Source organism: Orcinus orca, chromosome 13, assembly GCF_937001465.1.
Source record: "Orcinus orca chromosome 13, mOrcOrc1.1, whole genome shotgun sequence".
Taxonomy (NCBI): Eukaryota; Metazoa; Chordata; class Mammalia; order Artiodactyla; family Delphinidae; genus Orcinus; species Orcinus orca.
Window position 1 is genome coordinate 85,398,291 of NC_064571.1, and position 288,358 is coordinate 85,686,648.

General features: G+C 42.0%; 3 protein-coding genes and 2 long non-coding RNA genes across 21 annotated transcripts; 4 read left to right on the plus strand and 1 right to left on the minus strand.

The window, feature by feature from the left end:
• Positions 1–3,817: 3,817 nt before the first annotated feature.
• Positions 3,818–121,766, plus strand: MBOAT2 (membrane bound O-acyltransferase domain containing 2). The gene is made up of 13 exons (XM_004274904.4): positions 3,818–4,031; positions 44,588–44,733; positions 49,821–49,898; positions 85,077–85,172; positions 94,576–94,631; positions 96,079–96,133; positions 101,270–101,453; positions 105,480–105,672; positions 106,045–106,148; positions 108,775–108,839; positions 110,139–110,271; positions 112,905–113,056; positions 115,669–121,766. Exons 1-13 carry the CDS (start codon positions 3,957–3,959, stop codon positions 115,892–115,894), a joined length of 1,563 nt encoding a protein of 520 aa, XP_004274952.1. The 5' UTR covers positions 3,818–3,956; the 3' UTR covers positions 115,895–121,766.
• On the plus strand, positions 4,048–15,999 carry LOC117203274 (uncharacterized). The gene is made up of 3 exons (XR_004485968.2): positions 4,048–5,559; positions 7,946–8,040; positions 8,130–15,999. It is a non-coding gene; the product is annotated as an uncharacterized LOC117203274 (long non-coding RNA).
• A 14,929-nt stretch (positions 121,767–136,695) lies between the features above and the next one.
• KIDINS220 (kinase D interacting substrate 220) lies at positions 136,696–239,639 on the plus strand. 17 transcript variants are annotated; one of them, XM_049695904.1, is made up of 34 exons: positions 137,394–137,557; positions 143,864–143,992; positions 150,014–150,112; positions 151,147–151,245; positions 155,647–155,745; positions 156,789–156,890; positions 159,370–159,468; positions 161,184–161,381; positions 163,081–163,179; positions 165,103–165,201; positions 166,491–166,589; positions 169,280–169,457; positions 172,166–172,330; positions 174,036–174,215; positions 175,003–175,168; positions 177,029–177,180; positions 177,343–177,632; positions 178,444–178,584; positions 179,306–179,549; positions 179,715–179,803; positions 181,283–181,427; positions 185,579–185,741; positions 207,703–207,881; positions 208,969–209,195; positions 211,289–211,402; positions 212,155–212,211; positions 216,700–216,735; positions 218,179–218,211; positions 222,379–222,507; positions 224,452–224,550; positions 226,102–226,332; positions 228,810–228,890; positions 233,579–233,636; positions 234,545–239,639. In XM_049695904.1, the coding sequence occupies exons 2-33, from the start codon at positions 143,885–143,887 to the stop codon at positions 233,633–233,635; spliced, it is 4,257 nt and encodes a 1,418-aa protein (XP_049551861.1). In that variant the 5' UTR covers positions 137,394–137,557; positions 143,864–143,884; the 3' UTR covers position 233,636; positions 234,545–239,639. The 17 variants fall into 17 exon arrangements, with proteins under 17 accessions (XP_033293376.1, XP_049551861.1, XP_049551862.1 ...); XM_049695905.1 differs by having other exon boundaries at positions 234,618–239,639; XM_033437493.2 differs by lacking the exon at positions 228,810–228,890.
• Positions 239,640–255,902: 16,263 nt separating this feature from the next.
• Positions 255,903–258,318, minus strand: ID2 (inhibitor of DNA binding 2). Its single transcript, XM_004274906.4, has 3 exons — positions 257,820–258,318; positions 257,440–257,503; positions 255,903–256,668 (listed from the first exon to the last, which is right to left on the minus strand). Exons 1-2 carry the CDS (start codon positions 258,165–258,167, stop codon positions 257,447–257,449), a joined length of 405 nt encoding a protein of 134 aa, XP_004274954.2. The 5' UTR covers positions 258,168–258,318; the 3' UTR covers positions 255,903–256,668; positions 257,440–257,446.
• A 13,393-nt stretch (positions 258,319–271,711) lies between these two features.
• LOC117203275 (uncharacterized) lies at positions 271,712–280,230 on the plus strand. Its single transcript, XR_004485969.2, has 3 exons — positions 271,712–272,147; positions 277,471–277,758; positions 278,369–280,230. It is a non-coding gene; the product is annotated as an uncharacterized LOC117203275 (long non-coding RNA).
• Positions 280,231–288,358: the final 8,128 nt, after the last annotated feature.

Here is a 288,358-nt window from a genome sequence, read left to right on the forward strand (position 1 = left end):
CCACATGCCGCAGAGCAGTTGAGCCCGTGAGACACAGCTGCTGAGCCTGCGCTCTAGAGCCTGCGAACCACAAGTAGAGAAAGCCCGCACACAGCAACGAAGACCCAACACAGCCAAAAATAAATAAAATAAATTAAAAAAAAAATGTGGTTGTGATTTTGGAAGCTTTTTCTTGCTCATTATTATTTCTAATACTAATATTTCTAATATCTTTAAAAATAATTTACCCTACTATTAATTTCATGGTCATAGTCATGATACTTCTGTGAGGCAGAGTAAAAAGCTATCATTATCCATATTTACCAGTGCGGGGACTTCCCTGGTGGTCCAGTGGTTAAGACTCCATACTCCCAATGCAGGGGGCCCGGGTTCGATCCCTGGTCAGGAAACTAGATCCCTCATGCCACAACTAAGACCCCACATGCTGCAACTAAACATCCTGCATGCCACAACTAAGACCCAGCACAGCCAAAATAATAACAATGAGAAATTTAAGGCACAGAAAAGTTAAGCAGATTTCTCAAGTTCACAGCTATTTGGTGGAAAAGTCAGGATTAAAAGTTTGGGATTAAAATATACACACTAATATATATATACAGTAGATAACCAGCAAGGACCTACTATATAGCACAGGGAACTATACCCAGTATCTTGTAATAACCTATAATGGAAAAGAATGTAAAAAAAAAGAGTATATATATTCATATATATATATGTGTAACTGAGTCATTTTGCTGTACACCTGAAATGAACACAACATTGTAAATCAACTATATTTCAATTAAAAAAAAAAAGTCAGGACTAAAGTTCAGGTCTTTTGACTTCCAGCCAAGTTTTTTCTTCTGGATGCTTTCTTTTGATTTTAACATTAAGAAAAGGATCTTACTTGGTACTTGTAACACCTCACTCTCTGTTTTGTGTATACATATGACTGTTTCTGTTTTTGATTATAAGCATCATTTACTCGTTACAGCATGCCCTGCCCCACAGTTCTTGAATATAGCAAGCACTCAGTAAATGTTTGTTTTTAAGAATCAAGTACGTGAAAATCATTTTTATAGGATGAATGTTATCTGTGGTAGGACAGTGAGGCATCGTATATAATTAATTCAATTCTTTTCCCCTTCATCACAGTTTAAGAGCTTCAGGTCTAATTAGCAGATACCGGTCAGAAGGCCTGCATCAAATTTATGCTATCATCACTGAGCTATTAGCTTAAAACATGGGCCTCATTTTCTTCATTAAAAACATGAAGATGTAGTACTTTCAATATGAGAAAAATAGTTTCCATTTTCAGAATCACATTACATTTCTTGGATGGTAATTAATATTTCTTCAGTCTTACCATATGCAAAGCACAGTTCTGAGTTCTTCATTTAGGTAAGCTTTTATAACCTCCTAACTCAGAGTTGGTGCTATTATTATGCTGTTTACCCATGAGGAAACTGAGGCTTAGCAAGGTTAGGTAACTTGCCCAAGATCTGGTAGCGAATAAACGGCAGAGACAGCCGAAAATCTAGGTCTGTGTGACTCCAAAATCGAAGTTATTAATACTACACTATATTTCACCTATACCTTTACAACGCTGACACAGCTAAATTTTCCAGATGGCTAATATCCTCCCCATGGTAGACATTAAATTTCATGTAGTTACCCCAAATAGAGAACTGTGTTCTGTCAAGTCCTACTAAAATAAAAGTTCAGTCTAAGGAAACTCCTTTTCATAGACATTCCTTGTTCTAGACCTGAGATTGTATCTTTATGCTACTTTAGGTTGCAGTATGTTCCCAACACCCACTTTTTAAGTTTTTTGCTCAGCCACCTGTATGCTTTCTCTACACTTCTCCAAAGTGGAGGAAAGGAAAGAAAAATTTTTCTGAGATTAATAGAGGACTCCAGATTTGGGGGATAATATGTTTGAATCAGCAGCCCATTGAGCAGGTTTGGCCTCTAATTGATTACAACTCCCTCTGAATCACTACTCCAATGAGAATGAAGGTGCTTTTTTTTTTTTTTTTTTTTTTTTGGGCGGTACGCGGGCTTCTCACTATTGTGGCCTCTCCCGTTGCGGGGCACAGGCTCCGGACGCACAGGCTCAGCGGCCATGGCTCACGGGCCCAGCTGCTCCGCGGCATGTGGGATCTTCCCGGACCGGGGCACGAACCCGCGTTCCCTGTATTGGCAGGCGGACTCTCAACCACTGCGCCAGCAGGGAAGCCCCAGGTTCTGGCTTTTTGATTCTTCCTTCTATCCCTCATTCAGTTTGGTTGTTAGGATTAAGTTAACCAAGCAAAGAAAGTTGGGCAGGAAGGAATTGAACCAATTAGTTCAACCACCTCCTTTTCAGAGAGATAACTAAGTTCCAGGAGAGTGATTTACTGAAGCTCATGTATATAAATCTGTGCTGTCTCATCATCCAAGACTCTACAGTAGTTATCAAGTAAATGGCACACCTGACAGCTGATGAAAATTTCTGGACTGGGTTTAAGTGTGAGGAAGAAGAGGGCCTAGCAATTAAGAAAAACTCTGAAGGCACATATCTTGGATCCCAGTCCTGTCTCTATTTATTAGCTGTGCTCTCTTGGGCAAGTTACTTCTCTGTGACTCAGTTTCTTTGGTTGAGGGTGGTAACAGTACCACCCTCATGTGGTTGGTGTGGGGATTAAATGATTTATTACACTTCTAACGCAGCAATTAAAGCATGCGGCTGAACTCTCATTAACCATTAGTTATTTCTACCAAAAATTTCACACGCTTAACTCCTTGGATTTTGAGCTCTCCTGATGCTCTCCTCCAGCGTTCCTCCTCGTCTGAAATCTTCTCCACAAAGTCGACGCTTGCATTTTCAAGGAACTCAAATGGTTTATTTTCACGGAGTTTCGACAAATAGATGTGACATACACATAACACACACACCACCTCACACCGAAGGTACGTGGAAACAGCACAATGGAAGAGTCTGGGGGAGCTGGCGACTCAGGGGTGACGAGTTGCTGAGAAAGAGCCTTCGTTCTGAGGACGACGGCAGAGGCCGGGCAGTTAAGGACACGGACACACACACACACACACACACACACACGCCGCAGGCACAGGTGAGAACTGCCTCCCTCCCTGGGGCGGGCGCCATCGCCGCGTCGAACTGGACCGGTCGCAGCCCGCCAGGCCCAGGTGGGCTTGAGGGTGACCGAAAGGCACACACAGCCGGAACTGAACTCAAGTTTGCGCTTTTCCACAGCAATCCTTTAGACAAAGGGACTTCTTATCTAGGTCACTTTTTTGGTTTGTTGCCCTCCTCCTCCCGGCCCCCAGCTTTGTTCCCAATTTCCCCCAGCGTTGGCTCGACGGCGCCCCGCACGTCGCCCGTTCGTCTGGCAGCCAACCCGTTCCCCTTTGTCGTCCACCGCTCCTCCTAGAGAGGGGTGGGCTGGCCGCCGACCTCGGGCAGGGAGGAGGAATAAGGGGATGAGGAGGCGGAGATCCCCCGCGCTGGCACCGAAGAGCGATCCCCGCGAGCCGCCCGCCCACTGTGGCCAGACAGCCCCTAGTCCCCCGGGCCGGGGCCTGGGATGGAGGCGGGGCGCTGCCTGCGCCTTCTGATTGGCTGCGGGCGTCGGGGCGCCGCTCCGCGATTGGGCCGCGGGGCTGTCTGGCGCGAGGGCGCGCGAGGTGGGGAGGGGGCGGTTGGAAGCTGCTGGAAGTCAGGGGGCGGGGCGGGCGCGGGCGGTCGGGGGCGCGGGCGGGGACGCGGGACGCGGGGACGCGGGGGCGCGGTGGGGGCGTGGGGGCGCGGAAGGAGGGCCGAGCGGGTCACCGCCCCCGGCCCCTCCCCGGCCCCGCCCCGCGCGCTCCGACCGCGGGCGGCCAGGGGGCAGGCGCGCCGGTCGCTTCCCCGTCCTCGGCGTCGCCCGGCTCAGTCGCGGGCGAGCGGCGCGGGCGGCCGGAGCGCCAGGCAGGCCATGGCCACCACCAGCACCACGGGTTCCACCCTGCTGCAGCCCCTCAGCAACGCCGTGCAGCTGCCCATCGACCAGGTACCCGAGGCGGCCCCGCTGGCACCGCGCCCTCGCCGCCCCCTCCGCGGCCGTGTGCCATCCGCGCGGAAGCCGGGACCCGGGACCCGGGGCGCGGGCTGGGGCGGGGGCGAAGGGAGGAGGCGACCCGCTTGTTATTGTCCGCTCGCTGCCTGGCGCCCGCTGTCCCCCCGCCCCCAGCTGCCCACCCAGCCCCCACCCCGCCCGGGCAGCCCGCGGGGGCTCCGGGCACCGACGTGCGCGCGTGCATGCTTGGCCCTGCTCCCTGCCACAGCAGCGCCCGACCCGGGGCGTGCGTGCACCGCGTAGTCGGCGATCGGAGTCCCGAAGCCGCTTCCAGTGCGTGTGGGCACGGGTGTAGACAGTGCGTGGAAAGGCTGTGCTTTGGGGGAGCCGGGGTGTCTGTGCTCTGCGCGCGTGGCACCCGATACTCCACGGGGAAAGGATGGACGTGCCTAGGTGGACGGTGCGCTGGACACGACGTGTGTGGCGTGGAGGAGGCCAGCTCCGGGGTCGGCGACCGGCTCTTTGGGACAGTTTGCGTGGAAGTGCGGCGTATTCAAGAGAGAGAGGCAACAGTTTGGGGCAAGGCAGGCAGGGGTTAGGAAGAAAAGGCAAACTGAGTTAATGATCCCAGGGTGTCTAGCGGAGAAAGTGGCAACCTTGTAGATGGAAACACCTCTTCCCCCGCCCCCCCCCCCAAAAAAAAGCATTTGACACAGTGTAGGGAAGAGTGACATCTAATTCCTCGCTTTGAGTTTGCATGAAGGGCCTAAGGGTTACTGAGATATAAACAGGATTGTGTGGGAAAAGCAGCGCCATTTTTATTCAGAAAAGAAAGTTTGGGAGTGTTTGTCAGAGTGACATTTAGGGTAGTTGGTGGGGCAGAGATAATTGCTTTAGCCCCAGGCTAGAGGTAGTTCACTGAAAATTTTGCTTAAAATTATTTCAAGTGGACTTGATCTAGAAGTGTTTGCACTTTCCAAGGGATCCAGGTTCACTGTCCGCCCGAATGTGTTGCTGTCATTGATGTCATCAGGGATTTCATTTATAATACTGGATTCCTCTGTGTCCAGACTCCGTTTCATAGCAGCAAGACGGGAAACGACCCCTGTGTCTAACGTTATGACACTAAGTGCTTTGTGCTTCAGTGTTTTAAAAAGTTAAATAGAAGTATGTTCAATGAGTATAAAAAAATTCTACCTCTGTTCAGATCTGAATTCCTTACTTATAGTTCAGTAATAGCTGTTGGTTCTTAGTAAATACCTATCCCCCATACATCTTGAACTACAGTTATAATGTGAATCTTGCTAATAGATTCAAGTGCCACTAGTGAAATTAATCGCATACTATAAGAAAGTAGTCTTCTCTGTTTATTAGTAAACTGATCAGAACTTACGGTTTTTCGTCTTCTCAGCCCTGTGGAGAATTCTCACTTTTCTGAAGTGAAGCACAGTGTATGGCCTTTTAGTGTATTAGTACCTCCTTGACTTAAGTAGGTTGCTGCCAAGGTATCAGCAAATGCAGGGTAGGTATCTGTTTAAAAATTGTTTTGCCAATGAGAGCAAGAGAGATAGGCCTATAGCTTTTCACTTATCTTGGGGAACAGGATTATGCTCTCTTTCTCCCTCTTCCTCTCTGTTTCATTTTCTCTCTCCCTATCACGATGAAATATTTTCTCTACTGCACTCATGGCTTCTAATTTATATAATGCCTGTGACTTTAAAAGTGATTTAATATAATAAACTCATTTAAAAATCTCAGCAATCCGGAGCAGGTTCTTTTTAGTGCTGACATAAGCAGGAGAATCAAGGGAAGGGGACAGGACTTAAAATTTTGACTTTCCTCCTTTATTATCTACAGGTTTTGATTTGGTACCTTGGACACCTTTGTTCTCTTGAGACCATTCTGAATTTGCATAGCCACTTGTATTTTGGGTTGTTTTCTCTTAGCAAGTCTTAAGAATATTGGATTAATACCACACAAGCCTTAACTTTTTATGGTAATAATAAACTGTTTCTCTGAAGCACCGAAGAATTGACTTTTTTGCTGATAAAGCACTTGGAATAACTGAAAAATCATTTAGTAAAATTGGATGAAAAAGTAGTCACTGAGCCAGTATTTTGAAGTTGAGCAAAATAGAAATTAACTTTGGTTACATGTAAATAACTGGGTCCCAGTTGAGAGAAAGCCTAAGAACTAGTTGTAATCAAATAGAGTGATTCAACAGGAAAAAGACAAATCAGGAGATGAAAAGTGTGAAAATATAACTTTTTAGTGTGTTAATTTGGTATACACTAATTAACAGTGTTTTGAAAATTTAGGAAATTATAAAAGCAGTTATTTGATGTCAGAGGAAGAAAAGGACCTTAGAGCCAGAAAATAGTTAAACTTTTTTACTAGAGTGAGTGTGGAATTTACAAAATGATAGAAAGTACTGGTATGTATGGATAGAAGAATGCAGGTTGCAGGGTCAGGTAGGAGAGAAAGGAGGAAATATGTTGCAGTAAAGACCAGGCAAGGAACAGGGACAAAAGATCTTGCCTGCCTTAGGCTCCTGGATTCTTTCATCTTTTCTGAGAATTCCAGAGTGACCTTGAGGTAACCATAGTATTTGTTCAGTAGGTCTTATATTTAACTAAAAATATAAAATCTGGTATTGAGTGAGGTTCGATGATGCCTTAAGATGGGAAATATTTAGCATCTGATGTTTCCCCTTTCTAGGCCTTGCATTCCAGGCGACTTTATTTCTAGGGTGGTTAGTTATCATTAAAGGAATATCTGTGGGGATTTGGACTGAGGGAGAGACAAGGGCCAAACGTGCTATCGAGAAGACATCAGATGTCATTGAACAGAACCGTATTCTTTATTAGTTGGCTATGTGGTGAATTTTTTAAAAACCCCAACATGAATACCAAACAAGGGAGAATAATTGTGTCCAGATCAACCTATTTTTTTAAGAGGTTTTTTGTTTTTGTTTTTTAACCTGAACATATATGTTCTATTGCATTTGACTTACCTCACTTCTGAGTTATCAGACTGAGGGGCTCTCTAGCCCTCTCCTTCCTCCCTCTCTTTACCCTTCCTTTCCTTTCCTGTCAAACCATTTTTCTTTCCTTATTTCCCTTGACGCTGTAATTACTATGAAATTGGAGTAAGATTCCCTGGTGACATGATGTCCAGGATGGCATACTTGGCCGACAGCCAGTGAGGGATGAGACTGACCTCATCGAACAGTCCTGTTTGGGGACAGGGTCCTTGTTTTAGAGATGACGTGCTGAACTTTTTGGGGTGGGGAGAGGGGGCAAGAGGGAGACTTGAGATACTCGGAAAGGTTTGGAGGAGGGAGGAAGAAGGACCAGCCTTTGTAACCAATCCTGCCAAGTCAGGTAATAATTATCACGGGTCACATCTTACAGTTTTTAAATCTTTTTCACATGCGTTATATTATTTTCCTGCGTCCTCACAACACCTTATGAAGTCAGATAAAATTCAAGTCCTGAAGTGTTTTAGCTTCAGGTACGTATGTACATATGGTATTAAGCATTTGAGTAAAAGGTCCATTTTAATTTCTATTCTGAACACGTGGCAAATCATTTTGACAGATCCGTGTTTTAGATGCAGGTTGCCAGTGTATTTTTGGAGGACAGGGTGGAGAGGAAGAGCTTTCCCAACACTGGAGTGCTGGTGGTGATGGCTGGAGTGGGGAAAGCCATGTGTGTACAGAGGAAGAATCCTCGTTTCCTGCTTTTTGGCCATTTCGTTGATTGGCGGATTGCTGTATATTCTCCCCCGCCCCATGCCATGTAGACAACCAATGAAGTGAAATAATATATTAGGGAAAAGAATAGTTTAGAACATTAACTGCTTTAATCCTCTTACAATTCTGTGTTGTGATGAACCCTGTTGTATAGATGAAGAAATAAATGACGTTCTCAGTTTTGAGCCTTTTGAAGATAATGACTTTTAGGAGCAGAAGGTGAATGGCAACCAAACAAGAAAATCAAAGGTGTGTTTTATTTTAAAGTGGCCATTTGAATGCTTTAGGTTTTGGACACAAGTATCTAACTCACTTGTCGCACCTGTCTACTTTTACAGCCGTAGTGAGCCTCGGCCTTCATACTGAGAGCCCTGCCATACTGAGGCAATCTGCTGTGGAAGATTCCTTTTCATCAGGAAGGCATATGGGCCTGAGAATCTTGAATCTGTATTTTGGGCCCTGTCAGTTAACTAATTTTAGAAATGTCACTTTACATAAATGAGTTTCCCCCTGTGTAAAATGTGTGTTGCACTTAGTTTTAAAATTCCATGATTCTGTGTTTGTTTCATCAAGCTGCCTCAAATTCTTTTTGGACCGAGTTGGAGGGAATATAAATATGAACTCAGGGGAGGAAAAGGGGCTAATAAATTTCGAAGTTGAAACTGCCTCTGTGGTTAATCTGAGGCAGTGAGGCCAAGGACCGCGTGGCCTAAACTGTAGTCCATGTCGGTTTCCCTGTGTCTGTTTCCCTTCATCGGTAGGAAGTAGTCATGCTGTGGTGATGACTGGCTTGGAACCAGATTCTGCCAGCCTTGTGCTCGTTGGTAAATTACTGTATATTTCTTTAAGGCCCAGTTTCCTCACCTATAAAATAAAGATAATAAATAGTAGCTATTTGTAGATTATTGTGGAGATTAAAATACATAATCTATGTAAAGTACCTGGCCCCTAGTATACATCTGCTGCACGTTCCTTTCTTCTTTACAAATTATGAAATATTTGGAACTTGTCTTCTGTTTTTCTTTTGGGAAGTTAACATCTGTTCACATATATTCCATTTTAAATCTCTAGGACTTCCTTTTTAGGAAGGGAGATATCAGGCTCAGGTTCAGTCCTATTCCCCACACAGTGATTAAAGTAGGATTAAAATCTCATTTTGAATTTGGAGTCAAAAGTGGTTTTTCTGCTTCCTCACTGTTCAAGAGTTCTTTGTCCCCTGCTTTAAAAGTGCTTCCTGTGTTATTACTGCCTCGATAGGTACAAATAACCCTAGTCTCTGTTTACTGTGGCACATCAGGGCTGACTTTCCAGGGAAATAATCAAAACAGCTCACACACAGCTTTTGCCTGCAGTTGATTTAACAGGTGGGAGTCTACGATGATAGAACTTGGCAAGACTTCTTTAAAATAAAACAACCTGTAAACAGGGCCCCCAGCAGAGCGATCATTTAATGATTTTACAAATGACGTGGGTCCTGCTTTGGTAAACGTGTAGGATTTGGAAAAGGGGAGGGATAGCTGATGTGTGGAAAGATAGAATTCGGATTCAGGAGATCCGAATAGGCAGCAATGATGTGCCCCCCTCCTTTGCTTATCAGAAGCCTCACTGTTCTTCCAAGCCCGCATCCAGTGCACCTTGCAGATGAATCTTTTCCTGAATCCCATCCGATGTGACTGCTGTTGTATTTGAACCACAGTAGCATTTTGGATTTGGCACTGTGCTGGCATTTACACTCTGCTTAATGTTGTATGTATCTGGCAGGGTTCTGGTAGGAGACAGATTGAACTAGGTAACCAAGGAGACTTTAAGAACCATTTACTAAGATATGGGCAGGTTTAGGGAAATCGGCAAGGAATAGGGTGGTCTCCCAGGACCAGCTCCTCTAGGCCTGGAGGGGCCAGAGGAAGGAAGGGCAGAGCCCTAAGGGGGTCAGAACCCCACGAGGGGAGCTGTAGGGGCTTCTGTCAGGAGCAGCTGTGGCCCCCAACGAGGGACCCATCCAGCCTGCGGTAGCCTTGAGGGAGGGGGTGAGGGGAGATGAATACCCCACTCCCTCCCATCCTCTCTTTCCTGCTGGTGCCTCCTTCAGAGGGCAAGTTGATACTTTGGGGGCGCAGAGGACAGTGGAGAGTGGGTCTGGAGGCCGTGGAAATCCTGTGCAGGACGTTGTGATTACTGACATGTCCTTTACAGTGTTACTCATCTCTCTACGTGATGAACACAAATAAAACACCTTTTGTCAGGCCCTTAAGGCACATCCTTATTCTGTCTCTTTCTTCTCAGTCACACGTTTTGAAAGAACAGTTGCATCTTGCTAATCTCTGCTCACTCTTACACCATCATAACCAGGCTTCTGCCTGCAACACTGGTAGCCACATCTAGCGCAAACTGCGTAATACTGATTAGTTACTTCTTGCTTAAACCTCTTCCCAGCTTCCCTGCTGCCCTTTGCAGTGCTTTTTCAAGTGTGGCTGTGAGACCACTTGTATCAAAAATCATGTGGGATTGTTGTTATATATTCCCAGGCTCTACCCAGAGCTACCCAGCGAGGGCCAGGGAACCTGCATTTTTAAGCAGGCTCATTCTTACCCACCTTCTCCTACCATCAGAGGTAGAGAGCTACCTGGCCACATTTTTTTTAAGTTTCTCCATATTACTAAAAGGTTATCAAAGTGTGATGCATTTTTTAAATGTTTGCGTTTAACCGATTAACTTCTAATCTCCAAAAGGTCATGCAGTGTCATTGTGCTGTTGACAATATAGTCACAATATACGGGAAGAATAAAATTCGTAAGTGCACACTAGGCGGTGTGGCCCCCAGTTTTCAGCTGAATCATGTCTATGTCCCTTTCCAGTCCTGTCACTGGATCTCTGGTGACTGCCTGTGTAACCTCACGTGTAGAAAATGTCAGAAGTCTAACTTTGGGGTCCTTGTGGGCTGAGAGGCCTGCCCCGTGAGAGGCCCTGCCCCACGCATTCTCAGGCCTGCTTTATCTCTGGGAACCCTTGGCCCACAGGAGAGGCCTAGAACCTCCCGAATATGGCTGCCAGCTCCTTTTCTGTTATTTGGGCCCTGCCCCTACTTTGGCCACCCCTCACACACCCACACTCTCTCCCCAGAGGAGCAGGAAATTGCCAGAAGCCCCCATGCATGTGGCAGTGGCTGGGCTGGAAGTGCAGTCCTGTTCTGCTGCCCGAAGGACCTGCAGAACCAGTTAAGTTCCCCCAATACGTTTCCTTATCTTTTAACTCCATGCCTTTGATCAAACTATTTCCTCTGCCTGGAACCCCCTCCACACTCCTTTGGGTCGGCAAACCCATCTTTTGCAGTACTCTGCTAAAGCTTATGCCTCCCGGATGAAGCTTTTAAAGATCTGGCCCGTCCTTTCCAGTGGCGCGTCACTCCCCATGGGGCCACTTGTGCGCGTCTAATGCAGGTACAAGCGGTAGGTAAGTACATGCTGCTGCCTGAGGCTGTGGGCATCCCCGGCGGAGCCCCTTCGAGGAGCTGTTCCTCGAACCTCTGCCGCGGTTCTGCAGTGAGGCTGGCGCTGCAGAAGCAGCTCGAAGAGAAGATAGACAGGTAGCCGTCCTGCTCAACCTCTGTCCTTCGCTCTGGGCTCCCCCAGCCTCTCCTGTGTCTTCCAAGCAAAAGTCCAGCATCGCCTCGGTCTGGCTTTTTCAGGAGGGGGGTAAGGGGCACACGTTGGGGGTCTTTGCCCCTTTCCACAGCTGCCTGTCAAGGGTGTGTATCGTCCTCGCTCTCGGAAGTGGTGGTCCGAGAGCCCCCGCTGATTGGCGGTGATTTGGCCGCCCTTGCCCTTGTCAGTCGGGGCCTCGGGGGAGCTGCCTCGGCTTTCCCTGCTCTGATGGCACCTGCAGCACTTCATTTCTGTTGCTTACTTCGCGCGCCTCCCTGCCAGGGTGTAGACTCCTCAGGCACAGAGCCTCTTACCAGGTTTGCCTCTCTCGCGCTCAGCACCGCCGGGCACGGAGGGCGTCCGGAGTGAGCGGCTCGCGTGGCGGGAGCACAGACCAGCTAAAGTTCCGCTCATCACTGATTAGCGGGGCGGTCCAGGCACTGACTGCGCTTTCCTAAGCGGCAGGTTGCTGGTGTGTATCCCGGGGCGGGTGAGGGCCTCTCCCGCAGGGCTGAGGTTGGCATCAGGGGTCCTGCCGGCAGAGGGCCGAGCACGCAGAGCTCAGTCTGTGCTGGGTGTCGCAGCTGCCGAGCTGCTTTTCCAGGGCTTGTGGAGGACACGGTGTGTACATCCCTCGGGTGCATCAGGGTGTGCAGTGCCCGTTTGCCGTGATGCATTTTGCAGGCATTGGAGGGTCCGGCGTGTGGGGACAGTGTGCTGGCCGTGCGGGATACAGAGGAGAAGGAGGCTGCAGCTTAATGCAGTGGTTCTCACACTTTTCAAGGCAGCAGCTACCAGAGGAGTTGGCCGGGCGGCCAGGCGGAGGCTCCCGGCTGGGGTGGTACCCGTGCCCAGCTTCTGAGCAGCCCTGCGCCAGGGGCTCTCAGGGATCCTTTTCCCGGGGACACTTCACTTTTCCAGCGTCTTTCGTTGACACCCACACCCTCCCTGGCTGGAAGGCTAGTCGTGGGGTCAGGACAGCAGTGGCGTCCCCTCCCTGGATGGGGTGCTGCCTTGTCTCTGCAGCTCCTTCGGCTCCCCAGCTGGCCGAGCTCCGCAGATCAGGGTCAGGTCACTGTGACTCGGTCCCTCCGTGTGGGCACTGCTGTGTTTCCTCCTAGCTGCACAGCCGCGGGAGTTACGGGGTGCCTCTGATGTGAGTGTTTACGTAAAGGGCTACACAGTACATCTCTGTGGGTTAGAAGGAAGCTGTGTAAACCTTTCTGGCTGACTTTTATTTTCCTCAGGAGGGTTACTTAAAAGGAGATGTGCAAAGCATTGAAGAATTTTGGAGGAATGTGACTGAGGATTCAAAGGAAAATGAAGATAACTGTGGGAGGTACCAGTTATCCCCAGCTAGACGATTACACTGTCATTACACTGTTGGGTGATAAGAGGTGACTGGAAAGAGAAGCTCTATCAGCATTGTTATCAAGCTATTCAGAAAAAAGGCCTTCAGAGTGCAGAACTGTCTTTCTCCAGAAAGAACAAAGGGCTGTCCTTACAGCGCTGTGGGCGGGGCCCTGCAAGAGGGCTCCTTGCTGATCCACCCCCTTGTCCCCCAGCCGGCCATTCCGGGGAAGCCTGGCTTTTGGCCGGCAGCAGGTGTCATCAGGGGATCCTCCCCGGGCGGCCTGTGTCCTTGTGGAGTGAGGAAGCCAGGGGCAGCCCAGTTGCCAACTAGAGGGACCTCCCTCTTCCGTGAACGTCTGGGCCTCTGACCAGCTCGCCTTGCTCCTGTCTTGGCATCGGACGGAGATGCCACATACTTTCTGTCTTAAGCCATAATCCCATAGAAACTTTTTTAGTTTTTAGAGGTTTTCTGTGCCAAACTAGATATCTGTGGAAGGTCAGAGTTGTAGACAATATATACTTTTAGACATATTTAAGTTACTCAGTTACATGTTATTTTAAAATAAATAGCTCCCAGCTTATACAGACAAAAAATTCTGAATCCTTTCAGTTTCTTTTTTAAGGTAGATTATAGGTAAAACTAAGCATATGAAAGACATTCAGGTGATACTTACCTTGTTAAAACTGGAGAGAGAGGCTCTGCCTTTTGCAAAACCACTAGTTTCAAAACCGCTCGTCCTTTGGGTGCACAATGAATAGTGATTGAGTTGAATGTATCTAATTTAACAACATCAAATTTCAAAGATAAATGTAAAGACTTGCGGTGAAGTTCTCGAAGTTAACTGTATAGAAGGAGACTTGCCTGAGACCAGGATTAAATTTTATGAATAAATCATGGGAGTTTCTGTTTACTGTAAGATGTTGTTACCTGATGAGGTCATGGGTTAGGTGAAGTAGTTAATGCCAACATAAATTCCAAATTCACATGGCTAGAGGTTGCCGGGCAGGGAACATGAATGGATATGAATGTAGATGTGGCCATTTTCTGAGATATGGACAGCATGACCACGTGAAAATCCCATGCCCAGGCTAAAAGCAAAGCCCCCCTCACATTTGCTGGTGGTTACCAAAGCTGATTTTTCAAGGGAAGCTGGAATTCTGGAGTTTTTGGTGAAAATTTGTGATTTTTAAAATTTTGGCTGAAGTTTTCTTAAGTCTTCTGTTTTTTGAGCCCAAAAAACATAGCTAGGCCAGATTTAGCTTATTGGCCATCAGGAAGTAGGTAGCAGTTTCTATTATAGTTGGTGGTGGTCATTCCAATCTGAAGAACACTGTGCTCTTCTGAGATGTCGGAGGACCCGATTATAACCATAGCAGGACAGTCAGGGCTGCAGAAGGCTTGGGAGCCATGTCATGGGATTGTTGAAGATGTAATTCTTGTATTTCATCACTTAGTAATTTCGTCCTTAAACTGGCCAGCAGGATTTCAGGTTAAATTTTGTCTGACTAGTTCTAGTCGTTTGGAGAGGGTCACACCTTAGAAATAATCTTGAAAGTTAATATCCCATTAAAGTGGGAAGGTTGGACTTTCACACCGCTATCATTTTGTTCTTTTTGCAGATCCAGTATTTCAGTTATTAACTGGCCTAAGTGGTCAAGGCTATCTTATGGTGTGATGTTAAAAAAAAAATGTCTAGCTAATAGAGAATGAAGTCTCTTGGAAAGGTCTTGATTGCCCAATAAGCCCCTACCAATGTTTCAGGTTTTTAACGTGTACATTGAGTTCTGGACAGCATATTTTACCTTGTGATAACTATTCAGGTTTTGGAGTTTAACTTTAATCTACAGTGCGTTTCACTGCAGGTGTTAGGGTGCCTTTTCTAATACTGGGACTGGCACAGCTGTTCATGTGAGCTGCTTACCAAGGATAGAAGTGATGAAGATTTTTGGTGTCTGCGTAGAGCCGAGGGGACAAGGTAGAAGTACCCTTTGGCTGGCATTTAGTATCTCTGGGGATGGCTAAGTGTCCTCAGTCTAAGATTGTCATCCTTCTATGCGGTCCCTGTAGCTTTCCTGTAGTATGAGACTAGTTATGTCTTCTCCTTTTGTTCTTGGAAAATATTTTAAAAGCCACATAGTAAAGGAAAATCTTGGTATATTCGGCATCACAGCATTGAGCTTCAGCCTTCCGTTAGATTTGAATGGAAATTCTGATCAACTAGTCAAAATCAAAGAACAGAATTTTGGGGTATTGTCGGTATCGTTGGGTATTTGCTACACTTTTCCATATGGATTGGAAGGATTCGTTTCTAAAGAGTTAGAGTTCTCTTTTAAAGTATAGGGAATATAAATTAACGGGGAACTAAGTATGCTGTTCCAAGTAGGCTTTTGGCACAGGCTCAGTTTCAGCACATAGGACTATGAAATGATTGATGCAATAGCTTTGCTAGGAACGTGGCATTTGGTAGGAAACGTGTGAGTCGATTTAGAAAAAAATCCTGCTCGGAATATTAAAGACAAAAGGATGTTGGGACCATTTCAGCAAAGACAAAATAGATTAGAATCGTGCCAGAGGGCTGGTCGTGGATCGTTTTCCTTCTTATATTGATTTTATTGAAAGCAGGAACCTCTGGAAAATAATGGAAATATTAAATTGCTTTTGCCCATTTTGTCCCTAACTCCAGATTTGGTAAACGCACCTTTCAGCTGTTGTAAAATGAAGGTGAATGTCAGTACAGACCAGCTCCCTGGCTGGGCTAGTACTGTGGGTAGCAAGGAGATTAGCTATCTTTATGTTGGACAGTAAACAGTGAGCAGCAGGGCAAGGTTCAGCCAGGGAAAAGCAAGTGTGTATTAGTATAAGTTATATATCCGGGAAGATGGACTGGATCAAAATTAAGAGCCTTCTCTCGTGCTGGGACCCAAGGAAACGAGGTAGTAGCAGTGCCGAAGACAGACCTTTGACAAATGGACATCATTCTGAGAATCGTAGAGTAGGAAAGTTTTAGTCTATAGTGAGTGTTGTTACTTTTATAACATTTTTATAAAAGGAAGTTGCTGGCTTATTGGTATAATTTTAGAGGTTACGAATTACCATTTTGGCAGTAAAGATGGAAAAGGGTAAGTAGGTATTGTTGTTCATCGAGCACCTGGTATAGGCCAGGGGTTTTCTAGGCCCTGGAGGGATGCAAAGATGAGTGAGAGCTGGTCTGGCTCCTGAGCTTCTAGTCTAGAGGGAAGAGAAAGACTGATACATCTGCACAGCATGTAAAGGTGTGTCAGGTGGACTTAGCTTGGATAAAGCTGCTGCAGGGAGTCCCAACAATAAGTCAGGGCCTTTTTTGTTTTTTGTGGTACGCGGGCCTCTCACTGTTGTGGCCTCTCCTGTTGCGGAGCACAGGCTCCGGACGCGCAGGCTCAGCGGCCATGGCTCATGGGCCCAGCCGCTCCACGGCATGTGGGATCTTCCCGGACCGGGGCACGAACCCGTGTTCCCTGCATCGGCAGGCGGACTCTCAACCACTGCGCCACCAGGGAAGCCCAGTCAGGGCCTTTAAAGGTAATAGACTACTTGTTTTCTCACATAAGTTTTGATGTAAATGGTCCAGATTGGTGGATAGTTCCACTTCACTTGGTCCTACAGAGACCAGTGTTCCTTCCAACACATCGTTCTACTGCCTGGGGCCTTATCGCCTGATTGCAGGTGAGGCTGGTTTGTTGAGGGCAGTGGTCCTTAAACGTGAGTTTGCATGAGAATCCCCTGTAACACTGGTTAAAACACAGGTTGCTGGGCCCTATGACCAGAGTTTCTGATTCAGTTAAGTCCGAGTTTGCAAGTGTGACAGGTTCCCAGGTGATGTTACTGCTGCTGGTCTGGCAGCCAGACCTTGAGAACTTAGAAGGTTCCAGTCCTCCAGCAGACAAGGGGGGAAAGAACCCTTGTGGCTGCAGGTGTGGGCCAGAAGTGGCACATACGCGTTACTTTGACCGTGCTTCCTTTTGCCAGAGCTCTGTCACGTGGCCACAGGTCACAGCAAGGTTACGGGTGGGGTGAGGGCTAGTAAATGTAGCTCGTCTGTGGGAGGGCAGGGCAGGCTCCACCATGCCGGCATCATCTAGGGAGAAACAGCCGTAACTCGGGCTTGGATTGGTCAGGGCAAGGTAACGTCTGAGCCAGAATCTGGAAGGATAAATTTTCCTGGCATCCCAGAGCAGAAGTGCGACTTGTAGTTAAGGAAGCAGGGAAAGCGGGAAGCAGGGCAGGCTCGCCCTTTGAATAAGTATTGATTGATGGCCAGGCTTTTTGTGAGTCCTTGAGCTGCAGAGACTAGAGGGGAAATGGGCAGGGTCTGATGCAGCTGATTAGAAAGCACACGGGTTTCGTGTGTTAAGAGCCTAGCAGTGAAGACCATGGGTTCAGGAATCAGCTTAGGTTTGAGCTGTGCTTCTGTGTGAGCGGCCTGGACCTTGCTTCATCTGCACTGCTGAGCCTCGTGGGTAGGAAGCACTCTGTAAATGTCAGCGATCATGGTCATCGCACCTTTGGTGTGAACTGCTTGTGTGAAACGAAACCCTCACGGGAGTCTCTGGTGAATGGCCTTCTGGCTTCTGCGTGAACACATCTGTGCTGGAGAGCTTGCTCCCTTCGCTGGGGCAGCCAAGGCCATTTCTGGGTAGCTGTCATGGTTAGAAGGTTTGTCATCTTGGTGCTTACGGACTTTCTGGAACAATCCGGAAGTGGTCTGAGTAAGCCCACTTCTTCATGGTCACCTTTTGGATTGTTGGAGACATTCCGTCTGTCTTCACATGGTTGGCTTATGAACAAGCGCACTTTAGCAAATCAGGTATCGCTACCCCTAAATCTTCTGCTTTGGAATGCAGAGGCTCGTGAGTGAACGTTTCTAGCTGTCCAGGGATGGGTAGCCCTGCACCTGAAAGTCTGGTTTCCAAGGGTTGCCCTCTTTAGAGCATTGCATACTTGTTTGAAGATTTATTGCTTTTTGCCTCTATTATTTGCTAGTATGTACTAAAAATAAAAATAAAATTGCTGATTTGGTAATAGGCATGTTCTTTGAGACAAAGATATTTGAGACACTGATAGAAATCACTAGGCATACCCCGAATACCACTTCTTTAGGCTCAGTGGACTCCTGGTACTCATGGTTTATTGTGTTCAGGCATGAGAAAAAGAGCATCACTGAAGAACGTGGATGAAATGCTGGAAATGTGTTATCTAAGGTTGCCTTTAAATAGGGGCCCATCGAATCACAATTTTGGTCAAATGTCTGATGGCTGAGTGTTAAAATCAATAGTGAGTTAAAGCTGAATATTATCCAGACAAATCTCAAAACTTTCTTTGTCTTCGACTCCTGAAAATGGTTGATGGTGTCCTGTAATCATTTCTGCAAACAGTTGTTTCTTTGTAGATTCAAAATAATAGGAATTCTCTTCTTAAAACATTCTTTTTTTTTCTTAACGTCTTTATTGGAGTATAATTGCTTTACAATGGTGTGTTTACAATGGTGTTTGCTTTATAACAAAGTGAATCAGCTATACATATACATATATCCCCATATCTCCTCCCTCTTGCGTCTCCCTCCCACCCTCCCTATCCCACCCCTCTAGGTGGTCACAAAGGACCCAGCTGATCTCCCTGTGCTGCGCAGCTGCTTCCCACTAGCTATCTGTTTTACATTTGGTAGTGTATATATAAGTCCATGCCACTCTCTCACTTCGTCGCAGCTTACCCTGCCCCCTCCCCGTGTCCTCAAGTCCATTCTCTACGTCTGCGTCTTTATTCCTGTCCTGCCCCTAGGTTCTTCATGACCATTTTTTTTCCTTAGATTCCATATATATGTGTTAGCATACAGTATTTGTTTTTCTCTTTAAAACATTCTTATGAAGACTATTGATCTCAGGTTTAATTAGTGAGAATAAAACATGTTTTGGGAACCCCAATTCTCTTTAACACTTTCCTTTTTTTCCATACTCCTTATATATTTTTATTACATATGTATGATTCATTATGGATATTATTGTTTGTGAGTTTAGCATTCTTTCTCCTTGTGAAATTGAGATGGCAGAGCTAATTATTCTGCTCTTAATTCATTTGCATAAGATGTATAGAATTCCCAAATAGAGCTTTTTCATTAAAAAAGGTCATTTTTTTCATGATTTAAAACTAAATAACTAAAAATCGAATATGGTTCTTAAAGGTTACTTTGTTTTATGTTAGTACACTAAACAATTTTATAAGTATAATAGAATTATAAAATAATATAATCTCTTATTGACTTCTAAAAACATTATAAAAATTTTCCTCAGTGAATATAATGTTCTTCCTAAAGCTGTCGTATAAATGAACCCTTTCTCAACTCTCACACTAACTCATTTGCTTTCCTGTTAATAGTTTCATACTCATCAGTTATAACAGCATTTTACTCTCATGATAACAAGCACATATTCATATTTTAACTGATAGAATATTAATATATAGGCACACAAGGTGATTTCACACCAATTTAAATGTAGAATTCTTATCTATATATTTGAAAGTTAATATTCATTTATGAACAATAGATATGAATGACATGCACTGTTTATATTACTGGTGTTATTTTGCTGATCAGAAATGACAGTAGGATTAAAGACCTAAATGTAAGACAGGAAACCATTAAAATCCTAGATGAAAACATAAGCAGAGCACTCTTTGACATAAATCGTCATAATCTTTTTTTGGATCTGTCTCTGAAGGCAAAGTAAACAAACGCAAAAATAAACAAATGGGACCTAATTAAACTTAAAAGCTTTTGCACAGCAAAGGAAACTATTGACAAAACAAAAAGGTAACCTACTGAATGGGAGAAAATATTTGCAAGTCATATGACAAATAAGGGATTAGTATCCAAAATATATAAACAGCTCATATAGCTCAATATTAAAAAACCAAACAACCCAATTAAAAAATGAGCAGAAGACCTGAATAGACATTTTTCTGAAGACAACATACAGATGGCCAACAGGCACATGAAAAGATGCTCAAGATTGCTAATCACCAGAGAAATGCAAGTCAAAACCACAGTGTTATCACCTCACACCTGTCAGAATGACCATCATCAAAAAGACCACAAATAACAGATGTTAGTGAGGATGTGGAGAAAGGGGAATCCTCCTGCGCTGTTGGTGGGAATGTAAATTGGTGCAGCCACTATGGAAAACAGTATGGAGGTTCCTTAAAAAGCTAAAAATAGAACTACCATATGACTCAGCACTTGCACTCCTGGGTATATATCTGAAGAAAACAGAAGCACTAATTCGAAAAGATATGTGCACCCCAACGTTCATAGCAGCACTTTTACAGCAATGACGATATGGAAGCAACCTAAGTGTCCATCAACAGATGAATGAATAAAGAAGAGGATATATGTGTGTGTGTGTGTGTGTGTGTGTGTGTGTGTGTGTGTGTGTGTGTGTGTGTGTGTGTATATACAGGAATGAAAATTTGCCATTTGCAACAATATGGATAGACCTGGAGGGCATTATGCTTGGTGGAATAAGTCTAACAGAGAAAGACAAATGCTGTATGTTATCACCTATATGTGGAATCTGAAAAATGAAAGGAATGAATATAAAGAAATTTACAGATCTAGGGAACAGACTAGTGGTTACCAGTCTGGAGAGGGAAGCGGGGGAGGGGCAAGATAGGGATAGGGGATTAAGAGGTACAAACTACTATGTATAAAATGAATAATCTACAAGGATATATTGTACGGCATAGGGAATATAGCCCATATTTTATAATAACTTTAAATGGGGTATAATCTATAAAAATATTGAATCACTATGTTGTATACCTGAAAGTAATGTAATATTGTAAGTCAACTGTACTTCAATTGAAAAAAAAAAAAGAAATGATAGATTAGTCTATCTCAAGTGATAAAATTGAGATAAGTGTGAAATTCAAGGACGCTAGAAATGACCAGGAAAACGGCATTAGGCCTTTTTGTCCTTTTACAGGCCAAGATCCAGAGCAAAGCAAAATCGTGGATTTGGGCTGAATAACAGGATGAAACCAAACTTTAGTTCATCTATAACTTGAAAAGTTGGCGAAATTAGGGTTTTTGTTTTGTTTTGTTCTTTGCTCATTAGGAGCTGATTCTTCTCTTATAACATGTAGATGTGTTTGACATTTGTGCATTTCCAATTTCGTGTGTTTTCACTAATGTATTTTATATCCTAATAGGGAACTGAATATAGTTTGTGTGTTTTCTATCTGATTTTAAAAGTAATATATACTCATTGTATAAAATTTATAAAACACAGAAAGGTATAAGATGAAAATTTAAAAATCACTCATTGTTCTTCAACTTTTGCTAACTTTCTTTTTAGTGTGTGTATATTTAAACAAAATTACCTGCATACTGAATGTAAGATTTTTGTAACCTTTTGTTTTTACGTAACACTTTGAGAGTCACTTCCAATTTTATTAAATTGATTTTCAAAACCAATATAGTGTTCCATCATTTGGATATATCATAGTTAATTATTCCTCTGTTGTGTACAATTTTTTGCTATCATGATATTGCAGTAAATTTCTTTATATATTTGTTTGGTGCATATAGCTGTTTATTTCCTTAGGAAAAGAAGTTTCCCGAGTCTGAAACAATATGCAGAATCACTGGTTTTGAAACAATTATTAGAACTTTTGCTTTTGCTTTTAATTTATTACAGTTTGTTTTCTCCTTTAATATTTTAAGTTGTTTTCACTTTTTATTTCTTCATACTTGCACCCTTTAGAAGTTACATTGCCTTGTCCTTCAGTACTTGAATGTTTTGTGAGTCAGAAAGTTACCGGAACTCCCCAGCTTGGGTGGTGCCAGCTCTGGTCCAGTGGCTGTGCTTTCCCCACTGCCTTTACCAAGTGTTAAAAGGATGGAGATTATGCCTTAGAGGCGTGGCCTCCTTTCACCCCTTGCCTCCGGTGTCTTCTGCTCTGTTTCTGTGTCTGTTTACTAGGTTATTTCCCCCACTAGATGGATCTTCCTTCTCTCCATTGCTGGTGCCCTCCCTCTGCAGGCATTTGTCAGATGTTTGCATTGCATACAAGTTTGTGATGATTATATTTCTAATTTTTAGAAAAGTGACATTACATTCATTTTAAGACTCCCAACCACCTGGAAGTCTACCAGCAGGATTTATGCCCAACCTGTTCAGAGCATTTGCTCACCAGTTCTCCTTGCAGGCTTGGTTCCCTTTCCAATTGGTTTAGTGTTGAGAGAGTTAGACTCACCGTGAAGAGGAACCACACCACTGGCGGGTCCGCTGGTACGTAGGGATGCTGGAGACTGGTGTCTGCTGCCGGCACACCTTGCTGGTGCCATCTGCCTGCCTTGTGCTCAGAGGTCCGGAGCCCCTGCCAGCGAGGGTCATGGTTAATAGAGCAGACACTCGCATTTTTCCTTCCTCCTTTTAGAAGCCCTACTTCATGTTCCTGAGAATAACAGAGAAAACTCCACTCTTTCTTGATTTCTCTACTTGTAGGTGAAGAAGAAACAAAAAATTATCACATAGCTTTAATCTTGTAAAGGAAGTGATGGTAGGCATTTAGTGCAAATCATATGTCTTAGCCCTGCTCAGACCGCTGTGGGGAATCGTCTTCCCACTTGGAATGGACCCCCAGGTCCCGCCATGATTCGGCCCTGCCGACCTCTCTAACCTCACGTCCTACCATGTTTTCCTCCTCTACTTTGTCTCCACTGGCCTTCTCACAATTGCTTGAATACTGTGAGCACGTTCCCACCCGGGGCCTTTGCCCTGGTGTCCCTGCTGCCCAGATGTCTGTCCAGCTCAGTCCCTCACTTGCGGTAGCTCACTGCTCAAGGCCTTCTAAAGGAGGCCTTCTCTGATCTCCCCATCCCCAAAATAGAACCTCCTATCATTTTGCTCTTCGTCAGTCTTTTTTAAAATATCGACCTTACATTCTTTGTACCTTTTGACATTATCCATTTATTTGTTTATTGTCTGTTTCTCTCACACTAAAGTGTAATCTCCATGAGAGCAGGGACTTTGTTTTTTTTTTTCTTTTTTCCACTGTCTAGTCCCTGGAGCAGTGCCTGGCGCATGGCAGGTGCTCAATACGGTTGTGTCTATTATATTAGAGAACTATCAATCTGACGATTATATGTGCTTTTGCGATTTTAATTTCTTAATGCTAACTGAATACAATTTACAGCAGCAAATGATAGAACAAATGACCTGTTTTAGCATGAACTGCTCTTTCCTTTTTGGAATTTCAGCTTAAGCTTAATGCAATACCAGTCTGGGAACTTATTTTTCTCTTGCTGCGAGGCAGCGGTTTCAAATGGCGGTATTGCCGCTTTTTAGGAAGGAAGCTTAACCTTTCTAGGCTGTAGAAACCTCCATTCCCTCATATATAACATAGAGTTAATGATCATGGTGACGTTTTCAGGTTCTAGTAATTAATAAGCCTTTCTTGCCAAATCTAGCCCTGGCTGAGAGGGAGATAGATACAAGAGTCAGACGTGGATCAAATTGTCAGCCTTACTGATGAAAGCTGAATTGGAGGGTGTGACTTAGGGGTCCCGCCACGTGGAGTTCCCAGTACTTTACTCCTGAGTTACTTGAACTCCTCCGACACAGGCAGAGCTGGGCGCCTGCAGGTTCCCCCGAAGGAGCAACTTCCCCAATTAACTTCCCACAGAGTGAAGCAGGCTGAGGCTGGCAGGTGTAAAGGAAGCCCCAAAGGTTTAGTGAAGTCTTTCCTCCTCTGACGGGGAGGCGGGAGCATTGCACCAGAAGAAACAGGAGGCCCAGGGAGTGGAGGGTGCCCCAGTCAGGTAGTACCTATTGTGGGGAGGACTTCTGTCAGATATTTTCTCTGTAAGGAGTTTGGAACATAGCGGATGCTGAATACCTATTAGCCATTACTATTATAACACCTTTGCATGTCATTACTTATAGCAGTTATAAGTAATGGACTATATATATATATATATGGACTATAATATAAGTAATATAAGTATAAGTAATATAAGTATAATATAATATATATAAATATAAAATATTTTATATTTTATATATAAAATAAATAAAATAAAATATAAAAAATAATATAAAATATAAAAAATAAAAATAATATAAAAATATAAAATATAAAAAAATAAAATATATAAAATAAATATAAAATATAAAATATAAAATATAAGTATAAGTAATATAAGTAATGGACTATATATATATATATATATGGACTATAATAGGTGTTTGGTTTTTTAAAAAATATTTATTCACTAGGGTAGACTGGAAGCTCTTGGGGGAAGGAGCTCTTCATTATCTCTTGAATCTCCAGTGCTAGACTAGCTAGTGTTGGCTTGTAGCAGTCAGTGAATGGATATTTGTTTGAGAAGAAGAATGGCTTACTGGAAGGAACGTGGGGTTTGGGGTCAGAAAAAGGGAATCTGCTTTAAATTCTTTTTAGACCAAGGAGGAGATAAGAAAGAGTGAATACCAAGAAAGGAAAGTGGACTAATATATATATATTTAAGATTTTTAACAATAGTAGTTGAAACAATTTCTGCTTCATCAAAGAAAGTAGCTAAACAAAAGAGCACACACCCAAAATGTTTCAGTTTATCTGGGTTTCACTAGGTTTCTTTTCTTCACATTCATAGGTGGTGGTAAAGAAGTTAGGCTCCTGCAGAGTGACGGATAGTTTACACATGTTAGGATGTGTTTCTAGTTAACAAGTAAGGACAGGGGCTTCCCTGGTGGCGCAGTGGTTAAGAATCCTCCTGCCAATGCAGGGGACACGGGTGTGAGCCCTGGTCTGGGAGGATCCCACATGCCGCAGAGCAACTAAGCCCGTCAGCCGCAACTACTGAGCCCGTGAGCCACAACTACTGAGCCCGTGAGCCACAACTACTGAGCCCGTGCCCTAGAGCCCGTGCTCCGCAACAAGAGAATCCACTGCAATGAGAAGCCCACGCACCACAACGAAGAGTAGCCCCCGCTCACCGCAACTAGAAAAAGCCCGCGCAGCAACGAAGACCCAACGCAGCCAAAAATAAATTAATAAATAAATTTATTTTTAAAAAAAGTAAGGACAAAGTAGGAGAAATTATTATTGAAATACACAGTGAGGTCTTTTTTGATATATCCCAATATGAACAGTAAGTGAATGTTTTATGGGAAGGTGTGCATATGTTCACAGAGTTTAAGAAGAGGGCAGATGTCACTAGTAGACAGTCGTTAGCCCTTTCCTGTCTGCCTCCCCCCTCAGGTGTCCTTGAATCCAAGCTCCTTGTCGTCCTTAGCGATGCTTTAGCTTTAGCCGTTTCTGTGCCCTGACAGCGTTGTCACATACTCTTCCGACAGCGCGTGGTGATACGGTGAAGTCTGTAATGATGTTGGTGCTCCTTTTTCACTGTGGCGAATATTACCTGCATTAGCTCTGACAGAGACAGCCTTTCTCTTTCTTTACCCTGGGGCTTCCCTGGGCTTCTGCAGTCATGATTTCACTTGCAGATTAAAATGTCAAATGCCACATTCTCAAGATTAGGTTTGGTCTTCAACATCCGGGCAAGCGCGCCTCCCCATGGCTGCAGGGGGAATGGGTGCCACCCCTGCCTCCTCGGGAGGGGTGTCCCTGGAGCACACCACCTGCGAGGGTCCTGGACACGCCAGGCGCTTTCAGCCCCGTAGTCAGAATTAGCGCTTGTGTATTGGAAAATAGTAATTTTCGGAGCTCCTGTTTTTAAAATGGGGAGGAGAGCGACTATTTTCCAGGTCATTGGGAGTGTTATTTAGTTAATGGAGGATGTAAGATGCCTCGCACGTTCTAACTGCTCAACGAACGACATTTCGGAATACGGGCAGATGGTGTGACATCACCTGCATGTGGTGAGCGCCCGCCTGTGCTGGCACGCGCTGTTCATTCTCATCGCCCCATCCACCCCACTGCTCCTCATGACCGCACCCCGATGCTCTGGCTGCAGACAGACAGACGGCAGGGGCACAGCTGCCTGGTGCCTCCCCGGCCTCCTGGCTGGTGAGTTGGCAGGACTTGGAGTAGAACCCAGAGCTGGTGACACTTGTGCAGTGTGGCTTCCACTGCTATGTGCACACGTGCCAGTAAGTGCTTTTGATAGTCAGTTACTTCCGAAATGGGGGAGGGGGGATAAATTAGGAGGTTGGGATTAACACATACACACTCCTATATAAAACAGATAACCAGCAAGGACCTAATGTGTAACACAGGGACTCAACATTCTGTAATAACCTATGAGGGAAAAGAGTCTGACAAAGGATATCTAGCTATATATCTATATAAAACTGAATCACTGTGCTGTACACCTGAAACTAACGTGACATTGTAAATCAACTATACTTCAATAAAGTAAAAAAAAAGTATATCATGGAAAGGTTTTTTTTTTGTGTGTGTGGATTTACTATTGAGTGGATAACTTTTTTAGAATTATGGGTTTGTTTGGTAAATCACTTCTAGTAGGACACAGAATGGGACCCTTAAAAACTGATCATTTTTGTTGGCAGTTAAATGGGAAAGAAAACTATTTTCTTTGTTTTGTGGGCTGGGGAGCGTAAGATTTTAATGGTCATTGTTTCTCCTTTGGGAGGAAAAAAGCTTCCAAAGACTTAGTTTTAGGCAGAGAAGCAGGCAAAGTTTAAAACTCTTTAAAGATAGTTTTCTGTCATTTAAATTTGCTATTTAAAATTTTTCTTTATATAAAAATTTTTTGTTATTAAAATTAACAATACTTGCCCGTTGTAGAAATTTGGAAAGTATATTATTAACATAAAATTTGGGGCTTCCCTGGTGGCGCAGTGGTTGAGAGTCCACCTGCTGATGCAGGGGACACGGGTTCACGCCCCGGTCCGGGAAGGTCCCACATGCCGCGGAGCGGCTGGGCCCGTGAGCCATGGCCACTGAGCCTGCGCGTCCGGAGCCTGTGCTCCGCGACGGGAGAGGCCACAACAGTGAGAGGCCCGCGTACCGCAAAAAAAAAAAAAGAAAAAAAAATTTGAATTCCACACCCTTAGGGATAACATCTGCACTTCGAGAATTTATCTTTCTCTCCTTGAATAATGGTCTTCTGGAGCCTTTCACTTTCCATCTCAAATGTGGGATGACTGCTCCCCTGGCCTACTGCACAGTTTGCATTCTTCAGCTTCCTTTTACTGTACCTATGAGCCAAACTCATTATTTCTGAATCCTTGCCTTCTTTCTTGGTTTAGACTTTTATTTTTGCTGAAGGGCATCTCCAAATAACTTCCCAAGAAAGACTACATGGAAAGTAAGTTTTCTGCCTCTTTATATATTTGAAATTATCTTCATGCAACTTTAGGTTGAAAATATCTTTCCCTTATAACTTTCAAGATATCATGCCATTATCTTTCAGCATGTAGTATTGTTGATGAGAAGTCTGATGCTAGTCTAATTCTCTTAACGAGTAGTTGACCTGATTTTCTTTCTTGAAGAGTAGTAGTAGGATCTTCCATTTTCCTTGATGTTCTTGAATTTCACATTGTGTCTGTGTGGATACTTGGTAAGTTTGTTCAAATCGAAGACTCATGTTCTTTATCTCTGGGAAATCCTCTGGAATTACTTCTTAGATAACTTCTTCCTTGTGTTTTCTTTGTTGTTGTCATGGTTTTCTTTCTGGAACTTTTATCTATTAGATATTGATTTCTTGGATGAATTCTGTCTCTCTTGCTACCTGTGTCTTTTGGAGACTTCCCGCAACTTTATATTTCAACCTGTGATAGATTTTATTTTCCAAAAGAGGTCACAGCAGTATTTCTGGTACTTTTCACTCCCTATCAAGAGATGAGATTTATTTCCTTTCCCCTTGAACCTGGTGAGGTTTGTGACTGTTTCAGCTGAGAGAGTACAGTGGATGCTGTGTGACATTGGGGGTTAGGTCACTAAAAGGCTACAGCTTCCGTTGCTGTGGGTGTGTGTGGCTCTCTTTCTGTCTGTCTCTCTCTCTCAGAATGCTGGTCCTTGAACCCACCTGCCGTATTGTGAGGAAGCCCAGGGCACACAGGCCGTGTGAAGCTGACTTGAGAGTGAATGAGCCTTTAGATAGTTACAGTCCCTGGCTGATGCCAAGGAGAGCAGAGATGAGTTCTCCCTCCCTAGTCTTGCTAAAATTGCAGATTCAAGAGCAAAAGGTATATTATTGTTTTAAGCTCCAAGTTCAAGGGTAATTTTCATGTCATCAAACTTCTCATTTTGGCAATCCTGTTTTTTTAAAGCGTTTATTTGAAGTATAACATATATACCCAGATCTGAAGTGTACAGTTCGGTCAGTTTTGACAAATGCATATGTATTTTCTTGTGTGACTAACCCTTGTGAAGGTGATCTTGGTAGACCAGACTATTAGGTATGGAGTTGAAAGAGATCAGCAGGAATTTGGTTAGAATATAAATAGGATAGGAAGCCATTGGCTTCTTTTTAATGAACTTTTTAAAAATAATTAAAAAAATTTTTAAATTTATTTTTGGCTGCATTGGGTCATCGCTGCTGCACGTGGGCTCTCTCTAGTTGCGGCGAGCAGGGGCTACTCCTTGCTGCGGTGTGCGGGCCTCTCACTGCGGTGACCTCTCCCGTTGCGGAGCACGGGCTCTAGGTGTGCGGGCCCCAGTCATTGCGGTGCGTGGGCTCAGTAGTTGTGGTGCACAGGCCTAGTTGCTCTGCGGCACGTGGGATCTTCCTGGACCAGGGATTGGTCCCGTGTCCCCTGCATTGGCAGGTGGACTCTCAACCACTGCACCGCCAGGGAAGCCCCTTTTAATTAACTTTTACTTTTAGAACTCTTTTAATTTACAGAGAGTTGTGAGGATAGACCGAAAGTTCCCATATAACCCACATTCACTTTTTCCTGTTGTTAATGTGTTACATTAGAATGGTCTTTTATCACAATTGTCCTTATCAGGGTGCCAGTGTGGTCAGCTTCTGGTGAGGCCTCTCTCCCTGGCTTGCAGATGGCTGCCTTTTTGCTGTGTGTTCATGTGGACTTTTTTTGGTGTGTGTGTGTGTGTCTGGGGAGGGAGAAGGGCAGGAGCTCCCTCTCTGGTGTCTGTTCTTATAAGGGCACTAATCCCATCCTGAGGGCCCTGCCCTTATGACCTGATTACATCTCAAAGGTTCCATCTCCAAATTCCATCACATTGGGGGTTAGGGCTTCAGTGTATGGATTGGGGGGATACAAATATTCAGTCCATAGCAAGGTCCTTCCTGTGACCCAGGACCCTGTGCAGGATATTCCCATTTACATTTAGTTGTCAATGTTTCTTGGGTTCTTCTGGACTGACAGTTTCTTAGACTTCCCTTGTTTTAGGTGACATGATGGCTTTGAGAGTCATCAGGGATTTTGTAGAAAGCTCCTCAGGTGGGGTTTGTCCAAAGTTTTCCTCACGACTAGTCTGGCTGGTGGATGTCTGGGAAGCAGAGCACAGAGGTGCAGTGTCACTTCCGTCACGTCATAACCAGGGCACGTCTTTCAACCTGACCTAGTGCTGTTGACGTCAGCCTTGTCACCTGGCTGAGATGACGCTCGTCGGGGCTCTCCACGGATGCTTCTCTTTTCTACGCTGACTCTCCACATTGTCCTCCAGAAGAGGGCATCTGGGCAGCCCGCACGTGGGGGCAGGCCATCTGCCGAGCTGAACAGAGGAACGGGCTCATCTGGTTTCCTTTCGGCTTGTTAGTGCGTGGAGCGCTAGAGGAGAGCCAGGCGGAGCAGAATGTGGCGTGCGAGCAGCGGCTTTGCTCGGGGGCTCCTGGGGGAAGGGGCTGCCGTGACTTACTGGTGAGGGATGTATGTGAGGGAGAGGAGTCTGGGGCGACGCCTGTCCTGCGTGGTTGGCCTAAGCAGCGGGTCAACGATGGGGGCTCCGGGGGCGATGTGGCTTTTGGAGCGTGGGAAGGGAACGATAGAGAGTCTCCTTTGGCCGTGTTAAGCTTAGGGAGCCTGTTGGACTTGAAGAAGGAATGCTGAGTCGACCATTGACTATGAGTCTGGAGTTCAGGATGGAGGGCAGGGCTCAGGACGCAATTCAATAATTCTGTTGTGCTTTCAGACTAAGACTTTGGTTTGGTAGAATAAAGAGCCTGTGGTAGTTTGATCAGAATGATGAGAAAAATTAAAATCAAACAAATGTCCTTTCTGAGAGCGTCATGAACAAAAAGAAGGAATGATGATTTGGGTCAGCATCAGTAGCCCTGGGTCCCAGCTTTTATGGCCAGCTGAGTAGTGGGAAATTCAGAATTTGATTCGGATGTCTTAGTTTTTTCCCCGAGGAACTGTGTGCATATATTTTGGGGGTCTCGGAGACAGCCAGTGTGCAGTGCATTACATCTCCTCCTCCTTAGAGGGAAGCCAGGCAGGAGTGGGAGGCCTCCCGCAAGCTGGATTTTGACGCGGCCACGGCTGTGTCTTTTGTCTTCTCTCAGGCAGAACGCCGGCCCTGTGGCCCCTTCTGGATCCCTCCTGCTTGCGTTCCCTCTCCTGTGACCAGTGCGGGCGACCGGCTTTCCTGTCTTGGTTCCTCTCCTGGTGATGATGAAGAGAGGAGACTGAGGGATTTATATTATTTGGTGCCATAATAGGACTTTCTAAAGGTCTTTGACAGTTACACATCAAATTACGTAACATTTGACCAGCGGTACTGATGGCTTAAGTGTTAAGTTGCTATATACATAGAAGGTGGTCCATTATCACTTAGAAAATGGAGTAAGTGAAGAATTTGGGGGAATTTATAGTGCTTTCCTTTTTCCTTTTCTCCCCCAAAGCTCTTTACTTGTTTTTAGATCCTTTTTGTACCAGTACGTCTTCCCTTTTCTGGGGAGTATTTATAAAAATCAGATTTGCAGGAGATTGTGTACCAGTACCACGTGCTCTCAGAGGATGGTGAAACCCTCCCTCATGCTTCCAGCTTCAGGAGAACCTTTCCAACCTCCCTGGGTGCCCCTCTTAGGGTTCATCCAGGAGAGGAGTGATTTCCAGAGTTTGGGGTTTATCATTTCCTTGCTGTTCTTCATAGTGTTCACCACAAACGTGTGTATCTGTAACAGCATCCCGTTTAGTTTTGCTCAGTTTTGATTTTGACCTTTATGTAAATGATTCATACTGTGTGTTTTCTTCTGAGTCTTGCTTTTTCCATCAGGTTATGTTTATTTACATTGGTGGCTGTAGCTGTGCTTCGTACATTTTCACTCTGGACTAGTGTGAATATACTCTCACTTGTTTGTGTTCTCCTGTCCAAGGACGTTTGCATGGTTTCCGGTGTCTTACCGTATAAACAATGCTGCACTGAACGTTCTTGTTCATGTGTCCTTGTCACATGTGCAAGAGTTTCTCTAAGTTTTGTCTCCCTACTGGTGGCCTTATGGTCATGGAGATTGTATCTTTAACTTTACTAAACAATGGCAAAATGTTTTCCAGAGTGGTTATATCAGAATACAGTCCCACCGACCGTGTATTAAAAGTTCTTTGCTTCCTCATCCACACCAGCACCTGGCTCCTATTGTTACCAGGTTAAGAAATTTTGGCCAGTCTTGTGGGTATGAAAAGATCTTTTGTGATTTCCATTTTCATTTTTCCTGAACGAGTGAGGTTAGTGTGTTTTCATATAGCTCCTGGCCATTTGTATTTCCTCTTCTGTGAAATGCTTAGTCCTGTCTTTTGCCTGTTTTTAAATTGGGTAGTTTGTCTTTCTCATCTTGATTTTTACAGGTTCTCTCTGTTTTGGATTTGAATTATTTCTCCATTATATGTGTTGTAAAATATCTTTTCCCAGTTTGTAGCTTGATTTTCCATTTTCCTTACGGTGTCTTTCAATGAAGACATTCTCGATTATTTATTTATTTTAAAAAGTAATTTTAAAAATTAAAACATTGTGATAACATATATAAATATATAGAAGTTACCATCTTAACCACTTTTAACTGTATGATTCGGTAGCGTTAAGTATATTCACCTCATTGTGTGACAGATCTCCAGAACTTTTTCATCTCGTGGAATGGGAACTGTATACCCATTAAACAACTCTCTGTTTCCCCTCTCCTCCAGCCCCTGGTAACCACTATTTTACTCTCTGTTTCTACGAGTGTGACTATTCTAGATACTTCCTGTAAGTGGAGCTCCCCTCATGGGGTCTGAACCAGCTGACCAGCTAGGCAGACCACGTCAGGTCAAGGATCAGAAGTATGTCTCATGTTTGTTTGGGGGTTTTTGGTATATTTCATAATCTAGAAGTGTAGATAGAGGGTATTCTTATTTTCATATTAAGAAGCTATTGCATAAAGAGGTAATGAATGCCAGAGACTACCTGGTCAGGGCCAGAGCAGGGATTTGTGTCTATGGTTTATTAGGTAGTTATGAGCCGCTTACTTTAGACCTGCAGCCATCGGCCTGCTGTGATGCGCTTGGTGCCGTTCACCGTGGTCCCGTTTCTGTGCTCTTTGATACATGTAGCTCCCAGCAAACTAGTTGCATCTCGATTGCCTTTTCCTTTGAGGGGAAACTTTATTAAAGTCAGTCGTTCACAAACTTGACTACTTTAACTTTCATTAGTAATACGTACTTGTGACACATCTCAAGAGACTCCCCTCCTATCAGTCGAAATCGCTGCCTTTGATGAATTAATTATGTGACTTTATCAGCTCTGTGGTGCTGCTTAATATTCACCTTGGAGTTGGTGTAAATATTTGATAATCTGTGTTGTACAGATGGTCTGCCAGCTGTGGCTTCCCTCCTAGCCCGAGAGCAGAAACTTGTTAGCAGTTTGCTGGGGCAGTCAGTGTATCAGACTGGTGGAGTCTGGCCTTCCAGGACAGCCTATGTGGCAGGACCCAGGTGGATCTCTTGTGATTGACTTACCACATGACACTGCAGAGTTTGGAGGTCAAATTCTTACTGTGATTTAGATCCAAGAATTACTTTTTAGCTCCTGCTTAGTGTTCAAATAACATCAAGCAATAGGAAGAAGAGATGACACATAAATTTGGAATAATATGGAGATCAGAATAAGGTAAAACAAAATATGAGTTTGCAAGTGTTTAACACACATGTGTCACGTGCTGGTCATATGTCAGAAACAGATGCTGAGGAATACAGTAAACGAAATAGACAAAAATCCCTGTTCTCATGAAATGTACATTCTAGTGATTATCTTAATGATTTACTATAGGATAATTCAAGCTACATGACATTAACAGGCATAATGATCAATTGTGATTTTCTGGGTAGCAGTGTCTGAAACCTTTAAAAGTTCTAAAAAAAAAAAAAGGAATTAAACATGCTTACATTGGCTCATTCAGATAATGTGTTGTTTAAATGCTTAATGGCTAAATATTCCAATGGCAAGGTGTTCAGACCCCAAGGTAATCATTAAAAGTTAATACTTTTTATGTTGACATGATTGTTATTGAAAGTGTACTATTTTTGATGGGAGGCAATGTAATTTCAAAATCAAGTCAACATATTTGTAAGTTGATATTGTATTGAACTGAAATCTGATGATAATGAGGTAGCCCAGGAGAAAAGTGAGTCTTTTGCATCATTTGAAGCCTGTGTAATTAATAGGATAGCTAAAATTGACTTTTTTTTTTTTTTTTTTTTAATAGGGTGGGTGCTTTTTACCCAGTAGCACCTAGGCCCCTGGATATGAATGCTTTCAAGTTAAGTCACTATTCTTATTTGGACTAAAGCTTCTAATAGTCATAGCAGAAAGGAATGAACGAATGGGTATTAGAAATATAATAAATAAGTAAACAGATTTACAAGATACTTTGAGATAGTGATGAGTACTGTAAAGTCAGTAAAATGAGATATAGTAGATGTTAAAAAATGATTGGGATGCTGCTTTAGCTTGCAAGATACATGGACCTTTTGAAGACATGATGTTTGAGTTCTGATGTGAAGGGTGAAGTGTCTGCATTTTGTGCATTCCAGGTATGGGGGCCTGGGGAGGCTTGGGTCTTGAGGCGGAGGTGCGTGTGGTGTGTTAGGGAAGATCCTGCGTTGAAAGGTAGCCAGTGAGAGAAATAGTGGTAGATGAGGCTAGAAAGGGGGCCTGGCTCTTTGAGGGCAGAGTAAGGAGTTAAGATGTTATGTTGACCATGATGGGCAGTCTGCTGGATGGAGTGTTTTTTTAAAGAGGAGGACTGACATGGTCACATGACTGTAGTGTGGTGCCCAACTTGGAGAGGCAAGAGGGGACATAGGGAGCCCCTGTGGGCTTGGGCGTCCAGGCAAGAAGAGATGGCAGCAGTGGAGATGGAGACAGGGCATGCATGGCACATGCAATATGGAGACAGAGCTAAAAGGACTTAGGGACGGATTTGACGTGGAAGGTGTTAAGAGTGTGTGCTTGCTGGGTGTTCGGTTGAGCCACTGAATTTGTGCTGGTGCACTGGCTGAGATAGGTAGATTTGGGGGAGAAGTTGCCTGGATGACTAAGTACCCTTTTGACTGCAGCGAGTTTAGGATACTTATCATTGTTCAAGGAGGTGGCGAGTCTGAAGCTCCGTGGAGAGATCAAGATTAAAATTACAAAGTTAGGTGTCAGCAGTGGAGACATGAATTCCTGGGAGAGGATGGAATCTTCAGTTTCCTCCTTTAAGTTGAGGAAGTCGGACCGCATGGTCTTTCCTTCTTTCTGAAAATCAGACATTTATTGAGTCACAGAAGCTGTCTGTGAGAAACTTGAAGTGATGGGAATTTTCACTAAAATTCTTTTAGCTTTTTAAACCGTGAAAGTGACGAATGGGAAGGAAATACAGGCGTTTAAGTATTCCACATCTGTATTCCTTCCAAAATTGCTTGTCAATTACTTGTCCACAAAGCAGGATATATAACTGAAATGAAATATCTTTCCAAAAGCAAAGGTAATCTCAATCACATTGTTAAGGTTTGCAGTTAAACCCAAATGATGGTCAATGTGGATTTATTTTTATTAAAAAATTTAAACAGCTTTATTGAGGTATAATTGACGTACAATAAAATGTGCCTTTTTAGAGTGTACAATTGTATGTTTTGACAAATGCATCCATCCGTAAAGCCACCACTGCAATAAAGATAATGCACGTCTCCATCACCCCAGAGTCTCCCTGTGTCCCCTAGTAATACCTGTCTCTTGCTTCTCCCTGCCCTGCATCCCCAGGCAACCGCGGATCTGCTTTTTGTCATTATGGATTAGTTTGCATTTTCTAGAAATTTGTACAAATAGAATTGCACTCTTCATTTTTCTGAATTCTTTTACTCAGTTTAATTATTTTGAGATTCATCTATGTTGTGAGTGTCACAAAAGTTCATTCCTTTTTCTTGCTAAGTAATATCCTCTCTGTGGATGTACTAGCATTTGTTTATTGCATCATTGTGAATTTAGACTCCTTTTCCTTTTTCCCTTTAGTAAGTCTTCTGATTTGCTAATATTATTTGTAACCACCTAAGAGATAAATATTGAGTCTCTCTCTTTCACCACAAATGCTCCTAATAAAAGGGGAGATGGTTCCTTGTTCTTATATTTATTTCCCCTTTATCCTTTTTAGGAATGAGCTCCTCAGTCATTTGTCGGAGTACGTTTGACAAGTGGTGTTGATGCGAAGCAGATCAGCCCTTGTTTTGTGTCTGTGTGATATTTTGGGATGTGTGTATGGTGAGTTTATTTTATCTGGGTTCAGCTTATTTCCGTAGATTGCCTTTACTTGAGTTTCATAATTTAGCAGTTGTGGATGCAATTAATCTAGCACCTTTTAATTTTCCAAGCAGTTAGAAATAAATTCCTTCTTAGTTCATAGGAATCTTGTATAGATGGCAAGACTGAAATTAAATAAACTCTCATTAACCTCGTAGGTAAGAGGTGTGTCCTTTTAATCTCTGGTGTCTTGATTGAATCACTTGCTTTCTGCTTCTGTTTCGGTGCCTTTGAGAAAGCTTACTACTTTTTGGTTTCTGTGGATGATCTGAGAATACACTTCAGGATCTGTCAGAGCCGGGAGTCTGGCTCTTTTTAACGTCGTCAAATTTAGCACAGAGTAGGAGGATAGGGGATGTCTGGGCTCTCACTTTGCAGCTCTCTGTGCTGTTGTCTGGGAAGGAAGAGGAGGGAAAGTTGTATCTAAGGGCCAGCCCTGTCCTGGTGGACACGGGGCTTTGCGGGCTAAACCCAGTGTGCTTTGTTTATGTGGGATTCGGGTAGGCAGTTGCCATGTAATTCAGGAGGCAGGATGGAGCCCCAAGAGGCGTGCCCTCTGCCTCCCAACCTGCCTGGCAGCCACCGTTGTTATAGCTCATTTGTGTGTCTTCTTGCCCACCTCTGAGTTTTATGAGTGCAGAATCTGCCATGTCTGTGCTTTCTTCTACCTAAATAGCGTTTACAGAATGTTGAGTAGAATGCATACTTATGCTTACATATTTCTTTTTTATTTCTTGTTACGGAGTTTCTAATTGGAGCAATTATTATTAAGGCCTTAAGTCTCTAAGGAAGAAGATAAGGTATGAGCTGGTATATTCATAATACTCTATACTATTTAGGCAAACTCTTGAAGCATATTTTTTTCCTCCACTCTTTCAGTAAATTAAAAGCACAGATGGAGCCAGGCATTGCAGTCTGGGATGGGTAGGGATTCATAGATGAATAAAATTTGTTCCCAAGCCCTGAGAAGTTCACAGCCTAGAGGGAAAGTCAGACTAATAGTCCAGTAAGTGACAAGTGCTGTATAGAACTGATTTAAAAAGTGTTCTGGAAGCCCCAATGTATGAGTACAGGTTCCATAGTTTCTATTCGAGGAGCGGGGTGATCCCGTTAACTAAGATACGGGTCCTTGGAGGAAACAAGCCAATTGGGTAGAATGGTAAGATAGACGAGGATGCAGTGAAGAATTCTATTCATGTGTCCAATTTGAGTTTTGTGCAGAATGTTATTCTTCTGGCGAATCTGTAGATTTCCATGGCAGTTTATAAAGACTTGTTTCCCAAAGTTTTGGTTGGGATTCACTTTTACTATTTATGGGGAGGTTGTGGTTGTTGAATTAAATGAGTTTAATTTACCAATGTTGCTTCTAGTAGGAGTGGAGTTTAATTTACCCTATGCTTGAAAGAGTTGTTTTTCTGTGGCAGTGGCCTAATCGTGTTTGAAAATGCTTATATGCTGTAGGACCTGGCTGCCGTTGTGTTAAATTTAGGAGGATGAAGCTAGCAATGCAGACTCAGTGTAGGGAGATGAGATAATTACAATCTTAAATCCTGGTGCTCAATTTTTGGTTTGGAAATTTGAAAAGAAGCATGAATTACTTTATTTATTTAAAGAATCAATTTTATTTATTTATTTTTGGCTGCATTGGGTCTTCGTTGCTGCGCGCGGGCTTTCTCTAGCTGCGGCGAGCGGGGGCTACTTTTCATTGCAGTGCGTGGGCTTCTCATTGCGGTGGCTTCTCTTGTTGCGGAGCACGGGCTCTAAGCGTGCGGGCTTCAGTAGCTGTGGCACGTGGGCTCAGTAGTTGGGGCCCGCGGGCTCTAGAGCGCAGGCTCAGTAGTTGTGGCTCACGGGCTTAGTTGCTCTGCGGCATGTGGGATCTTTCCAGAGCAGGGATCGAACCCGTGTCCTCTGCTTTGGCAGATGGATTCCCAACCACTGCACCACCAGGGAAGTCCCAGCATGAATTACTTTTAAAACATTTATTTGGGGGTAGATAATACATGTCCATGGTGCAAAATAAAAAGCTGGACAGGGCTGTACGATGACAAATAAGTCTCCCTTTACCTCTGTCCTGTACCCTGAAGGGCAGCCACTGTTACCAGTTACTGGGGTTTCCTTCCAGAGAATGGTGTGGTAGAGACTGCTAGCTCTTCCCCAGAAGTCAGTTTTTTCCCTGTCCTGGCACGTTTCCTGGTCAGCCTTGTAGGGGGGCGGGCTCTGTGACTAGCTCTGTGTGTGAGTATGAGAGACAATGATCCGCGTCCCATTTTCAGGCGAGGGCTCTTCAGAAACAAGTGTGCCTTTTCCATCCTCTCACGTTTCCCTTCCGAAGGCCGGATGCAGCCATGATGAGGTTCTGGGTGATGGCATCACAAAACGGAGCCAGGACCCCGAAATCATCTGCGCAGGACGGCTGCCCACTGCCCAGGCATATCTGCTCTAGACTGTTACCTGAACCTCAGTTTTGTTGGAGCCATTGCGTACTTTTTTGTGTGTCTGTTTATTACAGACACCTAATGTTACCACAGCTATTACATAAAGTTTAACAAAAAATTAAAAAGCCAATATCTCTGTAACCACCCTGGGCAAGAAACAGATGATCGCCTGCACACAAAAGCCCACTGTATGCCTCTCACTGTGACCTCTTCCCTTCCTCCATAGATTATCACTTTGCTGACTTCAGCGATATTCATTTCATGCTCTTTATAGTTTTACCACTCACGTGGGCATCCCCAAACAGTATGGTTTATTGCTTGTTTGGGGGAACTTTTTATAAACATATGTTTTTATGTTGTATGTGTTCCTCTGAGTTAAATTCAAGAGACGTATGGCTTCTTTCATACAGCGTTGTGTGTTGAGTTTAGTCCATATGCTGTAAGAAGCTGTAATTTTTCATTTTCATTGTTCTGTGTGTTGCCTGTTGTATGAATACACCACCATATATTTAGCCGTTTTACTGTTAATGGGCACTGGGTGTTTTCTAGCATATGGCTATTATGAACAGCACAGTTTTGAACATTCTTGAACATGTCTCCTGATCCCCATGTTATACCTCTAAGTAGTGGAGTGGCTGAGTCCCAGGGTGTAAATATCTTTAGTCCTGTAAGAAGGTGCTGAGCTATTTCCCCAGGTGGTTGTGTTAGCGTGTGTGAGATCCCATTGCTCCACACCATGGTCTACTTGGTATTGTCAGACTTAAAAAGTTTGTCAGTCTGGTCGATACATAATGGTATCTTATATGGATTTAATTTATATTATTTCCTGAAGATACGAGTGGTTCTTTGCCTTGCCTTTGGGCCCCCTTGTATCTACTTGACTTTGAGGTTGGTTGATGAGGACACATTTCTCAAACATAAAGCACACGAGTTTTGCCTGCGGAATTAAAAAAAAGAATTCAAGGTTCTGTTTCAGACCAGGGGAATAAGAATTCTGGGGCTAGTATTCAAAACTCTATTTCTAATCAGCTATGCAGGTGGTTATTACACAGCTGGACTTACACTGGTGGATGCAAGCACAGTGCTGATGATGCTAAAGGTTGTATCTGTGGGGCCTTGAGAACCCCTAGGATCCTTGGCCACGGGCTGTGTGCCTCATTCCCCCAGCTCCGCCCATGCAGGGTCTCCCAGAGACTGCCTGTTTACCTTAGCAGCCACTGGCTAAGAATGTAAGTGTGCTACCCAAAAGCCATTTATACTGATAGAAAAGTAACATTAGATGTAATCTATGTTCCATTGATAGAGATATGGAGGCAGCAGCTGATTTGGGGGTACTTCTGTTAATTTGTTGAGTATTGCACTTCATCTTTTTAAAATTTTATTGAAGTATAGTTGATTTACAATGTTGTGTTAATTTCTGCTGTACAGCAAAGTGATTCAGTTATACATATATATATATACACACATTCTTTTTCATATTCTTTTCCATTGTGGTTTAACACGAGGTATTGAATATAGTTCCTGTGCTGTACAGTAGGACATTGTTGTTTATCGATCCTATATATAACAGTTTGCATCTGCTAATCCCAAACTCCCCTCGCCCCCTTGGCAACCACACGTCTGTTTCGTAGATAAGTTCACTTGTCATATTTTAGATTCCACATATAAGTGATATCATATGGTATTTGTTCGTCTTGAGCTGCCTTGAAATTTAAGTTTTTTCACTCTCAACTTATTATAAGCCAGTTGTTGGCTTATTATAGAATGCTTGGCTCTGATGTGGCGGTAATGAACTGTCACATGGCATGTGTGGCAGTTTATACAGTTTTCCATAAGAGGTGTAGCTGTTGGTTTGGTATGTCCGTGGAAGGAGGTGAGCTGACAAGCCTCCGATGTCACTGTCGTGGATGCTTCCCTCCCTAAATGCTTTTGCAAATTTGTTTGGGGGTATTATTAATAATTTCTTTGAATATCCTTAAAAATAAGTGAATCTCGTTGCTGTTTCTTTGGAGTGGCATAAATTCCTGAGCAGCAGGCTTTCACCCTGCACGCCTGGACGCTGACTTAATTGTGAGGTTGAACCACGTCATTTGGTGTCGAAGAAAACTCTTCTCTCACCACCTCCTGTGGAACGTGCTCCTCAGAGGGCATCCTCTGGTTTGTCTACAACAGGTGCTTTCATAGGTACTTCTCTGTGCAACTTTTCACAAAAGTTAAATTTTTAATTAAAAAAATCTTAAATTAGCTAGATTTTATACCCTTGTTTCTTTCCGCTTCCTGCGCCCTGCCTCCCCTCCCACCCCCGCTCCCACATTTCTGGGGGCAGTTCTCTGAGGGTACATCAGGTCACTTGTATAGGTGTATTTTCAACAAAATGGTGTTGAAGAAAAGAACATAAAGCCTTTTGGGTCTGTATTTCTTTCCATTTGGAAGAAAGCTTGTACGAAGGGTTGACCTGTAACAAACCAAAACAAATGTACGCAAGCTCAACGCGGCTTCCCTTTTATTGTGCGTATTAGGTGTGGGAAGTAGCCGTTAGGCGGCCTTTTGTTAGCTAGGAGGGACACACTTTGCGGATCGCGAATTCTCTGTATGGTCTTGTCTGTAGCAATCAGGTTGGACCTTCAGACCTTCTCTAGAAGTAGAGAGGCAGCCGTTGAACAGCCTAGACTCAGATCTGGGTTAGAGCCTGGGGTACTCACTTGTGTTGTAAGTGACCTTGAGCTGGCCGCGTAAACCCCGGGAAGTAGCACCTTGCTTCAAGGATTAAAGGTGGGAAGTCGTGGAAAGGGCCAGCCCGTGATGTGATGGATGTCCACGCCTCGTAGGTCTGTTAGTTCTCTCTTGCTCTATTTCCATCTGCAGTATGCATTTGCCTCCCCAGCCCTACCCCGCCCATGAAAGAATGACTAAGATATGGGAACGTTTTACCTTTAAGACCTTTCACAACAGCTATTTGTACATCTGGGTGTGTGCCCATTCTGGTGTTTCCTATGTAAAGTAACAGTCTGCATTTCCCCACCTGCATATCCTACGGGGTTTTTTTTCTTGATATGAATTGCTGCCCCCTCCTCCTCGAGTTGCCACCTTTGTCTGACTGGCCGAACCCTTCTTCTCCTTTGCAGCCCAGTCACAAGGCCCGGATTCCCGCTGTGCCTCTGGGTGCTCCCCCAGGCCAGGGTCTAAACTGCACCTGCTCCCGGGGCTCTCCCCCTGGCACTTCAGTTGTGCCCTAGCTCTGCGTGCTTTCAGGGCAGGGTCCCGCGTCATGCATCTTGCGTCTCCTGCGCAGCTGTCCTGGCCGCTAGTGGGTAACGTGTGAATTATTCGTAGGCAGTATTAATTTGGACGGGTTACCTAAACACTGGGACTCGGCTTCCTCATCTGTGAAATGTGGCTTTCTGCTCTGGACAGGCTCTCGCCAAGCTCGCTGATAAAGGTGCAGTTGCCAAGGTAGGTGGCTTGTCTTGGATCTTGTGCCCTGTGACCTGACCGTGACCGTGGCCTCTTGAGCCTCCTCTGGCCCCGCCCACACACAGTGTGCCCGTTCTTGCTGCTGTGACTTGGCCCGGCTGTGACTTGCCTGCTGTGGGGTTCTGCCCTGGGCCCCCTTGTCTGTCCACAGCTCTCCTTCCGCCGTGTCCATCACTCCCAGACTCGCATCTGCTCTGCTGGCTCCAGACCCGCCTCGCAAATGTCGTCTGAGCGAGCATGCTTGCCCCCTGCACACTCTCAAACTGAGCGTGCTCGAGGTGGGGGGGAGTCTTTCTCGCCTAGGACCCACGCCTCCCCGCATTGGTTCATGTCATCATCCACTGATGACTCACGGCCTTTCCTCTTCCTTCAGGCCCTGGTCCAGTGGCCAGTCCCAATGGCTCTGTGGCCTGAGTGTCCTTCGAGCTGGCTCCTTCCTCTCTGTCTCCTTGCCACTTGAGGCCCTCCTTTCTCAAGGAGGCTGGGACAGCAGCGGCCCGCACCCTGTTGCTACACACTCCTTATTCTCGTCCTTCTTTTGCGAAAGCAGAGCTTGGGTCACGTGTTGTCGGTGTTTTTTGTTTTTTAAATTAATTAATTAATTAATTTTATTTTTGGCTGCATTGGGTCTTATTTGCTGGACGTGGGCTTTCTCTAGTTGCAGCGAGCTGGGGCTACTCTTGTTGCGGTGCTCGGGCTTCTCACTGTGGTGGCTTCTCTTGTTGCGGAGCACGGGCTCTAGGCGCACGGGCTTCAGTAGTTGTGGCACATGGGCTCAGTAGTTGTGGCTCGCGGGCTCTAGAGCGCAGGCTCAGTAGTTGCGGCGCACGGGCTTAGCTGCTCTGCGGCATGTAGGATCTTCCTGGACCAGGGCTGGAACCCATGTCCCCTGAATTTGGCAGGCGGATTCTTAACCACTGCACTACCAGGGAAGTCCTTGTCGGTGTTTTTTCATCACTTATGGGCTCCGCAGGACATGCAGAGCCCCCCTCTCTCTGAACCCACCCCCATCCTGACGTCATCTCCCGCTGTCCCCACTACACCCTGCTGCCTTGCATTTTCAAACCGCAGTGCTTCCTTCACATTGGGGTTTTTTGTTTTTGTTTTGTTTTTGCTGAAAATGCCCTTTCTCTAATTTTGCGACACCGTGGTTCTCATACCTGGAGGATTATTGGGACCTGTGTTGTTCTTTTTGAATTATCGACTTCTGCGCCTGCCCCCAAAGATTTGGATTCAGTGTCTGGAGTGAGATCTGGTCTCACTTTCTGTAAGACGACAACGTTGAAATGGATGTTTACAAAGATACAAAATTCTGTATGTCAGTGGTTCTAGAATGCTTCTGTATTAGTTCACACTTTGTTTTATGTTAGACAAATAGGAAAAGAGAGAGAGAGGAGGAGGGAGAGGGAGGGAGCGACTCCTTGGATGTTAGTGGAGATCAGCTGTCATTAGGTCTTATGTCCCCAACTTTGTGACAGTCAGCCCTTCATGCTGTTTCCTTTGGGGTGTCCTCAAAGCACTTTCTGTATAGTCTTTAATAACTGAGTTGAAGTTCCTGGTGCGTGTGTTTGCTTTTATTTTTATTTATTTATTTATTTTAACATCTTTATTGGAGTATAATTGCTTTACAGTGGTGTGTTAGTTTCTGCTTTATAACAAAGTGAATCAGTTATACATATACATATGCTCCCATATCTCTTCCCTCTTGCGTCTCCCTGCTTTTTTCATTAGATTCTAAAGCCATCCAGGGCTAGCGCAGGGCTTATGCGTCTTTTGATTTCCCATGCTTTGCCCAGAGTAGATGCTCCGTACCTTTTTGTTTAGTTATGAGATATTTGAAAGTTTTTAAACTGTAAGAAGTTTTGTAGATGTGAGTAGTTATTAATGTCAATATTCATTTTTCTGGTATATCTACTTTTTGCTTAATTAAAAAAATATTGTTGGAACCCTTTAGGAGAGAAAAAGTGCTTAGAACCTGTTGGAATGACACTTTGCTTGTATTAAGTCTAGCTGTTTCGAAGAACAATGGTCTCTCAGACAATGTACAACAATGTTCAACTGTTCTTCTCCTTGTAATGCAAGAAAAAGCACATAGTTGTCTGTGTCTTTAGGCAGAGATATCTCTGTGGATCTGTGGCAGCATCGACATGTAGATGGTGTGATTTGTTCCTAATTTAGGTCCCTGCAACAGTGATTTTGTTGTTGTTAAATGTGTTTCTTACAAGTTCCGAATGTCAAACGTATTTTTCTTGTATTTGTAGATTCTAAGGCATGTGTACCTTAACGTTCTGTGAGAATCTACTTCATAAGAGATAGAAATGCAGGTTTTTCTTGAGTCTTTAAATACCACAGGAGAGTCTTATTTGTAGTTTTTTATTTTATCATTTTGCAAAGGCAAAAGTAATGTTAAGGGAGAGAAAAGAGCGGCTGCACTATTACCAGCTTGTATGCATTCCTGAAAATTGAGAACGATGTCGTTCCTGGTGAGTTATGAGGACATTTAAGAACTTGCCTTGGCGGGCTTGGGGGTGAACGCTATCCCTCATGGCTTTCTCTTATTCACGTACTTGCCTCCTGGACCAATGCTTGAGGCCCCCAGAGCTGAGACGTTTGGTTCCTTTCAGTGGTGGTTTCAGACCAGCAGCGTCCCCTTGACTCCCTCGCCAGGGATGGTACGGAGCTCCAAATGGAGGAGGGTGCATTCTACAGACTCTCGGGGACCTTCACCAGATCCCGACCCAGAGGAGTTTTGGAGAGACTCAGAGCTCTTCTTTTCCACCAGTTACAGGGTCGCCAAGTCATTAAAATAAGTTTCTCTTTCTCTCAGACCACAGGGTACCCCGTGCTTTCCATTTCTGTGTCTGCATCCCTGTGTCTTCCAGGGCCCCCCCACCCCCCAGGCCTCTCCCCACGCTGGGTGCCAGCGTCCCTGCCAAGTGTAGCACCCAGGTGTGCGTCAGCCCTTCACTTTGAACTTGAGGCTGTCATCTCTGGGAAGACGCCCCGATTTTTTGTTTTGTTTCTTTAGTAAACTGGGAGATCTTAATTTTCTGTAACCTTGGTGTTTTTGTCCTGAGACTTTAAATGTAACATCAAGTGAAAAATTCAAGTCTGTGTTGCTAATATGAAATTTTAATTTTTCTTTACAGGTCAACTTTGTAGTGTGCCAAGTCTTTGCCTTGCTAGCCGCCATTTGGTTTCGAACTTACCTACATTCAAGCAAAACTAGCTCTTTTATAAGACATGTCGTTGCTACCCTTTTGGGCCTTTATCTTGCACTTTTTTGCTTTGGATGGTAAGTAATTAGTTTGATCATATTTAATGAAGACTTTGGACGTCTTTGTGAATTGAGTGTGTAGAAGGATACATTATGTAGAGTTTTGTTCTTATAGTTACTAAAAAGTTTTTTATTTTTAATACAAAAAAAAGAGTGGAGAGTGGGCTCTGTCTCTTCAGTTGGGGTTCAGAGGGCAATTTATTATTATTTATAACTTATGAAAAAGGACAGATGAAGAAAAAGGATATAAAGACATTTTATTCTGCCATGAGTAGCTCTTTCACCTGTTTTGCAGGTCTTTTATGCCAAGACAAATGAACCATTTAAAATAGCTTTTTTCTTTCTGTGCAAGTGGCTTTTAAGAGTCTGGTAAAGCCCATTGATAGAACTCTATTACCATTTTTTAGATTCTGCCATTAGCCAAAAGAGGTTTCTTGTTTGGTTGGTTTTGGCGGGGAAGAATTATTTAGCATGGAAAGCTGTTATTTATGGCCCTTCAGATGCTGTGTGTATGTGTGTTTCCTTCACTTAGCTCCCTTCTTAATCGTCAGGGCTGTGAAGCAGTACAGAAACACTGTCACTTCCTGTTCGTCCCAGGTGACGGTGGTTGTATGTGACAGAGGGAATCAGGAGAAGCGCACAGTGTCTCCAGAAACAGCAGAGACGCTCAGTGGGAGGACCCTCTGCTCTATGATTTCTCCCGAATTTTCCCTCTTAAGTGAGAGCTTATGCCGCTTGCTCATTTGCTATGTTTACACAGTCCCAGAGAAGGCTTTCTAGGTCTGCTGTTGAGCAGACCGTTGCTGGACCTGGAAATTCCCTGAGAGGATGGAAATGCGGTCACTTGATCCGTGGTTCAGTAGCTTCTGTCGTGGGGTGCAGACTGTTGGACTTTGACAGTGCCTCTGCATTTGTCCTAGGAGGTTTCTTTTGATTCTTGGGAGGGTTGAAATGTACTGGTATTTCTGAATCTAGTTTTTGCCTCTGGCAATTGCACATGTGTCCTAGAAACTCACGAAAAATCCGAGATAATTTATTCAGTCTCTGCCATGTTGCCCTCTGACAGGCCCTGCCAGTGGTGGGTGTGTGCGGAGTCCTTGGGGTCTCAGTGGGATCTCTTACATCAGATCTAGGCATGGTTTCTCCACTTCCTTCATAACATCAAATTTATGTCATCAAAGTTTTCTTAGGTTTCTCAGGTGATTCTATTTAAACTTCTTGTGAATCCTGTCATGGGGGTAGTGTGTGTGTGTGTGTGTGTGTGTGTGTGTGTGTGTGTGTGTGTGTGTGTGTGTGTATTTAGCTTTGTGTTATGGAGCTTTCGAATACAAAAGTACAGAAAATAATATAATGAGCCCTCCTATATCCATTGTCCAGCTTCAACGATTATTAAAATTCTACCGTTCTTCTTTTATTCTTTCCCCAACTTATTTTTCTGGAGTATTTTCAAGCAGATCCCAGTCTACACATTTCACCCGTACATACTTGGTGTTCAGTGTGTATTTCGGCAGCATATTTTGAGGAGGGGTCAGGGAAGGCTTGCCGTCCAGAGTGGCCAACTCCGGGACACCCTTCACGTTGCAGTCTGTGGACACAGAGTAGAAGACTGAGATGTGAGCTGTGTTTCCTGGGGCCGTGTGACTCGGAGCGCTGCCAGAGGGGAGGTCTTTACCGACGGGGTGCTTTCTTGCTGTGAAGGCTTCTCACATGCTTTACCACAGTGTCCCGAGGAACCCACCTTAATGTCAGGTGGTCCTAAGTATTTCAAATTATATGTGATAGCCAGGATTTTTTTTTTTTTTTTTTTTTTTTGTGGTACACGGGCCTGTCACTGCTGTGGCCTCTCCCGTCGCAGAGCACAGGCTCCGGACACGCAGGCTCAGCAGCCATGGCCCACGGGCCCAGCCGCTCCGCGGCATGTGGGATCCTCCCGGACCGGGACACGAACCCGTGTCCCCTGCATCGGCAGGCGGACTCTCAACCACTGCGCTACCAGGGAAGCCCCGGACTTATTTTTTTTTTTTTAATAGAGTTCTCTATTCTTTTCTTGGAGGAGAAAATTTTTATATTCCTTTCGTTTGGAAGAGAGTTTGTTTGTGCCTCTGTGCCGGGTGAAAGGTAACTCTGCTAATGGGAATGAGTAGGGAAGTAGCGTATCCTTCTGATTTGCATTTTAGCGCTTTGTTTTTTAGGCTCAAAGGTAGTCCTGTTTCCTGTTGATTGTGACTTCTCTTTTGGAAGACATGCTAGTGAGTTGTCTAGATATAATTGGCTATTTTACCTACTTGTATTTGGCCTCAGCTTTTTTTTTTTTTAACCATCATTTATAAGTTTCTGTTAACTGAGAATTACTTTATACTTTTATTTTCTTATTTAGCTATATGACAGCAGTGTAGAGTAACAGACTGGAGCTTAGACTCTGAATCCAGGCAGACCTGGGTTCCACTCTGGGTGCCTCGGCGGCAGCCGTGTGACTAAACATGTTATTCAGCCTCTTTAGCATCACTTTTCTCACCTGTAAAATGGAACCAGTGATGGTTGTGATGACTAAAAGATGTAATACTTCAGAAAGGGGCTCAGCACAGTAGCCAGCTCCTCGTGAGCAGGGAGGGTTACTCAGGGTCAAGACCGTTATTGTGACTGTGGTCTGTTGGTACCATTGTCCAGTCGGTGGTCCAGATTAGAAATGTTTATGTTTATCCAATCTCTTCCTCAGTTTATCATACAGTATTAAAGTATGTCTTTCTCTCTAGACTGGAAGGTCTCTGAAGACAGAGACTGTATCCCCTGACTCTTTATTCCCAGTGGCCAGCACTGTGCCTTTCAGAAAATGGACATTCGTAAAGATCAGTGGAACAATCGAAGAGGTGTTTCTCAACCTTTTTAAAACTCTTTTTTTGCTAAAAATAAATTTTTTACCTGCCTTTTGTGTGATTTGAAATTCAACATATGTAAAATGTGATATCTAAAAACAAACTGAAGTTTGGGGATAAAGGATTGTTTTGTTTGAAAGATTGTGATACACAGTCCATGGGTTTCCACTCCAGCTCACCCTGTGAAGAGTCAGCCAGTGGATCAGTTGCCCAGGAGGAAACAACTTGAGTCTCAATGTCACTTAGGGTACTAACTGGGTATATGCTAGGACTTTGTTTCCTCAACTCTAAAATGATGAGGGCTGGATTATAATAAACTTCTAAGATACCGTCTTGCTTGCATTTTTACCTCCCTAATAATATTTGAAAACGTACTGTGTGCCACATAACCCAGCCAACACTTTTCATGTGTTATCTTTTAATCCTGAAAAGTGCTAGGTAGCTACTGTGCACTTATTATGCTCATTTTTCTAATAAGGGCAAGTAGAGTAGCTGTGGATGGGAAATTACGAGGAAGTCACCAGTGCTATGGTTGAGTGTACAGGCAACCTGATGCTCGTTGTGGAGGCCAGTGAAATAGAGGGCAATGCAGGTCCACTCTGTACAGATAGACTTATATTATCCCAGGAACAAAGGCTTGTACAACTGGCAGAGTGTCACATTGCACTCCAGAAGATCGCCAAGCTTGTCATCTGAATGGCGATGCCCGGGGAGTGGGCGTCTCAAAGTGATAGAGGGAACCACTTTGCTATTTGAAACGTAGAACTTTTAGCTTCTAAGTTGTCATATATCCCTCATGTTCCAAGGAAATTTATTCAGTAGGAAAGGAAAGATACTTCCCCAAGAGTCTTCAGAATCTTTTTTCATTTGAGACATTTATCGTTAATGAGTTCTATTCTAATTAATAAAGCCCTTGCAGGTGTCCAGCAGGCCACTTCAGCATTTTCACGTGAACTCCGTTAGTGCTGGCAATAAATAGGAGCCGGTAATTAATTTGAAAAGTGTGCGTTTTAATCATGTTTTCTTAGCTTCTTTCTGTTTCAGTTTATACACAAATATGTTTTTCTGCTGCCTCCTGGTCCTTTGGTTACATAGTAGCATTCCAGGCCAACATTGTTTCCGTGTGTGTGTGTGTGTGTGTGTGTGTGTGTGTGTGTGTGTTAGGCAGAGGAAGAGACAAGTAGACAGACTGACAGACATTCTTTGTACAATGAGTAAAATAAGTTTTTTCTATGGGCCTGCCTTGGAGCCTACTTCTTATTTGTAATATTTCTATGGAAAATGAAAAAAAATTAAGTAGCTTTTCCACATTGGAGGCGCCTGTTATTCTATGATGATTAGGTTAGAAAGTAATTTTAATCATAGCTTAAGATACTTATTGATACTTTTAATTGTATACAATGATTTGAAAAATTTTTCATACATTATTCATGCCATCAAAGGGGAAAGAAAATGGAAATTCTGTGTTTGTGTGTGTGTGCGCACATGTATGCATAATCTTAGGGATAATTTGGGTGGATTTTAAAACCAGAGAACTGAGTCATGTTTTGCCTGAATTTTGTGACATGAATGGATAAGTTAGTTCTCTCATTTAATGGTAGATTTCTACGTTAGAAGAAACTGGGTCATCTCAGTGAGAACGTTTTGTAGATAGATTACTGCACATTAAGGACTGACTGCATTTGTGTAAGGAAGCTTATTTGACTTGAACCATCATGTTTTCAGAATAAATAAATTAGGGTGTACCTGCTTTTAAGTGAATTCTAATATTTAGTATTTTTTGCTATTTTGTAAGTTATACTTGAAAAGATAACTGCAGATACAGAGCTGTATTGGCGGAGTTAGTTTGGGTAAGCCAAAAGCTGATGTTCTGTCGGGACTATTCTGAAATCCAGGTTTCTTACTCCTTTTCCTCCCTGTTCCTGAGTTACAGAAAAAGCTGTAAACCTTGAGCCTCAGGACCCCATAGAGCTTTCAGGTAGCTGGTAAACATGGAACGCTAGGACCCCAAGTGTGGCTTTATGGGGTTTTGTCTTATTTTTCCAGCTCTTGTGGGGCTTGTGGGATGGGACTCCCTCTCTGGGGTATCCACAGAATTTTAGGCTTTGGAGGTTTGCTCCCTCTTTTTTATCTGGCAGTGTCGTGTGTTATATATAAGCACTTTTTAGCCTGAATTATTTCAGTTTGATGTTTGTGCGTGGGCTCTTCTAACAGTGTTCTTACTTTTCACAGGTATGCCTTACATTTTCTTGTACAAAGTGGAATTTCCTACTGCATCATGATCATAATAGGAGTGGAGAACATGCACAAGTAAGTGTTCACTTTATTCACATATAATACGTATTCCAACATAATAGAATTGGGTCAAGTAGAATTTTATTACATTAAAATTATTATTTTTAATAATAATTGTTAAAAATTATTGTAACTTGTGATCACTTTTTCAAGAACTGTCATAAATACAAAAATAAAACCCTTGGTGTGCAGCACTCTTCTGCTTACTTAGAGCAGGGTTTCTCAGTCTCAGCGCTGTTGACAGTTTAGGCTGGACCATTCTTGGATGCGTGGGACTGATCTGTGCACTGTAGGATGTTGAGCGGCTTCCCTGGCCCCCGACCACTAGATGCCAGTAGTACCTCCTCCCCAAGTTGTGACAACCATGGATGTTTCTAGATATTTTCACAGGTCCCTCGGGGGCATAGCCACCTCCAGGTAAGGACTACTGGCTTAGTCTAGGAGTGGCAGCAGTGGAGCGTTGGAGTGAGTCTGACACATTGGAGGGAGATTTAGAAGGTACATTTGGAAGGATTTAGTGATTGATGGGAAAAAGGATATCAGGAGGACTCCAGGTTCCTGGTGTGAACAGTCAGGTAGATGGAAGCACTGTTTTCTGAGTGTAGAGAACCCTGGAGGTGGGGAGCATGTCTAGGGGATAAGCGTTTCAAACAGGTATATAGTCACCTAAAACAGTGCTTCATATGTAGTAAACACTCTGGGTATTTGCTGAATAAGTGCCTGTTGACTTTAGGGTGTCCGTGAGGCAGTTCATCGATGCTGGGGAGCTGGTGTGGAGGTCTGGGCCAGAGATGTTCACTGGAAAGTAGACGTGTGCAGCGCTTACTTGGTTGAACACCAGGGGCCGGGTCCCCGCAGATCTTGCAGGCCAATCCCGCTGGGGGTGTTCCGTGATATCGGTGGTGCACTATGTCTCTGAATTCTGACGTACATGTGGCTCCAAGAGTTCTGTACAAGGAATGATGGACTTGTAACTAATCGATTAGCTTTTTTCCAAATCTCATGCTATTTTGCATCTTCCGTGTTTGACTCATGGGTCACCCACTCTGTTTTGACCCAGTGTCTTCCCTCAATTTCCACTGGTGCCACCTGTGTTGATTTCCCCCTCCCTTCTGTACTGCAGTACTCCAGGTTCCTGGTGTTTTGATTTTAATTTTTATAAGAGGAGTAAAATATTTTGATGGTGTATCAAAAAAATATTTTGATGGTATATCAAAAAAAAGCAATTTTTATACCCTCATGACCCTATTTATAAAATCTCATACAGATGACAGGTTCAAAGCGATACTGTCTTTAATATCTGAACAAAGGAGCTGTATGTTTTGAATCTGGAAAAAGAAGGAAAATCTGGTTAGATTACTGAAAACAGGTAACTTGTGTATCGCTGCGTAAACAAAGGTCTTTTAAATCGAAAGGCTAGTAGATTCATATTTGGTCAAAGGAAATTGTTTCTTTTTCTGAAAGGCAATGGCAGTCCGTGAAGTTAACTTTTAAGGCTTCAGACCCTGTCCAGTATGGCGCCCTTAGCCACATGTGGCCTGTAGATTGAAATTAATTGACATCTAAAGCTCAGTTGTCCAGCCACACTGGCCACATGGCACGTGCTCGATAGCCACAGGTGGCTGGTGGCTACTGTACTGGGCAGTGCAGACAGAGAAGATTTCTGTGGTCATAGAAAATTCTGTTGGAAGGTGCAGCCTTAGAGACACATAGTTGGATACAGTTGATTTTGTTGCTCTTTTACAGTAAGTGATCAGGAGGAAAGTGCTACTTGCATGTATGTTGCCCGTGTTTAGAATTTGACACCATCCACGGAGCAGGCTATTATAAATGGGTTTGCCATGTTAGTTGCTAGTGTTGGCAATAAGGAGTAGGTGAGTAATTAAGTTAGAAAGTGTGTATTTTAATCTCTTTTAGCTCCCTTCAATTTCAGTTTATACCTATGTGCTTTTCTGTTTGACTTTACTTTTTGTTTTTTTTCTTGTTATCCGTACATGCTTTTTCCCCCCTTTTCACTTAGGCCTTTACATTAATTTAAAATGTTTAATGAGTCCAGACTTCAGAATTTCATTCAAATATACTGGATGGGGCTTGTAGCATTACTCTGTTGTCTAAAGTTATTGTTTATGTATAATACAGTTCTGTTTATTTCTTTCAGTCTAGTTTTACATGGTATGTGTAATATGTTTCTTTGAACAACAAGGGTTTAAATCTTTTTAAGTGAAGGATTTGGACTCCCTGAGTATTTAACAGTTTAAAAATTCTTGGATCTCTTTGTTTTATATACTTTGTAAGCTGTTCATAGTGTAGTTTTTGCACTCTCTGTAACAAATCCATTTGTAAATTAAAATATTTTAATATAAACTGTATTTTTGTAGCTCCCTTTATTTCACACTTATATGTATGCTGTTTTATTCTGATCCATAATTAGATAACTTACCATTAAAATTTAATTTATTCTAGAATTCAGTGCTTTTTAATTTACCAGTAAAATTTAATTTATTCTAGAATTCAAAGCTTATTTTCATATAAGCTTTGAAGTTTTTGAGGAAAAAAAATTGAAAACCTTAAGTGTTAGAGGCAAGAAGAAAAAGAGTATTTAGGGATAGAAGGTCCTATATCTTAGGATATTGATTCTCCTTAATTAGTCCGGGGAGGATTTAACTTTCACAGATTTGACCAGCGTTTCTGAGAGCAAGGGTTGGCAAACTGTCTGTAAAGGACCAGATAGCAAGTATTTTAGACTCTGCAGGACACACAGCCTCTGTCACGGCTCTTCTCAGTTCTGTCGTTGTGCACAAAGCCAGTATGTGAACAACGAACTTGACCTGTGCTTCCATCAGACTTCCTTCACCAAAAAAGTGGGTGGACCATATCCTAAGCACACTCCTGCCACAGGGATTTGAAAGAAGAGAGGCAGGCGGACACACACTCTTCTGCTAGTTTCAAAACTATGAAATAAGGTTTGCCAAGTGGTAATTTTAAACTTGCTATAGCACAAAAAATGGAATAATGGACTTTATTAATGATTCACTTTGGATTATTGTTCTGAAGCAGATGGTTTCTAAAAAGCTGGTTGAAATGTTCGCCTTCTTGGCATAGCTCTTGCTTGAAAGGGAAGTGAAATAATGCAGGACTCAGGACTTGATGTTTAACACTTAGCACGATAATGAAAAATATCTTATTCAAAAAATTATAAAGGGAATAGTAATATCACAGTATATAAGAGCGATACACAAACATTCTTTTTATTTCTACGTATTGAAATAGTCCAAAAGTGAAATTTGTTAAAAGTTCATTCACAGGAGCATCGAAAAGGATAATATGCTTAGGAATAAATTTATTGAAAGAAATGCAAGACCACTAAACTGAAAATAAAAATCTTTGCTGACAGAAATGAAAGAAGACCTAAAGCATGGAGAGAGACACCACATTCATGGATGGGCAGACTCAGTATTGTTAAGACGGCAGTTCTCTCACAGTTGATCCATAGAGTCAATGCAGTGCCTGTCAAAATTCCAGCAGGCTTTTGGTTGCAAAACTGCCTGTATAAATTCACTAAAATTCATTGAATTGTACACTTAAATTAGGTGAGTTGATGGCACATAAATTTTACTTCAATAAAGCTATTAAAAAGATTAAAAAAATTGTAAAGGGAGGTGCAAGAAGGCGGATCAGTCTTAAAGTAGCGTGCTTTCTGAGAGTTGGTTCAAGAGTTTTGTATATTTTCTCACTTAGGCAAATTTATAGATGTTCAGATGCATCCACGTTTTCTTGAGTTTAGTTATAAGAATGAAGGGTTAAAAGGAACATTGAAAACCTGCAGTGCCCTCGAAGGAAGGAAATCTAGGTGTTGAAGGGGGACGTGAAGCTGTCTTCAGATGCTTAAAGGGAGTATATGTGCTGTTCGTAGGAATTCTGAGATGGAATTGGTACCGCTAGGTGAAGTATGAAGATGCACATTTTTGACCCAAGGAAGGATGGCCTCAGTTACAGTGAGATGCTTAGGGGAGTAATAATGTCTTTTGCCTTCATATGCCACAAATTCAGTGACGGCAGTCATGTCTTACCGGTTTGGTTTTCTGAATGTAGTACACCACCTTGGAGGTTGTATGCTCCCACTAGGTGTCTGCTGAATGAATGAGTGAATGATAACCTGACTTCTGCATGACAGCAAGCCCTTCCAAGTAGCCTCCTAGAGCTCTTGCTTCTGGGTCACGGTCTCTGCCTCCTTCAAAATCCCTGTGCACCATCTCAGGGCTGCCCCGTGAGAATTTTGTGAACAAGCATTGTAGCAGCCCTGATTCTCAGAACTGAGCATCTCCTGGGCTTTGCTTGTATCTCTGTTCCCAGGGAGAGTGGAGTGTAGGGGAGAGACAGAAGGGATGGGAATGGGGGAATGGGTGGAGGGAGAGCCTTTCTCACTTGGTTAGAAGAGGAAGGAGGATAGCGATGTGTTTCAGGTGCTCCCAGCTGGGGCTGGGAGGCATTTTCCCTGGAGAAGGTAGCGCAGCGTGGCTGCGTCCCGTGGTGTTCTGATGGGCTCAATAGGCTTCTGTGGATGGGCGTGAGAACCTAAGTGCCCTTCATGTTAGTTTTGCGTTTTTGCGTTTTTTGTTTTTTAACTTTTCTATGGGGAAGCTTGTTTCGAGTTCCAAAAAACAGTCCCAGATTTTGGAACACGGCACAAGGCAACTGCCCTTGTTTAAATATAAACAGCAGAAATGTGGGATAGTTATTAACATGGGAAGCATGTTAACCTTGAGCCTGATAACCTTGAGAAGTTAAGCAGAAGTATTTTCTTTATAACCTGGCAAGTAATTTTCACCAAAACAAATGACCTAAAGAAAACATGAAAAAGAGGTAGATACATAGAGGAAAACTGCATCTGTGAACGGGTTGCCAAGCTTTGTATGGGATGATATTATAAAAGCTGTAAGAAGGTGATTTTAACCCCACCGTCCCATGGCTCAGCTACCCACCAGTTTGAACAAACACCTTGTGTGCCACAGTGTTTCCAGAAACTCGGAGACAGTGGAGATGTGGTCCTTACCCTCTGATAGGCACCGCTGAGTTAGAGATGTTAAGACAGTCAGTCATGCAACAAGTATTTGTTACGTGATGCTGGGACCCAGTGATGGATAAAAAGACACGCTCCGTCTCTGCAAGACACTTGCTGTCAAACTACCGATCACACTGTGATTACTGTTATAAAAGATGATGCCCTCAGGGCTGAGGAAGCATAAAGGAGTGACCAGCTTGGAAGGTAGTAAAAAGAAGAAAGTGTTTCTACACCAGCCATTTACTATGTGCTCAGCAGAATGAAACAGTTGGAAACAGAATACAGACGTTTGGTGTTAAATAGACTTATGCTAAAATATATTTTTAAATATTGGGAAATATTAAAAACCATGTTCCTCAGAATCCTCTTGTATTGGTATCAAATTGAACAGCAGGCCTAGGGCATGAGAGAAGATCAGCTTCCAACTCTGACTTCCCCCCAGGTGGCCTTAGTGGTTCACTGGATGAGTAATAGGGGCAGATATGTATGGGTTTGAATTTAGGTTCTGCTACATTTCATTAGCTCTGGGACCTTAGCCAAGTCACCTTACCTTTCTGAGTCTAAATTGCATTAAACCGGTGACTCAGCTGAGGAGCATGTGGGTGCCCAGGTGAGCCCAGGTAAGCTTTTGTCTGCATACAGGGTTCGGTTGCCAAGAAGAGGGTTCACATTCTGGGGGAAATGCTTTCAGAGGCCATTCCTGGTCACCGAGTGTTTCGCTGGGTTTTGCTGCCTCTGGCGATGTCACGTCAGAGGTTGCTGTCAGGATTCACGCAGTCGCTGTAATTCATTTTTTCTCCTCCCAGACTATGAACTCCTCGGCAGGGATGCTTTCCTCACTTTATGCTACCATTGTTGAGCGTGTGGATGACAGAAGCTCAGGAAGAAAGGTTCTCTGTTCTGTTCTGTTCCGTTGAATGAACGTTTGTAGGCTTTTTTTGCACCTCCTTTTGGTTGGGTGTTTCCGAGCAGATTATATTCATCCGTGCGGCAGGCCTCGAATGGCAAGCTTGATGGGTTGAGTGGCAGTCGGTGGTGTTTCCTGCTCCCTACCTGATTTTCTGCCCCTGACGCTGGCTGTAGAGCAGCGGCCCTGGGCATGGGGGTGAAGTTAGGGAAGGACCAGGCAGTTTTAGCTGCTGTGCTTTTGTCTCAGTCGTCCGTGACCCTGAAGAGCAGGTAGGCCAGGGATCCATTTTCACCTGTCATCTGCCAGTACCACCGAGACTCCTGCAATATGGATATCTGGAAAGAAATAGCGTGAAGAGCTGCTTGAAGTCTACTAGGAAGGAATGAAGATCTCGGAAATGCCGTCTGGCGGGCAGAAGCCTCAAGTCACTTGAAGATTTGTCCTCATGAAGTTAATGAGCAGTAGTTAGTGGCACGGCAGGAACTCTGTGGGGAGAATATTAACTTCACCAAGGACAACCCCATAATCCCATGAGAGGGAATAAAATGTGGCAGGAAGGAAACTGGACTCTTAGACTTTTTCTTTTCCACTCTCGGTGGACCATACTCAAAAGCCTTTCGGGCTTCCCTGGTGGCGCAGTGGTTGAGAGTCCGCCTGCCGATGCAGGGGCCACGGGTTCGTGCCCCGGTCCGGGAAGATCCCACATGCCGCGGAGCGGCTGGGCCTGTGAGCCATGGCCGCTGAGCCTGTGCGTCCGGAGCCTGTGCTCCGCAACGGGAGAGGCCGCAGCAGGGAGAGGCCCGCGTACCGCAAAAAAAAAAAAAAAAAAAAACAGCCTTTCAGTGGCTTGGAATGAAGGTACAGGCCCTTTGGGTATTGCTGTGCTATCCTGAGCTAACAGCTGGATTTCAACTGGAAAACCGTAAGTAATTCTAAAATTGATTTTTTACATTATCTTATCCTTACAACAGTTGCTGTTTCAGTAATTATTCGTATCCATCACTGTGCAGAGCACATGGATTGACACCTAATCCTAGCAGCAGCCCTGGAGGTGGGTGCAGTAGATCTGTTTCCCCAGAAGCAGGTTAGTAGGAGGTAAATCTGGGATTAGAGCTGGGTGTGTCTGATTGTACCCAGTACCCAAGCTTTTTGCTTCTGCACTTTATTACTTCTAAGCATTAAGCTTTTTTTTTTTTAAGCCTTATGATTAGGAGAATGCATCATTAAATAGAAATACCCTGAATTGATTGAGGAGAGGTAATGGGAGCCAACAGGGTCCTGAACAAAGGCAGGGATTTGTATGTGTTGGTTACGCTTCCTTAGAGCAAAGATGCAGATACTTTTATCCAAAAGGATGCAGTGGCCTTTTGGCATATTGTGCTCGGGATCTGAGGTTTTTCAATATTCTCAATTCCCACGGGAAGGAAAACCCATTACTTGGTGAGAGGTAGTAGGATGTCCAGACCGTGCTGGATCCTGAAGAATCTTTAGGACATACCATCATACCATCAAATCCTGCACTCGGGACAGGGTCTGATTCAGATTCCTTTACACCATTAAGGCACTATAGTATCTCTTTGGGAGGTATTTGAATTCTAAGTTGTGTTTCCAGTTGTAAACTGGATCTCTGTTAAGGATCCAGTCATTCTTGAGCCAGGAAGGGAAGCTTTTTTTCTCCTTGGATTAAGGGTTTCTATATGAAGTAGGAGGATTACGGTAATGTGGGGTTGCTGACAACACGAGCACCCGTCCCTTGGTAAATAACGCTGTTACTTTGGGTGTTGCTGTTATATCTGAATATGTTAGCGTAGGAAGAGGTTTGCACAGGTGGGTCATGTAATGGGGCCCTGCCAGGTCAGGTTTGTCTAAAATGCCAGTTTGATAGCTCATTCTCCAAATTAATCAATTAAAAAACAAAAGGGAGTTTTGAAGATATTATCCAATTAGATGACATATCTTTCTTGTTTTGAAAATAACAATTCATATATTAATAAACATAACCAGATAGTTGTAATAATTAAAAATAAGAATATGGGGCGAGAGAGAGTCATGGACATATATATACTAACAAACGTAAGGTAGATAGCTAGTGGGAAGCAGCTGCATGGCACAGGGATATCGGCTCGGTGCTTTGTGACCGCCTGGAGGGGTGGGATAGGGAGGGTGGGAGGGAGGGAGACGCAAGAGGGAAGAGATATGGGAACATATATATATGTATAACTGATTCACTTTGTTATAAAGCAGAAACTAACACACCATTGTAAAGCAATTATACCCCAATAAAGATGTTAAAAAAAAAAAAGAATATGTACTTCTCATTGGCAAAGTACAAGGACTCACCTTTTCATCTTGGGTACCTCTGGAAACTAATCTTTTACAACAAGATCCTAATCCTTGGGCTTCCCTGGTGGCGCAGTGGTTGGGAGTCCGCCTGCTGATGCAGGGGACACGGGTTCGTGCCCCGGTCCGGGAGGATCCCACATGCCGCGGAGCGGCTGGGCCCGTGAGCCATGGCCGCTGAGCCTGCGCTTCCGGAGCCTGTGCTCCGCAACGGGAGCGGCCACAGCAGTGAGAGGCCCGCGTACCGCAAAAAAAAAAAAAATGAAAAGATCCTAATCCTTGATAGGATGTTGAAGGAAAAATTAAAACCCATGTAACCGTCTGTTAAAATGATGAACAGAATCATTCATCTATGTGTCATAACACCATGCTATTTACCTAAAATATGTGGTCCGTGTTGAAGTTTTGTGAGAAAAAGCTTGCATGAATGGTCTCTCTTTTTTTTTTTTTTTTTACTTTTAGGTAAGAAATGAGGAAATTGTTTTGGAAAATTCGGGCTTGCTGAATGCTGAGTCTGCTTGTGGTGTATTGTTATGGTACATTTATAGACTTGACATGGGCAGGTTTTGTCTTCACTGTGTTAGAAACAGTGTGATTTAATAGGGTGCTTGGACTTGGACTTTGGAGCTTGAATGGTGGAGTGACTTCCATGTTCAGTCACTTTGTTGAGTGCTCTGTATAAATATTCCATTTAACTGTGCCTACAGTCCCGCGTAGGGGTGTCATTATCCACTGTACAGAGAAGGAAACTGTAGTTCCAATATGTGAGGTCACTAGAACCAGTAACAAAACCGGTAACGGTCAGCCCTGGAAGTCTGTGAAGTTAATTTCTGTTGTTAGATTATTGATTTACTGAGATTCTTTTAAAGTTTTTTTGTTTCTTTGTTTTTTTTTTTTAAGTTGGAGAAACAAAAAGAGATTCTCGCCTGCTTACCAGATAGCATAAACAGCCTGGTTTATTTTCTGAAAAATAGCAAGAATGGAGACATTGTATTGGGACTGGCTTTTCCTTGGTCTTCACTAGAATGTGGTGTTGGGATCTTTTTAAAAGGCTTTACCCTTTAGAGAAATATTTGGATACTAGTGATTTTATTCTCTAAATAATCTTCCTCTGTTTAAAATTGTTCAGATTTTTACAAGCTCCATGCTTGAGGTTGATATTATTTCAAATACGTAATAAATACAGACTTTTAAAAAATTTTTAGGAGAGTTGATTTATGATGTTGTAAATACTACTATAAAATAGTGCTTTAGTGACTTCCCTGGTGGCTCAGTGGTTAAGACTTTGTGCTCCCAGTGTAGGGGGCCTGGGTTCAATTCCTGGTCAGGGAACTAGATCCCACATGCATGCTGCAACTAAGAGTTCACCTGCCACAACTAAGGAGCTGGCGAGCCACACGTAAGGAGCCCACGTGTTGCAACTGAGGAGCACGCCTGCCTCAACTAAGACCCAAGAGCAACAAATAAATAAATAAATATTTTTTAAAAATAGTACTTTAAAATACTATTTTAATGTCAGTTGACTAAAAAGAGAATTTTAAAATTCTTTCTGATAAATTAATTTGTGTAGGGGAAAGATAACTGACCTTGTCCCACCTGCTGCCGCTGGCTTATTAAACAGAGTCCTTATTTAGAGTAGTTATGGAGAGAGAGACAAAGAGTAACAGGGGAAATATCTGATGACCTGAAAAATGGCCGGGCATTTTGGTGAAAGGATGTTACAGCAAGTGAGCCTGGGCATCTGTTTCTCACAGTGAAAACTGAGCTGTGGCTTAAACTTAGCGAGGCCCAGAAAAGAGATGGGATTGCTCATCTTTTCCTGGCCTGGAAATTAACCTTGGGGTAGTACAGAGTATGTGCCTTACCAAGACTTGCCTTGGGAAGAAGATAACATTTCAGGAAGGGCTTGGCACTATTTGCCTTTCAAAGTTTTAAAAAATCTTGTCTAGAACTCATTTTGTTGGAGCATAGTTTCATTTCAAAACATGAGTGAATTTAGAGCTATTATTTAGAATAGTATGCAAAGCATTTTTCCTTAGACACGACAGCTTTAAAATGTATAGAGAGTGGACTTAAAGACTTGAAAGTAAAATCCAACGAAGAAAATGATAAAAGTTAAGAAATGAATAAGATGAAACCCCTAAAGGACAATGGACAACTTTAATTGCAAATAAGTTACTCTTATTTTTTTATTTTTTGCGATACGTGGGCCTCTCACTGTTGTGGCCTCTCCCATTGTGGAGCACAGGCTCCGGACGCGCAGGCTCAGCGGCCATGGCTCATGGGCCCAGCCGCTCTGCGGCATGTGGGATCTTCCCGGACCGGGGCACGAACCTGTGTCCTCTGCATCGGCAGACGGACTCTCAACCACTGCGCCACCAGGGAAGCCCGCAGATAAGTTACTCTTAATAGCTAAACTGCCAGTAATAGCTGACGTTTATTAAACACAAATCCTATGCCAGATACATGTAAAATGCTGAGGTGCATTCCCATGCAATCCTTACAGCTGCCTGTACTGTAATAATTGTATCTCAGCTTTATAGTCGGTCATACAGAGTGAAGTAAGTGAGAAAGACAAAAACAAATACCGTATGCTAACACATATATATGGACTCTAAAAAAAAAAAAAAAAAAAAGTGGTTCTGAAGAACCTAGGGGCAGGACAGGAATAAAGGCGCAGACATAGAGAATGGACTTGAGGACACGGGGAGGGGGAAGGGTAAGCTGGGACGAAGTGAGAGAGTGACATGGACATATATACACTACCAAATGTAAAATAGATAGCTAGTGGGATGCAGCTGCATAGCACAGGGAGATCAGCTCGGTGCTCTGTGACCACCTAGAGGGGTGAGATAGGGAGGCTGGGAGGGAGGTGCAAGAGGGAGGGGATATGGGAACATATGTATATGTATAGCTGATTCACTTTTTTGTAAAGCAGAAACTAACACACCATTGTAAAGCAATAATACTCCAATAAAGATGTTAAAAAAAAAAAAAGCCCCATGCAGCCACTAAAATTGGCTCTTCCCCAACATTATCAACGTGTGCATTTTCCGTGGGAAATATTCAGTGTCCCATCCATTTTATTTTGGGGGTGTTTTCCCTCACTGCTAATTGGTGTGTATGCAAGTGGTATAAATTATTCTTAGTGTGAATGCTGAATTGGGAAGCTAAAGTTCTTAATTCTAATTCTTGTGTTAGTTTCTTAATTTATCTAGGCTTCATTTGACGACTCCTGTTAAATCTAAGAGCCATAAGTTAATCAGTGATTCTTAACCATTTTTCTCGCCCCCGGTACACCCAACAGAGCATACTTTTATCAGGAATAGTATTTTCTATAGCAGTAATTCTCACCTCTTTGGGATAAAGAATGGGATAGTGATTCTGATTTATGACCCACTCCATCCATCCCTCCCCCAGACAAACAGAAACAAAAGGTGCTAGCCAAATTTGGTATCTGATTTAAGGTTTGTGCCTGCTAACATGTCAGATGGAAGTTCTCTTGCCTCCCCACGACTTCTTTCCCAACCTTGGGGCTTATCTGGCCGCTCTGGTGTTTGTTCCTCCAAAGGGCTGTCATCTACCCTTCTCTAGGTTAGCAGTTTGCAAAGTATGGTCCAGAGACCCCAGGAGTCCATGCAATCCTTTTAGGAGGCTGTCAAGTCAAACCTGTTTTCATAATAATATTTAGACATGATTTGCTCTTTTCACTTTCTCTCCCCCCTGCATGTACAGTGGGGCTTTCCCGAGGCTACATGATGTGTGATACTGCAGCGGAAACATTTGCGAATTCACCTGTCTTCTTATTAAGTCAGATGTTAAAAAGATTTGCAAAAGCATAAATATAGTGCTGCCCTTCTCAGTAATTTCTTTCTTTTTTGGTTTTGGGAAACATACTTATTTCTCCTAAAAACATTGTTTCATGAAAAGCTAGCATCGTCGGTTTATTGTCGTTATTCTTGAATTAACAAATATTTTTAAAATTCTCAGTTTTGTTCTCATATGGTGAATATCAGTGGCCGTTATTTCAGTGGGTTATGCTTCTTTGGTTTTGTCAGTAATTTTGAAGAGTGTAGAGGACCCTGGGGCCAAAAAGCTTGAGGACAGCTGGTCTAGAATTCTCTCATGCCTCTTGTAACCTGGCCCTGTCATCGGAACCATCTGGGCTCTTACAGTTCCTTGTGTTCGTGCCCTTGCCGTCTACTTCTTTGCCTGCTGCCGCTCTGCCTCTGAAATCTGCCAGCTGAGACCACAGATTCTGTACCCAAGCTTCCTCACTCCCTTCCTCCACGATTGGACGAGCTCCTGGAGGTGCAGTGAAACGACAGAGACGGGTTGAGAGCGTACACACCGTGCTAGAGGGGATGCTGGTTCCAGGTGTTCTCCTGACCTCACCTTCCTGCTGTACGTCGTCTCTGCCACCCTTGCTCCCGTGTCACTCTGTACACCAGGCAGATGTCCAGTCTGGGGTGGACACAGATCCCTATCGTATTTGGGCAGCAGAGAGTTGGAGAGAGACCCATGTGATGGTTCTGGGCTGCTACAGATTCATGATTTATTCCTTCACTTAAGCCTTCAGTTCTCTTGAAAATTACTTGAATTGACACTTTTCAGTTCCCCTTCCCATTCTTTTCAAAGGTTAGTGTAAATCTTAGCCACCTTTATATCTACTCACCTTATCCACTCACGCTTAGCAGATAACATAAATTTATAAGTAAAAGTTGAAGATAAAGATACTTCTTGGGAGATAGTCCTTAAAGATGCAAGGTAAGGCGTTTAGAAGTAACAGAAACGGAGACAAAGGAGGAGGGGAAATGTCCCTGGCAGGAGACGGGAGTCAGTGGCCTGCAGGCGTTCCTCCCTGCAGGATGGTGCTGCCGGCTCTCTGGTCCTGCCCGTCTCCACTGCGGCCCGAGTGATGAACACCCAGAGAGCATCTTGAGCCCCAGCTCTCTCCTGCCTTGCTTGCACCCTCTTCGGGCAGCTGAGCAGCGAAGCCAGGCCATTGGGATAAATCCTTACTTCTCCTGCACGTTAGCCATCACTGAGAACAACCTTGCTTCAGTTTCCTCTTGGGTTGTTTTGAGGCTTAGACATCTGAAAACCACGCCTGGCGTGGTCAGCCTGCAGTCGGTGGTGGTGCCCGTCAGCTGTAATTATTTCCCTCCTGACCCCTCCAGTCCGCTGTTGCTCTGCAGCTCCAGCCGCTTCATTAGATCACATCACACAGCTGGACTTTCATCGTCTTCCTTGCTGCCCTTGCTTTGAAGATCTTCACAGAATTAATTGAATCACCTCTTTCCTTTTCTCCTTTTCCACCTAAGTATTTTTCACCCCGAAGTATAAGAGAAGAAAGATGAGTGACCTTTCATGCAAGTGGGGAGGGAGCTCAGGACCCTTTCTTTGTTACAGTGCAGCCCTGAAGAACAGAGAGTGACAGGTTCCTGGCCTTCCAGTTGGGAGGGGCCCAGGATCTCTGACTTGGGGTGGTAGGGGTGACATGAAGCCTTTTCCAAACTTTTTTTTCACGGTCCTGGTTTTAGTAGCAACTAGAATAGGCTGAAATCTGGATGCATTTTTGTGGGTAATTATCTTTCTCAGTTCAAGATTCTGTCATTACATTGTCTGCCAGACATCGTTTTCGATGTTTTTAAAAACTTTAAATTTTCATTTCTGTGTATTTATTGACTTAAGGACTATTTAATCAGATGATATTTTGAGCTACAATTCAGAGATCTTAAATCTTGATGTAAACTATAGAAGTCTTTGCTTTTTTTTTTTTTTTTTTTTTTTCCGGCCATGCCGCGCTGCCTGTGGAATCTTAGTTCCCCAGCCAGGGATTGGACCCGAGCCACGGCAGTGGAAGCGCTGAGTACTAACCACTGGACCGCAGGGAAGTCCCATAGAAGTCTTTGCATTTTGAACGATAAAATAATCTTGCTTAATACCAACAGCCAATACCCAATTTTATTTGTGTATCTGAATCAACTTTGGAAATTTTCTTTATAAAACACAATTAAGTGACTTCATTATGTTATAGAGCCAGGTGTGGGAACAGAGTTAGATTTCTTAAAAGAGCTGAACAGGAGCCAGGCGGTTCGGGTCATTTCTGTCATCCATAAACAAAGTGAGGACAGGAAAGAATAGAGTGGCTTCATGTATCCATGTCACTGTGTGTGTCTGGTGTAGTGAATACAGCTAAGCTCCTTTCCTTTTTTTCATGAATAAGGCTTTGTAAAAGAACAAACACAGTGCCTCACGACTTCTATTTGTATTTGTAACCTGTGGAGACCTCCTGGTTCCAGGTGAGAGGGCACCTGGGCAGAGCGCCAGGGCAGGGAACCCAGCAGGCCCTGCCTTCCGAGCCACAGAAGTTTTACTGTGGAACAGAGATTACCTGCAGGTCTCTAGGAAGAAATCAAGAGTGTGTGCTGGTCCCTGGACTCCAGAACCTGGTGTCTCTATATCCAGGGAAAAGCCTAAAATGGGGATCCTGGGGAGGTGGTTACTGACCCCACAGAGGACAGTGGCACATTAGTGACTGGGAACAAAAGGGGGGCTTCTGAATCTTTATGAAGACGGCATGGCTGGCTTTTGCTGGTAGAGCAGCTGGTTCTTTAAAGTGTTTTAAAATTCCTCTGTTAGAGTCACAAATACAGAGCCGATTTCCTAGTAACAGAGCTCAGCTGACTCTCCCATTGAGGGCTGGCAAGCTCTTCTTGCCACCAGGACTTTTCTAGGTGTGGATATGTTTCTGATTTTCTGGATCTATTTTAGAACTTGAATTTACCCCCCACAGAAATAATATTTCCATGCTAGCCTACCAAATCCTATTTTAATTGACAGAAGTTCCAGCTATTGAGGAATGAGAAGGTCCGCAAATTTTCTCCCTCCAAAACAGCGATAAAACTGGATCAACTGGTCAAAACCATTTTAAGACTCTGGAAATTGACCAAAAGTAAACAACAATTTGAGATGCATTTATTTAAAAGAAAATAGGTGACCTTTGAGTGAGAACAGTGGGAATTGTGGTGTTCTTGCCTGGGCTTACCTCCATTCTTCATTCCCTGGCAGAGTAGTTCGCCTGGGGCAGGGATGGCCACAAAAACAGCAGCTTTGATTGACTTGATTTAGAGTGGAAGGCGGAAAACCCATGCAATGGTTCACAGAGAATGCCTTCAGCTCTCCTGTCCTGAGGATGTGGTCCATACGTTCAGCAGAGAGATCCTGGCAGCGAGAGAGCTATAAAGGGACTAGAGAAAATCTCAGCACAACCCTGGCTGACTGGAGACTGCATCCACGCCAGGGGACGTCTGGGAAGGCCTGAGGGACAGGGAAAGCTGGGGCGGACTTGAGAACTGCTGGACCATAGAATGAGCTCTCAAACCCACACGTAGATCCCTCGGCGGAGGGCAGAAGCCTTACTGGCTGCAGGTGTTTGAACACAAGCCCTGACCAACCCTTGGCTGACCACTGAGATTACAGACAGGGGTGACTCCTCGAGTGAGGCTGAAAAATAAAACCAAGAATTTAAAAAACTGAGTGGAGATGTCAGCTGCTGTGTGCCACGGGTGAGAGAGAGTCAACACAGAATAGCACAACAATGCTCAAGAAGAAAGACAAAGTTCAGTTACTATATTATTTTAACGTGTCCCTTTTTTTTTTTTTTTTGCGGTACGTGGGCCTCTCACTGTTGTGGCCTCTCCCGTTGCAGAGCACAGGCTCTGGACGCGCAGCCTCATCGGCCATGGCTCACAGGCCCAGCCGCTCCACGGCATGTGGGATTTTCCCGGACCGGGGCACGAACCCGTGTCCCCTGCATCGGCAGGCGGACTCTCAACCACTGCACCACCAGGGAAGCCCAACATGTCCCTTTTTAAACAAAAAGTTATGAGAAACAGGGGAAAAAAGCAGTCAATTGAAAACTGTCTCTAAATGGACCCTGATGTTGAATTTACCAAAGACTTCAAAGCAGCTATTAGTAATATGCTCAGAGAATTAAAGGAAGATATGATCACCATGACTCAACAAATAGGGAATATCAATGAAGAAATAGAAACTATTAAAAAGAACCAATGAAACTCCTAAAGTTGAAAAGGAAATAACTAGAATGAAAATTCATTAGATGTGCTACACAGTTATTTGTGATGGCCAAAGAAAGAATCACTGAACTTAAAGATGGATCAGTAGCTGTTAGCCCATCTATAGAACAAATGTAAGAAACACTGAAGAAAAACAAACCTCAGAGACCTGTGGGATGCCATCAAGTATGCTGACGTAATGGGTAATGAGAGTTCCAAAAGGTGAGTCAAAGGAGAAAAGGACAGAAAATGTATTTGAAAAAATGGTGGCCAACTGTATCACACATTTGATGAAAAACGTTAATTTCCAGGTCCAAGAAGCTCAACAACCCCAAGAAGGATAAACAAACAGCTGGTTACTAAGATACATTGTAGTCACACTGTTGAAAGAAAGGACAATGAGAGCATCTTGAAGGCAGAAAGGGAAAAATAGCTCATCGCAGACGGAGGACAATGCAGTTCTTATCAGAAACAGTGGAGGCCAGAAGAGAGTAGAATGGCTTATCCAAAATGCTGAAGGAAAAAATTTTCAACCACAAGTTCTATATCTAGCAAAACTATCCTTCAGAAATGAAGGTGAAGTAAAGACATTCCCAGGTAAACAAAGACCAGCTTTACAAGAAATTCTAAAGGAAGTTCTTCAGGTTGCAAGTGGTATACCAGATGGTAACTTGAATCCACAGGAAGCAATGAAGAGCTCTAAAAATGGTAAATATGGGGATAAATATAAAAAATGCTATACATATTCTCTTTTTTTATTTAAAGGACATACGGCTGTATAAAGTAGTAATTATAACACTGTATTGTTAGGATTATAACAATACATAGATGCCATACATATAATGATAATAGCACAAAGGACAAGGGAGAAAATGGAGGTGTATTGGAGCAAACTTGCTATATTTTATCAGAATTAAGTCAGCATCAATCTGAAATATGCATGCTGTAATCCCTAGAGCAATCACTAAGAAAATAACTAAAAAAATATATAGTGAAGAAAATCAACAGTGGAATTAAAATAGCATACTACCAAATTTTTTTTAATACAAAAGTAGGCAGTAAAAAAGGACCCAAGACATACCTAAGACAAATAGCAAAATGGCAGGTGTACACCTGACCGTATCAATAATTACATTAAATGTGAATCAAAAGGCAGACTGGATAATAAAAGATCTAACCATATGCTTTCTATAAGAGGCACTCTTTAGATGAAAAGACACAGCTTGAAAGTAAAAGAGTGGGAAAGATATATCTCACAAACAGTCGTCAAGGGAGTGCTGGAGCAGCTACAGAAGAGACCACCAGATCTAATAAACGAGTTTGGCAAAGTTGTAGGATGCAAGATGGGTATACAAAATCAACTTTATTTCTATATATTACAAATATTCCAGAAGTGAAGGTGCAAAAACAGTTCCACTCACAGGGGCGTCAAAAGGAATAAAATACTTAGGAATAAGTTTAATAAATGCAAGTGCACTTGAACACTGTAAACCATCCCTGAGAGAAATTAAAGAAGAGTAAATGGAGAGGTACTTCATATTCGTGGATTGATAAGATGGCAGTTCTCCCGAAACTGATCTACAGATTCACTGTAATCCCTAACAGAAATTCCAGAAGGCTTTTATGGTAGAAATTGACAAGCCAGTCATAAAATTTATATGGAAATACAAAGAAACTTGAATAACCAAAACAGTTTTGAAAAAGAACAACAGAGTTGGATTTACACTCTCCGGTTTCAAAACTTACTGTAATGCTACAGTAATAAAGATGCTGTGATAGTGATATAAGGATGGATATGTAAATGGTTTAAGCAAAATTGAGAGTCTAGAAATAAGCCCTTAGACTTGTGGTCACTTGATTTTTGACAAAAGCTCCAAAGCCATTCATTTGGAAGGATGGTCTTGTCAACATGTGGTGCTGGGACAGTTGGATATGTGAAGAAATGAGCCTGGGCCTTACCTCACACAACTAACTGAAAATGTATCGTAGCCCCACTCAATATAACAGCTAAAACTATAAAACTTTAGAAGAAAATATAGAAGGAACTCTTTATGTCTTTGGATTAGGCAAAGACTTCTTAGATATGACACCCGAAGGATGGTCCATAAAGAAAAAACTGATTAGTTGTACTTCATCAGAATTTAAAACTTTTGTTCTTCAAAAGACACCATTAAAGGAAATTCCCTGGTGGTCCAGAGGTTAGGATTCCGCACTGTGCTCTCACTGCTGAGGGCCTGGGTTTGATCCCTGGTCAGGGAACTAAAATCCCACAAGCTGCGTGGCCAAAAAAAAAAAAAAGAAAACAAAAAGGCAAGCCTCTGGGGGAAAATATTTGCAAAACATATATTTGATACAGGACTTATGTCCAGAATATATAAAGAACGTTTACAACTTAATAATAAGAAGCCAGACAACCCAGTTTAAAAATGGGGAACTTGGGGCTATCGTCAGCAAGTCCGCGTTAGGTACCCAAGTACCTTCTGTGTGCCGTGGTCGGTTCTAGGTGTGGGAGGAGTGGCCGCGAGCAGGACTGCCTTGCTGGAGTTATTGTTCACGTGGGACCAGACAGACAATAAACAGGTAAACACAACATTCAATCAATGTTATTTCCAAGACTGAGGTGAATGAAAGAACATGGCTGCTACTTTAGATGAGTTGAGAATTAAATGATGCAAACGAGCCAGTTATTCATGGAACCAGAGGGAGAGCCCTTGAGGCAGGTGGAGGAGCCTGGGCCAGGCTCTCAGGAGTCCGGTGTTGGGTGTATTCAGAGCCCAGCAAGAGCTCCAGCCTTGCTGGTCCCTGGTGGGCCAAGGTCTCCAGTGGTGTAAAATGAGGTCAGAGAGGTGGGCCGAGGCGGATTGCAGTTAGTTAGCTTGTTTTTTTTTTTTTTGTGGTACACGGGCCTCTCACTGCTGTGGCCTCTCCTGTTGCGGAGCACAGGCTCCGGACGCGCAGGCTCAGCGGTCATGGCTCACGGGCCAAGCCGCTCCGCGGCACGTGGGATCTTCCCGGACCGGGGCACGAACCCGTGCCCCCTGCATCGGCAGGTGAACTCTCAACCACTGCGCCACCAGGGAAGCCCAACTTGTTTTTTTTAAATCAATTTTTATTGGCGTATAGTTGATTTACGATGTTGCATTAGTTTCTGCTGTACAGCAAAGCAAATCAGTTATACATATACATATATCCAGTCTCTTTTAGATTCTTTTCCCATATAGGTCATTACAGAGTACTGAGTAGAGTTCCCTGTGCTATACAGTAGGTCCTTACTAGTTATCTAAGTAGCGTGTATATGTCAATCCCGATCTCCCAATTTGTTCCTCCCCCCACTTTCCCCCTTGGTAACCATAAATTTGTTTTCTACATCTGTAACTCTGTTTCTGTTTTGTAACAGATTGTAGTTTTAAGTGCAGTGGGAGCCCACCAGGGAATTCTAAGTAGTGTCACAACATTGTTCCCACTGCTCTGTGTGGATAGGATTGTTAGAGGGTGGGCGTGGTGAAAGGACCACCAGTCAGAGACAGCGGGCAAGTCAGATGGGAGACAGGAGGGTAGCAGTGGACATGGGGAGGGGTGGGTAGATACGGGCTCGGTTTCAGAGGTAGAACTAGTGGGATTGGATTGCAGATTGGTTGTGGGGTGTGACGACAAGGGAGGAATCGACTTTTCCTGGCCTCAGCGGCCGGGTGGACTGTGTTAGGTGGGAATGGGGGGGATGGAGGGAGAAGCCGCTTACTGGGCAGGAGGGCTTTCTCTGCCAGGTTAAGTCTGAGAGGCCTCATTAGATATTCGTGTCGGGACAGCAGGCAGACAAGCCTGGTGTTAGGCTTTCAAGGCTTAGAATTCAATGAAATCATCTAAGAAAAAATGTACATGGAAAAGAGGAGAGGACTGAGGCTTCATTGAACAGCTTGGCTGGAGTCACCAGCTGGGAAGAGATCAAGCCAGCTTTCCAGCCGGGCCAGTCTTCACTCCAGAATCGACTTCTGTGTTCTCCTGATACACCCTAATTTACAAACCTGACTTTTTCTTCTTAGTTTCTATAGCCAGTATGTTACGAGATATTTTTTAGTTCCTCCTAGGAAATCCTTAGCATTTGCTGTCCCATCCCCTGTCTTAGCTCGGAACTTATTTCCTCCTGCTGTGTAAGTGCTCTTCTGACTCCCAGCCTTCTGTCTTACCATCCATCATATATATGGGTTAGTCTTTATTATTTGCCTAAAAACTATTTCATCGTATTGCTCTTTGTTCAAAAATCTTTGGACGCCTGTGGGAGAATAGCCTCAATACTCAGTCGAGAAACTCACGGCCCTTCAGAAACCTCTGAATCCGTTTTACCCACTAAGCTCATTTCCTGTTGTTTCTCCCAGTTTTCACTAGGTAGGCGTCAGGCTGACCAGTCTTGGCCCTGGGCACTCAGCCTGACTGGGCGGTGTCATCTTTTCTGTGCCTGTCCTGCTCCGTGTTTGCAGCTACGTCGATGTTGTTGCTGTCCTCCCGAGGGGAGCCTTCACTTGCTTCCCTGGCCTGCGATGATCTTTTCACGCTGCTTCTGTTCTGCCTCTTCACAGAACGCCTTCTCTTTGTCAGGCACCACGCCAGGCTCAGACACGCAGATGTCTGAAGTCTTCAAGGAGTGCGGTCTAGTGAAGGATACGGACATCTAAGAGAGCAGTTTTCACAAAATGCGATTAAGACGCTCTAAATAGACATAGTGAGACGGGTGACTGGCATTTTGATGGCTGATCCTGGGAAACCCAGCACTGCAGTCACGATCGGCTGCCAGACATTGTGACCGTTGTTCCTGGCTCGATGTCAGGTTCTTGAGATGGAGAAGCCATATCTTATTGTTCCTTCTATAAAAGGCAAGTGTGTGGAGTCAAAGTGACATCTTTAACAAACCAACTCTGGGAAGAGATGAGACACGTGATCTAAAAATGTGAAGAATGGCTACTGTGTATCTTTAAGAGGGTGTGTTTATAAATGTGGTGATAGTGGAAGGAGGCTTTCAACTTGGTTCTTAAAGACATCATGTGGTTAGATAGTTGATAGTCACCTATTGGTTACCTGAGGATAAACTTAACCTTTGGTTCTAATACTTTAGCAGAAATAATGTATTTTTAAAAAAAATATTTATTTATTTGGTTGCACCAGGTCTTAGTTGTGGCAGGCGGGCTCCTTAGTTGCAGCTCACTGGCTCCTTAGTTGTGGCATGCAAGCTCTTAGTTGCAGCATGCACGTGGGATCTAGTTCCCTGACCAGGGATCGAACCCAGGCCCCCTGCATTGGGAGCATGGAGTCTTATCCACTGCGCCACCAGGAAGTCCCAGAAATAATATATCTTAGAATGTGTTACTGTACACAAAGTAAAAAGAACAAGAAACGTTAAGGATCACATTTATTAACATTCCATTAAATTTATGACTGGCCTATTAGAATAAAATGCAGATACTATCAAAAAGATTTTAGAAAACTGATGTTTTGATGATGGTTATAAAACTAAGTTTTGAGACTTCCAGTTAATTGTAGCAGATTAAACACACACATTTATCTGAAACTCCAGTTAAATGGTAGTGAACCATCAAAGAGGTGCAAACTATAAGACGGGGGCTGGAGATGGCATAAGAAGCCGAAACCAAAGCGCCTGCGAGGATGGTGCTGTTGAGGACCAGCTAGTCTGTCCTGCCAAGTCCAGGGCTGGATCCGGGAACTGGCCTGGCAGCCTCTGGAGAGCAGAGCCTGCATGTGGGGTGTAGGGCTGTGGAAGGCTCTGTCTTGGTGACCGGTGTCAGACCCTTTGACTTTGAAATGGTGCATGTGTTACTTTCATAAAAGTAGAGGTGAAGGAAAAGCCGAGCTCACTCCGGGATGCTGGTTTTAGAATAACATTTAGAATAATATTTAGGCCACTTCCGAATGCCACCCCATAGAAAAATAACTCTTCAGGTTGCCTTGCACATAATAGCCACTAAATGAAAACGAACAGACTTGATTAATCATAAATTTTTACAGAGGAAACTTGAACAGTTTTTAAGCAGTCATCTTTCCAGGTCTCTGCTGACTTTATCAGGCTTAAGATCCTGTTTTGAAATATACCCAGAAATAGAACACTCACCTTTGCTTTACGTCATTCGCCCGTAGGTCAGCAAACTCTCATTATGTCTAATAATTGTGTTTGTATTCACATGACTGTTGTATCTTTAGTGCAAAAATTTTTACCTGTGTACATATTTAGCATTTTAGCCAGTTGTCTCTCTGGTTAGTTAATGTGAGTATTGTACAGTTTTCTGGTTACTTGTTACCAAAGCCTATTTTTAAGATCCTGTAAATCATTTATTAAGTACTTTGCAAACTCTGTTTCTCACTAGTGCCATCTTTGGAGTTAAATCTAGTGTCCACCCCCTGCCAATATTTACTGCCTTTTTGTATCAACAGTTCTTGGCTTACATTTATTGCTATTTAAATAGATTAAAATGTAGAAATAACTAGATTAAGTGAATTATAGTTTTGATTATTTAATGGTGTATTCTAGAAATGGAAATATGTAATTGTGGATAGTAATTTTGGAATAGATTTTGAAACGAACGGAGTGTAGGTTTGGAGAAGTATTTACTTAGAGGTGTTTGCTTTTTAAACTGAATGGAGTCTCTCTTCAAAATTACATAATAACCTATGATATGCAGGGTTATATGCCAGGAAGTAGAGGTAAGGTTTGGAGATACCAACTGGAAGAAAACTTGACCCCTGACTTAAAGGCTGTTGTGACCCCCTAGCAGTTTTAACCTGAGTTTACCTTCTGTCAGCTTTACAGTTTTCACTTAGCAGGGCCATCGAGACAGAGGGAGGGGAATCAAATAAGACTCGGGACAGTTTAGCAAGAAACGATGATAAAAGAACACAGTTAACTTTAAAGTGAAATGGAGCCCTGTTTCAGCAAATCGTGACCAACCTGAGACAACACTGATGGTGACTAACTTATCCTCCCTCAAATTGCTGGAATTCCAGTGATCACCTGTGTGCATGTGTGATGGGTGATCTCAGTGTTGCCAGGCTTCTCTAAGCTTCAGTAATATTCTAGTTTCATCTATCTTAAATAATTCTTTATTTCTTAAGTTATCAAAATAGAAGCCTCTGTAAATGTGTTTCATTCATCCAGTAGAACCGAAGGAAGAACTCTTTTTTTTTTAAGTTAGATTCTGGGGCAACAAAAGTTCGTGAAGAAATTTGGATTTTGTTCTAAGTGTGGTGGGTGGCTGCTGGCAAGTCCTGAACATTCTGGATGCTGTGTGTATAACAGACTTGGGAGGGAGTGGGAGCAGGGGGCTAGTCAGGATGCTCTTACAGTGGTCCAGGCCTGGACCTGCTTCCAGTGGGACTTACTCAGTCCAGGATAGATTTTGATGATAGATTTGAAAATGGATGTGGGTCATACATGATGTGAACTATGAAGATGGATATGAAGATTCGGATATGGGATGTGAGTATAGAGATACATCAAAAATGACTTTAGTTTTTTGGGCAAAGCAACTGGGTGAAAGATGATGCCATTCATCAAGACAGAGAAGACTAGGGAGAGGAATTGTTTTGGTGAGGGCAGAATTTCTATTTTGAACATGATAAATTTGAGATGCTTATTAGGCAACCAAATAGAGATGTTAAGTAGCTTGTTGATTGTTTGAGTTTGGAGGTTAGGAGACACGTCTAATCTAGAGATATAAAATCTGGGTGCTGTTGGTATACAGCAGTAGGTAAACACCTACACAGCTTAAAATCATGGAACTGGAAATCCTTTTGGAAATAGGTGCAAATGGAGAAGAGGACTGAACCCTGAAGCCCCAGGTTGAGAAGGAATCTGCAATGGAGATTGTAAAATTTGTTTCCAAATAATTTTTTTTTTTTTTTTTTTTTTTTTTTGCGGTACGCGGGCCTCTCACTGTTGTGGCCTCTCCCATTGCGGAGCACAGGCTCCAGACGTGCAGGCTCAGTGGCCATGGCTTCACGGGCCCAGCTGCTCCACGGCACGTGGGATCTTCCCGGACCGGGGCACAAACCCATGTCCCCTGCATTGGCAGGCGGACTCCCAACCACTGCGCCACCAGGGAAGCCCTCAAATAATTTTTAAATCAACTTTATTTAGATAAAATTTACCTAAAACAAAATAGAACCACCAGTTCCGTGAGTTTGGACAAATGTATAGACCTGTGTAACTACCACCCAAATCCAGATACAGGACACCTCACTCATCCCCCAAAGTTCCTTCATTCCCCTTGTAATCATTCTAGCCCAGTCCCCTGCAACCAGCTATCTGCTTTCTATCACCATAGATTAGTTTGCCTGTTTTAGAAGTTCATATAAGTTGAAGTATATAGTAAGTAATCTTCTGTGTCTGGCTTTTTAAACTCAGCTTAATGTTTTAAAATTTATTCATGTCACTGTGTTGATCAACAGTATGTTCCTTTTATTACTGAGTACCCTTCCAGTGTGTGAATATACCACCATTTACATATCCTTTCACCTGTCTATTAATGGTCATTTGGATTATTTCAAAATTTGGGGGACTTCCCTGGCGCTCCAGCGGTTAGGACTTTGCCTTCCAAAGCAGGGGGTGCGGGTTCAACCCCTGGTCAGGTAGCTAAGATCCCACATGCCTTGCAGCCAAAAAACCAAAACATAAAAACCAGAAGCAATATTGTAACAAATTCAATAAAAACTTAAAAAAAAAAACTGTCCACATCAAAAAAAATCTTAAAAAAAAAATTGTATGTATTTAAAAAAAACCCCAAATTTGGGTTATTAGGAATAAAAGTTCTAAAACATTCTTGTACAAGTCTTTGTATGGATATATGTCTTCATTTCTCTTACGTAAATACCTAGGGAGGATTTGCTGGGACATAGGGTAAGAGTATGTTTAATCATATAAGAAACTGCCAGACTTCCCCAAAGTGGTTTTACCATTTCACACTCCTACAGGCAATGTGTGAGAGCACCAGTCGTTTACCTTCTCATCAACACTTGGTTTTATCTGTCTTTTCAATGTTAGTCATTCTAATATGTATACAGTGGAATTTCACTATGATTTTAATTTAGATTTCTCCTGACTGATGATGTCAAGCATCTTTTCTTGCCTTTTTGACCAATTATACATCTTCTTTTGGGACACGTTTATTCGAACCTTCTGACTTGAATTTTATTACTATCTTATAATTCATTCTTTCTGTTTTCTGGTTGTAAGTCTTTTGCAGGTATGTGGATATATTCTCCCAACCTGGGACCTGCCTTTTCGTCTTCTTGGTGGTGACTTTCGACAAATAGAACTTTTAAGTTTTGATGAAGTCAATTTAACAATTTTTTATTTGATACTTTAGAGCTTTCTGTGCCTTTTCTAAGATGTCTTTGCCTGCCTAAGGTTATAAATATTTTCTTCTAGATTTATGGTTTTAGTTTTTATGCTTATGTCAGTGATCCAGTCTGAGTTAATTTTTTTGTGTGTGCTATGAGGCAAGGGTTGAAATTAGTTTTCTTCCATGTGTGTATCCATTTGTCCCAGCACTATTTGTCCACATACCGTCTTTTCTGTTTTGAATTGCAGTTCACCATATATGTGTGACTTTATCTCTAGACTGTTTGTTCTGTTCATTGATCCGCGTGTCTAACGTGCACAGCACTTGTAACATCTGAATACTAACTTTACTTTCTCCTTAATTATTTTTTAAAGTTCCATTGTATAATTTTTTTTAATGTACTTAATTTATTTATTTATTTTTGGCTGCGTTGGGTCTTTGTTGCTGTGCGCGGGCCCCCTCCATTTGCAGCGAGCGGGGGCCACTCCTCGCTGCGGTGTGAGGGCCTCTCATTGCGGTGGCGTCTCTTGTTGCAGAGCACGGGCTCTAGGCGCGAGGGCTCAGAGCACCGTAGTTGTGGCTCGCGGGCTCTAGAGCGCAGGCTCAGCAACTGTGGCACACGGGCTTAATTGCTCCGCGGCATGTGGGATCTTCCCGGACCAGGGCTCGACCCAGGTCCGCTGAACTGGCAGGCAGATTCTCAACCGCTGCGCCACCAGGGAGGCCCGTCTCCTTAATTGTTTTTCTCTGTTTGCTTACATACTTTTTGTTTTACAGTGTTCCTTGTATTTTTAAAGTGGCTTCAAAAATTACTTAGAAATGCAAAGACTGCAGAATGTTTTGAAAGAGAAGAGTAAAGTTTGAGGACTTAGGCTACCTGATTTCAAGATTTCAAAGAGAGCCTTGGAGAGTATAGACAGTGGGGAAGGCAAAATAAGGAGAAAATGCAGTTAGTACTCAGCTGTGCAGGCCTTTCCTGAATCTGGGCAGCACCCAAAGCCATCTGAGCTCAGGCACCTTGGAAAGTGAACAGTTTAATTTGATTTCAGCACATTAAAACAGCTACTCATTTATTCGTTTTTGTCTTTATTCCCATCAAGATTTTGAACCTTTTGTTGATGTTGCCTGTTTTCCTCATTTGGGGAGAAATTCTTTCTCAGTTCACAGCATTGCTAGCCCATTAGTTTCCATAGTCCCTGAGCACTTTGTTTTTCCCTGAACAATTTCCAATTTGTATCTAATATCTAGAGAATGGGTATTTTAGATGTGGTTTCTCTTTTTAAAATGGGGCAGTCATTCAACATTCATATTTTAATGAATAATAAAAGGTTCTTTCTGGAACTCTTCAAATCTTGTTGATTTAATTTTGTTATGAGTGATGATAATATCAGGGTGCTTTGAAAAACTGCAGAGAGCAGAAATCCCAGCTCATAGTGGTATAATGGTGTAACAGTACAGGAAGATTTACCTCCTGAAGCAAGAAGTCCTGAGGCAAGGCAGTTCTTGTTGGTTAACTCAGCAACTCAGTTTTAATGAGGGCATCAAAAAGTTCTATTTTTTGTTCTATATAGCTTTTCTGCTTCGCCATGTCAGCATATTGTCTGTAGGCTCACTCCTTTTATAAGCTGGGCTTATCAACATGACAGTAGCAAGTGTCCTACTTCAAGGAGAAAGCCTTTCCAAAAGCTCTGTGTCATGTTTCATTGACCGTACTTAAGTTTTATGCCCACATGTAAACTGGTCCGTTGCAAGGAGGGCGAGACCACAGTGATTCAGTTAGCATAGTCAGGCTCCCTCCCTGTGTGCCTGCCTTTTATAAGGGAGAGAACTACGGTTCAGAAGTAAAGAAACTTTTTTAAGATCACACAGATAGGAAGAGTAAAAAGTGATGGGGCCATTATTTAAATCTAGATCATGTCTGTCTGGATTTTATTTGCATGCATATTTTTCTGTTTGAAGACATTCAGTGAAACCCATGCAGTGACCATAGCACTTATAAGAATATCCTGCCCGTATGTATTGGCTTATATGTCTGCTTTCCTCTGCTGTTGTGTGCACTTGAAAAATCAGGGGCTTTCCCCATCACCCTTTCCTGCAGCCTACCTCGGAAGAAAAGATAACAACAAAAGTTTGGTGTGCTTTGGTATCAGTTAGGAATACATTTCAGTTGCAGGAAAAAACCACCACCTGAGATTTTTTTCTGGACTTAGGTTATTCAGAGCCAGTGTAGCTGCTCAGCAGTGTTTTTTAAAGGAGCAGGTTTCCTGTTCTGCGGTGCTGTCCTTCGCCTGTTAGATCGCTGCTTCATGGATGCAAGATGCTTGCTGCAGCAGCAGTCGGATCCGTATTCTGGGCAGAAGGAATTCACACCACACCAGCTGCGTGTATCCCCTCTTGTTCTTTGATTCTCACAGAATGCTCTCATTGACTTTTGACAAACTCATAACTAATCTATGGTTGCAATTCAACCATGATTTGACAGAATTAGACTACAGATTTTTCTCCAGTTCAGTAAAGAAGTTCCTCACATCACGGGCAAACAAGTGTTGTTCCGTTATGAATGTTGGTTGATATTTTTGTTTACATTAATGAGTAAATTGAAAGTGAAGCAATAAAGATATATGTGAGCACTTCACTCTCCTTGTCCATCATGTGAGTAAGAGCAACTTCTTTGCTGAATTGAATAACAGTTTTTAAATACTGGAAGAATAAGATTTCCTCTTTTTTTTTGGCTATTCACAATGTAGTGGCTACAGGTCATGACATACTTTTACAAGTTTAACGTGCATTATTGGCATTCTCTTCATTACTTCTAATTCGGCTCAGCCAGCTTCTTCCATAAAGGGCCAGATAGTAAATATTTTAGGCTTTGAGGGCCTTGCAGTTGCTGGTGCAACTATTCAGCTTAGCTCTTCTAAGGCAAAAGCAGGCATAGACAATATGTATGTAAACGGGCATAGGTGTGGTCAGATAAATTTCATTTATGTAACAGCAAGGAGGGGGCGAGATTTGCCCTACAGGCTTCAGTTGGATGATCCCGGCTTTAAACATTCTATAGTGTTTGCCAGTTTTCAAGGTGTAAATACTTCCACCACGGTGGATTTAAAGCTACTCACTTGATGCCCCTGAATGTGGAATTGGGAAGAAATGCTCAGTAGCTCACAATTACATACTATTTCTACCGCACAGATACAGGAGATGGAAGTCACCTCAAGAGCAGAGAAAATAACAAAAGTCAAGAAGTGATGGAGAAGTGATGAGTTTGAACATTTAATACCTTTGAAAGATAATTTCTTTCATCTTATGTTTATATCATTTAGTTTTTAGTAATGGCTGAGTTTAACAACCACTTTACAAAAACTCTTGAAAAATTAACAGCTTTCATAAGCTGGTATGAGCCGGATCTGGAACACTCCTGCAGGCGGCCACCACCATGGGCCACACAGATGCGTACCTTCCCAGGAGCCTCAGCAGACGCCTGCGTACACCTCGCAGGCAGAGCTGTGTCTCTTGCCACCTCTAATGGCAAGAGAGGCTGGGAAATGGAATATTTAGCCTTTGGCCTCTATAGGCAAGGGAAGCAACGGTGAACAGAGATGGAAATGCACATGGAGTGAGTCAGCCTAGAGTGTCTGCTACAGTTCTGTTCTAGAACTTTTTCCATGATATATCCGTATATGTTTATATATATACATACATATGTGTACATATATAGAGAATCTAAAATGGGATTGCATTTTAAGCACACTGTTCTTTAGCTTACTTTTTCCACTTGACTCTGCCTTCCATTGTGTGTACATATAGATATCTCTTTATTCACTGTTACTGAATGCTATAGTGTGGCTTTCTATTTTATTATTTACATTTATTATAGCTAATATCATTGGAGACATTTAGCTGGTTTCCCATTTTTATCATTAAATACAGTGCTTTAGTGAATATCTTTGTATGTATCCTTGTGCATATATATAAGTATTTTTATTTTTTAGGATAGACTTCTTGCAGTGAAATTGGCGGTTCAAAGAGTATGTACAAATTCTGAGGTATGCTGCAAAATCACCTACCGAAAAAAGATGTTTAAAATTTCATCCCTACCAGCTATGTTTGCGAACGCCTGTTTTTCCCTCCCAAACTGGATATTATCTACTTTTAAACTTTTGCCAGTCTTACTAGTCTTTTTTTTTTGGCTGCTCTGTGCATGGCATGTGGGATCTTAGTTCCCCAGCCAGGGATCAAACCCGTGCTCCCTGCAGTGGAAGCATGGAGGCTTAACCACTGGACTGCCAGGGAAGTCCCTACTTTTAAACTTTTGCCAGTCTTAAAGTATTATCTACTTTTAAACTTTTTATATTGGATAAGTATTATAATTCTAATATGCATTTCTGGATTATTATTATTATTTTCTGGTCATTCTTTATCATGAATCTGATTTATTTTTCTAAATGGACTGGCCGTTATAATTTTTTTATTCTATAATTTGATCATTCACATTCTCATCCATTTTTTCACTTGAATTCTTAATTTCTTTCTTTGTTGACTTGTAGAATTTCATCATTAGGGATATTAACCTACATGTAGTAGATAATTTCTGTTACTTATTTAATTTTCTGTCATCTCTCATACAGAAATTTCCAATAATCTCTATATAATAAATATTGTCACATTTTGTCTTTGTGGCATTTATGATTTTTGTCATGCTTATGAAGGTTTCCCCAGTTCCAGAAATTTGAGGATATTCTTTTGTGTTTTATTCTAGACTTTTTACTGTCTTATTTTTTTTCACAGTCTGACTGGATTTTTGTATGTGTGTGTAGTGTGAACTCGAAAACTATTTTTATTTCTGAAAGGAGAGCTAACATTTTACACTTCATTTGCCTCATTCATCTTTTTCCCACTAATTTCGTATGCCAGCTTTATAATTACCAAAACTTTCAGTTGTACGGTGAGTCTTTTTTTTTGAACCTTCTTCTCTGTAAGGTTAATCTTTTGGCCTGTTTCTGCATCAATACTGCATTATGAATCACCGTGATGTATTCTTTTATCTGGTAGGAGAGGGCAAGTCCTCCTCGTCATATGTTTGTTTAGTTTTCCAGAAGACCTAGCAAGTCAACTAATCAGGTTCCACTGAAAGTATTGTTGGGGACTTCCCTGGTGGCGCAGCGGTTGAGAGTCCACCTGCCGATGCAGGGGACACGGGTTCGTGCCCCAGTCTGGGAAGATCCCACATGCCGCGGAGCGGCTGGGCCCGTGAGCCATGGCCGCTTAGCCTGCGCGTCCGGAGCCTGTGCTCTGCAACGGGAGAGGCCACAACAGTGAGAGGCCCACGTACCGCCAAAAAAAAAAAAAAAAGTATTGTTGGGATTTTGCTTGGGATTATGATGCTAAATTTAGAGATTTGAGGGGAGTGGACTCTAATGTTATTTGAATTTTCAAAATAAGTCTAAAAGTAAGTTATTTTACACTAACACATATACCTCTTCTTTCCCACTTCACAAACTTTCATGTGCTTTCCCCCATGAATTACTAGTGTTTCAGGGCCAACGAAGTACTGAATATTTTGAGAGATCTTTTTAATGTTAAGAAAACATCCTCTTCCCTTAGTTTACTGAGTTCTATTTGTTTTGTGGAAACATAATAGAATTTTATTAAATGCCTTTTTATGTATCTGTTATAACTATTTTTCCCCTTTGACTCACCACTATGATGATACATATTACTAGTCTTCCTTTACTGAATCATTCTTGCATTTATCCAATAAGCCCTGCCTGGTTGAGGTATCTTATTTTAAATTACAATTAGTTTTAGTGTGCTAAACTCTTTTTTTTTTTTGGTGGTACGCAGGCCTCTCACTGTTGTGGCCTCTCCCGTTGCGGAGCACAGGCTCCGGACGTGCAGGCTCAGCGGCCATGGCTCACGGGCCCAGCCGCTCCACGGCATGTGGGATCTTCCCGGACCGGGGCACGAACCCGCGTCCCCTGCATCGGCAGGCGGACTCTCAACCGCTGCGCCACCAGGGAAGCCTGAGCTAAACTCTTTTTAAGGAATTATTTCAGTTATCTAGTGCAGCAGGACAAATCACCCCAAGTTTAGTGTCTTAGCAGTGATCTATCATTATTTTTCATGGTTTTCTGTTTTGAGTAGACCCAGCTGAACAATTTTTGCCTAGGGTCCCATGTGGTTGTTATTAAATACTGGCTGGAACTGCAGTTATTTGAAAGCATGACTGCTTGACATCAAGAAGGTTTCCTGCTAAGGCTGGCAGTTGATGTTGGCTGCTGGCTGGGAGATCAGCTGGGATGATTGACTGGAGCACCTGCATGTTACCTCTCCATGTGGGCTTGAGCTGCTCACAGGTGATGGCTGGGCTCAGAGACAGTGTGCCAAGGACAAGCATTCCAAGAAACCTAGGAGGAAGCAACAAGACTTCCTATGACCTAGCCTTGACGTTGCAGGAAGTCATTTCCATTGTATTCTGTTGGTAAACCAAGTTATTTCGACCAGATTCGAGGTGAGGAGAATTATATTCCAGCTCTTGAGGTGCAGAGCTACATGTGCAACAGGGAGGGTTGTTACTGGGGGCAGCAACCTTAGGAGCCCTTCTGTCCTCTGGCTCCCAAAGTTCACAGTCATCCCACATGAAAAATGCTCTTACTTGGCTCCCAGGATCCCCCAGAGTCTCCTCTCATTATGGCATCAAGCTCGAGATCTCTGTCTCGTCATCTCAGTCAGGTCTAGTGTGGATGAGGCTTCTTGGCTGTGGTTCTTCTCCATGTGAGGACCAGTAAACTAAAGGGGCCCCTGGGGGACCCAGTATACGGTGGTGAGCAGTGATAGGATAGCTGTAGTAGACCTTTTTGTTCAAATAGGAGGGGAAGGCAGGTCACCTAGCAATCCCCGGTCCGTAACAATTGTGAACTCCAGACAGACACCTGTTATCACTTCCTTGATTAGGGCCCAGACCTAGTCCCTGCAAGTGGTTCTCTGTGGCTCTTGGATTCACCCTCTAGACTCTCGACTCCACACCCTGAGCTCTCCTTCCTTTTTCATAAGAAATAGCCAGATTTTGCAGTTGAATAGTTTTCTTAGCCTACTACCCAGCAGTAGATAGTTGGGCACCCAAAGATCTGTCTTCATTTTGAGCTGTCTCTCCCTTTCAGTCCAATCTCATGTAACTCCCTTAAAAATGATGTGGGCTTCCTGTGTATCTAATTATAACCCCCTGCATTAGACAAAAGCTGCACCCACAGATCTCTTTTTGATAGTCTCCTTTTTAATTTGGTCTGAAAGTGCTGTGGGACAACATCCTTAAGGTTCCTAAAAATGCTCTTGCCTCGTAGAGAGTCTAAGAGGTATATACCCTTAAGATTCTTAGAAACTCTTTTTTTAAATCTAAGAGGTTCTATAAAGTTGTCCTTAAATCTTTCTGAGGTGTCATCAAGAGACCTTTGACTTCATCTTTACTCTGATTACTTTAAGAATATTTTGCTGACAAGAAAGACTATCCTGAGCCCTTTCTATTTTTCCTAAATTCTGCTCAAACCCTGCACATTTTCTTTTTTAGTTCATCTCTCTCTACCCTTACCTGTTGTATGCATCTAAGAGAAACCTTTCAGCACTTTTATTGGGTATTTTTCTTATCTTCCACGTTACAGCAGGCAGCAGTGTTCCCCAGTCACTGTATAACCTGGGGTGCCTGGGGTGCCTTTTCTCTGCTTCCAGTTAGAATTTCCCTCCTGCTCTTTAGGTCTTCGGTAGCAATCTCCTCGAGACCTTTCCTGCTGCCACCTGCTCCCTGTCCTAGAGCCAGTGTGTGTTAGGTTTTTCCTATGGTAGCACCCTGTTTTCACTTACCAATTTCTGTTCTGATTACGTCACTACATCAAAATACAGTGGCTTAAAATAAAGTGCTTACTGTTCTGTGGGTCAGGAATTCGGGAAAGGTTCGGCCGAATTGAGCCCTCTTTTTCACCTGACGTCAGCTTCTTCATGTAACATGTCTAAAGACTTAGTGCTCTCTGGCACCTCACTCTCTGACTCTCCCTCCTCCAGAGCCCGTACATGTGTTGGTCTTGGGACAGTCATGCTTTTCTCCTGACGAACAGCTTCCAAAAGGCAGGAAGGAGAAACTGCCAGGCTAGTTATGGGGCTACGCCTGAGCTAGCAAAGTGTTCCTTCTACCATAGTCTACTGGTCAGTGCAGTTAGAGGGCCAATGGAGATTCAAAGCGGGTAGAGAAAGAGACTCCGCCTCCTGATGAGGGGACAGAGGGGCAGGTTGTAGAAGAGCATGTGAAATGGGGCCCTCTTTGGAAAATGCAATCTGCCACATGATATTCAGAAGTTATGTTAGGTTTGATTTCTCAGCGTTTTGTGTGTGGGTACGCACATGTGCCATTTTATCAGATATAGCTATCAGGAATATAGTAACTCTGTAAATCATTTGAATTAGGAAGCTTTCCCCCCTTTTTCTTTGCTCAGGAATAATCCAAGTAGATCGGAATTACCTCCTGGTATAAAGTTTGAAAGGACCTTTTCATAAAAGCTCCTGAATTGCCAACCTGAGAAGTTTAAGGTTTCAACTTAGCCAAATACGTTGGTCTTTTTCCATTGATTTCTTCATTATATATGTTTAGAAAGTCCTTCGCCAATTTGAGAATGTTTGAATATTTATTCACAGCCCCTTTGTGATTTGGTTTTATGTTGTATTCATAATTCTTTAATCCATCTAGAATTGTTTAGATGAAGATACAACTCCCTTCCCCCAGCCACATGGTTAACTAATTAGGTGATAATCAATCCATTCCTGCTAATTTGCATTGCAGCCTTCATTTTATGCAATGTTATGTATCCTAGAGCCTGTGGATTTCTGTTCTATTGATATGTAAATTCTTTTTCCCATACTGTGTGTTTAATTATTGTAACTCTCTCCCATACATCTTAAGATTGAAAATTACTAAACGTTCATGTTTTAAAATGTGAGTAAATACCACCTGACCCACACTGTTTATGATTTTAGACACTTGAGGACAAGTTTTAAAAATCCTATTAAGAATTTGTTTAATGTATATTTCAGCCAAATATTTTCATACTAGATTTTGTTTTCTAGAAGAAGGAGGAATAAATAGAACAGATATCAATACTCAACATATTCAGTTTCATGCTGTGAGCATGACTTTCAGATACATAATTTGGTGTACAGAGTTTTTTCAGAAGGAAAAAATGTATAAAGGTAGGAACTAAATGCACTTACCATTGAAGATGGTACAAAGTTCAAGTAAACTGAAGCAGACACTAGTAAAGATTTTTAAAACTTGTTGAAGAAAGCTATTTGTGGAGTAGATCTAGTAATGTTTAATTTTTTGAACTGTATCATATAGTTAATAAATTAGTTAAAAATGTATTCTTTAACAAAATGAATCTTTTTATTTCACTAATCTAGCTTATTTTTGTTTTCCAGATATTGTTTTGTGTTTGCTTTGGGTTACCTCACAGTATGCCAAATTACTAGAGTCTATATCTTTGATTATGGACAATATTCTGCGGATTTTTCAGGGTAAGCCTGTTTATCTATTCTAACATGTTGGTTAAAGGACAAAATATAGTTGCATTTAGTAGTTCAAATGAAAAACTCTTGTTAGTTGAAAATTCTTTTATGAATTTAGCATTTTTCTTCTTGTAAAGTGGTCTTTTATAATGCTACATAAGTCACAAAAATAACCTGGTTTTTAAAATTGACTTATACAAAATTGCTAAATATACGGCAATTAAATTTGTTGTACAGCATTCTGATATTGAAAGCATTTTCTAATTCTGTTAGAAATTTCTGCAATCACTTATAACTAATGAAAATCAGCCCCTTTGAGTCTGCATCCTTGCTACCTTCCCTCCTTCACGCCCCCCCTTCCCTCCGTCCTTTCCTTCCTTCTTCCTTTCTCTGGAGTCCCTTTTATACAGTCGTTTCACATCTGATTGCTTGTTCTTGCTTCTTAGCACACTGTGGGACTTTCTTTGGACCAGAGGTCCTCGGACTAGCTTTGTCATTCTGAATTTCCAAGAGAGGGCACTTGAGCATGTATTTTACATCTATGCATTTCACTCCTATGGAATGTTTTACATTCTTATATTCAGTATTCTACTGAATGGTAGAAATAACTTCTGGCTTTTATTCCTTCAAAGGAGATTGAGTCCCTCCTTGGTACTGGAGAGGTCTTTTCCCTGTAACAAAACTGATGGAGTGTCTATTATGAGATAAATGCAGTCCAAGTCCTTACGAATGAACTTGCTTACCATCTTTATAAAGGGACACCTGCTAACACCTAGGTACCAGGTGGGGAAGTTGAAGATAAAACTCTATAGTCTTTATGCCAAACCTGACAGATTTCTCTGTTGAACAAGATACAGAAGACCTGCTTTTAAGTCAGTCTTGAGTCATCTGGACAGGATAAAAAATGACCAGTAGGGCTTCCCTGGTGGCGAAGTGGTTGGGAGTCCGCCTGCCGATGCACGGGACACAGGTTCGTGCCCTGGTCCGGGAAGATCCCACATGCCACGGAGCGGTTGGGCCCGTGAGCCATGGCCGCTGAGCCTGCGCGTCCGGAGCCTGTGCTCCACAATGGGAGAGGCCACAACAGTGAGAGGCCCATGTACCGCAAAAAAAAAAAAAAAAAAAAAATGACCAGTAAATCCAACTTAAGGATAAGTAAGTGGAAAAAATAAAACAAATCATGACATCTATGAAAAAAACTGTTCAACAGTAGAAAAGGCCCGAAGTTGTATGAGCTTAGAGAAAAATCACTGTTATAAAACAAGAGAATTTCAGAAGATGAAATATCTTTTTCTCCTTAATGAGATCAAAGTGGATTTTACTTTTATTAAACAGATTTTTAAAACAGGCTTGGGTGAAAGGAGACCGCATCCAAAAGAACAAACACAACCAAGACAAAACAAAATTGATTAAATACACTGAAACACTAGTTAGTCAAATTAGCAACATATTGCATAGAATTGAGAAATACACCTGGCATTCAGAAGAAGTGAATAGGTGCTGGCCATCTAGCTTATAAACAATAGGAATTCTTGAAGAAAAGAGCTACTGAGCAGAGTCAATAAATGTATTGGGCCACCATGAAAATCTTGGTGAACCTGAAGAGGTAACCCAGGTCACGTGTTGTCATCCTAGTATAACGGAAGTAGGAACTAGCTGCTTATATTTTTAAACCGCCAGATTTAATAAGTAGTTTAACGTAGCTGACTTGAGTTTATTAGTATGGATTGGTACAAGTACAAATTCGTGAGGCCCAGTATTTGCTGGATCCTTGTAACCCCTCCTTCGTTTCAATCTTAGTTATTACCTTTTTTATTTACTTTATCTGCTGTTCTAAACTCATGTCACTCTCTAGCTAGGGGTAGGCTGTCAGAACAGCAACATCATTTCGGTGGCTTTACATAATGAAGGTTTATTTCCCATTCACAGTCCAGTCCAGTGAGGAGGGGGCCTCTGCTCTGCACAGTCATTCAGGGAACCAGGCTCCTGCTTTCTTGTGGCCCTGCCTCCTTCAGGGTCTCTGGAATCCTCTTGATTACGTAGATGGAGGGGGCGTGTCCAGCAGTGAGTCAAGCAAAGAGAGAACATGCCATGCTTTCTCCCATTCTGTTGGAAAAGGCTAGTTCCATGACCCCACAATTTAGAGGATAGTTTACGTTAAGAACAAAATGCGCGTGACATGGCTTTAAGTATTTTAATGAAATTAAAATGTTCATTTAAATGTTTAAGTATAATTTAAAATATTGAAGTATGTCAAAGAGAAATAACATAGCATTTTAAAGGTGGACAACCTGATATAAAACTCCCAGTTTAATGTGTGATTTTTATCCATTAGGAGAAAATATCTGACCATTATCAGTGAACTGATAAAGATTAGACAGAGACACATCAGCTCAAGGAGAGCATCGAGGCTGAACTAAGTTAAAGGACTCTCTCTTATTTTAATGGGCACAGAAGAGAAAAGCAGCATTTAGAAGCCTTGAGTGTGTTACAACACATGAGCAGAAAAGATCCTGACTTGACCCTAATTAGGATAGATATGGTAGCCATCCAAAATGCTGGCTGTCTGAAGAAGGTAGAACTGAATAAAGGGAACCATTCTTTGTGCTAAGCTGTCCCGTTGCCCTGAAGTTGGAAAAGGGAAGCCAAGCTCTTGCTGAGGACTAGCAGGGGAACTGTTTTGTACAGGGCAGTGTTACTTGCAGAGGTGTGGAGCACTGATTTTGTGTGTGTGTGTGCGCACGTGTGTATGTGTGTGCAATGAGAGAGAGAGAAATAGGTTGAATATACATTTAAAATGTTGATTAGATAAAAGGGACTCACCTCTTAATAGAAGCTTCTTTTTGCAGAAAGGTTGAGAAGCTAGGTTGTTAGCTTTCACGTTGGCCTCAGAAAATAGGTACAAGAGAAGTATAAAACTGAAATAGCTTTTCTTTATATCAGCAATAACCGGTTAGAAAAAATAATGGAAAAAGGATCCTAGTTTCAAAAGCAGTAAAAACTATGAAATATTTAAGAATACATGTAAAAAGAAATGCCGGGACCTCTGTATAGAAAACTATGAAACTTTACTATAGGATATAAAAGAAGACTGACTGGAGAAACATCTTGTTTATTCAGAGTAACAGTCAGTATTGTAAAGACGGTCCTTTTCCTCTAGTTAATCTGTAAATGTTATGCAATTTAAGTTGAGGTTTTGAGGGAAATTAGACACATTGAAAAGTTTCTCTAGAAGTGTTTGAGAGTAGCAAATTCAATATAAAAACATACTCTGCTTGTAAAGCAGCTTTCATTTCAATATTGTAGGACTGACATAGGAGTAGCCAAATCCAAGAAGCCAGCATAGAGAAACAGACCCGTGGATCTGGGAAATAAGTGTACAGAATGAAAATGCTGGGATTATAGGTCAGTGAGGAAAGCCCCTCTCGATATTCAGTAAATGGTATTGAGACAGAAAAGGAAATGTAAATACTTGCATCCTTGTAGATGGAAGCAGAAAAGGAGATTTTGGGGGCAGGAAGAGAATGAGTTCTGATTGGAATATGTAGATTTTGTGGAGCTGAAGGGCTGGTTAAGCATCCACCAAAAAAAAGATATGCGTGACATATTTTCCATTGAAGTCAAGAATATATTTTAGAGCTAACCGGATAGTATCAGATGCTCAGGAAGTGTCTTATTACCGGCTGCCCACGTGTGTTCATTCAGCTAAGATTTATTGAGCATGCTCTATACGTTTCGCTGGGTGCTAAGTACTTTTCCAGGTGACAGTCGTGTCAAGCAGAAGAAGGGAGAGACCACTTGGTCTAAAAGCTCCATTCCGTCCCTCTGTACTCACTGAGCTGAGTCCTGGAAGATTCCTGCTGCTCTTCACCATCCTCCGCTCTGCTGTGCCCCGTACCTGTGTTGTAAATAGGGTTGATGTAAATTATTCAGCCCATAAACCGCAGTGTTCCATTTATCCTGTTTCATCCTGTGGGAGCGTCTCCCGACGCCTTGACCTACATTTGGTTAGGGGAAGCATTCCGCCCAGCTGCCACTGATGTAGTTCAAGGTACCAGGAGTAAACAGGCACGGGTCTGTTATATAGTTTCGTATGTCTGTTCCCCGCCCTACCTGAGCCTTTCCCCCGATTTTATGTTTGTTCACAAAGCAGTGTGGTATCACGGTATTTATCAGAAATCTGCAGTGTTCTCTTAAGACTCTGAAGAGTGGATCACTGGCCTTCAAAGCCCCCACTGTGTGTGCCCAGCCTCACCTCTCAGCCTGTCTCGTCTGATGCTGCAGTCACTTTCATGTCCTCACACTTTACTGCCCATCAGATTCTTTCTGCCAGGAGCACCCTTCCCAACCCTACCTGCATATCCAGACCTCCCTGCTCTTAAAGGCCCGGATGAAGTGACTCCTGTTCGAGGTGTTTCCCCCTCAGTTTGCTTAGTTTGAAGTTATCTCTCATTTCTCTGCACATTTCTTCAAATATCTCATTTAGCACTTAACACTTTTTTATGCAGCTCTTCATGTACCGGTTTAGCTCCTAATTTAGTGAGAAAGCTCCTTCGGGGACAGCACTTTACAGTTAAGTATTGCAGCCCTCCAATGCCCTCTGCTGAGTAGCAGTTCCGATATTTATTGAACGAAGGTTTTATCAAACATCTGCTGTGCCTCAGATACTGTTCATGGTATTTGTCCTATTGCCGTTTAATCTAATCCACACAGTGGCTTTATTATCCCCATTTTATGAATAATAATTTTGAGGGTGGGGCAGTTAAATAGCTCCCCCGTCTCCACAATTGATAAGTACTGGAGTCGGGACGTGAGCTGTTTTCTGACTCATGGGTCCACCTGTCTGTTCCCCACGTCTCCGCCCGGTTGTCCAACGAGCATCTCACACTGAACTTGCCTAAAACAGAATTCCCAATTTCCCTTCCCTGTTCCTCCTGCACTCCTTCTCAGCCAGCCCTATCCTTCTGTTTCTTGCTGTGGTCAAAAACCTTGGTGGCTTCAGGTCTCAAACCCTGTATCTGATCCGTCGTCAAATCTTCATCAAATCTCACCGTCTTTACCGTCAGAAGGTGGCTGGAATCCATTTCACAAGGCCTGTGCCGTCACCCTGGTCTGGGGTGCCGTTCTCGCCTGTCTCTTAGCCCCATCCCAGCACCCCAAAGTCCTTTCCACCCAGAGCTGGAATATACCCATTTAGAACCAAGTTAGTTCTCTCCTGTCACCCTCCACAGTTCCCAGTGTGTCTTGGGTCACAGCCTGTGTCCTCACAGCGCCCTGCAGAAGCCTCCTAGATCTGATCCCTGCCCCCTGTCTGTCTTCACCATCTGTTCCTGTCCTTACTTGCCTCCTCCAGTCACATCAGTGTCCTTACCAGCCTTCCAGCAGGCCAGTCACACCCACCTGGGGACTGGTGAACTTGCCTCACCAGGGCTTGCTCCCTGACTCAAGTTCTCTGTGAAACATCACCCCCGGGTGAGGCCAGTCCTCACCTGCATCCTGGCACTCCCTCTCCCCCACCCCGATGAGCAGAACAACAGCTGGCATATGATATATTGACCTGTAAGTTCATCTGTTATCCATCCCTCCCCAGTACAAGAACGAGAACCCTGTCTCATTCACGGCTGTGTCTCCAGCACCTGGTGCCTTGTAGGTGCTCATTAGATACTTGTTTTCAGAATGACGGAGTAAAGGGGATGGATGGATGGCTCAGAAGCCTTTTCCTTCCTCTCTCACTGCACATTCCTTTGGTGTTAGGTCCGTGGGGTTTGTCGGTTTCAGTGGGTTTTGCTGTTTTGGAGGAGAGAACACCTGTGTATCAGACATGCCTGAGAGTGGAGAAGTAAGTTTGGTTCTGTTGTTAGGTCCCTTGTACCCTGGTGACAAACTGACCTTTACCTAGCAGGTGCTCGTAGTTGCTTTGTGGCAGCATTGTTAGAGTTCAGCAGTCTCCTAGAGATGATGGAACAATCCAGAAAGTGATTGTTCTTTTTTCGTATTCATTCTCTGATAATGTTTAACTACAGTTTGAGTTTCACTGTGTGATAGAAGTAAATCCCATTACTCTCCTTCTTTGTAGAGGAAAAAAAAAAAAGCATGTCAATGTTTTAGTTAAAAAGCAAAGTTAATTTGTACCCTTTTAAAAAAATTATAAGAAGTCTAGAGTTGTTAGTTCTTGACGTCTTATTTTATGTTACCCGAAGCTCTTTCATCGGTTGAGGTATTTGTTTTGAATAGCTAGGTGGCACATTTTTCCATGTTCCTGGCAGAGTGCCGGGGAGAAAGTGTGTGTAGTTCCACCTGAATCTAGCGATGTCGTGGTGCAGAACGTGCAGGCGGCTCCATCCAGGCCCGGACCTCACTCCATGGAGGCCCGGCAGCCGACTGCCTGCCCTCCCCACTCCACCTCGCAGCCTCCGCCCCAGGGAAGCAGGAGCGTCTGATTCACGTCGCGTTATCTCAGACGTCCAAGGACCTGGGAAGCGATTAGATATTGGAGGCAAACAGGTAGTTAAAATGTCAATAAAGGTGTAAGTGAAAATTGCCTGAGTCACTCTAACTGTCGCCATTCAGGTATTTGTGAACAAAGTGCATGGCTCGGAAAACCACTGCAGCTCATCTCTTTGTCAACCCTGGGAGCGTTTCCACTTAGAAGCGTCCTCTGTGCACGCACGCCACCCCTGCCTCCGTCACTCTGCTCTGTCTCCCAGCCAGGCTCCTGCCTGTGTGGGACTCATCGGTCTGCCTTCCCCTCTGGTTTACTCTTCTGAGCTCTCGTTAGTCTATTCCTCCCATGCTGAGCTTCCCCCTAGTCCTTTTTTGCTTTCATTCATAAAGTGCTCCTTCATAGTCACTCTGTAATGATTTTGTCTTCTGTCATGTTCCTGTCACATTAGCCACCCCCTGACCCCTGCCTGGGGCAGGTTGGACCAGAGGCTGTGGAATGGCCACCCCTTTAAAACCAAAGGAAATGTTCAGGGGTAACAATCGTCGGTTAAGGAAACAGAGAAGCGATGAGAGACATTTTTACAAGCCGGTCAGAACTTTGAGCCCGAGTATATAGCAGGTGCCGAGGGTACAGAGGTGAACAGGGCAGGGTTCCTGCTGCTAAGTAGTCCATGGGTTTTGTGGTGACAGGAAAATAACCCAATAATTACAGAACAGTCTGGTGCCTGTTTTCAAGCACAGAGGAGAGCGGACAGGAGGGAAGGAATATAATCAACCTCCGGAAGGAGTGATGGGTCTTGACACTCAGAAGATTCAGTTGATGTGGTATTTTAGAAATATTTATTCAGCACACATCCTGTGCCAGGCACTGTGCTCGGCACTGGAGGGTCCGTGGTGAGAAAGACTGTTAGCTCCATATAGCAGGGACCTTCTAAAGAGGGAAGAGAGATTTTAAAACACAGCCATCACTGGATAAATGAAACACTCATGAATGTGAAGAATTCTTTGAAGGAAATAAACAGGACGCTGAGATGAAGTGAAGGGCGTGTGTTGCATTTGGGCAGAGGTGGCTGCTGGGGAGGAGCTGCGCACGGGCCTCTTGTACGAAGGGACTGTTAGCCTGAGACCTGAAGCAGGGGACGGGGATCTCCTTGCAAAGCAGCTCCAGGAGGAAGCAGCATCTGGGGAGAGTCTGGAGCACGTGGGTCTGCCCCCCGCCTTCTTCCCACCTCTGTTAGGGAGCGTGCTCCTTGGAACCACTCTGTCCCCCGACGCAGCTCACTTGCATGAGAGCCTGCGTCCCGCACACCTGATAGAGTAGAAGTTGCTTGGGGCTGCCAGTAGGCACAGTAAGGGCACGCACTCAAGAAGCATGTATTTGCCTTTGGGGAACATCTGATGTATATGGACCTAACAATTTAGTACGTCACTGAGCTGATAGTATAAATTTAATAATTATTTTTTCAGGTGTTTTTATGATGTTTTAAGGTGATGCGAGAATTAAAATTTAGAACCGAAGAGTATTTTCTCATCCATTTTTTAACTAAACTATGAAGAGAATTAGGCAGGTGAGAAAAATGATTCTTTTCCCCCAGGGAAATGGGAGTTACAAGGTATTTTTATAATCCTCAAAGGCATGTAAAATATCTTGCAAAGTTAAAAAATAAATGGCAACTGGGTGTTGAAAGCAAGCAGCCTGGGGGATAGGTTAGCCGAGGAATAATTTCCTGAGAGTGAGTGATGTATGTGTAGGAACTGACCTTTAAGGGAACTCAAGAGGAATCCTCTCTGTTAGTACTTTGAGTTTAAGAGCAATCGTCATCTGACAGGTTTTTCGTGAGATCTTGCCTGTTAGGTGAGGACAGTGGGCTGTAAGTTCTCGGGGGGCCCAGGTCTGTGCATCTCATGCCAGCGGTCGGACCATTTACAACAAACCCTTGATGACGTTGCTGACACGGTGAGAAATCACCTCCTTTCTTTACATGTTTGAAGATGCTGGTTGTTTTGGTGAAGGTGGCAGTCTGTGCTCTGAGCAGTGGGCACGGGGAGGGGTGGGGGTGGGAGGGTAGGGGGGAAGCTCAGGGTCTTCGTGGTGCCGCTCCCCGGCTGCGATGGGCCTTCCATGATTTCCTCCTGGTTTTATTGAGATTCCAAAACTATAAACAGGTAACTTAGGGTTAATTGTTCTTTAATACTCATGTCTGTAAGCTAACATAAAGGATGAAAATGTAGCCTGGTGGGTTTTCTTATGTGGATTTTGGTTTTCTTCTCAAGTTATCCATTCAATTAGAGATTAGGAAATACGGGAAAACGGTTGCCATTTTCTCACTTGTGACGCACATTTAAAGTCCTCTTTCTGTGGAGTGTAACCTGGTTTGTGTGCGTTCAGTACTGCTCCAGGGCATTTTAACAGCTGCTCCCCCGCCTTGCCTGGCTCCTGGAATAGCGACATAGATGTCGTCCTTTCTCTTTTAGCCCATTTCCCTCTTTCTGCTTTGCTCCACATTTCTTACCCAAACTCCTTTAATTTTCTACCTATTCGCCTTTTCCCAGGCGACTTACTTTCCATCTTTAAATTCAGCCCTGAGGCAAAAGGCAGCACAGAGTATTGAAAAGTACTGAGTGAGAGTGGGGTGATGGGGTCCCCTCTGGTGGCTGTGTGGTCCTCAGCTCTGGCCTCAGGTTACAGGCAGGAAGTGAGGAGGTGGGGCTGCATCTCTGCTCACACGGGTTTCCTTTAGAGGATGAGCCTTTTCTTAGAGCAAGGGAGAGAACCCAGATCCCCTGTCTTCTGTCGCTTCCCCAAACATAACAGCCCTGGAGTTCTCTTTGAAATTCCTTGGGGTCTTGTTTTTATTTAAAAATTTCAGGGTTTTGTAGTCATAAGCAGAATAAAAACTCTTTCATATATCATAAGTATTATTTTAAATTTCTTCTTGTAAAATATTTATTTTCTGTTTTGTCATAGCCCAATGATGATAATTACCCAGAAGATCACTAGTTTGGCTTGCGAAATTCATGATGGTAAGAATTTGGAAATTAATTTTTCATCACCGAAAAGGTTATATTCCAACCATCCTTTGTTTGAGAGATTATGATAACTTTCTGTTAGAGGAAATAAAGGGATGGCGGTAAGATAGGGAAAATATTGAACTCTGCTTAAGGCTACTAACGTGTGTTTGTTTTCTTTCACTGTTTATTCTTAATTTTGCATTCAGTTCAGTGACAGAAACAAAGTAAAATAGTGTGAGTCAGGCCCGTGACCCACATCAGTGGCACTTTAAAATACGAAGGAAATAGACATTTGGTCTAAATCAAGTTTTATTAATCCCTGCTTCATCTCTGTGTTACATTTGTATTAAAATCTGCATGTTTTCCCCCTGCCCCACTCCCTTATACACATGAACACACGCACACTTACGTATCCTTTTAGTACAAATACGTACATATTCATATTCTGTATCCTCAGTGAATGGACACCTTGCCGTGGCAAATGCTGGCAGTCAGGACTCTGAGTCCTAAGAGTTAGACTCTGGTTTCTTCAGAGATTGAAGGAGGATTCTCTATAGGACAATCATTTATATGTAGCCTGGATGGATTTGCAGCCTCCTAGTATCCATCACCCATCCTGTGCCACCTGCTCGGGAAGACCCACAAGAATTTTCGAAGTGTGTTGTTGCTTCTTAGACCTCCTCTGGCCTTTAAACTGGGTTTAAGATTTAGCAATTTGAGGACTTCCCTGGTGGCACAGTGGTTGAGAGTCCACCTGCCGATGCAGGGGACACGGGTTCGTGCCCCGGTCCGGGAAGATCCCACATGCTGCGGAGTGGCTGGGCCCGTGAGCCATGGCCGCTGAGCCTGTGCGTCCGGAGCCTGTGCTCCGCAACGGGAGAGGCCACAACAGTGAGAGGCCCGCGTACCGCAAAAAAAAAAAAAGATTTAGTAAGTTGATGTGTAATCATAGGTAACATTCTCCTGTTTGGAGGAAAGGTAAAGAAGTGGTTGAAGATGGTATACTGAGTTCAGTTTCATTCACTAGAGTCACGTAGGAGTGAGGAAATCCTTCCTTGCTTTATACTGTCCATACCATTGAGGTTAGTCATTGGAATCGTCCAATAATAGAAACATTTTCATGCCTCCTTTTGAAAAGTACTATTAAATATGCTAGCATTGGGGAACTTTTAAATGTAATAATACTTTCCTTTAGAAAAGAGTCAAATTAGTTCCCTGACATGTGTTATTTATTTTGCCCAGAGCTGGACGTGTTTGGTTATATGATGGTCCTTTCACATGATTGAGCCTGTGTTGTAATGAGAAAGAAAGGGACTAGTTATACCAAATAGTTAGGCCAAAATTGGGATTATAACCTGAATTTCGAAGGAGGAAAGTAATGCAAGTGTGAATGGGAAGAAATACCATTCTTTTCTTGGGAGAAATCATAATTGATAAATTGCCTATTTTTATTTCTCAGGGATGTTTCGAAAGGATGAAGAACTGACTCCATCACAGAGAGGCTTAGCGGTAAGGTATGTGCCTTTAAATCGTCTCCTGCCGAGGTTCACGCTGTCCCTGCTGGGGACACACACTTACTCATGGCCAAGGCTAACTTGTCCTCCTAGAAGCTCTTAGTTCATGAAAACCAAACGATCCTCCGTCTGCACGCCTCCCGCCCCAAAATCCGGCTGGGCTGGGCCTCCCTCTAAGACTCCCACAGCACCTTGAGTATTTCATCATACAGCAGCACCTCCTGTGCACCACGAGGCAGCTACAAAGTCTTCTGTCCCTTCTGCGAGGCTCTGAGTTCCCTGAAGACAGGAAGGTTGTTTGGTCTTCATGTAGTAATTATGAGTCATAATCACAGCTACCATTTATAGACCAATGACCTGATGGCAGGTGCTGGGCTTAGATGTGTTAATATAGCACAGAGATGCCATGTTTGGAAATAATGAAGAACCAGCGAGATACTCTCATTGGTACTTGAGGAATTCACTGTGGGAGAGCCTGCTCCTTGTTTACTGTGCGTCCTCTGTGGACTCCTCTGAGGAATAGCTTAATAGCTTGACAGGGCCTATCTTAATCTAATATAATTAGACGTCAGATACTCAATTTACCTAAAGAAGAACTTCCCACAAGCACCTCGTTTCCTGTAAATCTGGAACTAATAATATATTCTTGGCTGTCAGAAGAATGAAATGGTTTGTGTAGTAGGAAGGCCCTACCCTCAGTGCTCACCTTTGATCCCAGGTAGTACGTCTTGAGGATCTTCTTATATTTTCCCCATCTTTAAAATGATTCTATTTTGATATTCACTCTAGCCAGTCTTTATATATCAGCGAATATGCACTTGAATTTATTTAGCTGCTAAGAGGTTAGTTTGACCTTGGCTCTGTGATCTGTAGGAGTCCTGGGTCCATCCCAGGAACCGCTTGTCAGGAACCACTCAGCCCTGGTCCCCCCTTTCCCTCCCACACGGCCACCTGGCAAGACCCCAGACCCGGTTACATTCAACTCTCCGCCTGCCCGAACAGCAGAAGAAGGCAGAGTGGAAAAACGTTGTCTTGCTGATTGGAGTGTTTCGGATTTGTTACCCCAGGTTTAAAGCTACGGAGCTCAGTATTAACCACAGTTCCCCTGCCTCCTCCCCGCCGGCCACTCACTTTCCACCTGCTGCAGCATTGGGAACAGCGTCCTCCTTTCTCCCCCACTCCCAGCACCCCGTCCCCGACATGCACGTGGGATGGTGTTTGCTTTTTGGAGAAAATAAGGCAACTCTGCTTCATTCTGCGACCGCCAAACCTACCAGCCTGCCTGTGTCTGTAACAGAATACTCTCCTTTCCTTCCCAGTGCCACGTATACACCGTCCGCAGTCCAGCCCAAGGCCAACTTTTCACGTCAGCGCTGAGTCCAGTTGCTTCTTGAGTACAAAACTCAAGGATTTTGCTTCTTCGGTTATCCCATCTTGTGCATTGTCGCTCATCCGTTTTTCCCCCCTGTGGGCTCATTCCCACCAACTTAAAGGGAAAAGACTCCTTGACCTCACAGCCCCTTCCAGCTTCCACCCATGACTCTCCACTCCTTTAGAGCAAGACTCCTTGAAGGATTTCTCTATTCTTACTTCCTCATCTCCTTTTCTCTCCCCAACCCACTGCAGTCAGGTTTCTGTCCTCGATGCTTGTCTGCCACCATTCTTTCAAGGTTGCTCTTCACCTTGGCAGATTTAATGGTCCGCCTCGGTCTGTAGGCCGCTCGACCTCTCAGCACCGCGTGACCCGTTGGCTCGCTCAGTCCGTGAAACACCTTCGCCGCTTACCATCCGGGCCACCACGTGCATCTCACCGTCCTCGTGCCTCACCGGCTGCTTCTCTTGGTCTCCTCTGCTGAATCCCTCTGCCTCACTGCGAAGTGTTCCTGTGCTGCTGGGCACATCCTTGGACTTTTCCATCTTCTCCGGGCGATTGCTTGCCTTCCATTGGCTTTAATACCGTCCACGCATTTGAAGTCTCCTATGTTTATATCCCTATCCAGCCTCTCTCCTGGGCCCCAGCCTCGTATGTCCACCTGCCATTGCAGCATCCAGGTGTGGAGGGTAAACAGTGTCTCAGATGGAACCTGTTTGGAACAGGACTTCTGATTTCTGTGTCCCTTGTCCCGCACCCCAACCCCATCTGTTCTTCCACCGTTACTTCCCTCCCAGCTGCCTCGCTTTCTACCTGGTCCACTGACATCACCGCGGCCTAACCTCGCTCTCCACCTGGTCCACTGTCCGAGCTTTTCTGGCTGCTCTCCAGCCCACCCGGCAGCCAGAGATTCTTTTACTACGTATTGGATTATATTATCACCCTCTCCTGATGAAAACCCTCCCGTGGCTCCTCATGCCATCGAGAATAAACTAACAAAGGTCTGACGGCCACCTGGCAGGTCCCACAGGAGCCGTAGCCTCCTTTCCTCCCTACTCAGCCCGCCCGTCACTGCACAGCCCTCCCCTCCAGCACCCTGTAGCCCTTGGCCCTGCTTTACTTTCCTTCATCATGTGTATCACTGTCTGATGTTTTATAATATATTTATGGAGATTGTCCCTCTCCCTGGCCCCCACTTGTCAGCTCCAGGAGGACAGACCTTCGTCTTCCTTATCATTACATTCCCATCTCCTCAACGGCAGTTTGCCCTGGGGTGCTTGTGGGCCCCAGGAGATATTTGCCAATGCCAGGGACATTTTTGGTTGTCACTGAAGGAGAGGGGCGGTGCTACTGACTTCTGCCAGGTCAAGGCCAGGGATGTGGCTAACGTCCTACAGTGCACAGGACGGTCCCCTTCAACAAAGAAATATTGTCCCTAAATGTCAGTAACGCTGAGCCTGAGCAGCCCTAACCTGGGATGACGCACAGTTAATATCAAATAAGTATTTATGGAATGAAGAACGAATCTCCCACTTGATGTCATAAATAGAGTATTACAGTTATACTTAGTTCTCGTTTCATAGCACGTAGTATAGTTATCTGCCTCTTTCCTAACATGACTTGTCATTTGTACGTCAGCAAGTTTCATGGTTCAGAATCATCTGTCCTTGAAAATTGTGATACATATTTGGACACGGTAAGATTGAGATGCGCCTTGACAACCTGGCGTTGTTTTGGTCTTGAAATAAGTGGTGTTGAAAATGGGGCTCTGTTGCCTGAGCACAGGGGCTCTTCGGCAGCTTTGTGACGACGGGGCACTCGTCCAGGTGTGCGAGGTGGTGAGAAGGCCCTCTGTTACGTGGAAAGAACTACAAGAGAAAATCTGCCGAAACATTTTGCTCCCAATCACTCGTGAGCCCTCAAGAAAAATGACTTAACGTTCCAAAAACTTTTAAATGTAGAAAAGTAATTCAGGAAGAAATTTTTAAGGAGTTTTGGCTAAGGGGTGACCTAGCTGAGTGTCAGTTGGGCCAGAAGCACTGTTTTCTCTTTGTTTTATTTAATAAAAATATACGTGAGGGGGTTCCGTCGACTCCTCTTGGCCATAGAGACTGTGCTTTTTTAGGAGATCGCCTGTCATATTAGAGAGGAAGACAGGGCTGTAACACGTTCAAGAGCCTACTTACTCTCCCCAGGTGTAGTTGTGCTTTTATTTGTGGTAGTTTATAGCTGTCAGTGGATGGCAGACTTCACAGATGGAGCTGGTTTTAAAAAATAAAAAAAATACACTTCTGATGCATTTACATGATAATATACATGGTCTGCATAATCTCCTACGTTATTAACTGGTTTTCTCCCGGTTACCTGCATTGAGAACTGGAATGCTTCGTACACTTTAGATACTGTGTGCCATTTGGACTGACCTGAGAGCAGTTGAATTAAAAATGTTGCAGTAGGGCTTCCCTGGTGGTGCAGTGGTTGGGAGTCTGCCTGCCAATGCAGGGGACGTGGGTTCGAGCCCTGGTCCGGGAAGATCCCACATGCTGCGGAGCAACTAAGCCCGTGTGCCGCAACTACTGAGCCCACGTGCCACAACTACTGAAGCCTGCACACCTAGAGCCCATGCTCCACAACAAGAGAAGCCACCGAAATGAGAAGCCCGCGCACTGCAACGAAGAGCAGCCCCCGCTCACCGCAACTAGAGAAAGCCCGTGCGCAGCAACGAAGACCCGACGCAGCCAAAAATTAATTAAAAAAAAAATGTTGCACAACATCCTTGATTCCTTTCTCCCTTACGCCGCACATCCGGTCCATCCGCAGACCCCAGGGCTGTCCTGCCAGAATGCAGGCAGACGCTGCTGCTCCGCGGCCCCAGCCCCGTCACCTCCCCCTGGAGGTCAGCGGCCTCCTGACTGGTCTTCCCCGTCCACCCTTCTCTGTCCACACCCAGGGGCTAGAGGGGTTCTTTCAAAACGTAGGTATTTTAAAAGCCGACCGTAGTTTTTCAGCACATTCAGAATAAAATCCAAGGTTCCCTCCGCGCCTTGCAAGGCGGGCCCCTCACCTCGGCTCGCTGACTCCCTTCCTGCCTCTCTGCCTGGCTCAGCCTGCCCAGCCACACCGGGCTCCCTGCTGCTGGCCCTGCCCCCGGCTCAGGGCTTTTGCCCTCATCGTTCCCTCTGCCTGGAGCCCTTGTCCGGGACATTCACACGACTCGCACGTCTCCTGATCAGAGAGGCCTCCTCTGACTTATTAATATAACAAAATGCCCCCTTCTCCTTGCACGTAGCATCTCTGAAGTTACGTTATGTAGTTTTTTATTGTTTATTTTCTGCAGCTGTTCCGTAAGCTCTATGAATGCAGCGTTCCTCTGTTTGGTTTACTGCGGTATCTCTAGACCCTGGAGCGTGTGTGTAGTAGTCGGTGCACACGTAGATTTGTTAAATGAGTGAACGATTGAATAGTAAGAGATGATTCTTCCTGCCGTATCTTGTCCTCCTCGGGTTTGTTTCATCATGAGGAGTTAGGTGGAGACCCTTCGTAGTTGCTCATAAAGACCTGTATGGAAGCTCTTTTATCCAGAAATATTGTTGCGCATTCCTTCATCCTGAACCTTTAAATTCTCATTGTTTGGATGCAAATGAAAATCAGAGCTAGTTTTATTTTGGAAATGCTAAGAGAAGTGAGGATGGAGAAGATCATTCCTGTCACATTTTCTGGAAGCGAATGTTCCCTCTCACATGTTGCGTGTCTTTTCGTTGCAGACGCATGCCGAGCCTTCTGGAGTATTTAAGTTACAACTGTAACTTCATGGGAATCCTGGCAGGCCCACTCTGCTCTTACAAAGACTACATCACTTTCATCGAAGGCAGATCGTACCATGTGACACAATCAGGTGAACACGGAAAAGAAGAGATACAGTATGAAAAGACAGAGCCATCTCCAAATGTAAGGTCATGAGGTTCACCTGCAGCCTCTCTAACATGTATTGATTAGCCTTGTTTATTTCAAGATACTAATGTTTTCAAGTTTTGAGTTTACCCATCTTTTTCTTTAAAAACATTTTTCGAGGTAAATGACACTTCACACAGTACCTAGTGGTGATGCCTGGTAGAAGTACAATCATGACTGAAGAACAAAAATAAGGTTACTTTAAAAGCTGTGCTGCGTTCCTTAGTGAGGATAATGCTTTGTAGTCATGGAGTATTTTACAGAAAAGCCCATCTCGTGGCTCTGGCCGAGCCTCATTTTCCAGGCTTTTTCCTTAGCTGTACCTTACGTCTCTCCTCATGCTGACCATTGCCAGTTGAAATCTTACGCCTCTTTAAAGGCCTACTTCAGATATCACCTTTTCCATAAAACCTTGTCCAGTTTTCACAATACAGAAGATAATAATAGTGAACACTTTCCCAGCACTTTCAGCCCCTAGGACAGTCTTGCGGGGCAGACGCTTTATTCTCACGACTCCGCGTATGAGGAGGCTGAGACTCAGAGGCTAAGTAATTTGACCAGGGTTTCCAGGGTGGCAGTGGGAGAACCGGAATCCAAGGCCAGGCGGTCTGAGCCTCACACCCGAATGTCATCTTTATTCCTTGGAACAACTGATACTTCTTGTCCGGGGAGCCCGTGCGGCTCTGTGCAGGCCAAGTTCTGCTGGATTTGATCTGGTAGAATCTAAAGGTCCATGAGAAATAGGCCAGTCAACAAGTCTGTGAGACAAGAAGGTGGGGCTGGGGCTTCCCTGGTGGCGCAGTGGTTGAGAGTCCGCCTGCCGATGCAGGGGACACGGGTTCGTGCCCCGGTCCGGGAAGATCCCACATGCCGTGGAGCGGCTGGGCCCGTGAGTCATGGCCACTGAGCCTGCGCGTCTGGAGCCTGTGCTCCGCAACAAGAGAGGCTGCGATAGTGAGAGGCCCGCGCACCGCAATGAAGAGTGGCCCCCGCTCGCCGCAACTAGAAAAAGCCCTCGCACAGAAACGAAGACCCAACACAACCATAAATAAATAAATTAATTAATTTAAAAAAAAAAAAAGGTGGGGCTAGTATGCTTTCTCTGAATGTGGGGTTTGGAGCAGAGGACCAGCTCCTTGCTAAGTTATTATGAAACAAAGAGTGAATGAAGACGTGCACTCATTTGCAAAATCTCTCGTATTTTCTCTTTCGTGCCATGCAACTCATTGTGTTTTACACCAAAAAGATGCTCTCGTCTTCACAGTTTCCGTTAACTGGCCAAGTGTTAATTGATGAATGCCAGCTCAAACTGGGACGAGAAACTGGGTATATTCAGATCTCTTCGCTGACTGTTTTGTGTCAGGCTGACCACTTAACCCTTCAGAGGCCTCACTGCCGTAGGAGGAGCTCAAGGTACTTATAGACAGCTTCTATATCCCAGAGGTTTATTCTAGAATACTGAGAAGGGAATGAAATTAGGAATTTAGGAAATTCCTAGTAAGGAATTTAGGAATTTAGGAATTCCTAACTAGGAAATTAGGAATTAAAATGCTAGACTTAATTTTGTAAAATGCTGGAAAAATATCAAGTGCAACAAACATATAAGTAGTGGTAAATCAAACCCAACAAAAAACAGTGCAAAGTTGTGTATTACTTCTGTCATCTCACTCTGAATTTTTATGGGATTTGCTCTTAGAAAACATCACTTTCCTCCTTCAGGTCATGGACATCATAAATAAGAGATTGTTGACAATAGCAAATACTCTTCATATATTATCTCACTGTTTTAGTATATTTTAAATTTAAATTCCATATGTACATAGTTCACACAAACAGTGGTAGTTATTTACAGATCACTTAAAGGCACTTAGAAACTCTTTGTGTTGTGAGTGGGGTGTGTAGACTCTTTGAATCCAAAGTGGGTCAGTCAGGTACCCAGAGGCCCCTTTGTTGGGGGCCTCCCAGTTGTCTTTATCTGCGTTAGTTAAGATACAGGTTTGGCTGCTGAACCAAGGACCAAAATAACAGGAGGTTAAACAAGGTGGAAGTTTATTCTTCTCTTACAGGACAGCTCAAGTGTCAGCGGTCCATGGGTAATATGGCAGCTCCACGGGCGGGGGATCCAAGCTCCCGTTTTGGCCATCCTTAGGGCGTTTCCCTCATCCTCATGGTCTGAGGATGGTTCGCCACAGAAGTTGTCCATGTTACTTGTGACCACATAGCTACACTCAACTGCAAAGGAGGCTGTGACGTGTGGTCTTTAGCTAGACTTCACCGTGCGCAAATAGAAAATCCATTGCTATGTAAGAAGGGGGGCACGTCTCCTGGGGAACACCTGTCAGTCTCTGCTGTGATGCCGGTAGGTCTTTTCTCTGAGGCTGTTTGGTTTCTTGAGTGCGGGCTTCTCCCGTCTTCTGCCCCGGGTGTTCAGACTTGACTGCTGGTCTCTGGAGCTGGGAGGGAGGGGCTGCGGACATCGCCTCTCGGGATGCATCCACCACAGGCTCGATTCATTCCAGCCCCACTCTGGACCCGTGTCCTGAAGCCTGGCTCTTTTCTGGTTAGGCTTACCTGAGAGTTAACTTCTGGCTTCTTGCCAGTATGGGGGAGAGGAGGCTGAGGGAACTGGGGTTACACCTGGCTTCCCAGCTTCAGGCCCCCTCACCCCTGCCTTTCAGAGTTCCTGATCCCGCATTGACTTAGCTTTTTTGGGGACTCTCGTTGGTGTGTGTGCCAGCTGGTAGTTGAGATCAGGTATATGTTACTTTAACTTGTTTTAAACTGAGACCTGGAAACTAGTGTGTACAGTCTAATGGCCACAGTACTTCTCATTATGTTACTCAAGTGATGTATCCGATTTTTAGGTTCACATATGAGGTCATTCGGTTCATCTCACTTCATTTACAATTATAATTTTTCCCTAATTACCTGTTGCAAATTCAGATGTGTAGGTTAGATATTTTGGAGGTAGGAGTGAAGAAAAGGTAGCCTTACTTTACTGGAGGAAGCTTTGAAAGACGACCAGGAAAATGAGAATAAGAACAGTTGCAGCGAAGAGCCCTTGACCTTCCAGCGCCTCCTGACAATACGTAAAGACTTCGAAAGTGCAGGAATCAGGCATGTGCTCTGACTCTCGCCTTTGAGCCTTTCTTTTTGGCCCCATTACAGAAAGTGTTAAATACGGGTGTTCATCTGCAAATAACTGTAGTTAATTGGAATATTATTTGATTACTGTGCAGGACACTAAATCCAAGTATTTTGTTACATTCTTTCTTCTGGATCCAGCCTTTTCTTTCCTGTTTCTTTACCTCTGTGGCCTGTATAATCTCCTTTATATTGAATCAGATTGAAATAGTCTAGCCTACTGAAAACATAAAAACACCATGAGTTGGTGTTTTTCAAGGTAATTGAACCTTACCAGAATAAAGCTTATCCCTTTCTTTCCATCAGAATCTTTATGCAGATCTTTTTGTTTTCTTGGGTGTGGCTCTTTTGGTTTTATCATTTGAACAAAATTGCTTTAAAGAACTTTCAGGTTTAAAGAAACGTGAAAGTTGTTTATTGTAAAAATAGTTTTCCATGAAATACCTAGAATTTGGAAAGTAGGGAAAAAGCACAATGGAAAAAATAAGCCGTGTGTGTGTGTGTGTGTGTGTGTGTGTGTGTGTGTGTGTGTGTGTGTAGTCACGTAAAATCCACTACCAAAACTTACTAATGTTAACATTTTTACGTAGTCACCCTATACACCTGTGTTTGCTTTTAGTTTTTCTAAGTTTACTGAAAGTCCTGAAAATACACATTGGGGTTTCTAGTGTGATTTGAGCCATAACCCAGAGGCAGTCATTAGACATAAGGCTTCATGTGTTCATACTGAGACGGTGGCGGCTTTAAATGCTGAGCACGCCTGAGTTCAGGGTTTTGGATGGAGTTACAGGGTTAATACTGCCTTCAGGAGGAGTTATGTGGCAATAATACGTAAATACGTATCGATTAAGTTTATGAAGAGTCTCGTCTTGCTTTCAGGTGGCAGTTATTCGGAAGCTCTTAGTCTGTGGACTTTCCTTGTTTTTTCACTTGACCGTCTCTAAGACATTACCTGTGGAGTATAACATTGATGAGCATTTTCAAGCTACAGCTTCATGGCCGACCAAGGTTATCTATCTATACGTCTCTCTTTTGGCTGCCAGACCGAAATACTATTTTGCATGGACGTTAGGTAAGTGACACGTGAATAAACCTTTGTGTCAATGTGTGGAAGTATAAATCTTACCCTGGTGATAGCCGGGAGAGTACCCTGTTGAGAATATATAGTTCAAGACCAATGAGAAAAACTAGGGTCATCTATTCAGGAGAAGCAAACCTTATAGTTCATGTCCTACATATAAGGATAGAGCCTAAAAACTGTTAGGAGAGCCTAAAAACTGGATCAAGGCCCATTTTATTATAATATCATATAAAAATGAGAATGAATCTACTTTGACTGTTTAAGAATTAAAGATGATAGTATATGATAACGTACATCTTCTGGGAGAACACAGTAGTTTGTTACATAGGTTTGTAATAGTTTCTTTTCCTTTGTGTATTACAGCTGACGCTATCAATAATGCGGCAGGCTTTGGATTCAGAGGATATGACAAAAATGGAGCAGCTCGTTGGGACTTAATTTCCAATCTGAGAATTCAGCAAATAGAGGTTAGTAAATCATTAAGAAATTGGTTACCATATGACACTTTAAGTAGCATAATTTGCCTTCATAGGTTATGATGTGATGTCCCAACAGTGGTACTGAAAGATTTGTAATAATAATACTCATTCTTTCAATCAGCCAATATTTATTGGTCATCAACCATGTGCCCCAGGCCCTGGGGAACCGGTGAATAAGATCAGTACAATCTGGGCCCTCCTGGAGCTTTAATCTAGTGGGGGTTCCAGGGATACAGAAAGATTGGCTGTGATCAGAGAGGTATAGGGCGTTTCTAAGATAGGAGGCCAGCTTAGACTAGTGTGGTGATTGAGTGTGTGTGTGTGTGTGTGTGTGTGTGTGTGTGTGTGTTAGGAGGATGGGGCTATGTCAGGCAGAAGGCGTCGCCCTCCTGAGACAGTGACCTATTAGGAGGGTGCTGTGTAGGCCCAGCATGATGGTGGCCTCAACCAGGGTAGTGGCAGTGGGGCTGGAAAGACGTAAACACACTGGACACTGTTTAAGAGACTCAGCAGAACTTGGTGATACACTGGAATCAGCAAGAGAGAACGAGTTATGAATCATGCCCAGAGGTCTGGTTTAGACCGTTGTGTTCACCGTGGTACCTTTCACTGGGGTAAGGAGCAAGGAGAAGGCTCAGGTATGAAGGGAAAGGTGGTGTGTTCAAATGTCAGACTTACCCGAGTGGTCCAGCAGGCCAGTGAATGCTGAGGCATGGGCTGAGATTGTAATTTGGGAACTATCGCACTTCAGGTTTTGGGAGGAACCACGAGAGTAGCCATGAGGGACACTGAGGGGGTGGGGCGAGACGAGAGCCCCCAAAGGAGCCCCCATCTTACAGGCCAGGCAAAGGAAGGCATGCGGGAGGGGGTAGCTGGAGAGAAGAGAGGAAAACCAAAAGCATGTATTGCTCTGCAAGCCTGTGTAAGGGGCTGCTCCCGATGGGAGAAGTTACCAGAACTTCGGGTGAGAGGCTGACCGGGAACAAATAGTGAGTGGAGCAGCTGGACCCACTGCTGGACCTTGGCACCTGCAGTTGTGGGACCACAGGAAATACAGGCCTGATCAGGTCTCTAGATCCTTCTGCTGTTAGAAGGGACCCAGAAGATAGAGAAGTAAGTTAGACACCAGGGCCAGAAGCAGGGAGTGCCATAGGACCAGTGACCCGATTTCCTGCACAAATGCATGGCATGGGAGAAGTGGGGGGCAGAGAGGGGCTGTTACACATTAAAAGAGACATCAGCCAGACGTGCCATATGTTTGGATCCTGACTGACCCCACCAACTGGAAAACCATGTTTTTAAACCGTCAGGGGTATTTGAATACAAAATGGATATTGGATGATATTAAGGAATTATTGTTAATTTGGTTAGACCTGGTCATAGTTTTTTTTCTTTTTTTCTTTTGGTCATAGTTTTTTAAATTTATTTATTTATTTTTTGTAACATTATTTTTTAAAATTATTCTTTTTAAAAAAATATTTATTTATTTGGCTGGGCCGGTGTTAGTCGCGGCCTGTGGGCTCCTTAGTTGCGGCATGCAAACTCTTAGTTGTGGCACATGGGATCCAGTTCCCTGACCAGGGATTGAACCTAAGCCCCCTGTGGTGGGAGCGCGGAGTCTCAACCACTGGACCACCAAGGAAGTCCCTGATCATAGTTTTTTTTTGAAGGTCCCTATTTATTGGACATAAATTCTGAGCTATTTACAGGTGAAATAAGATGTCTGGTATTTGCTTTGAAATGCTCTTAACAGTGTCAGTAATAAAATGGGGAAGGATAGGCGAAAATGGATAATTGTGGAAATTGGGTGATGAATATATGGCCGTGTTTTAATGTTTTGTTCATTATTGCCAACTAAGGAGCTTTTAAGACTTTTTTTTTTTCCTAATCAGGCCCCATGAAATTTTAATAGCACAGATATATTGTATATCTCTTTATATCCTATATGTATATATGTGCCTTATTCATAAAAGAGTAAGATTTTTTGCCTCTTAAGAAGTTTTCATCCTCAGAGTTTGATGAGAGCAGTAAATAACGGACCAGAGAATCTAAAGTGGTGAGAAGTGCAGAGCCAAGGAGGGATGGTTACACAGGGAAGGAGTAGCGGCCAGGAGACCAGAGCTTCCCTCTGAGATCGGAGGGTGGCATTAGTGGGGGAAGCTTGAGTGAGGCACTGGAAAGGTAGGAAGATGTGCAGACCACTCCTCCAGGGTAAGCAGGTCCTGGGAGGCCAAGACTCCCAGCAGCTGGGGAGGGGGGCACTGAAGGAAGTGAGGCTGCACCTGATGGGGCGTCCAGTCTGGCCCCCAGTGAACGGCCGCTGAAAGGTCATTCACCTGCTCCATCAGGAGTGTCTTTGGGATAATTCCATGGCAACCCCTGTAAGTGTTAACACACAGGAGAAAATGGTGAGAATCCATTTACCTCACAGATGTTCCCTCCAGTAACTCCTTTTATAGAATGATGTTACTCTATTAGAAAAAACGGCGTTAAGGAAAGAGATCGTACACTACCATCATTGTCAAGTAATGTACTCTTAGCACAGTAAGATGTTACTTACCTTTAAAGCTTCATTATTTTGTTGGCCAAAGAAGAAAGTTCCTTTGTTTTTCAGATGTCAACAAGTTTCAAGATGTTTCTTGATAATTGGAATATTCAGACAGCTCTTTGGCTCAAAAGGTAAGCTCCCTCCAGAACCACCATCAGCTGAGCGTTGGCCTCTAGTTCCTTTTTTTTTTTTTTTGACCTCTAGTTCTTGAGGCTGAGCTTCACTGGCTTCACATTCTTAACTAAATTAAATTAACGCTGTGACCTTGTGTTAACCGGGAAACAGAGTTAAGCAGGGTGCTACCAAGTCAGAGAACCATTTAGGCGTGAGTCATGAATGTAGCCACCACTGACCTCGTAGCCTGCCTTGAAAGGTGCCCACCAAGGTTTGAGATCACCAGTATGTCCCTCATTCATGGGAGATTTGGCCAAACAAAAATGCCTACACAGCCACCGTACGTATGCCCTAGATTTTGCACAACGCTTCCAGTTTTAAAATATTTCAGGACAACAGACCTTTATATGTTGGGCACAGGATGCAGAGACCCAGCCTCTGCAGTGGGAGGTCACCATCTTGGTACAAACTCGGCAGTCATCTCTATGCAATGCCCCCTGTCGTGAGGATGGTGAGGGAGTGAGTGGGAAGCATGCGAGAATGAGGGGCAAAGAGGCGCCTGTGCTGAGAATTATGAGGGCTTGTCACGTGCACACGGGGAAGGCAGAGGGCCGATTACGAAAGACGGAGTTAGGACACCGCGCAGAAGCTCCCAGTCGTCCTTTCTCCTTGTTCTTGATGGGACACACTGCCCGATCTTGAGTTTATTTCATAAAAGACTGCTCCTGTGATGGGAGGGCTCTAAGCACCGTTCTGTGTAAAGAAGCCTTCTTTTGTCATGTCCTTTACTCATGACAAGTTCAATCCCTTTACCTCTTGAAATATCCAAAGCACATTATCATTGCTTCCTGGTGCCTTGCAGTCTCCCCAATGGGTGCAGATTTGCCGAACTAACCTGTTGTGTTATTTTTTGTTGTTATATTTTAAATTTGATACCTTACGAAAATCTTATTTTCATCTGAGTTCTCTACCTGTGACAGGAAAACTTTACACTGAGCACAGCCTACTTCCCAGAAGACTATCGTTAGATCAGTTGAAAGTTCTAAATGTTACTAAAGAAAATAATAAAATAATGTAAAATAAAAATAACTTTTATATTTGTTAAAGTTCTTCTGTACATAGCATGGACTCCCAAACACTAGAAATGATCATTTTGGCCATTACGTGTACCAGTGAAAAGATGGAAATGAAATTTCTTTTCATACATCTGATCCCTAATAGCTATAACCTCCATTTTCCTAGCTCCTGACCAGGAATAAGAGTGATCGTTGTGGACTTGATAAGCTCTAATCACTCATGTTTTCCATGGTTTCCAGGGTGTGTTACGAGCGCGCCTCCTCGAGTCCAACCATCCAGACGTTCATCCTCTCTGCCATTTGGCACGGGGTGTACCCGGGCTACTACCTGACTTTTCTCACGGGAGTGGTGATGACGCTGGCAGCGCGAGCTGTGAGTATGAGTTCCTTCTCATCCTGCAGTGCTGGTCACGTGACCTGGTGTCAAAGGCCCAGTGAGCCTCTTACCTACCGGGCAGCCTTGCTCCTTTGGCCAGGTCAGTGCTGCAGGCTGGCTGGGAGGTGCGCCTGGCAGGTGTGTTGAGTGTGCCTCGCGGGCTGCGTGCTCGGCTCATCTGAGAGGAAGGCCCGGCCCACAGAGGCCTCCACACCGTGTTCCTCGTTGTCACAGAATCTTCGGAAGGATTGCTGAAAACTGGGTGAAATAGAGATGACCAGACGCGTAGGTTTATTTTAGAGATGTGTCCTGAAAACTACAGCCTTTGAGTCCTCTTTTAGATGAAGAGGGGACCGTGGCCAGGCCTAGATAACGTGGACGGGCCATTCCCCATGGCGGACACCAGTGCGAAGCAGGCCGCAGGTCTGTAGGGTATTTGAGACCTAGTGTATTATCTGGGAAACAGTTGAGGAATTAGGTTGGTGACATGGGAAAGAAGGGGGGCAGTTTAGTGTAAGTCCTTGGAAGTCAATCGGAGGCAAGTGACGTGACAAAAACAGTGTTTGAACAAGCTTCTTATGTCACTTACAGGTGAGGTGGCTTCACTTAACAAACTAGCAGATGTTTATTGTATTCAGTTTTAAGGTACCTTGGAGATATATGAGGTAAATGTCAAGAAGTATTAACTAAAGGCTATTCTTCTGTGGTTTGTAGTCTAGGGGCGTAAGGTGTATGTATGTATGTGTGTAGGTATCTGTCTGTATGTGGGGGGGGTGTGGGTACCTATACCACAAGGCATATATGATAGATTCCATCGCTTTTATGGATGGTAAGTACCATAGGTGTCTAGAGGGAAGGAAATCCTTTTTGGTTGGGTTGACTAGAGGTGGCCCCAGTAGGAAAGTGTGCTTGGATTTGGGCTTTGAATGATGAGTTATTTCAGTAGTGACTGAAGCGTAATGGGGGAAGAAAATGCCTTTCTAGGTGTAGAAATGACATTGGCAAAACCAAGTTAGGAAGTGTGTGGTGTATTTGGGAATGACGAGCAAATCTGGTTGAAGCAGAGCCTTCATGTATGTCTAAAGGGTGGATGATTCTGGAAAGGAAGAGGGCAGGGGTGGGGTGGGGCTGGAGAGAGAGGAAGAGGCCAATAATAGAAGAACTTGAACAGCAAACTGGGGAAGAGCCTAATCCTCATTCTGTCCCGCATCAGGGAGTCAGGGAAGGTGGGTGAGGGTGGAGATGGGATGCTGAGAGCCATGCCTTGGGAAATGGATTTGCCCCGGTGGACAGAAGGGGAGAGAGTGCAGGTAGCTTTTGCCGCCTTCAGCAAGGCAGAAAACCTGGGTAGCATCCTGCCACTACGAGTGCTGGTCTGTGTGTGGAAGAGCCACTAACCTCAGACTGCATGCCCTCTGAAGAACTCGCGTGGCATCTCAGAGCAGGGCCACGCTTCACCTATAACCATATTAGGCGAAAAAAGCGGGGACACAAGAGAAAAAAATAGTGTTCGGTTAAGTTTGCACATTTCAAAATTGAAATGTTTTGACTGTTTTAGAAGCTAAAAAGTATTAAAATAGTGGTTATTAGAAAGCACTTTTTTCCTGAGAAGCCCTTCCCAATTTCCCCTAATGAATGATGTGTGTAATTGCCATTCATTTTAATAAGCGCTCTTTGACCTAAGCTCAGTGTATAATAGCTGTCTTTCACAAATGCAGAGGTTAAAGAATAGGAAGGATGTCTCCTTTCATTGTAGTAGAAAAACTGATCACGGAGTGAACCTTATTTACGTATAGGCAGACATTGCAGATTCGGTTCCAGACCACGGCAATAAAGTGAATATTGCAGTAAAGGGAGTCACACGAATTTTTCTGGTTTCCCAGTTCACATAAAAGTTATGTTTACACTATTGTGTAGTCTAAGGGTGCAATAACATTATGTCTAAGTATACGTACCTTAATTAAAAAATACGTTATTGCTAAAAAATGCTAACCATCACCTAAGCCTTCAGCAAGTCATAGTAATAACATCAGAGGTCGTTGATCACACAACACCATTACAAATATAATAATAATGAAAATGTTTGAAGTATTACAAGAACTACCAAAATGTGACACAGAGTCAAGAAGTGAGCAAATGCTGTTGGAAGAATGGCTCCAGTAGACTCGCTCGACACAGGGCTGCCACACACCTTCAGTTTGTAAAAACCGCAGTCTCTGCGAAGCATGATAAAGTGAAGCACGATAAAATGAGGTGTGCCTGTGCTATAGTTTACAAAATATGATTTAAGGAGCTCTAGGAAGTGTAATTTTTAACTTCGGGGGGGAACTTTTAATTTTAATACCACTTCAAATCTACAGAAAAATTGCCAAGAACTCCTATACGCACGCCCTTTACCCAGATTCACACATTTTGCTCACGTGCTTCCCCATGCACTCTCCATATTTTTTATACATACGTGTATTAGTTTTTTCTGAACCAGATCCAGCTTTTCCCATAGTAACAGTATCATTTTAGATGCCCACCAGCAACGTATGGGAGTTTCGCTTATTCCACATCCTTGAAACAGTTGATATAGTCAGTGTAATTTTATAAGCAATGTTAAAGGTAAATATTTTTGTTTATTTCAGGTGAGAAATAACTTTAGGCATCATTTCATCGAACCTCCCCAACTTAAATTATTGTATGATGTCATAACATGGATAGCAACTCAGATAGCAATAAGTTACACAGTTGTGCCATTCGTTCTTCTTTCTATAAAACCATCATTTATGTTTTACAGGTAAGTGTTACTCTTAAAAATATGCCATCGGAAATTTTTTAAAAATTTTTAATTGAAATATAGTTGATTTACAATGTTGTGTTAGTTTCAGGTGTGTAGCAAAGTGATTCAGTTATTTACATATGTATGTATGTGTGTGTGTGTGTGTGTGTATATATTCTTTTTTAGATTCTTTTCCATTGTAGGTTATTACAAGATACTGAGTACAGTTCCCTGTGCTATACAGTAGGTCTTTGTTTACCTATTTTATACATAGTAGTGTATATATTTTAATCCCAAACTCCTAATTTATCCCTCTCCCACCCTTTCTCCTTAGGTTACCATAGGTTTGTTTTCTGTGTATGTGAGTCTATTTCTGTTTTGTGAATAAGTTCCTGTGTATCATTTTATTTTATTTTATTTATTTTTCATTTTAATTTATTTTTAAAAGAAAGCTTCTTGCTCTTGGGTAGAATAGAAAAATAGTACCCTAGCTTGCTTTCTGCAGTTAAATGCATTGTCAGTTACTTTAAAATCTTAAACCAAGCAGTCACAAGTTTATTTATGGAATGATTAACACCACTCAGACCTCAGATGAGAGTGTGATTTACAGCGAGGAATATCAGTTGGGTAACCCTTGCTTCAGATCTCAAAGGTTACACTGGGCAGTAGAGCTCTTCTTCCTACACTTGGATGTGAACTAGATGATTGTGGTGGTCATTTCACGATATATACATATACCGAATCATTATGTTGTACATCTGAAACTAATAATGTTATATGTCAGTTATAGCTCAATTAAAAAAAGAGAGAGACTTCAGACTAACTTTGGCCCACAAGCCGTAGTTTGCTCACCCCTGCTCGAGAGCCAAGGTTTAAGAGTTTATTTGTTAAAGCGGAGGCTTAAGAGTCACTGGGGATATTTTAGGGACGGAAGTAAAATATATCCTCTGATAGTCACCAGTAACGGTTGGTAAAGTCCGTGGAACATGAGTTCAGCGATAAGACTGCTAACTCCCAAAGGAAAGGAAAACTTAAAAAAGATGAACAATAATGAATATGATGAAGCAGTTAAAAAACAGCACAGCTTGTTCTTTATAACGAATTATTAATTCTCTTCATTTCTTCAGTCAAAAGATAATAAATTACTTGCATTTCATTTATTGGTTCCCTTTTCACTCTTTTATATTTCATTGGTACTTTTTCATCTCTACATAATAGAAATTATTGTTTTTGTTTTTGTTTTTTTTGGCGGTACGCGGGCCTCTCACTGTTGTGGCCTCTCCCGTTGCGGAGCACAGGCTCCGGACGCGCAGGCTCAGCGGCCATGGCTCACGGATGCAGCCGCTCCGCGGCATGTGGGATCCTCCCGGACCGGGGCACGAACCCGTGTCCCCTGCATCGGCAGGCGGACTCCCAACGACTGCGCCACCAGGGAAGCCCCAGAAATTATTGTTTTGAATTCCATATTTTGTTTATCTGTTTATCTTCTCTCCCTCTCCCACCAAATTCCATTCCCCCCATAGTAGATAGTGGTATCTTTGAGATCAAAAACTATTTTCCATTACCCTAGCATTTAGAATGACAGCACAGAGTCATAATAATCATACAGGAAGACATAAGTAACTCCTACTAAAGTGTCCTTTTGAACAGAATTATTACATATGTCTAAATGTGACTGAGCTATTGGTTGGATTTTCTGTCTCAGGATTTTCTGTCTCACGTACTTTGTTCACAGGCACTGGCACTTACAGCTATAGAACCAGGAGGTCACGTTTGGTTTATATTTAATTTGAGGCATGATACTTCTAATAATATCTTTAATAATGTGACCTTTATTTTGTGACCTTTATTTTGTAACCATCAAGAAGCAATATTGCTTATCTATTACTCACATCACTGGAATATTTGTAACTTAATTAGGGACAGTAAATAGCAGGCAAGGCTATTACTGTCCCTTTACTACCTCCATACTTTGCTCAATATTTGGTTCTATGGATTTGAGAGGTTTTTTTTCAGATCTCTGCAGCTATTAATAAGTACATTTTGGTTTTTGTTCTACTTTGTCCTGGCCTTATGACCTTTACAAAGGAATGCAATATGATATCTAGTATGAGTGCTTTATAAATACCCGCTGGCATACATGGTTAGAGTTTCATCTAAGGGGGATGGGTAAAAGACTAGTGTAGGGCTTCCCTGGTGGCGCAGTGGTTGGGAATCCACCTGCCAATGCAGGGTACACGGGTTCGAGCCCTGGTCCGGGTAGATCTCACATGCCACGGAGCACCTAAGCCCGTGCACCACAACTACTGAGCCTGCTCTCTAGAGCCCGCGAGCCACAACTACTGAGCCCACACGCCACAGCTGCTGAAGCCCGCACGCCTAGAGCCCGTGCTCCACAACAAGAGAAGCCCCCGCAACGAGAAGCCCGTCGATACAACTGGAGAAAGCCCGCGCGCAGCAACGAAGACCCAGTGCAGCCAAAACTAAATAAATTAAAAAAAAAAAAAAAAAGAATAGTGTAGTAAATATAGACATCCTAGGTGGGGCTTGTGACATTTTGACAAATGTCAAATTAAGTCTTGTTAATTATCAGAATATAGTAAAGTAAAGTTTTCCCTTTTTTTTTTTAGCTCCTGGTATTACAGCCTTCACTCTGCTGGTATCTTAGTATTATTGTTGTTACCGGTGAAAAAAACTCAAAGAGGAAAGAATACACATGAAAACGTTCAGCTGTCACGATCCAAAAAGTTTGATGAAAGAGGAAATTCTTTGGGACAGAATAGTTTTTCCACAACAAACAATGTTTGCAATCAGAATCAAGAAAGAGCCTCTAGACATCCATCATTAAAGCAATGATGGGGAAAGCACTCTGATGGCTAAGAGTGCTTTGTCTGTTAACAGAAACCAATCTTAGCACCTTTCAAGGGGTTTGTGTCTGTTGGGAAAGAGATCACATGGGGGGAAATCGGACAGTTTTAGGTAGGGAATGCCCTGTATACCAGCTTGAAAATGGAGTGAAAGACCCCTCCCATGCCATGTCCCTGTGGGCCATGCCTTATCAAAAATGTTTCCATTATTTCAATGGGCACTCAGGACCTCAGCATATGTCCGTAGGGTCATAAGTGTGCCCTGCTGCTGAATGTATGTTGTGTATCCCAAGGCACTGAAGAGATGGAAAAATAATTGTGTCAATCTAGATGATTGAGAAAAATTAACTTTTCCAAATGAATGTCTTGCCTTAAACTGTCTATTTCCTAAAATATTGTTTCCTAAATGGTATTTTCAAGTGTAGTATTGTGAGAACACTATTTCAATATTAGATGTTGTATGCTGCACAGGAATTCCGGAGGAATTTGAACAGGATATTTAAGACTGTGGATACTTTAAAATGCAATAAACATCTCAGTATTTGAAGGGTTTTCTTAAAGTATCTCAAATGACTACAGTATGTTGTGAAACTGTAAAGTGATGGATGCCAATTTCCTGGAGAGTTTAATTACCCTGTGTCAGGCAGAGAGCCCTTCAAGGAGGGATTTCTTAAACATAATTAAAGGTTGGTAATGTGATATTTTAAGCTATTTTTCTTAAAAAACAACAAAAAAAAACCCAAAAAAAAACAAGGGAGAGAGAGAGAAGATGACAAAGGAAAGAAGGAAGACGTGAATGAAGAAAGCACTGCGGGGGCCGGAGCCTGAGCCAGTGGCAGCTGGGACCAGCGCACACAGGTGTGCAGGGCAGGTGACCGATGCTCTGCAGACGTGTGCTCTTCATCCCTATTTATCTGAGTTCTTTGTGATTCTGTAAGGCATAAAAGTTTAATAACTTTTTATTACGTTGACTTTTAAAAGAAATGTATCAAGCATAAATTATATAGAATGATAAAAGGATTGTGAAAATAATAGTGGGAGATTGCTTGAAGGTTTTGAAAGAGAAAAATCACTGAGTGAAATTACTCTCTAGCTAATCACTTTTTATCCTTGACAGTTTAATTCGTATTTGGGAAAGTTTTAGGAAAATGAAAACTTAAAGTCATTGGGTCTGAACCACCTCTGTAGAGAATAATAATAAATTAGTTTCCAAACTCTTAACTTCTCACATAAAAGTTTTGCCACTAACTCTTGTTAATGAGTTTCAGATTATTTAAGTAGAAAAATGTGCTTTTATCTTATGGGCTGGTTTTACCATAATTAATTTCACCTGAATTGCTGGGTGTCTCCTTTAACCCCACAGTCTTGTGATGCTGCAGTAGCTGAAAGCAGAGGAGTGGGGTGTGATGCCAGTCTGGCATCAGGGCCACGGCCGGAGATGATGAATCACGGGCGGAAAGGGAGAAGGATGGGCAGGGCCTTCTGAGTTCACTTTTCTGTGACCCATCTTTTGTGGAATTTATTTTCTTTTTTGCCTTAAATTTTTAAATGAAATGCAAATTGTCTATCTATGATGAGTCTCTCTTTTTTTTGTCATTAATAAATTTGCAAATGAAGTTAAGGACAGAACAACTCTCTGGCTTAAGCTGTGTAGTATTTCAATTAAAGATGAAAGGAAAAGCAAATGTACTTGGAACTTTTGAGGTCTAATCAGCAAAAATATCAGTGTACCTTCCCAGAACTTTAGAAATAGCTTCCTCTTTGTTTATATGAAATGTTTTTATTTTTTTAAAGGTAATTTTTTTTTTTTTCTCCACCTGATGATGTTAGCCATGCCCTGTTACCTCCTGGGAAAAGATGGTTTGCTAAATAAATTTTCTGTTTTCCCATGCATTGAATTTAAGCAAACTGTGGAATGTGAGAGACTAGAAAAGATTAATCATGGAAAGTATCTGCCCCCCACAATGTCTCCTCCATTTAATTAATGCTGCAGAGAATCTGATCACTATTAAGAAAAAGTAAACAAATGTAGAGGTTAAAAGACAAGTCTAGGCATGTCATAAGTGAAAATAAGAAAGTGCGTTAAAAACTTTCTTTTTGTTCAGCCTACCTAGCCATTAACAAATAATCATGATTTAGTTCTATTACCTGACTATTTTTTATTCCTCAGCCTATAAACCTAATATCACTGTTATCTGTTTTTTGCTCAATGAAGGTAATCATAGCACTGCCATCTAGAAAGCAAGATGATTGATGAATTTTCCAATTACTTTGAAGATAATACCTTATATATACAATTTGACTGATTTCCATCCCCCTGGATTATCCAGGTTTTTTGTTTTTTGTATGAAATGGGTTTTGAATAGCTTTTATTTAATTTTGGAGAAATTATAATCACAGGTATACAATCTAGGAGAAAAACTAAAGAAAGAATTCTCATTCTCAGCTTGACCTTCCTCCTCAAGAAGAGACTTTTTGTGCTCTATAAACTGAATATATCTACTTGGAGTGTTGTAAGGATTAATACTTTACTTCTAATTATAATAGAAGAATTGAAGACTGGTATATCTCTACTATGTTAAACTTAAAGGGATTCGTTGTAACATGTGCTTCTTTTTAAATCAACAGAATAGGATTCAGGGCATATTTATATTATTTCTCCACTCTTCAGTTGCCATGAAACCACTCCAGAGATGATCAATCAGCATCATATTTATATCAATATTTTTGGTTATTATTATACTACTCAGGGAAAAAAATGGACAAAATACTTATTTTTCCCACAATTTTATTTTTTTGAAACAATAGCAGTTAATTTATTTTGATGTATCTCAGCTGTCACCATTTTACAACCCGCTTATTCTTGGTTTTTAAAATAAGCATTTATAATTGGAACTCAGGGTAATTGAAGAAATTTACTTAGCTTCTAAAATACCCAGCATAATAGAGAAGGTTTATTTGGCTTCCAAAATGTCCAGCCACCACTTATGCCTCCACCATACTTTTGCTTAAAAAGTATTTTTGTTACTGATTCCCACCATGTGTGATGTTCACATACAGGATTTCCACAGATACCAGTTTGGAGAAAAATTTTCCAGTAAAAAGAATGGTTTTAAAAAGTAGAGGTAACCCACATTGAAGCACTAATTGTCCTGGGAGGAGACCTGGGTATTCATCTGGCTCAGACATTAGTGAGCCTTGGGACTTGGACGAGTGACCTGTCCTCCAGCCGAAAGTTCCTTAATGAGCCCAAAGGGTTAGTTCCAAGAGTTTGTGACCAGTTGTGTTTGTAATGAATGGAAACCATTAGCAAGATCTGTAAGAGTCACGAACCGGGGCAGATTCACCATCAAGATTATCTTCATGGTCCCTTATTTTTACTACTTGAGCTCAAAGCCCTGACTTTTCAAGTTTTTTGAGGCAATCAGAAGGCGTGCAGCATACCATTTCTACTGAATACAGCCCTTGAAATGAATCTTTCATAACGAAATAGTCTCCACTGAAGGAAAATATTTTCTTTTTGATTTCTCTGCTTTCTGTTTGTGCTGTGTACAACTGAGGAATATATATGCTAAAAACTATGTTATATGAATTATCAATTTTACTGGACAGGGTTTACCACCATATAACTTCTCAAATATTATTTCATTCAAAGATATTTAAAGAATATTTAATTTAGTTATACCTTATTTTAAACTACAGAAAAAATTACTTTAAAATGTTGACATTAAAATAATTATAAAATTTGTACTTTTATTCGAGGACTAGATTACACTTGGGACAAAAATCTTTCCTATTTAAAATGTATACCTTGTAAATTTTCATTTGTAAGTTCATGAACAACTCTGGACATTTGTGCTTTTTTTGTTTCCTTATTTTAAATTGTCCAAAATTATCAGTTTATTGATTTGAAGAGTTCTGCATTTTAGTCGAAAGAAAAAATTACTTGAGAGAATAATTGTTTAAGAATGGTGCCTATTATTGCTGTGTCAGCGAAGCATTTGTCCAGAGGTTTAGATATGAACCAGTATTTCGTAGAGTTTTATTCAGCCACTAATAGTCCATCCTGGCTGACACTGAATACATCATATTTACCAGAGGTGCAGTATTCTAAGTAACACTGTGAAATGTAATCTTAACTGCCCTCCAGGACTTTATAAAAACTACAGGTAACCCAGGGTACATTTAATGAGTAGCTGATCGTTTAGACGCTTAAATTAGATGCTGAAAGTTCTGCTTTCTACAGCCCTTCCTTGTAAAAGTGTGTTTGTATCAGTGCACACTCCTTATGCTGAAGAAAAAGATTTGCTTTAAAAAAAGAAATTTCACTCTGAAATGTGGATTTGAAAGACTAGGATGCAGAGCGTCTGTTAGGATGCAGAGGGTCTCTACCGTGTTTTCCTGCAGCACCACTTAGTCAGATCTATTTATAGTAACTCATTACAGAAGACAATTTTAAATGAAATTTTCCATGTTGGCATTTTGTAGGACTGCTCTTAGAATCAACAACTAAGCTGCTTTCTGAGCTCTTGTACAGAGGATGCAGCCAATTACATTTTACTTGGTGGGCTGCTTAATAAAGTTTTATATATGTTTTCAAATAATATTTATTTTAATAGGTTTTTAAACGCTATGCAAACCCCAGTAAAGAACTGACAAGCTTCTAGAGGTCATTGATTGGGAAGACTTTCTGAAATAGAGCCTAAAGACACATTTTTATGCCAACTAATTTGTCTTGCCTTTAAAGCTGATTATAACTGTCTTCTTTCAGTACACCTTTTATAAAGCAACAAAACAAAACAAAAGAAACCCCAGGACTGTATGATCTATAGATAAGAGTATAAGGATCCATGCAAAACCCCTGTCTAACTTCCTCAGTGATGACAGCCATCTCTCCAGTCACATTTTATCAAGTTTTGCTACTATAAAAAGAAATGGAAATGTAATGAAAAACCAGAAGTTACAGGGCAACATCAGTAGAAGGACTAACCATTTTCTTAATACCATGTTTGAAATGGAAAAAGTGACTGGCTGCCTTTTACTGGAGTCGTAAGTGACTGTATCCTGCCCAGTCTCTATTTTGGGTTAACTTTGAGAAGTTGATTTGTCAATATTCCTCTTTGTTTTTCCTATTAAAGGGCAAACACGTGTAAAGGGTTGGACAGAACTTTCAAATATGCTTCTTTTCCGATGTTAAGTATTTTTGGTTCTGTATCTACGGATTCGTCAACAAAGTACGTTTGCTCCTGACTTTTTAATCGCAGGAGAGAGGAATCAAACCAGCACACATGCTCCGTCTTCTGTCACTCGTCCGCACCTGCCTCCCCGAGCCCCAAGGGGCACGATGGAAAGCAGTAGGAATGAGAGTGAAAATAATTCCGGCGGAACAAGAGAAACCCTCCTCCATGCAGAGTGACAACGTGGGATTTCCTTCCTGCCTTCCTTTAAAGCTTGCATCTTGATCTCTGCGTAGGAGTAGTTGGACACTGTTACCCCAACACGAGGGGGGGCCCGAGCTCCAGCAGCCAGTATTCACAGCCCTTCATTTGCCTTCGCTGGGGGAGAATAGAACGTGGTGTCTGTGCTTTTTGTTTTTATGATTCCAAAATATTTTTTTAAAGATGTGTTATTTTTCGACAGATCCATAAAGTAGTTCCTGTTGTATGGTAAATTAAAATTACCACTGTGTCAGTTACACTGTGATGTGATAATTTCATAACCACTTGTTTCTAGTCTGTGTGTCCTCAGAGCTGCACTGGTGGCTTATTGCTGGGTTTTAAAGATGTTTTTAACTGAACACATAAATGTTTTTTTTCTAATTTGTGTGTCTTTAAAACTGATTAAACAGTAGTTTAAAAATATATGTGTGTGTTTGCTGATTTCAGAGGCTTTAAATTCCATCTCTAGAACTGAATATCAGGCCTGTCTTGAGAAGCAATGGTCTTTTTGCATTGAAGGATTCTTTAGTTCAATAGTAATACTCTCAGGAGTCATTGACTTTTTAACTGGTTAAAAATTATTTAAAAGAAACTATTGTCATGTTATAAACATTTTGGGAGGCAATTAAAAGAACCTTAGGTTAGTATATAGTATCTTGTATTCTCTCTTAAAACAGACTTATAGGGCTTCCCAGGTGGTGCAGTGGTTGAGAGTCCGCCTGCCGATGCAGGGGACGCGGGTTCGTGCCCCGGTCCGGGAGGATCCCACCTGCCGCGGAGCGGCTGGGCCCGTGAGCCGTGGCCGCTGAGCCTGCGCGTCCGGAGCCTGCGCTCCGCAACGGGAGCGGCCGCAACAGTGAGAGGCCCGCGTACCGCACAAAAAACAAACCAAAAAAACAGACTTATAAAGTGAAGAGGATGCTGACTATCCTCAGTTACGAAGAAAAAGAGGTGGCTTTCCCAGTTCTGCTGTTGGCACTCTCACTGGCCTTGTATATGGATCTGGTCTTTGCTTTTGAGAAGCAGAGCCCTGGGACGACCGCTCGGTTTCTGTACCACGATTACAGGCTTAAGGGAACTTTGGGGTGCACTTCCAGGCTCTTCTAGATGCTGTCGTGAACAGCCATGGGGAAAACGTCTTCTATTAACTTGTACTGTTGTACAAAGATGCTGGATGAACACGTATGAGTAAGTGCAGTTGTGGTGCTTTCTCACTGGAAGGCCTTAGACTTTATGGCAGATTGAAATGACCCCGTTTTGAGATTCATGATAGCCACGACCGGGAGAAGCACGGACCCAGGAGCCGCCTGCCAGCACAGCACTTCCATGTGCTGGTCCCGACAGGCGTGACGGCGGAGGGAACGTGATTAGCTCCACGGTAAGGAAGGCCAGGAGGCCAGGAGATAACAGGACTCCTGTTGTACATAGATGAACATTTGTAAGGTGTTTCGTATTTTACGAAAGTCATTAAATGACTTCCAACCGGACGTGCTGGGTAACTAAACAAATCACGGCTCTTGCCTTTGAGGAGCTAATAGTCACCATATAATATGGTAAGTGCTTTATTAGAGGCAAGTACAAGGGTCTTGGGGCAATTAGAGGGGTGGGGAGCTCAGGAAGAGGCTCGGGTAGCTGCACAGAGGAGTTGGCACTTGGGTTTGTGGGAAAGCGTTTTGCTGCGCCGACAAAGAGGTGGGAGGTGAGTTAATTAGAGGAAGAAAGAAAAGCATATGTCAACGATTTTATAGCGTTTACACAAGTAGAGTAAAAGCAACAGGAGTTATGCAAGTTTTGATCTACTGTGTGCCAACTATCTGTTTAACAATAACTTATCTTCCCCCAAATAGAAAAAGGAATAATAGGAAAACATTGAGTTTAGCCAATGTTTAAAAAATGAGACTTTACAAACTCTTTCAAGCGTATGGTTCAGTACAGAGCAATAAAACAGACTCTAGTGCCCACCGCTCAGATCGAACAGCTCTTTCTGCTTTGCCACGTTAGGTTTAAAGTTTGTCTTTTTTTCATAGAAAGAACGTTGCACATGAGGCCATATACCTGCCCCAAGCTTTGCCTTCCCCCTCCCTCCTTAGAAGTCACAACTGCATCAATGTGAGCCTTTTTTGGTAAGCTTTTCATTTGGTCGCCTTTCTTATAAGCTTAGCTATGTGATTTAAAAAATAATTTTGTGCTCTGTTTACTATAGTTTTCTAGGTGTTTATAGCAAGATGGCTCAGTCTGCTGGTTGCTGGAATCAGATGTCAGCTCACGTTCTTAATGTCATTAAAAGATGGCATTTCCCTTTACTGGTAAAACCCTTTCTATTACGATGGATTTTTATTTTTCAGGTACGCTTTGTTTTGTGCTTGTGTCTTCTTTTTTTGTCACATCATCCCAAGTGATACCCATGGTGTCCGTTAGCACAGCCTGAGACTCCCGCCAGCGGAAGGGCAGGTCCGGATCCGCCAGCCAGGGCAGAGCTGGACGCACTGTGCCCAGGAGACGGATGCCGCTCACCGGTTGCCGTCCGTTTTTGCAGGGTGAGCGTGAGCACAGGCTTATAAAAACAGGCCTAGGATCTGAGCTTAGCCGCCAGCTGCTTACAGCCGTCAGTGGGGAAGTTGGCTGCCCGGCACCCGGAGACCCAGGGCCCCGTGAGAAGAGGAGGCCCTGCAGGGGGGCCGCCAGTCCCACGGAAAGCTGACTTCCTGTTTCCCTCTCCACGCTTTTTTAATGCACGAATCATCAGCCTCAAGAAGAGGCTAAAGAAGAAATTCGCAAGTACTGAAGTCCATCCTACAGTCCTGAACCTTTACTATAAATCTGCAAAGAGCAGTCAGCGCAGCAGCCCGCTTCCTTAATTGTCTCCTACATTCTGCAAGGGTCATTTTTTGCCCGTTGCTGAATGTGATACTTAGTTTTCCATCTTTGCGTCACTCAATCTCTGCAGCATGTGGCTATGTTGACCACTCTCTTCTTGAGATGCTTTTCTCAGTGTCTGTGAAACTGTCCTTCCTCGCTTCTCCTCCTTCCTGCCTCTGGATGATCTAAGTCAGCCGAGACCCCTCGTCCTGGCCCCAGTTCACACACTTGTCTGTTCTCATAGGTCCTCTGTGCTGGCCCTACCTTCAATACTGACCTCTGTCTCCTAACTTCCCCCCCACCAGCTCCAGCTAAATATCTGCAGCCGGAAATCACAAGCAAACTCAGAACGTCCCAAACTGTGCAAAATGTGAGATTCCTCTCGTAGTGCTCATGCCATGAAATGTCCGGAGTGTTTCCCTCGTTACCCAAGTCAGGAGCCTGTGCATCACCCACTCTCTTCTCACTCTTTCTTCCTTACCCACCAGCATATGTTGCCAGCCGCCGTGTGTCCCGTCTCCCAGACAACTGACTCCATCTCACCGGCCTTCCCTCCCCATGCCTCACCTAGTTCATGGCAGGGACCTCCCAACGGGTCCTGCATCCTCCAGGCATGTCATTCTGTGACCTGCAGCCTCGAGTCATCTCTCTAAAGTCAACAAATTGGGTTTTTATTTCCCTGCTTCAAAAATGAAACTGTTAACCAAAGCCTTTGTGATAAATTCAAACTCTTAAGTATGGTGGAAAAAAACTTTCCGTGATCTAAGCCCTGCTTACCCTTCCTCCTGCTTCTCTCTCCTGATTTACACCCCTCCCAGTACACATATGCTGCCGTAGATTGAATCTGTCCCCCTAAAATTCATGTTGAAATCCTAACTCCGAGGTGATGGTATTTGGAGATGGGGTTTTGTGGGTGTGATAGGTCATGAGGGGAGGCCCTCATGAACGGGATTTAGTGCCCTTATAAAAGACAGATCGTTTCAAAACGATCTGAAAAAGAAGATATAGAGATATATATCTATATATCACTTTGCTGTATACCTGAAACTAACACAACATTGTAAATCAACTCTACTTCAATCAAAAATAAAATTCAATTTAAAAAAGACCCCTGAGGGCTTCCCTGCTGGCACAGTGGTTAAGAATCAGCTTGCCAATGCAGGGGACATGGACGGGTTCGAGCCCTGGTCCGGGAAGATCCCACATGATGCAGAGCAACTAAGCCCATGCACCACAACTACTGAGCCTGCACTCTAGAGCCCGTGAGCCACAACTACTGAGCCCACGAGCCACAACTACTGAAGCCCGCGTGCCTAGAGCCTGTGCTCCGCAATAAGAGAAGCCACCGCAATGAGAAGCCTGCGCACCACAACGAAGACCCAACACAGCCAAAAATAAATAAATAAAATAAAGTTATTTTAAAAAAAATGAAAAAGACCCCTGAGAGCTCCCTTGTCCCTTCTACCATGTGAAGATACAGCAAAACGTTTGCAGTCTGCACCCTGGAAGAGGTCTCTCACCAGAATTTGACCATGCTGTCACCTTGGTCTCCAACTCCAAGCCTCCAGAACTGTGAGGGATAAGTTTCTGCTGCTCAGAAGCTGCGCGGTCTCTCGTACTTTGTTACAGCGTCTGAACAGACTAAGGCAGCTTATGCTTAAGCCACGCTGGGTAATCATACTTCCTCCCGTCCCTCTCCCTTGACTCCTACCTGCTGCTCCTTTTACCCAGAATTACCATCTACACCACATCCCCCCCACCTCTCTCCTCCAGCTAACGCCTGCTTCATCACTGGGATGCAGCCTGATCGTCACAGCCAGAAATGTTCAGTGAGCTTGTGCTATATGCCAGGTACTAAGATGAATGCTAAGCGTCAAACAGATGCTTTTCTCTAGGCAGCTCTTCCTGAGCCTTCCAGTCGCAGGTTCTCTATTCTCATATGTACCTTACACTCACCACACAGTGCTGTAGTTGTTAATATATATTTGTTCAGAGTTGCACAACCAAAGAAGGAAGTAGAGTGATGAATGTAGAACAATATGTAAATTCATAATTATCTGATATTTACCCCAGACTCATAAACTAATTCCTTTAGCTGCAGGACCTCCATTTCCAAGGACCCTCATTACCATCAACTTGTGGTTGATGTAGGAATAGATTCCCAAAGTCTCCACATTGTGTGGTAGAGACACAAACTAAGATGCTTAAGTCCTTGAGGCCACATTTAAGGCACGAGGACCACGTACGTCTCAGGTATGGGTATAAACAGAATCATTTAGAAAATCAGTCATCGTTATGCATTTGCTAAACTGAAGCAACCTATACTACTTGATACTAATAAATTGCCTTTCACCCAAAGCAACAAGATTTTGTGGAATTTGATTAATTTTAGGAAATCTTCAGTATGGCCAAAAATAAAAACCTTAACATTAAGACCGAAGGTGTTTTGTAGGCAAGATTAAATATTTTCTATCCAGACCTTCAGATTAGGAATTATTTCATCGGTTCCTCCACACCCATACTAACTGATTATCCCCCCCCCCCCCTTTATATTAGGCACATCGTAGCTCGTAAATGTATTCAAATAAGTCAGACAAACACCCATCATTCTGTCACTGATAACCGATTTTAATATTCTGGGGTTATTTCTAGTCTTTTTCCTGTTGCTAGATAAACGTGTGTGTTTGCAAAATAATTTTGTAACCTTCATTTTTCACTTATATTTTGTACCTCTCTTTCCTTATTTCACCTATTAAGTTTACTTAGAGGGGCAATAGCAAGAAGAAAAGAGAGAAATGAAGGATGTAGTTAATATGCAGGTTAAATAAACCACATGTTCATTGAACCCTACTCCAACCCATAAAAACAGAAAATCAGGGCTTCCCTGGTGGTGCAGTGGTTGAGAGTCCGCCTGCCGATGCAGGGGACGCGGGTTCGTGCCCCGATCCGGGAGAATCCCACATGCCGCGGAGCGGCTGGGCCCGTAAGCCATGGCCACTGGGCCTGCGTGTCCGGAGCCTGTGCTCCGCGGCGGGAGAGGCCACAGCAGTGAGAGGCCCGCGTATCGCAAAAAAAAAAAAACAAAAAAAACAAAAACAAAAAACAGAAAATCAGTTGTCTGGTTCATTTATAAATGAATTTGAAGCAGGAAGAGAATAAGTCACATCTGCTTCTCCCCCTTTATACTGGTGCATAGTATTTTCCTGGAAGTACTTTTCTTTCAGGGACACATTAGGCCATATACAGATAAAATCATTTAAAACTCTTATAAACTTTCATCAAGAACAGAAAAGTGGATAATGGAATGATTCAAGATAGATCCAATATAAGGAAACAGCCCAGATGACTGTCACCTGACTTTCTGAATCAGTTTGCTCGGGGAGAGACTGACAAATAATGAAGAACTAAGGAATTTTATGCCAATAATCATGTGCTCCTGACGTTTTATTCCATTAGAAATACGGACCCATAAACCACAATGTGAGTAGCTATTTTTAGTATATGATGGTGCAACTTCCTGTGTGAATGGCTAAACAATTTGAACTTCATGCTGCCACAGTGAGTACATCGAAGTGTCGTTTATGTCTGGAGTCACAGCATTTCAACATGTTTATGTTTGCCAAGTCATCTCCATTTTCATCACTATTGAAAATAGAAAGCTTGCTATCCCCCTGCAGTTCTGTACACCCATCTCGCACTCCCCTCCCCAACTCCCCCAAACCTGCCACTCTCCTGGGACACATGGCACGTTGTTAGTAAAATCTCTCCTATTTCCTCTGGCTCTTTCCTCCACCTTTTGCTCTAATGAAAACCCACGTCTCTCCCAGGACGTGACATCCCTTGCTGACCTCACAAGTAGTAACTGGTTTCCCTCGCTCATCACTGGGCCTGGAGGTGGGGCAGGTGCCCTCCCTCCTACTCACTGTCACACGCAGACAGCGGTCCCTGCTCACCTCCTAAAATACTGGAGTTTAGAAGCGCGTATCATCCCTCTTTCCCGCCTCCATCTCCAGACTTCCCTGGGTAACTCCCCACTAGAAAAGATTAGAGCCTGATTGCTGTCAGTCTCCAACACAAGGCCCTTGATGATGTCAATATCCTTAGAGAAGAGCCTGCCAACACTGGCCTCCCAGCTCCCTGACCTGCCCCCCGACCTTGTTATCACCAATGGTCTCCATTTCCAGCACTCCACTCCCAACCCCCTCCAACTTGCCATCTCACTTCCTCTAGTAGACAGACTCCATCAACTCTTTGACGCCACCATGTGTGCTTACATTCCAGTGATTTTAGCCCGTGTCCTTACTCCTCCCTGCCCTGCTTAAGCTCTCTGCTCTGTAGTCAGTTTGTAGTAATGCTACTGCTACAGCCCTGTAGACTGCTACAGCCTTCAGTCCTAAAAGCACGGGGATTCTGATGAATTCTATATTGTGTGATTCAGCAAAAAAGAAGAATGAAGTAAGTGCCGAATCATTGTAAAAAAAATACTTATATTCTGAAATAAAAAGTTTATTTTAGGGCTTCCCTGGTGGCGCAGTGATTGAGAGTCCGCCTGCCAATGCAGGGGACGCGGGTTCGTGCCCTGGTCTGGGAAGATCCCACACGCTGCGGAGCAGCTAGGCCCGTGAGCCATGGCCTCTGAGCCTGCGCGTCCGGAGCCTGTGCTCCGCAACAGGAGAGGCCACAACAGTGAGAGGCCCGCGTACCGCAAAAAAAAAAAAAAGTTTATTTTATATATGTATATAAAATAGTTTAGACACATAATAAACTTTTAATTTTAGGATAGTCTTAGATTTACAGAAAATGTGGTGAAGATAGTACAGAGTTTCCACATATCCCCACACAGTGTTTCCCAATCGTTAGCATCTTACGTTAGTGTGTACGTTCGCCACAGCTAATAAACCAATTCTGAACAAGGGCCACACTTTATTCAGATTTCCTTAGCCTTAGTTTTTTCCTAACGCCCTTTTCTGTCCCCAGATGCCTTGCAGGACACATTAGTGGTCATGTCCCCTTAGGCTCCTCTTGACTGTGACAATTTCTCAGACTGTTCTTGTTTTTGATGACTTTGACAGCTCTGAGGACTGCTGGTCAGGTATTTTGCAGAATGTCTCTCCATTGGGAATTTGCCTGAATTTTTTCCTGAAACATATTCTGACAGGAGAGAACATCCTTTTTGAGAAGGTGTAGATCTTCTGCTTACAATTGTACCTGCCTAGTGTTAGAAGTAACGTTTATAGACTAGCTTCTGGCTCCGTCTGTTACAGACCTTGTCTTCCATCTTCCAGATGCTTCAGTGCTGGGTATCCCAGGACATCTTGTTCCAAATACACCTAGAACCTGACTTTCTTTCCTTCCACTACTAGGTGCCCCTGTTCAAGCTGTCACTCTTCACTTGTGTTACTACAAATGCCTCCTAAATGGTCTCCTATGTCCCTCCCTTGTTACTCCTGAAGGTCCATTTTTCACACAGTAGGTAGAATGAGTTTTCTGAAACAGCTTAGTTGTGTTCCTTCTCTGTCAAAACCCTATTTTCACCTGCAGTAAAATTCACCTTTGTTGTCGCAGAAGAGGCCCTGCCCACCCTGGCCTCTGGGGCCTCACCTCCTCCTTTCCCGTCTCTCTCATGCTGCTCCAGCCACCCTGCCCTTGCTGTACTTTGAACACGCCAAGCACATCGCCACCTCTGCGACTGTGTACCTACTGTCCCTTTTGCTTGCACGGTTCTTCCTCCAGGTGGTGCACTTGCACTGTTCTTCCTCCAGGTGGTGCACTTGAACTGCTGCTCCTCCAGACAGTGCCTGGCTTCTGCGCCTGCGCACCTTAACCATCTTCTGCATGTTCCCTTTCTCCATGGCACCTACTTCTGTCTGCTGACTAGAGCTGACTTGTTGTCTGTCTTCCTCATTGGAATATAAGGTCCATGAGGGGTGATGGTAGGGATTGTATCCTCACTGCTGCATCCCTGGCATCTAGAAGGGTGCTGAGTGAAGCTTATAGTGGCCCGTTCACTTATTCAAGACGCATCTGGCACATAACAGGGGTTCATGAATTTGGGTGAGTAAAATGAATGAGTGGGTGAATGGAGCCTGATCGTACAATTGAAAGCCTCTACTGATATTCCTGGTTTATCCCTAAGTAGACATCCTGTAGCTTTTTCATTATTTTCTTGTGAGTAATCTCCTAGTAGGTCTCCAGGGGGTTCTGTTAGCTGGGGTTACCCAAGTTTTATACTGACTGCACATTGCTTCAGGCTTAGTTTTCAGATATCTTGATACACTGCTATTTGGCTGGTATTATCTACTTTTCTTTACACCCCGCCCATACTCTGGTTATATAACTGTATTCGTCATTATTTGACTATACCTCACTCACATTCCTGCTTAAAATGCTTCTACCTGCTGGAAGAACCAGCTCAAATCTTATCTTGACTGAGAAGTCTTCCTAGCTTCCTCCAAACTGTAGTTACTCTCTTCCCTTTCACAGCATACATCAAAATATCCAGAGAGAAGCATGAAGAGAAAACAAAGTTAGAAAACACAGAGAAGAGAGTCGGAGCTGTAGAAGATATGGTGAAAAGGTCTAGCCTGTGAGTGACTGGAGTCCCAGAAGGGGAGAAGAGAGAATGTTAGAGAAATGTCTGATGTTGATGAAAAGTGTCAGTTACTGTGAACTTTACGGATAAATAGTGGAACCTCAAAGGGCCAGGAAGGGTAATCCCGGAAAATACTACAATTTATTATAAAGTGATAGTAATTCAGACAGTGTTGTATTGGCTCAAGGATACCCAAATGCATCAATCAACCAAGCTGAGGTCAATTTAACTTAATAAAGAACCACTTGGTAGGCAATTTGGAAGTAGAGGAGAAAAGATTTAATACTTCATAAGAAACACATGGAAAAGCAGCTATCTTTAGGATAAATATTTTAATTGAAGTACAGTTAATTTACAATGTTGTATTAGTTTCAGGTATACAGCAAAGTGTTTCAGTTATACATATATACATGTGTGTGTATATATATAAATATATATATATAAATATGTATTTATTATTTTTCAGATTCTTTTCCCTTATAGGTTATTACAAGGTACTGAGTATAGCCCTGTGCTATACAGTAGGTCTTTGTTGGTTATCTATTTTATATATAGTAGTGTGTATATGTTAATCCCAAACTCCTAATTTACCCCTCCCCCCAAATGTTGGTTTTAAAGAAAGCTGTAGGTTATATGATTAGAATCATTAGTAACAGAGGAGTTGAATTTAATGCTATGTTAAGTGATGTGCTGTCCTAAATTTCTAATGTATCTTTAGCAAGCGAAAACTGCTTGATAATTTAAAATATGAAAAAATAACACTAAATTTCATGATTAAGGTAAGAGACAGGTGTAATTTCAAAACATATACCAACTAGCAGATCCGAATTACATAATTTTTATGGCACAATAAAATTAAACATTAATTCATAGTCTCATCCAACTGAAGGGGTGTAAAAACTCAACCAGTGGACCGAATGCAATGTTAACTATCCCTTTCTGTTCCAGCTCTTGTTCGCTTTTATGGGAGTCCGTGCTGATAAGTGAACTTTGGCTTCAGAGGCTAGGAGGGATTCAAGGTTCCAACTTAGCTAGAACGAGATGCTGACATCCTGGAAATGGAAAGAGTTCCACATTTTCAAGAAGGGAACAAAGCACTAGACCTCTTACTAACTTAAGGTTGCCCTAAAAATGCTTTTGATATAAAACTCAAAACGAGTACGGTTGGGTGTCAACCTTGAGTAGGATTTCCTGACCATGTAACGCCCATTCCCACCTCCTGGTCGATATAGTTCCCCTGACCCCTACTTAGTCTCCTCGTTGCTTAGAGGGCTTTGCTCTCCTCCCACCAATCCCCAGACACCGCTCGCTCTTCTGAGCTACCATGTCCTTGGGGCTTAGCCTATGCCATCCAGAGCTGATAATACTTTCTGTTAGCATATTACCCATCTCCCTAATTGGATTGAACTCTCATAGTGGGGCCCCAAATCTTCAATCTCTGTTAGTGAGTAAGAATTTGGCAGTTTTTTTAAATTAGTATTTTACTTTTATTTATTTGTTTATTGGTTTATTTATTTATTTACTGGCCATGCCACGCGGCTTGCGGGATCTTAGTTCCCCCACCAGGGACTGAATGTGGGCCCACGGCAGTGAAAGAGCCGACTCCTAACCACTGGACCGCCAGGGAATTCCCAAGAATTTGATGATCGAAAAGAGCTTTTAGAGAGACTAAAACAGCCATGGCAAGGCGATGGGTTGGCAACACCAATGTGTGTCTGCCCTGCTGGTAGTTTCGTTTGACTTACGTTGAGCTTGCCAACCTCTAAAACCCAAAGTCGTTTTTATACTGATTCAGTTATAACTCTCTCTTTCCTCCAACTCTTTGTCTGACTCTTTTTCCACCACTCCCTGCCCGCCCCCCACTTGAAGGCAGGGTTATATATTTGCCCCTCTTCTGTTGCCTCTCAAATCTGTTCTTAACTCTGTCCGGGAGTGTGTTCCTTTTTTTTCTGACACCATCCCAGAGTTGAGGAAATGTCCTTCCACCTGTTTTTTATGTAGCAGGAACACGCTGATTAAATGAGTCAGGGAGGAGATTGGCAAAGCTATCAAGAGAAACGATAGCAGCAACCATCACTCTTCAAGGCAAAAAATGACATCTTAGGAACCTCCCTGTTACCCCTCCCCTTCTCACTAAGAAATGTTTAAAGTAATGACTTTCGTCCATAAAGTTTTTGTTTCAAATCTCTGTTTAAGATGTCAGGGAACTCTGAGTGGTAAATTAGGGGAGATCTCTCTTCTTCAAATATTTCTGTGTTTTCCAAATACTTTATAATGAACACATATTCCTTTTAGAGTCAGAGAAAAACATTTTTTTAAAGCAAGATGGTATGTGAAACATCTTAAGATTTCCGTGGAAAATCTGATGTATAATGAAACTGAAACCATGTAAAAAGATTGGACTGCTGAAATCATCATCCCAATATGCTGATCTGTTGAAAAAGATGAAAGCGTGATTAAAATTACAGTTTTGGTGGGGAGAGTGGTGAGGAATGGAAAGATAACTCACATTTTTCCTCCTCCATATACATGACAAGTAAAAAAGACAGGCTCTCGAAGTGATCTGAGGGATTCTGCTGAAGCAAGAAACCCTTAGGATGCCTCTGCCAGAAAGATTTAGGCGAGCTGCATAAACCATAAAAAGACCAATGAAAGTGGAGAGAGTGATTCATTTGAAACAAACCTGAGGAGAAAGCATTTCAGTTCGATTTTACAGCAGTCGTATCATCACAAGATGAGAGTCTGAGTCCATAACTATGAAAGGAGTCAACAGCATTTGGCAGAAGTTGGAAAATATTTAATTTATTAAATGTAACCATAATGTAGATAAAGAAGAATGGGCTACAGTGGGATCAAAAAGCTACTTAAACAAGGTCCTACTGTATAGCACAGAGAATTATATTGAGTATCCTATGATAAACCATAATGGAAAACAATACAGAAAGGAATGTATATGTATGTATAACTGAATCACTTTGCTGTACAACAGAAATTAACACAACATTGTAAATCAACGATACTTAAAAAAGAAGCAACTTCCTTTTTCCTCAGGGCAGCTCCTGTACGTGCTCCGTCTCTTTCTTGTTTCCCAGACAAAATTTCTAATAGGTCTCATAATTTTTGTAATTTTTCTCATTACTCTTGGATCATTGAATATCACCTAGTCATGTTTGGTCATTAAACATTCTCATTTTAGTAATGAAATGCCTGGCCTGGACTATTAATAAAACCCCAAACGTAAAATTTCTCCCGTCCCCAGTTCAGACCTGCAATGGAGGGGGGACCCTAGTTGATAACCCTATTCCCTGCTCCAAGGCTTCTCCCCTTTCCTGCCATCCTTGAACCTGACCCTTCTCTCATCTTCCATTCAAACGTTTGCCAAAGGAAAGCCTGTTTCTAGTAGCTTCTTTCCAGGCTGTCATCTGGACTGCTTTTAAAATGTGCCTGAAAGGACAACTTGTACACCGAGTATCTTCAGGATTTTTATCCGGGGAGAAGAAGTGGGGAGGGGATTCAGGTAGTGTGGGTGATGGTCTTAGTGTCTGGGACTCAATGTCCCACTTCTAGACGGGGATTTGCAAAGTCCTTGACTGAGAAGCTGCCAGCTGCGGTGCAGCGGTGCTTGGGGCCACCTAAGCTGGAGGACCACTGCTTCCTGTCCCCCCCGCCCCCCCTGCTTTCTGTTATATTCCAGTTGTCCCCAGGAGAGGCGTTCTGGCCGTGCTGGTTCACTGCTGCTCAGTGTGGCTCACACCTGGTGGGCATAAGCCGACCTAAAGCCTCCTGGACTTGCTGTGGAGAGGCTAGCTCACCGACCAGGCGTTGCTTCCTGGAGTTACAGAATTTACGGGGTGAAGCGGCTGGGGGTGGTCATGGTGAGGCGGGCTGGAACGGTGAGGACTGTCATGGGGGCAGCTCTCTTCTCAAAATGGTGTTCCGTAGGGGAAGCACTTAGGGACTCAAGACCCCTTCTCCCTGAGCCACCATTTCATAGCCGACACACCTCAGTGAGATCTTGCAGGGCCCAATCTCTGATATGTAATCCACATTTCCCCTTGTGTCCCCAAGCTCATCCAGAAAGCCCGTCAACATCCCAGGGGAAGAGCAAATCTCTCGGAGAGTAGCTCAGAAGGTCAAGAAACTCAGAGACAAGGTTTAACGTACAGACAACTTTCTTGGAAGAAGAGTAATCCAGATTTTCCCCAGTACTAGGAATCCTGGGAACAAATTTAAACCATTGTGGGATGAGAGTGCAGCTTTTTCACACATGGTAACCCAGAGGTGTCAGGAAGTGGAGGAAGTCTCATCTCATTTTTAATATTTTTGCCCAGGGATTCTTAACCACTTTTGTGTTCTAGTCCTTTTTGGCAGACAGGTAAGACCTACAACTGCCTTCTCAGAATGTGTTTAAATAGATAAAAATAAAATCAATATGATTACAAAAGACACCAATAATATTGAAATGCACTCATTAAAATATTTTAAAAACACCCCCCACCCCCAAAATAACAAGAACAAAAAAGAAAGCCTTTCAGATGCCTTGCTGATGATTCAGATGGTTCCTTATGACGACAGCACTGGCTCCCACGCTGGGGCCATAGATCCCTGTGAAACCACAGATTCCAATTCCCATGTTGCTTTCACAACCAGTGGCTACTAAAAGGCCACCTGCTATACTGTGTAGGTCCTCAAAAACCTGCTTGACACTGAAAAGGGATACTCATATCTGCTATCACCGATTTGGACACAGTGGGACAAGAACCACGTCTGAGAATGATGTTTCGTTGGAATCAGCTGGGAAGATATTTTAAAAATCCCCAACAAGAGTCGAGTTTTGATTTTTAAAAAGATCTACAGATGATTTTGATGTGCCAACTTTGGGCACCATTGAAAAGCATCTGAAATGGATCACTCCGGCAACTCATGGAAAAAGCCAACAAGGGGCCAGCGTGCGGCTCCATCAGATGTTGGTGTGGCATGCGTGCACAACGAGAGGACACCCCAAAGCGTGTGACGAAGACGTAAACGGTGCTCTTTCTTCCTTAAAGGCTTTCCAAGGCCACACACTGCTCTAAACAGGGCGAGGGAAGCTGGTGTGGAGTAAGAATGGAGTGAACCTTATAGTTGGGGAAAGACATGGAAACCGGTTAAATATGCTTTAACACATACTTTTGGAATACCTACTGTGCCCCAGGACTGTGGAGTAAGAAGGTGAATACAGACGATGAACCCTGGTTGAGGTCATGCAGAAAGCTACACAAGAGGGGACTGCTTAGGCTGCCTCTTAAAAGACAAATAGAATTCATCTTTTGGACTCATCTGGACAAGAGGCAGGACAGAATATCCAGGGGAGAGGGAACAACACTTTGGAAACAAAATGGAGATGACAAAGAGCATATGGCCCAATGTTCCGGGAACTGAACTTGCCAGCCTAGGGTGGGGGCAGGATGGGAGGAGAGCGGTGGACAGTACAATGGCAAGAAGTCTGGCAGGGGCCAGCTCCAGAGGAGACTTGCCTGTTAAGTACTATTGGGGAATCTGTTCTATGGAAATGAAAGGCTGCTGAGGAGTTTAATCAAAGAAGTGACATGATCCCCAGTCTCCTGGGGAGACGGTTAGTGGGGCACCAGCAGAGGCAGGGAGGGTAGTTGGGGGCTTTTGATATGTAGTCCTGGTGGGGAGCTTCTGAAGCCTTTAAGCAGCTCAGGGGTGATGAAAGCGGCTGCAATCAGGCGGTGTGGGCTGATTGGATGACATTAGGCAGGGGCGGAGGAGGAGGTGCATGACTTCCCAATTCCTGCCTCGGTGGATGGGGGCAGGAGTCAGGTCCCCCGACAGTGTCAGAACAGGAGGATCACACCAGGTCGGGGGTGGGGTGGAGTGACGAGTCCAGCTTTGAGCTGAATTCTGGAAACATTAACCAATTTGAAGGGAGGTGAAATCTGAGAGGAGCAGCTAGAGAAATGGGAGGAAAACGAGGAGAATCAGGGTCACAGAAGCCGAGGGAGGGGAACATTTCCAGGAGGGAGTCGCGAGGGAAACTGTGAGTGGAAAAGTGGTCAATCACATTTGGCCGCCAGCAGGTCAGAGGTTCCTTCTGCAGAGATCCGGGTAAGGACGGTCTGCCGGGCTGCAGAGGGGGGAATGAGGAAGCGGGGGAGGCGGTGGGCTCTCTGGGCCGGGAGATTAGATCCCACAGGTGTTCTGGGTTCAGGAGGACGGGATTTCAGCTAGCCTCCCTTCGCAATATGTTTGCAGCGTCGTTTGAAGTTATAATTGCGGTTTATTTCTCTGCATAAGCTTTGATGATAATGGTGAACTGGGATAAGAAACTCGCCATAATATGAAGAGTGACACTGAAGATGAAGAAAATATTGCCTGGGGCGCTTGCCAAAATACGCCAAAATTTGGAGGCCAGAGAGAATGTGCCGAGGGAGGCAGGGCTGGGTGACTCGCTTCCCTCGCCCCAGCCCGCCTACCCCGCTTCGCTCCAGCCGGCGCCGGCAGCCCCACCCAGCCCCGCCTCCTTCGGGCTCCGCAGACAGACACGGGGCGTGGCCACCCTCAGCCCCGCCCCTCAGCCAGGGTCACGTAATCTGTCAGTTTGCGGAGACTGGGGGGAAAAAATGGCTGCCGGCTACGGTGAGGGCGACGCGCTGAAAGCCGCGGTCCCTCCCTTTCTAGTCTTCTGACAGCGCCAGCGGCAAAGCGGGCCCTTTCCGCCGGAGCTGTGGAAGCCATCCTGGGGCCAGGTTCTGAGACGGTCAGTGTGGTGGTCGGCAGGGAGGGGCAGTGGTGGGGTGTGTAGGGGGCCGAGGCAGAGCGAGGAGGGAGCGGAGGAAGGGTGAGGCCGGGTGTGGGGAAGGGGCCGTGGCCGGGTGAGGGGGCCGCGAGGCCGAGTGCGTGTGCGGGGTCGAGGGAGGGGAGGGAGGGGGCGGTGCGGGGCCGCGGTGCGGGGGGGCCGGTGTCCGGCTTTCGGGGCGGGTCCGCGCTTGCTGGGGCGCCGGGAAGGTCTTGGACTTGCTGTCGCAGGTGGTCAGCCTTTTGGGGGGGGGGTGAGATGGGGGATGCTAGTGAAACAAGTGTCTTTTGGTTATTTTTTCGGAGCAGCCGCAGGCACACCCACCACCTCGAGAACCCCCTTAGCTGGTACCGCTAGGGCAGGCGTTCGAGGTTTCTTTCCTTGGGCTTACACGGAGGAGGTGGTTGGTTTTTCTCCCTTTGCTTTCATATTGGGCTCCATTACTCCATTGTCCTGTGCAGGCCGTTATATCAGCAAAATGTCAGCAAGCCATCGATTACGACGCTTCCTTGATTTATTTATAGGGAAGCGATTTGTCAGCCAGTAACGTTGGATTATTTTTCTTTAAAATTGTTTTGACACATAGTAAGGTTTAAACCAATGAAGAATATTTTATTAATAACTATTTATGGAGCTATCTTTGCTAGCCGCTAGGGGGCAGTGGTTAAAAATGTAGCTTTCTTAGCCTTACCCTCAGAATTCCCATTCAGCCGGCCTGGGGTGTGGCTCAGGAATCACCCCTTCAGATAGGTGACTGTGATACGTTCTGTCACTGTCTCCACTTTGACAGCACTGAAGATCAGCCATCTAAAGTTTTTTAAAGCACCCTAGGAGACCTGATGCAGAGCCGAGGGTGAGAAATGCAGCGGCAAGGTTGTGTTCTTTGTTCTCTAGCTTTGCTAGCGTGGAAACTTTCATCAGAATCATTTCGGGGTGCTTGTTAAAATGTCAGTTTCTGCGCCCCAGGTCTACTGAATAGGATTCTCTGGGGGAGAAGCCCAAGGAATTTGTGTATTGACAAGCTTCCTGAGTAACTTTGATGCACACAAGTATGAGGGTCTTTGTTTTACACTCTGTGTGAGTGATTTGCAGATCTGTTCTTCCCCAAACTGGGTGGATTCTCCAACCCAGGTTTTTTCGAGTACCTCACATTCAGCATGCAGGAGTGGTGGGGAAGGAGGGGATACTAACCAAACAGAGGAAAGTCCTGACCTTCTCCAGACTCCACTTTTTTTTTGTTAGTGGCACCATCATCCTCTCATCACCTATGCTTGGTATCTAGTCATCTTTGCCAGTTCTTTCATGTCTGGTCACATATTTTTTAAAATTTCTACATTCAGAATCTCTCTTCTGGATATTTTGGTAGGTCAAAGGGTCCAATATGGGGGATTTTATACTGTTCAAGTTCATCTCTCTCATTTCTTCTGCATCCCTACCGCCTGTCCCCTCTCCTGTGGGTTGTCTGACTGGTATCCAGGGGTCCGATTCTGGGCCGCATTCACTGCTGGGGGAAGTTTTCCTAGGATCATGTGAGTGTGCCATCCCCCTCTTCCTGCTTTTGCTCAGTTTCTCTGCCACTGTGTTAGTCAGGGCTGTTTAGAAGGCGAGGGACAGATTTACTCTTTTACCTCAGGGAAAAGGAGATTTGCAGGACTGACTGAGAATCGGAAAGAAATCGGGATCTAAGGCAGCTCCACCTTCTGTAGATCTCTCAGGGGCCACATTTGTTTTCTCAGTTATGAGGAGTGTTCTCTGTTCACATCGTTGGATCCTCTCTCTGCTGACTGGCTGCCTCAAAACTGTATCATTTTGTTCATGGTCTGCAATGACTGGGTCTCTGGTTTCTAATTTCCAGTTCTAGAGAGAGGAATCTGACTGGCCCAGCTTATCTTTTTGAGCAGTCACGTGTCCTCATGTGCTCATCACTGGTTGTGCCTGATGGTAGAGAACATGGCTGTTGAGGGTAGTGGGAGCTATGGGCAGGCCTACAGAAGAGGCATGTTTAGTGTACCTATACAGTTACTCAGTTTGGCAGTTATCTTTGATGTTTCTACTTGCTCTGGACCTGTAATAGGTTCTGGGGACATAAGAACAAAAGAGAGACGGCCCTTATCTCGCAGAGATTACAGATCTAACCACCCTCACTTTCCAGTCGTAGCTCTAACTTTTTACTTACGTTCCCTATCCACGCTGTTCATTGTTTCCTGGACATACACTGCATAGTCACTCAGCACTCTCTGTGTTCATTCTGTCCCTTCTGCCTGGTATGCCCTTCTTTCATTTCCTACCAGTGGACCCATTCTTCAGGGATCAACACAAAGTGATACTTCCATGATATTCCAGTAAGAGTAGGAACCTCTCTTGGGAGCTCTCGTAGGACCTTGGGTTTCTGCAGCACTGTTCTACCTTAAATCATGACTTGGATTTATCTGGATAGTACACATTTGCTTTTTGAATTATGTTGGGCAAATTACTTGTGTATGAAACCTGTTTTCTCATCTGTAAAATGAGAGATGATACTTAAGATTATTGGAAAATCAAATAGATCATAGATATAAAAGCATCTCATAAACTGTAAGGTGACGTGTAAATGCTCTTTTCGTGATGAAGTTCTTTTATGTCTCCTAGTGAACGGTAAGCTTGTTGAAGGCTTGATAGGAATCCACTAAAGGCTGTCATGGGCCTTGCACATGATGGTGCCCCGGAAATATTTGCAGAACAGATGAGGCCTTGCCCCCTGGGCTGCCTTCGTTCACCTGATGCCTGTTGAGCCTGTCCTTTGTTCCTGGAAACGTGTCAGGCATGGGGGAAACAGTGGTGACCAAACCAGGCATGCTTCCTGCCTGGGAGCACAGTCACTGCAACGAAGTGCAGTGTATCTTTAAGGAAGACTGAGAAAGAAGGAGAGAGAGAGGAGGCCCTAAGCTGGTCTGGGAGGGGAGTGGGCGGTCAGGGAAACCTCACTGGGGGAAGTGACTTTTAAATTGAGACCTCTAGGCTGTCTGTTGGTGGGTTGGGCACACGTGTCTGTCGGGATGTCGGGATGATGGAGAGGAGAGCCTGGTCCTGGGAGGGGGAGGGGGAGGGGAGGATGGCTTGAAGCTGACAGGGAATTTCTGAGAATGACGAGAGCCGAGGATGGGTTGTGGGGGGTGAGGGTATTTGTTTTTAGGTGAGAATGGAACCTGTTGAAAGGATTTATTTAAGAGGGGAAGCACGGCTAATCAAAAGTGAAGCCTCTGAGGGAGAGATTGGGAGACCTGGCCATCGAAGAACATAATCTGATTTACTGGGCACACTTGAGATCAACTTCTTGATTTGTTAGAAGCCTGGCTCATGGGAATCATTTTATAACTGTCAGTGTGGTAGACTGTTTTCTCCTGTTAAATTAATAAATGTGATGTGACGATCAAATTCAATTCAGGAAACATTTAACAATTCTTTAATATGCACAAGAAACTGTTTTAGGCGCTTCTGAATTTGTGAAGGTAAGACTTGTGAAGTTCCTCCCATTAAGAAAGCAGCCGTGTAGCACAGGGAGATCTGCTAGGTGGTTTGTGACCACCTAGAGGGGTGGGATAGGGAGGGTGGGAGGGAGGGAGATGGAAGAGGGAAGAGATATGGGAACATATGTATATGTATAACTGATTCACTTTGTTATGAAGCAGAAACTAACACACCACTGTAAAGCAATTATACTCCAATAAAGATGTTAAAAAAAAAAAAAAAGAAACTTAACAGTAAAGAAGGGATGGGTGGATGAATGCAGAGATTACCAGAATTCCAGGCGTGTAATGCTGAACGATCAGCAAAGCCTGCTGTAATATTTCCCCCTAAGTACACAAAGTAGAGGATCATGATGAACCCTCATGTGCCCATCGCCCAGCTTCAGCCAACCAATTTTATTTCAGCCATTTCTCTCTTCCCCCAGTCACCTCTTTTATCCTCCAGTACTTTAAAGAGCCCTAAGTCTCCATAGGGCAGAAACAGTGTATTATTCAACTTGTCAGTGGTAACCTGAAGCATTGTAAATTACAGACTTCCAACAGACTACTGTTAGATCGAACTGTTATTCAGTTATGGCTGTGTAGAATTGCATTTTCTCAAAACTCTATGACAAAGGTAGATCACCTTTCCTTAATAGATTCGTTTAAAGAATATCTTTCAGGTGGCTTAAGGCAAGGCAGCTTCAATTTTTTTTTTTTTTACTATTACCATTTTCTGCTTAATCTTAGTCTGAAAGGATCTAAGTCTGAAGTCTTTTAATATTAGTCACAATCTATGAGTGATAACTTTTAAAGTTTTATGTATCTCAAGGTGATACACATACCATCCACATAACAGATTGGGGGAGAGAGGTAACAAGATTTGAAGATCTTAAGATTTTCAATTTTTTTTTTCTTTTTAACAACTGAGGTCAATGTCTATAACTACTTTTCTTTACTGTGCTCATTCCAGTCTTGTGTGATATTATAGTGAGGAAAAATATTTGATCTAAATAAGGGCTTTGTCAGACATTTGCATGTGTGTTTAAAATTTTTAAAGTAATTGCAAACTTACAGAAGACTTGTAAGAGTAGTACAAAGAACTCTGTTTTACACCTTAACCAGATTCACCAGGTGTAACATTAAAATTTAGGGTGCACATAGCCTCTGTAATTATAAAATATTCCTGTTAATTCCATAATCATTTAATGGCGATGTACCAAGCCTTTCCTTAGTTGCTGAGGATGAAAAGGTAAGACATGATCTTGTTTTCAAGGATTTCAAAGTAAATTAATAATTGTGATATGTTGTTATAAGTGTAATACTGCAGATATGCATGACATATAGGTGTACAGGGTGAAACTGACCAGGGCGGGGAAGGACAGAGTGAGGGGAAGGAAGGGGGAGGAGGTCCCAGAGGAGGATCCCCCTGAGGTGGAATTTGAAGGAATGTTTCCATTTGTTAGAAAGTTAAAGATGGGTGAAGAATTCCAGGTGGGTGCATCGGTGTAGGCATGCTCATTCATTCTTAGATATTGGTGTCTGCTGTGTGCCAGGCACTGTTCTACATGCTGGGGATTCAGCATCAAACAAAACAGGAATAGTCTCTACTCCCGTTGGGCTGCATTTTGGAGGTGGGGTGGACGATGAGGAGGCAGACGAAAAACCCAGAAAGCAAAACACAAAGGTTTCTTGAGTGATGCTAAGTGCTGCATGGAAAAGCAAGGCGGGGCGATGTAATGAGGAACGATAGTGGGGGTGATGGCTGTCTCGTACACAGTGGTCAGGGATGCTCTGATCAGGTGACTTTGGAACAGAAACCCTGGGTAGCCTGAGCAAAATGAAGGCGAAAGAGAGTGGTAGATAAGCTCAGGGACATGGAGAGGGGCTGGAATAGGTCAGGCAGGGCCTTTTGGGCTATGATAAGGAATTAGGGTTTTTATTTCGAGTGAGGGAACAACTGTTGGGGGGTTTTGAGCACAGGATGGCCAAGATGCAGCTCAGTGATTTAGGAGTGATGTTCCAAATGCAGGGAGCAAATTGAGCAAAGGCAGGTGTGTGGAGCGTGTTAAAGATACAGATACAGGGGCTGCACCAGGACCTACTTGTCAGAATCTCTGAGGGAAGGGCCCAGGCATCTGTGTTTTACAAGCTCTAGGTGGTTCTGATGTATATTATGATTTAAGAAGCTCTGGTCCAACTTACATTTTCAAAAGATCACCTGGTTGCCTTGTGGAGGATAGACGGTGGGAAAGGCAACATGGAGGAGGGGAGAGCAGTTGGGATCTAGGTGAGAGGTCACGGTGGCTGGACCAGGGTGGTTGTGATGGAGGTGGTGAGTAGTGACCAGATGTGAAATACATTTTATAGGTAGAACCAAAGGATTTGCTAATAGATTGAATGTAGAGTGTAAAGGGACGAGATAAGTCATGGATAATTCCAAGGTTTTGACCTTGGAAGAATGGAGCTGGAGTGGCCATTTACTGAGATGGAGAACATAGCAGGAGAGGCCGTGGAGCGCTTGCTTTTATTTGTGGGTGGTGGGTGGTGGTGAGGAGGAGGGTTTGGGGGATGGGTCTGGAGTCTGGGGTTTGGATGAGTTAAGAGAGAGATGAGTGTGAGTCTTGGGAGGAGAGGGGTGGACATTTTGAGAGCTGAGCTATGGGGCCTTGTTTTTACTCCTGCCAATGGAGGTGTAATTGTACAAGTTTAAGGTTAAGAAAGTAATATAGTTAGTAGTAACTTTGTTTTCCTAATCCCAAATTATGATCTGATTTAACAGGTATTGTAGCTTTCTGTGAAAATGTCAGTTCTCATATCACAGAGCGTAATAAATTATGTAGAAGAAGAAAACATTCCTGCTTTGAAAGCTCTTCTTGAAAAATGCAAGGATGTAGATGAGAGAAATGAGGTAAGACCAAGTTTCTAAAATTAAATTCTTCTTACCAATATTTGTTGACTACCCACTATGTATGAGGCACTGTGCTAAGGATAAAGGTAAGTAAGAAATTTGTAGTTCTCACCCTCAGTAATGATATAATTTCTTATAGTTAAAAGTTCTTTGAATTCTGTATTGTTGGAATACATTTGAACTTATATAAATGATTGAATATTGAATTTATGCTTTATGACTGAGACTTATGTTTGGCTTTTTTCCAGATAGAACAGTCACCCTTCAAGAAGTTTAATTACTGAAATCAAAAGTGTTTCTAGGAAACTTTAGAAGAGCTTCTAGACCCAATCTTCTTATAAGTAGATTAACCAAAAAAAAAAAAAAAAGATTAACCAGACAAAATTAGGACTTTCTGAAATATTTTCTTTTCTGGAGCCTCCACCCTCTTCCCGAGTTGTTCATTCCACACGCCTTGGGATTTTAAAGACTTAAATCTTTAACAGATAGTTAAATAGGTCGTGTGTTCTGTTTAATAAGACGGGGAAGTATATATTCATCATTTTCATTAACTCGTATTAGATATTTCTTTTCAACAATACAAGCAGATAAAATGTTGATTATTTTATTGTGAACAGCCAAGCTGCAACATTTTAGGGACTAATAAACTTATTGTATGAATTTTTTAAGTGGCAAATATGTATGTTTTATAAAACTTAAGAAAAATAATCCTTTTTCTTAGGACTGTATTTCAATACAGTGTAATTTTTTTTTTCTGACCAGTGAATAAGATGATTTTAGTTTTACACAAATGTATATGTATGTATATGTGTGCACATACATGTATCTGTGTGTGTAGACATGCAGAGTTCTATGATTTTTTTTTACAGTGGGGAAAAAACATAAAATTTACCATCTTAACCATTCTTAAGTGTACAGTTCAGTGGTGTTCAGTAGTGTTAAGTAATTCACATGTGAAATACTTCCAGAACTTTTTCAAATCTGAAACTCCATATCTATTATACAACTCCCTATTCCCCCGACCCCAGGCCCTGGTAACCACCATTATACTTTCTGTCTTTATGAATTTGACTACTCTAGGTACTTCATAGAAGTGGAACTGTACAGTGTTTGTCTTTTTGTGACTGGCTTATTTCGTTTAGTGTAATATCCTCGAGGTTCATCCATGTCGTAGCATGTGACAAGATTTCCTTCCTTATTCAAGCTGAATAATATTCCATTATATGTATGTACCACGGTGTGTTTATCCACTTATCCATTGATAGACAGTTGGGTTGTTTCCTCCTCTTTGCTGTTGTGGATCCTGCTGCTATGAACATGGGTATGCAAATATTATAAATGTTTTGAAAGCTGCTGAATCAACAGTTATTTCTTTATTATTATTATTGTTTTTGACATGGGGTACCTAATTTTATTAAATGTTAGCTCTCGTTAAAGAAATCGTGATATAAAATTTTTGTTATTGCAATACATTGATGATAGCTATTGTTTTTATTGACTATTTATGCAGATATGGTAATAGTTCTATATATTTAGCTCATTTAATTTGCATAGAAACTCCATAAAAAATTATACTCTTATTTATCTTGACTTACAGATAAATGACTTAATCCTTCAGTTTCCTATCCAAGATATTACCTGGTGAAATCCAGATTGAACCCATTCTGTTTGACTTCAAACAACCTATGATCTGTTCATGCTCTTTTGTCTTTGAGTCTTAAGCATAAGTTCATCTAATGATAGTGTCTATATCTTCAATGTTTCTATATTGAACAAACTATATTTTGGTTAGTTGACATCATTATTCCCTTCTATGGTTTTGAATAGTCAATAATTGTTATGCATAAATGAGATAAAATTAATAATTGGAGATTGTTCATTGTTATAAAAGAACTGCTTATGGAAGTAGTCATTTTATTAGCATATATTGGCATATTTGGAATAATAAAATGATAGTTTAAAAAGATTAAGTTTTATTTCATAGACAGTTTCTTTGGGAATATTGAGAAAATAGCTTCACTTGGAAGGAGAAAAATAGCACATAATAAGCATAAACTTAAATTAATCTTACAAAGAATGAAGTGTATTTGGTTTAGAGCTTAACTTGTCATCATGCATGCAGTAGCATTTAATGGTTATTAGTGATATTTACATCTAGTTTAGTATTCAATAAATTAAAATTGGATTTTTAAAATAATACTTTGAAGCAACCTGGGATTTTTACATTATGGCTTAATGTGAAGGTTGTGGAGAAAGTAGCTTTCTCAAGGCCTTTTTTAGCATTTTGCTTCTACAGCTTCTGATTAAATTTAATTTTTATAGAATTCTAAAAAGTTGCTTAGACCTTCTTCCCTCTTTCTTGCCTTTAAAAAGTGAAGTACTTAATTACCTCATGTTAATATGTTTGGTTATCAGTTTTCAAAAAGTTTCTTAAATGTTACATCAATAAAATAAGATAATGTGGGGAAAATTGCCTGATGCTGTGCTTAGCATATGATGGGCTGCAATTAATAAATGCTAATTTCCTTCCTTTTTTTCTTTCTACTTTATTTGTAAACTAGATAAATCTCTTGGCCTCTGAATGTTCTCAGTGATGGCAAGTCTTTGCCCTTTGTAGATCAGTGAAGGGCTTTAATTTAATTTAACTTTATTTTTGAAAAGAGCACTCTCAGCTCTCCTTGATACAAGGATATAGTGTTGAGGTTGAACATTATTCCCTGTCTGAGAAAATGAAACAGGGCTCTAAATTCAGGAGGTGAATTTTGTTACGTGCTTACAAATGTAGACCCTGAAGGAAGCTTCAAAGGAGAATTAAAAAATGTTCTAGTTTCACTACAATTATTGGAAGACGTATTGATCCTCCAAAGGTGACTGCTTTAAAGGGCAATGGTTATCTAGGCCCAGTACACCTGAATAAATAGAAGTGGGACTACCTAGGAATTGGGAAGAGCAAAAAGATGCTGAATAGGAGATGTTTTTGCATTGTAGCTTCTGGGAAGCTGAGATAAAATATGATAGCTGTTGTGCTGTATGTTAGTTGGCGCGCAGTGTTCTATTTTTGGTGTTTTGGTTTGAGGTCATTATCAATAGAGTATTATATGAGTTATGTGATCCTGTACTTTTTGGAAAGAAATGGGTTTGGGATTTGCTGGGATGTGTATGTGGGGTTAGGTAGGGGAGGGCCCTTTAGTGATTCATATTGAAGTGAAAGAGTAAAGTCGTCATGACTGTTTCTAAGTCACTCTGTCTCCACAACTGTAGTTACTAGATTGGCTAAGCAAGAACTAGTAGAATAAATATGTTTTGTGATAAGGCACAACTTATAAGGTAAATATCCTTCTACCTTAAGGGATTTAATAAAACTTAATGGCAGCCTTTCCTGAAAATCACTTATCTATTTGGATAATGTAGCTACAAAAGGTTAAAGATTGCTTTGGACTGCATGTAACAGCTCCCAAAATAGTGGCTTAATCAAATTAAGATCTTATTTTTCTCATGTAATGACAAGCTGGAGGAGACATTCCAAGGCTGATATGATGGCGTCAGGATACCTTCCCAGGCTCCTCCTGCCCTTCTGGCCACTCCTCTCTGTGTGCTTGTTACTTCACATCAGCTGTCTTGATACAACTGCAGCATTGTGTCCACATATCAGACAAGAAGGAAAAGGGAACGGGCCAGCCGAGTTAGTCTAATTACTGAGCCTTCCTGGGAGACCTAGCCAGAGTGGTGCCATGGATTATTTCCAACTGCAAGTAAGGCTGAACAATGTAGGTGTTTTTAGCTGAGCATGCTGCCACCCCAACAAAATCCTGTAGCTCTAGATACTGGGTAGACAACTAATAGTTTCTGCAAGAGAAAGTTATGACTCTTCAAGTCTTTCATTTGGCTTGTTTCAGTTAATCACGTTTACACCATCTGTCTTATTTGTGTTGTGGATTTTAATACACATCTAACTTATTTTTTCCCTCATACTCTAAGAGCACCTGTCTTTGTGAACTATCTGAAATGTGACTGTGACCCCAGAGAGTAAACAGAAAGCTCCTGAGTCTTGGGAATTACAATTTTGGAAACTGATGTACAAGTCATATATCCTTAGGACCATAGAGCCAATTAGTTGGCTTTAATTTATATATTATACCATTGCTTTTGATATTTCACTTTTTATCCCAGTTAATCTAATCAGAAGGGAGAAACATGCTGTAGAAAGTAACTCAAAGACATTAGAGCTCACAGAGGCAAGCCTGGTGTAATAATTGATGTCTGTAGGTATGACTCAGAATCATAAACATAGTGTTTAAGTTAATCTGTTTAACAAGTAGCAATGTGTATATTACTTTTTAGAAAATGGTAATCATAAAAGTTATAATCAAATTTAATATTTAAAGGCTAAACTTTTTCACCTGGAAAATCTATTTATGCATAATATCTCATTCCCTAATGACTCTGGTTGAATGACAGGTGACTACCACATATAATTTAGTATCCATCATTATATGAGTGTCTGTATTTAATTCAATTTACTTTTGTCCTTTAACTCAGTATTTGTGTTTCTCTTTACTTGTATTCTTATAGTAGCATCTGTTGCATATTGCCTGTTACTATAATTATTTCTATGTTTGTATGTTGCCGTTAGTGGATTTTTAAATTCTTTCAGACTTCGCTCACTCATTTACTCAATAAATATTTGAGTACCTGTGTGGCAGTCACTTTACCTCACGCTGGGGGTGTACAGTACTAAACAAACAAAACAGACATGCTTCCCACCCTCTGGGAGTTTAGGGCCTTTAGAGGAAACACAATAATCAGTTGTTAATCACACAAATAAATGTGTAATTACAAACAAGGATTAGTTTAGTAAATGAAATTAGAGGGGGTTAGCAAGGCTTCCCTAAGGGGTTGATGTTTGACCCAAGAGCTGCCGGGTGGGTGGTGGGTTAACTGGGTGGGGTAAAGGGAAGACTCTGTCTGAGGGTCCCGAGGTGGGAAAGAGCTTGAGGGCACATTGGTGAGGAGGGAACAGCCTGGCACAGGTTTCAAGGTAGGCCTGCTGTCGTCTCTCCATCGTTAGACCACAGGCCACGTAAGGCCTACTGCTCTTTTGGTTCTCATCCAAAAGAGCAGTAGGAAACCATGGAGGGTTTTAAGCAGTGGAATATTGTCAGATTAGCATTTAAAAAAATCACTGATGTTTCCCCCCCACTGATACACATTCAGTAAGTAGGTGCTTAGATAAATATTTCTCTAATTGAACTTAGTTTTTGGTGTAATTTTCATATACCTTAGTATGTTTCAGCACCTTTAACCCAGTGCTTCTAACCTGTTTGATATCACGGTATGTACAGAAAATGATAATGTGTGTGCTGCACTTGCAGTAGCCAAGGCTTGCTGCTGGAGGGAACCTGTCCCAGGATCCCGCTGCCCAGGCCCTGCCCTGCTGTCTCAGGGCTGGGGAGCACTGTATCTTATGCTGTGACTTATTCTAGGCACAGGCTGGGCAGCTCTGATGTAGCTAGTAGGGACTTTAATGAATTAAGGTTATAAGGGAAGGCTTAAAAAAACTACATAATATATACAGCACCTGTATTGTTTTTATTTATTGCTTTACTTTCCTCTCTCTAGTCCTGATAAAACATCTTATACATACAATAAAACCACATTCTATATCATATTCTAACTGTATTGGTAGAGAATTTGGTTACCACAGATATCCTAAGATTTTTATATACATCGTGGTAATTACTTTTCAGTGCCTAGTATTATTCATGCTTACTTATTTTGAATAAAATTGCAGTGCCAAAAACAGATTGCTAATGCTGTCATAAAGAAAGTCTCATTTTCTCTTTGACTTTTACATTATTAGTAATCTGAGAACTTAAGAATTCAGAGGTGTTTCTAAATTAATGAAATACTATAAATAGCGCTTAACATAACATCAGGAAAAAGTAAGTGTGCTGTAATTAACTGGTATTTCAGCTAAAGTACAGCATCTTGACAAGTTCTCTGTGTCTTTTATATCTCCAGTGTGGCCAGACTCCATTGATGATAGCTGCTGAACAAGGCAATCTGGAAATAGTGAAAGAATTAATTAAGAATGGAGCTAATTGCAATCTGGAAGATTTGGTATATATTGAAATAATTTACTCATTTGTCTTTTTCTTTTCCTTAACTTTGCTTTTAAGAAATGATTCAGAAGTAATAGATTATAGATTGTACTTCTTCTGTATCTCAACTTTGCCTAGTAATAGTCTAACTCAATTTTTTAAAAGGGGTAATAACAGGAGAGAAATTTTTACTTTCAGTGAAAGTTCTCAGCTCTTCAGGTTTTTTAATGTATAGATGGCACTGGTTGAATAGGGAGCACATATACTTAAAATTAAATGCCTGCCTAGAAGATATGTATGAGTCATATTGTTAAGTAACTCCCCATAATGGTATCTTATTATTATAAATATCACATATGATAAGCCAGAAAGATGTGGTCCCTTCTGATATCGTTTATGAGGGATAAATCACTATTCCAAGAGGCTTACTTTCTCTGTTTCCCAGGAATTATTTTTCAGGGTCACACAGCTACATCTGTTTTTCTGTTTGTATTTATGATTCAAATTGATGATATTAAATTGGTGATTTTAATTGAGTGATCATTTGAATTAAATTATAGTACACTCATGGATAAAAGTTAGGATAGGATACTTGTAGGCTTTATTTAAAAAAATAAAGAATAGTTCTTTATCATACAGTTTCTAAACTCATCAAATGGGATCTCTTTAATAGTTTGTAAATGTGCTCTTAAATCTGATTGCAGGCTCTTTAATTTCAACTTATAGTAATGGTTGCTAACCACAAAGGTTAGCTTTGAGGTTTTGATAGTCATCTTTTCTCCTTTTTGAAAAACACAGTATGTGATTAGAAGTCCAGTGAAAAGACTGAACAAGCAGTTGTGAAACCGTTTTTACACCATTGTAGTCATACAGGTAGACAGATAAATTCTTAACAGAGCTTATGCTTCAGTGTAATTTCAGAGTAGTTTAGAGTGGGTCGGATCATGTCAATTTGGTATGATCATCTGGTATATAAATTCACATTTATTTTTCCTCACTTTGGAATGTTATTTTTGGTATTGAAATGGTAACATTTGTGTCTGTGTGTTCAAGGATAACTGGACAGCACTTATATCAGCGTCAAAAGAAGGGCACCTGCACATTGTGGAAGAACTGCTTAAATGTGGGGCTAACCTGGAGCACCGTGATATGGTATGGACATTCTTTATCCACTGTTAATCAGCTGGAATCTTATTAGCAGTAATGGATATGTGTTAAGTCCTGTATTTTTATGTGTGAGGTGATACTATAATAATGTTTTTAGGATTTGGGATTGGGCATTGAAATGACCCTCAAGAATGTTTTAAAACCCGGTGATATAATGCACCTCCTTTAGAATATTCTTAGTCATTATTTTCTGTTTATTTTAGAATTTTAATTCTGAAATGTTGTTAAAACAACCTATTACCCTTTATAATGTATCAGTTTTAGAACTCATGAGAAAGTTGTTCCCTTTAAGGAGAACTTTAAGAGGGACATAGTATAGTTTTAAAAATATTTTCAGTTGTTTAAAGTCATGATTTTCAGAATAATATTTATAAACTTATTTTCAAAATGTGATTGTGTTCCTAATGCCATCTGTACACATTACAAGTTTAACAAGATATGATTCTTAATTATCTTAGCTCTTATTTGATCTTGGCATCTGCTTAAAGCATAAAGGTGAAGAAAGGGATCGTTTCTGGCTTAATTATTCTGCAAAATGTACAGCCTTTTCAAAGATTAATTTTAACAGGGGAAAAAAAGAAGGAATTGAACTGCCTTGATATAGACAACATGTATTACTTTGCTGCTGATGCTTTATGAAGTACAGGTGGTCTGAATTTTTAAGAAACTGCAGCACTCCACCATCTTGCACTTAATATTGTACGATGTAATATATACACGGTGTTCTTCTACAGTGTTATATTTATTCTTAAAACTTAGTGAAGTGGGGCTTCCCTGGTGGCACAGTGGTTGAGAGTCCACCTGCCGACGCAGGGGACACGGGTTTGTGCCCCGGTCCGGGAACATCCCACATGCCGCGGAGCGGCTGGGCCCGTGAGCCATGGCCGCTGAGCCTGCGCATCCGGAGCCTGTGCTCCGCAATGGGAGAGGCCACAACAGTGAGAGGCCCGTGTACCGCAAAAAAACCAAAAAAAAACAAAAAAACAAAACTTAGTGAAGTGGTTGGTATACTTATTTTTATAGAAGGATACAGAACCATTTGTATCCTCCCTATTTCTGAAAAGAAATTGAAGTACATTGCTATAAAAATTTAGGGAGAGAAGGTAATGATGTCAGTAACCTAGCCAAAGGATGGGTATGGCAGGTAAAGTAAAATGCAGTGTTCTTATCTTAACTGGTGTATAATAAAGCAGAAGAGAAATTCATGGAATTACCTAGTTCTCAATATTTTATTAAAAGCACCATACCATTTTATCAGGTGAATTAATATTAAGTAGCTTTTGTATGCCTGATCCCTTCAGGTTCTTTTTAGCCTATCATTAATTGACTTCTGAGAAGAATCCTATGGGCTAAGGGTTAATTTTGTTCTCAGCGTATATAGTTCAGGAAATTGAGACTGGAAGAAATACTCTTTGCCCAAAGTCACTTAGCTCTTAAGCAGTCAGAGTGAGTTTTGAACCCAGGACTGCTTACTCCAAAGGCTTTCTCCTTTATCATTCTTCCATATATATCAGCAAGGGAGTTAGGAACTATAAAGTATACATTGTGAATGTGTAAAAACTTGTCAAGATTTGTAAAAAATGGTTTCTTAAACTTTCTTAGTTCTCCATATTTCTCATTTCCCTGAAGTACTTATCAAATCACAGCATATTTTAACATTTAAAGGGCCTCTGTGTTTGGCTTTTAAACACCCCAAATTAGGGAAACTGAGGACTGTGTCTCCCTTAGTAGTTAGTATTGAGAGACCCTAACCTCAGAGAATTGGGTGGGTGGTGGCGGCTGCTGAACTGTGAGGGAGGGCAGAGTCCCTGGGACTTGTGTGAGGAGAGGAGGTTGTACCAGGGGTTGTCTGGGATTCAGGAATAATTCCAGGATATAATGTCAGGAAGTCTAGTGAGGATTCTTCCTTGAGAAGACCTTTAATGGACACCAAACTACAGCATTGCTATAGGCAGTCAGTTCCAGTCTTTTCATTTTGCAAATTTGGGCATAGGTTTCTCAAGATTAAATTTTTATCTCAGAGATTCTTGCATAGGGTGATACTATACAAATTAAAATGAGGGAATGATATTAACACAATTCTGGGCAGGAATTTTACAGATTACAATATTGGTGTGTGTAAGACTTGACTAAATGCCCAGCTCTATAATTTGACCTAAATAAATTATGTCAGCCTTTCTTTGTCTTTCATGACCTTGACACCTTTGAAGACTTCTTGTCTGGCATTCTTAGAATGTCTCTCAATTTGGATTTGTCTGATGTTTCTAATGATTAGACTGAGATTGTGCTTTATTGGGAAGGAGGTGATATGCCTTTCTTAGTGTACCACATCTAGGTACATACATCACCAGAATGTATCACTGGTGATGTATCCTGGCTAAGGTAGTGTCTGTCAGATTTCCCTTTGTAATTACTAAATATTTGAGGGAAGATACTTTGAGACTGTACAAATATCTTGTTTTTGATTAAACTTTCATTCATTTATTTTAGCATCCATCAATGCATCTTGCATGCAGCAGTTATGACTGTGGTGTTATAATGGTGATTTTTCTATTTTCATCATTCCATCTACATTTATTAATTAGAATTCTTCTGTAAAGAAGAGTTCTCTCTCTCTGACTCTGTCTCTGCCTTTCTCTGTCTCTCTAAATATATATCTATATATAGATACATGTAGATATACATTTTAGCACTTCCTTACTTTCTGGCATTACAAAATGCTTCAGGCTCAGGTTCATCTTATATTTTCCCTGCCTTATTTCCCTGATTATCAGCCCTGGAATCAATCAGTTTTCCAAGGAACCCTAGTTACTGTTTTTTGAAAATGTTATTTAGAAACCAGTAATCTAGGTGTTAGGTATGCTTATTGTTATTGGGATGTCACTGCTGTAGTGCTTCTCATTGGATAGATGTAGGAAATACATGTCTGTATATTAACTCTTGCATACACATACATCTATTCTGTATCTGTGTGTGTGTGTATATATATATACATATATATATATTTTTTTAAGATAGACTAGGTCGATAACCATGAACCCAATCCACTGTAGCCTTCTGCCTTTTCTTAATTTGTAACTCTCCTCTGACTGTGAGAAATCTGGCTCTCACTCTCCACACTATATATTTACTTATTTGTTCACCTCTAGTATACAAATAGTTTCAGAATTTCTAATCCATACCGTGAGAGAAACAGATTTGCTACTAAATACATTGTTTGTATACAGTTCTTTTCGTCTTTAGCATTATTACAGAATTCAGTCAAAATATTGCTTTCCAGAGTTACCTAGATCAGCTTCTAAGTAATTATGTGATTCGTTTGTAATATAATTAATTCATCCCAGTCTATATTCTGTCTTCCCCATATTCTAGTTGATTTTTAAAACATTTACTTACAATAAAATTCGTCTCTCTGGTGTTCAGTTCTGTGGGTTTTGACAAGCACATGATGTCATATGTCCACCGCCACAGCTCTGTACAGAGCAGTTGCATCATTTCAACAGTACCTCATGCTGCTTCTTCATAACCAGCCCCTCCACCCACTCCCCAACCCATGGCTACCACTGATCTGCTTTCCCTTTCTATAGTTTTGCCTTTTTCAGATTAGGGCAAGTATTTTTCTTAAATCTCTTTTTTAGTGACAATGAAACAGAATCAGAAGGATTAAGTGATTTATATTCTTGAACCCAAAGTTGGATTGGTGCAAATACTGATTTAAAAAAAAAAAGCAAACAAAACATTCACTTCTTAGTATAATTTGATTGCATTTGTCTCTTTCATTGAACTGCATTATAGTTAAAGAGAACATTGCCAAAACAAGAACACTACTCCTGTAGCTTAAAAAATAGAAAGTTACTATGCTGTTAATTCATACTTAATGACTTTGCCCACCCCTGGAAATCATGGTCTACAGATCAGTGCCTTCTCATCCTCTCTTTTTTAGCAAGAGGTATGATAATGATCTGGAATTTATAGGATGGGTTTAGATGCAGGAGTTGAATAGGGTTGCTGGAATCCCTCTCTGGAAAAAGTCTAGACTCATACCAGGAGGAGAATGTTTACTGAAGGAAAATATTTATAAAACCAAAATAAATCTTGGAAATTTGGAAAGAGTCCAACATGAATGTTCTCTATGTCAATTTCCAAAATATAATAAAACTTCGGAGTAATCATTACTGGGCTTAAGAGATTTGACTTTTTTCAGATACTATTGTGTATTTCTCTGGGGAGCTTAGGTGTTTAAAACTACATAGTAGTGATTTCTTAAAACAATGGTTCTATAAAGAATAAAGCTTACAAAAGGAACTTCATTAATGCCATTTTTGTGCTTAGAGACAATCCAGTGTTTTGTTTCCCTCCCGTGCCCCACCTTTTTGTTTTCTTTAGGGAGGATGGACAGCTCTCATGTGGGCATGTTATAAAGGCCGTACTGAAGTGGTTGAGTTGCTTCTTTCTCATGGTGCCAATCCAAGTGTTACTGGTCTGGTAAGCGTTAACAAAAAATCCATCTGTAATGTAAGTGGTAAGTTCTTTTAGGGAATACTTAAGGCTGGTTATGCTTTGGACTTCGTAGTGGATAAAAATGATCTAGATCTTACTAAAGATAATAATGCAGAATGTGATTTCAAAACACAATGAGAATTTCTTTCTAAGGCTAAGCTTATTTCTCAGTTTTTATCAACAAAAAGGCAACTCTTAGAGTTTAAATGTTAATTATAACTATACAATTTTTCAAAAGGAGATTTTGAAATCCTTAAGTCATCTTACCTGTTTTCTGTGCGTATGTATTCTTAATCTAAACTCTTTTAAAGAAAAGAGACATTTACCAAATATCCATGCCACTTTTCTATATTCTTTTTTTTTTTTTTTCTGGCCCTCTCCACTGCTAAAACCTTACTCCAAGTCACCTGTATTAGTTTTCTGTGGTTGCTGTAACATCACCACAAACTTGGTGGCTAAAAACAGCAGACTATACATTCTTATAGGTGGTAATACATGCATTACTATTGTACTTTGCTTGAGACTTGATCTCAGACTGCAGATTAAGAAATTGTTTTATTCATGGGGGGATTCCTTTCACGATGTATATGTATGTCAAATCATTACATGCACTTTAAATGTCTTACAATTTTATTTGTCAGTTATACCTCAGTACAGCCGAAAAAAAGGAAATGGTTTTATTCAAGTTAATGGACGGATTATAAAGAAAGGTTTTATATTCTTATTAGTCTTACCTGTTGGTTAGATAATTACATTGTGTATTGAATCTATAAAAATAGATGTGTTCATAATATATATTTAAGGTTGAGTGCATCTCAGTTCCCAGTTATGTATTATGAGTATTACATGTGTTTTTAAAGTGGAGAATGGTCTGTAACTTGATTTTGTAAAATACTACTTTATATTGCTCCCTTTGTTGTTTCCTCTTCTTAGCAAATGTGTGCTGTAAATATCCACCTAAAAGACTTTTTCTTTCCCTCCCTCCCTCCCTCCCTGTGTACCTACTCACCCACCTGCCTACCTCCCAGCAGTACAGTGTTTACCCAATCATCTGGGCAGCAGGGAGAGGCCATGCAAATATAGTGCAACTTTTACTGCAAAATGGTGCTAAAGTCAACTGCTCCGATAAGGTAGGTCAGCAAGATCTTTCCAGGTTCTAGTTCATATTATGTCCACTCAGTGTGTCTAACTTACAAGGATTTTCATATGATCTCATGCGGCGGCTCTGATGTATCTTATGTTTATATTTATTAATACATTTTATAAAGACACACATCTCATAGGTGGGTTCCTCCTAGGTATTAAATACGTGCTAAGTGTCCTTCCATTGTCTTTTATATCACATTCATCATTCTCAGGAAAATAGGTAGGGTTGATTCCCTATCTTCATTATTTACTGTTGTAGCTCTTCTTTCTACTGTGGGTCCTGTCTGCCTTCTCTGTATTGTTGCCAGATGATCTTTTTTTTTTTTTTTTGCGGTACGTGAGCCTCTCACTGTTGTGGCCTCTCGCGTTGCGGAGCACAGGCTCCGGATACGCAGGCTCAGCGGCCATGGCTTACGGGCCCAGCCGCTGTGATCCTCCCGGACCGGGGCTCGAACCCGTGTCCCCTGCATTGGCAGGCGGATTCATAACCACTGCGCCACCAGGGAAGCCCCCAGATGATCTTTTAAAATTTAAGTCTTGTTCTTTCTCTCTCATATTTAAAATCCTAAAGACATCAATCCCTGTTATGATGTATAAAGATAATCCTTGCCTCCGTCTCTACCCTCTCTCCTGCTCTCTCTACCCCAAACTACCTTTACTCAACTATCAAATGATGCAGGTTCCTGAGTCCATCTGTTTTTAACCCTCCACATCTTGCAGGTGCTCTTTCACAGTGTGGAGTGCCCTCTCATCCTCGTCTGCTTTAGCTTCTGTTCATCCTTCACACTCAGCTCATGTGCCATCAGCTCCAGAAAGCTCCCCAGGATTTTGTTCTATTCATTTTTTAAAATCCTTAATACCCCAAATATTTGATAAATATTTATTTAATTATTTCATTCTTTCTTGCTTTTGGAGAGCTTTGATAGCTTCTGTGGTTTCAGGGCAAAGCCCAGACTTTTCAGGTGGACCCCAGTCTTTCTTCCCAGGTTCACTTCTTGCCATTCGTCTCCATATACACTAAGCTTTTGGATACAGAAGATTGTCTATCATTCTGTGAACTTTTTTCTTTCTTTCTTTCTTTACTTATTTATTTTTGGCTGCATTGGGACTTTGTTGCTGCGCACGGGCTTTCTCTAGTGGCGGCGAGCGGGGGCTACTCTTCGTTGTGGTGTGCGGGCTTCTTATTGTGGTGGCTTCTCTTGTTGCGGAGCACGGGCTCTAGGTGCGCGGGCTTCAGTAGTGTGGTACGCAGGCTCAGTAGTTGAGGCGCTGCTACTCAGTAGTTGTGGCTTGCGGACTCTAGAGCACAGGCTCACTAGTTGTGGCGCACGGGCTTAGTTACTCCGCGGCATGTGGGATCTTCCTGGACCAGGGCTCGAACCCGTGTCCCCTGCATTGGCAGGCGGGTTCACAGAAGCCCCATTCTGTGAACTTTTATGAATTTCTATGAAGTGCGTGTCATGGTTTATCCTATTCCCTCTGCTAGGAATGTTATGACCTCCTCTGCCTGATGAACTCCTATTTATTTTCTCAAGTCTCAGTTGAGGTGTTAGCTTCTCTGTTAAGTCTCCTTAACTTACCCAGTCAACTTAGATGCCCCTTCTTCTGTAGTCAGTATTCACTGTCCATACCTCCATCAGTGCACAAAAGTTCTATTGGTCAAGGCTGTTATAAAAAGTAGGTATTCATTAAATGTTCATTTCAACCTGCAGTCTCCCATGTAGTTAAATGTCACTGTGAGTATTCTTGTGTCTCTTCATTGTCTTATGAATCTCCCCAAAGATAAAGCATTGCTTTTATGCATGATTTACATTCTCTGATGTCTTTTGAATCACGTTCCAGCAGAAGGCGCTTTTGAGTGCAGTTTCTAGGCGGACGTTTATTTTGTCAGGTACAGAGGCCGATCTGGGGTGGTGGTTAAGAGCACAGACTGAAGCCAGGCTTGTTGGGTTCATGGGTCTTGCTCCACCTCTTAGTAGCTTTGTGACTTCGAGCCTGTAATTAACTTCTCAGGGCCTTGTTTGCTCATCTGTTAAAATGTGATATTGTGGTTTGTACTTATTCTTCTGATAAGGATTACACACGTTATCTCGTGTAAACTATTTAGAACTGTGTTTGGCACTTGGTTGTTACTATTTCAGACTGTTGGACTTTATATTTCACAAGATATGGGAAGCAAAGAAAGCTTGTTGGAAATTAGAGGCTATATGACATTATGATGGAAAAATTGTCACTGATTGTAAAAGTTAAATTTAATTAAAATACATTTCATGCAGTGGTTAATCATCTATTAAGGAGAAATAGTATGGGGAAAATATGATTTATCTAGGATTAAAATTATGATTGGTATAAACCATAATCTAAAAATGCTCAAAGTATGATTTTTATCAAAATTCATGGTGAGAGCTAGTTTCTTTTAATACACCTTAGGTAATAATTTTAAATTTATTATTTCTTTAATAGTATGGAACCACCCCGTTGGTTTGGGCTGCACGAAAGGGTCATTTGGAATGTGTAAAACATTTATTGGCTATGGGAGCTGATGTTGATCAAGAAGGAGCTGTAAGTATCTTTTCTATTTTAACTGCTGGTAGTAGAGAGATGTTTTTAGTTTTAAGAGAGAGAATACTTTTTCCTTAGTATATACCTAGAAAAATTTCCCTATAGTTTCTAAACGATACTTAGAAAAACAAACATCTTCTGTTATCCTGGTAAATATATTATATTATAGATATTATGTATTACAGATATGTGCTTTTAAGGATTTATTGCTAATGCACATAAATTTTGGGAGGCTAAAACTATATGGAATATCTTTTAGTAATCTTAGTATAAATTAAAATACTCCCCAAATCAAATTGTTTGAATTACTTTTGTGGAAAGAGTTTCTATTTTGTTAAAATACCTTTTCTTTAAAATTCTAAAATAATATAATTTTTTGATATTTTAATCTGTGACTTGTTTTCTCTAATAGATTTAAAAATATCAAAAATCTGTGGTCAAAACCTATATAGCTTAAAAATTGGTTCAGTATATCTTACAGTCTAGCAGTTATAAATTCCTTATTGAGTACCCGCTGTCCACCCAGCCCTGTGCCAGATGTGCTGGGGATACTGGAGAAGCCTATCATATTGCTCTTCTCTTGAGCTTGTAAGAATATAGGTAAAGGAGACGACATTTATGCACAAGAAACAATACAGACTTCTGTTAACATAATTATTGTTATTATGTGAGATGGATCATAAAGGATTCGGAGAAGAGTTGCTACCAAATCTCTGGCTGCAATGTAACAAAAGTGAATTCTAAATCATTAAAAGTGACTTCCTGGCATAATACCAACCAGCTCCTCCTATTGTCCATGTTGACAGAAGCTACTAATTGATGACCTTCGAGGGGTACATAGTATTTTAGTGGTGTGCGGAGATAGAGCATGATTCTTACCCAGGCATGGAAGTCATACCTTTCACTTGCCTCCTTTCTGGACAGTTTATCAAGTGGATGAGTGGCTTGTCTCTATGGTTATTGACTGCTGAGGAATCTGAAAAGGCGGTGTTATTTTAATATTGAGAGAATTATGGCTTAGTTCTGGGGGCTGATATAATAACTGAAATATTTCTATAAGGAAATTGCATGGTATCTCAAACTAGATCAAAATCTCAACAATAAGTTCTAATATTTCTTTTATAATGAGTCAGATTCTTCTATTATGTGATTTTGTTATAAATTAAATGTGCAGTTTTTAAAAGAACCACTAAAAATAAGACACTTTTGAAAATGTGGTTTGTAGATCACTGTGGAAAACAGGGAAATATGTTATACTTTTATTGAAATATTCTATAGCTTATTAATTCATTGTTTTACTTCAGTTTTTCATACAGATTTTATTATAGACAATTCTTTGAAGTCTGATTGATTCTTACTTTGGATTATTTAACTTAGAATGTGTTTAATTTTGAATCATCCTGTCAGCTATTTTATATGTCAATACTTTAGTGAGAGGGTTTGTTCATTGTAAATGACTCCAATTTTGGATTATCATTTAAAGAATTGAATGTCGTAACAGTCCTATTGACCGAAGAGAATTAATGTATCTTCAAAAATGGAAAATATGCTTCTGGCCACTTTTGGTCTGTTTCTGGTTATTTATATTGGCATTTTATTATCAGAGATAACTGTTAATAATAGGCCACCTATTTGAAAACATCAGTTTTTTGACTATAGAATAAATTACATGTTTTCTGAAAGTACTAATTTCTTGGGTGTTGTTTGATTTGTAGAATTCAATGACTGCACTTATTGTGGCAGTAAAAGGAGGCTACACACAGTCAGTAAAAGAAATTTTGAAGAGGAATCCAAATGTAAATTTAACCGATAAGGATGGAAATACAGCTTTGATGATTGCATCAAAGGAGGGACATACAGAAATTGTACAGGATCTACTTGATGCTGGAACATATGTGAACATACCTGATAGGGTAGGTTATCTATTTAGAATTTGTCTTTCAGTGGTGACATTGATGGAAGGTTACCTTAATTTCTCACCACCTTTCAAGATTCTTCCTGCATGACATACATTTAAGATGTTTTATTTCTGCCTTTAGAACTAATAAGTTAAAACTTTCCAATCTTTGTGGAGGTGTTCTTCTAAATTTTTCAGAAATAATGCTGTTATTGAAAATGTGATCTTGAAACCATCCTAACTATAGGTGTTGTTCATGGCTGTTGTTATTCATTGTTCCAAGGCTTCAAGTCTCCCACCCTTACACCTAGAATTTTCAAATTGGTATCTCTTGTTCTCACCTCTTCTCGGAAGTCTACACTTGTCTGTCCAGCTCAACTTGAACTGTCCACTTGAATGTCTAATGGGCTTCTTAACTTACAGCAAAACAGGTGTCTTGTTTGTTTCATCCCACACCTGCTTTTCCCTCAGTCTTCTCCCTCTCAGTAAGTGGTACCAGCATCTATATATCCTGTTGTTAAAGCACCAAGTCCTACACATTAGTCCTGATTTCTCAAGACTACCCAAGCCAAAGTAGCTACCCAGTCACTTTCTATCAAATCACTATATTTTATTTGCATTACATTTATCTGATTTCTTATTTGTGTTTATTGTATGTTGTCTGTTAGTCTCCTCTAGGCTATAAATTCTCTCAGAGCTGGGACCTTGTCTATCTTATTTCCTAGTGCCTAGAACAGTGCATGACACATCGTAAGCAATGAAATATTTATAACCTTTTATTAATTTACTAGTCTGAACCCACATTAATGCTAATATTCTCAACTAAAATGTGTCTGCCATGCGTTTATTTACACTTTTAATGTAGTAGTTAAGGTACTACATCATGGTGCTAGACTTAATAATCCTCGAGGACCTGCATCTTGCTATAGAGCCCACTGGGGCCCACTTAGGATTGAGATGAGCTGTAGCTTATGGAATCACCCAACCCAAACTCATACAACTGATTTGTAATTTAGCAGTTAAAAAAAAAGGCCATTTACAGTATTTGAACTAGGGGAAGATATAATTAATAATGATTATTGCTTGGTGGATATAATTTCAGGGCAGAGATGTCCTTATGAGGTAGTGAACTTCATCTAAGCCTTGTACTGGGGAGTGAGTCTTGTGCACTGTTGGCCTGTAATGCCAAATTGATAGAATATAGGTGCTGTTCTGGGAACCAACCTTCTCCCTTAATTAAATGTGGTTATAAACCCACAGATGGCTCTAGCTTTATAACTCCCTTCTTTTTAGAATCCATGGCTTTTGTCATATAGTATTATTCCAAGGGATTTGTATTATGTAATTTCCAAATGTTCATCTGGTTTATTGACAGCCACTGTGTCATTTTATTTAATTTACATCTGTAATGGGAGGTTGGTTACCTTCAAATAGAATGGCTTATTGTTCTGGGTGACTTATCTTTCTAAACTTTTGTTGTGGAATTTCAGGTATAAATGTTCTCATTTTGAGGTATAAAGTCTTCTGTCCCTTATTCTGAAGGTTATTAATATCAGGTATTAATATTAGTTAACTTTCTGTTATTTAGAGATAATTTTTTCCAAGAAATTTTCAGAAAAAATCTGTTAAATTAATACATGACTAATTTTAACTTGAAAACAGTGTTTTTTGTTCCATCATCAATTCACCTTGGTTTTTTTTTTTTGTCTTTTTAGAGTGGAGATACTGTTTTAATTGGTGCTGTCAGAGGTGGTCATGTGGAAATTGTTCGAGCACTTCTTCAAAAATATGCTGATATAGACATTAGAGGACAGGTGTGTGTGATTACAGGGCTGTTGTTATCTTAGTATAATTGTTTGTATATGTTGGCTGATCATAATGTCATTCTTCCAGTTTTCCTATGGAGACAAACATATAAATCCTAGTACGTTTAATGGATGCCTGTATTATTAAGTTTCACTGCCATTATTATGAAATTTCTGTATTGATGTCAAGTTAGATTTAGATAGAAGTAAAGCATAAAGAAGTTCATGTTTTTCAAATACACCTCCCTTACTAATGTCTAAATATATTCAGTTCTGACATGAGTAGTTTATGATACCGAGGCAGTTGGTGGCACTTTGAGTGTATGGGACTTATTTTCTTTAGTATGTGTTTCCTCTGTTTTGTCTTCTTCATCCATGTATTGTTCTTCTGTTCCTGTTGTTTCATCTTTCTTCTCCTTTTCCCCCATTTGCTAGCCTTTCCCAGGACCACTTGGTAGTGCCTATGGATTTTGCTTAAGGCAGTCATAGCTCACAGAGCTGTAAAGGTTATTTATTTTAGGGAAAAGCTTCCCTAAAGTTGAGAATATATCCAATATGTCAAGAGCTTTAGATTAAAAAAAACTGTACTGAACAGCCTGTTTTGTGGTTGGAGAGTCTACATTTCTGCTCAGTTTTTTTCCTTGTATTTAGCTTGTATCCAAATCCACTTTTGAATCAAACTGATAAATATTATGCCAAATGCCATGAGGGTCTTAACATGGGTCCCTTGCCTGAAGAAACATGTGTTTTAGTTAGGAAGGTTTTAGTTTGTTTTGTTTATATTTATTCTTATGTTTTTATGTAAACATAAAAAGTGTTGCCACTTTTGGTATAAGATAGTATATGATTGCCTAGTGAAAGGTTCAAATGTAAGAGTCTTGAGGTGGGGAAAGTGGGCATTAAGGAGAGCTTTTAAGGGAAGGTAGAATTTGAGCTAAGTTTAAAAGGTGGGTTAGATAGGGAGAGAGAAGGAAGGCTCGGTAGTTCAGGCAAGGATAGTGGAATAATGGGATGAGAAAGTTTAGTAAGAAGGGAAAGTGAAAGACTGTATTCCTTAGTTGGTGAATAAATCAGCTTGTCAGCAGGATGGCGGGGAGGGTGGGATGGGAGATAGAGAAAAGAAAGGGACGTAGTGCCAGAGAGGCTGGAAACTAGTGTACAGTGTTGAGAAGGGAACTGCATTGGGGAAATCTTGGTGTCGGAAAATTAATGTGGCAGCGGCAGAGAGTCATTCACTGTCTTTCGGGATAAAATCATATTTTCACTAAAAGTTGGTGACTGGATCATCTATTTAGACTTTTACCGATCTCCTTTGTGTCTGTCAATTTTGTTTTCCTATGTTTTAGTCAGTGTTTTTGTTCTCTACCTCTGCATTCAAAGTCTACATGGATCTGTTTTTGGTTTTTGAACTAGATAGGATTTTAAAGGACCTGATGAAGATCAGTGTATAGGTGCAGTATAGAGATTAAGAAAGCTAAACATGGTAAAAAAACAATTCACCATATGTTTGTGTAGTACACTCTTATGCATTATCTTTTGAAAAGATTGGGCAGATGAAAAGCCAAAAGCCGAAAGTCAGAATATTTATGTGACTTATCACAGGATACAGAGCTCAGGTACTGATGACTTCCAACATAGTGCAGGGTCCTGAAACCTGTTTGCTTTCCAAAAGCATAGTTTCCCTTATCAACTATGTGGGGTTACTGCTTTCTCAGTCAAGAAGTATTAAGTTTTCTTAGGCTTCTTTCATAAAGAATTTCTCACAAGTAAATGCAAGATAGAATAAGGATTAATGTTATTTTCTACCATGCTGCTTCTTGGTAAGATATATTAATGCTTTAATAGGAATGTTAATAATGTTTTATATTTACAAATAGAAGTTTTTAATATTATATCTTATATGAAGTGGTTGTTGATTTTTTTATTATGCAGGACAATAAAACTGCTTTGTATTGGGCTGTTGAGAAAGGAAATGCAACGATGGTGAGAGATATCTTACAGTGCAATCCTGACACTGAAATATGCACAAAGGTATAAACGACATTTCTGTTCTCTTAGCAATACCTAGTGCTGAATGTTAGTACTGCTTATTTTTTTCAATTTTTTACAGTTGTTTGATATTAGAATTATACTGATTTAACTGGAAATGTTCTGTATTAAATTGAGGAGTAAGTTTATATCCTTTCAGGAGTTGTGTATTCACAGCAAAATGCAATGTGTAATTTATTTTAATTGTTATTTAATTTATTTTAATCAGAAAGTACAGTATCAGCTCTTCATAAATTGTGGACAGATCATTTCCCCAGAATTATTTTATGCTCCTGTTGTTTGGAATGCAGAACACATTTCCTTTTAAAATATCATTGTGTGTGGTTATTGGTTCCCCAAACCAACCACTTTTAGTCTATTTTACTCAAATCATGTGGAAAGTATAAAACTGTATAAGACTTTAGTGATTATATTTGGCTTTACATGTGATAGTTGTCCATGAGGAAAATATATTTGGAGTTCTGGATTGAAATGGCAGGAATGAATAAAGCAAACTTACGGAATCACCCGTAAGACAATCCTATTTCATCCGTTAGAGATTTGGAGCAGCATCTTCTGAACCAGTGATGGTAACCTCAGTGCCCTGGGGCAGAGCTTCTCCTGGGATACCTTCTGCTTTGCAGGTGGTGGCTCCTTGGAATCTTGTTTCTTTTTCTTTTAGACCTTTGTGTCAGCTACTGTGACCACACGTGGCTTCTGACCAGATTTTGCTTTTTCCTAATTCAGTGCTGAACTGTGGTCTCTTCTTATTTCTATTAATTTGATTTTGAAAGCAATTGTAAACTCTTTTAAGGTTTCCCAAAGGCATACTGCTCGTATCAGGTTGTTTCCCTGTTGTACACAGGTCCTTCCTTAGAAGCACAGAGGCGCTGGTGACAACATCTGACAGATCTAGATGCTGGCTTGTCTGGACATTGACAGGCTAGGTAGTGGGCTACTTGGGTGAGGTGGCCAGAACGGGAAGCAGCCTCTGGAGGAGGTGGCGCAGGTGTCAGCGGTGGGCCTGGGGAAAGACAGTGGCGAGGGGCAGAAGCGGCTGATAAGTAGTGGGGCACATCTCTTGCTCTGTTGAGTGATATAAAAGTATTTTGATACAAGTGATTGGTTATGAAAGGAAAAGCACTTGTTAGTTTTTCCAACTATGTTTCCTTGAGAACATTTTCAATATAGACTGGTCAGATATTTGAATTCTTGACACGTGTGTTTATGTGACTTTAAAGATTTAGGAGTAAAGGTATTAATCTGGCAAACTTTCTTATCTGTGCCCACAGGATGGTGAAACACCTCTTATAAAGGCTACCAAGATGAGAAATATAGAAGTAGTAGAGCTGCTGCTGGATAAAGGAGCTAAAGTATCTGCCGTAGATAAGGTAAAAACATCTGTGTAGAGAGCAGTTTTTTTTGAGGGCTATAGGTAGACTGACTGTATATCCGGTGGGTTTAATGGGGGTCTGAGAGATTACTTGCTGGGGCTATTTGTGTGGGATTTGGATGCTGTGAGATCTTCTTGGCTGTTCTGAGAGCATGCTGAGGAGTGGGCGGGCTCTGTATGCAGCAAAGCAGCTGCTTCAGAGGTTCCCTCTATGGCTCAGATCAGTTATGGCAAGGCGCATTGACCACCATGCAAGGAGGATGTCATCAGGTGTGGAGCTTGTTCAGAGAAACAGGAAGAAAGAATCCAAAAGGGGCTGGAGAAGATAGACTCTCAAAGGAGACTGGCATTCACGTTCACCAGCAGGAGAGATGTTCTGCCATGTGTCCTTGCCTTAATCCTTTTAGAGGAATGTTCATATTTTCCATAATAAATTTAACTCTCAATTGCTTAATACTTCATATAGAATTGATTCCTGGTTTTAGTTGGTCTACATTTTAAGCAGGTTTCTTTCTCTACTTCAAATTGATTTCCTCACAGAAAAGAAGTTATTTCTGTATGAACTAAGAAATATAAATTTTTCCCTCTGAATATATAATATGATTTGGGCTCTCCTAATCCATAATAGATTGAAGCTTATCTTTTTATTATTCGTGAGGCAATTAAACAAAAAACACAGAATTTATATATATTTGCCTTTTATTTTATCAAGAAACATTATTAAAAAAACACAGAAAAGCCTCCTACCTATTATTACCATATTAATGTATTTATATATGGTATATATATTAATGTATATTAATATCATATTAATATAAAAGAAAGAAAATATAAAGAAAAATTTTAATCTTAAAAGTGGGGGCATAAAGTCAAAGAGAAGTTGTTGAAATTGAATATACTTAACTTTCTAGAAAACTTCTGTATTGCCTGTTTTTCTCATTCTGCTGTTGACTACTTTCTGGCACTGGTCCCCTAATTTGCAAAAGGGAACCCCACTGGACTACGTGCCCTTTAAGGTGCCCTGTCTCGGACCCTGTTGTGTGTGCTTTGTCTTAAGTCAGCACATACTTGCTGAGAAGCACACGTGATATCTGGAATGTTCTTGGAGTGAATGTGCATTCGTTCACACATACTTACAAAGGATGAATAAGGTGCTGTCCTGCTCGAATTTGGAATACAAACTTGTAAAAGTCTTGAACCTGGCTCTTCATAAAGGATTACATAAAAAAAATTTAAGAATAAAGATTAATGTTATTTTTACCTGGCCCATCACCAATCTCTGTTTATCTTCAGCATAAACAGGCAGGGTGTGTTGATGTTTTCTCTGCATTTTCAGAAATTTTATGTCTGGCTGAAATGCCACTGATGATATTCTTCCTTCTCACATGTTTGGGGATAAGAAATGGAGTTCAGGTGGAGAAATAAGATGGTGAAATTCAGTTTAGATGTGGTTAGTTTGAAGGCTAAGACGTTCAGGAGGCCGTGACCGATAGGGCTTGAATTTGGGCCAGAAATCAAGGCTGGTGATAGGAATTTCACAGTTAGTTACCAAGAGATGAGAGCTGCATGGAAGTGACTAAGATCATCAGTTTGGAAGAAAGATGGAAGCTGAGGTCAAACTTTCCTTACAGCGTGTGTCACATTCTAGTTTGTTTTACGAATGTGCATGTTTATCCAGTCTCCTCCTGTTACATTGTAACTTAGTTAAGGCCATGGACTGTTTTGTCTATCATCTCCATATCCCCCAAATTATCCAGCTCAGTGCCTTACTATATAGTGAGCTCGATACGTAGCTTTTCTGCCATATTTAGGATGTAGGAAGGGAATCTAGAAAAGGAAGAAGTAGACCTGAGGCAGAAGAGGAGATTCAAAATCACGATAAGGTTGTGCCGTAGAAGCCACAGGAAGTGAGTGGGTGAGAACTGAGAATTTCATTTGTTAACTTGTGGGTCATTGTCTTTAAGAGAGATGTTTGTGAAGTAAAAAGTGGAGAACACCTTGCGGACTGAATTTGTTTTTTTTTTTACGTATTAGTTTTCTTTCCTTAGTGGTGGATGCGAATACTAATATGATGGAGATTCTAATAAGGGAAGAAGGCAGGTTGATGTTAGGGAGCCGTGAAAGCTGAGGAGAACGGAAGAAGTTGTAGTAGCCAGAGAAGGATGGATTCAACATAGAGGACTCTGAGGAAGAGAATGTAGGGAACTAACATAATGGTGACAAAGGGCGTGAGGAAGGACGAGGTCGCTTGTGCTAGTGGAATATCAGCATGGATTGGGAAGCTGTCTAGACAAATGGAGACCACGTTGTGAAATAGAATATAAATTAGTTGAGGAAGGTGGTTGACATCTGTGGACAGTAAGTATCTGGATGATAGATGGTTACTAACCTGTGATGGAGGTGGATCCAGGGCCTGGGAGGAGCCGCAAGGAAAAAGCCTGTTGCTTGTCCTCTTTCGTTCTAGAAGGCTGTGGGAGAAATAATACCTGAGAAAAGCTAGGGAAGGAACTAGAGAAAGAAATTGTGGGGAGGTTACAGAGATAAAAATTCATATTATTTATACATTCTATATGAAAAATATGAAAAGTTCGGATTTTCTGTTATTTTATAGAAGCATGAAAATTGTTACTCTGTATGTACTATATGTAAGAAATGTGAAAGTTCAAGTTTCCTGCCACTATTTTACAGAAAGGAGACACTCCTTTGCATATTGCTATTCGTGGGAGGAGTCGGAAACTGGCAGAACTTCTTTTAAGAAATCCCAAAGATGGACGGTTACTTTATAGGCCCAACAAAGCAGGCGAGACTCCCTACAACATTGACTGTAGCCATCAGAAAAGTATTTTAACTCAAATATTTGGAGCCAGTAAGTATTGGGTTTTGTACCTAACTGGGCTTTTAAGAAATGAATGTCTATGAAAAAATTAAGAGACTTCCAGCAGTTTTGCATTTCTCACTTAACTGAAGATTATAAAAGTTAAGAAAGTTATTACTTTACTGTAGAAAAATAACTTTTCCCTGTCTAAAGCTGTTTTGCATTATATTGTAGCATTCACATTAAGTACATTCAGAGTCAACAATCAGCTTTTAAGACTTCTAGAAATCTAGCCTACTTTTCTAAAACTCTCTTCCCCCTGTTATTCTCTCAGGTATTCTTTGTGCTTTTATCAAAATGCACTCTGTTTTCAGAGTGTGGCTCTCTACCTTTGCTTGTGCTGTGTCCTCTCCATCCCCGTGAACGTTCTTGTTAAAATCATCTCTCTCCAAGGCTGGAGTCAGTTGTCTTGTTCTCAGTGACGTTTTAACTGATCTGCCTAACCAGATACAATTTTTGCCTCATTTGAATACTTAAGCATTTGTGTTTATATTTCCTTTTTCAATACTTATTACATATGGCCTTTTATTTTGTTTCTTTTAAAATTTTCTCCCTTATTTCTTTTAGAATTTTCTCCCTTCCAGATTCCAAGTTATTCAGGGCAGGGATTCTTTCTTCTTGTATCCTCCATAACATCTAGCACATAATGCCTTGAATGTTGTACTAAAATAGTTTTTGCTTGTAAAGGATGCACATGAGAATGTAATCATTCACATGTGGTCTTTTGAAATACGGAACAGTTTTCTACTAGAGTTAAAAAACAGACATGTTAGTCCCAGAAACCAACAGGAGATAGTAGAATCCTGCCACCTTCCAGTTTAGCTGTTTACTTACATAAGCAAGTATGATTCTGTTCAACATTATGAGTTATATTTTAAAATATTTTTTTCTGTTGATAATAATGCACACATTAAATTTTAAGAATTAAAACACGAATACAGTAGAAAGTTCAAATTTCCTATTGTCCTTTATCTCCTAATTTGTAATTGTTTGAATGACTTGCCAAGATTTTCTTTACATTTCTAAAAATGTTTTATACTATGTATATAGCCTTAAAAAACTTGAGATACCATAATATAAAAGTTTTAAATAATGAACTATACCATATTTTAATTGTTGCACAATCTTTCATTCTAAGTTCTAATAGTACATTCAGTTCTTTATTGATGAATATTTGGTTTGTTTTGCTGTTAAAAGCTAGTGCTGAAGTGAACATCTTTTTTGTACGTATATCTGTTAACTCTTATTTTTAGGATTATTTTCTTGGAATAAACTCCCAGAAGTAGAATTGGCAAGTCAGTGGATGTTCAATTTTGATAGACTTTCCAAAATGGTTGTAACAATTTCTCCTTCCTTAGACCATGTATGATAGTGCAGTTTCCTGCAACCTTGCTAAAACTGGATATTTCCAGCTTCCTTAAGCTTTCTAATCAGATCAATAAGAAAAAATTTCATTGTAATTGGCATTGTAAAATTATTAGTGAGATTGAGATCTTTTAATATGTTCATAGGCTATTTGCATTTTTGCTATTTTCCTCTTTGTATCCTTTGCTGTCTTTTTTCTTGAGTTTTTAAAATTATTTAAAAATTGATTTTTGTGTCTTTAAGGATATTGATCCTGGATCCAGCCTATATATTGTATCTCTCTCCCGTGCTTATTCTTTGTTTATGGTGTTGGGGTTTTTTAATTCCCCATCCAATAGTTATATAAATTTGTAGTTTACTTGTTGGTCTTTTCCTGCAGTTCTGGCTTTAGTATTATATTGAGAAAGAAAGGCCTTTTCCACACAAAGATTTTTATAGTTTTTTCTCTTATATTTTCTTCTAGTGCTTTTATAGTTTTACTCTTTACATTTAATTTTTTAATGTTTCAGAAACTTATTTTTGTTAAAGTATGAGATGCAGAGTTTTAATTTTATTTAAAAAAATGGATGGCTTACTTCTCCCAATACCACTTACTAATTCATCCTTTCCCCACTGATTTGAAATGCCACATGTTAATATCCTGTGTGAGTTCTGTGATGTTGTAATTATTGTAGCTTTAGAATGTATTTTGATTCTTCTTCAAAGACAGCTACTTTTTGGTAGTCTTTATTTTTCATAGCTATTTTTACATGTTCTTCTTGCTTTTCAGCTTTTCAAAATACCCTCATGGAATATTATTATTGGAATTGCCTTAAAGAGGTAGATTAATGTGGGGGAGAATTGCTCTTTTTAAGTTATTGAACCTTTCTGTCTGGAACCATAGAATGTCTCGTTTTCTCTGGTTATCTATTACGATTTTCACTAACATAGCATTCTTTATATAGGTATTATACATATTAAAATGATTCTGAAGGACTAGTTATTGTTTTAATCATTTTATCGATTGTAAAATCTACTTTACTCCACATTTTAGCATCCCTGAAGTTGGAATATGTCTTATAATTGATGGGTAAGAAAGCATCGTGTCATAAATTGGCAGCACTTTTTCTTTCTTAGTCGTACATAATAATGATGCATCTTATAATTAGTAGGTATCTTAAGTTTTATGAAATATGGTATTAACTTAAGCACCTCTGAACCTATTTTTACACAGGTCTAACCGTTTAAAATAAGTGTTTTTCCTCAATTAAGTAAACAATTAATAAATGAAAATTGATGCTACTTTTTAATAGTAATGTCTTTAATGCAAGGATATGATGTGTTTATAATTACAGGACACTTGTCTCCTACGGAAACAGATGGTGACATGCTTGGTTATGATTTGTATAGCAGTGCCCTGGCAGATATTCTCAGTGAACCTACCATGCAGCCGCCCATTTGTGTGGGGCTGTATGCACAGTGGGGAAGTGGGAAATCCTTCTTGCTCAAGAAACTAGAAGGTATGTTTGTAAAAAGTCTGCATATATAACAAAGTTTTCTCTTGTGTATTTTTGTTTTTTTAAGTAAAGAAGAATGGAGTTTTTTTTTTTTAAACATCTTTATTGGAGTATAATTGCTTTACAATGGTGTGTTAGTTTCTGCTTTATAACAAAGTGAATCAGTTATACATATGTTATACATATACATATCAGTTATAAATATACATATCTCTTCCCTCTTGAGTCTCCCTCCCTCCCACCGTCCCTATCCCACCCGTCTAGGTGGTCACAAAGCACCGAGCTGATCTCCCTGTGCTATGTGGCTGCTTCCTGCTAGCTATCTGTTTTACGTTTGGTAGTGTATATACGTCCATGCCACTCTCTCACTTTGTCACAGCTTACCCTTACCCCTCCCCATATCCTCAAGTCCATTCTCTAGTAGGTCTGTGTCTTGCCCCTAGGTTCTTCATGACCTTTTTTTTTTTTTCTTTCTTAGATTCCATATATATGTGTTAGCATATGGTATTTGTTTTTCTCTTTCTGACTTAACTTCACTCTGTATGACAGAGTCTAGGTCCATCCACCTCACTAAAAATAACTCAATTTCATTTCTATGGCTGAGTAATATTCCATTGTATATATGTGCTACATCTTCTTTATCCATTCATCTGTTGATGGACACTTAGGTTGCTTCCATGTCCTGGCTATTGTAAATAGAGCTGCAATGAACATTTTGGTACATGACTCTTTTTGAATTATGGTTTTCTCAGGGTATATGCCCAGTAGTGGGATTGCTGGGTCGTATGGTAGAATAGAGTTTTATGTATGGGTATGTGGTTGATCCCTACACCGTTATTTGAGTTCTCTTTCTAAAACAGAGATCCAGCTGTGTTATAGCATACTTAAAACCCCTTCGTAGCACATTCCCTGCGAGTGCTGTTTATAACTGTCCTACCCAGGTCCTTCACAGACTGTCAGTTTGCGTGAGCACCCCTGCCGGGACTGCCCCCCAGTGTGTGCTCAGGGCTGTAGGCGTAGGGGCTCTCTGCGCCCACGCGAGCCCACTAGACCCTTCCTGAGTGGCCTCCTCTACTAGGAGCTTCCTGGACAGGTCCCCCACCTCCCCGCTAAGCCCCACTCCTTTAGTTTGGCAAAATCTCACTCGTTCTTCAAGGACAGGTGTCAGTATTGCCTATAAAATTCTTGCTAAGTTTAGTAGTAAGAATGCCTTGTTCAGGGCTCATCTGGACTGAGCACACACCTTTAAGAGCAGTGATCCTCAAATGTAATTGGAGGGAGAAGGGGTGAGGAGGAGCGGGGAGGAATGGTGGTGCTATAGCTAGGTATAATAGTTTGAAGACACATAACAGAAAAATAGTTTTTAGTTTTATATCTGGAAACAGTACCTTGTTGATTGTGTGATACAAACCACAAGAATAAATATCAAAATCTTAACAGATGGGAATATATGAAAGAGGATTTTGTGCATTTTCAGTAGGAAGCAAGAGAGTGGGTAGGACAAGGGTCAAGGGTACAGGTACCCCTAGGGAAAGAGATTCTTATCAGAAGAGAACGTTGGTTAAAATGGTTAAGTACCAGCATTCTATCTAGGGACTTGGTAAGTGCTCAGTAAATGTTTATATTGAAAATGTGAAATTTTCAAAATGTTTGAAGTTGTATTTCTTAAATAAAACAAATAATGTTTTCATATTAAATTCTCTTTCAGATGAAATGAAAACCTTTGCAGGACAACAGATTGAACCTCTTTTTCAGTTTTCATGGCTTATAGTATTTCTGACCCTGCTCCTTTGTGGAGGCCTTGGTTTATTGTTTGCTTTTACGATTGACCCAAATCTTGGAATAGCCGTGTCATTGAGCTTCTTGGCTCTCTTATATATATTTTTTAGTAAGTCTTTGCCTTTTGTCTTTTTCAAAAATGTAGAGAATGTCAAAACTCATTGTTTTACTTAAAATTGTATCTATATCTTTCTCCTAAAGTCTGTAAGAGATTTTCATAATTAGGTGAGAAAATTGATTTTTTGCTATTTTGTAAGTTGGCCTAGAGGAACATTGTTCCCAGCCTGGCTGGTACAGCTTTAAAAACTAGTGCACTACTTGTTAATATTGAAGCAGAACTTTTATTTATTATACTTTCCCTTTTATATGTTAATTAATGATTTATATTTAAGTCCTTTTTTAAAAATAAGTTTTTATAGCTGTCATGACGTGCTCTTGATCATTTTGACCATGCCTATAATTTTTATTTTATCTAAAAGCAAAGTAATAAATATATATAATCCCTGTTCTCGTGAGTGTCTTCAGTTGCAAGAAAGGAAATAGATTTACCTTTGGAGGAACTACTGGTAACTTCAGCATTTGCAAGTAGTGATAAAACCAGTCTTTATGTTTGAATCTGAACTAAGGGTTATGTTTCTGTTTAAGGCATTATCTTTCTGATTGTGTTTCTTATGTCATATTTTAGTCAGCTTACTTTCCATTTTTCACATACCTGATGTATGTTGGGGGAGGTTAATTAATTGAGTAATTCTTTGAGGAGTAGTTAGGAAATGGAATGGGACCATGAAAATTATGTAAGTCTGCCTGCTACTACTTGATACTTGACTGTTTGGAGAAAAGAGGCTGCTTGACTAATGATTGTTCTGGATAATTTTGTTTTAAACCGTGAATTTCAGTTGTCGTTTACTTTGGTGGACGAAGGGAAGGAGAGAATTGGAATTGGGCCTGGGTCCTCAGTACTAGATTGGCAAGACATATTGGGTATTTGGAGCTCCTCCTCAAATTGATGTTTGTGAATCCGCCTGAATTGCCAGAGCAAACCACTAAAGCTTTACCTGTGAGGTGAGTCGGTCCCTTTGACAGAAGTAACTTTTAATAAGATGAAGCAAGTAAAAGTTTATAATGCATCATTTCTCAATGTATATTCCAAAAAAACATTGGTCCCTTAAACTTTTTAATGTGAGAAGTAAAGCAAACAAATACTCCCTGGTCAAATCTGTGTGGGAAACACTTCATATTATAGCTCCCTCTTGTACATTAAAGGATCAGAGACACCTTTTCATAAAGAAATCAAGTTAACTTTGATTTACCAAATTTTATTTGAGCATAAACCCATGTTCCCCCCTTATGACACCTGTTGTCATCCTTTGGACAAATTTGAAAAGAGTGCTGGTCTATTTGAAAAGAGTGAAAGGAGTCTTGGCATCTGTTTACATCAGGGTGTAACTTTGGCAATTCAGCTTGCGCTCTGAGCTGCTCTTTCCTCACCTGTGGAAATATATTTACCCACTCCTCTAAAATTATTTTTAATATCAAATAGGAAATGTATGAGAAAACAGTTCAGAAAAGATGAGAAACATGTAAGTCAAAGAGTAAAGGAAGGCTAGAGGGCTCCAGAGGCAAGTAAAATGAAAAAAAAAAAAGTTTAGAGAACTGAAAGCAAAAGGAATTCAATAGAAATTAGTAAAATAATTAAATATGCACTAAAAGATTAAGAATTTAAAAATTATTATAAGATAAAATTTTTAAGTTAAGCTGAAAGTAAATAGGCCAAACCAGATAAGACATCAAAACTATAAGAGAGGAAGATGAAAGCTTACAAATAATTGACATATAGGAGTATTAAGAAAAGGATTTAAAATGAGAAGTTAAAATGAAAAGCGTAAAAAGAAAATATGCGGAGTGTAATAAAAGAATTGGAGAAGATATTTTTATATAAAATAGAAGCACTTTAAATTAATGAGATGGTATTTTTTTTAAAAATTAGAACAATTAAAATAGCATGCAGATACATATTACAGTGTGATCCTAGATTGTATTTTGAAAGCAATGCCTATCTACAGGATTGAGATGAGAGTTTAGTTTAGGGGTAGAAGGGAAGAAAGGAACTAATGCAGAAATAATATCCATTCAGAGACTCAAAATACGAATAATTCAGTTACTTTGCAGAACAACTGTGAAATGAATATTTTATAGCTTCTTTCTAAATCCCTGGTAGATGTTTAAGCTATAAATAAAACATTCTAAAGCTTGAGTTTTTAAATGGCATTCAATTCTTAATTATTATAATATTTTCTCAAGGTTTTAATCTCTTCAGTTGATGCTTAGAAAACTTTCTTTGTGCAGCTTTTTTTGGCTGATACGGGGTGTCACCTTTTTTTTTTTTTGCGGTACGCGGGCCTCTCACTGTTGTGGCCTCTCCCGTTGCGGAGCACAGGCTCTGGACGCGCAGGCTCAGCGGCCATGGCTCACAGGCCCAGCCGCTCCGCAGCATGTGGGATCTTCCCAGACCACGGCATGAACCCGTGTCCCCTGCATTGGCAGGTGGACTCTCAACCACTGCGCCACCAGGGAAGCCCTGGGGTGTCACCTTTTAATCATTTTAATCGTTGTATCATGAGATCTGTTGAGATGTCTGATTCCTTGGCTAAGCTGTCATAATCTTTTTCCCTTTCTGCCTTTAGTCAGAATTACTTCATATAAGTCTACTACATTTAACTTTTGTTACTGCCTTTTCCTGAGAAAAGTATATAAGATGTTAGAAATGGAAGATACCTAATTACAAGTTGTTTTCCCTCCTTAGAATTTTAAAAGCAACCTTTTGAAAGAGACATGAAGAAATACAGGCTAAATTAGAGATAACATATGTTGAAATCGTTTCTTTAGATAGCTGAGTAACATTTTCTTTCCCCTTTCCCCAAGGTTTTTGTTTACAGATTACAATAGGTTGTCCAGTGTAGGTGGAGAAACATCAATGGCTGAAATGATTGCCACCCTCTCGGATGCTTGTGAAAGAGAGTTTGGCTTTTTGGCAACCAGGCTTTTCCGAGTATTCAAGACTGAAGATACGCAGGGTAGGACCTCCTTCTCTTCTTTGTGTGTATGTAGGGCTTGAGGATGGGATGGATGCAGTGCATGAAAACATGAGTTGAACATCAGATTTGTTATATGCTGTCACCGTAATGATTGAGATTTTCTGGATGCTTGACATGTTAAAACCATTTGTTGTATTACAGGTAAAAATAAATGGAAAAAAACGTGTTGTCTCCCATCTTTTGTCATCTTCCTTTTTATCTTTGGCTGCATTATTGCTGGAATTACTCTTCTGGCTATATTCAGAGTTGACCCAAAGCATCTGACAGTGAATGCTGTCCTCATATCAGTTGCGTCGATAGTGGGATTGGCCTTTGTGCTGAATTGTCGTACATGGTGGCAGGTGCTGGACTCTCTCCTGAATTCTCAAAGGAAACGCCTCCATAATGCTGCCTCCAAACTGCACAAATTGAAAAGTGAAGGATTCATGAAAGTAAGCACTCACTGCTTCTTAGAAAATAATCCTGGGAGGTTCCTGGTGGTCCAGTGGTTAGGACTCCATGCTGTCACTGCCGAGGGCCGGAGTTCAATCCCTGTTCGGGGGGAACTAAGATCCCACAAGCCGTGCAGAAAATAATCCTAATGTGAATATGCTCCCCATGACCATGGGGCTTTAGGGAGTGTTAAAGCGTTGCATTTGTTTTTAGTTTTACTCTAGATTTTTCCTATGAAAATACGTATGTGAAGTGGGAAAAGTTACAAAAATAACGTATTTTTATAAAACAGACTTTTATAAGATACTCAAAAGGTTGCAGATTATTCCACAGCTGGTAATTACTACCTAATAATATAGGTTGCCCTAGAGCCTGGTAGAGTAAGCAGATTGAACCACCAAAACATATAAGATAGGAACATACTTTTAGAACAGAAAAGGGCTTTATACAGTTACCTGCAGCCCCTTACTTTGATCAAGGTCACATGCCATTGGGGGTCAAATGTAGTGTGGTATTTAGATTATTTGGATTTGCATTCAAATATGTCTTCTGACATTCAGAGCATGTGATCTCAGCAAGTAAGTCACTCAGCCAAGTCTGTCCTTTTAAAATGGATATGACAGTGTCTACCTTATTGTAATAAATGCTCTAATTTAGGTGAAGCACTTGCTACAGTTTTAAGCGGAACCACAACTGGCAGTGAGGACATTGGATTTCTTTTCTTCCTTTAGCTGACTTTCTGTCAGGCTTTTTAAGAAATGTGCTTAACCTTCTCAGATTTCAGTGCTTTGTATCCTTTCTTTTGCACAGGTTCTTAAGTGTGAAGTGGAATTGATGGCCAGGATGGCAAAAACCATTGACAGCTTCACTCAGAATCAGACAAGGCTGGTGGTTATCATCGACGGGCTGGATGCCTGTGAGCAGGACAGAGTACTCCAGATGCTGGACACCGTATGTCTGAACCACTTGAAACTTGTCATTGTCACATATGTGGCAGCTGAGAGGAGTCGCTTCATGAGTATCTCAAGTGGAGTTTGAATAATACTTCTTTTGTAGAAACAACCATGTTTTATGCAGAAACATAGCAAGAGTAAAAGTTTCATCACAAGCAGATTGAAACAATTCTAGCTTAACGGCAGTGTGAGGAAAAAAGTGAATAGAGGGTCTCTAAAGTCCATAGTGTGACTCCAGCTTTTCTTTGCAGATAGTTATGGTTGGAATGGAGTTAAGGGTAGGGAAACCACAGAATTTGTAGAGTTCTATTAAAGTAGGGCACGTCAGTGGCTCTCTGTAAGGTACGTTATAAACAGCAGTGTGTAACTGTGGTCGGAGACCAATGTGGTTAGTACGTCATATGTATTCATGAATATTTCTCATGTGTGTTGATCTTACCTCTTATGTAGACCATAAGTGTCTCGAAATACGACAGGATTAATTGTTTTCTTTGGAGATTTTATCACTCTCAAATGTTGAAAAATTGTCAGATGGTGACAAACCAGATTGAGACTTTGGTAAAATTTGTTTTCATGTAGAATAATACTTGAATGAAAAGGAAATGGTATTTTAAAAATATAGTCACCAAAGGACAACACAGATTTTGAAGAGGTGTTTTATTACTTTGGATAATTTAAAGTTTTTATCTTATCATAACTATACATTTCTTCTACCGCAGGTCCGAGTTCTATTTTCAAAAGGCCCATTCATTGCTATTTTTGCAAGTGATCCACATATTATTATAAAGGCAATTAACCAGAACCTCAACAGCGTGCTTCGTGACTCAAACATCAATGGACATGACTATATGCGCAACATAGTTCATCTGCCTGTTTTCCTCAATAGTCGTGGACTAAGCAGTGCAAGAAAATTTCTTGTAACTTCAACAGCTAATGGAGATATTCCATGCTCAGATAATACAGGTAGAGATCGAGTTCCTCAGGTACTTTGGGTTTGAAGTAGTTCTGTAGTTTTTTATGGTGCATCTCCTTTTACCTTGAAAAATACTGTTCATATTTCACTACTCTTTAAATATCACATACAACAGAGTTTTAATACAATGGTGCTTTCTTGATAAATTCTTTAAGGGTTGCAGGAAGATGCTGACAGGAGAGTTTCACAAAACAGCCTTGGAGAGATGACAAAACTTGGTAGTAAGACGGCCCTTAATAGACGGGTAAGTTACCTTATGTTTTGAGCCATTTGTTTATATTGCTATTATTTAAATAAAACCAAGGTGATGCCACGTAATATTTTATAAATACTGCGTTGAGCTCATCAGTAAATTTTATCATTGGATTTCCTTTCAGCTTCAGGTGGTTTTTCAAGGAATGTCTGAACCTAGAGCCATAATAACTGTAAATTATATAGGAGTGCCTGTCCTCTCCCAGCCTGCTCTCAGCCCAGGTGCCACTCCAGATTCCAGACCGATTGAATCAGAACCTCTGAGGGTGAGATTTTAAAGCTCCCCAGATGATTTCATCGAGGGTTAGAGAACCACTGGGTTCATTCCAGGTCAAGTTGTGTTTATTCCAGGGACCCATGTCACCATAGCTGTAAGGGAGAGAGAGGCGTGTAGTGTGAGAACAATTCCTTGCTTTGTTTTCCTGTTGGCCTTCCTCCTTCCCCGATGTTTGTGAGATGTGTACTCTTTTTTTCTCCCCACATAGTGATTCTGTGCCCTTCCCAGCCCCTTGGTTTTCTCCTGGAACACTGTAGTTTCCCTGTCCTACCCTATCTTTAGGAGCCTTCTTTTGTGAAGAATAAGGGAGTATTACAAGGCAGGAAGATGTCCACTTGCAGGTAAGTTATGGTGATAGTGCTGCTTAAGGATGGCTAGGCTGGGCTAGCATTAGCGCCATTTATTTTCCCCCCTACTTTGCTAACATTAAATTGGGACATTTTACATTTTAAAAAATGTGTCTTCAGTGATATTTTGACTTTATGCCTCTACCATGTACAAGTATGGATGTGAAAATAATATTATGAATGACAGTTGACAGCTCTAAATTAAGAGCAGGGTGTGATTTACAGTTTTGAATTTCTGTCCTGTGAGTCTGGACTCCTGGGTTCCCTATAATTGTATCCACATTCCCCTGTCTCATGACCTTAGATGAGAACGCACCTTTGTTGTGCCTGTTCCTCCTCTGATTAGATGGGATTCCCTACCCCATCCCACCCAGGAGAGAGCCTTTAATTCTTATGCAGATGTGAGGATAGTTAGAGCAGCTGTGTCATACGTTTAAAAATAACCTAAAAATCAAAATGCTGAATCCTTAAATCCAGATGAGGGGTTATTTGCTTTATTATTTCAGGGTTCCTATAAATACTGAGCTCCCATAAGAGTTTGAGTTGAATTTTCTTTACACAATTCTGCTTATTTATGATCTTCAAGGCATCGAGCTTTCTCTGTGCAACTATAAATCAAAATACATCTGAAGCTAAACCATAGCATTTGATGCAGTTGCTGCTAATATTACTTTATAACTGTTCTGTAAATATTCTGCCTCAGGAAGTAATAATAATACCTGTTATTACTATATAGTCTTTCTCTTTGACTAAAATTTTGGATTGTTTTTGTTGTTGACATAAACATATATTAACTTCTCAAAAAGCCTTAAGTTCTCAGGCTCGAAGTATGGGTTCACTGTTTCAGGATACTTACCGAAGAAGACAGATGCAGCGCACGATTACTCGGCAGATGTCCTTTGATCTCACAAAACTGCTGGTTACAGAGGACTGGTTCAGTGACATAAGTCCTCAGACCATGAGAAGATTACTTAATATTGTTTCTGTGACAGGTGAATTTTGTTTTCTTACTGTTGTATGGTAGATAATAAGGCTTAACATTAATAAAGCAATCCAATTTCAGAAACAAAAGGATGTACTGGGTTTATATGATTACACTGCTGAATACCAGTTTTATTCGCATTAAGTGTGTCTAATAAAACCAATATTAGCTTTGACAATGAAAATCAACTACCAGTTGTCTACTGTTATTTTAAAACTCGATGACTTAAAAATTTTAAAATTTCTTCTCAGCTTTAATTTTTCTCTTCGTATAAACATAATTTTATGCTAATTTGTATAACTGAGTATAATTAATTTATAATTTAAAATGTTGAAATTCAGATTTTACATGCTGCTCTTTCTGTTTTCAAAGATATATATTTTTTCTTTTTTTATTGTGTTAAATGAAATACACAAATATTTATCAACTTAACCATTTTTAAGGGTACAGTTCCCATAGTTGTGCAGCCGTCACTACCATCCATCTACGTCACTCTTCATCTTGTAAACCTGGAACTCTCTTCTCATCCTCCTGCTCCTCTCCCCCCGGCCCCTGGCAGCCACCACTATACTTTGTCTCTATCATTTTGGCTACTCTGAATACCTCATATAGTTGGAATCATACAATATTTGTCTTTCTGTGACTAGCTTATTTCATTTAGCACAATTTTATCAAGGTTCACCCATGTTGTAGCATATTTCAGAATTTTCTTCCTTTTTAAGGCTAATATTCTACTGTATGTGTATACCAAGTTTTGCTTATCCATTCATCTGTCAATGGACATGTGGGTTGCTTCCATATTTTTAGCTGTTGTGAATAATGCTGCTATAACACGGGTGTTCATATATATTTTGGAGACAGTGCTTTCAGTTCTTTTTTGGTATATACCCAGAAGTGGAATTGCTGGGTCACATGGTGTTTCTATTTTAAACTTTTGGTGGAACCTCCATACTTTTTTCCATAGTAAAAAAAGAAGTTTTTCCCACCAACAGTAAACAAGCAATTTTTCTACATCCTCACCAACCTTGTTGTTTTCTGGTGTTTTGATAATAGCTATCCCAGTGGGTGTGAGGTGGTATCCCATTGTAGTTTTGACTTGCATTTCCCTAATGATTAGTGATGTTGAGCATCTTTTTATGTGCTTATTGGCCATTAATGTATCTTCTTTGGAGAAATGTCTGTTCAAGTCCTTTGCCAATTTTTGAGTCGGACTTTTTTTGCTGTTGTTGTTGAGTTTTAGGAGTTCCCTGTATATTCTGGATATTAATCCCTTTTCAGATATATGATTTTCAAATATTTTCTCCCATTCCGTGGGTTGCCTTTTTATTCTACAGATAGTGTCTTTTGATATACAGAATTTAAAATTTTTTATTAAGTTCAGTTTGTCTATTTTTTTCTTCTGTTACCTGTGCTTTTGGTGTCATGTCAAGAAATCATTGCCAAATCCAATATCATGAAGTTTTTATCCTGTGTTTTCTAATGCTTTAAGTCTTAAATTTAGGTCCTTGATCCATTTTGAGTTAATTTTTGTATATGGTGTTAGGTAAGTTCAACTTCATTATTTTGCATATGGGTATCCAGTTTTCCAAGCATCATTTATTGAAAAGACTGTCCTTTCCCCATTGAATGGTCTTGGCACCCTTCTCAAAAATCATCTGACCATATATGTGAGGATTTATTTCTGGGTTCACTATTCTGTTCTGTTGGTCTATTATGTCTGCATTTTGCCAATATCACACTGTTTTGATTACTGTAACTTTGTAGTAAGTTTTGAAATCAGGAAGTGTGATTCCTCCAGTTTTGTTCTTCTTTTTCAGGGATGTTTTAGTTATTCAGGGTCCCTTGAGACTCCATGTAAATTTTAAGATGGGTTTTTCTGTTTCTACAGAAAATGTCATTGGGATTTTGACAGGGTTACATTGAATCTGTAGATTGCTTTGGCTAATATTGACATTTTAACAATATTAAGTCTTCCAATCCATGAACTTAGGATGTCTTAGTTCGCTTATATTTTAAAATGTTGAAATTCAGATTTTCTATACATCTATTTTATTTATTTATTTTTTTGCGGTACGTGGGCCTCTCACTGTTGTGGCCTTTTCCGTTGCAGAGCAGCTCTGGGCTCACAGGCTCAGCGGCTATGGCTCACGGGCCCAGCCGCTCCACGGCATGTGGGATCTTCGCGGACCAGGGCTCAAACCCATGTCCACTGCATTGGCAGGCGGATTCTTAACCACTGCGCCACCAGGGAAGCCCCCGCTACTGCTTTATTTCTTAACTGTTGTATGCTAGAACACTTCAAATACTTAACGTTATTTTTATTCACTCACACTTTTAAAACAGTTTGTCTGTTCTCTGTATCTGCTAGTTTCATGAATTCATGACTGCATTTGCTGTTGCCTTTGTTTGACTGCCCTAACTTTCTCCTCTTGCCTCAGCCCTTCCTCATCAAATTGACTCATACTCACCTTGCATAGCTTAGTTCTAGGGGTTACTTTCTTAAGGAAACCTTCCTGTAACTGCTGCTTCTGGATTTGGAGTGCATTTTTTATTTTCTCACAGCAATATGTGTGTATCTCCAGAAGAGTCTTATCTGTTAGGATTGTAAGTAATTGTTTTCTTATCTATCCATCTTTTCCAGTACACTCTTGAGTTCTTTTAGGGTGGGGAGTAAGCCTTCTGTGTCTGTCATCAGTAACTAACATACTGAATGAGTGAGGTTTAAAAACTCAGTAGAGCAACTGTAGTTAGATTTGAAGCCTTCATTGCCTTCCCACAAATGTGTGGGGGATCAAGCCTAATCATGGGATGAAAATTAGTTCACATATTGTTTTAACCCATGTTTCCCATTCAGTTCTAAAAGTTTTTTTCACCAGTTTTTTCATCTTTTAAAGTTCAAGAAGTATGTTGTCAATGTTGCAAGCACATTTTAATGCCTTGCTTCTAGTTGTCTAGGGTTTTAAACTTTTAGTTCTGTGTTAACCTGTTTATACTCTACTGAGAGTGGATCTCCTCTCGTCACAATTTGTGATTAAGTCATTTCATGATTTTTGTTTGATTTATTTGTCTGGCCCACTGGAGTGTAAGCTTCATGAAGGCTGGGATCATATCTCTTTTGTTAAGCATTTTATCCCCAGCGTTAGTATCATATATCCATATATTGTGATACGTCAGTGAGTTTTTGTAGCTCTCAAATGCATGTGACCGTAGCTCGCTTGGATTGAAAGTAAAGACCTTGTCACGTTTTTAGCAGACCAGATCCCATTTTCTAGGGGAAAAGGAATCCGGTGATGATAATGTGGTTTGCCCATAAAAGCAGATCTGCTGAGGGAATGAGGGTTGAGGATATGGGAAGAATTGGATGGGGGAATTACAAATCTATATCTATTAGTAGTAAGGAAAGGGATGATTCATATTTGAACCAAAACAAATAGATATCTTAGTCTAGATAATGATGAAATAAAACTGACAATGTTTAAAACTAAAAAGCAATGATATCAGCAGTTCAGAATCCCAACAAGATCAAGGAAAAATTGATGAAGCAATGAAACAAATCATCTGTTCTGAAAGTTCAGGGATTGCCAAGTGTCCTAATGTAGGCATGCCCAATGGTAGAACACTGAATTAGAGTCCTAAGAAAACCCTGGTGATAGGAGTTTTTAAATATATGTAAACAAATTTTAGAAACATATTATTATTCACTTGATAGATTACTTACATAAGCCACCCTTAGTACATAAAAATGAAAGTGTATGGGATTGTACATTTACCCGTAATAAAACGGGTAAATGTACAATCCAGCATATTTGGATTTGTTCAAGGTCCATAGGAGGATGGGGCTTATCATGGGTGCATTGATGTTCTGCTGTATGATTGTGGGTAGGGTCAAGACCGTCTGACATGCCATCCTGAAAGATTTTTGCCTGCATAAATGTCATCAAAGCAGTGTGTAGCACCAACGGCAAATCACAAAAAAATTACTTTAGAATTAAACAGAGTTGTGTTTAAGCCATATCCATATAAGTACTAGGTTTCAGTTTGTAGTGTAAATTAAATGGCAAATTTTAAAAGATTTAAAGTTGAATTATTTTTGAATATACAGAATATTTGGCTTAACGTTACATGCCTATTAATTTAAAACATTTTTTGTATTCCTTAAAGGGCGATTACTGAGAGCCAATCAGATAAGTTTCAACTGGGACAGGCTTGCTAGCTGGATCAACCTTACTGAGCAGTGGCCATACCGAACTTCATGGCTCATATTATATTTGGAAGAGACGGAAGGTATTCCAGATCAAATGACATTGAAAACCATCTATGAAAGGTACTTTATCTGACCTCTTTATATTTAAGTTTACCTTAGACTGAGTTGACTTTTCAGAAGAAAGTTAATGCATATAAAGCAAAATGAATACAAAATGTATAAAATGTAGAGTTCTGGGTTCAACTAATCATTCTCATTAATTCCATTATAATTTGGAGTTGTATTAGCACAGGTATATATCCCATTATGGAAAATTTACAGACTTATTTGTCTATATTCTTCCTATCTCAGTGTAACCTATATGATGAAAAATGTTTCATAGTCCTGTTAGGTCGATGTTATTTATATATACAAAATGAAAACCTTAAAACATTATTATTTATTTCTATTTTATTTTTTATTCTAAGTGTCTTTATAGAAATATTAAGGAGGTTACATTTTCCAAATCATTAGTGCAGGTATATTCACAGCTTTATATCTGGAGGATTTGGGGAACTGTGAATACTGGCTGGAAAACATTCTTTGCATTAAACAATAAAGGATTTATAAAATATATGAACAATTTATTGTTCTTTTATAGAACAATAAGTTGTTCTATAAAACAATAAAAAGAACTATTTTTCTTTTATAGTCAGTCATTTGAAGTACTTTTTTTTTTTTTCACGGTACGTGGGCCCCTCACTGTTGTGTGGCCTTTCCCGTTGCGGAGCACAGGCTCCGGACGCGCAGGCTCAGCGGCCATGGCTCATGGGCCCAGCCGCTCCGCGGCATGTGGGATCTTCCCAGACCGGGGCACAAACCCGTGTCCCCTGCATCGGCAGGTGGACTCTCAACCACTGCGCCACCAGGGAAGCCCCTGAAGTACTTTTTAAATCTACTTCTGGTAAAGAAATTGATTAATTTTTTCTGGAAAGCCATACAGTTAATGCTCAGTGAAATGTCAAACATGTCAAGTTTTAAGAGTTTGACTTTCTTGTCAAATAAACAAATAAAATTATAATCCCTTTTGTTTACCAGAATACTTAATACCTTCAAAGTTTTCAGTTACAACTCTAAATAAAAATACCTCTTAGAAAAAGTATAATACAAGGGAACTATACAATTGTATAAAACTTGGTATAATTGAGACTACTCTTTTGAACATGTAAATGAAATATTAAATCTAACGAACCATTCAGTGTAGAGTTTATACATCAGAACTTTTAAGATAGCAAGTAATTTTTCTTAGAGTATTGTCAGCATGTGGTTTTCATTATTTTCCAATCCCCAGTTTTCATGTACATATTTTATCTAATATTGTCTAGGTGAATAACTGATTCTAGAATATAGAGGCTGGTTGTAGTATCAAGTCTACAGACTTGAGCTCTTGTAGGTTTTGCTGTTTAATTTGTGCTAAATTAAACAGATTGAATTCTGTGAGCTGTGTCAAGTAGGTGCTCTCGTAGATGGCAGCGAAACACAGCTACCATGGGTCTGTGGAGCAGTGTCACTGATTGCATCTGCTCTTTGATGTTTTAGAAATCATCTTTTTATTATAAGATACATGACTGTTTTTTCCCTTGGTTGTGCAGTAAAATATTATTTCATGAATAAACGTTTGCATCATAGCATAGGTGCTGTATAATAATGAATGTTTGCTAGATGAGCACAGTTTTTGGTTTGATACACATAGGACTCAAGTCAGTCTCTTCACCTTCCTTTAATTGAATATAATGCTTAGAAGTTTATTGTGTCTCAGGAGTCCGGGAACATTGCTCAATTTCTCACATGTTAAGGACAGTGTGCCTAGGGTTCCCAGCACTGGGCCCTCTGCATGTTCTGTGAAGAGAGTGAGTAATTGGTGAAAGAAGGTCTGTGTCCTCAGGAAATAGAAGCAGGAGAGATGTGAAAATAAACAAAAAGTTTTTAAAGCTCTCAAAAAAATTCATAATTGAGTTCACTCAAAAAAAAATCTAAGCGTCTGCTACTTGGGGGCCCTGGTCCTGATGCTGGAGGTACAAAGGCGACCAGGCAAATATATGTTTACTTTTTGATCCTATAATCTCATGTGTAGAAATTTAAACACACACCTCCACAGTTATAAAACTGGTTGTACAGGGTTGTTTATTGTGACCTTATCTGTAGCAGCATAATTTAAATGCACATTTATGGGAACATTGCTTGGATAAATTATGGCACAGCTTCCATAATAGAGTGCCTCGTAGCTGTAGAAAATGAGAAAAGCTATGATTTGATATGGTGAAAATTTCAGGGTATATTAGTAAGTGAAAAATGCAAAAGAGTATATAACATGTTTCTGTTTGTATAAGGAAGAAGGGGGAATAAGTACGTCTGTATATACATATGTAAGTATATATTATTTTTCATGAAAATATAAAACAAACCAATGGGAAGGGTAAGCCAGAAACTAATAAAAATGTTTACCTAAAGAGGATGCTTACTTAGATGGGGAATGAGATGTCTCTGAATGTATATTTTTATGTAGTTTGCCTTTCGTATCATAATTGAGAAACAAAAAGGATGGGAAAAGCAAACCCTAATATTGAATACAAACAGAAAGAGATGATCCTAATGGTACATGAAATTGAAAATATAACCACACAGAAAAAAATTAATTCAAACACCTTTGAACTCAGTTCTCTGATTCTTTATTCTTAGTATAATATACTGAAGACAAAATTAACTGCAAAGAAATCTTGAGCTTAGTAGGTTTGTTGCTGATAATAGTATTGGTATTATACTCCTGAAATCCTTTTGAATGTATCATAGGACAGAGTAAAAAATGAATTAATAGATATTTTTGGAAGCCGGTGTTCTCCCTGTGGGAGAAGGGATATACAAATATTGAATCGAAGAAATTAGGAGGAGCACTATGGTAGTAGACTGGATTTGGAGATATTAAATATTAACTCATAATTTAAAATGAGGTTTCCTCTAGTTTTGCCCACCAAAAGGGAGCAAAAATACCCCCAAATTGTGAGCGCATCTGGTGCCTAGATCTTGGTTTCTGATTGGGACTCCTTGGAGAAATGGCTGATTCCAGGTCTAAGGCAGGGAAAGCTCAGGGGGAGCCTGCATTGTTGTGCCAGAAATCAAGGAAGGAGAATGTTCAAAGACAGTGAGGTCTGCACAGAAGGGCACAGGACTTAGCTTGAAGGAGCACCTTTCAAACTTGGGCCCATTTGAGAATCACAAAGAAAAATGATGGTAATGGATTATAACATATCAACAAAAGAAATCCAGTGAGTCCACAGTAATACTTAGAAGAGAGGAAAAAGGAATAATTCTTTGTTTTAAGAGGCTGCCAGCAGATAAGTGTAGAAGGAATGAATGAAGTAGAAAAATTATCATTTTTTTAAATCCCCAGTGTGATAATTGATTCAAGCAAGGATCATCGGTGGTTGCAGAAACCACTGGAGGAAAGTTGTTGGGGAACACAGGAGGTGTACATGGTCTCAAAATATCACCCCCAGGTTACATATAATTACAGCGAAGACACGTGCTTGCAGTGGCGATATCTGGCTGTCATCGCATTTTTAATCAAACAGTCAAGCCTGGCATCATTAATGGGGTGCATAGCATCATAGGCCACTAGATAAAATGTGGTAGAAGGTACCACATCACCTTTCTGGTACCGTTGCCAGCCGTGTTGTACTATGATTCTAATTCTGAGGAAGCAGCCAGATGAATCTGGAATGTGGAACATTCTACAAGACAACTGGCTTGAATTCCATATTGGTGACTGGGGAGACTGAAGAGATAGGTCCCACAGCCAAAATGCAGTGTGTGAGCTGTGATAGGGATCTGTATCAGAAGAAAAGCAGGTCACTGAAGGGCATTTTGCGGGCAATTGGTAAGGAAGAATTTTTGAATTAATGTTAATTTCCTTAGGCATGGTAAGGGTGTTTGGGGGAGGTTCATGCTGAAGTATTGAAGTGTGAAATACACTTTCAGATGGTTTGGCAAAAGGAAAGTGTATGTATGTGTGTGTAGATACGCACATGTCTGTAAGTATACCTGTGTATATATTATGTGGATGTGTATACATGTACCTATATATGGGGAGGAGGGAGATAGCAGGTGTATTGCGACGTGAGGTGTGTTTGGGAGTTGGTTGTCCTGTTCTTTCACCTTCTCTGTGACTTAAAAAGACATTTTAACGCAGTGGAAAAGCACAGTAAATAGTTAAAATATAGGACGATAAATGCTATGATTTGAACAAATAAAAAGAGAGGAGGGATACAAACATGAAGTACCTGGTTCTTATTAAGAAATTTTCCTCTTCCCATTACTTTTGTTCTCCATAGTGATAGTTCAGTAAATATTTGTTGCTTTGTTAAGATTTTTACTTAAGGACATAGTTTACATTAAATGATTCCAAGAACTGTATTCCTTAGTACACCTATGTGGTTTTAGTAACCTTTACACACATGCCACGTGTAATTGAAGATCATTATGTATATATACATAGCTCTATTGAAAGCTTTAAAAAAAAAACCTACCATTTTGTTTCATGGTGGCAGGATGAATCACAAACCACACTTGATTGATTGATTGATTCTAATGTTAGAATCAGCTGGTACCTCTAAAAGGCATGGAGCAAGTGGATGCAGACGGTGCAGTGTTCATTAGTATTTTAAGACCTGCAATCCACAAATGCCAAGAAGTCAAGTTAGCCAGTTCTGTTCCTGTAGGAAGTAAGATGGACAGTCCATCAGTGAGGTCAAGTATGATCAGAATCTGCAACTCTTGGGTTAATGAGCTATTCAAGTGAAAAATCACATATATTTTAAAAAATTTTTTTAAATGCAGTGTCTAATTTCTTTGCAGAAAATTTATCTTATTTCTTCTGCATGTTGTCAAACTATATAGAAAATATTGAGCATGTTTTTATGAAAATGAGCTTTTAACTTATCATTGGCAGTAATTTAAATTAGAAAGTCATGGTTTTGTAGTTTTCTAGTTACTTTTTTGCTGGGATAGTCGCTGGGAGACAAAAGATATAAAAAGGATGAAGAGTATTTCAGTCTCATTTTATTTTATTTTATTTTTTTTGCGATACGCGGGCCTCTCACCGTTGTGGCCTCTCCCGTTGCGGAGCACAGGCTCTGGACGCGCAGGCTCAGCAGCCATGGCTCACGGGCCCAGCCGCTCTGTGGGATCTTCCCAGACCGGGGCACAAACCCGTGTCCCCTGCATCGGCAGGCGGACTCTCAACCACTGCTCCACCAGGGAAGCCCTCAGTCTCATTTTAGATATTATCATTTGAATAAAACATGCCTTCCTGAAATCTTGTCTCTTTTCTTAAAGAAACCAAGATGAGTAGGTGTGAGACCTAATGGCTTCCCTTGATTTTTGTTTATCCATTCTAGTTAATTTTCTTCATTTAATGTGTATTTAATGTGAGTTTTTACTATGGGTCAGGGCTTAGATTGTTGTCCTTTGTGCTTTCATGTGTTCCAGGGGCTGGCTGAGCAGGTGGGGTACATAGAGAGACAACTATACAAAGCATCTTAGGCCCTCGAGCAACTTACACACATATCTACACACACATACATACACTTTCCTTTTGCCAAACCATCCAAAAGTGTTTTTCACACCTAAATACTTCAGCGTGAATCTCCCCAAAACACCATTACCCGCCCCCCCACACACACCCTTTTTTTTTTTCCTAGACCATTAGAGGGTGTATTACATACAACATATCTTTTGTCCCTAAATACTCAAGTGTTGAGAAACATATTCTCATTGAAGGTAAAACATACATATTTGAAACGACTGGAGGAAAGTAAAAATGTGATGGCTCAAACAGCCAATTAACAGGTTTTTATCAATGTCAGGCTAAAACATTGCCTTCTGGATGATAGAAAACTTTTCAGGCTAAAACTACTGTTATTTGCTAATAGGCAATTACTTGGCCTTTTAAAACTTTCACCCTAATTTCTAGCATTTGAGCCTCAAGCTTATATGACTTCCTAATATTCAAGGAAACTTTCAAAAATTTATATTTTTAATTAATTAAAATATATCTTACAGACAAAAGAGAATGTATCACCTGTAGTTTAAAGATAATAGTAATTTTTCACCCTGTTCATTAATACATCAGTAGAACATTTGTCAAAGAAATGCTTTTGGGGGGGTATTTTTAATCATATAATAAAAATAGCTTGGAGTAAATTTTTGTAGGGGGAATATTTTATTTTGTTCAAATAAATATAGATTGTTATATATTGGAGGTATAATGAGGTAATGGGAACTTTGTTTTACCATTAAGTTAATTTCTTATTTTGGACTTCAGCTCTTGGTGGGCCTGCCATCCATGAATGGGTTGGATTCAGGGTGATTTTGAGATGCCTTTTTTTTTTTAAAGAAATAATTGTGTCCTATATACCTGCAAATACTTATAAAGACTGCTTTGTCGGTAGTCTAAGGAAGAGAAAAAAGACAATGTAATAAGAATCTGAGAATTCATTAAGGAATTGACAAAGTAATTTAAGATGATTTCTTAATGAAGAACTATAGGAAGCCAATTTGATCAACATTGAAAAATCATATATTGGAATATGTTAGAATAACTTAGATGACTGTTTCTAGTTAACCATAGTTGAGTTCTCTGATGCTATTGCTTGTCATTTGAATAATAAAAAGTGTTATTTACAACAGACAAAAAGCAGCAGTATATAATTGATATTCATTTATTTTATTAAAGAAATCTGATTTGGTGAAAACAATCAGAAAATAGTATTTTTAACACTAGTAGTAAAATTTTTTTAATCCATAAAAAGCCTCATTTATTTTTATAGCAATTTGATGACACATCTGCTTGATATATTCAGCTGAAAAAGAAAATGTTGGTTCTTGGTGTTTGGTAAAATTGCTTTGTTAAATTATTTTCTAAATTGTTCAACTTTTAACAAATGACATTTGATACTAACACTGGAAAGCAATTTCAGCTAATTAAGTAGATCCCTCTGTAAACCATTGGAACATTAAGATGACATACTGTTCATTCAAGATTATTTTAATTGGTACAATTATTGTAATTTTCTGGCAATTATGTGTTGAGCTAAAAGCTTTTGTCTAGATCATTTGAGGGCTTTTTTTGTTAACATACATTTAGTAAGAAGAAAGGGAGTAAAATAAAAACTGTAGATAAAGATTTTCTGTCTACTTTTATTACAGAGTTTTAGACACCATTGAGATATTTTAGTATAAAACTTTATTTCTGATATTTTTCAGTTCGCATTTTAAGCAATGATAGAGGTTTTTAAAAGATCAATTTAAATAGTTTTCATGAAGATAATATTTCAAATTTCTGTTTTGACACTGCTCAACCAGCCTTTTACTTAGGATGATGTGGTCAGAATTAGTTTTGTGATAAGGATAATGCCTTACCAAACAATACTTTGTTTTGGTCCTTTATTTTGATTTTTTAAAAACAATTTAATAAGTTTTGAGGAAACCTCAGAATCATAGCCATTTTCTTTTTGCGGAAATATCTACTACTTGCTGACTAGACACTGCAGACATCTAGTTTGTAGCATTTATCCTAAATTCAGTATCTTTAAATTATTCAAGTAGCAGTATTTCTGTACTTAGGATGTTTTTCATAATAAAACATCGTATCATCTGATATTCCTTCCTGATACTCACCCGAAGTTTTCATAAGCTTAGTTTTATCACTTCTAGTTATCTCATGCCTCTGTTTAGCTCTCACTCACCGCCTTCCTCTTTCCTTGAAGTTCTGGGTGATTACTGGTACCCCTCCCTACCCCATTGTGTGGCCCAGATTATGCACAGGCTTGTTTCTTTTGCATGTGGACTTAAGTTATAAATTTGAATAGCATAAAAAAATTGGACAGTAGTTTAGATTTGCGAAGAAGTCTTATCTCCTTTGTAGCACAAAGTACATTCTTTGTACTGATGATTTTTTCTTAATTTAGGTTTTGAGATACTATAAATATTTATTCCCAGTACTGTTTTATGTATGCTCTTTTAGTGTTTTTTATATATAGTTGAGAATCTTAATGAAATTCTATCTTCTTGACATGATGTGTCTTCTCTGTAGGTGTTGGTGTTGTCATCATTCCACCATTATTAAATTACTGTCTTGTGTATAGTTATTATTTCCATTTTTTTCCCCCAAAACACTCTTGCCCTTAATGTATATATAATGTAAATACTTTATTCAGGGGTTCAATACTTTATCAATATCTTTATCTTTAAAAAAAAAAAAACCTGATTGAATTTTTTGCAAAATCATGAAATAATTCTCCATATAGGAAAGGAAACTAAGCAGGTTTGTGCTGAAAAAAATAAAATATAATCTAAAATAGAAATCATATTTTAACTGGATAAAATAAATAACAGTATATTTGCTGGGTTTAATGTGAAGATTGAGTCTTCAAACCATGAACAAAGATGCCGTAAACAAATGTAATGTTGACAGTTAAACATGCATTTCTTATTATGCATTGTTTATTTTTATTCATTGTCTTTGTGGAAATTGATTGGAAAATTCAGGTTCCTAAAGATAAATAAAGGTGAAGGGCAGAATTTTTTAGTTTACTTCGATATACCTGCAAATCATGCCTGTTTGTTGTTCAGAGAAAAAAAAGAAGCATGAAAACTAGACATGTTTGACTGTTTTTTGAGTTTATCTATTTATATATTTTGCTACTTCTTTATTGTTGCTACCAGACTCGTAGCAACATCCAAACATATGAGAGAAATTAATGGGAGAAAGCTTAGAATTCATTCATTTATTCAGGAAATAGTTATTGAGCACCCATTATGAACCAGGCACCATTGTAGGAGCCTGGATATGTCCATGACCAATACAGACACAGATCCCTAAGCTGAGGAGCTTATTACTCTATCAGGGAGGTATGAGTGATAAACAGTCTCTGTAACACACACCTCTACAGCATGTTAAGAGGTGACAAGTGCTATGGAAAAAATAAAAAGCAGAGTTAGGGGGAGGAAGAGTGGTGCAGGGTCCAGACTGCTCAAGAGGCTCAGGGGAGGCCTCCTTGAGGAGAGAAATATTGACCAGAGACTTGAAGGAGGAGAGAGAGAATTAGCCAAGTAGGTATCTAGGGAAAGCGTTTCTAGGCAGAGGGAACAGTTTGGACAAAGGGCCTAAGGCTGGAGAGTGCCTGGGTTGTTTGGGGAACAGCAACAACAAGGGATCTGGTGTGGCTGGAGGGAATTCTGTAGGGGGAAGCAGGGGAGATGAGGTCGGGGAGGTCAGGGGGTGCGGGTCACCGACAGCTTTTAGGAGGAACATTGTAAGGACTTTGGCTTTTACTCTGAGTAAAATGGAGATCCACTGCAGGGCCTTGAAAAAATTGTACACGTACCCGGAATGCTCTAAGGTGCCTGTTATTTGGTCATATCAGTGTAACTTGGAACCGACTTAGGGAACCCTGTTGACCTAAGGGAGTGTATTTTCAGAATCCTGTGCTGGGAAGAAGATAACAGTGAAACTGGGTAGAAAAATTAGGGTAAATGGAAAGTTGTGGAGAAAGTAGGTGGCAGTCGCACAGTAAAGATGAAATGAGCAGTGGAGAATGGTCCATGGTGGCACTCCACGAATATGAGAGAGATGAGAAATGAGTAACATCATCTATAGTCTTGTTGCAGTGTCCTGATAGAAAACTCATTAGTTACTCTAAACATCTGCAAGAATTTATATGACTTCCCTGCCTGTTTCTTCTGCTGTAATAGTTTCATGTTTCTTAAGATCATTTATTCTTTATTTTCTGATAAAACGATGGATTTATAAGCGTAATTTTTGGGTCAGTGTTTTCACCTGCCTCTTTCCTTTGGAATTGCCAACTGCATGCCCTGTCCCGCCCCGCTACCCCTCACATCTAAACCCCAGCTTGAGAGTGAAAGGTGCTTCCCGCTGCATTGAAAACTGATAGGTGTACAGCGCACCTTGCTTGTAGAGTAGTATTGAATTTGATGTATGAGTAGTGTAAGATGGAAGTGGTGGTCATTTCAGTATCAAATTGGGTTCTAAGGATAATGAGAAATAGTTGGTCAGAATTCTAAATACAGGAATCAGGTTTATCTGGAACTCCAAACGATCTTAGCATGGATTTCCGGCCCCTCCTCATGCCTTCTCCCTCTTGCCTTTTACCTTTCCACCTGTATTTATCTCTGGCCCATCCTCCCCTCTCCCACCTTATTCTGGTCTCACCTTAAATGTCACTACCTCGGGAAGCCTTTTGTATCCAGGCATATCCCAGTCTCCAAGATTTTATTAGATGTGTTCATTATACACTGGTATGTTACTTCATGATACTTCCCATAGTTACCTTTTATAAATATTTGCATTGCTGTTTCTTTAATATTTGTTTCCTGAACTAGACTCTTAACTCCACGAAATGTAACTTCCTTAAACCTTTCTGAATTCCTTGTTTCTAGACATTCTTGGCATAGAGTAGGCAGTAGTGGGTATTTCTGAAAGAATAAAGAAATATGATGATGACATTTGCATTGAGGAAGGCATGGATTTGGGGAAGGTGGTAAATGAGAAGCCACATTTTATCTTGAAAAAAATAACTGTCCATACAGACGTGTCCTTCTTTGGTTCTAAACATGGGTAAACATTTTCCTTTGTCATTAATACCAGTAGATCCCTGGGCAAGGCACATAGAACGTTTTCAGAACACAAAGGTTGAATGGTGACTACATATTTCAGCTGATACCTAGTAGATTCTGCCTTTTGTCAGGTGATAGTAAAATCAAAGCAGTGTTTTCCTAGGCATTTCCCTGTAACGGTGAGTTCAGCTGCGTTTGGAAGGTTTCTTACATTCGTAATGGTTTTATGAATGGCCCGATTTGGAGTTGCTTCCTATGGGCACACTTTGAGACAGGTTCCTCCCACTTTAGTTTCTATTTACAGGCTGTTGTCAGTATTGTTTAAAAAGGCCCTTTGACTTAGCTGGACTCTGTTTTTGTTATGCTAAACATTTTGATTGTGTTCATTCATTAACCGAATGTTTATAGAGTTTATTACGTGCCGGCACATGCTAATAAAAGCAGTAACTAGTATTACTTGAGCCCTCAATATATGCCACACATTGGATTTGCCTAGATTATTTCATTTAATACTCATAACTCTGGGAGGCAGAGAGAGCGGGCATTACCTAAGTTCATACGGCTATAGCTGTTGGAGCTTCCCCAGCCCCATTTCTGGAAGCCAGGAGGCTGTCTGTGACTACGGAGCTAGGCAGTGGGTCTGAGATATTAGAAATGCAGAACTAAACTAATTTTATTATTTCCAGATATAATTTATTCATTTTCAAGTGAATATTTAGAATCATTTATTGTGTATCAATGGGAATGTTGTAGCAAATACACATTTTTTTAGAGGATGGAATTTATCTTTTCCATTAAAAAAATGCAAACTTCTTAGCAACTTATGTAAAACCCCAAATCAGTGCTTCATTCAGTTCTGATTGTGTCTACCAACTGCAGTAGGTTTTGTACGGAAAACTGAAAAAAATAAAATCAGTTGTGATATTTAGCACTTAAACAGCTGGTACATCTGTGTGTTTAAGCCTTTATACCATTTTTATGTCTGCTAAGTGTCTGTAATTTTTTTCTTGATAGCGTTTTCAATAGCTTTTCTTTTGTTTTCAATAGGGTAAAATTGATTTTTTAAATATTTTCTCATTTAAACTCATAATGCCATTTTCAGTATTTTATACTAATATAGAACAAAAAAGGAATTTTTAAAAACTAATTTATTTATTTTTGGCTGCGTTGGGTCTTTATTCTTGCGCGCAGGCTTTCTTTAGTTGCTGTGAGTGGGGACTACTTGTTGCGGTGCGTGGGCTTCTGATTGTGGTGGCTTCTCTTGTTGCGGAGCACGGGCTCTAGGAGCACAGGCTTCAGTAGTTGTGGCACGCGGGCTCAGTAGTTGTGGCTCGCGGGCTCTAGAGCGCAGGCTCAGTAGTTGCAGCGCACGGGTTTAGTTGCTCCACGTCATATGGGATGTTCCCAGACCAGGGCTCGAACCTGTGTCCCCTGCACTGTCAGGCAGATTCTTAACCACTGAGCCACTAGGGAAGCCCAAAGAAGGAATTTTAAATGTTTCAAAGTTGTGTGTTTCTAACTTTAACATGAAAAACTAAAATATATTAACTAAGAAGACTATTTGAAAACAGTATTAAAAAATCAGTTTTTCTAAATATGTTTTAATATGTAAAATAAAAAAATATCATTACCTATGCAGGTTTATAGTTTATTTTATAATACAATAAGAATATTATGCATATTTACATTAAAAAACGAATATGATTATTGAAGGATTCAAATTTGTCCAAAAAGTTAAATATACCATTAGAGATCAGGTAGAGATCAGTATTCTCCCTGAAATTATTTTTTTTCAACAGAGGTTTGTGATTTCAGAATTTCAAATGAAAATACTTTTAAGACTCTTCAAAATTTGAGAATAAGCAAAGGTAATGTATAATAAAAATGCCAGCTAATTGAAGTGCTAAGGTAATGGTGAGATGCTTATGTAAAACCACGAAGCACATGATCTCTGTTTGCAATGTCCAAAAAGTCCACGAGGGGGGAGTATTTCACCAGAAACATTGTTAGCACGGTCGGCCAAGAAATAAGAGTGAATGCGTTTTGCTTTCCCTTTTCCATGGCAGAAAAACAAGAAAAACACTGAGTTTAATGAACATTTTAAACTGTCTAAGGTTCAACTTTCACTCCTGTTATTTAAAGAATGGCTTCACAGGACTTTTGTAAGCACTGAGAATCATGATCATAAACGAATGGTTATCTGATCGTATGGTATAGTTTTTATTAAGTTTAGTGTAGTACTTTTTTCTCCTAAAATTCTTTTAAAGTTACTATTGGGCAAAGGGATATGAAGAACAAGGAGTTTTTTTTAATTGATCTGCTTACAAATTTATGTTTATATATTAAAATACTAAATCCTAAACATTGTAGATCTTGGGTTCCATGCTGATTAAACGTTAAAGCTTTAAGATAACTCATATAATAAAAGTTTTGCTTTAATCTTGGGCATATTTATAGGCAGACTCTGAGTTCAGAGCCTCCATTCCCTGATTGTTATTCAGAATTTTACTGCAAAACATTTGTGCCCTGTATATGATTAGCGTAACACTTCTTACGATTTCTTAAAGGCAGCAATAACATGAACATCTCTTATTGCTTGCTAGCACCTCACGATGTTATTAGTGTTCCTCAAACAGCTATGAAAATTGGATCTTATTTACTTTTGTCAGAATATTTTAAAATGTCATATCATCATATAAACTCTTGATATAAAACTAGGGCTTTGCTTTTTTAATGAGAGAGAACTATTTTCATATTGTCTGTTGTGAAATGTTTTGCCTCAACCTCTTTACTGAAGTTTTCTCTGTTACCTTAGCTTGAAATTACTGTTTTGTCATCTGAATTGCTATCATCTGATCACCTGCATGGGAATACTGGGGTAGGCATCATGCTATAGTACATGGTTTTTCAGGCTTTTTCCCCCCTGGTGGAAACCTTGTTGCAAATTCAATCTTATGTATAAACCCAATAAATAAAGCAGAATGAATATAAATTAATTGATTCAAATTATAACATTTCCTGATAAATTCAGATAGGAAAATGAGCTGTTCTGAAGAATATTAAAATTAAAACGGTGGATGATTGTTGCAGTCCTGTGTTGGATCAAGCATCTATTTGTTTCTATACTTAGTTTTGGTAATGTAATATCAAGATAATTCTAAATCATGAGTAGATGCAAACGTTAACCAACTTTTAAACTTGCTTTGCAATGGTGGGATATTTTCAATTAATCTGATTCAGAAACTTGAAAGTTTAATTGGGGATTTTGTTTCTTAGGTGAATCACTAATATAATTTTACAGTTGCTCACATTTTTTTTTAATAGTCAAAGTGTTGGGTGCTGCTCCTCTGACTGGGTCCTGTCACCTGGGTCACGTCATGAATTATTACTGAGATTTTCTAACTAGCTTTGGCACTCTGTGCTCAGGCACGCAGGGTGGAGTAGTGTACTGGCTTGAGTAATTTTGTTAACGGAAAAGTGCTGGTCTGGATTTTAAAACAATGAAGGAATTTGAATATATACATGAAGATGGAGGAGAAACTTTATTTCCAAGTCTGCAAAAAATTGAAACAAAAAACCAGGATAACTTGCTAACACAGGCTTATATGTTGGTCTTCTTCAGTGTGTTAAAATTTAATGTGTAACAGCATTCTATTTTATTATATTTTAAGGAGTTAAAAACAGGTAAATCATTAATTTAAGAATCGTGAGCCATGTCTGTGGCACTCGGTTTGAACCAGCGCAGGGAGCAGGGTACAGGGTTGTGAATCTGGCCGACGCAGGCTCCAGCTCTGCCCCTTACAGCCAGGCCATGTCAGGCCAGTTGCTTAACCTCTCTGAGCCTCAGGTTCCTCATTTTAAAAACTGAAATAACACCTCATGGAGCGTTGGGAAATTAGATAAACTAGATAAAACATCTGGCTCAAAGAATGGCAAGCAGTAGGTATTCAGCAAATACTGGTTTTTAAAAAAATTTTTCCTTTCAGTTCTTTACAACATTTAAATATCTTTTCTATTAGATTTTATATAAGAAAGGGCTACCTCACACAGAGCATTTTACATAATACACATAAATGAAGGCAGTGCCTTACCAGTATTACGGTTGAGCCTCAGCAGATACTTTCTTCGTTACTTCTCTGGGCTTTCGTGTCTTACCTTCCCTGTTGATCCTTTCTCATCCCTGCAGTTACCAAAAGTACAGTCTTGCAGCCAGTAAAATTATGCTTACGTGTCTCGGTTTACACTGCGAATCAAGGGAGCTCGGACATGGAAGGGACATCTGTGCGTAGGCCAGAGCTTTCCTTCATCACTTTGAGAGAAAGAGCATTTCCCCACATGGCAGGGGCTTGGGAAGCATCTGGAGGGCCACAGATAGGCCCTCAGAAATCTACCTCAGCCCCTTTGAAATAAGGAAGCTGGAGTCTAGAGAGTTAAATGACTTGTCCCAGATCACACACAGTTAACAAGTGACCCACCCTTTAAATACATTTTTATGCCTTAAAAAAGTCTCAAGGCTTTTAATTTTAATTGTCAAACATTACAGCCTTATTCTAAGGAATCTGAGATCATCAAGGCTGGATCTAAGGAAAGTCATTGCAGTAAACACTCTGCTTTTTGTTTCAGAATACAGCCAAGTTGCATTTCATGCAGGCATTGTATTCCTAGAAATCACTGCCTTTATTAAAACTGAATTTAATGGGAAGCATCTAACATGTAAATACGCAGTAAGTTTATATAACAGCCTCAGAGGGGGATTTTTGTCCCCCTCAGACTTTGATTATACTACATTTGTTTCCTAGGCAGTTGAACAACCTCATTTCTCTTTGAGTGTAAATGCCTTTGTGTCAGAATGATTCAGCGCCTTTTTTTTTTTTTTTTTAACAAGAATGAGATTTTTGTGGTCATAAAATTTTCCTCCTATTACTTCTACCACCAAAGTTACACCTTGTGCTACCCAGGTGAAGCTCAGCTGAAGCCCAGCTGCAGATATGCAAATTGTGTGTCTAATGGTAGTCTACTGAGTTTGCATATTGAGCACTCTTTTATCCATTAAATTACAGGCCTACATGTTTCCTCATTAGTGTAAAAAAAGTAATCTTGGGCCCTCATGTTTTTGCCAAATAGATCTCCTTGGAAATGAACACCCTCAATGGGAAACAGTTTTTTAAAAATGTAGAGTAAGCTCTTCTAGTAAGTAAAAGAGTAACATTGTTTAGCTCTGCCAGTGATCCCTGTGGCAACCTGGACAAGTATTTTTATGGTTTGCAGTAGTTACCAACCCTAATTAGATCACCCTTGAGCATACAAGTCACACATATCAAATATCAGACATCAGAAACAAACGAGCAAGCCTGAAGGTTGGCATGATTACATACCCAGTGTGCCACATGTGCAAGTGCTTTGTTTGTTGTTTCCTAGTGTGCTTACTGAATAGGATGCCTATAAAATGCAGCATTACTTTTGTGACTTTAAAGAGTGAGCAAACCTGACACTGTGCGCACTGTTGTCTTGAAAATCAGCTCTGACCACCACGTGGAGATGCCTCTTTGTTTTCTTTGCAACAAGTTCTTTGCTCCATTGACTGTTGCTTTGCACTCAGCACAACCTTCTGCATATGGAGAGTTTTAGCTTTTAATTACTTTAGTAACAGAAGTAATAAAGTAATTCTGTTACTTTAGCTATAGCAAGGAAAGTGTCTATTTTTCTGACCCCCTATGCTAACCGTTCTCTCCAACACAGTATGAAAGGTGACTCATGGAATCATTTTCAAGGTACTTTTTTCTTTTTTTGGCTGCACCATGCGGATCTTAGTTCCCCTGACCAGTGATTGAACCCATGCCCTCAGCAGTGAAAGCACAGAGTCTTAACCACTGGACCACCAGAGAATTCCTTCAAGGTACTTTTTAGGGGTGATTAAAACTTATGGGATGCAGCACACAGGAAAATTTATAACTATAAATACTTACATTTAAAAAGGAGAAAAATCTTGTATTAATAGCCTAACTTTAACCTTGAGAAACTAGAAAAAGAGAAGCAAATTTTACAAATTTCAAATCTAGCAAAAGGAAGGAAATAATAATGATTAGAGTGGAAATAAATAGAGAATAAAATAACAGTAGTGAGAATTGACGAAACCAAAGCTCTTTGCAAAGAACAACAAAATTGACAAACCTTTCACTAGATTGACAGAAGAAATAAAAGACAGAATTAACTAAAATCAGAAAATATGGATGTTACCACCCACCTTACAAAAATAAAAAGGATTGCAGACTACTCAGTGGATACACAAAAGGCATCTGACAAAATGCAACACCCTTGCGTGATTAAAAAACTGTTAGAAAACTAGGAGTAGAAGGGAATTTACTTAACGTGGTAAAGGGCATTTATGGAAAAACGCATTGCTAACATTCTCGGTGGTGAAAGATTGCAGGCTTCCCCCCTAAAGACAGGAACAAGATAAGGATGCCTGCTGCTATGGGCTGAATGTGTCCCCTGCAAAATTCATATGTTGAAAACCTACCCCCCAGTGTGATGGTACTCAGAGGTGGAACCTTTGGGAGGTAAGTAGGTTTAGGTGAGGTCATGAGGGCTGAGTCCTTATGATGGGATTGGTGTCCTTATAAAAAGAATCAGAGAGCTAACTGCAAGTCAGAGAGGGTTCTCATCAGAACCTGATCATGCTGGCACCCTGATCGCAGACTTTCAGACTCTAAGACCTGTGAGAAATAAATGTTGTTTAAGCCACCGGTCTATGGTATTCTGTTATAGCAGTCTGAGTTGACTAAGTCACCTGCTTTCACCACTGCTCTTCAACATTATACTGGAAGTTCTAGCTAGTACAGTTAGACAAGAAACAGAAATAAGTGGATCCATTTGGAAATGAGGAAGTGCAACTATCTTTAATCACAAATTACATGATGCTGTATGTAGAAAATCCCAAAGAATTTCACAAGAAAGCTACTAGAGCTGATAAATTCAATGTTTCAGGGTACAGATCAACACAAAAATCAGTTGAGTTTCTATACACCTCCAGTGAACAATCTGAAAGGAAATTAAGAAAGCACTTCTATTTACTATAGTGCCAAATAGAATAAAATATCCAGGAATAAATTTAACCAATGAGGTAAAGAATTGTACAATGAAAACTACAAAACATTGGTAAATTAAAGAAGTTCTAAATAAATGGAAAGATATCCTATCTTCATGGATAGGAAGACTAAATATTGTCAGTATTACCCAAAGTGATCTACAGATTCAGTGCAATCCCGTTCTAAATTCCAGTAGCCTTTTTTGCAGAAACAGAAACCTGATCCTCAAATTCATATGAAATTGCAAGAGACCCCAAATAGCCAAAACAATCTTGAAAAAGAATAAAATTGGAGAACCCTTTCTCGATTTTAAAACTTATTACAGAAAGAGAGAAACAAATACCATATGCTAACACATATATGTGGAATCTAAAAATAAATAAATAAATAAAATACGGTTCTGAAGAACCTAGGGGCAGGACAGGAATAAAGGCGCAGAGGTAGAGAATGGACTTGAGGACACGGGGAGGGGGGAAGGGTAAGCTGGGACAAAGTGCAAGAGTGGCATGGAATTATATACACTACCAAAAGTAAAATAGATAGCTAGTGGGAAGCAGCTGCATAGCACAGGGAGATCAGCTCGGTGCTTTGTGACCACCTAGAGGGGTGGGGTAGGGAGGGTGGGAGGGAGACACAAGAGGGAGGGGATATGGGGATATATGTATGTGTATAGCTGATTCACTTTGTTATAAAGCAGAAACTAACACACCATTGTAAAGCAATTATACTCCAATAAAGATGTTAAAAAAACCCACAAACTACAAAGCTATAGTAATCAAAACACTGTGGCACTGATATAAGGACAGACATAAACCAGTGGAATAGAGTTGAGAGTCAGGAAATAAACCCATACATCTGTGGCCAGTTAAGCTTTAATAAGGGTGCCAAGTCCATTCAGTGGGGGAAAGAATAGTCTCTACAAGAAATGGTGCTGGAACAACTAGATTTCCACATGCAAAAGAATGAAGTTGGACCCTTATTTCACAGCATGTACAAAAATTAACTGAAATGGATCAATGTACTCTTTCCCAAGCACAAGGGTTTTTTTTCAATATCAGAAAGGGTAATTAAAGTGAAAATTATTTTAAAAGAATAGAGTTCTTTGGGAACAATCCTGTTTTGTGTAGTTTGTTCACTCTACAAATATTTATTACGCAAAAGTCACATGACAGCATTCTACGCTAAGCACTGGAGATACAGTGGTGAACAAAACCAAACTTGTTCTTAGCTTTAATGGAATTTACCGTCTAGTGGGGGGAGATAGACATTAATAAAATAATTCCACTACTGAATAGTGTAACATTCTAATTGTGATATGTGTATGTAAGAAAGCATATGTGCTATCATGAGGGTTTGTAATAGAGGAGTGCAATGTTGTTTCACGGAAGACTTCCCTGAAGAGGGGGAGCTGAGCTGAGAGACAAAGGATGAGCAGGAATTAACCTGGTTAAGACAGAAGGGGAGAGTGTGGTTAGCTCCAAAGTTGTCTAGGGTTTTTGTCTGCAGATAGTAATGGGCTTAACAATGCATTTCATTTTATCTTTTGTTTCTGACCCGTTTGGCTACAATGCTGAGTGGCTGTTTTCTGTGTGTTCCATCTATCTTCCAGAATCTCCAAGTGTTCTGTGCATAGAGAGTATTTAACAAATGGACACTCACTGATAGAAAGTATTTGAGAGTCTACTGGAAGTTAAATTGTTTCAAAGTAATTCAATTCTGAGGCAGTTAAAAGTTTTCCCTTTTAAAATTTTTAAAGAAAATTTATCTTAATTTTTAATCCCTTACGATTAAATAATGACATTATTAGGCAGCTACTTTTAGACAAAGTAAGGTAAATATGCCTTCTTCATAAATTATGCTCTTAGAACCTATTTATATTTTGATTTAAAATGGAATTTTTTCTGTGTAATTTAAAACCTTATTTTGAATGGAAGTGATATGAATGGCTTATGTAATTTCTGCCAAGGAATTAATACGGACTTTCTCTAAACCACTGTCATTTATAATCAAAATGCTTTTAACTTACATTGATGTTGGCATTAACAAGTACTGCTAGATTGGTAGCATAGAAGGAGATTGCATTTAAACTTACTGGGAGATCACTGATGCCTGAGGTTTTATAATGCCTTCTGTGGGCCATTTAACTGCTGGCAACTTTAATTCACATGATTCATAATACTGGAAATTTAAATTCACTCCTAATTGAAAAGTGAAGTTGCTTAAATTCTTTAAATACTAACCTTTGGAAAAATATCTGAAAAATAAAGGCACATATGATTTTGGTGGCCTACTGCCAAAAGATTATCATTTACATAAATATCTCTTTCAGTAGAAGAGTTTAATGTATTGAGCTCAAAAGGTTAGAATAGAGACTTCAATCTGGAAACCAGCAGCAGACTGTTGGCTTGTGAACAGCAGTATTGTTCATCGTATTGAGAACACTGTTCACATTCAAGCTTAAGCAGAGCTGGCATTAAAATTCAGTTAATTTGTTTCATGTGACTTGTCAGCTGTGTGTTTTTATCTAAATCTTTCTAGCTTCTCTTCTTAGTATTTTATGTTAAACTCCTGAAATAGATGAACTACCTTTTTAACTGTTGAAGCTCTGATATTTTGGCCACTTCTGCAGATGATTCTGTGAAACCATTCTTCAAGTTTTCCATTTCATTTTAAATATATTTAATAATCAGTTTGAAAGCCAGTTTAATTTATTAAGAAGTAATCCCATTTCAGAGGGCTTTTTGTTTTGTGCACGTGTGCATGAGTCCATAAAAGGGACTTCCTGAAATTCATTAAGACAAAATTGCTATCCTTATTTTCTAAGCAGCACCCTATTCTTTTCTTGTTTGCTAATTTTGTTCTCTGGATTTTCTTTTAGATGGCTTTTAATAAATGGCTACTAGCCAAGTAGTGGGCCTGAGTAGTAAAGTGCTAGTCCCAGAGAAATTACGTAACTATAACTAGTATTAGAGTAAGATTCCATTTCACTTTTTTGAAGAACATGAAAATCTTACTGCTTCTCTGAAACTAGACTCAGTATAATCTCACAGTTAATATTCTTGACTAATTGGGAATTGAGTGTTTTGAAGACATCTTCAGATTTACAGTGATTCTAAAACAGCTTTATGAGATATAATTGACATACAATAACCTGCCATATTTAAATTGTACAATTCCTGAAGTTTAAATATGTATACACATATATAGACACACAACACGCATCCCCACCAAATTGTCGCTGCTGTCAGGAGAGCAGACATATCACTTCCTAAAGTCCCCTCCCATTCCTTTGAAGTCTCTCCCTGTCATTTCTCTTCCTCACATCCCTGACTTCACAGGGAACCTTTATCCTTTTTCTGTCACTATAGGTTGCTTTACATATTCTAGTTTTATATAAATGAAAAAAAATACAACTATGTATTCTTCATTTGCTATATTCTTTCACTCAACATAATTTACTATGAGATTTATCCATGTTGCATATATAAATAAGTCCATCCCTTTTTATTGCTAAGTAGTATTCCATTATATGGCTATACTACAAGTTATTTATCTTTTCCTTGTTAGTGGACGTTTGGGTTATATCCAGATTTGTCATCTACTTCCTTGTCTTTTAAGCTCCTTCATATTTTCTATTCCTTTATCCCTCTGTGATGTATTTTTACTCACTGCCTCAGACTGGCGCATGGCCTGGCATGTAGTAGGTTGAACCCTATGGAATTGTCAATATTTGACCGTTTTGACCTATAAAAATGGCAGTTTCGTATAGTTCAACATAGAAGTGTTTACTAAGTACTTTTTAATGAATGTCACTTGTTTTTACATTTAAGACCTCTGCCTGATACAAAAGTATTTACATATATAAATTCAACTAGGTTAAAAGTTATGCATAATGAAAAATAGACTAAGTGACACTGTAATTGGTAGTTATCGTGTCTGGTTGGTAAAATGATGTGGATTTTTTCCCCTTTCTGTTTTTCTGTATTTCTTTGCCTTATATATATGCTTATATAGTAAGCACAGATTACTGTTATAATAGAAAATAAAACCTGTGACATACCTAGAATATGTTACTTTCCTTTCTCTGTGTTCCTAGCCCAAATCCTGCCTTTCATTAGGGCAATGTAATTCTGACCTCACACTTGTTACCTTAATAATTTTGTAACTATACCATTTGTTTTGTTCCTTTTTCTTTTCTTTAAAAAAATTATGAGAGCAAGGTGTATAATGTGTTATTTTTATAAATAACAAATTTTAAGTTTACATGCAGAATTTGCCAGTAGTGACATTAATGACCATTTTTGTTTGTTTCTTACTTGAAGAATATCAAAGAATATTCCAACAACTAAAGATGTTGAGCCACTCCTGGAAATAGATGGAGATATAAGAAATTTTGAAGTGTTTTTGTCTTCAAGGACGCCAGTTCTTGTGGCTCGAGATGTAAAAACCTTTTTGCCATGCACTGTAAATCTAGACCCCAAACTACGGGAAATCATTGCAGGTGGGTATTAGTAATAAATTTACTTTTTCCTCTCTGCAACACTGAAGGCTTTTCCTGTTTCTGACTTAGCTGTGTAAGTTTCTCCTGCGCTCCATGAAACACCAAGAAATATCGAACCAAGCGCTACACAGGAGAATTAATGAAACTGCGGATCGGCAGTCTGACATCTTTTGGGAATGCTAGGAAAATGCTGTTTGTTAAATTGACCTTTTTATGTTTCCCAGCCTACACAGCTGAACCTTCCTTGGAATCAGGTTCCTCTTAACGGTATAATCACCACTTTAAGATGTCAGTCCATTGTAATTTTTCTGTCACCAGTCTTCTGTCTTTAATAGGGATCTCTATCCAGAGGGGTAAGAAAATCCATATCACTTTTAAAATTTTAGCTTAAATCTGTGGACTAGAACTTGAGGACAGTGACATGAGGATTTTGAAAGAATTTAAGTTGTCCTTGAGGCACCACTGTATGCACATGGACACACACAGAACCTTTGCTGAAACATACCATCTTCTGTATGATGCAGGTGCTCCTGACTCACCTTGGCATTTTCCAGGAATTATGGAGAGAGAGCCTTATACTCCTACATTCTTTTTTAGATACCTGTTATAAGGCTGTTGTCAGAGGTGTATTTTGTGACTATGGAATTGGTTATTGTTATTGTTCAGAGATGGATGAGACGTATAGTTTGCAAACCCATAATCTTAGCTAACGTTATATTTACTACACAAGTTTGAATTATTAATAATTAACGAAACTTTATGAGTCACAAGAACTGTTAGAATAGCACAGATACCTTGAAAAGTCAGAAAAAAGTTTATAGTTCTGGTAACTGAGGAGAAGAATCCAGATGTTGGTGACTTTTCAAATGGTGAACAAAAGCTTTTATGCAAAGTAGTTGAGTTTCTCTTGCTAAAATGTCTATGGAGTATTCAAAATTTCCTGTCTACTTCTGTAACCCCGTTGAAATCCTTGGCAAGAGCGATACAGTCATGTTTCTATCTGGTGCCTAAAGGAGGAAATGGTAATTGGATTAAATACTAATGTTCTATTTTCTTTTGCCTTCTGGGGTGTTGTTTAATCTTTTAGATGTTCGAGCTGCAAGAGACCAGATTAATATCGGAGGACTTGCGTATCCCCCGCTACCTCTGCACGAAGCTCCCCCTAGACCACCGTCGGGCTACAGTCAGCCTGCGTCGGCCTGCTCTTCTTCCGCCTCCTTCAGTGCCCCGTTTGGAGGAGGGGTTGTGTCACCACAGCCTCACAGCAGCTATTACAGTGGTATGACGGGACCCCAGCATCCATTCTACAACAGGGTAAGCAAGTGCTAGGAATCTTAAATTTTAAGAATTTCTTCCAGGGAAGTATTAGAAGTTTTCTGCTAACGGGGTCTGTTATTATTTTAAAACTGTACTTTAGCTTTAAAGACAAAAAGTGTTAAGTTTGAATGCAGTATGATTTTTTAAAAATCAGAATAATTTTGAATTTTAATGGTTCTAGATCTCAATTGAGTCTGAATATTTGAGATGCTTTTTGCTTTTATTTATTATCTTAATAAGAAAGTGAACTCTATGGGGTCAGCAGAGACTATCCTATGCTTCAAAGGGATCTGTTTTTCTATTTGTTTATAAACAAATATTCCATTTGTTGTATCTTGTATAATAATTTGTATTGGAATTTAAAACAATGATAATTTTTATAGTAGTTCAGTAAACCTATATTTAATATGTGTTACAGCTTTTAAATGTGAGGTAATGGAAATACTGCTGGTAGGACTCAGGTGCTAGTGCCAAATAATAGCACTGTAGCCAATTTCTAGAGTTTTATTTCAAGTTATCTTCAGTCATGTATAATCATTTGCATAGTATAAATATGATCATTTTCTACTTCAAAAGATGAGAGCACAATTAATTATCAGCAGTATTCAGACCCTATCAAGTTGAGTAGGTCCAAGCTATCCTCATTTTAATGGTCTTAAACACTAATATTCCCTATAGGAAAATGGAGCATCTGCTCTAGTATTATACTTTCTGGAACTGTACTCTAAGATCCCTTGCAGTTTCTTTATTTTTGTTGTCTCCCTCTTTAGTCTAATTTGAGAAAACACAGGGGCTGGTATTCATAGAAGCCAAGTGCATGCCTAAATAAATTTCTTATAAGCTAGGAAGATAGAGAAATTTGAATAAACGTGGCAAAGCAGGAATTCTAAAATTTAAATTTTCCAGTTTTTGAGAAATGCCAGCCATGTAAGTTATTAGGTATACCATTTATAGAGGTCCTGTGAATGTTATTCCATTCTTTTACTCAAATAAGGAGAAAAAGGTGGAGCAATAGCATTTTCTAATGTATTTCATCCTTGTAAACTTTATCTGAGTGGTAGGCAGTGTGAAATGCAGGGTTTTATTTGCCAGTCTTAAAATCTGCTATAATTTTTCGTAAAATGGTTCAATTGATAATTAGATGACAGTTGAAGTTTTGAGACCAAGAATTTTTTTTTTAATATTAAATTACCATACCATCTAGGTGGAGACCTTGTGTTCACTAATTTCACATGAATAACAATGATGTGATGCTTTAATATCGTTTTATTATTTTTAAAACGTTTAAAAATTTCTCATGTTTTTAGATCTAGTTATTTTTTGCTCTAGTTATTTGAGGTTTTTAGTCTGAAAGTTAAAAGCAGAACAGTTTTCTTAAAATGGCAGGAGTGAAAAAAGTAAGGGAAGATGTTACATCAGTGTAATGAGAGTTAGTATGTTTTAATCTTTATTTTTAGCCCATATAATCTGATAGCTCCTGTTTACGTGAAGCTGGATACAAATAAATGGTGTATTTATAGATCTCCTCTAAACACTGAGTTCCCCGTTTAAAAAATATGCTTGCTTATTTAGGAGACAGAGTAAACTCCAGGATATAGAATATAAAGTAAACTCTAGGAACCTAGAGTAACAGTATTCCTGGAGTCCATGTATAGGAGGTTCTCATATAATTCAGACTTTCTTTGGTCTTACTTAAGGCTAATCTTTTTTTGGTAAAGAATAGTATTCTATTGAGATTCTATTTTGCTTTTTTTTTTTTTATGAGAGTGTGAGTTAATATTTGTAAATCACTTAGAACCTGACACATGGTAAACCCATAAAAATGTTAAATGTAAAGAGAAACTCTGGTGTCAAGTTGTAAGGTGCAAAACTTTAGTTGCTTTTTAAAAAGCTTTATTAAATCAACAATATAAAAATTTAAATAATATGTCTTAAGTTTGATATCTTAGAGAATATGAGTGAGGCATTTTTTCTTTTGTTTTGTCACTTGCATTAAAAACTTGGAGTTGTATTTTATTGGTTAGTTTCATTTGCTACATCTCATTTCACTTTGATTTCGGTAATTGTTTTGTTACGTGTTTTCTCCATAGCCATTCTTTGCCCCTTACCTTTACACGCCAAGGTACTACCCTGGCGGCTCCCAACATCTCATCTCACGTCCATCAGTAAAAACGAATTTGCCCAGAGATCAGAGCAATGGCCTAGTAAGTATAAAAAAGCATAACTAAAGTATTACTCTAATATGAAACATAGTCAGCATTAGAAGTTTGCTTATTTCCTTTCTGTAGTAAAAGCGCAACTTATTTTATAAGTAGTTTTAAGAAACATAAGCTGTTACTAACACAAAATATATTTTGTTTTCATTTCTGGTAAATATCAATGAAAGGAAAATGACTTGCAGCATCAGGAGGTAAATGATGAGTTGTTTACAACCAGAGTTTCTGGCCAATAATGTTTGTTATCAAACTTTTAAAACTAAACCTTTACATCTGCTAATTTCTGATTTCTTTTTAAAGGACATACATATATGGTAGTTGTGTCTATCTATGTATATATATGCTAGCCCTATGGTATAAAAATTAGAGGATGTATTGAAAGAACATTTTGATTGAATAGCAGAAATTAAGTAGAATCAGGGAAGTATTCAAATGTACTATTAACTCTAATCCAAAACAAAATACATTTGTGCCTAAAATTTTAGGTGTTCCTGATGATAAACATGTGTTAACAATTAAAAAAAAAAAGAAATTCCCTGTTAATGTATTTTTTAAATTAGGAGGCAAAAGCTATAGAACTTAAACTGTTATTTAAATTTTAAAATATTATCATTGAAGGAAAAAAATCTAATCAGGTCCAGGTTTCAGTGTTATATATTATTTCAACATCATGTTCATTCATCATCCTTGTTTGGCTCACTCCTTCACCTTTTACCCACACTCTTGTTTTGTGTTGTTAGGAGGTTATCAAGGAGGATGCTGCTGAGGGGTTTTCTTCACCCACAGACTCCTCGAGGGTAACGGAGTAGTCTTGTGGTGTGGACGCGAGCATCTCCCGCTTCTGCAGCAGTAACGACTGTCTTAATCATGATGACAGCAGTTCACTAACTGTGCATCTGCAGTGTGATGGGCAGCTGGTGTAGAGTAGCTGAATACTAATAATTATAGTTCACGGATTAATGAAAAAGCTAATGTTTAACTTTACCCTTCATTTCCTCCTGCTTTTCCCCTTTTTCAATGACATGGGATGGGTTTTTTTTTTTTGTCGTCCAATAAGGAAGGGGTTTTTCCAGCATCCATCAGGAGCATTCATTTGGTGGTATTAGTTCCTTAATGTTGGGCTTTATTTTCACATTTGCCTGTTTTTCTGAAGCCTGCAGTTGGTACCATACATGTAGAATAGGTTTGAAAATATCTCCAATCAACCTTGAGACTGCAAAAAGACATTATGAGCTCGATTGTATAGACCAGGAATGGATCCTTAGTGGCTCGTGCTTAATCTAGGTGCCCATGCTTAGTGTAAATTCAGTACTACTACAGCGCTACTTTTCTTTATCTGTATACAGTTGATCCTTAAACAATGCAGGGGTTAGGAGCACCAAGCCTCCTACCAGCCTAAAATCCTAGCAGTCTAAAATAGAGACTGTAACTTATAGTCAGCCCTCTTGCGGAAGTAGTTCCTCCTTATCTGTGGTTCTGCATCTCCGGATTCAACCAACGCAACCGTGTAGTACTGTTGTATTTACCATTGAAAAAAATCTGCGTATAAGTGGACGCGCACAGTTCAAACCTGTGTTGTTCAAGGGTCAACTGTATTAAAATAAAATTTCCAGATAAACAGAGCTAGTACAGCATGTAAAGGGAATTATTTAAAACTTTTTTTCCCCCAACACTTTAGAATGGGTGTCTAAAAAACCAACTTTTTTTTTTTTTTTTTGCGGTATGCGGGCCTCTCCCTGCTGTGGCCTCTCCCGTTGCGGAGCACAGGCTCCGGACGCGCAGCCTCAGCAGCCATGGCTCACGGGCCCAGCCGCTCCGCGGCATGTGGGATCTTCCTGGACTGGGGCACGAACCCGCGTCCCCTGCATCGGCAGGTGGGCTCTCAACCACTGCGCCACCAGGGAAGCCCTAAAAAACCAACTTTTGTAGGAAGTCTCTTTGTATATTTATTATTAAAGGCTTTGTACTTAATAAGAAATACATTTAATGTGATGAGCCATAAAATCTTCATTCATTCAATCAATGTGGAATTTAAGAACCCAGTTTGTATCTTAAGTTCTGTTGATTTATTTGCAGAATGTTATGCCCATGTAAACATGATCAATTTAAAGAAATGTAGCATAGCAGTTAGAATTACTTTGGTGAAATATTGCATCCTGAATTTATGCATAATTTTTAACTTAAAACATGCATTTGAATAGGCAGTAGTTTTTTTTAACTTTAATTTTCTTTGAATTAATATTAGTGAGATAGGAAGAGAACCATTTTGGTGTTTTCATTGAGGAGCTGATGATTCTTTTTAAGTCATTAACATTTTAGCTGAAGTGTTTGAGAGACTTCAATTATCCACGAATTATGGACACAATAAACCATAGTAATTCTATTTGGGTGTTGGGGGAATATTTAATCCATGGATCATTGCCACTATATGCAAGAATGACTTTTAGTTTAGTCAGAGAGCCTTTAATACATAGTTTCATGCATGCAATGCAATTCTTTGAGCTAAAATTCCTCTGTAAACTTTTGATGAAAGTTGGATCCTGTGAAGAATTTGATGGTCTTAATGACAGAGACATGCTGAAGTAGTAGCTGTTCCCATGCTTAAGGAGAAACACTTGTGAGTAAAAGGTGTCAGTAATTTCAGGGACCAGTGAAGGAGCATTAGGCAAATTTTAAAATGAGTTTTTGGGGAAGGGGAAATAATGCAATTCTTAAGAAGTGTTTGCAAGCGCAATAACGAAGAGTGAAAATGCTCTGAATATATTAGCGCCTTTGTTTAGTAAAATAACCATACTATTTGCTGTTCTTTTAATATTAAAAGGTAGTTTTGTAATCTGTTTAGTGAATAATAGTTGCTTCCCAAGCCTTCTTTGCTTTTAAGAAATTAACAATGACAATAGCATGTAAAATTTATTTAGAAGTAGATTAGTTCAAGTAGACACTTAGTTCAAAACTGTGTTAAAAACAGTGGTGGAAATGTGGAGAAGTATCTATACATGCGAACATTGTATGGGATTTTTATAGCTGAACCAATGAAGAAGTAGTTAATATAATACAAAAAATTTTTTAGCCCTTCATGGCTCCTGTAGTTTTCCAGTACTGTAGTAGAAAATGATATGATTTCTGAGATACGAAGACTGCAGGTGAGTTCATCTCTGCTCATTCATCTGTCTCCTGTATGCAACGCTTGATGACAAAAGCTGCTTATAGATAAGTCAGGAGCTATGCGAACATTTTTGGACAAACTGTCTTGTCATTATGGACACAGAATAATGAGTAAAAAAAAAAAAAAAAAAACACCAGAAAACCAGATCATAGAGAGTTAACCAGCTCTCTGTGGTCTTTTCAATATAGTTGGTGCCATCTTTTTTTACCTCAAGGAATTTCTCATAAACCTTCATAAAGCAGAGCCTTATGAAAATAGTTGAGTTTTCTCACATTAAGGAACGTTGTAATGATTGTGACTTGTGAAGACCAGCCAAGGACTTAACAGATAAATTACAGAGATGTCCGAGGGTCCCACTAAGGCAAAGACATAAGATACAAGCCTCTGTGCTGGCTTTTTTCCACTGTGATTTTATAATAGAGAAAATATATGCCAAATCTTGTAAAACTGAAAAAACATATATTAACATTGGGCCCAGGATATGATCCCCAGAATATTAGAGCTAGAAAGGACTAGTGTTTTTCAAACTTTCAAAGCAGAAAAGCCTTTTTTAGAACTGAAATCTTAATGAGAATTCTAGTTTACAAAACCAGTGAAAAAAGAACTCTGGCCCCCCACCTTAGACTTGCCTTCCCTCTAGGGGATCCTCAGAGAAGGCTAGGACCCATGGTCTAGTCCAGTACCATGGTGCAGACTTCCCTGCGGCTCACGGGAGGGGAGCGCCAGGTGCAGAGCTGGAATCCGTGTGGCTGTTTCCATGGACCGTTCCTCACCACCATGCTGCCCTCTTTGCTCCTGTTAATACTAAGCCTGACTTGGTCAGGTACTTGGTCATTCAAGTTAAATAGGCCCTGGTGATTAGCTCTTTGCCTTGGAGAAATTACTTAACCTCTCTGATACTCAACTTCCTCATCTGGAAAAAGCAGACCTACCTCACAGGTCTGCTTTAGGGATTACTCAGCCTTTGCATACTTTAAGTACTTAATAATCATTATTATTACTACTGTCCCAAAGACCAAATTCCATGGAGCTTTAAAAAGACTCAGAAACTAAAACCGTTTTGTGTTAAATAACCTCTTCTCAGTGGTGGGAGTAGTGTATGAACACTCCAGTCAGTTTAGATTAACTCAGCCTTTTATCTGTTGATGCTTCTCTGGCCTAAAAGGTGGTTTGATTTCCTAGAATCAGTTTGTCTTCCTAGAATTTAGAAGGATTTCCAGCTTATCTGAATGCTCCAAATATTTTACAGTTTTGAAAGCTTCCCAGGAGAATTGTGCTTGGTGCCTTTACCTTCTTTCAGTCCAGGTCCCACAAGGAAGTAGTGGCATTCAGATCATTCTGTGACCATGAAGGGAAGGACCCACCAAGGAGGGCCTGTCTCAAGCCAGGTCTCCTCAGTGGCATTTTGTTGTGGTCTTTCAAAGAGTTCTTACAAGTGTTGTGTTCAGTCTGTTTTTATTTAGGGTATGTTGCTCATGGTGGTAACTGTGTTTCCTTGAAAAGCATTTTTTCGAAGGAAGGAGTGATAGAGCATTTCTTTATCCTTTTATCCTTCCTTGAATTATTTAGCATTGAGTCCTTCAGATGCCTGTTTGATCATCCACTGGTTCACTGTTACAGTGGGATGTGGTAGTGAACAAAACTGATGGAAATCCTGCCTTCCTGGAGCGGATGGGCTTGAGGCTGCCAAGCGGGAACGATCAGTGTTGCTACCAAGTCATTCTTTCTCGACCTCCTGTGCCGCAGGGGTTACTAGATACCTTTAGATAGCTTCATTTAGATCAGCTACCTCACTGAAAAGGCATGAAAATAATTAGCACAACGTTTAATTGCGGAGAACTTCAGAGTTGCAGAGGCAGTGTTAATAACAGTGTCCTGCCTTACAATGTGCTGTTACTTTTCCTTTTAGAGATTGATGAAATTTACTGAATTAATAAAAGTCTTAAAAATGAAGGTCTTGGTTTTCATTGAACCGGATCCAGTTGGTGGAGTGACCAAGTTAAAAGGGAAAAAAAGATGGGACTCAACTGTAGATCATTTTTATTTCCACCACTGGTTTAGAACTCATAACCTGTTAAACCAAATACATGTCCAAATCAAGCTGTCTCTCATCGCGCAGGAGCAGACTGGGATGAGAAAGCTAAAGCTGCCGTGGGTAAGGCAGGGGCGTTTCAGGTTCATTTAGATGCAGGCCTAGGGCGGGTGCTCTTTGCCAGCGGTCAGCACCTTTTCTCAGGAGGTTCACTCACACTTTCTAAAGCATTTTAGGAGTGTACTTTTTTATTGATCTGTTTCAATTTGGAAAAGTTTTAACATGTGTTTTCTCTAGTAATGTAGTGAAAAATTATATTCACTTCCAGCTTCAGAGTCTTTGTGCCAGACTTCAGCTCAAGAAAGCTTTTTTTCCTAAACAATAAACTGCAACTAAATTGATTGAGATATTATCGAAGAAGTAGGATACTGCAGTAAGGATATCATTGAAATCCTAGAGTACAGTTAAAAGTTAAAAAATAACAAAATCGTGTCCTGAACTTGTGTTTTGTTAAAGATTGCCCTTTACATGTGGTGTTAAACCTCATCTGTCAACTTTGACCTAATTATTACTGGGTTGGCCAAAATGTTCGTTTGGGTTTTTCCATAAGATGTTATGAACTTTTTGGCCAACCCAAAATTTCTCATGTAGTCCAAGTCTCCACAGATATACATAGTAACTTCCTAAAAAACCTACTTATAATAACGTTGATATGTAAACTAGAAAACAAGGTTTCCATAAGGTACTCCAGATAATGACATAGTAAAAGAAAAACATTGTAAATTAACTTTGACTCAATATTGTCAGTTATCTATAGATTATTTTAACTATTTTAAGAATGTTTACCACCAACCTAATTTGTACAGAAGAATAATTAGTAGCAGTGTGTCTGCTTTGAATTAGAGTTTCAAAGAACTACATCAGTAAAATAGTTACGTTACTCACAGTATGCAAAAATTTTTCACTGTTATATTTATGATTTCTTGAGCTGAAAGGCTTTTAGGGCCTTTCTTTTCAAATGGTATTTTACTGCATCTATTACGTGCCACATGCCCAGTGAAACAAAACCCAAATTTGAAAAGTGTATCTCTGAATGTTAACTATAGTGTGGCTAGATAATATTTTATTTTATGAAGTGAGCATGTGAATTCCAAGTATTTAAACCTTGTTATTAAATTGGCCTGCAATTAATAGTGGCAGTTTTTTATCAGAATATTTAAAATTAATTTTAAACTTGTACATAGTAGGAATATTGACTTTTTGTAGCAAATTTTATTTACCTGGTTTTCTTGTTGAATGTATGGCCCATGATTTATTCTTTTGAGAAAGAATATAAAATTTGAGAGTACAATTTTAAAATTACCAAGCACATGTTAATGACATGAAACTACTGTGTGTGTGTGTATGCGAGTGTTCCTTGCTTTGTGTTGCTGTAGAGGTGGTGTGTTCGAAGTCATGGGAAAGTAAGAGGAGTGACAAAAGTACTGCCTGTTTTTATTACATATGTGTATTTGATGTTTTCCTTTAAGCTCGTGTCCTTCATTCTGTTTTATTCCTTCCTTAAAGCCGTGTGACTGTGGGTTTAACAAACAGAGACAGGTACAGAAACTTTCAGTGAAATCTTACTCACTTTCCTTGTTTTAGACTATTAGAAGCAATCATTGGCAGCTTCATGCTGGGCTGTTTATAAATCTGTGCTCATTTCGGTGCCTTGGGTTTATTTTAATAGCTGCTTTCAGCCTTTGCATGGCTCTCATTTCTGGCTAATCAATTCTAAGCTTGTTTAATAAATTTACCAAAGATGATAATGTTTCAGAGTGTAGTTTTAATCTACTTATAATATAAAATCATATAGTTATATCAAAGTAATTTAAATCTGTCTTGTTGTTAGCTTTACTTTGACCCGGAGGAATTCTGATTTGTATGTATTTTGAAGTTTATATTTAACAGTTTAAACAAACTAACATCTTCTGCAGTCAATCTCCTGTATCAGAAAAAAAATTTTTAAATAAATTATGATGTATACTGAAGTGATCTTTTCTTGACTTGTAACAAGTAAATTTCAAGTAAGAATGCATGATAAACTTTAAAGTATTACCATTCTTTGTATTGCCAAAGTAATGTAATTAGTTTCCTATTAAGAATTTACATATTGAGTTATTGAATATGCTTTTTCCTTATCACTTTTATACTCCTTCTCCTTCTTTTTATGAGAGTTCCATCTAAAGGTCATTATTTTGGCTACTAAGATTCATTTGGCTTCAAAATAATTTTATTATATATGATTATTTTAGAGGAGACCTGCGAAATAATCACTATTTCTCTTTTATTCAAAGAAGCATATTGTAATGTATTTTAATTTATTGATAATTTACCCCTTTTCTTGAGAAAAGCCAACTCACAAATAATGAATAGTCAAACTATAGCTTTGATGGAATTACAGGGATATCCATTGTGTCTTTTCTTATAGCTTCTCAAAGCCATTCAGAGATAATATATATTTTCTATATAATTCCCAATGAGGGACAAAATATGTTTTCAAGTGATAAAATGTAAAAGTTTTGAAGGATCATGAAAGTAAAATAATGTGGAGTTTTTTGTTTTAAAGGAAAGGGTAGTATCTTTATTAATGTGTCTCCATTGCTGAATTCTCAGATTCCTTTAAGATACTCTTTAACATTTTACATTCCCCCCCGCCATGCAGACAGAGTTAATCTGTTCCATGTCTGTTATACTTACCTTTTTTAGCACAATCAGAAATAGAGTTTTTTTGTGATTAAAAATTTTTTTTTTTACTTTAAAATAATTTTAGACTTAAAAGGTACAAAAATAACATTCCCTTAATGTTAGCATCTTTCCTAACTGTAGTATATTTCTCAAGAGCAGAAGTGAAAATTTGTACAATATTCTTAATACAGACTTTATTTGAATCTGACCAGTTTTTCCACTAATGTCATTTTTCTGGTCCAGGATTCAATCCAGTTGTATTTTGTTATTTCTCCTTAGAGTTCCCTAATCTGTGACAATTCCTCAGTCTTTCCTTGTGTCTTATGACCTTAAAACTTCTGAAGAGAACTGATCATAGATATTTTGTAGACCGTCCTTCTATTTGGGTTTGTTTGCTGTTTCCTATGATTAGCAGACTATATATCTTTGGCAAGAGACCCACAGAAGTGATGCCGTGTCCTTCTCAGTGCATCATATTTGAGCATCTGTGAGGGCCTAAATCTTCCCACTGGTCATGCTAATAACCTCAGTCATGTGGTTAAGGTGGCATCTGCCAGATTTCAACACTGTGAAGTTTTATTTTTCCCTTTGTAGTGAGTAAATATTTAGGGGGAGATACTCTAAAACTCTGCAAACATCCTGTTTCTCCGTATACTTTTGCCCATTAACTTTAATGTCCACCAGTGCATCTAGTGTACAGCCACTCTTGTGGTGTTTTCCTGATGGTAATTTTCTGTTCCTTTCTTCTGCATTAATTAATTGGAATTTTATAAGTAAAAGCTGTCTCTTCTTCCTCATTTATTTACTTATTCAACTTTTTATTTATATCGGTATGGATTCATGGATATTTTATTCTATGAATTATAATCCAGATGATCATTATTTATTCTGGTGATCAAACTGTTTGCTTGTGATTTTTCTAATCAAGAAAATGTAAACAAGTGTAAATGTACCCAGAAAGAAGAGCTAGGTTGGGGAATAAAAACATTTGAAAGACAGTATTAAAGATCATTTAAAAGATAAATATTGTTCAGCAATAAAAAAGAATGAAGTACTGATCCATGCTGTAGCATGGATGAGCCTTGAAAACATACTAAGCGAAAGAAGCCAGCTGTGAAAGGCCACATGTTGTGTGGTTCCGTTTATATGAAATGTCCGAAACAGGCAGATCCACAGAGACAGTGGATGAGTGGTTGCTAGGGGATTGGGACTAGGTGTTGGAAGGGATAGAGAGTGACTGCTGACGGCACAGGATTCCTGTTTAGGGATACGAAAATGTCCTAACGTTGATTGCGGTGATGGTTTCACAGCTATGTGAATATACTAAAAGTCATTGAATTGTACACTTTTAATGGGAGAATTGTATGTGAATTATATCTCAAATAAACCTGTTTAAAAGAAAGAAAAACAAAACAAATATGGTTATTAAAAATTCATAGAAAGCAGTTTAAGTTTCCATAGTAGATACTGGTTAATGAACACTTTGAATATTGACTATACTCATCCAGGCAGAAAATAGAACTTTGTATATAAATATGAAAACTAAATTCTGGAAGTACTAGTGTTTTGCTGTTAGTATTTTTGAAGTAATTGAACCTCAGACCGTATAATATATGACATATTTTAAATTTATATTTAATTGAAAACTATAAATAAATGTGTTTTGTGCAGTATATTCCAAGGCATTAATTTACAAATTTTTATGGGACTGTCTTACACTTGTAAACTTGCTAAGACTCCCTCTCATAAAATTACTGCCTCACTGTCCAATATGGTCTCATCTCCTAGCTGTACTTATATTTATATGTAATATAGGCATATTTTGTTTATATACTATGTGTGTATATTTATTTATCAGTTCATAATAGAGTATTATGTTACGCTTTCATGTTACAAATCATGTTTAACAAGTAGCTAACAGGCAGTTTGGGCTGTCATAGTCTACCTTGGTAATGGTAAAAGAGGCAGTAGAAAATGTAAATTTACACATACTTGAGGATAGGATAAATTGTATTTATTTTAAGACTAGATTGACTGGTAAACAAGACAGGTAATTTGGAGTGTTTTCCTCTATACTAGTTGGTTTGTCTTCTCTTTATTTTGGTTATGGTTTCTATAAACTCTTTAAAAATAGACAGTGCAACAAAGAAAATAGGAAGTTATAAGACCTGATAAGTTAGGGTTCCCATCCAAATCTACCACTAACTAGCTATTTATTCTGTGACGTTGAAGCCAGAACTTACCTCTCTGTAAGCCAGTGTCCACATCTGTAATCGAGGAGCTTCATGTACAGTTGGCCACAGGCAAATACTTCTTCAGTATGTCACCATATTCAGAAAAGGTTTTTCTTCTAAGTAAATACTAGATTTATTATTTTGACTTTTCTTTTAAATGAGACCAAATTTTAATGGATCATATTTACTTCCACATGTGTTAAGAAGTAATGCTGTTGTTTCATATTTACATGATTATTGTATAGATTCTTAAGGGGAAGTTTTAGACCCCTTGGGTATAAAATATGGTCACGATCTGAAAACTTCAGATAGTTAATAGTCGTAGACTGTTAAGGTAGTCTGTAAAGACATTCAAAAAGTATAGGCACTTTTAAAATTATTTCATAGATTTACTTTTTGTATTTTGTAATATAGGCATCAGTAATTCCCCCCATTCCTTTTCTTTTTTTAACCCCCTGTCTTCTGTTATTAAGGGCTACACCCTTCTCTCTTGAGGTTTGAAGTTAGGCTCTCTTGCCGTTGGCCTTGGCTTGGCTCGTGGAATGTTCTGTCTTCTTAGAAGAGTGGTTTTGATCAGGCTGTATCTGCTATAATAAAAGATACTTCTTAAGGTATAACAGTAGCTAAATCTGTTCCCTAATGGCATTTCCCCATACTGCACACATTCGCTGTCTTTACTTTAGTTTGAAAATGTATTGTTAATCAGAGTACTTACAGTGTAACTTCACAAGTTTCTCTGTCACATGACTGCGTATATCTGACATTAAATGCTATTCATACATGTATTTTTCCACGACTTATCTAGGGATCAGGCCCAGCCTCAGGAACAATATCACTGAATTCAATGAATGTGGATGCGGTTTGTGAGAAACTGAAACAAATAGAAGGGCTGGACCAGAGCATGCTGCCTCAGTATTGTGCGACCATCAAGAAGGTGACCAGCATGTTTCCCCGCTGACTCGAGACAGGGCCGAGGGCGCCAGTGGCGGGCTCTGTGCATGGCGAGCACTTTGTATTTAGCTTCTCAAAGACGAGTTCTCTGTTGAAATGGGAAAGCTCTAGGTGGAAACAGGTTTCTTACTATTTGTATCCTAAAATTGCCCCTTTATCCCTTAGTTTAGAAATGGATAAAAGAAAATAAAGTGTTGTATTACAACATTCCTGTAAAATGATCTAATATAAGGGGGAGTTCCCTGGCGGTCCAGTGGTTAGGCCGTGGTGCTTTCACTGCCTGGGTTCCATCCCTGGTCAGGGAACTAATGTCCCACAAGCCACGCGGCATGGCCAAAAAAAAAAAAAAATCTAATATAAGTCAAAAATGCTTTGATGAGAAGTACAAAGTTCTAAAGGATTTCACATTAAGATTAACAATAACTTATATTTCCAATATGCAACATAGAACATTTGAAGGCCTTTTCTTTTATGTTACATTTTCTTTAATTATAATATTTATTTGTGACTTAATAAGTATCCAAGTAAACCATACTCACTTCATTTTCCTCAGATTCTCACTTTCATGTCTTAGAGGACTTCTGATCATGTCCCGTTTGAAAATACCTCAGAGGTTTGGGTTTGCAAGGCTAATGCATTTGAGGAAGTTTATTTCTTCCGAGATCTTTTCTTGCAATTCCGGTAACTACCACGAGTCTGGGATTTTGAGGAGGCTTCCCATCTACAAGGCTAACCCAGTCCCCGTTTTAATAGATACTTCCGCTAAGTTATACTTTTTCTATCAGAGATACAGTGAAGGAGAACATGAACAACAAGCCTGTAATATTTACATACTTTAAAGCCTGGCATCTAAAAAGGTTTTAAAAGAATTATGAGCACATATACCATTTCACTAATCTTAAACTATGTTTGGTCAGAAAGGTTCGGATAACGTTAGTTTTCTCATAGATCTGTTTAGTGTTCATCCCCATTTGCGAAAGTGTCAAGCACTGCCTTTCCAAGGTACAAATCTGACTCTCCTCACGGCAGCTTGGTGAGCGTCAGGGAAGAGGGAGGTCTCCACGTGAGCCCTTTGTGGGGATTTTGTTTCCCTCAGGACAGCGGTTCTCTGCCCACTCAGCTCTTTACTCTCAGGCCTTGGCTGTTTGAAGCCCATCGTAGCAACTGGTTTCTTAAGTGCTGCTAAGCTCCTTGCATTTCTACAGCAGGACCTCTGCCGTAGGCTTGCTCTGCACATTCTTTTCTTCAGAATTAACTTGGAAACTGAGCATTCTTTTGGTTTTAAACCCAGGTATTCCATAATTTTACCACAGTTAATAAAGTCAGGTTTTGTATTTTGTGAAATAAGTAAGCTACCTGTTATTAATAAAGAAAATTCTATCATTTCTTACTTGGAAGGGACTGGAATTACGGAGCCCCAATAGTGACAAGATCATTTTCTGTGAATTTAATAGACTGGGAAGTTTGTTGGTGGACATTCTTGGTGGCTGAAGTTATCTCGTAAAGTTGATAAACAAGTTTGTCAGCGCTTCACTTCATTTAGAAGTTCATCAGTGACCAACATGCTGACAGATGTCTTTGTCCCCTCCCAGCAGCTTGCCTTCGTGTTCATGTTTTATGATTAGAGGGAAAAAGCTAACAGTTTTGGTATTGCTTATGGCAGAATAGGTAGTTTTGGAAATAGTTGGAGGGTGAGCTCTTGGGTTGGTCCCTGAAGAATGATTTATTTTACTCGAGCGCCTAAGACCCTTGGAAGAGTATGGAGTGGCTTGTGTTATTCAGATTCTGCTTGTTTATTAATTATTACATGGGGTGGTAACCTTCTTTAGGTCAGTATTTTCTAGTTTCTAATATAAATGTGCTTTTTAATCACTAGAAGTTCAGAATCTCTCACATTTTGTTTATCTTTGTGTTTGTTTCTATTCAGGCAAACATAAATGGCCGTGTGTTAGCTCAGTGTAACATCGATGAACTGAAGAAGGAAATGAATATGAATTTTGGAGACTGGCATCTTTTTAGGAGCACAGTAAGATATTTTTAATATTTGTAGAATTATTTACAACATTTTATAAAACAAGTGCCAGTAAGTACTGGTCTAAACTGATATTTTCCTATATTTTTAAAAAAACATGTAAAAATTACATTTTACACTTATGTGTACAGCTCTGGTATATCCTGTTATGTAGAATATACACAGCAGCACTTAGCACCATTTGCCTTTTGGGCATTTCACTTGGAAATCTGGGAGAGAGGCCACCTGCCAATTCTCCATGCTTTCATTGACCAGGACACTCTCCTTGACCTCACTCAGTCAGGCTTCCCGAAGCCTCTAGGCCTCGACCTTGGTGTCTGTCCTCGTTGCGCCTGCATTGCCCCGTTGTAGGAAGCATCCTGTTAAGTCAGTTGAGAAAGAACCTCACCCTCAGTGTCTGATCACCTTCGCTATCGCTATCCGATTACATTCCTCATCCTGCACCCCTCCTCTGCTCCCCGTGAGGTCCTAGACCCCAGGCCTGCCTCCAGAAGGTATCCTGTCAGGTCAGTTCAACCAGAATCCCACCCCCCCTTACCCCTGATGCTTCCTCTTAGCAACTTTCCATCCACTCACCCCCGCCTCGTTCCTGGGCTGTAAATGCCCACGTGTCCGCGCTGCTTTTGGAATTGAGCCCAGTTCTATCCTGAGGTCCGTTTTTCCCCGTTGCGATAGTTCCTGGTTAAAATCTGTTTTTACTGCTTTAGCTACTGTCCAGCTGTGGTTCTCTTTGACACACTCCAGTTGCATTTTGTTTTGTTCTTAAGTTAAATTTTAAATTAAAGTAGTAACACAGTGGTCAAATTAGAGTATAGTGTATATGTGATGGTTGTTGTCATTACAGTTATCTGTCAGTATCTGTGGGTGGGTGGTTCCAGGACTCCGGTGGATACCAAAATCTTCAGCTGCTTAAGTCCCGTATATAAAATGGCATAGTAATATTTGCATACTACACACATCCTCCTGTATACTTTAAATCACCTCTAGATTACTTATGATGCCTCATACAATGTAAATGCTGTGTAAATAGTTGCCAGTGTGTGGCAAATTCGTGTTGATTTTTGGAACTTTCTGGAATTGTTTTCCGAATATTTTCAATCTGTGATTGGTTGAATCTGCAGGTGCAAAACCACTAGATTCTGAGGGGCGACTGTACTTCTTTTAGTATAGATGATCCTTGAACAACTCGGAGATTAATCCACTGACAACAGAGTCAACCTCCGTATCCAAGTTTCCTCCGCATCTGCGGATTCAACCTACCCTGGACTATGTAGAAAATATTGCCGTCTTCACTAGTGAAAAATATCTGCGTGTAAGCAGACCTGCACAGTTCAAACCTGTGTTGTTCAAGGGTCAGTTGTATTATTAATGTAGAAAGATAAGCAGATAAGAACAAATGTATTTGAAATTCACTTACAGAAAGTATGCTTTCTCATTTCCATTAGAGTAACTTTATGTTTAATTTTTAAGATAATTTCTAAAGCTTCTAGAATGTGATGTGTCAGTGCGGATACTGATGACTTTTTTTTTCCTCTCTCTCTCAAGGTACTAGAAATGAGAAATGCAGAAAACCAGGTGGTCCCTGAGGACCCACGTTTACTGAGTGAGAACAGCAGCTCAGTTCCTCGCGGTGAATCTGCGCACCGCTCGTCACACGAGTTGCCTCACACCGAGCTCTCCAGTCAGACTCCCTACACACTGAACTTCAGCTTTGAAGAGCTGAACACACTCGGCCTGGATGAAGGGGCTCCACGTCACAGTAACCTAAGTTGGCAGGTATTTATTAAATGCCATTTTTCATATTACTGAAGAAGAGGGTGGTGGTTAATTCTCCGAGATTATGTCGGTGCATTTATATAGTCATTCAGAAAATCTTTAATGAGTCCCTGACTGAAGAGGATGGAGGGAGGAGTCCTTACTCTCCAGGAGCTGTGTTTTTCTGGAGAGGACAGTCAGTAGAACAAAAAGAAAATAACATGATTTCAGAAATTGATAAGAATTGAGAACATAATAAAATAGAGTCATGGCATCGAGGGTGAACAGGAACTGGCCTACTTAGGTGGTTAGCTGAGTTCATCTTTCACTTGCTGTTTCCTTGTTAAATTCAGTAATCATTGGCTAAAACACATCTTTATTGGATAACCTGCCATGTTATCCCTTTGAGCACCATAACCTGGTTTTTCAGTATGTATGTTGCACACTGTTCGTGGATATTCGTTTTCTTTTTATTATCTGGTGTTAGATACGGCTGAGTTCTTTCTTTGGATGTTCTTAGAAGAGGGAGGAGAGGCGAGGATCAGGAATAAAAACAAAAGTGAGAGAACGTGAGAAGGAGTAAGGGCTGGACGAGAAGAAAAATAAACTAGGAAAAGACCTAGAGCAGGGTACAGAGCATAGAGAAGACAGGCAAGGGAGGAAAAGTAGTAAGTAGCCACCAAGAACTCTCTACTGAAAGGGAGCCGTATTTAGAGAAAGGAGTACCTGTTAGGTCTACCATTTTTAAGGGTGTTGTGTTTGATTTGGTAGTAAAAATATGTTTTGGTTGTTATTATCTTTTTCTACGTACTATCAATCTTATTTCTTTAAGTTGAGAAGCCATTTTATTGGGTGTTAACTAAGATAAAAATTTCCTTATTTTATGATAAGTCCGCACTTGACCCTTTTATCTCCCTGTTTCAACAACAGTAATTCCTTTCTTTTCCCTGGAATTCCTTTCAACATTTCTTAAGAAATCCTCATCCTCTGCTTTTCCATACTTGGTATTTACCACTGTGACCTGGAAAGTCTCACAGCCTTCCTATCAATGCAGCAGTTCTCAAACTTTTTTTAAATCTCAGAATCCTTTTACACTCTTAAAAATTATTGAAGACCCCCAAAGAGCCTTCGTTTATGTAAGTTTTATCTGTCAGTATTTACTATATTAGAAATAAAAACTGAGAAACTTAAACCAATTATATGTTAACATAAATAACATTTTTATGAAAAATGACTATTTTCCAAAACAAAACATATTTACTGAAAATGATACTGTGTTACAAATCTCTTTAATGCCTGCCTTTGTAGAAGACAGCTAGATTCCTATATCTGCTTCTGTGTTCAATCTCCTGGGAGGTCACACATGAACCAACCTCTGGAGACTCCACTGTACACTATTGTGAGAATGAGAGTGGAAAGGCAAAGGTCATCTTCATATTCCTAGGAAAATAGTTTAGACCTCGTGGATCCCCTGAGAAGGGGTCCACATACTGCATTTGAGAGTGAGGGCGGCACTGTCCTGAACTGGGTCTCAGGGAACCTTCTCAGGGAGCTGGGTCATTTTCTCCCAGTGGCAGGAAGACTCTGCCTTATTTCTGCTTTGTTTCAACCTTTGCTCTTGCCCTTTCTTAAACTTCCTTGATTCTTTTTCTTCCATTTCCTTCCTCTTTTTCCTAATCTTTACTTTTTATTCCTCATGTTATTAACCTTTTCTGGGGTCTGAAGCAGTTCTCGTCCTAAAACTTCACATTGGAAATCAAACTTTTAAAAATATTTTATTTCTGTTTACTTGGACCTGAATGTTGGCCTCAAGGCTTCCATTTTTGTTCATTTGGATCCTGTATTTGTCTTTTCCATTGCACTTTATACTTTTCCTTTTAAAATCTGTTTTTTTCTCTTTTTTTTTGCATTTTGAGTACATTTTTTTTCCACTGAATTGGAATTTGACAGAAACTTCATGTCGTGCAAGTTGAGAAAGGTTCTATTTAACATACATTTAAAGACTTGAGTATTTTGTTTTTGAGATATATCTTAGCTCTCATCTTCTTTCTCTTTTCTAAGGGGAACTTTTATATTTTATCAATGAAGGTGACTTTTGCCGTAAATAAATTTAAAAGTTTGAAATGATAAAAACAAGTCCTAAGGTTATTTGTTAATATAACCTTAAATTATACTTTTAAATATTAACAATAAACTAATTTTATTAAAATTTGTGTAAAGCTTTCTAATAACAGTAAAATTATTCATAAGTTCACAGCTTTTGTTAAACTGTGTTATGCAGAATTCTTCTAAAAGAATTTGGTATTTTAAGGACTTTAAAAACTCTTATTGTCCATATATATATATATATATATATATATATATATATTTATTTATTTATTTATATATATATATATATATATATATATATATATAAAATTTCCTAAGCTGATGTTTATTGTGCCTTTTTTTGGGTTTATTTGAATTCTTAAATTATTATTATTTTTTTGTCTTCACAGTCACAAACTCGCAGAACCCCAAGTCTATCGAGTCTCACTTCCCAGGATTCCAGTATTGAAATTTCAAAGCTTACTGATAAGGTGCAGGCTGAGTATAGAGATGCCTATAGAGAATATATTGCCCAGATGTCTCAGTTAGAAGGGGGCACGGGTTCCACAACAATGAGCGGCAGGTCTTCTCCACACAGCACATATTATATGGGTCAGAGTTCATCCGGGGGCTCCATTCACTCTAATCTAGAACCAGAGAAAGGGAGGGATAGTGAACCAAAGCCAGATGATGGAAGGAAGTCATTTTTAATGAAGAGGGGAGATGTTATAGATTATTCCTCATCAGGAGTTTCCACTAACGATGCCTCACCCCTGGATCCTATCACTGAAGAGGATGAAAAGTCTGATCAGTCAGGCAGCAAGCTTCTCCCAAGCAAGAAGTCCTCAGAAAGGTCAGGTCTCTTCCAGACAGATTTGAAGCTGAAGGGAGGTGGGCTGCGCTATCAGAAACTTCCAAGTGATGAAGATGAGTCTGGGACAGAAGAATCAGACAATACTCCACTGCTCAAAGATGACAGAGACAAAAAAGCTGAAGGGAAAGTAGAGAGAGTGTTGAAGTCTCCAGAACACAGTGCGGAGCCTATTAGAACCTTCATTAAGGCAAAAGAGTATTTATCAGACGCCCTCCTTGACAAAAAGGACTCATCTGATTCGGGAGTGAGATCCAACGAGAGCTCTCCCAATCACTCCCTTCACAATGAAGCAGCTGATGACTCCCAGCTTGAAAAGGCAAATCTCATACAGCTCGAAGATGACAGCCACAGTGGAAAACGGGGAATACCACATAGCTTGAGTGGCCTGCAAGACCCACTTGTAGCTCGGATGTCCATTTGTTCAGAAGACAAGAAAAGCCCTTCCGAATGCAGCTTGATAGCCAGCAGCCCTGAAGAAAACTGGCCAGCGTGCCACAAAGCCTACAATCTGAATCGCACACCCAGCACTGTGACTCTGAACAACAACAGTGCTCCAGCCAACAGAGCCAACCAGAATTCTGATGAGATGGAGGGGCTTAGGGAGACGCCCCAAGTCATCTTGAGGTCTGGTTCCAGTTCCCACTCAACTGCCATTCAGAATGAAAATCTAAAAAGCATGACGCATAAGAGAAGCCAGCGTTCAAGTTATATGAGGCTCTCGAAAGATTCTTCAGAGCTGCACGCAGTAGCCTCTTCTGATAGTACAGGCTTTGGAGAAGAAAGAGAAAGCATTCTTTAAGAAAAACAAGCAACTTTAAGAAAAACAAGCAAAAGCAGAATAGTGTTACTATAATCCCTGTGACAAGACTGACCTGAGTTTTATGGTGAATCCATCCACGCACACCACCTGTACATTTCACTCACAAATAATTAACGGATGAGAAGGTCTTTGGCAAAAGAGACGTACACTGTACAACAGAGGGAAGTATAAGATAGCCTGGTCCATCTGTCAGCCCCCATTGTCTTTGTACTTAGCAGCTTAAAAACCCAATATTGTTATTGCACCTTTCGTTGGCATATAACTGCAAGACAAGATGAGTATAAAGATAGGTCAGAAGTAGTTTATTAAATATAAAGGGCTTAATTCGCCAACAGAAATTAAAAGCTAGAGACCCCTTTCGTAGAACATTCATTCATTAAATATTTGAGGGAAGACATGATGTTAAATGAACCAGAAGCACATTTTGCTCTTAAGGGGTGAAACATAAGAACTTACAGCTTATGGAATAGCCTAGAGACTAAAGGTTAATGCTCTGTAAGTTGCAAACCGGTGTTCTGTATAATAGACAAATTGCTTATCAAAGAGTTTTTAAATTTTAAGTAGAAAATATAAAGAGGGCTTTAAAAATTGGTAAGAATGTGAGTCAACAGTGCCCAAAGTAGAGCCCCAGTAACTGGGTCATTGTGAGCTGCTAGGAGAGTGGCCCATGGAGAGGGGCCGATCACCTTCCTATGACCTGGATGCTCTTCTCTCCAGATCCCAGACATGGCTTCAAGCACCATCCACCTGCCCGAGAACCCGCCCTGGTCTACTCTGTAGCTCCTTTAAATTGTGTGCTCAGCTTTCCTTAGTGAGCCGAGCGATGAGAGGAAAAAAATGAATTCTTTCTCTGGGAGAATCAGGGAGACATGGATAATAATAGGCACTAAAAATCTTCATGGAATGGGAGACTGAGGACATAACTATAGCAGAAGGGTCAGTGACAGTTGACAAGTGACAAGGAAATATTTAGTTAGGGAAACCGAAATCACTGCCTTCTATACCAGGGCAAGGTTTATCTGCTTCACCTGTTCCTAAATCGGCATGTTAATTCTGGGGGAGGTTCATAAGAAATACTTGTAGACAAAAGTTTAAAAACATGTAACAAAGCAGGAGTAAAAAGAAGATAAATCTGGGTGTGACTTTTCATTTACTGTTAGCAGAGTTAAGAGAATGATCACATTTAACTATTGTGTGGACTAGAAATTTACCCTGGCATCATGTATTGACATTTTTTTGGTCATTTTAACATAGCTTACTTATGTAGAACAATTTTGGTAGTATATCTTCAGTCACAGATAAGATTGTAGGTGGTGAGATCATAGAGGAGCAGTTACCTAAATTTAGCGTTTACATTTTTGATGTTTTTCACTTACTGGATTTTTAATATGCTGAATAGTTTATCTACTTGACCAGTCGTTGCATTAAAAAGTTGCTCTTTTGGGTTTCATTGCCTTGATGTTTGAGTGTAATCTAACATTTTCATAAAGTGTTTATTTTGCATGACCTTAACAAATGTTTTAACCAATTAAAAAAGAAGGCAGGATGTTGTTGACATTGTATGTTGAAATGTTAACATTTTAGTACTTACAGTGTTTATTAGTCTGCAGTACTGTGTAATTAGTAATTATTTCAGGGGCGATACTTTGTTCCTTTTCAGGTGAGTAGATGCAGCTTAATATCACTGTAGTGTATTCTTTATTCTGTTTGTAAAGTTAATACCAGAGTATTAAGTGTACAGATAGATTTAGAAAACAATAAAAAAAGTTGCATGCTATTCTGAGTCATGAATTTTTATTCACTATAGTGATGATGATTCACAATTCAATTAAAAATAAAAAAGTAATTTGTGTGTTTGTTTTGTCAGAGGTCTAAAGTTCATTAAAGACGTTCAGGTGCATGTAGCAGTCGTGCAGCTGCAGGAGTGTTCTGAGCTGCTCTCTCTAGTCTTTCCGAGACAGCGTGGCTCAGTGCCTGAATGGTGCCTTTGTGAAGCATTAGGGCCCACGGTACAGCTCTGTACCGTGCATTTGTGTAACTACAAGAAGTAGGTTTTCCAGATCCTGGGAGGGTATCAATTTAGTTGTTGTATGAACATTCTGGAAAAGTTTGCTTTTTCATAGTGTTTTAGAAATTGACAAACCAGATGGGTTATTGAGTCACACCATCATCCCTTTGAATCTGTGTGTCTATGTGCATGTATATCTGTATCTATTTATAATCCATAGCTCAGCCTAACTCTCACATATGCAAAACTCTGCTTTAAGCTGGGTGACAAATGACGGAAAAGAGAATTGGTGCTCTAAATTTGCTCGTCCCTTAGCTTCTGCCTCAGAGTCTTGCCATGTTTTATAGACCGTTTTGCCTTTACTTTAAGCCGCCGATAGTTCTGTTCATGTACCATAACGTAGGCCAGATCCATTCACTGTGGACGTATGGAGTGGTACCTACGAGGACAGCCTTTCAGTAGGAGAGACTAGAGAACAAGCTGTTGCTCTCTCTCAACTGATATAACTTTCAGGATGCTGAGCATTTAAGGATCAGCTCTCAAATTTGGAGAAATGTAAAATTCATAATAACCAACGTTTTCAATATTAACAGGAAAACTTGTTTTTGTCTTTTATTTTTATTTATTTGAGTTTTCTATAGCAGTCAGAATAATTTTAATTGCCTAGCCAAATAATTTTAGAAACTTACTTGCTAAAATTCTTCGTCTTAAATTGAGGACTCTTTGGATCACTTGCATGTTATAGTTCTGAGTGAAATATACTTGTAATCAGGATTTTTTTTCTTACAAATACTAACCATTAGAAAATATTTTCGAATGAAATTACATCCTTTATCCTTCTGGCTAAAATACTAAATTTAAAAGGTTTTAAAACTACATAGATTTTGGCTGTACCAGGAATTCTCAGCCTATTTAGAGCTTAAAAATCCCTGAATTCCTGGTTAACCCTTGAGTAAATCAGCGTAACTACCAGGAAAAGAGAACCAGAGGGCACTGTGCTCTCTACGAATGAGTGACATTGAGGGAAGAAGCAGGTAAATGGGAAGGAGCAATGAAATCAACTTCTTTGACAAACACTTGACACTGAACATCTAGGCTCCTTCGCCTCCTGCCCTTCTAGAACCGTGCTGACACTTGGCAGAAGGGAAGAAACAGCCCAACAGCCGGGGAGCCTTTTTTGCTTTGGGTGGGGGTGGGGCTGGACCAGCCTGAGTGGGCTGTCTGGAATGACTGCATTTTTAATTTCCAGGTTGTGGTGCCCCTTACCCTTCCCTACCTCAGAATTCTGAGCATAGACTATAATTATGCAGATGAATTGAAAAATGGAAAGAAATTGATCTGTAACTGAGAGCCTGCACTTGGATGGTCTTTTAATGTAATGGCTCATCACTTGAGAAAGGTTGAGAATCCTTGGTTGAGACTGATTGACTAGAAAGAGAATTTAAAACCTTACATATTTTAAACCTTTCATGCCTAGGAAGAAAATGCTGCCCTTGAGATAGATAGATCTTCAGAGGGATCCAGTTTAAGCTAAGGTATGTAAAAAATTAGTTTTCAAAGTAATTAGTTTTAAGCCGCCGTTGAAACAGTTCTCACCAATTAGAGAATTTACATTCTCACCACTTTAAGAAATAGAGTTAAGTAAGAAATATCTAAAACAGTTGCTAGAAATCAACCACTGTCACCTACATGGTCAAAGCTTTTTAAGTAAAATCACTGGTAAAGCACCGCCTTGGTTAACACCAAGTCTGCTGTGCCCAGGTCTGTGGGTGAGAGGTTTCCTAAAGGGGCTTCCCAGCACTTGGAGCAGAAGACTCTTTGGATAGGCCTGGCTGGCTATGTGGTGAGCTCTATCCTGAGTTTCCAGTTACAGTGAGGCATTAAGAAAACAAAGAATTTGTAAGAATAAAAGGATCAGTTCAGAAGGAAGAGCAATTATTTCCAGACTGTTAGTAGGATGATTCCTTAAAAGTCAATAAAAATGCCAGTGATTTGACCTAACTGGAGTGAGGACCAAGCAAAATTGGCCAAAAGTGTGAATTACAGCAATACTGTACAAGAAAGGCAGTGGGACTGTTTCAAAGTCCACAGAATATTCTGACAATGCCGATACAGGATAACCAACAGTCATCTGTGTACGAAGAGTAGCTTAGGTCCCTAATCTCCTGGGCTTAATGTGCCTGTGGAGGGTTATTTACACCAGTGATACATATTACGAGCCCTTAGTTTTTGCCGGGATTTAACAAAGCACAAAACAGTCTATCAAACAATTATTAGAACTTGAATAAATGAAATTTTACTTTAAAAAAGAGTATAGAACTACATGCTTCATATTATTCAAATTAAGGAGTTGTTTGAAATAATTAAGATTGTCTTGATTACCCACTATCATTTTCTAATTTTAACATATATTTCATACTTATTTACCTCATTTCCTTTCAAGGCAAGAAGGGCTCTAGATCTTAGTACCCTGCCCATAGACCATTCCTCCTCACAATTCGGTTACCTTCTCCCAGTTGCTGGCTTCCTCACCAGACACAAGGGGGTAATGAAGATTCTATCTGCCACTCAGTAAGCCTGCTCTCCAGTCGACTGAAGAAGAGAGACTTGTCACCTCGGCCAGTGTTCTTTGTTCCAAGTAGTTGTAAAATTTGAATTCATTTTAATGAAGTGTTCCTTTTGTAAAGGTTTAGATAGAAGCCCAAATGTACAGCAAAACGCATGTAAATAAACTCTACATAACCTGACATTTCATATCTTATAGCATCTTCTTGGTCAAATGTCTAATAAAAATTTAGATTGTTATTTTCAAATTACCATAGTTCCTGACACTTGCACTTTTTATCTGTGTTTCTGAGAATTTGTAGACTGTATATTGTTATACTTAATGCGAATTTAACTCTCTTTATTTTTAAAGAATTTATTTGCTTTTTGAGTTCTTTGTGTTTTTTTCCCTCTATCTTTTACCTGGGTTCTTTTCTCTCTTTTTGTGTCTTAAGTTTTGTATCGGTTGTCATGTATTCATCCATTTTACCATAAAACATTCTTCAGAGCATTAGGATGGGAAAGAAACCTCAAGAAAGGCCAAGTCCTGGATTTCAGATAGCCAGTGGACATTCAGTCAGTACTTGATGAGTGAATAAGGTATACCTAAACTAGGAGAGTCTGCCCACACATTGTAAAAATGCTGAATGCCTTCACACTGTGTGTGTGTCTGTAGTTCCTTACAGGCCCCGCCCTTCCCTATCACTTTATAGCCACCTGCTACCTGTCTGGCCCTATAAGCTTTTCAGCTTATGACTCTGGGAATCTTTCAGGACATGACACCATGCTTTGTTAAAAACTCTCAGGGAGGAACATCCACAGCCCATCTTGCTAAGTGCTGTCACTTTAAAGTGCTAGGCTATCTGTTCTACATGGATGTATTTTAAAACCGCCTGTGTGCTTTAAGCCCTTTGTTTAGTCCTTTGTGGAGATGCCCATCTTATAAATTAATATAGTTATAGAATCAAATTAAAATGGTTCAATCCTACATTTAACTTAAGAATATTGGAAATATTTTTAGGTATAACTTAGCTATGGTGAGCATGTTTTCTCTGAGCCCAAATGGGGATAAATCATTATAGTGAGGATATTTAACATCAGGACCATCCCCCCAAATCTGATATGTAGGTTTACCCTTTCTCTAGCTCAGCTTTCCAACCTTTTTTTTTTTTAGTTATTATTTTCACTGACCAGCTCTCATTGCTGTTTCTCATTCCTTATCTCAGGTTGACCACTCTGATAAATTTGAACTAGAATTCATGTGTTATACTGGGATTCTCTACTGACTTTTATACACGAGTGGGCCATCGTGGGTTCATTGAAAATTTCTTTATTAAGGTAGGCTAAACAACAACCTCAAAATCTCATTGACTTAACACATTTGAAGTTTGTTTCTTGTTCCTGTAACAGTTCACAAAGATTCAGGGACCCAGATTCCTTCATTCTGTGGCTCCACCAGCCTCCAAGGCTTCAGAGTCCTCTGCCCCATCTTCTGTGTTCTGTCGATGTGCAGGGGAGGAGAGAGGGTGGAGGACCATGCATGGGAAGTGGTGTCTGCCCATCCCATCGGCCTTCCTAAGTCCCCTGGTCGTGCTGAGGGGCAAGGGAGGCTGGGGAATTCGGTGAACTGCATGCCCTGGAGGAAGAGCAAACATTTTTGAAGTTCATAGGCACCTGGCCACTTAGGTACTTGACAGGGATGATCCATGGCAGACTCAACACTGCGACGCATCTTGTTTTCAGCTGTAGTAGCAGTGTTTTTTGAAGACATCTCTTTAAAATTTTGCTTTTCGTTCTGGTAGGGAAGTCTGTTAAAATAACACCTAACCTGGAAGAGTTTGAGGATTTTAGGGTTTTAGGGTTAGGTAGTTTTCAATCAGCCAGTTCTTTCCTTACATCCCCAGAAACTTTGCAAATTTCTAATATGGAGTGGGTTGCAGGAAGAACTAAGCAAGGTTGGGAATGGGGAAAAGAATAAAGTTTCACAACTTCTCTAGAACCCTTTTAGTAATCCAAAGACTCAGACCACCCAGGCATCGGTGACTCTTGGGATCTGGTGGTAAGTACAGACCTTCCGTCACCACCAACTCTTTCAGCTTTCTGCCTCCTAGAGCAACGCAGGGGCTCCCGGTTCCTCCTCCTGGTACCTGGCAGCCGGGGCAGGACGTGGTCCCTGGGAGGCTCCTGCCCCCAGTGCAGGAACTGGTAGTTGAAGAGAAGCTAAACTTATGTTAGTGGCCACTCCTGTCCAGGAAATGCAGCTCCCACCCTTAGAAGGCAACGGGAAAATTAGACTGTATGTCTACCATTTTGTTTAAACAAACGCGTCTGCAATCTAACGCTGTTGACCACTTTCCAGTTTTTTTCCGACTGGTCAATTCCAAGGTGCATCAATTCCAAGGTGCACATTTTTTCACACTTTGACTTTTCTGAAATATAAGCCACAGCATCAACGGCAGCATTTCCCCCTCAATGTTTCCTAAAGTAACGACAGATCCTGCAGTTGATGGAGTCTTGCTTGGATTGATGAAACGTGATGCTACTTTAATATTATATATGCCGTGGTCACGTTGAGTTGTGATCTTTAGCAATAGTAATGGACTAGTGCTGATTTATGTTCAGCTGACCCCCCAAAGTCAACATTTTGTGTTGAATATTTGTTTTTATCAGTTATTATTCTATATTCATTTGGGATATTTAAAGTATCGTTATGCAGTTGTTATAATTTAAAAGTTTACGTTTATTGAACACATAATGTGCCTGACATTTTCCCAAGATCTCTACATCTATTAACTAATTTACTCTTCACAACAGCGTCATGACTTAATTGCTACTATCCTCAATTTACGAATGAGAAACTGAGAGACAGATTAGGTAATTTCCCATGGTCACACAGCTACTAAGTGGCAGAGCCAGGATTCAAGCCCAGGCAGTGGGGTTCCAGAATGCCCTCTCTTTATGTTACAGTTATCTTCATTGTTCTTTAGCTAACTGGGGACTTTAGCTAAAGTCAATTCTTACATTTTTTTCCAAGATGCACTTTAATTATAGCTTTGTTCGCTGTACCATCACCATTGTCTTTTACTTGTTTTAAACCAGGGTTTGGGGTTTAAGAAAGATAAAAGTCTTTAAAAAAAATCTATATCCATGTAAACAGTACTTATAGGGAAAAATCATTTTTTTTAAACATCAAACATCTTTGTTCCTACTAGTTATTTTGGAATGATGTTCAATTTTTGGTTAAAAATCTACGTTTTGTGTTTAACATCCTTTATCCCATTATTATTCATGAAGTAGACCATTACATTAAAGTTTGCACATAGTGTTGGATATATACATTTTACTTGCAGTCTTATTGTCATATGGCTTTCGTATACAAACACTTGCCCTTCTATATGTCTATTCTATTGTCAGTATTCTGTGTTAGATTACAATCGTAAATACCACTCTATGTATTTTTCTTTATATTCTATTATTAAATAGTATTAATGCTTAATAATGTTAATAGATAAGTAATATATGTCTATTTAAAAAATCATTATTGCAGTAGAGGTTTTTTTTTTTTAATGATTTTGGTCACTGTCTCCTAAGAAGAAAAGAAAATAGGCAAAATGGAACTCTGTCTTTCATAATGACAACTAGTCACTAAAGGCAAGAAACCAATAGACATATCTGGAACAGTGGATAGACAGTGGATCGAGATGGTGGTAGGTAACAGTTTAGTTTAATATAATCATCTACCTAATAATTTGCGTGCTTACTTGAGCCAGACACTGTTATAAGCACTTCACATGGATTAACTTATTAAATCCTAACAAGCCTATAATGTAAGTGCTATCATTGTCCCTAGTTTATAGATAAGGAGACTGAGACACAGACGTTTAACTTTTACATGACAACAATGCGTTAGATTTTTGTAGCCGTTCCCTAAACTATTGGTATTATTGTCATTATCTTAATTTTGAGAAAACTGAAGATTTGGGAGTTTGAGAGCCCTCTTTCCCTCTCATCCCCAAGGTCACTCAGCTAGTAAACAGAACAAAGACACCAACCCTAGTTTTTTGACTCCAAATCTGATAATTTTTCCAACACGGTGCTCACTTCATTTCTGCCAGTACCCATCACTCTGTCCTACGTGGGTCTGTGGTGCTTCTGTTTTCCATATTCCATTGTTGTAGAAAATGTTAGTGGAGAGTATTAAACACATCTGAGTCTTCAGGCTCTGAGAATGTGTCCTGGGTTTTCCCACGGAAGCTCTATCTCCTTCTTCCGTCCTCTCCCTGTGAACCCTGCAGCCGCAGTGCCAGGCAGTAAAGGAGTCCAGATCTGCAGGCCATCTGGGCTTTTATTTAAATCCTTGTGTATTTTGAAACGAACCCTCTGTCTGGCTCTGTTGTCCTCACTGACCAGATCTCCTGAACTGAGCTCTGTCCATTTGGTATAAACATAACCATTGCAGCGTGTTTAAACTGGTGCTGGGGAAGGGGTGTGTGTGTGTGTGTGTGTGTGTGCACGTGTGCCCGTGCATGTGTGTATTTAAATGTGACCTTGCCAGATAGCTGATTTGACCCATCACTGAAATGGTGGGTCGGTTGGTCAATACATCACAGGTGAAAGAACACAGAAGTGAGTCACAAGGCTGGAGTTATGGACCGCCTGGCTCTGCTGTCTATCCGATGGCCATGTACTTGTCAGCTCTAGTTTCTTCATCTATTAAAAGTACATGATGGAGCTTCCCTGGTGGCACAGTGGTTGAGAGTCCGCCTGCCGATGCAGGGGACACGGGTTCGTGCCCCGGTCAGGGAGGATCCCACATGCCGCGGAGCGGCTGGGCCCGTGAGCCGTGACTGCTGAGCCTTCGTGTCTGGAGACTGTGCTCTGCAACGGGAGAGGCCACAACAGTGAGAGGCCCACGTACCGCAAAAAAAAAAAAAAGTATGTGATGGAGGAAAGAGGGCTTCCTCCCTTGATAATGGGTACTACTTCCCCACTACCTGTTATATATTAGTCACTAGCTCCCTAATCTTTGGAATAATATTGAGAAGCAGATACTTTTCCTATCTTACAAATGGGGAACTAAAGCTGAGAGACGTGAAAAACCTTGCCCAGTGGCTCACAGCCATTATGGGTTAGAGCAGAAATTTGAAGCCAGGTCTAACACTGAGTTAGTGTATCCCCAGCTATGCCTTTTTGCCCCTCCAGTGATGTATGTGAACTCAGTTTGCAGCCATTTAGGTGATATTGAAGGGATGAACATGAGCACGTAGAGTGAGAAGTCTTTCTGGTCGTTTAGTCTAGCCCCTCAAGTTTACAGATGAGGAAATTATAAAGTGGTCGTATCATTACAAATATTTTGGTGCTACATAGGATGGTTTGCTTTCACCCCACTTTTAGCTTCATTTTATCTTTGTCTTAGCTCAGGCTTCTGTAACGAACAAACATAGACTTACCATAGGCTTATAAATAACAGAAATTTATGTCTCATTGTTCTGGGGTTTGGAAGTCCAAGATCAGGATGCCAGCACGGCCGGGTTCTGGTGAGAACCCTCTTCCAAGTTACAGACCGCTGACCGCTCCTTGTGTCGTGGTGTGGCAGAGAGCAGGGGTAGGGGAGGAAGTGAGCTCTCCCGTGACTTTTATCAGGACACTAATCCCTGGGGGCTCCACCCCATGACCTCACCTTAGAAGTCTCCCGTGTGTGTCTCTTCTGGAAGTACCCCTCAAATACCACTCTCTTGCCTTTGTGATAATCATTTCCTTGCTTACCTTTATGCTTTTGCCACTTATGTATGTATGTATCCTTGAACAATTTTACCTGGTTTTGAGCTCGTATCAATAAAATCATACTGTTGGTGTTTATCCTTGACTTGCTTCTTTCATTAAACGCTGTCTGTGAGGTTTATCCCTGGTGATGTACATAGTTGCCATTCATTAACTTTTCACTGCAGAATAGTATTCTGTTATATAAACATGTATAACGTATCTATTTACCTTATTGGATATTGGGTTGTTTCCAGTTTTTATTGCAAGGTTTGTATGAATAAGCGTTACATGTCTCCTGTTGCACATGTGGAAGGGTTTGGAGTTTTTATTACAAATTTCTGGATTTGAGTTATTTTTAAAGACACGTGTTTCTGCCATCAGAAGAAAACTGCAGAAAGAAAAGACTCTTTTGGTTTATCATATCTCTAAACCTCCCCGGGGGTACCTCTATGTCTGGACTGCTGCAGCAATCGTGAAATCTTAACCAAGGTATCAGGAGCCGGGAGTGAGTGAACACAAGAGATTGTCATTTGGAAACAGACTAAAATCGGGACCTTTTATTTTGGGATGATGCAAGGAGAAAACAGCTGTGATGGAGACCCTGGCACCCTGATGGGTGTGACGGGGAGAACGTGCATGTGCCCAGCAAGCCCTAGATTCCGACCTCCCTCTCCTCCGGCGCCAGCTGAATGTTCCCACCCAGATGTCGGCCGTCGCCTCACGTACAGCTTGCCTAAAACAGAGCTCAAAGCTGTCCCCCAGACCAGCTCTCCCGCTGTGGTTGCCTCCTTGTCACTGGCGCCATAATTATCTCCGTTACTCAGGCTCAGAAACTGAGTCAATCTTCACTTCCTCTCTCTCTCCCATCCCCTCGCCCCGTCAGTCACCAGGCTCTTAGCTCCTCTCTGTAGTGTCTCTCTAGACCATTCCCTTAGGGCCCCTCCACCTTGAATCTAGCCACCAGCATCGCCTGCCTCTCCCCTCTCCCCTCTTCATTCCTGCCCACGAATGCCAGTGGAGCCTCTGAAACGCAGAGTTCACCTCCGGCTCGTTAGTGGCGATGACTCCCCCGTCATTCAAAGTATCCAATTCTAGTAATCTTGGATGGACATTCAAGGCCCTTCAAAGTATGGTCCCAATTTATTCCTGTGCAAATTGATTTCTAAGCTAAAGTTGTCCGTTTACCTTGTTTTTCCTGAATACTACAAGGATCTTCAGGAAACTAACTTCACAGATGGTCCTTATTTTTGTGAGTTTGTGCTCACTTCCTCCCGTGCTCAGGCGCGTGCTCTTTTCTTCCTCACATGCTATACCTTCTTGGCACAATATCTTCTATTGAAGTATACTTATCTGGAGTATCCTTTAAAGCTTATTGCAACCCAAGGGAGCGTCCACTTGTAGCTTTGTGCACGCAGCCACCGCAAGGCACTGGGCCAAAGGTCAAACTTGAACTTGGTGGTTAACAAGTTAACGGAATTTATTACTGAAAGAGCTGCAATAAGTTGAAAGATAATTGAATCTCAAGAATTTTAGAAAAATCTAATGAACGATAAGTGATTAAGAATGTTATTGCATAACTTATGGAAGCCCAAGAGTCGAGCTTTAGCGACATACAGGAGTATAGAGCTCTCCAAAGAGACCTTAAAAGATTCAAGTCTTAACACCCTTAATTTGTAAATTAAAAACGGGACTCAGAGTGCTTTCCAGCATGTTGCAACTTGTTTTGACTTGCAGCAGGATTAATCTCAACATTGTCTAAATTAATCTTGTTCTAGCAGCCTTGAAAAAAATAGAAGAATGTATTATTATGCACTGGCTTAAAAGGAATTACCACTATTTGGAGCAAAGACTATCAAAGATTATGTGAAGTCAAATTTTCAGGTAAAATTTAAATAGATAAAGAGCGATTTGATTGGAATGAAATGACATCAAAAGTGAGAGTGTGGCCTTGAAAATTAAACAATGTATAGAAGATATTGATGATTAACCAAGTAAGCGTCAGTCACTTACACGATCATGAAAAAGGCAAGAGCTGTGACTACAGCAGTGTGACAAGGGCTGGGGAAAGAAGTACTTCGGGGAGCCAGTCACGTATTCTGAAAGACAACTTGAACACAAGGTAAGACTTTAAAATCTGTACCATGAATTCGAATGACAAGTGGAGAAATCAAAGGCTTAGCATTTGTTCTGGTCTTTCAAAGGAAACTGGACAAAAATAGCATGGATTTGAGGAAAACAGTAATTGGTGATGAAAGGTGGTGTTTTCTCTGTGACCCAGAAACAAAGTGTCAAAGTTTGCACTGGAAAATTACAACATTCCCAATATCCCCAAAAGCGCACATGTCAAAGTCACAAATAAAAGGCCCGTTGCTTTGTCCCTCAGCCATCTGTGGAACGTTCAAACCCCGGGGTCAAGAGTCCATCCAGCTCGTCACACACGTGTGCTGACGGTCCATAGGGTGCCCACAAAGCAGAGAGTTGCACAGGGCCTGCGGCCTCACCACATCCAGGATCCAGTTGAAAGGGGGCTTTCTGAGAAACAGTGTCTGGCCAAAATCGGTTACCAGATGTATCAGTTAGTTCAGCCTTTCCCTTGGGATGTTTGTGGAAGGCTGGTTAGGTGAGGATGTTGGCAGGTATTACACGAAAAACTGGATTTTTGGTCCAATAAGTTTAGAAAGTCCAATCAAATAGTTTTTTTTTAATTTAATTTTATTTTATACAGCAGGTTCTTATTAGTTATCCATTTTATACATATTAGTGTCTACATGTCAATCCCAATCCCAATTCATCCCCCCACCACCCCCACCCTGCTTTCCCCCCTTGGTGTCCATACATTTGTTCTCTACATCTGTGTCTCTATTTCTGCCTTGCAAACAGGTTCATCTGTACCATTTTTCTAGATTCCACATATATGCGTTAATATACGATATTTGTTTTTCTGACTTACTTCATTCTGTATGACAGTCTCTCGGTTTTTTTGTTACACAGTTTCTCAGAGCTTTCCATGTATATTTTGAAACTCCAAGAAAAGAAAATGATGTGCAATCTCTTCCAAATATATCCCACCCCAAATCCTTTTTACCCCAAGCAATGTGTAGGACAGTATTCCATCCTGTAAAGGGCCTTGCTTAATTAAGGCCCTTTCCTCCAAAGGACTTCTGGAAATATCAATAAAGCAAATCCACCATTGAGCACATTAAAAAAAAACGATGGGGTTCCTGTTTAAATGATTCCAGAGGAGGAGAGCCACCCAAGGCTGGTCTTCAGAGCGAAGACACTCATTTGGTTAAGTCTAAGTACTCGCGCTTTCTGTTTGCTAGTTACTTCACTACCAGTCAGGAATGGGAGAATGAACACATGCATCTCTTTCTTCTCCATCCTGACGTATCAACCTGTAAGGTCAAAGAGCTCAGGAAGGAAGATGACAGCAGGGGAGAAGTTTCAACAAATATTGTAATCCAGAAAGGCCAGGGGGGTGAGGAGACTTATCAGAGAAACAATCTATGTCCTGGGTGCCTGCCAACAGGCCCCTAAAGAGAAGAGACATGATGTGTGGGGCCCTCAAACGCCCTGAAAGGCTCTGGGAGCCCAGGGATGCCCCCTGGAGGCAGAGGTGAAAGTGGGATGAAAAACGGAAGGTTGGCTGAAAGTCTTCCAAGGCCATCTAAACCCCCTCCTCCTTTTGTTCCCTAGATCATCTTTGGGGAAATGTTCAAGCCCAGTGATTCCCAGTTCTTTGCTACCAATAAAATGGAAGCTAGATGTAATCGAGTTGTCACGGGGTAGAATACTAAAAATAAAGTTTGATAATGAATTGCTACATAGTTTCTAGCATATAACTTGGAAGAAGTTATGAAAGAATGACGTTGTTCTATCAAAACAGCTTCCAATTCCATCTACTTCTTTGTGTGAGTGAGGTTTCTTGGCACTTAAATCTATTCAAACAAAAATACCAGGATTAAAATTCATGCTGAACTCTGGCTCGTTCTATACAAAAGTAACATTCATCCATGGATACTTAAAATAATTGAAAATATCATTAAGAAATGTATTTCCTGTAAAATATTATCTTAATGTTTATAAAAATGTTAAAAGGATTTAAACATGAAGAAGGATTTGTGATAACTGGAAACAAAAATGTTTATAATTTCAATATATATATGTTCTTTTGCAGAAAGGCATAATAGGGTAATCAATGATTTTTAAATGCAAACATATATTACATTAGAACAAAATTTTGTGGGAGAAGTAGATAGAAATACTAGTTCAGGGAGAAAAAGAAACTGTGAAATTTTTGACTTCTAAAGAAGAAATGGTTCTTGTATTTTAAATATGGTTAATCACAGCTATCAAATTGCACCGATACTCCAGGAGACACACTTAAGAGAATAGTGCAATGAATTTGTGTGAAAATTTATTTTGCAAACTTATTACAAAAATTTAAGTGACAAGTAAAAACTGTGTGAGCACATAGATGGTTTTTCAAAATCCTTTAAGGAGGTTATACCAAAAAAAATGTGGAGATTATAATTCTTAGACTGTGTGATACTTCACCTCTTCAGATCATGTTCATGTTATCCACTGCTATGTAAGGAATCACCCCAAACTGATTGGCAAAAACCGCAACAATTATATATATTTTAAATAAATATATATATATATTTTAAATATATATATATATATATATATATATATATATATATATATATATATAAAAAATAAATATTTTTGTCACAGTCCTGGGATTGACTAGCTCAGCCAAGTGTTCCTACTTAGGGTCTCCCATGCAGTTGTGGTCAGATGGTGGCAGGGCCGGAGGCCTCTCAAAGGCTTTCTTGCTCACAGGTCTGATGGGTGACATGGTGGCAGCTGGGGAGGCAGCTGTAAGTGCAAAACCCCTACACAGCTTGGGCTTCCTCACAAAATGGCAGCTACATACCCAGGGTGAATGTCCTGAGACTGAGAGAGAGTGGGTATCAGGCAGAAGTTATATCACCTCTTACGACCTAGCCCTGGAATTCACAGAGCTCCTCTGCTGTTGCATTCACAAAGTCCAGCCCAGGTTCAGGGCCAGGAGACAGACTCCACCTCTTGTTGCAGGAGTGACAAAGTTCTAGAAGAGCACGTGGGTCCAGGAATGTTTTTGCAGTCAGTTTTGGAAAATACAAACTGTCACGGATCACCACAGGGATAAGGAAGACAAATAAATCCTCTCCTGTGATTCTGTCACGGCAGAAAAACGGATGGAAAAATAGCTCTTTTACACACTGGATGCGTCCAGCCTGATTTTAGAGAGCCGTTCATCTCCCAGGGCAGGAGAATTACAGGGAGCATGATGGAGCTGAAAGGATCGCTCGCTTTGCTTCTAGTGAGACTGAGACCTAGTTAGTGCACATGCTTGCCCACACCTCCCGGGGCTGGGGGATGCCAGCACCAAGGGTCGAATGCTTGCAGCCTCACCTCCATGGGCTGCCCAGAAGCTCTGTGTTCCATTCAGTGCCTGTGAGGATTAGTCTGGGGCAAGAAACTGTCTTGGTTGAAAATATTTGAAATCAAGTAGATATTTTCCCTTAACATTGAAGCCTTCAACATACTTTTGGTGTGTAATTGCCTCCATTTTTCCCCCCCAGAATGATTTTCTTCCTTGGGAAATGTCAGTTAAAATTTACACCCTTACTGTAGTGAAAAAGATGTAAAAAATAGAAATGGCTTTCTTTTCAGACATTGTCACTATCTCTCTCTTGCATATGGCTTCCAGTAAGAGTTGTTTTTTTTTTTTTCCTCCTATTTCACTGATGGTTTGGCTATGGAATCTCAGAAAACTTGGGCTCTTGCCTATAACTAAGAATGTAAAGGCCTTACACAGAAAATGTTGAAGTGTATAAGAATCAATATATACTATTTTTAGATTGCATATCAACATAAGACTTAGAATTCAAGTCCCTTGTCTTTATCTAGATGCCACACAAAAGCTACCTCCTTCCTGTGTATAAAGGTGTGGAAATGGCCCAAGGGCCACTTTCAACATTTCCAGAACTTTGGTCCTTTTATCTACTTCAACCAATCACTTGGACTTGAAGGGTGTCACTTTCAATGGTGAGACTGGAGAACACTATCAATTGTGTATAATATGTTTCCAGTAATTCAAATACATATGATAGCTGGGCAGGGGGAAGGAAGAACTGGAGTTTATCCTTGGCTGTTATACCTTGCCATTCCATTTATCAATAGAATAATCATCTCAAGTCCAAAATATTTAATAGTATGGTTTCCTATCTCTATCTATCTAGCTAGCTAGCTAGCTAGCCTTTTAGATATGCCCAAGTTATCCCTCCCGTTGTAGAAGTGAAAATATTATTTACCTCACTTCAAGGTTCTGCTTATAGCCAGGTATTGAATCAGGTGGGAATAATATTTGGGAAAAGTAAAATGATCCAATGAGTTATGATGCTCTACGATGTGTGGTTACTTAATATGCTATTTTTTCTTGAGTTCAAAAAACCAAGTTAGTTGTGGTCTTGTTAATAAGTTTAAAATGTATTGGCTGCAACTAAACAATACACATGTAGTCCATTGACATCTAGACATCTTATCAGCTGGAGGAAATGCCAGCATAGTTCCTAAATTGAGAGTTTTAGTGACACAGCAAGATAGACTGGAGGAGTCACACGGCCAAAATTATCACTGCCATTTCCACCAAATGTTTCCAAGGAACTTCTAAAATGGTGCCTGTGGTAGGAAGTTGGCCATTTCCTCCTTTTGGGACCTCCGGATTCCAGCTCCTGCCCAGACTGTGCGTTCTCTCCACTGTCAGCAGCAGCAAAGGAATCAGGACCCCCAGGCTGGCCCTGATCCTACCCCACCCCCTCAGCCAACATTCTTAATAAAAAGACCTTGTAGCCACTCTCCAAGATGGCCCCAGGGACCCCACCTTCTGCTGTTCACACCCACACCCTGGTGGTCCCCCCTCTTTGTACCCGGGTTGGTCTGTGTGACCGAAGGTGGTGGTCCGTCACTTCCGAGATTTGGTGAGTCAAGGCTGCAGCTTCTGTCTTGGACATTCTCTCCCTGCCTCACCCTGGGGGAAGCCAGCTGCCCTGTTGTGAGCAGCCCTACGGAGAGGTCCCAGGGTCTCTGGCCAAAAGCCGGTGAGGAACAGAGGCAACCACACAAGGGAGTCTGGAAGCTGATTCTGCAGCGCTGGCAGCCTTGAGTCAAGAGTCTTTGTCCAGAGCCATCGAGCAAAGCCACTCCTGATTCCCGACCCTCAGAAACCGTACAAGGTAAGAAACACTTGCTGTCTTAAGCTGCTAAGTTTTGGGGTGCTTACTTATGCAGCAATATAGGACCAATATATCACTAAAATTCTATTTTATTTATTTTTTGCTGTTTATTAATTTATTTTTAAATTTTTATTTCATATTGGAGCATAGTTGATTAACAACATTGTGTTAGTTTCAGGTGTACAGCAAAGTGATTCAGTTATACCTATACATGTATTTATTCTTTTTCAAATTCTTTTCCCATTTATGTTATTACAGAATATCGAGTAGAGTTCCCTGTGCTACACAGTAGGTCCTTGCTGGTTATCTATTTTACATATAGCAGTGTGTACATGTGAATCTCAAACTCCCAATCTATCCCTGCCCCCCATCCTTCCCCCGCGGTAACCATATGTTCGTTCTCTAAGTCTATGAGTCTGTTTCTGTTTTGTTAATAAGTTCATTTGTATCATTTTTTAAGATTCCTCATATAATTGATATGATATTTGTCTGGCTTACTTCACTTAGTATGATTATCTCTAGGTCTATCCATGTTGCTGAAAATGGCATTATTTCATTTTTTCTATGGCTGAGTAATATTCTAGTGTGTGTGTGTGTGTATATATATATATATAAATATATATATATAAATATATATATATATATATATATATATTTATATATATATATATATATATATATATATCACATCTTCTTTATCCCTTCATCTGTCGATGGACACTTAGGTTGCTTCCACGTCTTGGCTATTGTAAACAGCACTGCAGTGAACATCGGGGTGCATGTACCCTTTCGAACCAAGAGTTGGTGAGCCATTGGAGTTTCTCCTCTGAGCAGTACGGGCTCCACATTGTACAGGGAGGTTGAGGGGTTGGGCCCAATGGACCAGCCAGAGTCCAGGCAGGAACTTCCACAGAGAGAATACAATTGTCAACTCAGTGTCAATTGTTAACTAGGGAACCGAAAAAGGAAAAAAAGAACTCTAAGGAGGTAGCAGGGAGGTAGTGACTGCAGGAAGCATGTCCCTGTCTGGGCTGAGGGCACAGGGAGAAAGGCTGGAATTGTTGGAATGGTTAAGACCCAGAAGCCTTGAGGAGGGGATGCTGCTCACTGGTGCAGGGGAGGGTTCCCAGGGTCCTGCTGGCTGTGCTGGCGTCCCAGGGAGGGGAGTGCTTGGAAATCTGCATACTGGACCCAGGGTATGCATGCTGCAACTAAGAGTTCACATGCCGCAACTAAGGAGCCCACGTGCCACAACTAAGAACCAGCGCAACTAAGTAAATAAATAAATAAAATTTAAAAAAAGCCAAAGCCAAATCTATTAACTTGGAGCATCTATTATTTCATACTTTTGCATTGTGACTTTGGGATAGATTCCTAGGAGTGGGATGGCAGGGTCAAAGTGTAAATGCATATACGATTTTGCTAGATATCATCCAATTCCTCTGCACAGGGGTTGTACCACTTTATTATCAACAATGTACAGGATTTGTCAACACAGTACGTGGCCACTTTTGGACTTTTGTCCATCTGCTAGGTGAGAACTGATATCTCATGTCGTATCCATGTGCACTTATTATGAATGAAGTTGACGATCTTCGTATGTTTAAAGGCCACTCTATTACTTCATCTGTGAACTCTTTGTCTTGTGTTGTTGAACTTTTTCTTCTCAAGTTTTAGGACGGATATATGTGTGGCCTGCCAGCTTGACTAAAGGCTTGTCTACTATTTAGACATGTCTAATGTTCAAGTTCAAGTTGCTTGCTCACTCCCCTCCATTGCCACGACCCTCAGTAAAGTTTGTCCTGTGTTGGATCTTCTCATTCTATCCTCTGTGTCTCTGGCCTTGATTTCATATTTGTGATATCTTTATCTCTTTGTGCTACGTTCTGGGATATTTCCTCAGACCTATCTCCCACATAACATAAAATTTACCACCTTAAGTACATTTAAGTGTATAGTTCAGTGGTACTAAGTACATTCATATTGTTGTGCAGCCATCGCCACCATCCATCTGCAGAACTCTTTTCATCTTGCAAAATGGAAATTTTATACCCATTAAACAATAACTCCCTCTTTTCCCCTCCCCCAAGCCCCTGTCACCCACCCTCCTTACTTTCTGTCTCTATGATTTTGACTACTCTAAGTACTGCATGTAAATGGAATCATACAGCATTTGTCTTTCTGTGACTGACTTATTTCACTTAGCATGATGTCCTCAAGGTTCACCCATGTTGCAGCATGTGTCAGAATTTCCTTCCTTCCTTCTTAAGGCTGAATAACATTCCTTTGTATGTATAGACCACATTTTGCCTTCTATTCATCTGTTGATGGACACGTGGGTTGCTTCCACATTTTAGCTATTGCAAATAATGCTGCTATGAATACAGGCATGCAATATCTCTTTGAGATCTTGCTTCAATTTCTTGGGGTGTATACCCAGAAGTGGAATTGCCGGACCGTACGGTAATTCTATTGTTTAGTTTTGGAGGAGCTGCCATACTGTTTTTCACAGCAGCTGTATCATTTATATTCTCACCAACAGTGCATAAGAATTCCAACTTCTCTACCTCTTCCCCAATACTTGCTCTTTTCGGGGGTGGGGGGGGACGGGTTTGGTGCATTTTTTTTTTTTTTTGATAGCAGCCATCCCAATGGATGTGAAGTGATAGCTCACTGTGATTCTGATTTGCATTTCCCTAATGATTAGTGATATTGATCATCTTTTCAAGGTTTATTGGCTATTCATATATTTTCTTTGGACAAATGTCTATCCAAGTCCTTTGCCCACTTTTGAATTGGGCTGTTTTTGCTGTTGTTGAGTTTTAGGAGCCTTTTATATATTTTGGATATTAATCCCTTTTATATATTTTGGATATTAATCCCTTAGCAGATATATGACTTGCAAATATTTTATCCCATTCCATAGGTTGCTTTTTCACTCTGTTGATAGCCTCCGTTGATACACAAAGTTTTAAATTTTCATGAAGTCCAATTTGTTCATTTTTATTTTATTTTTATTATTATTTTTTATTAATTTATTCATTTTTGCTGTGTTGGGTCTTCATTTCTGTGCAAGGGCTTTCTCTAGTTGTGGCAAGTGGGGGCCACTCTTCATCGCAGTGCACGGGCCTCTCACTATCACGGCCTCTCTTGTTGTGGAGCACAGGCTCCAGATGCTCATGCTCAGTAGTTGTGGCTCATGGGCCTAGTTGCTCCGCGGCATGTGGGATCCTCCCAGACCAGGGCTCGAACCCGTGTCCCCTGCATTAGCAGGCAGATTCTCAACCAATGCGCCACCAGGGAAGCCCTGTCTATTTTTATTTTATTTTATTTTTGCCTGTGCCTTTGGTGTCACGTCCAAGAAATCATTGCTACATCCAGTTTTGTGACGCTTATGCCATATGTTTTCTTCTAAGAGTTTTATAGTTTTAGCTCTTATGTTTATTGTCTTTAGTGCATTTTGGGTTAATTTTTGTATATGGTGTTAGGTAAGGGTCCAACTTCATTCGTTTGCATGTGGCTATCCAATTTCCCCAGCACTATTTGTTGTAAAGCCTGTCCTTTCCCTATTGGATGGTCTTGGCATCCTTGTTGATCATTTGACCACATATGTGAGAGTTTATTTCTGGGTTCTCTAGCCTATTCCACTGATCGTGATGCCTGTGCTCATGCCAATACCACACTGTTTTGATGACTGGAGCTTTATAGTAAGTTTTGAAATCAGGAACTGTAAGTGCTCCAACTCTGTTCTTCTTTCTCAAGATTGTTTTAGCTTAAGGGTCCCTTAAGATTCCATATGAATTTTAGGATGGATTTTTCTTTTTCTGCAAAAAACACCATTGTGATTTGTCAGCGATTGCCTCAAATCTGTAGATTGCTTTAGGTGGCATTGTCATTTTAACAATATTAAGTTCTCCAATTCATGAGCATGGGATATCTTTCCATTTTTTAATGTCTTCTTTAATTTCTTCAGCAATGTTTTGTACTTTTAATTGTACTAGTCTTTTGCCTCCTTGGTTATGTTAATTCCTAAGTATTTATTCTTTTTTGATGTTATTGTAAGTGGAATTGTTTTCTTAATTTCCTTTTCAGATTGTTCATTGTTAGTGTATAGAAATGCTCCAGTGGTTTTTCATCTGGGTTTTAACTTTTGCATTGTTTTCAACTTCAATAACTATATCTTGGGATTGTCTTATGTTTTCAATTAGTTCTTTGATTTCTTTAATCATTTTAGTCACTTTCATCCTTTATAGTTCTCTTGTTCCTAATCTTTCTCTTCATTCTATCTACTGATTCTTTCTCACATGGTAAATTGTTTTCCAGTGGTTTAAAAATTTTTTTAATTGTAAACTTATGTTCAGCAAGCCATTAAATATGAGAATTTTGTGCGGTCTGTATGGAGGGCTTTTCTCTCCAGAGAAGTTTTGTATTTGCTACTGCCAAACACCCCAGAAGCATCAACAGCCAGGACCCATTTTTATGTTAATTTATCAGCATTAGAATTTCTGAAACTAACTGGGTAGTATATATTTGAACCCCCATTCCCCATGAGGGCAGATCTACGGCTATGAATTTGCAAGGGAGATATTTCTTTCCCCGCCTGAGCTCAGGCTGACAGACAGACTTTCTTACGATCTTCCTGGGCTAGTGAGTAATATTTTATTTTAGTCTATACCTTAGCTGAGATTGCAGGCCTTCAAGGGTTCTGCGTGGTGGTCTCGGTTGCAATGTCCTGCTTCACATGGTTCAAACCCTTGTTTTCCATTCCTATTGGGCCCATGCCCCTAACTTGCTGAGCCTGGCACCCTCACCCAGGACGGCCACAGATGTGTGCATGCCCCTCACTCTGAATCAGCTCGCTCCACGTGTCCTCTGCAGGGTTCTCTGACGTTCTTGTGACTTCAGGCTGGTACCCCTCAGAGTGCCTATGTCAGTAGTTGGCACTGAACACAATACCTGCTGCTAAGCTTCTCAGCAGACCTTGCTGCCTCTGTCCCAAATTATCTTTATGATGAAATAGAAGGACATTCAAAGCCTTGTCAGAACCATCTCCAGAAGGACACTCAGAGCCTGGAGGCGCCTCTCCAACAGCAGAGAGCGACAGAAAGGGAAGGGTGGGTGGTGAGTCAGGCTATTTGACTGTTTGGGTGGTCCTGGAGCTGTGTGCCCACACTGTGGAGAGCAAGCCCCATAAATAATGATCCTTGAATTTTTTTTTAAAAGCTCCACGGTATAGCTTTTTATTAACAAGAATGCTATTTCCTATTAAATTCAGAAGCCCCTTCTCCATTCCAGTAAAACACTGGGCTGAGTTGCTCTGTCCACTGACTGTTGTGTGCCCTTGTTCACTCAGATCACATATCTGAGTCCAGTTTCTGTAGGATGGAGAGACCACATGTCTGCCCAGCTCTGAGGATTTATCCATGGCTTTGAGGACTAAAAGTAAATGCAATCTGACCCACACATTTATTGTTTGAAGTCAGCGTGACCTTGATTCCAAAATTAGGTAAGGACTGCATAAGATACCACAGCTCAATTTCATTCTCAAAAATTCCAAGTAAAATATTGCCTAACAGAACCCAACAGTGTCTATAAAAAGTAATAATACATCATGTTCAGGTAGGATTTAGTACAGAAATGTAAAGGTAGTTACCATCAGAAAAATTAGTGTCATACATTAGAGAAATTATGTCAATAAATACAGTAAAACTACTCTACCAAATTCACCCCCAAATTATGATTTAAAATTCTCAAAAAAACCCTGTAACAATTGAAGAGTTCTTCCTAAAACTGATAAAGACTATATATTACAGCAAAATCCTAGAGCCAGGTCACACATAACAGAGTTTGACCTGTTCTCATTAAGGTCTGGAATAAGACAAGGATGCCCACTCTCACTCACCCCTATTTCTTTAACACAACATTGGAGGTCCTGGCTAAGGTTATCAAGCAATTCAGAAACAATAAAATTAAACAAAAACTTAAGGAAAGAGAAGGGAAAACGTTCTGGCTTTCATTGGACTTCACATTTCTTTTTTCTGCACAATCTGGTTATAATCTCTTTGAGGCCCGGGATCATGTCTGATACTTTTATTAAAATCCAGGACAGTACCTACTGCAGAGTTGGTGGTAGATACTAGTTTGTAAAAGGGGATCGTATCCAAGTTATGAAGTAGTAAAGATGAAATAAGAGTCCCATGTGGAAACGACTGTACACATGCTAGAGAAATAGGCTTTCATGACATCATCATTCATTTTCAAAAGCTTGTGTCTCCCCGGTGATTTCTCCCCTAACTCTCCAGCTGATTAACTCGGGTTCCAAGCCCCCAAGCCCCGGGCCCCTTAGACCCCGCTCGCGAACTGCCTTCCTCGCGCCAGCCAGCAGGTGGCGCTCGGCCTCCACCGGCCGGACCCCGAAGGGCCGCCCGGCCTCCGCCGCGAAAAGTCCCCTCCGAAGGGTGCCTCTTTCCCTTGACGCTGCTGCTACTCTAGGTCGTCGTCCAAAACTTGCAAATGGTCCCCCGCTCCCAGTGACAGTGCAGCTGTCGAAAGGCCCCGCCCCGGCCACACAGCTTCCCCCGCAAAGCCAGGGAGCCCGTGCACGAGACCCTCCGCCGGGGTCAGATCCCCTCGCCATCTGAGCCGACCACGAGAGGGTCACCGAGGCTGGGGGCAACCCGGGGCTGGCGTCTGCGCAGTCCCCCCGCCTCCCCGCCCAGAGGAAAGGACCGGGGTGGGCAGCGACCTGTCCTCCCTCCTCCCGCCCTTGCCCCACCCGGGTCCAGCCCCACGCAGGGTGGCCTGTCGTGCAGGGCGCCGGAGGGGCTGACGACAGGTGGACGGACGTCAGGCGACAGGCCTGAAGGGAGGCGTGGGTCGGGTGACCGGCTGCGCCCAGGTGCCACAGCCAGAGCCCGCTTCCCTGGGGGTATGATTATCAACAACAACGACGGCCCTGGTACCGTGCCCGGATCAAAGGACGGGCCCACCTGCGGACTAGCATGATGTCCACGATGGGGATGACGGGCAGGGCGCGGGTGATGTCCAGAGCTGCCCTGGCCGGCTGCAGGGCGCCAGCCCAAGAGGAAGGAGGCTCCAGGGCCGGGACCGCTGCCGAGGATGCGGGAACGTGGCAGGGTTCGAGCTAAGATCCCCTGGCTGCCTCTCTCCCCATCCTCCACCCCTACCCGGCGCTCACTGCTCACTGGTGATAGATTCAGTGTCAGGGCCGGAAACACCGCAGCCGCCAGGTCAGACTCGGTGGCGCCACCCAGCACCTGCTCGGCTGGGCCTGAGAAAGTGGCCACAGGTGAGACACCTATCCTCGCCCGCCTGTCCTCCAGCTTCCTTCTCCAGTTCCAGTCCTCCCGGGACCGGGCTTCCAGAACCTGCCCCCCTCCCCTCACACCCCTGCGGAAGTGTCTTCCAATTTGAGAATATAAATATACGTACACATATAAATTTTAAACACGTATCTATACTAACTATATATTTTAAAGCCGGGTCCAAAGGTTGCCACGTGAGGGCTGCGGTGGAAACAGCCGGCTGATACTCTGTCCTCGCCTGGGCAGGCAGTGCGGCGGCGCAGTCAAGGGTGAAGGGCGGTTTAATAGCCACCTGTCTTGGAACGTGGGCCCCGTCCTTCTCGGCACAGGGGCAGCGCGCAGAGGCTGGAGCTCAGGGCCGGTTACAGCGGAATTCCCAGGGCAAAGAGTCATAAGGAGACAGGGGCACTGAGGGGTTTCTTTTTGCCCTTCCTCTAAATCTTAAAATCATGTTCTGAATTCTAGAGAGTCTTTTGTCTTCTGATTCACAGCAGTTTCATTTACTCCAGAAGTGTCTTGACATCTACAGACACGTAGGCCTCCAGAGTCCACATTTATTTGAATGGTCTACCTCTCAGGAGTCACCACCACAGCAATTCCTTGGTTTGAAACCCAACCCCAAAGCAGAGAACTAATTTTTCCTTGACGGACTTAGAGAAACTTCTGGGTTTATAAACTTCCCAGCCCCTGTCAGCTCTCCTAAAAAGCAGCAGCGGCCCTTTGCCCCTAAGCGATAGCCCTGACCACACATCCGATAAGGCATTTCTCAGCACACAGGTTTCCAACACTTAGGGGGTGATAGAAGGGATGAAGGAGGAGGGGTTAAATAAAATGGCGCGATAGAGACAGAAAGAGAATCTTAAAAATCATTCAGAGTCAGGTATTGACTTCAGACATGTTTATTATAATCTTATACAGTCTACATAAATTTGAACTTGTATTTATTTGGGTTCAGTTATATAACATAGCATAATAAAAATCAAAGCACTGGTCCTCTGAAATAAAGCAGGCAATCACCATTCAATAAACACACTTGATTTATTTTGTATAAAAGGGTTAAGTTTACAACTAAACTTTTATAAAAAGTTTAGCATGAATAAGTACATCATTACACTTTGTATGCAGAAATATACATTTCTGCCACTGTACAAGAAAACTCTAATTAAAGAGTTCACAAGGTTTCACTCAATATATATATATTTATATATAAACATATACACAGCATTCAGTAGGCTTGCGTCAAAAAGGTAATTTCTGACCGAAAGACTTCATTTAAGTAACTGAATACTGGATCCTTCTGGAATTCACGCTCCACCTTTGAAAAAAGGCAAAGTCTGCTTAAATTGGGCAATTCCTTGTGATTTTAACGTTTTCGCTCCCCATGGTGGGAATAGTATATAAAGAAAACCTTCCAACTGCAGAAAGGGCATTTAAAAGTCTTTTTCATAAATAACTAATATCACAGTCCATGTCAGAAAACACCCTGGGGAAGTTGATCATTCTTAGTTTTCCTTCCATTTTTAAAAAAGGTCCCTTTGACTTGTTCTCCTTGGGAAAGGGTTGAAAAGTGAGTTCAGCGCCTTAAAAGAGCCTGTGGAGTTGTTGTTGTTATTGTGCAAAGGAAACAAAAAGTCAGCGCCTGCAAAAGACTGGGAGAGAAGGGGGTGTTAGGAGATTTTAACCTAAGGGCAGAGGCGGCAGACTGGTGCCAGGAGGAAGCCGCAGTCTGAACACTTAACCAAACACTCAAACGTTGGGCAAACCCCGGCGTCCAGATGCAACACACACACTCGGCCTGGACAGCGCAAATTCAACATTAAAATAGCAGAGACTCGGGGGAAAAGCTTCCCAACGCCATCTCTTATTTGGATCTCCAACGGCAGTGCTCACAGGCGCCAGTCTGCTTCTTGTAACAATTATTTGATTGAAAACAGCCCTTTCGTTAACAGATAGGGAAGTCGGAATCCCACATCACAGGGTCTGAGGCACAGGGCAGCAATGCTCGGGTTAGCTGAATCCCAGAGGGCTGCAGTTTTTGGGAAGGAGGATCCCTATGGAATTTGCGGCGATAAGATTAATTATATGGAGGTTAGTACCTCATAGTACCAGAGCGATAGCAGAAAACAGCCGGAGTATGTTACATGCCCACAGAAGCCAGTACACATTTGTCTCCACCACCTTCCGAGTAAGTTACTGGCATCATTTTTTTTTTTAAAGGTAAATGTCGTGGGATTTTGAGTAACAGGAGCTAGAGGCCCCTTCGTGTCTAGAGTACGTGTAAACAATGTACTACGTGTAATACAACGAAGTACACATTCATTTACCAAGCCAACATTTTTACAGATACGCAAGTACACACGCGCGCGCGCACACACACACTCCAAGCGCCAGTTCAACGCGAGGCACAAGCGAACACTCACCATTTATTCAGCCACAGAGCGCTTTGCTGTCATTTGACATTAACTCAGAAGGGAATTCAGAAGCCTGCGAAAAAGGAGATAAGAGGCACAACGTTAGACAATCTTAAGGAGAAAGGGCCTTTTTTAAAACAGCAAGTTCCATTAAACACGTTAATACTACATTCAGACTCGAAGACAGATGCATTAACAGGTCAGAACTTACCAGTAATTTCACGCACGACTCAATCTACACCATATTTGTAAATAATAATAATAAAGTTATTAGCTCATCTGTAAGTCACCGACTACGGCCGGCCGTCTGGACAATGGCTCTGCCAGGGGCAGCCCAGGCATCGCTGGGGGTGCGCGGCAGCGAGTGGGGCATCGGGAGCAGGTCTTACCTGAAAGGACAGGATGCTGATGTCCGTGTTTAGGGTGGTCAGCGGCGTCCTGGACGCCTGGCTCTGCCCGGGCCGCTGGTGGTGCAGGCTGACAATAGTGGGGTGCGAGTCCAGGGCGATCTGCAGGTCCAAGATGTAGTCGATGACGTGCTGCAGGATTTCCATCTTGCTCACCTTCTTGTTCTGGGGGATGCTGGGCACCAGCTCCTTGAGCTTGGAGTAGCAGTCGTTCATGTTATACAGCAGGCTCATCGGGTCGTCCACCGGGGTTTTGCTCCGGGAGATGCCCAGGCTGTGGTCCGAAAGGCTGTTTTTCCTAACGGACCTCACTGGACTGAAGGCTTTCATGCTGATCGCGGGGAATGAGAGACCGGGAGGAGGGAGCGGGCTGCCCCGGAGCTCAGTCCGCCGCCGCCGCCGTCGCCGTCGTCGCCGCCGCCGCCGCCGTCTGCGGAGCTACCTGCCCTCGGCACCGGGCTCGGCTCAGAATGAAGCTAAGAGCCCTGCCCGGCGGCTTTTATTAGGGCTCGCCGGGGCAACACGATCCGGCTTCCCTGCGTCTCCATTGGTGGAAGTCAGCGTGTCCATCAGGCCTGACGGGCTCCCTCATTGGCGGACGCAGGCGCGAGGCGAGCGCTCGGTCCTTCCGCGTTCCCAGCCAATCCCCGCGGGGTGGGCGGGGCGGGCGCGAGCCCAGCTCGGGTGGTAAATAGAGTACAGTAAGCGCCGGGCCGGAGGGGAGTGCAGGGGAGCGGAGGGGAGCACGGGAGAGGGGGAAGACAGGGGAGGAGAGGAGCGGAGAAAAGGGAGAAGGCGGTCGCGGACAGGGTGGGGGAGGGGGAGACGGAGACCCCGGGAATCTAAATGTGCATCTTAATTCTACTCCCAATGGCTAGGCAGGACCCTCCCCGTAAGGTGTCCCCCGACGAAGCCTCTACACCTCGGAGCTCTCAGCATCCCTAAAATCACAGCGACACAGGCTAGGTCTGCACAGCAGAGGGAAAGTCACCACCGTTCCCTGCGCCTCACGGAATGTCATCAAGATAGAAAGCATTTCTGAAGAAAGTGAAAACGCAAATAAGTTTGCCATCGACAAGTGACTTTTGTAGAGTGAGTTCGGTCTCTTAAGATAAGGAAAAGCTTTGTAAAAAACAAAACCAAAAACACCCACGCGCGCATTCAGCGACAGGTTTAGTGTGGGATCGTGCAACCCGGAGTGACGCAGGAGGCATTATTGTAAACTCTGTAAAATGAGTACTTATTGGAAACCATGCTGATCGCTAAGGAGCTCTGAGAGGCAAGACTCTGGGTTCCTTTTGTAGAGCTGGGAAGGCCATTATAATGATCCTAGTAATCGGAAATCATTAGGAAAACTTGTATACTGAAGCTGTATTTATATACGCTGCCCTTGAGAGGCTGCTGATCTGTGTTCTGCAATGTAGGTGGCACAGTAAGGTGATTAATTATGCACAAATCGTGATTTCTGGTGTCACATTCCAGCGCCTGCTGTATTTTTAAATTTTTGCATAGGTAGGTGGCCCCAGCCATTGGTCGATATCTTCACACTATTTAAGAAAAAAAATCTGTCAGGTACCAGGTTGGGAATCTTTTCAGCACTAGGACTGGAAACAGCTTCAGTTTGTGTCTCCCCCGCCCCTCTTTTTTCTAGACATATTTTAAGACCTCATTCCTGCGGTCTAAATAAAAAAAAAAGTTTGCAGTTATTTACTCAAATCCTTTTCAGTAAATTCACACATAATTCTAGCTTAACTGAAGACTACAATAAATTAGTTGTGTGTTTTGAAAATCATATTTCTCTAGAATATGCTAGAAAATCTGACAAAATATTATATTGGTAAGTTTACTTTTCTGTCTCAATCTCCATCCACCTCCTCTGCATTTAAGAAAGAGGAAGAGGGCAGAACTGGAGAAAAAGCAAAGCTTAATAATGGGGATACAGTATTTTTTCCTTCAGTGAATGATTAATTCGTCACCGGTGAGCCAGCTGGTCTGGTCTCGGACACCAGTTGCAGCCATGTGCCTGCCCCACGGCGTCTCTTTAGGGAGGGAGAGTTGGTGGCGCTAGGGTGGATGTCACTTTCAGAAAATCCAACCACTTCAGTTTGGAGGATGGAGGTGGTGGTTTCCTGACCAGCAGAGAAATCTGCTCAGGGCCTGGCTGGGCAAAGGCTGCCTGCGACTCTGTTCCTGACAGTGTTCCATTAACAACCTCTTCTCTGATATTAAGTCTGGAAATGATTTCATACCCGAGTCCCCGACAGTTCGAGCCTTTTGATGTACTTTGTGTGCATGTGTTTCTGTCACATACGTGCCACAGTGGAACAGATTTTGTTTTGACACTATTTTGGTTCATGATGTTATACTTTGACTATTTTACAATAATAGCCAACGTAAACAAACATCTTTGGGATTCTCAAATTATTACTTGTGATTCTTGGACATTGCAGCTCTGAGATACTGACGCGTTCCTAGCTTTTTCCAAGGACACCGTATGTTAACATCCGTGCCAGCCTCATTATCCCTACAGTCAGGCTCTGGGCTGGTTCCTAATGAGCGTTGTGCAGGATTACTTTACACACTTGCAAAGCTGACTGAGCCACTGCCTTCTCCCATGATCATTTTTGTACCCTGATGCAGTAAAATGGCTAAATATGGTTAAAGTTTTCTGGTGTTTCTTTCTTTAGCGGCCATGTCAGAGTCCAGTCAGCCTGATTGTGTTGAATTCGATTCGATTGGCACGCTACCCAGTTCTACATTCATTTAAAGATCATTTTAAGGGGATTATGAGGCTGTATAAGTCAATGATTAAAAAAAAAAAGGCTTGAATTACTAGTATGTCTGTCTCAGCAAACCCAATACGAAATTACCTTTAAAATTATGCTTTCAACGGCAAAACGGTGTTGGAGCATTTTCGGGGTGGGTTACAAAGCATTGAAAAATCTATCAATTGGTGTCTCAGTGGGTTTGCATTTGAGGACTCTTAAAGCTGTAGAAAGGGCCCTGGATTTGCTGGATCTGTGGCTGGTGGGAAGGTGTGAATGGCTTCCGGTGGGGGGGGGTGGAGATGCAATTCCCCCCCCTACACACACACCCACTTAAAGCCACACGCCTGCCCTGGAAGTTCCCCTAACCTGGTTCCAGGGCTCACTCCCTCGGTCTCCACCCGGGGCTCGGCCGCCGGCTCCCAGCGCGTCCAGCCCCTCGCTGTGATCAGAAGCAGCTCCGGGCCGGGCGCACCGGGCCGGCTGGGCCGCCTTTGCAATCCCCGCGTGATGCAACTGGGGGCGGGAGGAGCCTGCGGGGGGCCGGCGGGGGGGCGGTCTCAAGGTCCTCCCTGCACATCTGGCACAATTGGGAGCGCTCGCCTTTCTTTCCCCCGGTTTTGTTCTCACAGCTGTGTCCATTCCGCCCGTGACCCCCCGAGTGATCCCTGACAGGTGATGAATTGGCAGCGGCGGCGGCGGCGGCAGCGCGAGGGCCAGGCCGCGGCGGGGCCGGAGCCGGAGCCCCGGAGCAGACTCTCTGGCGCCAGGCGCGTGACGCCGCCCATTCACGCCGCCCTGCAGCCTTGTCCTCGCGGCGCCGCTCAGGCGGCTGCCATGGCAACCGCGCCGTCACTCAGCGCGCGCGCCCAGCTGATCAATGCCTGCGAGGCCCGGCCGTCCCAGGCTCGCCCCGGCCGGGCCGCCCGGCCCGCGAGCACCTGCAGCCGCTGCACGTCTTAAGTTTCGAGCGATTTGGGGGAAGGAAGGACGACCGAGAAGAAAAGAAAAGGGGGGTTGGGGAGAGAAGAAAAAAAAAGCCGGGAGAGGGAGAAGAAAGAAATCTTCCTTGTGCAGGAGGCGTAATGTGGCTTAGAGGTTGCCAAAGCAAAAAAAGGTTTTGCTTTATTTTATTTGTTTTTGCAACCGAGGCGTTCAGGGTGGGGCTGGCGCGAGGGTTAGGGCGGATGGGGAGAAGGTGACTGTCTTAGTGGATGTCGAGATTTATGTGTTCCTTTGGATCCTCGCGGGGATGACTTTGCTGCTGGACTCCCCAAAATACCTTTGAAGGACCCCTCACCCCTGCACCCCTACTGTCCCCTGCCTTCCTCCTCGGAACCCTTGGAGGTTGAGCTAAAAACTCTCAGATTTTTCCAGAACAGCCCCCCACCCCGCCCCCCGGGAGGCGGGAGGATGTGCAGCCTGGTCCCGCGGCTCCCAGCCTCTGAGCGCAGCGGACCCGCGTCTGCGTCCTCATTACCACTACAAAGACGGGCAGGCTTTTAGCCCCTTCCCAATGCTGCGTTTTCAACAGAGAACATCAAGAGGCCAGAAAGTTCCAAGTCAGCCCTCGGACGCAGACGCCTCCTCCGTCCCGGCTTTATCTCTAGGGAAAGTTCCATTTTAAGAACCAGATGCCAACATTCCCGGACAGTTTATGGCATCCGGATCCCTCAAGGGTGCGCATCTGCAGTTTAGAGTGCTAGCAGCAATTATTTATCGTCTGTCCTGGAGAGGAGTTCCTGAACATGGATGTCCTCTGCTGGCCCCGAAACCGCGGGGGTGGGGCCGCTGCTGCTCCCGATGCTGTTATCTGGTTTAGCGGGGTTTGTTGTGGTTTTCGAGGAAACGGCATCTGGATTACATAAGGATTCAAGTTTTTGCTTTACTTGTTTATTTAATACCTTGGCAAGAGGGAGCCCTTACCCTGAAACCAGATAACCGAATTTGGGTTGAAAACAGCCTTAGATGAGGGGCAAAGAGAGGGGAAGAAAATGAGCAAAACCACAAAAAGCAAACAAGGGGATGTTTATTTTTCTCCCTTTGGGTAGTTTTGAAGACCTGCCTAACCTCTTCTCGTTCTTGTCGCACACAGCTAATAAATTGCACCAACAAAGCGCTTCAGCTACTACAATGGCTTAGCAGTCGTACCTCCCCCGCGCCGCCGCCATCCCCATCCCGGCCCCAATTCCTTCTAGGATTCGCGCGCGGTCCTGTTTGCCCAGAGATCTCAAGAGCACCAGGAAAAACGCCTTGCTAAAGCCAATTGCTTTCAACCTTCTGATCTCCTTGTAGGGAGATCACCTTTCAGCCCCGTTCAAAGAAAGCAAAGTTTGGAAAGTTTGGCGGAGGGGCCGATTTAACTACCAGCACGGCAAATATTTAGTTACAAATGCTGTGAAGTGCCCCGATTTGTGGGCGCGTTTAGCTTTCACAAAGGATTTTCCTGTGGCTTTTGTTCCGGTCACCAAATTAAAAAAGAAAATTAACTTGAGCGAGAGATAAGGTCTTGCAAAACAATCCCGGGCCGCCCGCGAGCTGGCGGGCGCGGGGCTGGCGTCGCCGAGTCTGCGCCGCCCCGGGGCGCGCGTCGCGGGGTCCGGCCCCCGCGGGGAGCCCGGGTCACAGCGGGGACCCCTGGCCGCCGCCCACCGTGCTCCCCCCCGCATGGGACGCGGCGCCCGGGCCGCGGGGGCTGCCCACCGGCGTCCGTGGGAATCCGCAGCAGCCCTCTCTGGCCAGCGACGAGGGCGGGCTTGTCCGGAATCAAGCTGCATCTCAATATTATAATGCGGCACCAAAAGTAAAACCCGAGGCCCGGCTTGCGAGTCCCTAACAAGAAACACATTGTGCGCTTTTTTTTTCTTCTTTCCCCTTTTTGGCCGAAGCCACATTTGCGCGCCGGCCGCGATGCCGAGCGCCAAGTCCATGACTTCAGAGGGGAGGAACCCGCCCGCCCCGCACCGCGTGCGCGCCCGGCCCCGGCTGCCGCCTCGCCGCGCCCCGCCGTCCAGTCCCGCAGACAGGTCAGGGGCTCAGGCCGGGGCTGGGGCGCGCTCGGCGGACACGCGTCCTGCGCCCGCGGTGCTTCGGCCACTGCCCTTTCCCGACCCGAGAGGCCGCCGATGGGGCACTGGTGGCACCCAGGAGGCGCCAGGACGGGTACTTCTGATCACTGGCCGCTCAAGTCGGCTGGTGGAGAGAATTTGTTTTTCAAGTGGTGACACACTTCTCTCCACGCCCTCACCCTCACCATCCCCACGTCTTTGAGGCTTTCACTCCCAGAGTCTACCCTCCCACTTGCCTAAAAATGACAATTTACAATATCCCTTCTCCCCAGCTGGAAACAGCACAAGGGTTCTGCAAGCCCCTTGATGCCTGTCACATGTCACATGTCTGCGGGAGGTGACAGGACCTAAGGCTGCATTTTCAGGGAGGTGAGTGCCGGGGACCCAGCCAGCAGCGGGGATCTGCTGGGGCTGGAGCAGTCCCTGGGCACCCATCCTCAGCTCAGCCAGGATCACGCTGTCTTCCCAGCGCCGCGGATGCCAGGGCCCTCATATGTTTCAGTGCTGGGGCTGCCCATCAGCGGGACCCTGGAGGAAAGGCCGGTTGGATTAAGTGGCACATTTTATCTTAACCGTCTCTGCCTTTCCCGGAGTTTTCGTGAAGAGCATAGAAACATCATATTTCCAAGAAAAAAGGGCGACGTGATGGCCCTCTTTAAAGAAGGGGAGTTTGGGACTTCCCTGGTGGTGCAGTGGTTAAGAATCCGCCTGCCAATGCAGGGAACACGGGTTCGAGCCCTGGTCCAGGAAGATCCCACATGCTGCGGAGCAACCGAGCTAGCTCAACTACTGAGCCCGCGAGCCACAACTACTGAACCTGTGTGCCGCAACTACTGAAGCCTGTGTGCCTAGAGCTCGTGCTCTGCAACAAGAGAAGCCACCACAATAAGAAGCCCGCACACCGCAACAAAGAGTAGCTGCAACTAGAGCAAGCCCGTGCGCGGCAACGAAGACCCAATGCAACCAAAAATAAAAAATAAATAAATTTTAAACAATAATAAAAAATGAAAAGTGAAAGCCACAGATGAAATCAAATTTAATTTAAAAAATTTAAAAAAAGATAAAGAAGGGGAGGTTAATCATTCACATTAGGCAAGAATAGTCATTTACAAGCCCATCATAGCTCATTTGTTTTACTCTTCAACTTGACCCCATCAGTTAGGAAATGCAGAAGCTGTCCCCGTTTTGCAGAGGAAGAAACTGAAGCAGAGAAGAATAACAGATCCGTCTGTGAGCCCACACTTCCTAGAACGGTACCCTGTGATGATCCAGAGGTTTGTGACCTTGACCTCAGGTGGGATATTGATTACTTTTTTACCTTAAAATTTGTTCCAATCTTGCAGGGAATTTATAAAACACTGTTCTCATCTTCCTCAGAAGTTAACACTGAGTGACTGAGGCTGATTCTTTATTAACAAAAGTTCAACTCAGACCTGAGGACTTTACACCTTAGTGTATGTAACAATCACCTTTACAAGCAGAGTCCTGCAGCCCATCTCTAGAAATTCTGATTAATTGGGTTTGGTGAGTAGCCCAGGAAACAGCCTGAGGAGACACTGATGCAGGTGGTGCAAGCACCACAATCTGAGAAGCTTCAGGCAAGCAACTGGCCTCTTAAATCAATCCTGCAGTTGGTGCGGTTTGCCTACGGGTGAGAATGAGCCATCTTGGACCTCTTGAGGACCCATACACTTGTTTTTAGAAAACCCAAGAGGACAAGGGAAATTTATTATATTTACCCGCATTTTTACGTTCTCTCGTGTTCATTCTTCCTTCCTGATGTTCCAGTATTCTTTCTTTTGTCATTTCCTTTCTTTTTCAAGGGCATCCTTTAGACATTCTTTAAGGGTAGGTCTGCTGGTGACCCGTCGTCTTAGTTTTCCTACATCTGAGAAGGTCTTGTAATCCTCTCGATTCCTGGAGAACGTTTTTGCTGGATCTAGACTTCTGGGGTAGAGTTCTTTCAGCATTTGACATGTTGTGCCACTTCCTTCTGGCTTCCATGGTTTCTGATGAGAAATCTGCTGTTCTTCAAGTTGCTTTTTCCTCTGAAGATAAGGTGTTATTTCTCCTTGCTCTTTTTATCTTTGGTTTTCAGAAATTTGTCCATGATGTATCGTGGCATGGCTTTCTTTCTTTTTCCAGTTTGAGGGTCTCTCAGCTTCTTGACTCTGTAGGTTTAAGTCTTTTGCCAAATTAGGAATATTTTCAGCTATTATTTCTTCCCATACTTTTTCAAACCCTCCCTCTTTCCTTCTCGGGCCCTGATGACAAGAATGTTAGATCTTTTTGCTATCGTCTCACAGGTCTATGAGGCCATGTCCGTTTTCTTTCTTTTTTTTTCTTTTGTCTACTCACTCTGTTGTTCAAATTGGGTAATTCCTATTTTTCTATCTTCAAGTTCAGTGATTCTTTTCTCTGTCCTCTCCATTTTGCTTTTGAACCCATCCAGTGCATTTTTTGCTTTGGCTATTGTATTTTTTAGTTCTAAAGTTTCCATTTGGTTCTTCTCTGTATCTTCCACATCTTTACTGAGATTATCCTTTTTTGGAGCATATTCATAATTGCTTCTTGAAAGACTTTGATGGCTGTTGTAAAACCCTTATTAGTTAATTCCAGCATCATGTCAACTCAGTGTTGGCAACTGTGGTCTCTTCTCATTCAAGTTGAGCTTTTCCCGGTTCTTGGTAGGAAGAGTGATTTTTGCTTGAACCCTAGACTTTTTGGGTGTTATGAGACTCTGGATCTTACACCTTCTGTTAGAGCAGGTCTCTGCTGACACTATCCTGGCTGGCAGGGGAAGAGATGCCTCCTCCTGTACCTACACTCTGGGGGCTGAAGACCTCTTGCCTCTGGAAGGGAGTGAACGCCCCAGCTTTTCACTCAGCCTGCTCTGAGACCACCCTGTGGGGAGCGGAAAGAGTGCCAGGTTACTGCTGGGTGAGGGTGAAAGTCCAGGCTCGCACGTGATCTCTCTTAACACTGTTGAGGGGGCTCATTGCTGACTAGCAGGGCGGCTGCCTCTGCTCCCAATCCCACCATCTGTAACCCCACCCTATTGCAGAGGGAGGCTGAGATGGGGGTGCCTCATGACAGCAGGGTGAGGGTGGAAATGTAGGCTCTGCACTTGGCCTTTGCTGATGGGGGTGGAGTTGGTGCCCCAGTTGTATCTTTGGTGCTTTTGTTTAGAGTAGTATAGTTATTATCTAGACATTTTCTGTCTTGCCAGGCTGCATCATTCCTGGTCCGTTGCTTGAGACGGCAGGCTTTTCTTGTTTTCTCTCTTGTCCGTGTCCATTGGTGTTTCTGGGTGCCTGCTTCCCCAGCACCTGGTCCAGGATATAAGAGGCACAAAGAAAACCCAGGGAAAACACCACCATGTCCTTCCTTGGGCTCCACAGTCACCAGCCAGTCTGCCCTTCTCTCCACCTCTCAGAGTCTGCTGATGACTGTTTTCTGGCTGGTGTCTAGAGTTTTTAGCTCTCCTTGGCAGGAGGAACAGGGAGAAGTACATCTACTCCATCTTATCTGGAACTAGAAGTTCCTATTTGTTGATCATTAAAAAAAATAGGAAACATGGAGGAGTGGTATCTGTTTAAAGAAAACTATTCACATGTCTTTATTGTTTGCATTTGCAAAGTACTTTTCCGTGTACCTTATTTCATCAAGTCATGGATTTTGAAAATATGATTTAACTGTTGTGTTATCAGGCCCAGCCTGGCCCTGACAGCAGGTGTGTAGAGGCATCATTAAGCCTGATGGCTGTAGAATCCCTGGCCTAGACGAGTACTGTCCTCACCCCTGGCTGCAAGGTTGCTTAGAATTCTTTTAGACTGAGCCTAATTCATTCCACTAGCACCCTGTGCGTCCTGGCCAGCTAGGGGAGCTAGAGGGATCTTTCCCCCCACCACGGCAGGGGTCCCACTCGTACAGCACTGCTGCCTGCTCCTACTCTGTCATTACTCCTTGGCAGGTCCAGCTCCATGGGCATGTCACCTGGACACCTAGCTCAGAGGGGCCCCACACTTGGGGTTTAATGCTCTACAGGTGTTATCCTGAGATTCATTTTTTAAAAAAATAAATTTATTTATGGACTTTTGGCTGCACTGGGTCTTCGTTGCTGCACACGGGCTTTCTCTAGTTACAGTGAGCGGGGGCTACTCTTCACTACGGTGAGCGGGCTTCTCATTGCGGTGGCTTCTCTTGTTGCAGAGCATGGGCTCTAGGCGTGCGGGCTTCAGCAGTTGTGGGACACGGGCTCTAGAGCACAGGCTCAGTAGTTGTGGCACACGGGCCTAGTTGCTCCGTGGCATGTGGGATCTTCCCAGACCAGGGCTCAAACCCGTGTCCCCTGCATTGGCAGGTGGATTCTTAACCACTGCACCACCAGGGAAGTCCCCGAGATTCTTAATAATTTTAACCTTTCAGTTGTGTTTTGTGAGTGACATCTGTTGGGACAGTGGAGCACGTACTGGAGGCTGGCAGCCTGGACCATATGTGGTCCCACCTCCATGCTTCCCCGGGTTCTTCCACCTGCTTCCTGCCCCTTGCTGATCCACCACTGCTCTTCTGTCCCCCATGAGGGCCTAGGACTGGGGGCAGGAAAGGTCAGAGTGGGTGAGTGCACCCCGCACGCTGAGTTGAAGACCAGGGCTCTGGGCACCTATGTCTTTATTTGCCTAAGTATCCTCGTGACCAAGAGGGTATGCCTTTAAATCACACATTAAAAAACACCATGACAGGTGAGAATTCTTTTAGACTGAGTCTAATTCATTCCACTAGCACCTTTTGCGTCCTGGCTAGCTAGGGGAGCTAGAGGGAGAGAGAGAGAGACCGTGGAAGAAAGGAAGAATCCTTTTTTCTGCTTTTTGAATGGGCGGCGGGGGAGGGGTTGCATTTTCACTTCATAGTGGGCCCTGAAGTTTATGTATCTTGCCCTTCGCCTTGACCTACAGGTTTCTGGTAGCTTTTGAGGTCACTACTCTCCAAAGATGCCCCCTGATGAACCATGCTTCCCAGAGTTCCTGCTGCATGTCATCCTTCCCAGACTGGACCTGGGCAGGCCCCATGAACCCAACAGATTGCAGTGGATGTGGTGCTGTGTGATTTCCCAGATTAGGGTTGAAGAAATCCAGGCCTCTTGGATTCCACCATGCTGTGACGAGGACTCAAGCTCACTGCATGAAGAGGCCACACACAAAGAGCTATGGGGGGGAGGGGCCGGCCCCGGGCCTCTAGCCATCCCAGTTAAGCAATTCACTGTGAGTTAAGGAGACAACTTGGATGTCCAGCCTAGAAAGGCCTTAAGGTGACCTCACTCCAGCCACTAACTGACCACATTCACCTGAGAGCCTCTGAATCCAAGCAATAAGATTGTGAGAGAAGAAACGATGGTCTGGAGTCACTAAACTTTGATGTAGTTTGTTACACTGATGACTAAATGGCCACCAAAAGAGAAATTACAGATGGCGGGGGGATGATTGGTGAATCAGAGTTTCGAAGTATAATCTTACACGTGCATTGCAGTTGTAATCACGGATAACTTACTTCAGCTTTTTCCTTCCTGAAAGCTTTACAACAACAAATGATTTGTAGTGCACAAAATAAATGTTATCTCCACGTCCAACAAAAATGCCTTAATTTAGAAAAAAAAATGCATGGTTTTATTTGACATCGTGGTGTCTCGTATATACTCAGGTATATAGCGCGGGTCTATTTTTAACCAATCAGAATTCCTACTGACTTTCCCCTAAGGTATAGGATTTATACCCATGTGTGATGAACCCAAACCAAGTAGGATAAATGGCCTGACTGGCTCCGGGCCCTGGAGAGGATGGGAAAGCTGAGTGGGGGAAGACGTGGCCACCTGTGGACCCCTCAGCTTCCCTGGTGAGGGGGTAAGAGCACCTGGTGCCTCTGGACGTTCCAGAAACGGCATCTTAGAAACACCTCCTCACTTCTCAGCATCAAGATTTTAAGGTGATTTTGGCATTTTTCTTTACATGTCGTGACTTTGAGTGTGGGGCCATCAGGCTTTCTGGTTGGGGGCAGGCTCTTTAGCCATTGTCTTGCTGATTTGACTTCCAGAGACCCCTGGGATACCGTTTTCCCCGAGGGAGACCCTGCTAGTGTGCGGACTTGAAGCTTGAGTACCACGAAGGGGGCTGGGAGCCCCCAGGCTGTGGCTCTTAGCAGCTGCTAGAAAGCTGAGGTCCGTCTTCCCGCGACGCCATTCCTGGTCCTGAGACAGGGGTCAGGAGGATGCCGTGCAGCTCCAGTTCCTGAAGTCCTGCGCTCCGCTTCCCCAGAGAGGAAGAAACCCAGAAGAGCAAAACGCTGACAAGAAAGTGTCTAGGTTCTGTGGCTGCTGCTGTCGTTGTGTTTGGAAGAGGGGCTGGCGGGGCGCAGAGAGGGCAAGGAGGCTGCAGCTGCGGGCTCCCGCCACCTACCACGCCTGAGCCTGAGCCCTTGGCCTTGAGGGGAGCTGCAACCTCGCCCTTCATTTCCTTTTGCTCTGCGGGCATCTCTCCCTGGTTGCCGCTGCCCTCGGTGAGTCCACCTGCATGAAGAGACTCACATCACACGGAGGGTGGGACGGAGCATTTCAACTCTGACCCTTACTTCTCAGAGTGTGGCGTGAGAGCCGCGGCCCGGGTGCTCCCAGGGGGGCAGAGCCGGCCTCCGGTCCTGACCCACTGAGTCAGAACTTGCAGGGAACCAGAGCCGCTGGTGACTGCACAGCAAGGCCTGCAGCCAGCGCCAGTGACAGGCCACCCCACCCCCCACGCCGGGGGCTCTGCAAGGAGCCAGGGGCACAGGTGTGTGAGCTCTCCCGCTTTTGACTTTAAAATAGCGTCTTTGCAGAGCAACTCCTAGCATGTGAATCGCAGGGTGGACTTAACAGCACTGCCCTCCCTGACTCTCACCTTGACCAGCAGGGCAGGCACTGTCCTTCCCGTTTTGCAGAGGAAGCATTGAGTGCAGAGGTGAGCCGGGCTGCAGGGCCAGGTGTCAGGTGGGGTCAGGCCTGAACCCCAAGGCGCCCGTCCAGTCTCTGTCCCACGAGGAGTGGGAGTGCCTGTGGACGGGGAGGGAGCAGGTGTGTGTGTGGGAAGCAGGCCTGGGATGTGCCGGGCACCGCGGTGCGGCCATGAGTCCCACATCACAGACGCCGGGCCGGGGCCGGGCTCGGGCAGGGGGTAGAGGTCCCCTGGCTGAGACCGCAGAGCCTGGGAATTGCGGGGCTGGGACTCCCACCCTCCAGGCCCTCTTCCCCGCGTGGCGAGGGGCATCCCGCAGCCCCCCTCACTCCAGCGCAAGCCTGGCACAAGCCCTTTCACGGCCTGGTCTCCCTAAACCCTGCAAGACCCTGCGGGTTGGGCCGCAGCGCTCTCCTGCCTCACCTGCCGGGAGACTGCCCTGTCACCCATCCTGTCAGAACAGCCAGGAGGCGGGAGCCAGAACCTGGACCCTGGCCTGTCTGACGTCAAAGGCTCATCTCTGTCCTGAGTTACTGCCTAAGGCTTTCTGAAAGTGTATCAAATCCATTTAATTATCTTCCGGAGAAATGCTTGCTTTAAAAGAGGAAACATTGACAATGAGTATTTTACAAGCGTTCGAAACATAACATTTCGAAATAAAGTATTCTGCACCATCCTCACCGTGCCTTAGGGTCCCCTTATGGGCTGATGGTTGCCGATAGGAACAGAAGCCCGTGCCGCTGTCAGTGGGGTTTGAAGTGCTGAGGTTGGAACGGCCCTGAGTGCGGGCGGTCCTCGGAGCAGCGTACCCCGTGGGGAGCGCCCGAGCACTTGGAAGGAGCCTGCCTGGGGCCCCAGTACCGAGGCCATGGCCGGAAGTGTGTGATGCAGGGAAAGTGCAGAACAGACTGGGGTTGGAAGGGGAGATGTACAAATCTAGGGTTGGTGTCTTCCCCGGGAGGGATTGTCATTTGGAAGCCCAGTGAAGGGGGGTTACTCCATCACATGCACGGCACACTGCATTTTCACGTGATTATGCCTGGAACAGGAAACATGTAGGAAGCTGTTTTCATAGTTTTCTTTATTAACATTTACATGAGTTATGGAGCACGCAAACAGATCTGGCAAAAACATGTCAGTAGTAAAACAACAAAGCTGGTTTTAAAGAGGGAAGTGACTGGCTTGTGAGTAATCATATCTTACCTCATCTGGAAAAGGAGACAGGTTTTCCAAGTTCAGACATGCAGTCAGTGTGAATGGTGGCACAGATGAAATAGAGCTCAAAGGCAGGTACCCTTCCATCCACTCATCCATCCATCCACCCACCCATCCACCCACCCATCCATCCATCCATCCGTCCGTCCAGTACTTACTGAACACCTACTGTGTACCAGACACTCTTCTAGGAAATTAGAAATCATCAGTGAACAAAACAGACGAACATTCTGACCACCAGGACGCTACATTCTAGATGGGAGAGACAAAGAAATGAAATTGGTGAGTAAATCACAGAGGTTATTACAAGATGGTGAAGACTGGCAATAAAGCAGGGGTGGAAATGAGCAGTGCCCGCAGCAGGGGACGAGAGTAATGGTTTAGATGGTGGTCCTGGTGGGCTGCATGGAGAAGGTGACATTGGATCAGAGACTTGAAGAAAGCAGTCTCCCTGCTCACATGGCTGGAACCTGAGTGCAGTAAAGGAGGAGAAGGCCGGGTACTCGTGAAGCCTGCACGAGGGTGTGTACCTGAGCCCGACAGCACCCCGAGAGGAGCTTTAGGGGCTCTGTTTCAGTGTGAGTCAGAAGCTGAGACTTAGAGAGGCTAAGTAACAAGTCTGAGGTCGCAGAGCCACTGGGTGCCAGGATTAGGGAGTAAAGACAGGGATGATGGACACACTGTATCTGAATCTTTCAAGTATGGGAGAAATAGTGAGGAAAGTTTTTCTCAGGTGGAAGAGAGTAATAAAAACCCATAGGCAGCATTTTCATGTCTGCTCAGAAATTGAGGGTCATCTAGGCAGTGGTGGGACTTTGCTGTTTTGTTCTTGTAAGTAGAGCCAGGGAAAACCCAACTGGAATGATCTGGACGCTTCTGGAATATATGGGTTTATAGACCCCACCTTTACCTATCCCATAAGAATTTGAGGGTAGGGTGAGGAATAGGGCTGAGCCCTTTATATTTTTTCACAAGATTCCTGGGCAATCCTGGGATCATGTTTTAAGATATACTCCTGCGACCCCCAGCTTCTTAGCAGAGGTGGAAAGATGACTACGGAACCTGCATTTTAGATAAGATGATTCTTATGGCCATAAGGTGATTAGAAGTGGCCATTTTATCATCCCATGAAGGGTCTGACTTTTGGGGACATTGAAGGAACTGTAGGAAATAACCACCCAAATATACCCATGTTCCATTTAAAAACACAATTATTCAGAGTCGAAATCAATTAGTTCATTGACTTTTGAATGTCCACCACACAATACTGGAGAGGACAAATTAAAAAACAAAAACAAACGTACGCAATCATTTAGTGATCAAGTTCTGCTTGTTGGCCTTTTATTTAATATTATTTCTGTCTACAAGTGTCTTTAGTCCCACTCATTGCTCTGGCTCCATCTCAGCTATTCTCCTCTGTAGGCAAAGTTCTAGAAATTCAACGTTTACAGGACTTTGCTGTTTGGTGAGAGCCGTGGTGCTTCGGCTGCTTGTGGAATCTTGGCCTGACTCCGCTCCGCCGTCCACGCCCCAGTCCCTCCGAGGAGGGCCAGCCAGGGCCCCGTGTTTGCCCCAGCTGTTTTGTATCCCCTCCCCCCGGGGATTTCTCGGGGCAAGTGACTCAGCGTGACTCAGCAACCTGGCTTTTTAGGGGAGCCAAAATGTTCTGCCACACGGCCAGCATATGGTAAACATTCACACTGCTTAGCAAAATCATTGTAAATGAAACGCACCAGGGAAAAGGAAAAAGGCCCAGATTTCCTCACACCCAAACTGGAGAGATCGGATCAAGGATGCAGAGGACAAGCTGAGAAAGCATCTTCCCCCTGGGGCCCAAGTGCAGAGCTGTTGCCCTGAAGATGGGTGGGGGAGGAAGAAGCAGTAACACCCTGAGTTTCCTTGTGGAGAGGGGTCCGATGTTAGTGTCTCCTCCTGGCTTGAAAAAGCAAACAGCCGGCCACGAAGGAAGCAGCACAAATGGTTTGATGCCACTGCCGCCATGGCGGCATCAGCTGTATTCACTGGGGGGAAGGTACCCTTTATTCCAAATTTTTAAGCTTAGTGACTCTCTAGCTTCTTTTCGTTCCCTTTTCTTTCTTAGTGGCGTGAAAGCACAGATCTTTAAAAAGGCCATCGGAGCCACTGACACTTGGCATTCTCTACAAATGGGATTTTGATGCTGTGAATCCTGCCAAGAGGGACCTTCTGGCATCCCTCCTTGGAAAGCCAGTGCGAGCTCTCGGACTGTTTCCCCTCGGCATTTCTAGGGTCATTGTGTTAAGCCTTCCGCTAAAGAACAGCCTCTTTGAAGCAGCTGGTTTGGGCCGGCCTCCTCGTCCCGGGATGGTTTCTCGGTATTTGGTGCTCACGTGACAGAGAACATACACTGGATTCCTCGCCTTTTAGAGTCCGTTGTTTTCTTCATCTGAAGTAGCTTGTTATGCTTTAGAAAGATTTTGCTTTTTAGGTCATAAAGTGGAGCTTGAAGACTGGAAGAGGGGTTTTTTTTGTGTGTGCGTGTGTTTTATTTTAATGTCTTGACTCTGTGTTGAATGTTTGAAGTTCCTGAGAGCAAGAGATGAGAGCCCGAGGTTGGCTTGGAGAGGTTTTGCAGGATGTCCAGCTTGTCCTAAGGGGGCGGCATTGAAGGGTCAGCCTTGGGCTCAGGGTTAAGCCCTGGTCAGATGGGTCAGGTGGCTTTCAGGCAGGTGTCCCCTCTCGCGCCGACCTGCTCTGGTTCCTTAAACGGCTCCTAATGCCCTTGTAATGTTCTCAGAGCATGAGCTCCCCGGGAGCAGGGCCTGGTTCATCCTTTGCACCCCTGTAACCCAATACCTACAACAGTGCGTGGCACAGGCCACGAGAAGGGATGGATGAAGATGCATTTGAAATGTTGGCTGCAATGAAAAATTCTCTAAGGGGAAAGTGGGGAGGGATAAATTAGGAGTTTGAGATGAACAGGTATACACTACTATAAATAAAATAGGTAACCAACAAGGACCTACTGTATAGCACAGGGAACTATACTCAACATTTTGTAATAACCTACAAGGGAAAAGAATCTGAAAAAGAATATACACTACACATACATACATATGTATATATCTACATACATATATATACACACATGCATACATATAGTATAACTGAATCACTTTGCTGTACACCTGAAACTAACACAACATTGTAAATCAAGTATACTTCAATTAAAAAAAAAAAGACATTCTCTGCATCAAAGTCCATTCACTGATTCTTATTTTAAAACAAGAGATCAGTGTCTTCAGTTGTCCCCAAATCAGTGGGAAAGGGGCAATGAGAAGGCCCGCGTGTACATACTGAAAAATGTTTGCTGAGCAAGGAGCCCAGGGAGGAGAAGAGCTGAAGAACACGGGGCCGACACGGAAGTTCAGGACATCCACAGCGAGGCACAGACTGTGTAACCATTTACGAATGGATTTTGACCGTCAGGGAATGCTACCAAATGTTTTTTTGATCCTGTCGGGATCAAGAGAAAACCAGTAATTGATTGCTTTTTAAAAAAACATGACACTCACATGGTCTGAGTTTCGTTTTGTTGTTTAATTTTTAACTGACAGTACCTCCTTTCAGTTTGCTTGTGGAAAGAAAATTGTAGTTAGAGGTGACCTGCTCTTTACCAGAGTATAGGGAAGATAGCACGGGGCTTCTCAGAGATGGCCCAATGTTTCTTCAACAGTACTGGCTTTTTCCCACGTGAAGCCCTTTGGAAACTGAAGTAAATGTCAGCTCTGATTTCTCCCCTCCACCCCGCCTCACTATGGACCGGATGTTTGTGTCCCCCCCAGATTCATATGTTGAAGCCCTAACTCCAGTGTGATGGTGTTTGGAGGTGGGCCTTTGGGAGGTGGTCGGGATTAGATGAGGGAGGGGCTGCCATGGCGGGATGAGTGTCCGTAGAAGAGGAGGCGCCAGGGAGCCTGCTGCCCCTACCCCATGGGTGGAGCAGCCCTGCAGAGGGCAGAGGGCTCTCCCCAGACACGGACTCTGCCAAGGTCACGATCTTGGATTTCCGGCCTCCAGAACTGTGAGAAAGAAGTGTTTGTCATTTAAGCCACCCATCTGTGGTATGTTGTGATAGCAGCCTGAGCTACCCACCCCTTCAACTCTCCCCACTCAATCCTGGGTCCCCGGACCCCTGGCCCCAGCCCCTCGAAGGGCTGTTCCCTCCGACCCCTCCCAGCAGCCCCTGCTTTCTGGGTTATGTCCAGACTCTGGCTGTCCCGAAGGCCCCGCGGGTCGCGCCCTGGCCCACCGTCCAGCCTGAGCTCCTGCCCGACCTGCTTGCTGCTCTCCGGGACACCGAGTTCTCTCCTGTGCCAGGTGCGGGTGCCTGTGTCAGTCCCCCTCTCTGGGGCTCCCTTCATCCCCTCCCTTTCGTGGCCTGGCCCTCCTTTGTCCCTCAGTCTCAAGTGTCACTTTCCCCAAATCTTCCCTGGTCCACCTGGGCCCCCTCCCCCAGAGCCTCCCCCTCAGAGCCACCTGCGCTGGGCTGGGCTGCTTCCCGGCCGAGTCCTATAAGCTCTTCAGCAGAGGGACTGCGGTGGCCTGTGGCCCTGGCAGGGAGCTTTCATCACAGACCCGGGGGGTGGGGCCATGTTCAGGGGCCAGAACTGTCCCCGTCTCACTGGGGCACTAGGGCAACGGCTCTCAAAGTGTGGCCCTTGACATGGGCCCTTTGGGAGCATCAGGGATGCAAATTCTCCGACCTCACCCCAGACCCATGAGTCAGAAGCCCTGGGGAGAGGTCAGAGGTCTGTGCCGACAAGCCCGCCCGGGGGGATTCTGATGCTTGCCCGGTATGAGAGTCCCTGGGCCAGGGAGGGAATGATGAGGATACCTTGCAGCTCCTCTGGCAGCCTCCCCTGTCCCCTGTGCACTCAGGTTTCAACATAAGCGTCCAAAGCCACCCGAGGGGGACCCCTGTGTCCTGAAGGCACCCTCAGAGGATACAGTTTGCCACCCACAGCTTAAAACCAAGTGTTAACAAAGCCACGGGAGACCAGGCCAGACCAGATTTTGGAAGAAAGGGAGCTGAGTGTCCATCAGTGGGTCCAGCTAAAGGCTCATCAGCTACTGCTTTGGGCCCCTGGGCTGCCAGCCAAGCACACCTGACTGGATTGGGAGGGGGTGTTAATGGGCATCGGGTTGGGGAAGCAACGGAGCCAGAAGTGCTGGGTGAAAGTCCAAGACGGGAGCAGTGGGCGCTGCCTGGAATCCTGGTGGGGAGGATTATCAGGCCTGGACATTTAATCGGTTGTGTTCATGTATTCATAAAATGTTACTGCCGAAAAGGAACCCGGAAGGTCACTTTGTGCTATTGTTTTGTTTTGTTTTTTTGCGGTACGCGGGCCTCTCACTGTTGTGGCCTCTCCCGTTGCGGAGCATAGGCTCCGGACGTGCAGGCTCAGCGGCCATGGCTCACGGGGCCAGCCGCTCCGCGGCATGTGGGATCTTCCCGGATCGGGGCACGAACCCTCGTCCCTGCATCGGCAGGCGGACCCTCAACCATTGCGCCACCAGGGAAGCCCTCAGCTGCCTTTTCTTACTCATCTCTTGTCCTCCGCAGTGACTGTCACCAGGCAGACGATTCTCGGTTAGCTGCTGAGTCGGTTGGTTTCGTCCACCTGCAGATCTTGAGGAAAGGAGATCCTTCTACTCCGCCTGGTGCCACCTGCAGCATCTTCCAGGGACGCGGTGCATCAGCGTTAGGGAATCTCAGAGCCGGCGGGATCCCAGGGATGGCCTGTCCACCTCGGGCGAAGTGACCGCTCAAGGGCACACGCATGGCCCTTGTGTCCGTCCCGGGGCCGGGGAATCTCATCCGCGGCACACAGTGCGTTCCTCCTCATAAACGGTGAGCGAGGGATGGAAGAACCTGCTCAGTTCTCTTCTTCAGCTGCCACTAGAGGAGTTTCTCAGACTCTCACATTTGGTGGACCCCCCCCAGGGGACAGAAGACCCAGCCCTTCAAGGCAGCAGCTCCACGGGCCGCCCACCGCCTCCCTCTTCAGCCTGATCCCCTGGCCTGGTCCCTGGGTCCCTGCATCCAACGTTCAGTCACTCACAACCATCCCTGCTCCCCGAACAGGCCAGGGTAGGCCACCCTGGTGCTTGTCAGCTTTCCACAGAGCCCCGTGCCCCCTCCCCAGTATAGCCTGGAAGATCTCTCATTTGAGACTTGCCTCTGCAAAGCCTTCTTGTGGCCTAACCCTGCAGTTAGAAGAGGGCTGTTCCTCCCTCGAGGTCCCATCCTACCTGGGGTAGATGGCCCCCGAAGCTGAGACAAGCAGGGTAAGCATTGGCACGTGGCTTTTGCTAATTCTGCCTCGCCAGGGCACTGCCAGCTTCTTAGGGGTCTGCTTGGGACTTCTTGTTCCATGTTCCCAGCACCTTGCGCCTGCCAAGCACCTAGAAGTCCTCAATGAATGTTCATGGAGTGGATGAATTTATTTTTTTCTCAGCAGATAAGATAATGGATGAAAGATGCATAACCAGTTCACAGGTATCCACGACATCGGGAGAAAGTAAAGGACATGGATGTATATACTGAAGTCAGATCTTGACTGCCTTACTTCATTAAGTTAATTTAACCTAACTGACACACCTTCTACCTCTAGAAGGTTCTACATCGGGCTTGAGAAAGTCAGCACTCAGCCACCAGGTTTGCTGGCTAAATGGTGCATTTGGATAATAGGAGGTCTGAGTGGGGGGCCCACACAGCCACTTGCACATGTGATGCACGAAAAGCAGGGAGAGGAAAGTGCAAACACCCGTTAGCACCTCGTTGCTTTAATTAACCGACTTTCTAAGCCTGAAGGTAAAGATGTTAGTTTGCCATCACGCCTCTGATTTATTCATTTCCCAATAGCGAAACCACAGCCTGATGGGAAGCAGGTACAGTGTGACCTGTTAGATGATCAGCTTCTGCAGAATATCTTTTCCTGTTGCATTGCCCAAAGGTATGATGCTTTTGGAAATCTCCTTAATTTGGAATGTTATTGCTGCCATTTCAAAAGGGAGAGGGAAAACAAACGTTCCCTTTTTCATTAGTTTTAATGTCACTCCTCTAAAGTAGTGGTGTCAAATAATACACTTCTAAAATTTATTTCTGGGGAGCACTCCTTATGAGGCCCTGAAATTTCTGACTCGTCACCTAAAGAAAATTGGCATTTTCAGAGCTAGTCCATGATGGACCAGGAAGTTGGGAATTTGCCCCAGGAGGGCTGTGCCGCGGTAATTTGCACTAAAATGAAAATCTTCATGTTTATCACCTCCTTTCACCTATAAAGCAACTCTGGGGCTTCCCTGGTGGCACCGTGGTTAAGAATCCGTTTGCCAATGTAGGGGACACAGGTTCGAGCCCTGGCCTGGGAAGATCTCACATGCTGTGGAGCAACTAAGCCCGTGCACCACAACTACTGAGCCTGAGCTCTAGAGCCTGCAAGCTACAACTACTGAGCCCGTGTGCCACAACTGCTGAAGCCTGTGCTCCTAGAGCCCATGCTCTGCAACAAGAGAAGGCACCGCCACGAGAAGCCTGCGCACTGCAGCGAAGAGTAGCCCCTGAATGCCGCAACTAGAGAAAGCCCGCGCGCAGCAACGAAGACCCAGAGCAGCCAAAAATAAATGACAATAAATAAAATAAATATAAAAAAGAATCTTACCTATAGAAAGCAAGTCTGCTCACCAATCTCACTGGTTGTGTCTTCAATCAGGACAGAGCCTGGTTCTTTCCTTGCCTTCTGGAGGCTCTGAGCATTTCTCTCCTCTTGCTGAGTAGATGATCCTTTTGAAGAAAGTTTAGGGAATTGAGGTTATTTAATTGGGGGAAGGTCAGGAACGATTGAGGACCGTCTCCAGTGGCTATCAAGGCTTAGGAAAGGTGTCCGCCCACTCGTCTCCCTTTTTTGCACAAAGCTGCTCAGCTTCAGTTCCAGGAAGGAGGAGTGGCAGAGGGCCCTGCTGCCTTATGAGAGCTTTCAGCCAGGTCCTTATTCCTGATAGCCCCCGAGGAAACAAACGAGGTTCCAAGGCAAAGAGGCTAAGCTGAACTGTGCTGGGTACTTCAGACTCCAGTGTCCTTTCTGAAGGGGAAGCAGAAGACATTCTCTGTAGAGAAAACTCAGCCCTTCGGTTTTGTGAACCAGCTGGTGGGAATCTCCAGGGCGAAGATGTGCTGAACAGTCAGTGTTCCAGGTGAAAGGAGGCCTAAAGCTGGTGCCACGCAGATTTGCCCCTCCGCTCTGCTTCTGGTTGAAGGTGGGTGGGCAACAGCTGTGGCAGGGAGGATGCAGCTGGACAGACAGGAATACTCGTGACTCTCAGCACCTTGGAGCCTAGGGGAGCAGGGAGGGCTCTGTCATCATCAGATGTCCTTGAGAAGAGGCTCAACAATGAAAGAACCTCTGCGCGCACAGTGGGATAGATGTGTCTGTCCCTTCTCCCATTCATTCATTCATCTTGAGCATCAATGCTATGGCAACTACCAGAATAGAAGCATAGGAAGCAAAGATGAAAGGTGAGGCAGGTGAACGAATGTGTATGTCGTGATGCCACATGGTGAGTTCTAGGAGAGAGGCAAGACCGGGGTGCTGGGAAGCCCAGAGCAGGGGCCTTATAACCTGGGTCATGGGAGACGAGACTTGCTGGGGAGATGGGCTGGGAAGATGGTAGGTGTGGTGTGCGATGTTAATAGCAATGCTGATGACAGTGGGGGAAAGACCTTAGATGGTCTGCCTTCTACGTTTCTTCCTCCATTTGAGGTGGGCACTACCTCAAATTCCTTTAGGAATTTGAACACAGGGTGGGGAATTCAAGCCAAACAAGGGGACAAGGGCACCAGAAGGGGTCATTGAGGAGCTGGACCTCAGGCCAGGCCACGTGCTGGGGGACTCAGGAGTGCGGAGCGGACGCCGCAGGCAGTGGTGCTCCTTGCAGGTAAATGCTTGACGTGGGTGGTCAGGGGTGACTTTGAAGCAGGTGGGTAACCAGGTATGACTCACCCTTCAGAGAGATCCCTGGAGCCTGCACGGAGGGAGTGGAAGAGGAGGAACAGGTCAGGGAACAGGATTGGAGTGACAGGGGATTCGAGGGAGGGCGTGTCACCTACTCCGTCAGCCCCAGCCCTTGTCCCAATGAGGACACCGAGGGTCAGGGTGGATCTCAGAAATACAGCAGGTGTTTCATAGGGTTCCAGGGCAGCTCTCTTGACTACGAGGTGAGCTGGCTTTCCACCATGCCATAGAAACCCAGTGTGACCTTTTGTCCTCCCAGTTCTGCGATTTTTGTCTAAGTCTTCCCATCCAGCCCTGCAGGCTACAACTGGGTCTCTTTCAGGGTCACGGGAGGGAGAAACCCTTTCCTCTGAGCTTTCCCCTTCTTGTTCCGCTTCAGTAGACACTTGTAGGCTCTGAATGGAGAGCCCAGGCTCCTGGCTCACGTGGGTTGGCGGGTGGTTCTGAAAGCAAAGCGGCTCACACATGTGGCCAGCCACGCTGGCTGTGTGCCGGTCCCCAGAGAACTCTCAGTCCACAGCAGACGGGCTCTGGGCGGATCTCGGGTAGTGTGACTTTCTGTAACCCCCAGGCTCTCCTGTGTTGCACTGTCTGGCCTTCGGGATGAAATGGATTCACTTTTACTGAAATACACATTTCAGTGTTTAGTGGCTTCTAGAAAATTTTGTTAAAAATGAGTTGAAATTGGAATCTACAAGAGAAATTTGAAAATCTTCCTTAAACTCTGAAAATAAGGTCACTTGGCTAGGACCCAAGAGTAAGAAACTTCATCCCCAATGATAATTATCTCGAAAAGCTAAGGAGTCAGTAATGATAGAAGAGAAAGGGTCTCGAGCAAACAGGTGACTGTTGGGAGGACATAAAGGAGGAGAGAGCCTGCCCCACAGTTGGACGTGGTCCATCCCCGCCTGCCCCATGGCTGTTTATCCTGTTTCTGTCTGTGCCTTTAGGGAAAGTGCTGGGCGCCACAAAGCTGGCCTGGCCTCCTCCCTTTTCCTTTGAAACCTGCAATCCTATTAATTACCAGATTCACTCCCATATCCCTTCTTTTGATAAGCCTGGGTTTATTCAGGCCAGCACTGCTCAGCTTCTGCAGAAGCCCAACCTCTTCGTAATTGCAACTTCCTGCCCGGCTCTGCAGCTTCCGGCAGGATGCGCACATATCCGCAGGCTCCCAGGCCAGCTTGAAGCCTTTGGCGTGCACGTTTGCCCTGTTCATTGGCTAACAGAGGAAAAGGGTATTGAACAGTATTCGGTATGAAGGAAAGCTTCCAGCTCCCAGAAGCTTCCAGCTCCCAGACTCAAGTTTTTCCAAAAGAAGGAGGGAATCTGTAGACGGAAGAATTTGCTGAAGGCCAAGACAGGAATGAATGAGCTTTTGGTTCAAACTATTTTCATGTATTTTTTTCTCTCTCTTATTTTCCCTGGAAATAAAGTAAAGGGAATTATGGGTAAAGAGAAGTGCACAAATGCCCATAGCTGTGAACACTTTAAAAGCGGCAGGTTAACGGTGAAAATGAGCCAGAAACAGAAGGAAAAATCAGTAATACTGGTCTGGTTTTTATTTAACAGTATGGCATTTTGTTAGCCATGGATTTTGCATTAGTTTTGACTTCTTACGTACTGCATGAAATGGGTTTTATCTTGATCACTGAGTTTTTTGACATCTCCTTCAATTTTACACTCAAGGCGTCACTTCCCTGTATCCCTTCACCCCAGTCCTGGCCCTGGGCTGACCCATTATGTCATTAGCCATTGGTTCACTGATGGAGGTAAAGAAATAGACTCACTCAGGCCTCCCTGGACCCTCTGCATGGACCTCCCTTCTCCCTTTTCTGTCTGGTGGAATTGCGTCCTTCAAGGGCCTGCTCAAATGTGCCCTTCATGATTAAGTCTTTTTTGTTCCTCCCACGCTGGGAGAATCGCCCTTCTCCGTGCTCCCACGGCACCTGTGTTCACCTGTGCCCGCCTGTGCTCTAGCCCTGACCTCCCTGCATGTAAGTTTCCCCCATATCCGGGTCTGCATCTGTGTTCCTCACCAGACATCAAGGTTGGGCACCATGATTTATTTATTTATGCCTTCTTGGTTTTCTTAGTATATGGTTGGCGGGCATCCCCTGAATGATTAACACAGAATTACACGGTGCTAAGATGGTTTCTTTGAGTGTTAATAAACTGTTAGTTTGAAAAAAGGAACTGGCCAGGTGTGAGTCCGCTGCCCTGTTCCTGCGACCATGGGGCCCTTCCGCTGGTCTAGTGATCAGCAGACTCTGGTCAGTGGCTTGTGGGGCTAAGGTGGGGAAGGTGTTTACATCTGGGAGTGTAGGAACTTGGAAGGTCAGGAATGTCCTCACAGGAAGACTTGTGGTGGGATAGGGAGGGGAGAAGAGGGGGTGAGGGGAGGCTGTGGGAGCACCCAGTGCACGAGGCTCATTCAGTAAATATTTGCTGACCAACTATGTGGTTCAGTTGACTAAGAGATAAGTGAGCTGTGCTTTCAAACCACAGGTGGAATTGGATGCAGGGCGGGGAGGCTGGCAGGAAGGACAGGGGACCCTGCCGTCGGGGGACTCAGGGAATGTGGTGGCCTCTAAGGGCACCGAATGGCCCCGAGGATGGATGGTATTGACAGAAAGAGGTGATTAGGCGACGTCTTTCCAAAGCGTAGATCTTCAGGGCGATCTGCACATATAGTTTTTCCTGTAAACTTGGGTCAGAGAGATGAGGAAGTTAAATGCTGTGGAAAGGCTGTTGGTAACTCCAGCCAAAGTAACTTGATAATATTTTTAGTTTTACTGCTCTGGGATATTTAAGGAAGATAGATAGGTTTTGTAATGAGACTACAGTGCACAGACTGTTTGGCTATTATAAGCTGGACTCCTGGAGAAGCAGTCAGCCATGATTTAGGAAAGTCATAAAACGGAAAGCAAAAAACAAAAACAAAAGCAGTGGTACCTTGGAATCCAAGGAATGATTCAGGCCTGAATAAAAGTGGTTTAGTTATCTAGGACTGTACGGAAAAGGACCCCAATATAATGGCCTGAAATGACAGCCATTGTATTGGGTGCAGTTCTGTGGGCCTGGAATTGGGAGCTGGGGACGCCCTCCCTGGCTCTCCCGAGTGTGGCCTCTCTCCCTCACCTTCTGGTCACACCTCCCCTGAGTTTCTTTCCAGGCTGTCTACTGGTCCATGGACCCCCATCCTCCTTGGGGGGCAGCAAGTCACTTCTGCGGTGACAGTGGACTCATGGTGGGTGAGGTTCTTGCCTGCAGAAACACAAGCTGTGAGATTCCGGGGTCAGGGCTGGGCGCTGATGGTGGGTGTCAGACAGAGTGAGGGAAGGAGGGATCTGTGTTCAAGGGACTGACTGATCACCGGGGAGAGGGGCTGGGGCACTAGGAGACCCCCGTCACAAAGGCCCTCCAGCTGCCCCTCCGCTGAGGGACCCCCTCAGCTCTGGAAACGTCAGGTGGTCCTGCACGCTGTGGGTCCTGCAGGTCAGGGGTCGGGGGATGCAGGGGAAGGGGAGCCTGGGGATGATGCAAAGCAGGGTTCTAGCCTGAGGGAGTCACATGGTTGACTGAGGCCCAAGGGTCCCCTGACCCCAGGGCAGGCGTCGTCTGCATAACGCGCCTTGTCAGACAGAGTCTGGGGCGAGTTGGAGCCTGGTGACAAGATGGCTCTCAGCTCCCAGCCCCGGAGGCACCTCCACTGGGGGGACTCAGCTCCCAGGACCCGTGGCGTTGAAGGCTCTGCGTGGGGCTCCCACGCGAGGCTCGAGCTTGCCCGGGTCACACGCGGAGGGGACAGCCCAGCCGTGCTCAGAAACACTGGACGCTTTGAAAGGGTTATTTGCCTGAGGGCGCGGCCACTGTGGGAGAGCGGGGTCTCGATTAAGTGATAAACCTGGGGAGAGATTGTTGGGAAAATCGAGGAATGAGCATATTCTCCGAGATGCACAGCTTCCTGTTACCTGGCAAGAACCCCTGAGGCCTGGGCAAGGGCCCCCTTCCCACCCCTCTCTGCTCCCTCCCTGGCACAGGGTAGAAGGGGAGTGGGACCACTTCTGATATTCAGGGGGCCCAGGGAGAGGGGCAGCAGCGCTTCCCTGCCTCCAGTCTCTCCTCTGCTTCCCACCTTTGGGTCTATCCAGCATCGTGAAGGCCCTTGCAAGTGGCCTGTGGCCGCCCCAGCCCTAGAACCCAAGCTCCTTTCCACACCCCACAAAAAGCTGGTCCTCGGGCCTTGGGGTGTGCATAGCAGGGGTGTGGTCCCTCCTGGGAGGATGCACCCAGACCGCCTCCTGCTTCTTCTTGTCCCCTGAGCCTGTAGCCCCTGGAGGTCAGCAGGCAGAGGGCTCTTTTTCAACGATGAATGAAGGACAAGTGTCTGCCAGGGATGCATTTCCAAGTCCTGCGATGGCGGGACAGCTCAATCTCGACCTAGAAGCTTTGGAAAGATTCTGAAGAGGGAATGGGGCACCGGCAGGAAGCTGGGGTCACGCTGGCCTGTCTCCCTGCTGCTCTTCAAGGAAAGCATGGCTTCCTCACGGCCTGTCCGAACGGGCTGCTCTGTGAGTTCCGGTTGGCAGCCACAGATCCATCTTGCATGCGGTCCCTGCTTGCCTCCCTGCTCCCAGGTCCCCTCTCCAGGACGCCCGCAACTGTGTGCCACGAACGTGACATTTATTCCTCTGGTCTATGTGCAGAGTCAGGTGAGGTTATTGCAAATAGAATATAGAAATATTCATTTTTCTTTCCAAAAAGGCTCTTAAATGTCACATTAAATTAAATGAAATCATTGTATCAGGGCAGAACACATATAAGTTGCAGATGGTGCAGTCTTTCTATAAATTCCCCCAACTCCACTGCTTCCTCTTGGGTTTTATTGACCTGGGCCAGTTTAAATAAAGTTCAGACACATTTATTAGTCGAGCGAAAGTCATTTGCTAGAATCTGAGCACGATTCATTAGCTAACTTCTCCTCGCTCTCGGCACCAAACACCTCCCACCGCCGGCCCGGACCCCCCAGGTTCTGTCTGGTTTCCTTGCCGGGCATTATAATTATAAGGTCCTCCAGCAGCAAGTTCACGTGACATGGTTTAGCTCTTCGGTCGACCTTTAACACCTGAAGATGATCAAACAGGAATTCCAGGTACTCAGCGTCCCGGCGGCCTTGGCACTGGCGGGCACAGCCGCTTTGGAGCACAGCGGCTGCGGGACCGGCGAGAGGCGGGGACCCGGGAGGCTGGCCGCCCCAGCCGGCGAAGGGAAGCCCGGCCACGTGATGAACGTGCCCAGCTCCAGAGCCGGGAGCCCTCTGCGAGGATGCTGTCATGTTATGAGATAATTGGGGGGCCTCCGCGGGGTGAAAGGGTGGGTTTGTCAGAGGGGCACATACCTAGGGCGGCCTTTTCAGGAGCCGCACGGACACTTCATTACCATGTCAATCCTGGGAGGAGGCCCTTTAGCGCAGCAGTTGGCTGAATGCATAAGGAGCGGATGGACCCCTGAATGAATAGTGAATGGAGAACCGGCTGGAATCTGCCTTCAGCTTTGTTCGGGGATGACCAGGGTAAGGGACCCCGGAGCTTGCAGCCCAGATGGTAGGAGGAGGTGACGATCTGGCGGGTTTCTCTCCTTTCCCTTTTTATCCTACCACTCGCGGGGCTTTTCTTCCATATTTGTATACATATTTCAGTTGCTTAATCGAATCTGCTTCGATTTCCTCACTCCACGAAAGCAAACTTGAAGATGAAACACAATAGTATCTGCAGCAATAAACATTTACATTCTTTTCCCAAAAAAATGGAAGTTTAAGATACTCAATTTCGTGAGGTGTAGAAGTCATCGAACATGTAATAAAGAAATCATGAAAAAGACAAAAAAACCCACTTTGGAACGGCGAGTTCAGAATTACTTCTGGGTTCTCCCGTGTGAGCTTGGCAGCATCCGAGGACAAGGACAAGTGCTGTAAATCAAAGCGCTGGCATTATCTAGTTTCCTTTCTGGCTTTAAAAGTTAGAACAGATGTCACCAGAGAGGACAAAATGGATTTTACCCACCAAGAGGGGCTTTTCTTGCCATCCGTAATAGGAAGCGCCTTGAAATGCTAATGTCCACAGTCTGTGTTGCCAGGGTTTGCATAGAGATGGTGGGAAACAGCTCTGATCTCAACAAAACCTTTTGTTATTAATCAAGAAAATCTGGTCTTCTGAAGCCGCGAAGAGCTGGAAATTAGCAAGGCCACTGGCAATGAGGCCAGGGAGCAAAAATGCAGGAGAAGATCCCAGAGCCCCAGGGAGACAAGGTATCTGGGGCCGCACTGCGTTTGCAGGCACCCCGGCCTTCTCTGCTCTCCCCGAGTCTCAGGATTTAAAGGGGGAGGGATGTGGCTCTTGTATCTTGTGCTTTAAAGCCGTGTGTTTTCTCTCTCGGCAATTTCGAGAAGCAGGCTGGAGGAGCCTCCGTTAAAAGCACGCTAATGAAGTAGTGCTAAGAAAAGAAAGCTAAACACCACAAAATCAAAGCGGAACATTTTGCTCGGCTAATGGGCTTGATTATGAGATTTTACAGGCCCTTTTATAAACTGGAATTTTATTTTGTGCTGGGGAACAGGAAATTTCTGTTTGGTTTTAAACATACATGATCACACCACCAAATATTCCTAATTTAAGACTGTGAGGGTAGAACAAGATTTTATGCCTCAGAGAGGAAGGGGTGGAAACAGCTCCGCCAGTGGCAGTTAATAAAAGCACAAACTTTAAGCCACTTATTTTACAAAAATGGAAACGGAGGCTGCAGCAGCCCTGGTGACTTGTCTCCCTTTCACCCGCGCCTCTGGGGTGCTCAGAATCTGACGTTTCCTGCATCGTGCCCTTGGGTATCAGGTGTGTTCATTTGGCCCCACCTCCTCAACCACAGCAGATAGTTCTTGGTTGTGGGGGCTGGCCTCTGCCTTGTAGGGTGTCTAGCAGCCTCCCTGGCCTCCACCCACTAGACGCCAATAGCACCCTTCTCCCAAGTGACCAGCAAAAATGTCTCCAGACATCACTGAAAGCTTCCCTGGTTGAGAACCACTGAACTAGATCCATCACCTGCCTTCGGGTGATGGAAACCACACCTGGGACATTCTAACTTACCCAGTGTCTGGCCTGGCATGGGGCACAGAGCCTCGGGGTGAACACAGGCTGGGGCGGCAGTGTTGCTGAGAACGTGGTAAAGGAACGGACACGCCAAAGCCAACAGCAGACTGGTGCGTGCTTTCAGTCTCCTTCCCCACAAGACCAGTGGCTTTGCATTCTCCCTGGTCTTCTAGCAAGTCAACTGGAGGGGAGGAAGCAGGCGAAGGAAGAAGCCCAAACAGTCCACAGCCTGGACAATCAACTAGGTGTCAGGTGCGCTGCTCTGCATACGCTCGGCCCTGCGGGCAGGTGGTGT

Coding starts and splice junctions, on each gene's coding strand:
- MBOAT2 (XM_004274904.4), top strand. CDS start 3,957: ATGGCCACCACCAGCACCACGGGTTCCACCCTGCTGCAGCCCCTCAGC. Junction 44,734..49,820: donor GCACTTTTTTGCTTTGGATG/GTAAGTAATTAG, acceptor TACTTTTCACAG/GTATGCCTTACATTTTCTTG. Junction 85,173..94,575: donor TATTCTGCGGATTTTTCAGG/GTAAGCCTGTTT, acceptor GTTTTGTCATAG/CCCAATGATGATAATTACCC.
- KIDINS220 (XM_033437485.2), top strand. CDS start 143,885: ATGTCAGTTCTCATATCACAGAGCGTAATAAATTATGTAGAAGAAGAA. Junction 161,382..163,080: donor ATGTGAACATACCTGATAGG/GTAGGTTATCTA, acceptor TTGTCTTTTTAG/AGTGGAGATACTGTTTTAAT. Junction 211,403..212,154: donor GAGATCAGAGCAATGGCCTA/GTAAGTATAAAA, acceptor TTGTGTTGTTAG/GAGGTTATCAAGGAGGATGC.
- ID2 (XM_004274906.4), bottom strand. CDS start 258,167: ATGAAAGCCTTCAGTCCAGTGAGGTCCGTTAGGAAAAACAGCCTTTCG. Junction 257,504..257,819: donor TCAGCATCCTGTCCTTTCAG/GTAAGACCTGCT, acceptor CCTTTTTCGCAG/GCTTCTGAATTCCCTTCTGA.